This window comes from Misgurnus anguillicaudatus, chromosome 16, assembly GCF_027580225.2.
Source record: "Misgurnus anguillicaudatus chromosome 16, ASM2758022v2, whole genome shotgun sequence".
Classification (NCBI taxonomy): domain Eukaryota; kingdom Metazoa; phylum Chordata; class Actinopteri; order Cypriniformes; family Cobitidae; genus Misgurnus; species Misgurnus anguillicaudatus.
Window position 1 is genome coordinate 29385183 of NC_073352.2, and position 248400 is coordinate 29633582.

General features: G+C 37.4%; 8 protein-coding genes and 2 long non-coding RNA genes across 15 annotated transcripts; 5 read left to right on the forward strand and 5 right to left on the reverse strand.

The window, feature by feature from the left end:
* Positions 1 to 264: 264 nt before the first annotated feature.
* bicc2 (bicaudal C homolog 2) lies at positions 265 to 21959 on the reverse strand. The gene is made up of 19 exons (XM_055177301.2): positions 20382 to 21959; positions 17287 to 17333; positions 15767 to 15836; positions 15533 to 15612; positions 15300 to 15461; positions 12315 to 12368; positions 11740 to 11934; positions 11377 to 11640; positions 9856 to 9987; positions 8594 to 8813; positions 8320 to 8435; positions 6359 to 6549; positions 6191 to 6272; positions 6056 to 6095; positions 3996 to 4141; positions 2113 to 2260; positions 1774 to 1934; positions 1132 to 1231; positions 265 to 713 (listed from the first exon to the last, which is right to left on the reverse strand). Exons 1-19 carry the CDS (start codon positions 20641 to 20643, stop codon positions 586 to 588), a joined length of 2598 nt encoding a protein of 865 aa, XP_055033276.2. The 5' UTR covers positions 20644 to 21959; the 3' UTR covers positions 265 to 585.
* A 17330-nt stretch (positions 21960 to 39289) lies between these two features.
* On the reverse strand, positions 39290 to 41333 carry LOC129446635 (uncharacterized). Its single transcript, XR_012358128.1, has 3 exons — positions 40743 to 41333; positions 40282 to 40330; positions 39290 to 39419 (listed from the first exon to the last, which is right to left on the reverse strand). It is a non-coding gene; the product is annotated as an uncharacterized lncRNA (long non-coding RNA).
* A 3897-nt stretch (positions 41334 to 45230) lies between these two features.
* On the forward strand, positions 45231 to 77643 carry LOC129421769 (putative methyltransferase NSUN7). Its single transcript, XM_055177300.2, has 14 exons — positions 45231 to 45356; positions 46617 to 46943; positions 60733 to 60791; positions 63180 to 63313; positions 63513 to 63665; positions 63813 to 63996; positions 64078 to 64196; positions 65361 to 65485; positions 65570 to 65713; positions 66376 to 66477; positions 66814 to 66931; positions 67121 to 67250; positions 73010 to 73310; positions 76006 to 77643. Exons 2-14 carry the CDS (start codon positions 46625 to 46627, stop codon positions 76371 to 76373), a joined length of 2256 nt encoding a protein of 751 aa, XP_055033275.2. The 5' UTR covers positions 45231 to 45356; positions 46617 to 46624; the 3' UTR covers positions 76374 to 77643.
* Positions 77644 to 80282: 2639 nt separating this feature from the next.
* On the reverse strand, positions 80283 to 103462 carry apbb2a (amyloid beta (A4) precursor protein-binding, family B, member 2a). Of its 3 annotated transcripts, none has more exons than XM_055177298.2 (14): positions 103325 to 103462; positions 96921 to 97933; positions 96623 to 96810; positions 96361 to 96492; positions 96027 to 96172; positions 93569 to 93629; positions 93119 to 93253; positions 92909 to 93036; positions 86485 to 86599; positions 86027 to 86102; positions 83793 to 83873; positions 83582 to 83697; positions 83308 to 83490; positions 80283 to 80983 (listed from the first exon to the last, which is right to left on the reverse strand). In XM_055177298.2, exons 2-14 carry the CDS (start codon positions 97915 to 97917, stop codon positions 80828 to 80830), a joined length of 2514 nt encoding a protein of 837 aa, XP_055033273.2. In that variant the 5' UTR covers positions 97918 to 97933; positions 103325 to 103462; the 3' UTR covers positions 80283 to 80827. The 3 variants fall into 3 exon arrangements, with proteins under 3 accessions (XP_055033273.2, XP_055033272.2, XP_055033274.2); XM_055177297.2 differs by having other exon boundaries at positions 83793 to 83876; XM_055177299.2 differs by lacking the exons at positions 92909 to 93036; positions 93119 to 93253; positions 93569 to 93629; ... (3 more) ...; positions 96921 to 97933; positions 103325 to 103462 and adding an exon at positions 90856 to 91017 and having other exon boundaries at positions 83793 to 83876.
* A 120-nt stretch (positions 103463 to 103582) lies between these two features.
* LOC129448000 (uncharacterized) lies at positions 103583 to 105461 on the forward strand. Its single transcript, XR_012358021.1, has 3 exons — positions 103583 to 103738; positions 104181 to 104317; positions 104662 to 105461. It is a non-coding gene; the product is annotated as an uncharacterized lncRNA (long non-coding RNA).
* A 2126-nt stretch (positions 105462 to 107587) lies between these two features.
* Positions 107588 to 113876, reverse strand: dele1 (DAP3 binding cell death enhancer 1). The gene is made up of 12 exons (XM_073854485.1): positions 113666 to 113876; positions 113027 to 113150; positions 112849 to 112939; positions 112484 to 112628; positions 112226 to 112405; positions 112101 to 112135; positions 111938 to 112021; positions 111711 to 111851; positions 111469 to 111630; positions 109153 to 109236; positions 108897 to 109050; positions 107588 to 108728 (listed from the first exon to the last, which is right to left on the reverse strand). The coding sequence occupies exons 1-12, from the start codon at positions 113694 to 113696 to the stop codon at positions 108496 to 108498; spliced, it is 1464 nt and encodes a 487-aa protein (XP_073710586.1). The 5' UTR covers positions 113697 to 113876; the 3' UTR covers positions 107588 to 108495.
* Positions 113877 to 117528: 3652 nt separating this feature from the next.
* On the forward strand, positions 117529 to 134115 carry fgf2 (fibroblast growth factor 2). Of its 2 annotated transcripts, XR_008637156.2 has the most exons (4): positions 117529 to 118054; positions 121378 to 121481; positions 128356 to 129048; positions 129135 to 134115. XR_008637156.2 is itself a non-coding variant. In XM_055177295.2 (3 exons), the coding sequence occupies exons 1-3, from the start codon at positions 117736 to 117738 to the stop codon at positions 128539 to 128541; spliced, it is 609 nt and encodes a 202-aa protein (XP_055033270.1). In that variant the 5' UTR covers positions 117529 to 117735; the 3' UTR covers positions 128542 to 134115. The 2 variants fall into 2 exon arrangements, 1 of the variants encoding a protein (XP_055033270.1); XM_055177295.2 differs by having other exon boundaries at positions 128356 to 134115.
* Positions 132210 to 140265, reverse strand: nudt6 (nudix (nucleoside diphosphate linked moiety X)-type motif 6). Its single transcript, XM_055177294.2, has 5 exons — positions 139954 to 140265; positions 139299 to 139502; positions 135901 to 135956; positions 133336 to 133390; positions 132210 to 132689 (listed from the first exon to the last, which is right to left on the reverse strand). The coding sequence occupies exons 1-5, from the start codon at positions 140156 to 140158 to the stop codon at positions 132316 to 132318; spliced, it is 894 nt and encodes a 297-aa protein (XP_055033269.2). The 5' UTR covers positions 140159 to 140265; the 3' UTR covers positions 132210 to 132315.
* Positions 140266 to 140451: 186 nt separating this feature from the next.
* On the forward strand, positions 140452 to 204746 carry afg2a (AFG2 AAA ATPase homolog A). 3 transcript variants are annotated; one of them, XM_055177293.2, is made up of 17 exons: positions 140585 to 140682; positions 140788 to 140879; positions 141132 to 141256; positions 141355 to 141512; positions 142720 to 142778; positions 142882 to 143472; positions 143747 to 143876; positions 146793 to 146849; positions 146925 to 147048; positions 147172 to 147427; positions 152261 to 152415; positions 154682 to 154891; positions 158052 to 158105; positions 158248 to 158327; positions 162282 to 162408; positions 195137 to 195301; positions 204514 to 204746. In XM_055177293.2, exons 3-17 carry the CDS (start codon positions 141176 to 141178, stop codon positions 204688 to 204690), a joined length of 2424 nt encoding a protein of 807 aa, XP_055033268.2. In that variant the 5' UTR covers positions 140585 to 140682; positions 140788 to 140879; positions 141132 to 141175; the 3' UTR covers positions 204691 to 204746. The 3 variants fall into 3 exon arrangements, with proteins under 3 accessions (XP_055033266.2, XP_055033267.2, XP_055033268.2); XM_055177291.2 differs by lacking the exon at positions 140788 to 140879 and having other exon boundaries at positions 140452 to 140688; XM_055177292.2 differs by lacking the exon at positions 140788 to 140879 and having other exon boundaries at positions 140452 to 140682.
* A 2235-nt stretch (positions 204747 to 206981) lies between these two features.
* spry1 (sprouty homolog 1, antagonist of FGF signaling (Drosophila)) lies at positions 206982 to 210737 on the forward strand. The gene is made up of 2 exons (XM_055177290.2): positions 206982 to 207654; positions 208997 to 210737. The coding sequence occupies exon 2, from the start codon at positions 209046 to 209048 to the stop codon at positions 209985 to 209987; it is 942 nt and encodes a 313-aa protein (XP_055033265.2). The 5' UTR covers positions 206982 to 207654; positions 208997 to 209045; the 3' UTR covers positions 209988 to 210737.
* The last annotated feature ends 37663 nt before the right edge of the window (positions 210738 to 248400 follow it).

Genomic DNA, 248400 nt, shown 5'->3' on the forward strand with positions numbered 1-248400 from the left:
ACCTTTTGCAAAATCAAGATCCTATACTGGTCATTTCTTTTAGGATATTCATAATTGTAATATTTTCATTTCCCAGTTAACTTATCCTTCAGTGTGACTACTTTTTTATTCTAAGTTCTAGATTTTCTATATAAAACAATAGAAACATTCATCCTCAGAATTTCATAAAGTCAAGTTTAGGATAATCCTATTTAGCACTTTTCAAAGTTTGCTATAAATGAGTCTCTCTGAACAGGTGCCATTATTAAAGTTTGTTCCATAGAGGAACTGAAAATATTCTTGTTTAACAATTATAAAGGCCATAAAGTGTTGCATAGACACAAGACCGGTGACAAGAAGAGATACAGAGACACAAAAAAGAGACATTCTTGCATAATAAGTGTTGGTGCTGGACAGGCAGTGAAGGTCATACATCTCAGCATGTTTCCGCTGAGACCAATAACACATCTGTCCTCTCTGCCTTATTATGGTAATCATCTATCACGTATTACACTTTGATTGGTCCCTGAGGGCCACATGACAGGAAGCTTTAACTGATCCCAGGTGCAATGTAGGAAACTTAGTCTTTGCAGTCACTGCAGTTTATCACCAGCGGTTACTTTTGGCGGCCACATCCTCGTCCACAATCCGTGGAAGACGGCCGCTTGCCCCCCCTTCCAGGTACCCAGTCTTCAGAGTGACCGTTTCTGGAAATTTCCTCTTTTTACTCAAATCTGGCACGGGAAAACACAATACAAAATTTGAAAACTAATATTTGGAGGCAAAAATGAACATGTAGGTATGCACATCAGACTGGAAGTTTCACCCCAGCATTCGGTCAAAAACTCAATGACGAACCCAACCCATTGGATAATACATTAACCTATGCATGGTTTGGTTATAAACCATTGTTGGGTCAAATATAAAAATTTTATGGGTTACCAACGGTTAGGTTTTTCCTTTTTGACCCAACGCTGGCTTGTAAATAACCCAGAATTGTTTTTTATAGGATGCATAGAAAAACTGTTAGTTCTGCTAGTCGATTTTATTATTAGTATATGAGTTTAGCTGATTTAGGTGATTTGTTAGTAAGATTTGTTAATGCAATCTTTTATTTAGGTGTCCTCTATTAGTTTGGTTAAGAAATGTTACCCGTGATGGCGAGAATCATCTTTCGGCGTGCTCCAAATGTGCTCACACCCACTTCCTTTAAGTCCTCATCTGTAAGCGTTAGGAAGGTCTGAAAATCAATCTGACACAAAAAAAAACATGATATTTCTCTACTCACAGTGTGTTGTGTATACATGTGTTGTGTTAATATGCTTAAATTAAAAAGGCATTTTGTAGATAATTCTGGACAAGATGACACATCAAGGAACCAAACACTCTCTGTTTTGCTGTAATGGGATTTTGTGGACTCAGGTTTTTCTGAAATAGCTGATACCATTATAAAATACTCAAATAGTACACAGCAGTGTAATTCTGCGGCAGAAAGCACAAAAAAAATGAACAGAAATGTGTTTAGATAATCACATCACATAATCAAAATCTAAAAATAATCATTTTAGTTTTTTTGGCAGCAGAAAACAAAGCAGAATAGAGCTCTCAACAAAATCAACTACTTTACATCTCAAACAAAACTCTGAATGTCTTTCAAAGATAATCTGATTGTGTCACTAACTTTAGGAAATAACTATTACTTGTTGACCAAAGTTAGTTTTTTGTAGACAGTCAGTGACGGGAGTGTGTATTATATGGGTGTGTCATCTAAGATTATTGTGTGTGTGCGTGTACCTCTTGTTCCTGGAATATATCGATGTACTTCCCCAGACCCAACTGTCCCAGTAACTCTACAAGATCATCCGTGTGGGTGGGGCTAGGTGACCTGCCAATCAAATGTCTGGGCACTGCAGATCCGCCCTCAGATTGGTTCGAGCTGGTCAGGTAGCTCTCCACTGCAGGTTAAAGGTCACAAAGTAAAACTTATATCTTTTGTCTTTAATCTTGGTTGGTCTTTAGGCCCTGAATCTTAATGTTTCAGCTCTAAACGCATAAAAGCTGCTATCACAATGTAACGCTGAAATGAAACAGGATACGCCACATTTTCTATAATTAAATCGGTTGGTTACATACATGGTCGGGCAGCTGACAAACTGTAGGTCTGAAAGGAAGGCGATGAGGACTCAGGTGGTGATGAAGATAAAGATCCCCTTCTTTCCCTCCAGTTCTCCGAATTGCTGCCGTTACAGCCACGTTCCTTCCCAGTCTGAGCATTCCACGACTACAAGCAGAGAGACAAACACAGTAAAGATTAGTTCAGATTATGGGTGTCACGAATTCAAAATCGATCCAAAATAAGTCACAACCTCGTACTTTGAATTAAAAAATGGAATCGTCGATGGTGCCACGCCCCCATGTCACGTCCGGTCGGCTTGCCAAGCGGGAAAAAAAACACGTGTTGAGCACCGCGAGTCAACCTCCTCTAACTTAGCTAGCTACAGCTAGTCAAAAGATACCATGGCAGATGCAGGAGACACCATGCGAGCTGCTCTTTACACGGGAAACAAAAAAATAGCAAGTGCCTTCAGCTGAACTCAATCATAGCACGCGCGCATGCACAGCAGAACCGCGTCTGTGCCAGGACCGGTCGTTTCTCTGAACTGAGGTCTGTTTAAGTTTCTCAACAACTTGTTTCAGTTGCTTATAAAGTTATGAAAACAGCATTTAAACGTCACAATCTCATCTGACGTTATTAAAAGCGCATTTTTAAGGTGCAAAGTACTGACAGGAATGTTCATCTGACAGGAAGTTTCGTTTTATCAGACAGGGCTAACATGGCAGGGCATCTCTGGGTTCAAAGTCAGATATTATATTTCATAAAGATGGCATAGCATTTTTTTGGTGCTTTAATTTTTTTTTTAAAGGGGACAGAGAATGAAAAACCATTTTTACCTTGTCTTTGTTGAATAATGGTAGTCTACCCGCATTCACAAACATACAAAAAGTGCTAAACATGCTAAACATCTCAGTCTCATAGAAATTCCTCTTTTAGAAATGTCACCCAGAAAACAGCCCAATCTGAAAAACTGATGCTTATGACATCACAGGCATCTCCCTGCCCCTTCACTTTAAAATAATTGGCTACATTTTTAGAGTGGCAGCAAAGTCAGCCAATCAGTAATGAGATTGCAAGTTAAGCCAGTAGGGGGAGCCAAATAGGTGCAAAACCACTTGTTTAAATTCCCCCACCCTAATAGAGCTATTTGAGAAGGTTTTTAGGAAGCTTCTAAGGCATTACAGACCCAAACAAAAACATTTTTGTCTACATGTCACATCACAGAACAAGGATAAATACCCCGTTCAATCATTCTATGTCACCTTAAAAATCGAGAATCGAATCGCACCTTATAATCGAAAATGTAATCGAATCGAGGATTTGGAGAATCGCGACACCCCTAATAGAGATTCTGTCTTGACCTCATGCTGTTTTAGTCGAACATTCGCGCGATTTTTTGCCATACAGGGGTTTGACATCAGTGACACCAGATGTTATTTTTTCTTTCGTATCTTGTACCTTAACGCAACGTGACGACTCTAAATATATAAATGTATGAATGATATGCATTTTCTGAGTCTGCCGGCATCTGTCAACATTGCTCCTTAAGAAAAGGAAGATCTTTCCTAAGCACTTGCTTTTGTTCAACTAAAACAAGAAAACCATGATGGTGAGTAATTTGAAAATGTTTGTTTCTAGCACATGACAGACAGATTCACGCACAAGTCTACAAATTCAAACCTTGTGGTGATTTATTTGCACAAAAAAATAAATATGATTGAAACAGCATTAACAATTTAAAACACTCACAGCTCTAAATCACTTTTATTCAGAGATTTAATTCAGAGAGAGTCATTATAACAGCAAATAGAGAATGAAGGGGCTGCTCATTTTCTCACTGTGTGCATTGTGTGTGTGTGTGTGTGTGTGTGTGTGTGTGTGTGTGTGTGTATGTGTGTACCTGTTGCTGGTAGGGTCTATAGCACCGTCGATTCACCGCTCTCAGTTCTCTCACAGCTTCAGTGGGCATTGATTTCGAGAAGCCCATCCCACTCCAGGTATCTGTGGGGGTCCGGACCTCAGTTACCACTGGCTTCTGTTGCATGGCTGCACACACACAAACACACATACACAGATAAAAATCATAGTCATTACAAAGACATGTTACACATATGTGTATATAACTGGAGGTGTTATGGAGTCAGAAGCGAGCTCAGAAGTCGACTGGCAGTCCAGAGTGTGTTTGTGCCATTTTACACTGCACAATCCTCCTGCATTATTAAACATTAGACATCTATTTAAACAACTTCATCTATAAAATATAAGAAAAAATATTCTGCCTTCGCTCCTGTTTTTTTTCCTATTCTCTCATATCTCTTTCTTGCTCTCTCAATATCTCTGTAAATCTTACTTTAAAGAATTAGTTATTTATGCACAAATGTTCAATATAATGCAAACTGTCCTGTTTTACGGATGTTTAGACAATAAGAAAATTATTTTCTGCATTGTGTGTGTGTGTGTGTATTTACTCTAATGTCTGTGTGTGTTTATTCAAGTGTGTGTATATGACTGTGCATCTGTTTGCATATTCTGTGGGCGGGGTCATTTTAGTCCATTATAAATCTGGCAACATTACCCCGAAATGTTTCCTCTATAGCAGCCTTTCTGACACTCAAGCTTCTTAATTCACTTTTAGCCGTATACACGATGAATGTGAAATAGATTGAGCCTACGACGGCCGTCACAAGAGCCCATTCAGTCAGACGCCCCTGAATAACAATTTGAACCCAACCCGAGCAGAACTTAAATTGCAGTAGAGATCATAATGGTCAAAGACGTTATGCTTGATCGTATCAGGATTGTACTTTCAAGATGTGAGATGAATGTGATTATGATTCATATTAGAAATCTGCAATATGTCATTTTGATGTTGGCAAGCAGAAAAATGTACTTGCTGTGAAAAGTGTTCGCATTCACAGCAAGTTTTACATGTTTAACCTTTATAAACCCCTATTTTCCTGTATACATTAAGAGTTCCGTGGGGGTCAAATGAAGAGTGATTACAAAAAACATATACATTTTTAATCATACAAATAATATTTTTCTTTTGTTTACTTCCCATCTATACATTAATGCTGTGTTTGGGAGATATGAAGTACTTTTATAGCTTTTAACCACTAAATTCCACAACTACACCAATAGCTTGCCTGTAAAGTATAATTTTTTTGTGTAAATTCACATAAATTATGATCTAAATGTGTTGAATTCGAGTCGACCATCAGGTGTTTAAAAACAAACAGGCCCATAGAGACCCATTCATTTCACTGGATGTGGCCAACTGCTCACATCACTACTTTAATGATACATTTTGTGAATTTATGTATATATAAAGTTTTTGATGCATTTTGAAATGTCTGCTTTTACAGAATGCCACAGAAATTTTTCTGAATGTAAGTGTGCACGCACATGTGTGAGCATTAGAGCCCACCAGTTTACATCTTTGTTTTGGCAAAAGTGGCTGTTTTTGACAAATTTTTAAAAAAATGCTCTCTGTGGCAGTCATACCTTTGTGTGTTTGTGTGTGTGATTGAGCATGTCTTTTTTTATATTGCATTTGTGCTCTAGTACCAGGCCTACTTTTCTGTGTTGAAATTTTCAGATTTATTCTAGATGCATTGATTTTATTTTGACAAATAAGAAGAAAAATAAGATTTTTTTGCATATCCTATTCATTTTTAATTGAGGTCATTTTTACCCCCAAAGGGCCTCTTTTGGTAAATTTGTTTTCACACATCTTTAGAACGACCGAATCAAGCCCAGTTTTTATATGAATATTGACAGATAGTCTAGAAAAGTCACAATATCTTCCATTGAGATGAAGGGAACCATGTTTTTAACTAAAGAAAGGTGGCTTGGAGGTAAGATTGACCCCAAGGGACTTATAAGGATTAATAATAGTTAATGATCTGAGGGAGTGAAGAACTGGATTAGCTACATATTATGAATAATCAAAAGTCAAACCTCGATTTGCCAGAAGTTTCTTTCTCTCATACTCTGGATCCTGTTGAATGAATAAAAAACAACAATGATTTTAACAAACTGAAAGAAACATCATGATGAAGTTCATTCTGCAGTCATTATAATCCTCATTTCTACCTCTTCCATCGAGGGGAAAACTCTCAGACTACAGCGTCTGTCTCTGTTCAAATAAACACCATCCATCTCTGCCCTCACTGACCTGAAACACACACACAGTTTATTCTTGAATCAGTTTTTGAATGTAATGAACAGTATTATCTGTCTGTCCAGCTGGAGAGTTTGTACCTCTGTGAGATTTCAGATGCGAGTGATTGCCGTGGCTCCTGGTGCGACTCCCTGGGGCCCTCTGATTGGCTGCCTCTCCTCGATGATGCAGTTGCTCTGACAACAACCTCTTTAACCTCTGTCACCTCTGCGTGTGGCGTGACATTGCTCTCCATCTCATCATGTGACTGCTGATCTTCATTCTCTGGAATCTGACGCAATGCTACTTTTTTTTATAACAGTTTCCATTTGTACTGCATATTGTATCCCACAATGCAATGGGAAAAACAAAGTAATATCATTTGTATTTTAATCTCTGTCATGACTCAGTATTTGCACTGCAAAAAATGAATGTCCTACCCAGCACTTTTGTCTTGTTTTTTAAAACAAATATCTGAAAATTCTTACATTGAGATACATTTACTTTCTTTTGAAATTAAAGCAACACTAAAGAACTCTGGCTCTTTGCTCCCCCTACAGGTTAGAAGCGTAATTGTTCATTACCACTGTCGTAAATACTGCAGCATAGCTGGCTCTGATTGGATTGTAGGTCTGCCGTAAAGCAAGTTTTTTTAGTTTTCACTCGAACTACAGGACCACTACCCGACGGTTGGAAACTTCTTTAGTGCGGTTTTGGCCGATAGAGGGCTGCAAAGCGAATGTGAAAGTGCCATTCACCCTGTTTTGTGTGGATGAACCACTGAAACTTTTTTGGAAACGTTATTTTAAGGTAAAAAAAACTCTTTGGTGTTGCTTTAAGTCTTGTTTATAGAAAGAAATTATGAAAATTTAAGATGTGTCTTACTTAAAATAAGTCAAAATACCTGCCAGTGCAGTAAGAAAAATAAACTTAAATTAAGTTTTTGAAAAGAATGTACTTCAGCAGCAGAGCATAACAGAAGTATGGAGTAATCATCATTCCTCAACTCATTCCCCGCCAGCCATCTTTTGAAAAGTTGCCCGCCAGCATTCTTTGTGATTTTCACAAAAGTTTCACAAAATGCCTTCAGGAAAATTTTCTTCTAAATATATAAACATACAAATATATCAAATGAAAGAACAGACCCTCTGCTTTCAAACAAACAATAAACAAACAAACTCTGCTTATAAACTGTAAAATATGGATATTTTTCTTTAAAATACCTTTTTTAGCAAAAAACTGAAATAATTGCGTCATTGTGAAGGAATTTTGTTAGAGATCAGATTCAGAAGGATTATAAAAACATGCACAGAGTTTAAAATTAGTAAATAACATTTTGGCTTCAGTTTTTTCATAAATTGGGTAAGTGCGACATCTAGTGGATAATCGCGGTATTGCAGATTAACATAAAAAATCATCAGGAACACGTTTTTTATGCTTTATGCTTTAATGTTTCCTCTTAATTGACGAGATAACTTGTCAATGGCGGGTAAGAGTTAATTGCAATGTAAATACTATAGTTTGCTGTCTGCTTGAAATTTGGTTTGCGGAAAGAAAAATAAACTTAAATTAAGTTTGTTGAATTAAGTTGAAACTGGAAGAAACTGGAATTAAGTTTATTTTTCTTACTGCACTGGCAGATATTTTTGACTTATTTTAAGTAAGAAACCTCTTGATTTTCATCATTTATTTCAATAAACAAGACTTAATATCTTAAGCCACTTGCTTACCAAGTAAATGTATCTCAATTAAATCATTTTCAGATATTTATATCTATATAAATACTAAGTAAGACATTCATTTTTTGCAGTGTGTGACTCCAGGCTAAAGACTTATGGGTTTAGGTGCGACAAAGTTTGATTTAAATCATTGATTTCAATTTGATTTTAATCTTTGACATGACCTCACTTACTTAATATTAAAGATATCAAGGTTATATTTTACTGAATATTCTTTACATTATTGACTTTACATTTGACATGTCCTTTACAGGTTTCTCTAAGCAGAATGCAGTACACTACAGTAGTATTATTAAAATAATCAGGATTATGATCGCTCAAACCTTCTCTAATTTTAAGTCTGTCATTTTAAGTCCAGTCCTCCCATCTTCTGATGTAACCGCCAATCCAGGTGGAACAGAGGGGCGTGGCTTTCCAGAGAGAGAGCCAATAACAGCCTCTGTAGAGAATGATATATAAAAATTACTCTCATTTTATCACAATGACAAAGAATCAATAAAATTTAAATGGACGAAGGCAATTATAGACCACCTACATGAGATCACACTCACACACAAACACACACAAGCACACATACACACACGCACGCACACAAACCTGTCTCAGTGAGGCGTAGTTGTTGCATCAGTATGTTTAACCAGTAGCCCGTCATTCCATTATTGGCCACCAGAGGGTCCACAGAAGACTTGGTTGCCATAGATACCTCACACAAATTCTTGGTCGTCATGGATACATCACTGGAGTCCAGGCCGAGCAGCAGACGTCTGGCCTTGTACAGATTCACAATGTTTCTCTCCAAACCCTTCACAACCACCGACTAGACACATACAAGTTCATGACTATTTAATAGCACTTTACAACACCTTCAAAGACGACACGTCACCCCTGAGTTTCTTTAATTCCCAACATCTGTCATTTACACTTGATCCCAATTCACATGCCATCTGTACTGGAGTATTAAAGATTTGGATTAGTGCTCCCCAAATCATGATTAATACATTGACAGCCGTGTGCTCACATTGCTAAAGTGGTGGATTATTGAAGTATCCATGCATGTTTTGGGGCCTGTTTAACCTATAATCCTTCATGCTATTTACACTAAGCAATGTTTATTCAAATGAGCAGTGATACGGCATGCTGATTTCCAGTGGGACTGCCACCGCATGTATAAATCCTGTCTGCTAAATGAATAACAGTTGGAGATTAAAGCCTAGTACAGTAACTCGGCAATTAGATCACTATCTCAAGTGTCTTAACCTAAAAGTATGTACTTTATCAGCAGCAAAGTATGTAATTTAAGCATAACAGAAGTATGGAGTAATCAACATTAACTCATTCCCCGACAGTCAATTTTTGAAAAGTTGCCTGCCAGCATTCTTTGTGATTTTCACAAAAGTTTACAAAATGCTTTCCATGATTTTTTTTTCTTAAAATGTATAAACATACAAATATATCAAATGAAAGAACAGACCATCTGCTTTCAAACAAACAAACAAAAAAACAGGAAATTTTTTATCGGTTTATAAACTCTTAAATATGGGTATTTTTCTTTAATAATAATTTTTTAGGAAAAAGCTGAAATAATTGCATTTTTGTAAAGGAATTTTGTTAGAGATCAGATTCAGAATGATTATAAAAACATACACAGCGTTTAAAATTAGTAAATAACATTTTGGCTTCAGTTTTTTCATAAATTGGGTAAGTGTGGCATCTAGTGGATGATCGCGGTATTGCAGATTAACATAAAAATTCATCAGGAACACAACACATTTTTTATCCAAATGTTTTCTCTTAATTGACAAATTAACTCATCACTGGTGGGGAAAGAGTTAATTGCAATGTAAACGCTGTAGTCGTACCTTTGCTGTCTGCTTGACCTTTGGTTTGATGCTGATAAAAACTCCCAGGTTTTGCATCATCTGGGTGAGTTTCCGAGGTTCAGACTCACCCTCGTCTTTTAAATCAAACATCAGGCAAACGGGCAGGCAGTCCTACACCCGTACAGACACAAAAAAAGGGGGAAACATCTTTACATATGTGACCCAGGACCACAAAACCAGTTGTAAGAGTACATTTTTAAAATTGAGATTTATACATCATCTGAAAATTGAATAAATAAGATTTCCATTGATGTATAATTTGTTAGGATAGGACAATATTTATAGGATAGGAAAGAAATTGATTTTTTTTTTAACGAAAATCACCTTTAAAGTTGTCAAAATGAAGTCCTTAGCACTGCATGAGCATGATATTCACATAATATCTTAATTATTTTTAGCATAAAAGAAAAAGTGCACTGCAAAAAAATATTTTCAAGAAAAAAAATCTTAGTATTTTTGTCTTGTTTTCAGTAAAAATATATAAAAATTCTTAAATTAAGATGCAAAAAATCTGCCAGTGGGGTACAGTGGGGTATGCTTGCTTTATGCATAAAATCACTTAAATTTGATATTTTTGGTCTAAAAACTAGACTTATTTTCTTGGGTCATTTTGCTAATCAAGAAAAAGCATCTTAATTTAAGAATTTTCAGATATTCTTACTGAAAACAATACAAAAATACTAAGATTTTTTTTCTTGAAAATTATTTTTTGCATTGTGTTAATTTTGACCCATATACTGCAAAAAAAGGATTTTCAGAAAAAAAAATAGTATTTTTGTCTTGTTTTCACAAAAAAAAATATCTAAGATTTCTTAAATTAAGATGCGTTTTTTTGATGAGCAAAACGACCTAAGAAAATAAGTCTAGTTTTTAGACCAAAAATATCAAATTTAAGTGATTTTGTGCATAAAACAAGTAAAAAATCTGCAAAAAAATCTTGAACATTTTTCTTGAACACTAAATTCAAGAAAAATTTGCTTACCCCATTGGCAGATTTATTTATTTTTTTGCTTGTTTTATGCACAAAATCACTTAAATTTGATTTTGTTTTGTCTAAAAACTAGACTTATTTTCCTGGGTCGTTTTGCTCACCAAGAAAAGGCATCTTAATTTAAGAATTTGTAGTTATTTTTACTAAAAACAAGACTAAAATACTACACATTTTTTTCTTGAAAATCATTTTTTGCAGTGTACAGTGTATTGTTGGCTATTGCTACAAATACACCCATGCATCTTACAGTATGATTGATATTGTGGTCCAGGGTCACATATCTGTACATCTAGTCAAAAACCATTCAAGATACAAATTTTATAAGTTTGTGTCTTTCCGCATCCTTAACATCCTTACAAGTCTTATGGCCTATCAGTTGAGCTACTATAAGATTTCTTTTATTTATAAACTGTGGACATCCCAGGATATCTCCAAAGGAAGCTTTGGTCACATTCAGTTCACTTCCGCAGGCACATCTGTCTCTAAAGCAAACACACACGGTCACATACCATCAGTTGCTGTCGAGCGAGACACACTCCATCAGCTGTGCCCTGAATCATGAGCGAGGGTGCGTGTTGCGGAGCGCTCAGGTCCGGGAGGATGATCTGTGTCTGCGTTTGATGCATCACGGTGAGAAAATTCACTCCGTTTTGACCCAACAGGAACAAATGCTGTTGAGAGGTGACGTCCAGCTGGGTGCTCACCACCACCCCCGTTACCCCGGCAACCGCCTCCGGGCCAAGGAGCAGCTCCATCAGCACGCAAGTCGCCTTCTGTAGAGGTCAGAGGACGGAGATGAATTTGTACAACATTGTGAGATTATGCATGATGTTGAATATGAATGAGTATGTGTGTGTATGTCTGCGTGTGACCTTCACAGCCGCACTGTTGCTGTGGGTTCCTCTCACGGTGCAGGTGTTGCAGTAGAGTTGAGGTTGAGTTCTGAAGCTCACATTCACTCCGAACGCTTGAGCCAGATGCTGTATCACCGGTGACCCCGTATCTGCCACCGCACCCCCCGCAAGGGTTACTGGGAGGTCAAAGGTCAGCACCAGAGGCTGCAGGGCCTGCGGATCACAATGGGTGTTTAGGTTAACTTACACAGGGAGTTTTCAAATTGTGGGTCGGTACCCACTTGTGGTCACTTTGCTGTTGTGATGAATGACACAAAATGAATGACTTTGATATTTAAATAAAAACTACTAAATTATAAATGGGGTCAAATTTTTATTTTTCTCATATTTCCATTTAAAAATATGTTGGTGGGTCCCAGGATAGATTATAGCTATTTGAGTGGGTCGCAAAATGAAAAGTTTGGACTTACACCACACTAAGCACACAGATAAAATACTCAGAAAGAGACACTTCTGAGACACAGTCGGTGTGAAGTGTAATAAACACAACAACAGTATCATAAAGAAATTAGTAGAGGGACGCTGCTACTCACCCGAATGTGTGCCCGGGCAGACTCAACCCCATGCACAGGCCCGGCTATAGACACCTGCGGTAAAAATCACAATCATCATGTGTTTGAACATAAATATGCACGGTAAAATGTAAACTGCTCATTATTTCACACTTTTCCCCCAATATTTGGATGTATGAAGCTGTTCAACTTACAAACTCTTTTTCTTCTATTTTCATAGAGATTTTGCATGTAATGCTTTTGATATAACGGCACCATTACAGTATAGACTGTCTGGGGCGGTTTTCCGGACAGGGTTTATTTATATTATTACATTTAAGTAGTTTTTACAAACATACCTAAAAAAAACAATACCAGTGTGCATCTTGAGACAAAACATTGGCACTGATATATTTTAAAGGGGACATTTCACAAGACTTTTTTAAGATGTCAAATAAATCTTTGGTGTCCCCAGAGTACGTTTGTGAAGTTTTAGCTCAAAATACCATATAGATAATTTATAATAACATGTTATAATTGCCACTTTGTAGATGTGAGCAAAAATGTGCCATTTTGGGTGTGTCCTTTAAAATGCACTAAATGGCAGTGCTGTGGATGGATAGTGCAGATTAAGGGGCGGTATTATCCACTTCTGACATCACAAAGAGAGCCAAATTTCAATGACCTATTTATATGAAAACTAAGTTACTGAGTTGATATTTTTCACATTTTCTGGATTAATAGAAGCACTGGGGACCCAATTATAGCACTTAAACATTAAAAAAGTCAGATTTTCATGATATGTCCCCTTTAGAATACGTAAAATCTCAAACAAGATTTTAGTCTTGGACTAGACTTAAGCCCTGTCCAGGAAACCACCCCCTCTGTGCAATGATGTTTACACACAGATCTTTTTTATCCACAATAATATTTTAATTTTTTTATATTTTTTGGTATTAATATTTATTCTTTTAATTGTTTTGTTTAGTCCTTAATGAGCTTTTATTACTTATTATGTGATTGTTTAATTGGTTAATGTTTCATTTTGTTGTTTAACCAGAACATCAGTGTTAGTTTTTTTCACTGTCAGAAAAAAATGGTCAAAAAAGAATCCCTAGCTGTACTAGGGATGCTAATCGTTTGCAGAATAAAAGTTTTTGTTTAAATAAAATACTGTGTAAAATAATTATGTAAATATAAATACACACACATTTTAAAGGAGGGGTTTAATGGTATTTCAAGCATTCTGACTTGTTAACACAGTTATAGAGTTGTTTCCTCATGCTAAACGTAGGCAAAGTGTCAAAAAAGCATTTGGGCGTGTTACAGAGTATTTCTGTGGCGAATGCACTTCGCAAGGGTTCGTACAAGTTTCGGAAAGTTTTTTTCGATTACAGGTCCAACTGAAGTTTCAGGGGTTTTCTATACGTATCACTTCTTTATATGGGCACTTCTCCCGGAAAAACACACCCACCCGTCAATCAGCGGGAGACGCTACAACTTGCAAACATCTTATCACGCCACACAGCTTTGTTTAATTTCAAAACTCAACAATGGCACGAAAGATGAAGTGTGTTTTTTGATGTAAGGAGAAGAAAGTCAGCCTTATGGAAACAACGGATATAGTTTATTATCCGGGGTAGCAGCGGAGTTTTGCGTGTGTGTTTGATGCACTGGATTTTCCCAACTGGGTCATGAGTTGCATGCGGTAAGTAAGACTATTATGTTGGAATAGGCGCGTGCATATTACATAAATGAGACGAACATGTAGTGAATCATAAGTTAAAACAGTGTTGTATAGTGTTGCATGACTCGTACTCGCGCCACCCGCGGTAGTAACTCCTCCTTCTTCATTTTTCGTACGTTATCGGAAAGATTCGGTAAAGCTATTCTTTCTTTTATAAATCTGATTAAACTTAAGAGTCTTCGGAGATATAAAGGATGTCATACTACTCTATAGGTACTCCAGATTAACATCAGAAATGCAGAAACAGCATGTGTTACGTTAGCTTTAAGAAAATATGTATATAATAAATATTTATATGTTATATAAATTATACATAAATATAAACATAAACATGTATAAACACATGCAAATATTTCTAAAAATAATTATTATACACAGTACACCCACATATATTATGTAAACAAAAACTTTTATTCTTTAGTGTGTTACACATCCCTAATTGGTACCTCAAAGGTATTGGCACCAAATGTATAGATATCTGTACAGTACTGTGCAAGTGTCTTAGGCCACCATACCACAACTAGATTTGTTGTTTTTGCAATGTTATAGTGATCATATATAATTGTTTCTCTGTCTCTTTATTAGAATACATCCAGAAAATACAGGAAATGTGTATATAGTATTAAAAACTGTGTAAAACTGATGTGTCAAGTTTTTAGGGTAAGCTCCCCTTCCACTTGAGCAATAGCAGGAAACTGCAGCCTCTTTTAAACTGAAATAAAAATAAATCATAATTTCTAATTATTTCTAATTATCAATTTGTTTGTATTTGTGTTATGGAATGACAAAAAACCCTTAAATCCTTGAAGCACGTCTTCACATGATTAATATTTAATTTAGTGAATGTAATAAAATAGGTATTTTGTATCTTTAATTCATTTTGTCTGCAATGTCTTAAATGGATAGTTCACTCATTCTGTCCTCAATTACTCATCCTCATGTTGTTCTTAACCTGTGTGAGAGTTTTCTTTACCCATTTACTTCCATAGTAGGAAAAACAAATACTATGGAAGTCGATTGGTACTGTCAACTGTGTGTTTACCATCATTTATCAAAATATCCTCTTTTGTGTTCAACAGTAGGCCTATAAAGAAACTCATACAGGTTTAAAACAACGTCAGGGTGTGTAAATGATAAAAAAATCCTTTTTTGGTGAACTATCCCTTCAAACCTAAATAAATAGCAAGCCAGGAAACTTTTTAGAAATAATGTAACCATTAATCATGGCATAGTGCAGACTGGCATGTGCGGTGCAAAAAAAGCATCTTAGACGAGATTACCTGGTTACTCTTTTCTCCTGCTGCGCTGTTCCGGTTAGAATCCGGAAAATGAATGTGACAGGAAGTTTCCTCCATGACCTTCTTAATGTTCCCGCCCCCTTTACCGATCACATGAGAGTGTTCGGTGTGAGCGACGTCCATCTTCAGAGTCACTTTATTCACCTGTGCACAGGTGTGCTGGGGTGAGACCACAAACACCCAGTTGAGGAGCAAATAAACTCTTTAAATCTCACCTTAGTCTCAAGCAGTTCCAGAATCTTCTGTTTAGCCTCAAGAACATTTTCTCTCTTTCCTTCCACTTTAACATGAGGATCTGGACACACACAGAAGACAGAATTAAAAGTTTATACGGCACATCAAAACAAAACAACATGAAACTGCACATTTACTTCTGAGTGAATTATTTTGTCGCAATGATGTGATTTTAGTGAGGTAATCTGTGTTAGGAACATGTGACATCATCTCACCTTTCTTTGACTTTGCTCCGATCTTTAGCTTGGACGGCCATTTCACCTGCGTGCCTGTTTCTCTCATCACCTAAGACAATAAGTGTGTAAGAAACAGAAACTCTTTACAAATTCACACACACACATCCTCCACTCGACAGGAACAATACTTCATTAACATCACAAAGCCTTTCAGTGTGACATTGTGCTGTGTGTTTGAGACAAAATCACTGACTGATCCTAATGCTAAACACTTAAGATCACAGCTGGTATTACATGGTTTCTAGCTGGTCTAAAGTGGTCTGGATGGTTTACAGTGCAAAGCTGATGAAATTAGTTTTGACATGACACACCATCTTGGACCACCAGCTACCGTGTCCAAAACACAATCAGAGTTTTTAACCATCAGAGTTGTGTTTGTGAAGGGTAAGATTTGACACATTATATATGACACTGGACCACAAAACCGATCATAAGGGATTTTATTTTATAAGCTTTCATTGATGTATGGTTTGTTAGGATAGGACAATATTTGGCTGGGATACAACTATTTAAAAATCTGAAATCAAAATATTGAGAAAATTGCATGTCCAAATGAAATCCTTAGTGACACAAATTACAAATGAAAAACACATGTTTTATATATATATTGTATGAAATTTACAAAAATATCTTTATGAAACATGATCTTTACTTAATGTCCTAATGATTTATGGCATAAAAGAAAAAAACATGTATTGTTGGCAATTGCTTTAAATATACCATTTATGGTTGGTTTTGTGGTCCAGGGTCACAAATATGAAAGATGTTAAAGGAATAGTCTACTCATTTTCAATATTAAAATATGTTATTACCTTAACTAAGAATTGTTGATACATCCCTCTATCATCTGTGTGCGTGCACGTAAGCGCTGGAGCGCGCTGCGACGCTTCGATAGCATTTAGCTTAGCCCCATTCATTCAATGGTACCATTTAGAGATAAAGTTAGAAGTGACCAAACACATCAACGTTTTTCCTATTTAAGACGAGTAGTTATACGAGCAAGTTTGGTGGTACAAAATAAAACGTAGCGCTTTTCTAAGCGGATTTAAAAGAGGAACTATATTTTATGGCGTAATAGCACTTTTGGGAGTACTTCGACTCGGCGCAGTAACACCCTCCCTCTCCCATTATGAGAGTGAGAAGGGAGCGGACTTTTCAGGCGAGTCGAAGTACTCGCAAAAGTGCTATTACGCCATACAATATAGTTCCTCTTTTAAATCCGCTTAGAAAAGCGCTACGTTTTATTTTGCTTGTATAACTACTCGTCTTAAATAGGAAAAACGTTGATGTGTTTGGTCACTTCTAACTTTATCTCTAAATGGTACCATTGAATGAATGGGGCTAAGCTAAATGCTATCGAAGCGTCGCAGCGCGCTCCAGCGCTTACGTGCACGCACACAGATGATAGAGGGATGTATCAACAATTCTTAGTTAAGGTAATAACATATTTTAATATTGAAAATGAGTAGACTATTCCTTTAACTCTTTCAGTTTCTTACCCGTTCAAAGAACTCATCTCCTGTTGGTCCAGACCCTTCTGCAGGAGCTGGAGATAAACAAAGAGAAGACATTACAATATTAAACATCACATTTCAAACTTTGTAGAAATTATATAAATCAGATTTTGTAAATAACTTTTGTTAACCCCATCACACTTTTGTTTATTATTTTGTATTTATGCAACACAATCATCTTCTTAAGATTTAAACAGACAGTTGAAGTATAAAAGGCAGTGCGTGTTTGTGTGAGAGTCTGCAAAAGGGGGTGAAGTTAAACACATCTGTCCCACAATGACATTTAGGTGGTTGAGCTGAACACGGGCCTTTTCATTTCACAGCTCCTCATCGCCATGGGTTACACAACTTTACAACAAAGAATGACTAAACTACCAGTGTGTTTGTGTGTGTGTGTGTGTGTGTGTGTGTGTGTGTGTGTGTGTGTATGTGTGTGTGTGTGTGTGTGTGTGTGTGTGTGTGTGTGTGTGTGTGTGTGTGTTTTTGAGACCCCAGAGTTGTTCTGAGAAATGGCGTCAAAGAGCAGTTGTGTTGTAGTAAAACACTGCTGACGCAAAACTAATTTAGACAGCGTAAACTAAGCACACGCTGTAAAGCAGCTATAGTACCACACTGCACAGCACATCACAAACTTTCTCCTAAACAACAAGGAGACTAAATAGAAAGCAGGTCAAATGTCTCATATGATTATCTTGAAAAGTAACCCCACAATCTTAAATGCGCCGCCTCTAGAGTTTGAGAAGAGATCTTAAACATCCTATACTTATAAGCAACTCATGCATTTTGCCTTGCTTAAGCCAGGACTAGACCTTAGTTTAATTATGAAATATAACTAGTTTTAACAAACATGTCTTACTGAAAACATTAACCTACTCAATTGCACCTACTATTTTAGGTTTTGGCTGGTGATAAGTTGACATAACCTATAACATCGAGTTAAAATTGTTTAACTTAATTTTTTAAGTTAAAGTAAAATAAAAATATATGTTGATTTGACAAAAATGCTGCGTTTTTTACAGTGTGGATTAAATATAAAATATTTACATTATGAAATAGTATATATAATAGAATATATTAGATTAATAAATAGATTATAATTACATTGTTAAAAATTTCTGTAGAAATTACGTGACTATTTCACGTATGGACCAACGTGAAAATGTCACGTTTTGCCGCGTTTGAGCGTGAGCATGTCACGCTTTTCTGTTTGTGTCACTGTCACGTATTGGTTACTCAACTTTTTTGTCCTATTTTCAAACCATTGTCGCTTCGGTTTAGGGTTAGATTTAGTGCTTGTGTTATATGTCACTTTAAGTATTTGTCACTTTAAGTATTGGTTTATAAAAAAAAAGATACAAGACTTATTCTTTTTTATTTTCTAAACTTTAACCAATTGTCGCCTGACGTTGGGGTTAGAGTTTGTTTAGGTAAGGATGTCATTTTATGTAAATCTAACCCTAAACCGAAGCGACAATGGTAAGAAATTTGAGTAACCAATACGTGACAGTGACACAAACAGAAAAGCGTGACATGCTCACGCTCAAACGCGGCAAAACGTGACATTTTCACGTTGGTCCATACGTGAAATAGTCACGTAATTTCGTGATATTGGGTTGTACTAGCAGCAGTTTGCCAGTAACTTACTGTAGATTTAAATGTATGTAATTTACTACAGTTCAAAGATAAATGAACATTAAACATTAACAAGACTTCATCTTTACAGAAAAAAAACTACAAAAATTACAGCGTTCTGGGAACCAAAATTAGAAAAAAAAATGAAAGAGGTTGATGAGGATTTCTGGTTTCCAGAATGCTTTCCAATCACTTTTTTTGTGATTGTTGCAGGCAAAAATCCTTGATCTTGCGAAACGTTTTCAATCCTTGATCTTGCGAAACGTTTTCTTAAAAAATGTGATGGAATACGTTGGATATTTATGCAATTTTATACGATGAAATTGCTGGACCTTCCAAAAACTGCGGGAACTCGCAAAAACTGTTTGTAACATGCGACATGGCTGCGCTTGTGTGAAGTAAATGCAACATTTTTCATTTGAAAAAATGCGGCCCTCCGCATAAATATGCGTACTTTGGCTGATTATGCGTTGAATCATGCGATCGCATAATCGTGTTTTTCTGAAGGGATTGATAAATGCTGAATAACTACAGCAGTTTTTCTACAGTGTAATAAAATGGTATATCATTTTACATTGACTATCAAACATGTCGTCAATTACCATTAATCAATTAATATCTGTTTCTGTTGCTCAGTGGAAGAGCACTGCGTTAGCTGCGCAATAGGTTGGGGTTTCAATCCCAGGTAACACACATACTGATAAAATGAACACATTGTAATGCACGGCAAGTCATTTTGTATAAAAGCATCTGCCAGATATCAAATATCTTACATGGAAATGGCCCTTAACACCGGTTACAGTCTTGGCCTACCAACCACCTACAGTAACAACTGTACAGCAATGCCATGACCACCATTCCCAACATTTCACTATTATTGTAGTACTGAGATTTTGAAAGTCAAACACCACAAAAATTTAGTAGAAGCATCATGGATAAAGTTGAACCGAGAAACATGAACAAGCCATCTCTGAGCAATACGATGAGGCGAAACACAAGCACCACTGAGCACATGTTCGACTAAAAGTGTTTCTCCTCTGATGAGCTCAATATGTCATCCTGTCTGTTTCTGAGGGATTTGAATGTCGACATTTAGCTGGTGGTGATGAATCGCCAGCTGTTCGCGGTGCTAAACTCCAGAAGATTCCTGGACAGCTCATGATAACAGACCATTATACCTGTTCATCACAGCAGAAGAGTCAGAGAGATGCTCGCGGACAACCCACATTCATCTTACACTCACTGTCCTGCATTCAGAGCTAATTCACTGTAACAAACGGTGGCAGGTGGCTGTCTGAATGGGTTTCTTTAAAATGCATGAAAATTGTTTGATTAATGAAGCTTCTGGAATGACTCATATTACAGTTATCAATATTCAGCACGTGCAAGTCACAGAGTAGAAAATCACAGCTTTGTTATAATAAACACACATATACGCACGCACACACCGTACAGCATGAGTTCAAGTTTCTTTCGGTCTATCCGGAAACTCTCCTCCACCCAGTCAGAGTCCAAAGGTTCCCGGTTCTGAAGTTCAGGTTCTGCTTTGGAACCGTCACCTTCGTCTTTCTCCCCATCTTTATCCTGGTTTTGAAGGGCCGGATCTTGATCCTGGTCTTGGTTCTGCTCCGCATCTGACACCGAAACACAGGGTTCTGGAGACTCCGGCTGGAGAGGTTCAATGGTGCTGCATGTCTCTGAGGCGGCCATGGTGAAAGTGTGAGCGTGTCCGGCAGCGTGACCACGGAAACAAGAGGGGACAGAAGAGACCCCCACCCAAAAACTCTCTCTCTCTCTCTCTCTCTCTCTCTCTCACACACACACACACACACACACACACACACACACACACACACACACACACACATACACACACAAAGAAGAATAGAGCAATATACCAAATCACACCTCTTTCTCTCTCTCTCTCTCTCTCTCTTTTTCTCTCTTTCACACACATACATGCCGCAAGGAAAAAGTTTAGAGCTTCCTCACATGAAAGGTTTTACTTTACAGCTATGTTACATTCAGATACTAAACTTGATCTTAGATGTTACAGTAAAACAGAAACTAAAATAAACACACAGAAAACGGAGCCCATACACATTAAGACTATAGACCATAAAGTAATATATTAAAAGGGCCATGGCATGAAAATCTGACTTTTTCCATGTTTAAGTGCTATGATTGGGTCCCCAGTGCTTCTATCAACCTAGAAAATGTGAAAAAGATCAACCCAGTAACTTCGTTTTGGTAAACTATTCTCTACAAGCGCATGAAATTAGAAATTTGTCATTGAAATTTGGCTCTCCTTATGATGTTATAAGGGGCTCTTATTAAAATAATACCACCCCTTAATCTGCACTATCCAACCACAGCACTGCCATTTAGTGCAGAGAAAAGCACGATTGAGTTTTAATTGCAATAAACCACCATCATTGTGATCAGTGTTTGAATTTCATCAGCTCATTTGCATTTTAAAGGGCACACCCAAAACGCCACATTTTTGCACACACCTACAAAGTGGCAATTTTAACATGTTATAATAAATTATTGATATGGTATTTTGAGCTAAAACTTCACATATGTGCTCTGGGGACACCAAAAATTTATTTGACATCTTAAAAAAGTCTTGTGCCATTGCCCCTTTAATAGCATAGTTCAAATCTTTTGGACTATTGGGCCCGGTTTCACAGACAGAGTCTCACCCAGCTTTTAATGCATCTCTTATCTGAAAACAACTTACCTAGACATTTCTTAAAGGCGACATATCATGAAAATCTGTCTATTTCCATGTTTAAATGCTATAATTGGGTTCCCAGTGCTTCTATTAAGCGAGAAAATGTGAAAAAGATCAACCCAGTAACTTAGTTTTGGTAAGCAATTCTCTGCAAGCATGTGAAAAATAGGTCATTGAAATTTGGCTCCCCTTGTGATGTCAGAATGGGATAACACCACCCCTTAACCTGCACTATCCAACCACAGCACTGCCATTTAGTGCAGAGACCAGCTCATTTGCATGTTAAGGGACACACACAAAAATGGCACATTTTTGCTCACACATACAAAGTGGAATTTTAACATGTTATAATAAATTATCTATATGATATTTTGAGCTAAAACTTCCCATATGCACTCCAGGGACACCAAAGATTTATTTTACATCTTAAAAAAGTGTAATGTCTACTTTAAAATTTTTAAGATGCACACCATATTTAGCCTATTATAAGTCCTAATTTACCAAAGCCTAATCCTAGCTTAATCTAAGCCTTGTCTGTGAAACTGGACCTTGGGATTTAAGACTTTAGTATCTTGGTACATTTGATCAAAGTTTGAGACATTGTCGATTTCCCTGAAACTCATTTGAGAAAATCTCAATTTACCGGCCATTTAATTTTACTGCTGTCTGAGAGAAATAAATGAGATTTTAAAGAGATATCAATCAATTTAATTTTTCTCCCTGGAAGGCAAAAAGTTTAAGAGACAATGGTGTTGAAAACATTCACTAAAAGTCGTCTCTAATACATCACAAATGTCACATTAAATCAAATACATCACTCATTAAATGTCACATCATAATTTGTAACCGATCTTAAAGTGATAGTTCACCAAAATTAAAATTCTGTCATGATTTACTCACAATCACGCTGTTACAAACCTGTATACATTTTTTTGTTCTGCTGAACACAAAGGAAGATATTTTTATATTTTTATTTCATAGTTTTTAAGTACCATTGACTTCCATACTATGGAAGTCAGTGGTGCTCCTGTTTGATTACAAATATCTTCATTTGTGTTCATCAAAACAAAGAAATGTATAAAGGTTTATAACAACTTGATGGTGAAGAATTAATGACAGAATTTTCATTTTTGGATGAACTATCCGTTTAATGGAAAAACATTTACTTAGAGAAAAAAGATTGATATATAAAAACAAGCACTTTTTATTTTATAACACATAGTTTTCAGCAGACCTTCAAATGTTTTTAAAAGTTAAAATGTCGCTGTTAGAATTTCAAGAATATCCTTGAAGATTATTTTGCTAATCTTGAAGTTAATGTTATTCTGGTTCGTACAGGATTCATAACTGAGCCCATCAAAATTATTGTCTTTAGAAGAAATTTAAAATTATGAAAGAAATTTGGATGAAAATTCCAGCATTCAGTAGTGGTTGGAGGAATGTGATGTTTTTGTGAGGTTGGACAGTTTTTAAACTCTTGCTCTGGGGGATGAGGAAGCTTTCGGGAACAATAAAGCTCAGATCTTCATTTAACAACCAGTCATTGGACAGCTGTATGGGTCTGTTGCCAGGCAACAGTTTAATTACGAACAAGAGATAAAGTTCGAAAGTCGTGATTTACAGAAGGATGATAAATGGTTTCTTCTCTGTTTTTATGCTAATTCTTTAAAAAAAGTGATATGTTCGTTTACTTATCTGTCTACAACCTTTACACCTCAAATGTTTCTTTCAACTATATTGTGTGAACACACACACACACACACACACACACACACACACACAGACACACACACACACACACATTTTAGTTTCCATGTTTTGTGGAAATGACCTCACAAATGTCCCCACAAGTTCAAAATTTACTGGTATTCCTATCTTTGTGGGGACATTTGGTCCCCACAACGTGATAATTATCAGGTTCACACACACACAAAGACAGACAGACACACACACACACACACACACACACACACACACACACACACACACACACACACACACACACACACACACACACACACACACACACACACACACACACACACTTACTTATCCATCTAAATGAGGAATTCCATAGACTTCAATTGTTTTTATAAATAGAAAAAAATCAGCATTTTTACAATTAAAAAAAACTTTATTTACTATATTTTTTACGGTCCTTTTACGAATTAAGACATCCCGTGAGGTTTTGTCACATGTTTTTGCTTACTTTTGGCTACAAGTTTATCCCCAAAATATAAGTACACACACCTAATGCAATAAAATGTAGAAGCTTAAATTGCTTCATATCTATTCTACATTAAAGCAGATCTATCTTGGACCAATAAGAAACCAGTTATCATGCACATCCATAATGGGATCTCATTTAAAAAAACATTGTCACAGTTCACCAATCAAATCTCCTGCTGCCATCTGCTGTTCAGCAACAGTACTTCAGCATTTCAAATCAATAATTGTTATCATTGAATTATTCAAAAAAACACACAACACAATCTATAAACTATTGTACATAAAATAATAACAACTTGGGTAACTGCTGAAGTGTATGTTAACCGTTTCTGTTTATTCTGTTTAAATTTTTTACTTAATCATTTCATGCTTTGTACTACATTATTTATGATGGCAACTAACTGGTGGTCAATGAAAATGCATTGGGGGAGTAAGTTTTGAAATAAAAAGTGTTATGTGTTTATCCATAAAGAGAGAGGTAGTTAGAGATTTAGAAAAGTTGGTGTTTTATTTTTTGAGTTTTTGCTTATAAGTGATTGATGAGCAATAACTATATTATTACTGATATCAGTGTTTCATATTTGCCGAGTCTATACATTGAATATAACAATAAGTTTGTCTTCAGCATGCAACGTGTATTGTTGCTATTCTATTATTGTATAGACTTAAACTGATTGTTTGTAAAGTTGTCCTTAATTGAATTAAGTTCATTGAATGCAGACTGGGGAAAAAAATGTAGGGACATCCACATGATTAAATTAATTTTGATAAAAATAAAATTAACATTAACGTTAATTTCATTTTAAGAAAACTTGATTCAATTATGTTGAACCAATGTACATAATTAAATCCAAGAAGTAAAAAAAAATAATTTTAAGAACATTTTCAATCATGTGAAACTGGTAGGACATCAGATTGTGTTAATCTTTCACGTTCACATAATAATTTACACGCTATTAAGATGTGATTGTCTTAAGCTGTGTTTCTACAGAACAGACTGCAACTAGTTTTGACAGTTTATCTCATGTTGGGTCCATCATGATTCAATCCTAAAGTAAAGACAGTGGAGTTTATTTGCTCAATTGTAAATCATTAGTCATTGTATTTCATTTAAACGGTTTATTGTGAAATTGATTGCTTAATTTTTTTAACACCTTAAAAAGAAGGAAGAGAGAAATTGAGAGAAACACAAAAACACAAACATCTGTTAAACACTTATATGTTTTTTTTTAACTAGATGTGGCTTATAAATTTGAAGGGGGCTAAACGTCTCTGACCAAATTTAGATGAAAGCATTTTGATAAATTTTACTTACTAATGTCAAGAGAGACACTTTGTATAAAAGTGCAATTAAATAACATAATAACACTCTAAAAATGCTAGGTTGTTTTTAACCCAGGGCTGGGTCACTGTTGGACAGAACATACAGCTGGGTTAAAAATTACCCAACTGCTGGGTTATTGTCAATCAGCCCTGGGTTAAAAACAACCTAACATTTTTAGTGCGTATACGCTACAGAATAGGTACATTGTATACAATTTTTCATTAATATTTTACAATAAGTTTTACATTCATTAACATTAGTAAACTACATTAGTTACATTAACTATGAATTAAGAAATATTTTTACATTCACTAATATATTTCTAAACTCAGATGTTGTATCTGTTAACAATAGTTAATGGACAATGCACAACTAGCATGAGCAAACAATAAAGAATTGTATTAATTAACATTAACAAAGATTAATAAACATTTTAAAAATATATTGTTCATTGTTAGTTCCTATTAGCTAATACATTGCTAAATGTTAACAAATACAACCTTATTGTAAGGTGTTACCCATTTTTCTGACGTACACAGTAAATACAACAAATAAAAAGTGGGCCCAATTTCCAAAACAACAGTCTTGTTACATTTGTTCGATTTGAAATGCCCATTACCACAATTAATTACCACAAATAAGTAAACTTTTCTGTGATAATCTTTGCATATGTAAATGGTTCATATTCATCAAAAAAATATTCATATTTCTGTTATTAATTGTACTCTTTGTTTATATTATCATGGTTAAAAATTTAATATTTTTGAAGATTTTTATATTTCTAGATTGTGTTAGCATTGTTACATTATTGGGTCAAAAACATAACTCAATTTGATATTGTTTTTTAAATGCGTCGATTATCTTATTTTTTCATAATTAATTGCACATGAAGAAACTTCTTATCAAAGTTTTTCATATCACAAAAAGCTTAATCAAATGAAACGCCCAGGTGATTCTCACGAAACCATTGAAACACCACGGCACTAATGATTTTAGCTTTAAAATGTGTAATATAGTAACATTAAAAAGCATCAGAATTAACACAATACTGTGTTCTACCTTGCCAGTGTGATTTCAACATAAGAATTTATAATTGTAAATTTTATCTCATTTTCTGCTGAAATTCTCATTACCGCAACGTGTCCGGCTGTGTTTGAACATGCGGTATGTTGTAATTTAATCAAATTAACACAAAACTATGAAGAAAAAAAATAAATGGATGTTTTGCTAGACTACTTTAGATGACAGAAAAAATATTTACTGAATATTCATGTATAATAATAATGATGAAGAAAAATTAGGAAAATGATGTGTCCATGCCTGATGTTCTCATCCTCCGCAACACTTTTGAGAACAGTTTAAGCACATATACAGAATTTTAATAAAGTTTGATTTTGAGTGACCAAGCACATGGACCAGTTACTTCAAGATGGCTACCAGGTAAGATCATTTTTTTTACAGTTAATTTGAAATATTGTCTTGTCAGAATGCTTACACGACATTTTGATTATCATTACCGCAACAGATGCTTATTAAATGTTAATTTAATTAATAGAAGCATAATACTTTGATTTTAAATGCATGTGCAGAATCTCCAAATTATGTTCTTTCAGGTTTGTCATGTCATTTTGAAAATATGTCAGTGTTGATGTTTTCTGATTGTTGCGGTAATGAGATTTTTTAGGACTAATTTTTTAAATTATGTTACAAAAAGTGTTAAATGATAAGTAAAAGTTTTTAAATTAATGTTCCCATTTACTCCAGACTTTGTTTTTCAATGTCTGGTGGGAAAAAAGGTAAATTTAAGCAATTTTTACATTTTCATGCTTGACATGTTTAAAACCAAGTCATTATACTTGTGCAACTCTGAGGGTGGGACAAATGTGCAATAAAAGGAGCTGCCAACTTCACCTGAGACACAACTAAACACAATATCGATCTCTCGATCTCTGATTCATGATGGCAAAAATTCTTCTGCTGATGCTCTTTTCAGTCGGTGTGTATAACCAATGACTTTTTTAAATTACCAGTTGTTATTTTTTATTTTATGTTTATCTGAGTTATAATCATGATTTATTTTTAAACCGCACCTTTGTTGGATGCATTATTGCAAGTATTAAAGTCAACGTTTGTCTTTTACATTTCTTTTCACAGTCATGGCAAGTGCAGTCTCTCATCATGGGCCTGGTATAAAAGTGAGTATATGATAATATTCATCTGCACTATTTCACTAAATATTCCCAGAATATGTGTGTTTATGTTATGTATGTACATCTCTTTACAGCCTGACTGCACAATCTTTTCCCCAAAAATTTGCACAAGGGAATATGAGCCTGTGTGTGGCAGTGATCAAGTCACATATGACAATATATGCATGCTGTGTGGCGAAATAAGGTAATATTACATTTGTGTTTCATTTATTTATCACTTGAAAGCTCATAATCAGTTTCATCTAACAAAATTGTCTTGTTGTTATGTGAAACCTGACAGTCAAAACTTTCTTTTACTGTTTTATAGGGAAACAGGAGTTGACATAAGAATCATCAAAATTGGTGAATGCAATAAGAAACCAAGAGGCTAACATTCAAATCCTATAATAAATAAATGATCATTGTATGTTTGTTCTGGGCTTTTTTCAAAGTCTAAAATAAAGCATAAATAAAACATATGAAAGTCTTTCTTTCTCTTACTCTTCAGTGTTATGATTCAATAATTCAACTAGGCACACTGTTTTAGACTCACTGAAGTCAAGTGCAGAATTAAATATACAGTGTGTATATATATATATATATATATATATATATATATATATATATATATATATATATATATATATATATATATATATAGTTCATTGTTCATTGTACTAAAATGGCCCCCACAGTCACCAGATCTCAACCCAGTAGAGCATCTTTGGGGTGTGGTGGAACGGGAGCTTTGTGCCCTGGATGTGCATCCCACAAATCTCCATCAACTGCAAGATGCTATCTTATCATATGGGCCAACATTTCTAAAGAATGCTTTCAGCACCTTGTTGAATCAATGCCACCTAGAATTAAGGCAGTTCTGAAGGTCAAACACAGTATTAGTATGATGTTCCTAATAATCCTTTAGATGAGTGTATTTTGCTTGTAAATACTGTAGGTTGATAATGGTATTAGACGAATAATTACATTGCTAATGCTAAACATAGGCCTATCTCTCTTTAGGCTACATGTTGCCACTTGTGTTTGTCCTCTTGAAAATAAATCGTTAAGCTTGGCACATTTGGCAGCATCCTCCTCCAATGCCTTTTTAGCCCCTCCTCTCACCCATCCTCCCTAACGCGTGCCCTTGTCAAAACTAGCTATCGGTAGGCGCCAGCACAGTAGCCTATCCGATCAACCATGCGCATCTTAACTCTTTTCCTGCCATTGATGAGTTAACTCGCGGGAAATACCTGCAGTTAATAACAGGTATAAAAATGGCCTAAATGATTCCTTAAATTTTGTGTGTTTTTTCACAAATTCATCTTCATACTGTTGCTAAATCAAGAAGTGCTATTGCATCTTATCAACACAAATCTAACAGCAAGAGCTGCTTATCTCTGTTTCTCAGTGTTTTTGATTATGTTGTAATCTAACTTAAATTTATTAAAAAGTATTAATGCATTCTTGTTATCAGAACAGTCAGTTACTGACACATAGTTTACAGTAGATATAAAAAGTTTAGATAAAAGCTGTGACTGTTACCATTTTCGACACATTTTGGCTTCTTTATGATTTAGTCTTAAAGACAGTGGAGTTTATTTGCTCATTTATAAATCATTAGTCATTGTACTTCATTTAACCGTTTTATTATGAAATTGATTGCTTAATTTTTAAAAACCAAAAAAAAGAAGGAAGAGAGGCTGAGAGAAACAAAAACACATCTATTAAACCTTTATATGGCTTTTCGACTATATGTCTTATAAGTTTGAAGGGTGCTAAATGCCTCTCTGACCCAATTTACATTAGTTGTCTTACCTATTGTTGTACTTAAACAAAACAAAAACATTTTATTTTATATATTAAGTAAATCATTTATATATAGACGGTTTCAGCAGTAACGACATAATCAAATTGCTTTTGTGGTACTTTTGCAAAAAATCTATAACAATTGAGTCCTTTTAGAGTAGTTTATTATTGATATCAAGGAAAAAATAAAAACGTAGATTGTATCAAAAAGCATATCAATGCATAGTCTAGGACTAGGATAAGCCCTGTCTTGTCACGGTAGGAAAATCCATTGTTTTCCTCCGTGTCATGTTTGTGTGTGTGTTGTTCACTTACCCTGCCATGTGCTCGTTAGAGCGATCCCTTTCACCTGTGTGTTGATTGTCTCGCTCCAGCTGTTCATCATTACATCATCTCCATAAAAACTCACCTGACTTTCTGTTCCCTGCCAGATTCTATTGTTTGCTCAGTCTTCGTGTTGCTTGGTTGTTCCCTGTGCTTTGGATTACGTGTTTCAGTTGGATGTGTATTGTCGTCGTCGTCTTCGTGTGGATGTTCCGTGTCAGCCTGGATTTCACCACTGCTCACCACTCCACCAACGTCGCACTCAAAACACCAACTTCCACCGTAGTCATCGTCACCATTGCCAACAACAACACCGGACTGGATTACTTCCGCATTTGACTTTGAATACTCTCTCTTTGTTTATATTTAATAAACATTGTTCATTTTTACACCTGCGTTTGCTTCCGTCTTTTACAAGTCATTACAGAAGAATCTGGCCAAACATGGAAGCAGCAGGTGGCCAGCCGATCTCCGCGTTGGAGGAGTTTCTCCAGCGATCTCTGGCTCGTATGGATCATCAGGATCAAACCATCGAGGACATGCGGAAGGCCGTCCAGGCAATGGTGGCGAAGGTTTCCGAGCTCTCTCAGCGATCTCCGAACATCACGCCTCCCACTGCGCCACCCATGCCGCCCGCACCATCTTCACCTCCAGGGGGTAGTTTCATCCAGGAACCGAGACTGCCAATCCCGGAGAAATATGCCGGTGAGCCCAACTACTGTCGTACTTTTCTCTCTCATTGTTCTCTACATTTCGCCCAACAGCCCCGGACATTCTCGCTCGAGGAGACCAAAGTGGCGTTCACGCTCTCGCTGCTCTCGGGCAAGGCTGCCCTCTGGGGGACGGCGGTATGGGAGAACCACGACAGCTGGTGTTCCTCGTTCGCCTCGCTTTCCGAAGAAATGAAGAGGGTTTTCGATCGCTCCGTCGCCGGGAGGGAGGCCGCCCGGCTCCTCACGGATCTCCAGCAGGGGGAGCGGTCGGTCTCGGACTATGCCATCGAGTTCCGTACCCTGGCGGCGGAGTGCAGGTGGAACGAGGAAGCGCAGTGGGACCATTTCCTGCATGGGTTGGCGGATCGGATCCATCGAGAGATCATCACGGCGGAATTACCGAAGTCGCTCAACGGTCTGGTGGACTTGGCGATCCGGGTTGACGCACGCCTGTCTACCGTTGCCAGAAGGAAGACTCAAGTTCTGCCCCTACGTCAAGCGGAGTCCACGGATCCTCCCATCGAAGTTTCCGCCGGTGGTCTCTCAGATCCGGAACCCATGCAGGTGGGTCGAGCTCGGTTACCCTGGAAGGAGAGGAATCGGCGGAGATCCTTGGGTCTTTGCCTATACTGTGGTGAGTCGGGTCACCAATGTCAGAGGTGCCCGGTAAAAGACCAAGCCCGATAGTAAAACAGAGGCTACTATCGGGCAGGATCTCCGCACAGAAGACCTCTACTACATCCACTCTCCTTCCGGTGAGACTACGGTGGTCCACTATGTCACACTCGGGGCACGCACTTCTGGATTCGGGGGCGGAGGGCAACTTCATCGACAGCTCACTAGCACGTAAGCTCAAGTTACCTTTCACTGTACTCACCCACCAGATTGCGCCCTTCGCCCTCAATGGACATCAGTTACCCACGATCAAGTACACCACAGCACCTATCACACTCATCACTTCCGGAAACCACACAGAGACTATTTCATTTTTTATTACTGACACTGCTCTCTCTCCCATAGTTCTTGGTCATCCGTGGCTTCATTCCCATAACCCAAGAATTGACTGGAAACTGGGTTCTGTTACCAGCTGGAGCGAGGAGTGTCATAAGTCCTGTCTTGTCTCTGCTTGTGTTTCTGTGTCTGAGTCTGTGTTTCAGGGGAAAGCAGTGGATTTGTCTACCGTGCCCGCGGAGTACCATGACCTGAAGGAGGTGTTCAGTAAGTCGCGGGCTGATTCTCTTCCTCCTCATCGTCCCTATGACTGTGCGATAGACTTATTGCCAGGTACGTTTCCGCCTAAGGGCAAGTTATACTCTCTGTCTGTTCCGGAGATGGAGGCCATGGAGAAATATATTTCTGATTCTCTGGCAACGGGGTTCATTCGCCCTTCCTTATCTCCAGCGGGGGCGGGGTTCTTTTTTGTGGGGAAGAAGGACGGAACCTTGCGACCTTGTACTGACTACAGAGGGTTTAACAACATCACGGTAAAGAATAATTATCCTTTGCCGTTGATGTCTTCAGCTTTAGAGAGGTTGCAGTGAGCGTCCGTTTTCACTAAATTTGACTTACGTAATGCATATCATTTGGTTCGCATCAGGAAGGGGGATGAATGGAAGACTGCGTTTAACACCCCTCGTGGCCATTTTGAGTACTGCGTGATGCCTTTCGGTCTCACGAACTCGCCGGCAGTCTTCCAAGCACTCGTTAATGACGTGTTGCGAGACATGGTAGACCAGTTCATATATGTTTACCTGGATGACATATTGATTTTTTCTTCGTCTCTCCAGGAACATTTGCAACACGTACGACTAGTGCTTCTGCGGTTGTTAGAGAATGGGCTTTTTGTAAAGGCGGAAAAATGCGTTTTTCATGCACAGTCTGTTTCTTTTTTAGGACACATCATTTCGACTGAGGGTGTTCGCATGGATCCTGAGAAAGTTAAGGCTGTGGTAGATTGGCCATCCCCAGAGTCTCGCAAGGCCCTGCAGAGATTTCTGGGGTTCGCCAATTTTTACCGGCGTTTCATTCGCAATTTCAGCCAACTAGCCGCACCTCTGACCGCTTTGACTTCCCCTGGTTTGACGTTCAGGTGGTCAGACGCAGCTGAGGCTGCGTTTGCCAAACTGAAAAGTTGCTTTGTTTCAGCTCCCATTCTTGTAACCCCTGATCGTTCACGTCAATTCATAGTGGAGGTCGACGCGTCAGAGGTGGGGGTAGGAGCAGTGTTGTCCCAGCGCGCATCCTCAGACGGAAAGGTTCATCCTTGCGCGTATTTTTCCCATCGTTTATCTCCTGCGGAAGTTAATTATGACATTGGCAATCGAGAGTTGTTGGCGGTCAAGCTAGCACTGGAAGAATGGCGTCACTGGCTTGAGGGGTCGGGTGTACCTTTCATTGTATGGACGGACCATAAGAATCTCGAGTACATTAGAACTGCCAAAAGACTTAACTCCAGGCAGGCTCGGTGGGCATTGTTTTTCGGACGTTTCGATTTTACACTTTCTTACCGGCCGGGTTCCAAAAACATCAAACCCGATGCTTTATCCCGTCTTTTTGAGCGTTCCGATCGTACTGCTACTCCCGAGCCTATTTTACCAGAGAAAATCATTATCTCTGCGCTCAGATGGGAGGTCGAATCGAAGGTTTTGACAGCCTTAGAAGGGGTAACGCCCCCGGCTCGCTGCCCACCGAACCGTTTATTTGTGCCGGAAGGGTTACGGTCAGACGTTCTCCAGTGGGGTCATGGTTCCAGTGTTGCTTGTCACCCAGGGGTTAGTAGAACTAGGTTTCTAGTCAAGCAACGATTTTGGTGGCCTGGTATGGCTCGTGACGTCCACGACTTCGTCTTGGCTTGTTCGGTTTGTGCCGTTGGTAAGACTTCCAATCGTCCTCCAGATGGGTTACTTTTACCGCTGTCTGTCCCTTCGAGACCCTGGTCCCACATTTCGCTAGATTTTATTACCGCCCTCCCACCCTCTAAGGGTAATACGGTGATTTTGACCGTAGTGGACCGGTTCTCGAAGGCGACCCATTTCATTCCCTTGCCCAAATTACCATCAGCCAAGGAAACAGCGGTAGCTGTCATTGACCACGTCTTCCGAATACATGGCCTCCCGACAGACGTGGTCTCTGACAGGGGTCCCCAGTTTGTGTCCAAATTTTGGCGAGAGTTTTGCAAATTGCTAGGGGCGACTGTTAGTCTTTCATCCGGGTTTCATCCCCAGAGCAACGGTCAAACCGAGCGAGCCAATCAGGACGTCGAAAGGGTGTTGCGATGTCTGGTTTCCAAGAATCCTTCGTCCTGGTGTCAGCAACTCTCAATTGTGGAGTACGCACACAATTCTCTGCCGGTGTCATCTACGGGCATGTCTCCATTTAAGTGTAGTTTAGGGTACCAACCACCTAATTTTGTCAGTACTGAATCCGAGGTGTCGGTTCCCTCCCCAAACGCACTAGTCCAGAGGTGCCACCGCACCTGGATCAGAGCTCGCAGAGCTCTGCTCCAGGCAAGGTCACGCACCAAGGCCAAGGCCGATCGCCACCGGTCGAAGCCTCCCCGATACGTCGTCGGTCAAAGAGTGTGGCTTTCTACCCAGAATATTCCGATGCGTTCCGTCTCGAATAAACTTGCTCCCAAATTTATTGGCCCGTTTTCTGTTACCAAAATCATTAATCCGGTAACAGTGCGTCTTAGCCTTCCTCCTGCGTACAGGAGGGTTCACCCCGTCTTTCATGTCTCCAAAATTAAACCGGTGATTTCTTCCCGTCTTAATCCGCATACCCCGGTTCCCCCTCCGCCTCGTATCGTTAATGGGGAGACCACTTATTCGGTTAACCGTATTCTGGACTCCAGACGGAGGGGACGCGGATTTCAGTACTTGGTGGATTGGGAAGGTTACGGTCCGGAGGAGAGAAGGTGGGTTCCTGCTCGGGACATACTGGATCACCGCCTTATTGATGAGTTCAATCAACAGGTAAAGCAGGCTGGGAACGCCGAGGGGCGTTCCTAGGGGGGAGGGTACTGTCACGGTAGGAAAATCCATTGTTTTCCTCCGTGTCATGTTTGTGTGTGTGTTGTTCACATACCCTGCCATGTGCTCGTTAGAGCGATCCCTTTCACCTGTGTGTTGATTGTCTCGCTCCAGCTGTTCATCATTACATCATCTCCATAAAAACTCACCTGCCTTTCTGTTCCCTGCCAGATTCTATTGTTTGCTCAGTCTTCGTGTTGCTTGGTTGTTCCCTGTGCTTTCGATTACGTGTTTCAGTTGGATGTGTATTGTCGTCGTCGTCTTCGTGTGGATGTTCCGTGTCAGCCTGGATTTCACCACTGCTCACCACTCCACCAACGTCGCACTCAAAACACCAACTTCCACCGTAGTCATCGTCACCATTGCCAACAACAACACCGGACTGGATTACTTCCGCATTTGACTTTGAATACTCTCTCTTTGTTTATATTTAATAAACATTGTTCATTTTTACACCTGCGTTTGCTTCCGTCTTTTACAAGTCATTACATGTCTGGGAAACCACCCCATAGTGTTTAGTAACATTAACCCAAGGAAAGACACATGCAACTAACGCAACTAACCAAGCACTTGAACACAAGCAATTATCACATGTAATGATAAGGAAGTAGGATTAATTATATTGCCCGTGTCGTGTGAAAACAGCACACACTGTTGGGTTATATGCTGGATTATTTCAGCCTAAAGGGGACATTTCACAAGACTTTTTTTATATGTCAAATAAAGGTTTGGTGTCCCCAGAGTTAGGGCAGTTACACTGATTAAATAATCATCTCATCGTGATTGTTTGACCTCATCGCGATGATTTCAGATCACCGCAATTATTGCACATCTCTTTAAAAAACACACGGGGGAGCTGCAGCGCCTGTATAGCGAGACCGTATCAGATGGCGCTCCTTAACTGACAGTGTAACAGGATACATTGCAAACTGCCAGGTAAATATACATTTCCAAAACAACAATTCCAAATTTAGGAAAGTGAAGGATCCCTATTCTATAGAGATCTGTAATTAATTGATTTTGTGGTCAGTACTAATATGATCCTAGTACAGTTGGCGACTAAGGCCTGTTCTGGTATAGTCCGTTTATGTTTATTGCATTTTTATGTTCAATTATTTTTCAGACACTTTACACTGCAAAAAATGACTTTCTTACTTAGTATTTTTGTCTTGTTTTCAGTAGAAATATCTAAAAATTCTTAAATTAAGATGCTTTTTCTTGATGAGCAAAATGACCTAAGTAAATAAGTCTAGTTCTAAGACAAATAATATACAATATAAGTGAAATTGTCCTTAAAACAAGCAAAATTATCTGCCAATGGGGTGAGAAAAAAAGTGTGAAATGAGATTTCTTTTTTCTTAAACACTTAATTCAAGTAAAATTTTCTCACCCCATTGGCAGATATTTTTGTTTGTTTTAAGCACAAATTCACTTTATTTGTATATTTTTTGGTATATTTTTTGTCTAAAAACTAGTATTAAAATACTTAATACTTAAAAACTAGTATTATTTTCTTAGGTCATTTTGCTCATCAAGAAAATACATCTTGATTTAAGAATTTTTAGATATTTCTACTGAAAACAAGACAAAAATACTAAGTTAGAAAGTCATTTTTTTGCAGTGTATAGTGTTTATTTCTTAAGAATTTTCAGTTTTTGAAAGATATAAATAATTTACAATTAATTGTCTTAATCTTTTTTTTTTTAGCTCAAATACCCCATTGATAATTTATTATAGCATGTTAAAATTGCCACTTTGTAGGTGTGAGCATAAAATGTGCCATTTTGGGTGTGTCCTTTAAAATGCAAAGGAGTTGATATCTGCACTAAATGGCAGTGTCGTGTTTTGATAGTGCAGATTAAAGGGCGTTTTTATCCCCTTCTGACATCACAAGGGGAGCTTAATATCAATGACCTAGTTTTTCACATGCATGCAGATAATGGTTTACCAAAAGTTACTGGGTTAATCTTTTTTCACATTTTCTAGGTTGGTCCAATTACAGCACTTAAACATGGAAAAAGTCAGATTTTTATAAGTAACAACAACAACAACCCATGTACACTTTAGTGTCATGTATAGGCAGGGTGCGATTTGTGAAAAAAACAGAGGGGGGGCGTCGATTTCGGCGACGGTGGGTACCCACCATATTTCGTCATGAGTCATTTTGTACCCACCACTAGTTTTAACTTTTTTGATTGTTTTCAGTGGTTATGAAGAGCAATATGAGAGAGAAATTTGGTAATTATTGTCCGACCTAAACAAAAATCCATTATAATATTATTTTTTTTTAAATATTTTTCTAATTTAAATATTTCTAATATTCAGAAATGCGCTCTCCGCTCACGAGCTCTGATCGGAACAAACCCGAACCTCACTGTCTGCTGAACTTGCGCAGAAACATAAAAATATAACCAGCTTTTCAAAATAGTTTTAAAACTAAAGATTTATACTATTTTAGCACAAATTATGAGCTTATTGACGATTTTTTATAATTCTTGACATAATGCGTCTCTGTCCACAGCACATTTTAAAACATTTTAATTCATAAAATAAATCATGAGAACATGAACTCAGTCCTGCATTTGCAGGAATTGTAAAATCTTTTTTCTTATTAACTCATGAAGCAGCCTAACGCAATATTTTTACTGTAATAGCTTTTTTTCCCCCACACATATGAACTGTGATCGTGCACAACGAAAAAACACGCAATAATTAAATCTTGAATGGCAAAACTATATGGCACAATGTAGTGTCAACTTAAACATAAATATGAACAATGTATTGATTGCAAAGTTAAACCATTACAGTAGAAACCGTTTTAATGCTGCTTTTAAAGTAATAACATTAACTTTACACCGCGATGCTTTACAGTGATTTACAGTGAAATTATAAAAAAGTCAGATGCATTATGTGTTAGTCACTTTAGCCTCATTTGCGCAAACTGGACGCGCCCGCGCCTCGCTAAACGCCTCATCGGCATGTATCATGTGTAACTTCGGCCATTCTCAGTGGTGTGACTGGGACACTAACTCTGCTTGTCATCATAAACAGATAATCAGATTGTGATCTTTATTCCCGCTTTATTAATATGCGGCTGAATATGCTGCATTTCATCTTTTCGACACACAGCTCCATAACCATCTCGCAAGTGTTGATAGGCTATTACTCGTGAGATGTAACCTGGTCAGTAACCAATCAGATAGCGCCGTGGGCGGGACATTGATCAAGTCTTCAGAGTGGTGAATACAGAGATGCTGCGCGGCAGCTGTATCAGAGCCAGCCAAAGTAGCGCATTTTAAAACAAAATTGACTTTTCAAACCACGGATCCGTGATAAGTTTTGTGATCCGTCTCGCCACTAGTGTAGTAGCACTGATCACTTTGAGAGGGGGATAAATTTATCCCCACCGGGGATAAAAATAATTAAGCAGAGGCAGGGACCCTGGTGAAAAAATAGTATGCTAAATATATTTAATTTTGATATACTTAAGTATACTTGCAGTCACACTAATGACCAGTATACTTAAAGGAGCAGTTTCCCGGACCAGGATTAGCTTAATCCAGGACTAGGTCTTAGTTTAATTAGGAAATATAAGTAGTTTTAACAAACATGCCTTACTAAAAACATTACCTGTGTGCATTTTGAGGTAAAACAAAGGGCCCTGATGTATTTGAAGATATGTAAGTGCAAGTTGTTTTCAGTTTGGAGAGCTCTTAAAAGTGTTTAAGTCTAGGACTAGTCTAATCCCTGTCCGCGAAACCGCCCAAAAGTGTGCTATTGATTAGTTTATTTAAAGAGTGCTATTTTGGAACAACTAATTTTGTACTTAATATATTTTAGTTGTATATTAATTGTAACAAAGTACAACTTTAAGTGTATTTAGTGTACTTTTGTGTGCTAAAGTGGAACAACTTTAAGTGTATTTAGTACAATTTAAGTACATGACTGTTTTTGTGCTAAATTCATGCTTGATAAGTGGATTTAGAGTGTGTTTTATTTATGTTAGGAGTACATTACAAATGTATTATGAGTGTCTTGCAAACATACAATCAGTATACCTTAAATAGACTGTTTGCATACATTCTATATATTTTTGGCCAATCCAAAATTCTAAAAACTGCCCTGGTGAAAAATGAATATGCCAAGTACATTACATTTTGTATACTTTTACATACCTGCAGCTAGATTAGTAATGAGTATACTTCAAGTGCCTTAATAATTAGTTAACTTAAAGAGTGCTATTTTGGGAATAGATTACTTTAGCTGGTAACACAACCAATATAATTTTTTCCAAATAAATAAAAGCTGATTAAAACAGTCAAAAACAATTCATTTTAAATATATTTAAAATATAGTTTTATTCACAGCATTCAAAGTGTACAGTATTTGCCTAAAAATTGAACAATTACTCATTGAAGAATGTCAAGATGATTGAGTTTAGGGCTGCACGATAAATCGCATGTGTTTGTCAGACATATCTCCTCAGTAATGCCGGTTCCTTGATTAGGGAACTAAAGCCCGGAATACACTGCACGATTTTCCTCTTATAAGATCATTACCTTATCACACTGTGCGACATGTATCGTTTAAACTCGGGTACGAGAGGCATGTAAACTGTACGATGATGACACGGAAGCTTTGGCGGCAGCGTCACATGTTGCGCAACGTCACCAGCATGAGCTTGTGGTAAACAAATACCGGCGCGCAGGTCGTAGCAGCAAACACACAGTGCGGTGATCATGGCGAATTTCTGACACTGCCAGAAAACTATCGTAGGCTATCTTTGGACGCAAGACTGGGAAAACGTCCGTCTTTGAACCTCTCTCACTGTACGACATAGGACCACCGATGGAGAGCCACGATCACAGAAATCACGACGATAGTTTCACGATGGCAATCTTTCGTCTGGGACAGCCAATAATCGTGCAGTGTATCCCGGGCTTAAGGCTCTGTGTGGTTGGTGCTGCTCCATCTGGGGGCAGCTGATGGCGATTTGATGCTGGTCAGGGAACCGGCATTACTGACGTGATGCGCGTGGTATCGCATGCGATTTATCGTGCAGCCCTAGTTTACAACGTCTTTCTCTCCCAAATCAACTTTAGTCTCGCAGGTTTTGGTTCAGCCGTAGGAAATCTGAAAAAGATAGACAATAAGCTCAATTAAAAAGTGTTTAATATTAAAACATTACATTTATTTAAGACTTACTGTATTAAATCTATAGTTTACTGGCAGAGATTGTATAGCAGATATATTTTTACCTAAACTAGAGCTTGACTAAAATGTCATCATATATATTAAGGGGCGGTTTCCCGGACAGGAATTAGACTAGTCCTAGACTAAAATAAATGTAAGAGCTGTCCAAACTGAAAACAACTTGCTCTGACATATCTTAAAATACATCAGTGCCCTTTGTTTTACATCGTAATGCACATAAGTAATGTTTTTAGTAAGGCATGTTTGTTAAAACTATCCTAATTAAACTAAGGTCTAGTCCTGGATAAAGCTAATCCCTGTTCGGGAAACCACCCCTAAGAGTTTTCATTATAATGACTTGCCTATATGGGCTGCAAAGTCCTCCTTACATAAAATACTTCAGCTCCTATAGAAAGATTTTATTGTATTAAATTTAAATGTAAAACTTGTCAGAAAGAAAATGCAACAAGCAGACAATTGGGTGGTTTCCTGTAAAGGGATTGGCTTAAAACAGGACTAGGCCTTAGTTTAATAAAGAAATATAACTAGTTTCAAAAAACATGCCTTAATAAAAACATTACCTGTGTGCATTTTGAGGCAAAACAAAGGACACTGCTGTATTTTAAGATATGTCAGTGCAAGTTGTTTTCAGTTTAGACAGCTCTTACATTTATTTTAGTCTAAGACTAGTCTAATCCCTGTCCGGGAAAACGTTATATACATATTGAGGCGGTATCTAAACTGAAGCTTGATTTACTACTACGAATGAATTATTATATCTTAAGAGTTTAAAATGACTTACCATTAGCTGCAAAGTCCTCCCTACAAATGTCTTTGAAAAACTTTAGCTTCTGAGGAAAGAATGCAGCATCATTAATACTAAATACAGTTAATTTAGGTAAAAGCCTTACAACCTCTAAACAGTCAATAAATGGTTAACTTTCACGCTACGTTAAAAAACAGATTTTCTGACGCTACCTTTTTTCATTAACATATACATACACACCAATACATATATTTAACAAAACAATCGGGTGTACTAATTCGATATAACAAGCTAACAGTGCTATCTTTCAAACCTTTAACATTAGCTATTAGCTATAAGCTAAGCTAAGCTAAGCTACACAACAGCTTATCACTAATAGCGAGTTAGACACCGCGTTATTGACAACATTTCGCATTCGAAATATGATAGTCTACTGATAAACTTCAGAATTGTCAAACGATTATCAAATATATTAATTTTAAGATATTTTAACGTACCTTGGGACTGAATCCGTCTGTCTTGAACAACTGGTAAAAATCAAAATACGTGCGTCGTGTCGTCATCCCACACGTCAGATGCATTATTCAAATCTCAGAATTCACTTTTCTCTGAAATGCATTTACGAAAACTGTTTAAGTTAATTAATGTGTACAGCTAAAAGCGGTATGCAATTGACTCAAAAACTACAAAAAAAACAAACACTCATATTCCCCTTACGAAAATGAATGTTTTTTTTTGTGGTTAAAGTTTAGTAACCATGTTTTTTTTGGTGTGTTGATTATTATTAGCAAAACCATGGTTATTTTGTGGTAAAACACAGTTAATTGGTTTATCCAATGCTTGACTAAAGTGAAGTTAAAGTGTACCTTATTATGTTAATAGTATATTACAAATGTATACATCTACAATATAAAATGTAACAGAACATACTGCTCTCTCGTAATTTTAAGCCCACGTTATTTCTCCATAAAATAATATACATTTGTACACCCCATATACTTTCAAAATGTGCTTAAAATATACTGTTTCTAAAGAATACTAAATAATGTATTTTGGAAATATACTGTCAGTGCATTATTATAATGATAACTTTAAGCACACCGATAAAGTATACCTAAAATACATTTTAAAATAAGTTTAAATTTAGTATACTTTAAAAATTGCACAAAACTTTAACTTTAAGTATATTTTTCTAAAGTATACTTTTAGAAAATATACTAAAGTATAATTATTTTGAAGTATGTTAAAAGTTTAATTGTAAAAAATACGCGCAAATATGTTGTAAGCATACTTTAAATATGTTTAAAGAAAGTACATTCCTTTGTAAGTATATTTGTAATGTACTATTGCAAAGTTAAATATACTTGAAATACAATAAAGTATATTTGTTTTTCACCAGGGGATACATTGACCAGGGGTGTATTCCAGAAAGCAGGTTATGTGACTTACCCAGGTATGTTTAGGAGTAAGTAAGCAGATAACCTCTGCTTTCGGTTCCAAAAACGGAGGTAACTTTTGGGTTATGTAAGTAACATAGCAACTGACTCTCTGAAGATAACCTACTCCGGAGCAGGTTATGCTGCAGGGTAAGTTCATTTTAGTTAATAAAACGAGGCTCCGGAGGATGTCTGCGCATGCGTGTACTTATGATGAGCGTGCAGCGGGCATGGAAGAATATATTTAGCATAATATTACAATATTAAAGCGTTTATTTTATTACATTTACAGTCGCGAATATTTATTGCTGTCTTAAGACATTTACGATATTTTCTTTAAAGAAACGGTTTTTTTATAACATGGATTGATATTTGTGATTGGACTAATTACTGTACATTTAATTATGTCCATTATTGATAAAAAATTATTAATATTTGTGTTCGGACTAAATACTATACATTTAATTATGTTCATCATTAATATATCTCCAAATATCAGTAGATGTATGAAACACATTTCCATCAGTTAATTAATGTTAACAAGTACCTTTCTATTTAAATTTGGTCAATTCATAAATAACCTCATCTTTCACTTAGATATTTGAGATGAATCTAAAGTTCTAATAAATTGTGTGTGTAAATACATTGTCAATATTGAGCCAGAAATCTTAACATATTTTAATTGAGTGACAATGTGCCAATGTTACAGTAACAAATAGAAACACATGATGCCTATCAAAATAATAATTACTGAGGGACAGAAGTTACCCCTGCCTGCAGTCTCTGATAGGCATGTGCATCTAACCTGACCAACAGAATGACACCCATGAAGCACAGGCATGATTTAACACTGACCCACAGAGTGACACAGGTGAAGCACAGACTTCATTTGGTGAAACACCATTGAATCACAGACATGGCATAGTGGTCAGAGATTTTCTATTTTTAGTTAGATCATGTACACAATGAAATAAAATTATAAATATATATTCCATAGTATCATATTTATTTCTTAAACATGCACTTCAGATCCTTAGCCTCCTCTCTACATTTGATCTATAGTTGTCCTTTTTCTAAATCACATTTTTTTCTTTAAAATGGGACTTTTGCAGCTGCTTTCCTGAGCTATCATTTTTGAGCCAAAGGGAAATTGAGAGATTTGGTTATATTAGATGATACAGGATATATTAGAACATGTTTACTATTGACACTAATGTAACATTTCTATTCTCCACTTCTGTCACAGCAGATCCTAATCGTCCAATTCAAATGAATGATCATTTTTAGTGTAGTGTACTGAAAAGCATTACACAAAATTATTGAAAATCTGTAAGGACTGTAAGGAAGCTTTACAATTAAAAGAGGGTGGATTTATCAGATAAGTAAATGTTAAAAAAGATGGCGATACAGTGTCATACAATGGAAAGTCCAAAAACTAAACAGGGTCATTGAAATAAGTACAAGTAGTACAAGTAGTGAATATAATCATAGTGCATTATATGCATACACAATACAATCATATCTAAAAAAAAAACTTTAAATAAGCCTTATGACAGATTTATGCACTTTATGTGCCACAGCCCTTACAAAAATGAACCATGGTTTCATTGGTGTAAAGTTGTGGTAACCATGTTTTTTTTGTGCATTGATTCAGCAAAACCATGGTTTTACTACACTAACCATGGATTAACTATGGGTCTTGAAAAGCAGGGTTGTCAAAACCATGGTTATTTGAGGTTACCATGGTTTTACTGTAACCATGTTTTTTTTACTGTAGTAAAACCATTGCTAATTTTTGTAAGAGAAAAGATAATCTTAATTATGTCCAATTATATCTAATTAGATATAATTAATATATTTAAAATCATATATAAAATCTATGATTATTTTGCAGGCTTTTAAATAATATTTAAATAATATTATGTGTATTTTCGTTGAGACGTAATATTGGACTTAAATGGGGTAAAATAGGTTCGTATTAATTAATTAATTTTATCTGTTTTGTAATCGCACTTATATAAGGTTATAAAACTTTGATTTTGACAGAAACTATTGGTTTATAATGTTATTTTTCATTTAAAAACGTTTAAGTTCTCTGATGTTTCCATGGTGACTCGTGAAATCTGTGATCCATTGACAATGCCTTTATGTTGTTACCGTGAGCGCGCATTAACTCTGGGTTACTTTCAGCGGGTTGATTGAACTAACTCTTAAACTGTGTTTTGGAACCAACATACCCAGAGTAAGCAAGTTTGGGGTTGATCAACCAAAAGTTCAGGGTTAATCTGATGGTAAGTTAACCCTGCTTTCTGGAATACACCCCAGAAAGGGGGAAATCCCACGCATCCCCCCCGGCAAATCGCACCCTGTGGATAGGAACAATGATTCTGGTTTATTGTGTTAGGCACTGGTTTTCATAAGTGAAGTAACTAAAAAGACAAATATTGGATGAGGGGATATAATAAGATCATTCAAAATTCTTCATACTACGTGTCCGAAGTAAACAAAACACAGTCACTGATGGTATAGGCTAACACAGACATACACTAGGCCTACCCTTTAACATGACTTAAATGCAGTTACCTACCTTATATCTTTGATGTTAGCATACCGTAACCGTACTGTACCTTTGATGTTACAGTTTTGCGCAGTAATTTGGTGAAATGTAAATAAATCCTGTACCTGTATTGGTGAAATATCAGTGAGTGAGCTTTAAGAGATTTATAGTTTTTATATTGTTCACAAGTATATGCACTTATAACATAAACAAGGTAACTGATCTCCACAAATTACGCGCACATTTTGTTATGCGAACTCATACAGCAATGTTGGTGCAGCATAAGATCGGGAATGTGGGAGCACGTAATAAAAAATATTAAAAAGTTATAATAAAACATTTCCCAGGATAACAGATCTATGTAAAACACAATTTGCGTTACCTCTGTTTGTCTTTTGTTGTCTGTTGTGTTTTAAACGGCCCTAATTTGTTTGATTGTGTCATTTTTGTGATGACCACAAGAGGACAGTATATCATCACATTCCCATCCTTCAAGTGAAATTTACCTTTATGCACTTGGCATGTGTGTTTCCTGGGTTCGAACCCATGACCTTTTGCGCTGTTAACGCAATACCAAGTTATGAGCGTAAACAGAACCAACAGGCTCTTTCCAAATATCTGTGTAAGAATAAATGCACAAAAAAAATCACTTCATTTGCGAGTGTTTTTGAAGGGATTGAAGCTATTTGGTGTTATTTTGCGAGGGATCGGTTTTTACAAAGACAGTAAAAATCTTACAAAAGTCAGAGTGGGTAAATATAACACGCGTTACTGTCCACGGATCAGTGAAGTGAGAGAGTGGCTAAATTGTTAAATCACCTTACCTCGTGATTAAATCACACCGTAACCTGATTCTGATAACGTTCATTTTCAACAAGTCTCTCTCTCTCTCTCTCTCTCTCTCTCTCTCTCTCTCTCTCTCTCTCTCTCTCTCTCTCTCTCTCTCTCATCTTCCACATTCCCGCCGATCTGCATCCCGTTACCATGAACACGGGTCATATGACTTCTGTCTGCTTCCAGTTTTGATCTGTTTTGTTCGTGATCTCAGTCTGCTGTGATTAAGGCTGTATCAAGTCAAGTTTATAACCGCTGCTGGAGAAAAACACCTCAACTTTATGGTAAGATTTTTTTTTATATTTATATAAAACTTTTATTATTGAAAGGAAAATGTTGGAAAATAAGATTTGGATTAAAACGTCTACTAATAAACTTAAAAAATATATATATAAAATCGATTTGCCAACAACAACCCCCATTAATATTTTTTTATATAAATATTTCAACACATTATCCCAGTACACAACATTTCTGTAGCGTTTTTTTTTTAATAATAAAACGTTTTATTATTATATTTAAAATATAGTAGGCCTACACATTTTGTCGTATTGATTAAGTTACATTTTGTAAATGTAAATTTTTGTAAATTGTAATTATTATTTTTTTACAAAAACGGGTTGGTAACAAAACCAATTTGTGGCAACCATGCACGTTTTTGATATGCCTCCTATCATGTTATTTTATTTGCAGAAAAATCGTTATTAGCTTTCGTAAGGGATTTTGCAAAGGAGTTTTACAGTAATTATAAAGTACAGTCATATAAAAAGATTATGAAAAGATATAAAAAGAAGTTTATGAAATACAGACACAGTAAAAAAAATTAAAATCTGGCTTTTAAGGCAACTTGCTGCGCAGCTTTATTGAGTTGAAGTAGTTAAACTAACAATTTACAGAGTAACACACATCTCTAAACTTTACAAAAAACAGTTGAACCAGCTTAAAAAAAATAAACAAGAAGCAAATTTTGGGGGTTTCTTATCTCATATTATACTATACATACTCTAAATGAGAGAGCCAAACTGGCTGCATAATGATTAATCACAACTAATCGTTTGCAGAATAAAAGTTTTTGTGTACTGTGTATAATAACTATGTATAAATACACACGCATGCATGCATATGTTTAAGAAATATTTACATTTGTATATACATTCTTATATTTATATAGGCTATAGATAAATATAAATACTTCATTTATTAATATATTTTTTCCTTAAAATTATACATGTATGTGTGTTTTTATATGATAAATTTGTGTTTATATGATAAAAACTTTTATTCTGCAAACGATTAATTGCAACTAATCGTTTGCAGAATAAAAGTCATATGTGTTTACTGTGTATAATAATAGCCCTAAGACGAACATTGTCAAGGTAAGTAATCAGTTTTTGTTAAGCCAGTTTTAAATAATAGCAACTTGTCATTCACAAATCAATAGATTACAAAAAGCCAGGAAGTTTTTGAGCTTCTGCTTACAGTTCAATTTAAAACTTTTTGTTTTAACAGTGTATTTAATAACTTATTGTGTGTGTTTGTGTCAGAGTTCAGGATGGTCAGGAAAGGTTCACTGCACTCTTCTAAGCATGGATCTCAGATCTCCAGTCTTAAACATCTCTCTCTGATGGATCCAGTCCCCCCAGAAGCTCCAGTTTCACAGACCGACCCTTCGTCGCCTGAGGAGAGTCCCAGCAGCCCCTCGGACCGGGTTTACCTACAAGCTGCTGCCATATTTCAGAACACAAACCAGAACAAACCTGCTGCACATAGGCTCATTAGCTATGGGAACAGGTCGGAGGTCAGCGTCCATGACACCAGGGATGAATCATCTCAACGTCAGGCATACCAGCTCGCTTTCAACGCGCTCAAATGTAAGTCACTGAGCAGACACAACTCATGTGTGCTGAAAGGAAAAAATTACAGCCGCTTCAAAGGAAATCAGTTCACTTAATGTAGGAAGGTCAGATAGAGTTAAGACTGTATGCTCGTTTGGTGTGATTTTTAAAGGATAGTTCACCCAAAAACTTTGTTATCATTATCTCACCTTAATGTCTTTCTCTGTTCTAAGTACCCAAATGCAGATGTAATAAAAAGAAAAGTCTTGCTTGTCGTTTTTTTTTTTTTACAATAGGAGTGGATAGTGACTCAAAATGTTTAATAAATAACTCCACTCGACTTGTGTCATATATTTTAAGTGACCTTTAGACATTTACTAAACAACTTTATTGTGGATATCACTGTTTTTACAGATTATTAAAAAAAATAAACATCCTAAAGCTACCTAAACAACAACAATTCAGGCACAGGGAACGTGCATTAAATAAAAGGCGCAGGACAAGTCTTTCATCAAATAGTGAATTATACATTCTTTGTTTTTAACAAACCCTTTTGTATGCCTTCAGGACACTTAAAATATATGTCATGAGTTAAGTGGAGTTATTTGTTTAACACTTTTGCGTCCTTTTAAAGCTTGAAGGGGCAGTCACCATTTACTCCCATAGTAACCAAAAAACCAAAAACAGCACTTTTTAAAGGGTACCTTGACTATGAAGACTTGTATGCTTTTAATCATTTTACTTGCCATCTACTACTAAAATAAAAAAAATATATATTAATTTCTTTAAAAAATCCAACATGCAATAATCATTTTAACCTGTGGAGGCCGCCATTATGTTTCGTGCACAGTGCATTCTGTAAATACTACTACAGTTTACTATAGTAAATAGTATGGCATCTACTATAGTTTCTCATGTAACAATGTGTTTCACTTCCAGCTTCTTACCTGATTTTGATCACCTTTTAGTTGTATGTTTTCTGTATTGTTTATCATTTTAATTTCATTTATTTTGAATGGCATGCAGGTTTAAAGACCATATAAGCCACCTACCGTCTGTGTGCATTCATAACTCTCATCTTCAGTTTCACATTTTTTACAACAGACTGATCTCACGGAAAGTCGTGTTATAGCCTAGTCACGAAAAATTTGACAAATTTTATTCGTGTCTATGGCATACAATTCAGCTTTTTTTCGCGCCTTGAGCAAAATGACTTTTTATGTCACTCTATAAATAGTTTTTTGTGCCTGTTGCATGACTTTCTTTTTTGTTTCATGTTATGTATTATTTTCTATTTTAGTTTTTTCCTATTTTCTAACCATTGTCGCTTCACTGCAAAAAATTATTTTCAAGAAAACATTTTCTTAGTATTTTTGCCTTGTTTTCAGTAAAAATATCTAAAAATTCTTAAATTAAGATGCTTTTTCTTGATGAGCAAAACGACCCAAGAAAATAGTTCTAGTTTTTAGACCAAATATATTAAATTTAAGTGATTTTGTGCATAAAACAAGAAAAAAAAAATCTGTCAATGGGGTAAGCAAAACAATCTTGAACATTCTTAAACACTAAATTCAAGAAAAATTATAGAAATTTTTATTCACAAAATCACTTAAATTTGATATTTTTGGTCTAAAAACTAGACTTATTTTCTTATAAAATATAGTTGTGAAAAGTCAACTTAATTTTACTCACCTGTAGTTATAACAACTCATCTCTAGTCAAGATAAATAATAGTAAGTTGAAATAACTTCCGAGTTGATTCAACAAAAAATTTTAAGGCAGCAAAGTATTTTTTACAGTGTGTAGAAACCAATACATAAAAGTACATCCTAACCCAAATCCCAAATCTAACTCCAACCCCAAGTGACAATGATTTAAAAATAGGGGGAATAAAGGGAAAACAATACATAAAATGACACAAAAAAGAACGGACAGAAAACTATTTATAGAAATCACAAAAAAAGGTTTAATTTTGTGGCATGGACACAAAAAAAAATCACATTTTTCGTGACTATAACACGTCTTTCCATGAGATCATGTTGTTTTACAATCTACTAATTGAAGATTTGTTTAACTCACTGTAGCTTTAATAAAACAGGTTTTGACTACAACCATTTGTAAATGTTAACAAAATGGCGGCCTCCAAGTGAAAACATTGTTTGAAGTTTATTAAAACTATGACATTTGTACTGTTTGTAGTTTCACATTCATATAGGCAATCCCAGTGTAAATATATTAAGCCATACATGTGGGCACCCTGACTATAAAGACATTGAGGATCAAATGACATGAGGGTGAGGAAATCATAACAAAATTTCCATTTTTGGGTGAACTATTTCTCTAATAAAAAAAATATATAGTCAAAAAACTATAATTTGTAAAACATTAAACACTAAACGAGTCAAAGCTGAACTGCAGCACAACAGAATGTCTGACATTATCAATGAGACGTATATTGTGAGTGATGCTCAAGTGCTCAAATAGTCAGATGAACACAACGTCTTAATCTGATACAACAGCCGAATGGGCTGCGTGTAACAGACAGAATGATGATAGATCAGTCTGAGAAAGAAACAGACAGCTTGAATTACATCCAGAGAGTGATCTGAAGCTGAATGAAATGACTTTGATATCTGAAGGAGAGGAAGTCTACTACTCAGATCAATTCAACCAATCATCTCCCGTCTAAACTGCTTGATAGGGTCGGTTATTCAAAGAGGAAACAAGAAGATAAAAGAGCCCACTAGATGATGTGATGAGATACAGATTGATTCTGCCCTGAGAGAGGATTGATTTTTCTTTTTGTCAAAGAACGTGTGTGGTCTTACATGTGAGATCCGTCCTTTAATGTTGTAGTCCAGATATGTAATCCTACTTTCCAAAAAAAAAAAAACTTTCTGCTGGGTTCATTAGCATTCATGAAGCAGAATGCTTGATTAAGACATTATAACAGTCTTAAAAACATCTCCAACGTGTATCGTTAAAGAAACACCTGCTAAAGAGAAACCAAATGCTGTGTTTACATTGTACAATAATTACAACTACTCAGAGGTACATTAAAAAGCATATTCTTCTGAATAAATCACATGATTTGCAGCACAACAAGGGCAATCTGAAGTTTTTGAGGGAACTGAGAATTAGCATGTGATATTAAAGTGTCTCTTTTGGTTTCACCTTCATCTGCTTTAATTCTGCACCGGGGCACAACCAGGATCCAAAATCAATACAGACACAAACGTGACTCACATACACACTCAACAATTCTTCAGATTCTCCTCCATTTTCTGAAAGAATTTGATCAGGTTTGCATCTTCATAAGTCCCTTTCACAGTTAACAGATCATCAGATTATGTGTAAACAGAACCTTTCTGGTAAATCAGTGCTGCCAATATAACACTAAGAGTGTCACGATCGGTATAATACTGGAAAGTGGAAAACAAAGGATGAACCCAAACGCAAGAGATGTAAGAAAATATAACTATGTATTTTAATAAAACAGAACAAAACAAACCCACGTGGGGGTAAAACAGAGGATGAAATAATACTGTGATGGAACACAAAACACTAGAACAGAACTCAGGCACACGGAGAACATGAACACTGAAATTCAACAACGCACGCACACCACACAGAGAACACGAGGGCATTAAATAGACAGCACATCAATGGGGAACAGGTGAACATAATTAATCACGTAAGACACGAGTACATAAGGGAGTAGGGTAAAAGTGACGAGACACTGGGAACACGTGTCACACATACATGATGTGAAAACACACGTGTTCCCACGTAAACACAATGCTGCCATGGCCTTGCCCTCTAACATCCAACCTGGATAATAACCAAGGTCAGGCAAGACCATGACAGCCACAAAACACTGGGAACACATGGAAGCCACACAACTATATGCCTCCACATGCTCCCACACAGAACATAGTACTGTCATGGTCTTGCCAGGTACACTCAGACCTGAGTCTAGTACAAAAGATCTGGCAAGCCCATGACAAAGAGGGGTTGTAAGATTACCAGTAATAACCTTTCGATCTCTCTTGCTTGCGTCCGAAACCGCCTACTTCCATACTATAAAGTAGGTGAAAAGCGGTAGGCGAGGCGAGTAGTATCCCTACTGAAAAATCCAGCTAAGACCAGCCTAAGCTTGTTTTAGCTGATCACCCAGCTGGGTTTTAGCTGGTTTTGCTGGTGTAGCAAGTTGGTATAGCTATGTTCTGGTACCTTTTTAAGCTGGTCTAGCTGGACTTAGCTGGTCAGGCTGAAAGCCCAGCTGGCCCACCAACATGACCAGCTTTGTCAGGCTGGGAGGACCAGAGTAAACCACCTTAAACCAGCTAAAACCACCTACTAGCTTATGCTGGTCTTAGCTGGATTTTTCAGTAGGGATGTCAGAATACATAGTATTCCAAAAACAGTATGTGAAAAGTACCCGGATGACCTACTACTTCCAGTTAGATTTTGAAGAGTGCATACGACGGACACTTCCCAGGAGTTATTCCCAGAGCGGAGTTATTCAACGAAGAAGAAGAGGGATCTACATATTAGGAAACAAGCGTGCCGCACAAACCCTGAAAAGTGAAGCCAAAACGTCTTGATCACCCGCCAGTGACTGGTCCCAGTACAGGTCATAAACCCCGCCTCCCCCATGTTTTTCAATGGGACTTGAGACCAACTAAACAATTTATTTACACTTCAATTATCTTTTTTCCGAAACTGGTTTCTGTCATTTACCATGCTTATGTAAATACAAGTGTTTGTTTTTAAAATAAGTTTGTTTTTAGTTAGTTATTTAAAGGAACAGTATGTAGGATTGTAGCCAAAACTGATATTGCAATCACAAAACTTTTGGCTAAAACTGGTACTGCAATCACACAACTGGTGGCCAATACACAACATGACAACATAAACATCAGTTGAGGGCTGCAACTCCACTTTTTAAATAACAATATCCTGGCCGGACCACTGTTGCGAGTGATATAAGTATTTGAAATGAAAATGATTTCGTAATGTCTAGTGACATATTAGGGCCATTTTATGATTAATTGATATAAATTTCTTACATACTGTTCCTTTAATGCTATAAAAACAGTGGTGTCACATCATGATTGACAGCTGTGATATGCGCATTCTGCGAGAGCGAGGGCAGATTTAGTTCCTGCTCACTACTGCGCAGTGTTGGGTAAGTTACTCAAAAAAAGTAATTAATTACTAGTTACTAATTACATCTTTAATCATGTAATTAGATTACTTTACAAATTACTCTCTCCAAAAAGTATTTAATTACTTATTACTAATTACTTTCTAAATCCTATTTAGTACATGATACAAGGATAGGCTTGAAATGGCTTGAAAAAATAATATATAAAAGTACATCAATTATTCTGGTCCCACTTTAGGGTCCAATCATTTCTATTAACTAACTATTAACTACTTTTGCCTCAATATACTCCAAATACTGCTTATTAATACTAAAGAAGTTGTTAATTTTAAGTATTGGTAGAAATGGGGAGGGTTAAGGACGTAGAATAAGGTTTTGCAGAATCAGATATGTGCTAAGCATTAATAAACAGCCAGCATCTCATTAATATTAATGCTAATAATCAACCAGTTAATAGTGAGAATTTTAAACTTAAACCATGTTAAATCCACCTTTGTATTACAGTTAACATAATAGTTTTAGAGTCCATACACAGTATTTAGTTACATCAGAAGTAACTGTAATTAGATTACAAGAAAAATAAGAGTAATCCCTTACTTTACTTTTTCAAGGGAAAAGTAATTTAATTACAGTAACTAATTACTTAGTAACTAGTTACACCCAACACTGCTACTGCGCATGACTGGTTTCGAAAACGCTAATGCGCAGACTCAAGACCCAAGATGTCAGCGCAGTATCGGGACACTGACGACTTCATTTTTCAGCAATGGAAGAGAGCGAACGGGCGTCGTCCATTTTTTTTACAATCTATGTTAGGAAATGGCGGAAAGCGGCGATGCAGGTGTATTCGCGCTGGTATGACATGACGTGATGACGATGTATGACTGATGTTGTACGTCCGAATCGCATTCATACTTGGATTCATACTATACAGTACCTACTGTTTTAAAGGTCAGTAAGTAGGTACTTTATCTCAATCTGACATGTTTTTCCGCCTTTTTGCGTGAACATGTCACGTATTTCTGTTTACGTGTCACTGTCACATATTTGTTACTCAACTCTTTTTCCTATTTTCAAACCATTGATGCTTCGGTTTAGGGTTAGATTTGGTGTTTGCGTTAGGATGTCACTTTGGTATTGGTTTATACCTTTTTCACGATTTATTTTCTTATAATTTATGATTTTTGAACCATTGTCGCATGGGTTAGAGTTGGGTGTGGGTAAGGATGTCATTTTATGTAAATCTAACCCTAAACCGAAGCGACAATGGTAAGAAAATAAGGAAAAACAGTTGAGTAACAAATACGTGACAATGACGTGAAACAGAAATACGTGACATGTTCACGCAAAAAGGCGGAAAAACGTGTCAGTGTCATGGAAAAGACTCACAAATTTACGTGACTATAGGTACGTAACTTCGTCATACTGGGTTGGATATCCACGAGTGATGCGACGCATGGCCAAGATGGTGACGGCAGGCAAAACCTATGGGTGACGTCACGGACACGACATCCATCTTTTTTTACAGTCTATGGGGTAGCCTGACACGCACCTTGCCAAAAATTTAACAATGGGTTTGTTCTACACGGAGACATAAGCTACTGAGTTTACTGGTATTTTGGTATGGATTTAAGAATGATATCTTAAGAAGACAGAATGTCCCTGTGTGTGTGAACAGTGAATTTTTGTAAAGTAATTGGGTGATTCTCACGAAAACTTGGTTTAAAAAATGTCAAGCATGAAAATGTAAAAATTGCTTAAATTTACTTTTTTTCCCACCAGACATTGAAAAACAAAGTCTGGAGTAAATGGGAACATTCATTTAAAAACTTTTACTTATCATTTAACACTTTTTGTAACATAATTAAAAAAATTAGTTCTAAAAAATATCATTACCGCAACAGTCAGAAAACATCAACACTGACATATTTTCAAAATGACATGACAAACCTGAAAGAACATAATTTGGAGATTCTGCACATGCATTTAAAATCAAAGTATTATGCTTCTGTTAATTAAATTAACATTTAATAAGCATCTGTTGCGGTAATGATAATCAAAATGTTGTATAAGCATTCTGACAAGACAATATTTCAAATTAACTGTAAAAAAGGATCTTACCTGATAGCCATCTTGAAGTAACTGGTCCATGTGCTTGGTCACTCAAAATCAAACTTTATTAAAATTCTGTATGTGTGCTTAAACTGTTCTCAAAAAGTGTTGCGGAGGATGAGAGCATCAGGCATGGACACATCATTTTCCTAATTTTTCTTCATTATTATTATACATGAATATTCAGTAAATATTTTTTCTGTCATCTAAAGTAGTCTAGCAAAACATCCATTTATTTTTTTCTTAATATTTTTGTGTTAATTTGATTAAATTACAACATTACGCATGTTCAAACACAGCCGGACACATTGCGGTAATGAGTATCAGCAGAAAATGAGATATAATTTACAATCATAAATTCTTATGTTGAAATCACACATTGTGCAAGGTAGAACACAGTATTGTGTTAATTCTGATGCTTTTTAATGTTACTATATTACACATTTTAAAGCTAAAATCATTAGTGCCGTGGTGTTTCAATGGTTTCATGAGAATCACCCAATTTCTGTGGGAAAAAGGATATAGGCCCTGTCCCAAATGGCACACTCCGGACTTGTGGTCCTCCTCAGAGTCCACACTTTGATGACATCACGTAGTCCAGACTTTAGGGACCCTTGATGCGAGTCCACGTGGGTGCACCGGAGTCGTATTTTGGGACAGACTCGGAAATAGGTAGAGAAGTTGCCCGTCAGTGTGAACTTCTCCCTTCCGTCGTCTGATTGGTCTAATTGCTCTTTTGCAAGGACTTCTGGGTTGGTAAAGTGCGCAAAGCCTGCTGCAGTGCGGGCTTCGCTGAAGACCGCATCAAGGGGGCAAAGGAGGCGCTGATGAGCACACTTCAAAGTGTAAAAATGACAGATGGGACATCCTACGGACTCGTAGACTAAGCGAGAATGCACAATTTAAGGCCACGAGACCGAAAGTCCACATGAAGTGTGCCATTTGGGACATGGCCATAGTCTCACGTAGCCAGACCTTCCTACTGAAGGTCGGGAAACCATGGCAGCTTTAAATGGCCAAGCCACAGCAACAGACCGGTGCGCCACCATAATTTACGACCGTCTCTAAAGTTTATAACTATAGCAAACACCATATAATACCTTGCATACTTTTAAACATAAAAAAAATTAAAGCAGCGTTGATGAAGCATATTGTCATCGATGTAAACATGAAAGCTTTCTTCCCTTACAAAAATGTAGGTAAAAGTGTAGTAACAGTAGTTAAAGATCTCGACACACACACACATCTTCCAAAAATCCTATATGATTTAACCAATCAGAGGATGACTGCTGAAGTGTTTCCAGAAAAGTGTGCCATATGTATCAGACGTTCAGCCAATGGTTTATGGGCGTGGGGGGTTTTCAGGTCAGGTTCAGTTCTGTGGGTTTGGTGTGATTGTAAAGCTTCTTTACATGACTCTGCTTTTGAAAATGAGCTAAAATCCATGACATGCAAATGAAGCAGATCGTACTATAGGTGTCGAGGGAACAGACGACCTTGCACGCTGTCCACTTGCTCCTCCGAGGTTGGTTTCGTTCGCTGTGCTCTGTGAGAGAGGCGTGCCCAGTGATTATTCTCACACGATTCCAGAGCTCGGAATGCTGGGATACGTCTGGAGGAGAGAAGCTGAGTTGACCCTGGAATTGTTACAGTTCATTGGAGTGGATAAAGGCTTTAGAAGTGGAAAAACCACAGGGTTTATTGCCATTTTGTCCTTGAGTATGAGAACGGCTCATCGCCAGTGATACCGTAGTAAATATCAGCCTGCATGTAACTCATCCAGAGGACCTGATTAAAACTCTGGGCCAAAACGAGTCGTTTCTCAGGCTGAATTCTTTCTCTTTGAAAGATAAATGAGTGTGGGAGAGTTGTGTGTGTGTGTGTCAAGTGTATACGTTTACACACACACACACACACACATCTAGGAGATGGCTATGGGGCTCTGTCCATTACGCTCATCCGTCATCTCGTGATTTCTTTTTCTTTTCGTCTGCGGTTTTCTCTGTTCTCATCCATCACAAGACTCCACCTAAAGTCATGATGTTTTCAGTCCTATGTTACAGTATTTTATTTCCCCAAAAGCTTCAAACCATTAGTGACACTGAGGGGTTTTACTGCAAGACACTAAGGGCCCATTTACATGACAAAGATTTCAAGCGTGAACTGTAAAGTTTTAATGCGGTTTGGCTGTTTGTTGGGGTTCGCAAACACCTTTTTTTACCCCAGGTCTCTTGTTGTTGGCTTAAATTTATGTTGTGATCTGCCATATGCAGCCGTGACCGCATTATCATTGGATGTTGTTCTCCAGTGCACACTGCTTCTGATCTCTGTATAGTCTGTGTCACACAATTCATTGTTTAATGATTCACAGTTCAGAGAGTTAATGGGTGAAGCTGTGTTTTGGGACCCGAGCCATGCGTTACACCAGCTGTGTGTGAGAGGAAGAAAACATATTAAACTAAAACTGTGTGGATGTGCTGCATGTGTCCGTGAGATTCGTACGTAAAGTAAATTGATGATCACCTTTTCAATATTTTATGCCCCCACACACAAACCCTGCTAATGGTGTGTTGTCAGGACAGATAAATGGGATGTTTGTAGTTGTCATGGAAACTGCTTTTTCATCTTGTCACCCTTGGGTGATGGACAGGGTGTGAGATCACACCTGCCAGTCAGGATAAGAGCTTTATCTTCTCACACACATTTACACATCTATTACACAAGATTACCGCAGGAGCATTCAACAGCTTTCTGAAGATGCTGAACTAGCAGACAGCTTCCAGACTGAAATGATGATTTTGGTCCAACAGAAGGATTGGCCCAATTGACCATTTCTCATCCACCTCTTGTGCATTTTAAATGCGTTGAGTTCCATATTTATATTTGTGTTAAACTTCAGATGAGTTTATTCTATTATTCTATGTGGAAAAAATAACCTAATACGTTTGCACAATCTGAAAAAAAGTTAAAAATGTAAGAAAAAAGAGGAATTGTAAGATTATTTATATAATATATTTATTTATTTTAGTACTCTGAACAAATTATTTCACATAACAGATGTTTACATACAGTCCACAAGATGAAATAAAAAAAAAAATGTACAAAAATAACCCAGTTCAATAATTTACATACATCTTGATTCTTAAAGGGATACTCCAGCCAAATATCAAAATTACCCCATGATTTACTCACCCTCAAGCAATCTAAGAAACACATGTCCATCATCTTTATGTAAGGGATAATGTAGAGGCAGCCGGTAGTTATTGGGAAATAAGCCCCGACAGTGTGATCAGGACCCGACGCGAAGCGGAGGGTCTTGTATCACACTGAAGGGGCTTATTTCCCAATAACTACCGGCTGCCTCTACATTATCCCGCTTATTACACAGCTACTTGCCATATAAGAAAAAAACTGGACATGAATATGAATTTGAAACGTTTTATTGGCATATTTGTTTTAAATTAACATTTTTATCCTTCCGCGAAACTTTGCACAGATGCATAAAATGATCGTAATACCTTATTAAGATCCTCTGCTTCATACTTGTCTGTCTCCATTTTTTCTCCTTTAGCCAGTCTTTGAGAAGTTTTAATGCCCATTCTGTATTTTTTTGTGTGATGGCTTCGTAGCTGTCATGCTCTATTTTGTCAAGTTCAGTCTCAGTAAGCTGTCTGTGTCTTGTCGTGGTTGTCCAGTGTTTGTCACAAGATGGCGCCAAACAGACAGTAATCTTTATTGATCTTTATTGGCGCGGAGCGATTTTACTTGTGCAAGTAGTACCGGCTATGCGTTATTATTTTGGAGCGGTTATTATTTGAAAAGAACGAACCTGCAAATGTCTCAACTGACCAATCAGAATCAAGCATTCCAGAGAGCCGTGTAATAAAATGGTAGAAAACAGGGATTAGGGACCAACTTGACTTTAAACCCCCAAAAAGTGCATTCATCCTTGACAGAGGTAATCCACATGGCTCCAATAGGTTAATAAAGGTATTTTGCAGGTTAGCAATGCGATTTTTAAAGAAAAATAACCATATTATGACCTTTATAAACTATAATAACTAGCTTCTGGTAACGACACCATCTTAGACAAGAGTTTTAGCGTAGTGAGTGTTGGTTGCCATAGGTACATTGCGCAATGACTCGTGAATCACGCAAATACAGAATGGCGCCATTACCAGTAGCTAGTTATTATAGTTTATTGTTAGGTCCCAGTTAGTGCTGGGCCTGTGTTTTTTTGTTTTTTGTTAAGTTTTAGGTAGGTCGTTCATGGGGGTGTGGTCTTTCCACCTGTGGCTCATCACTGGGCTTATAAAAACTCCAGCGCTGTGGGTTTCGGACGGCACGCAACGATGTAACTGCACTTGACCGAGCGGCTTTCTTTTGTGTTTCTGTTATGATTTGTGTTAAAGCAACACTAAAGAGTTTTTTTACCTTAAGAAAACGTTTCCAAAAAAGTTTTAGTCGTTCATCCGCTCGAAACAGGGTGAACGACACTTTCACATTCGCTTTGCAGCCCTCTATCGGCCAAAACCGCACTTAAAGGAATAGTCTACTCATTTTCAATATTAAAATATGTTATTACCTTAACTAAGAATTGTTGATACATCCCTCTATCATCTGTGTGCGTGCACGTAAGCGCTGGAGCGCGCTGCGACGCTTCGATAGCATTTAGCTTAGCCCCATTCATTCAATGGTACCATTTAGATATAAAGTTAGAAGTGACCAAACACATCAACGTTTTTCCTATTGTCTGCTCCCCTTTTCCCTCTCATAATGGGAGAGGGAGGGTGTTACTGCGCCGAGTCAAAGTACTCCCAAAAGTGCTATTACGCTGTAAATTATAGTTCCTCTTTTAAATCCGCTTAGAAAAGCGCTACGTTTTATTTTGTACCACCAAACTTGCTCGTATAACTACTCGTCTTAAATAGGAAAAACGTTGATGTGTTTGGTCACTTCTAACTTTATCTCTGATTGGTACCATTGAATGAATGGGGCTAAGCTAAATGCTATCGAAGCGTCGCAGTGCACTCCAGCGCTTACGTGCACGCACACAGATGATAGAGGGATGTATCAACAATTCTTAGTTAAGGTAATAACATATTTTAATATTGAAAATGAGTAGACTATTCCTTTAAGAAGTTTCTAACCGTCGGGTCGCGGTCCTGTAGTTCAAGTGAAAACTACAAAAACTTGCTTTATGAAAGACCTACAATCCAATCAGAGCCAGCTTTGCTGCAGTAGGCTAAATTATTTACAACAGTGGTAATGGACAATTCTGCTTCCAACCTTTAGGGGGAGCAAAGAGCAAAAACTCTTTAGTGTTGCTTTAACATTCATGCAGACCTTCAGCTTACAGTCCTCTTTCATGCATTCTTCACTACTGGCGTTCACACATTGACTACTGATTGGTCGTTTAAGTTTTGTTAAATTCATTTTGTTAAATAAAATAACTTATTTTTCTATTTACCTGCCTGTTTTGCCTCTTGTTAATGTTGCAACCATGAGCCGGTTGTAACATATGGGGGCTCGTCCGGGAAAGCTTGAATATTTTTTTTTACAAAATCACATTGATTACTAAGGGTGTAAATCGTATAGTTCATTACAATGCGATACAATATCGATTTTCTCAGCCAGCAATGTGATATGTGCAGATACATCAAACACTTCTTCGATGCGAATTCCATCCAATTTATTTATGGACATTTTTATATTACGTGCCTAGTTAAGCAGTTACATTTTTAATAACTTACAAATGCAACTAAAATATATAACATGAACGTTTAAACTCTTTGAAAATGCCACAATATATGTCCCAACTGGAACATTTACAACAAAACTAACAAAATTTTTACTTTTTTAAATAAAGAGAAATAAATAATAAGGAGCAAAATATCACATAAAATCAAGCTTATGATGGCAACAGTCAAAGTCTTTCAGACACAACATCAGATCTAACAGCCAAACAAGTGCTCCAGTTGTCTCTTTTGAGAGATTTTTAATAAATAAAATCAACTGATCAACGTTTTTGCATGGACAATATCACCTGCAGTGCACGCACGTATTCTGTCTCTTTCGCTGTGTTTTTGCTGCTACAACCCCTTTGGTGCGGCATCGCCTTTGCGTTAGAAATATAATCGATGTATTGATCCATATCAATGTATCGTTAAACCCCTATGGATTACCCACAGAAGACCTTTATTAACCTTATTGGAGCCATGTGGATTTCCTCTGTGAAGTATGAATGCAGTTTTTGGGGTTTGAAGTCAGAAGTTGTTCCCTGACCCCGTTTTCTACCATTATAAAATTTGGAAGAGCAAGGACATTAACTAAAATAACTCCAAATGTGTTCGTCTGAAAAATAATGGACATGTGTATCCAGGATTGCCTAAGGGTGAGCAAATCATGAGGCCACTTCGATACCCGGCAGGACTATCCCCCCAATACTGTATGATGTTACCTGGACAAATATATGTGTAAAGGGATTTTGTTTTGTTTTGATGTATCTGGATTAATTTGATCTGATCTCCTTTATGTATGTAGATCAGGAGCTGTTGGAGGACGTCTTGATTGACAGCTGCTTCTTTCTCTCTCAGCCAATGGTGAGTGTGATGTCAGTGGAGGGTGGGAGAAATTTCTGTGTGATCATTTCTGTATGTTTGTCTTTTTTTATAAAACAACAAATCTCCAAATGACTAAAAAGTCTCAAAATGCACAACGGGAAAAATGTGATTGCGGATTGTGTGGTTTACACACTCACAAACATTCACTTATGGTACGCACACACATACACTGTGGGATAAAATATAGCTGCTGTAAAAAAAATGAATCGTTTGCACGCTGTTGGTTTGGCAGGTCGTTACTCTGAATACTAAGAGACTATAAACCCTGAACACAATGCACAACACAAACACACACATACATTGCAGTATGACCCCTAAAGAGATCAGCACATTTAAGCTTATGTGATCCTGCTCTTTTTTGTATGTATTAAAGAAATGATCGGATTGTTTGAATTTATTTGTGCATATAGAACATTTGCATAAACAAGAAATGGGTGCAGTGTACATACTGTATAACAGAGACCACCTAAACCAAGACCAGAGGGTGTCGAGACCAAGACCAAAGACAATCAAGACCGAGACCAGACAAAGACCTTAAAAAAAATGGTCTTGAGAAAGCAGTACTATCAAGTCACTCTCATAAGAGGTCATAAGCCAGGGGTCTTCTTCGAGGGCCATATTTTAAAAATGTTAATATGATGCGGGCAAAACTTTTACCTGTATTTTTACCTCATATATTTGTTATGTTTACCTATATAACAGTGGTTCTCAAACTTTTTCAGCATGCGGCCCCCCTTGTGTACAGCACATTCCTTCACGGCTCCCCCACAGAAAATATATGACAAAAACCTAAAACGAATTAAAGTTTTAATTAAACAAAACATATTAAATTATACAGTGGTGTTGGTTAAAAGCCTTATTTTTATTATATCTAATTACACAGAATTCATGATAAAGTAATGTATTTTTTTAAAAATCATAAAACTGGGCATATATATTATATTATATTATATATTATATGTTATAGGCTAACTTTTTATGTTTTTGTTACTTTTTGTTATAGGTCATTTATTAAAATAAAAATAAGATGCACATATCTTTTTTGCCTTTTAATTACTGAAAACTTATTTTTTCTTTTTCATATTTTAAAAACAATTCCAGTTTAACATTGCAAGAGCCAAATGTTAATAGTTCAACTATGAAAATTGCACAAAAGTCCAAGTGTAAATAATCAACATGTATTTTTGTATAGCACTAACTTTAATGCAGAGGTCTTAAACTTCTTTTGTTTATAACTGTTTAACTTTCATAAATTGTTACATTTCAAGTAGGGCTGGGAAACGATTAATCGCCACTAATCGTTTGCAGAATAAAAGTTTTTGTTTACATCATATACTGTATATGTGTGTACTGTGTATAATAATTATGAATATATAAATACATACACATACATGTATAATTTTAGGGAAAAAATGTATATATTAGGTATTTATAATTATATAAAATATAAATTATATTTCAATATAAAATGTATATACACATGTAAATATTTCTTAAATATATATTTGCATATGTGTGCATTTATCTATACATATTTATTGTAAACATTTCACACATATATATGATGTAACGATTCTGCACACGATTATTCGCGATTAATCGTTTCCCAGTCCTAATTTCAAGTAATCAGGACTGACACGACTGTAAGAGTTCGCCTCCTAGTGGCAGTTTTATAAATTTGTTTAATCAAAAATGCATATATACCAATGGTTATTAATAAAGTTAAACAAAAAATGATTAAGAACCTTGCGCACATGCTTTGTTTGGAACACGCTGAAATACATCCTTTCCATTTTGCGTGTCGCATGCGGTGTAGTCAAACAAGCACACAAATCTTAAATCAGGTCCAAACTTTACGCAACCAAAGATGGTTGGCACCCCACACAGCCCCTTTTTGACTCTTCTTCCGGTTTGTTGGCCATCATTTGTTGGGTCATGTGCAGTGGAAAGGCAGATTTAAAGTCGCCATGAATCTGAAGTGGCGACTGCCTTATTTTTCCTGTGTTGAACCGAGTGAAACGGCTTCTGAAATAAAATAAGGCAGGGCTGGATTTGAATTTGTCCATTAAGATCTGATTGGATCGTTTGAAGTTGGGTCGTGTTGCTAATTGCTAATCGCTGCGATCTTCTCCCAGACCCCGCACACCTGCCATACCCGATGTCATGGGCCAATGGATCTGTGCCTATCAAGCCACACTGTGGGCTTATAATTTTATATTATAAAAATTTGTATAAAATTTTATTTAATTACATTTTAGTTTTGTATGGCGACCTCTAGTGGCGAAAATGACACATTGTGCTTTTAAACCGGCTGCCCCTCAGGGACACTGACCTTTAAGAAAAAAATCCCTCTTTCGTTTTGTGCAGTCAGATGTTTGGATGAGTCTGGTGGCAGTCGTATTCACAGATTTACTCGACAGGAAGTTCCTCCCTCGTAATTCATCATCGGCCAATCAGGATGAAGTTCAGGAAGTCAGAGAGGTGGAGGCGTGTCTTCTCCAGTGAGTCAGCTGTTTAAAATAACACCATTTCATACTCATATTGTTTGTGCAATTTAATGTAAACAATTCATGTTAAACATTTAAAAAAATACACTATAGACTTACCTTATAAAAAGATGCAGACTCTATGCCTGTTTATTGTTAAAACTGTTGTTTGTGATGAGTGAATAGCCGTTGTGTTATTATTATGCTTTGATAGGTTTAAGACCAAGCTTGTCGCATCACTGGCTCGCTGTAGAATCAAACACCACCTGTTATCGCTAGACAACATCCTGCCAGACCACATACGACATAAGCAGGACAAAGCCTCACGCCTGCCGCTGTACGCATGGGTCAACACGCTACGAACCAGGTACTCACACATAAACACAGACTTCATTGTGTTACTGTGAGCTCACAGTTGATACTTGATTTCATGTGTGTGTGTGTGTGTGTGTGTGTGTGTGTGTGTGTGTGTGTGTGTGTGTGTGTGTTTGTGTGTGTGTGTGTGTGTGTGTAGTATGGAGAAGGTCAATGAAGCTTTACACGCATCAGGATTCTCCTGCGTTAAATCTGTCAGGCAGTTGAAAGGACAGACCTTTTGTAAGGACCCACACTGCCACGACCTGCTGGTGTTTCCTAACAACATGAAAACAGAACTTATTCAGACTGGATTACTGACAGACTACGGACTCATTATACAGGTACACAAACACACACTCACACACACAGTATCTTTAAATTACAGCTGTGTTGTGTAATTTGTGTGATTTGTGTGTTTGCAGGATAAATCATGCTGTGTGGGCCCCTGCGCGCTGCTGCCTCTACTGGCTGAGGGGGGCGATGTCCTCATGGCTGGATGTTTGTCTGCGCAGACGGTTGCACATGTGTCTGCAGTGGTTGCGTCTGCACTAGAGGTCTACACGGAAGACCCGAGACCCGAAGACCCGGGACCCGACCCGGGACCCGTACGGGTTCGGGTCTATATTTTAAATGATCGGCCGGGTCCGGGTCGGGTCTCAATCTATTACTTCGGGTGCCGGGTCTGTTTAACATTGTGGATAATACCCGAGGTCGATCGGACTCGGAGAACACACACTCACATTTAAATAAAATATTTCAAAAACAGCAACAAAAACTTAGATGAACTGTCACATACATTTTTTCTATGACGCTCAAATTGCGTTAAAAAGTTTATATTTGGTTGCTCCAACCAGGCAGCTAACGCGCATGCGCTCTTTTAATGTTTCTCCGGCTACCAGTCAGGAGCTTCTGCAGTGAGACGCAATGACTTTACCTTTGACAATTGGCTCTTTTATTTAGAAGGCGGGACTTATTCCACCATATACCGCACATTTTGCACTGACTTCTTTAATTTTTATAATAATATTAAATTGACCGTCTTGCTGTTATATCTAAAGTTTTCGCGACTCTGCTCAAAGAGCACAGAGATGATAGCAAAGAAGCAGAGCTAACGAAAGCAGCCATGGCACTGAACGAGCAATCGTTATTATAATCCAAATGGGCAAACATTATTAAGCAAGTTGACCCGATACACAATGTAAAACTGCGTTATTAATCACCATGACTGTAAAGTGGACTTTAAAAGCTGGAATAAGCATTAAACATTTCAATCGACAAGAGAGGAATAACATGGATGGAACTTTCTTGGAAATAAGGATTGTGCATCACATCACACAGTCAGGTACAAGGAGCGAGAAGACTTAACTTCTATGGGTAAGACAAAAAGTTTCATTTTCGCTAATTGTTTATTGACTTATTAATAACATTTAGCTAAAGAATATTTGCGGTCGGGTCTGTGTCTTCCCGGACGGGTTCGGGTCCAGATTTTAAATAATAGACGGGTCCGCGTCGGATCCGGGTCCAGATTTTAAATAATAGACGGGTCCGCGTCGGATCCGGGTCCAGCTTTTAAATAATAGACGGGTCCGGGTCGGTTCCGGGTCCAGCTTTCAAAACAACCGACGGGTCCGGGTCGGTTCAGTGTAGCACATTTACGGGTCTGATCGGGTTCGGGTAGGAATTTTTGGACCCGTGTAGACCTCTAGTCTGCACACACAGCTGCTCAGTCAATGGATCATGCGCACAACACAGTGTTTGTATGTTTGGGAGATCAAACGTTATCCAACAGAGATGAGGTGCAGAGAACTTACCTGAAACTGGGCTGTAAGAGTAAGTCATTGTGTGTGGATCCTTCAGAAGTGAGTTTTCTGCCTGAAACAGCATAATGGAAAGTAAATAATGTGTTTATTTCAGATGTGAAGCTCCTCTCGGACTCTCTTCACAGTTTGGATGTAAGTGATGTGGATTTGCAGAAGGTGCGTGTGATCTTTCTGATGCCGGTTTGTTCTCTGTCTGCTGTGAGCAATCCTGTAGATTATATACTGCAGGAGAACGCAGGTACACACACACAATTTCTGCCAGGATCACTATCATCAAAGATTGACAATGGCACTATTTAGGGTTCGCAGTATAGATCTGTTCTGGGCAAAACTCTTTGCCATGCAGTTTTCTCTGGGCAGAGTATGGAGCGATCCATTTCCCCCTAAAGCAAAACCATTCACAAAACCATTCATATATTTTTTAAGTGTACATAAGTAGCCTGACACAACAACCTTGTTACTATACAAACTGAATGTAAATGTGTGACATTGAAAACATCCTAAAGCAAGACAGCAGATGACTGAATAATACTTGCAACCAGCATAGGGTGACCATACGTGCCATTTTCTCCGGACGGTATGTCATGGCCAGGATTTCGGGTGTGTCCCCCCCGGAAGTCACACTTTGTCGACCTTCTTTCCAACTCTTCTTCCGATTTATCTGCCATCATTTGTCATGTACAATGGAAAGGCGGCTTTAAAGTAACCACACTGGTCTTAAATCAGACAAAGATGACCAGCGGGCCGGAAAAAGATGATTGGAGGGCCGCAATTGGCCCATGGGCCACCAGTTGATTAGCCCTGCAGAAATGCACTTGATTATAGGTAAAAATGTAAGATATTGGACCAATATGAAATTAAGTCTGGTTAAATGTGAATGTGTTGCTGGATGTGTTTCAGACTCTGAACTCTTGCTGAATCTAACCCAGGATTCAATCTGTCCAGCTAAACTCCAGTCACTCACCTGCCAACAGAGAAGAGACCTGCAGCGTGCGCTCATCTGTAAGTATGTGTAAGTTTAAAGCAGTCTAGGGGTATGATTGTCGCTTGGGGTGCGAGAGGTCCTGGGTTCAAATCCCGGACGAGCCCCCAATTATGTTACATATACTGCATTTACACTGCATGTCAACAGAGAAGAGACCTGCAGCGTGTGTCATCTGTAAGTATGTGTCGGTTTAAAGCAGTCTAGGGGTATGATTGTCGCTTGGGGTGTGAGAGGTCCTGGGTTGAAATCCCGGACGAGCCCCCAATTGTTACATATGCTGCATTTGCACTGCATGTCTCCTGGTCAAAATAATTTGGTGTTTCATTTATTCTGTTCGTATTGGGTGTCTGTAGTTCCTAAGGTGAGTGCTGTGCTGTACTCCACTTGTTCAGTTTACTCAGAGGAGAACGAGGAACTACTAAACCGAGTTCTCAAAGAATCAGAGGAGAACTCTACAGCGACGCCCTATAGGTGTGTAGAGGTGTGCAAAATGTATTTTGGAAACAAAATTGTCTGTATAAAACTAACGAAACTTACTTTGTTGACATCCTTCAAGGTTTAAATTAGTCTGAGGAATTAGTCTAAGTTTATAATTAATTTGAAAGCCACATGGATGTTATATAAAACTCTAGCTGGTCGAAATAAACTTTTATGTGACAGGTTAAGTGATCCAGGGCTCCTGCAAGATACTCCGATTGTCGGTGAGGAATCAAAGATGACGACTAACTTTTTCAAACTAGAAGCATCGGATGACAGTAATGGATGTTTTCTAGCGCTGCTCACACGACAGGTAAACATTGGTGTGTGTAGTGATGATGATTCTGTGAATTATATTGATTTACATTAACAATTATGCATTTGGAAGATGCTTTTATCCAAAGCGACTTTGCATAGGTATTTAAATCACCAAATATTGACATCTGAGATGTCATTTTTATAATAAGGTTGACATTTGCATGTAATTGTCCTATCATTATGTTAAATACAGAGTTTGAGAGTAGTACTGTTAATACCTGTAGATCTATTGGTAGAGCATTGTGTTCGCGGCACAAAAGGTTGTGGGTTTGATTTCCAGGAAACACCATACTGCGCATTCAAGCTACTGTATACATCAGGGGTCTCCAACCTTTTTGTAGCAAGAGCTACCACAATGGCCAAAATAATCTGGAGGGCTACTTTTTTGATAAAGTCTACTCAAAACTTTTTTGTTTTACTTTTTGATTTAATTTTATGTTACATGTTGACATGTTTTATCATTGTTTAAAATGTTAACAAACATGAAAGAAGCCAAGCTAATATAAAAATATGTAATTATTAAATATTAAAATTAAGGCTATTTGTAGAATGTTCTTTAGCGGGCAACTCGAATACTCTGTGCCGGCACCACGTTGGAGACCACTGGTATACATTTTATCAGTAAGTCGCTTTGGATAAAAGTGTCTGCCAAATTTATGTAAATGTAAATTAAAGGAATATACCACTTTAATAAAATAAATTCGGATAATTTACTTGCCCCCATGTCATCCAAGATGTTTATGTCTATCTTTGTTTAGTCGAGAAGAAATGTAAGTTTTTTTTTTAGGAAAACATTTCAGGAATTTTCTCCATATAGTGGAATTAAGTGGACCTTAACGGTTTAAAGTTTCAGTGCAGCTTCAAAGAACTCTAAACTATAAAAAAATAAAAAATACGTACTTTTTAACCACAACTTGACGCTAGAGGTCTACACGGAAGACCCAAGACCCGAAGACCCGGGACCCGACCCGGGACCCGTACGGGTTCGGGTCTATATTTTAAATGATCGGCCGGGTCCGGGTCGGGTCTCAATCTATTACTTCGGGTGCCGGGTCTGTTTAACATTGTGGATAATACCCGAGGTCGATCGGACTCGGAGAACACACACTCACATTTAAATAAAATATTTCAAAAACAGCAACAAAAACTTAGATGAACTGTCACATACATTTTTTCTATGACGCTCAAATTGCGTTAAAAAGTTTATATTTGGTTGCTCCAACCAGGCAGCTAACGCGCATGCGCTCTTTTAATGTTTCTCCGGCTACCAGTCAGGAGCTTCTGCAGTGAGACGCAATGACTTTACCTTTGACAATTGGCTCTTTTATTTAGAAGGCGGGACTTATTCCACCATATACCGCACATTTTGCACTGACTTCTTTAATTTTTATAATAATATTAAATTGACCGTCTTGCTGTTATATCTAAAGTTTTCGCGACTCTGCTCAAAGAGCACAGAGATGATAGCAAAGAAGCAGAGCTAACGAAAGCAGCCATGGCACTGAACGAGCAATCGTTATTATAATCCAAATGGGCAAACATTATTAAGCAAGTTGACCCGATACACAATGTAAAACTGCGTTATTAATCACCATGACTGTAAAGTGGACTTTAAAAGCTGGAATAAGCATTAAACATTTCAATCGACAAGAGAGGAATAACATGGATGGAACTTTCTTGGAAATAAGGATTGTGCATCACATCACACAGTCAGGTACAAGGAGCGAGAAGACTTAACTTCTATGGGTAAGACAAAAAGTTTCATTTTCGCTAATTGTTTATTGACTTATTAATAACATTTAGCTAAAGAATATTTGCGGTCGGGTCTGTGTCTTCCCGGACGGGTTCGGGTCCAGATTTTAAATAATAGACGGGTCCGCGTCGGATCCGGGTCCAGATTTTAAATAATAGACGGGTCCGCGTCGGATCCGGGTCCAGCTTTTAAATAATAGACGGGTCCGGGTCGGTTCCGGGTCCAGCTTTCAAAACAACCGACGGGTCCGGGTCGGTTCAGTGTAGCACATTTACGGGTCTGATCGGGTTCGGGTAGGAATTTTTGGACCCGTGTAGACCTCTACTTGACGCGCCAGCGTGACCTTATGTGTTACCGTATTTTCCGGACTTTTAGTTGCACTTTTTTCATAGTTTGGCGGGTCCTGGAACTTATAGTCAGGTGCGACTTATATGTCAACATTTTTTCATATGAACCAAGAGAAACCATTACTGTCTACAGCCGCTAGAGTCCGCTCTATGCTACTCCTGTATTTATGTAATTCAATGGATTCAGTGATGCGGAATGACTTCGGGACCTTTTTGAACTTGATTTGGCTTGTCAAGTGTTAATTTAGCCTATTCAGCCTCTCGGGTATGTTCTGTATGCTATTGTGTAACGTGTAAATAACTGTTTATGTTACGTTTACATGTATTCAGCCTGCTGTTCTGTGCTATTGTTAATAACTTGCCTTTCCAGATTAAATGTCTGTTTGTTGGCCTCGGATTTTGTGAAATCGTTTCACGAAAATTCTAAATAAACGCGACGTATCATATAGTCCAGTGCGACTTATATATGTTTTTTCCTCTTCAAAACGCATTTTTGACTGATGCGACTTATAGTCCGGAAAATACGGTACATAATCAAGTCGAAAGGTCACGCATGACATATATGAAAGTACCGCTCCAGTGTTTACAAGTGTGGAGAAAGAGCACCATTCCGATGTTGTTGTATGTAAAATGATACAAATTAATGTTTATTGTCAAAAATGGTCCGCAAGTGTGCGTTTACGTGTGACCTTTCAACGTGATTATGTAATACGTAAGATCACACTGGTGCATCACACGGCAAGTACAAGACGAGAAGTTGTTGTTTAACTCTTCCACCGCCATTGACAAGATATCTCGTCAATCAAGAGAAAACGCTTCCCCGCCAATGACGAGTATTTCCGTCTTTCCGCAGTATCGCTATTATCCACCAGGTGGCGCCCTTCCGCAACTTTTTAAACCCGTAAGTATTGCCCTCTGGCAAGCAGCTGCATGTCCGTGTCTGTTTTAACGATCGCTCTGAATGGGATCTCTATGAAAAGTCTGTCACAAAAATTGAATTATCTCAGCTTTTTGCTCAAAATGTGGTGTTTTTGCAGAAACCTACCCATATTCAAAAGCTGATTACAAAAGAAGTACTGAAGGTAGGATGAAACGTTTTTTTTTTAAAAGCAGAGGGTCTGTTCTTTCATTTGATATATTGTATGTTTATATATTTAAAGAAGAACATTTTCTGGAAGGCATTAAACTTTTGTGAAAATCATGAAAAACGCTGGCGCTGGCTGGCAACTTTTTTTTAAAAAACGCTGGTGGTGAAAGAGTTAAAAATACTTTTTTTTGGCGAAAATGACAATTGTTTTGCTAGATAAGACCCTTATGCTTTGGTTGGGATCGTTTACAGCCTTTAAGGTTGCATTGAGGCTTTGAACTGTTGAGGTTCACAAAAGTCCACTACAGAGAGAAATGCTGGAATGTTTTCCTCGAAAGACTTGGATTTATTCTCGACTAGGGAGGAGAGACATAGACATCTTGGATGACATGGGGGTGAGTAAATGTGGAATTACAAAAAATGACATTTTCTTTAAGGAAATAATAAATAGTTAAGACCAAATTGTTTAAAATTCTGACTGCCAGTGTTCAGACTCTAGTGTTGTAGTCAAGACCACCTAAACCGAGACCAAGTCATGACCAAAACCAAGACTTTAAAGGGTCGAGACCAAGTCAAGACCAAGACCAAGACAGGCCGAGACCAAGCCAAGACCAGTGCAAGTCACTGCATTAAAACATTTATGATAAAATGTGGAATATGCATATGATTAGGCAATTCTTGTCTGTGTGTGTGTGTGTGTGTGTGCGTGTGTGTGTGTGTGTGTGTGTGTGTGTGTCTGTGTGTGTGTGTGTGTGTGTGTGTGTGTGTGTGTGTGTGCGTGCGTGCGTGGATGCCATCAGAGAAGTTGATAAAATAATCACAGGCATTGCAGATATGTGGGAATTTATCTTTGTCTATAAGCAAATAAAAGTGAACAAACACTAAAGAGCTGAAATCAATTTAACCATTTATTCTGAACTGTCTTTCCATGGCTTGCCATCCACAATGCAGGTGTTTTTAGTAATAAAATTAGAAAAATTGTCATTGGGAGAAACTTAACAATGCTTAAACAATGCCAAACCTGAATAAATGGCATAACATTAATGATGAAAAATAAATTGTGGTCTTGACCGGTCTTGAAATAAAATTCCGAGTCCTCTTTGTCTGAGACCGAGACGAGGCCAAGTTAATATGCGGTCGATTCCAAGACGAGACCAAGACCTTTAAAAAGTGGTCTTGCGACCGGTCTCGAGAACTACAACACTATCAGACTCCACATAAAACATTAATAAAAAATTAAAGTTACATTAAACCGAGATATAAGAAATGAATTTAACATCCACAAAACTACAGAGATTCAATCGTTTGAGAACAGAGATTGAATCAGGTACGGTGGTTATGTTGTGAGAGATGTTGTGTTTGTTTTTAGCTGGCTGCTGTGAAGAGTTTCTCTCTAGGGTTTCATCTCTCCATTTCTCTCATGTTCACATGTTCATGCTCTCATTGCTTAATCCCACTGTGTCTGCTGAGGAAATCCTGCCTCTCCTTTCATCTGACGCTAAAAATAACTCCAGAGAGAGAAAGAGAGAGAGTGCATACTATTGAATAATGAATTTATTTCACAGTCCGGGTTAAAAAATCCAAACTAGGATGAGTTAGTCCTGCAGGCCTATTAAGGCTGTCACAAAAATAATGTCATAAATGCTCATACAATTTTTATAATATCATATTTAAAATGATGTTAAAAGTTCAGCTGGGCTCAATAAGGATGACCATGATCTCCAGCAGACCTGTGTGACATTACTGCAGAGGACTGACATCATCAACCCTCCGTATCTGTCCTGCCACAATGGCCGTTTCATCCAATAAAACCACTAATAAAGATGACTGTTGATCGCCTAGAAGGCCTCATAAAAAAGCTATTAGACACATTTTGAAAAGATCACACCCCCCCTCGGCTGTAACACGTAAGACTTTTATGATTCATCTGTACGCTCGCACCTGGGACCAATAAAATCTTCATCACGGTTGAGATGAGAAAATAATCCTGCATTCTGCATTGAACCGGATATCCATATAAACACGTTCTGCTGATTCTATAGATGTAGTGGGTCTGCTTAGCCTAAAATCTGGTCAAACCCACATGACTTTCTTCTGTGAAGCACACTTAATGTAATGATAATGTTATGTCTGTTTTGGGCCTCATGACCTCCGGTTTAGCCAAAGGACAAACGTAATGACCATAATCTGTCTCAGTACTGCATTCGACCCACGAGATGATGAGTAAATGTGTGATGTACAAAAGACGCAGTGGGCAGCGAGTATTGAATAATTCATCTCACGTGTCTTTGTGTGTTAGCATCAACAGGGCAAAACCTCACGTCCTCGAAAACACACACATGCACGCACACACTTGTGGGGTGTGAATTATTCAGTGTGCATGTAGCTGCTGAGACAACAGGACACACAAATCATATTTAAGAGAAGTTTGTAGCTCGTTATATATATATATATATATATATATATATATATATATATATATATATATATATATATATATATATATATATATATATATATATATATATATATATATATATTTTAAAATATATAAACATTTTCCACAGCCTGAACCAGAAGTAAAAGAAACTCCGCAGGAAGTTCTCGCCCGCGCTGCTGCAAAAGGCTTATTAGGCGCCGCCATTACAGACCAGCCAATCAAGAAACGAGGTCGTGGCCGGAAGTCGCGCAAAGCACCTGCCAAGCGAACACGTTCTAAGCAGACACGCCCAGACGCCTCAGAGATCGACCAATCACGTATAGCAGAGTTTCTGCAGAGAGAGACGAGACTTTGCAACTCGGAGCCGTCAGTGAGCCGATCTCAATTTTCTTCTAATCCATCACAGAGTATTGACCTCAACTCCAGCTGTATGACATTAAACTTCCTCAAACATCTTAAAGGATTACTCCACTTAAAAATCCAGATAATTTACTCACCTCCATGTCATCCAAGATGTTTATGTCTTTCTTTCTTCAGTCGAAAAGGAATCAAGTTTTTTAAGGAAGCATTCTAGGTTTTTTCTCCATATTCATGAATATCAGCTGACGTCATCTCAAACTTGTCTTCCGCCATTTTGAATACCTGAAGTGGTCGCAAAAGAACTAGAAGCTATGCCTTCAATATGTTTTGAGCCTCAAAATTGCTATTTTTACAACACTAAGAAGACTCGACACAACATCATACTTTGCTTGAAGTATCCCCTGTGTCTCTATACATGAACTCGAGCATTGAGAACATTGTTTGTGTACACAGAGTTTACTAAAAAGAAGGTTTTGAACAACTGACTTTGGTTGTTTTGGCGTCCGCTCGCTGCCATCTTCCCAGTCAAGATGTATCAATCTCCGAATGCGACGTAAGTTGGGAGGAGAGTAAAGATGGATAGCTCCTAAAGCATAGTTCCATATAAATGCACGGATAATTCGTTATTTTGTTGCAAGTGAAAATCAATATTGAAATTCTAGTTGAAAAAGGAGATTCATTCATTTGCATTCGGAGATCGATTCTTTACGTCTGGCAAGGATGGCGAGCGGACACAATAGCGGCCAAAGTCAGTTGTTCGGGGCCTTTCTTTTTGGTGGACTCTGTGTACACAAGCAATGTTCTCAATGCTCGCATTCACGCGCAGAGATCAAGGTGACACTTCCAGCAAAGTTTCATAATGTGTCTTGCTTTCCTAGTGTTGTAAAAATAGTGGTAGTTCGGTAGCAGCGGACAGCGGCTGGAAGAACGCATCAGGGATCGAGTAGGCATCACACCCTAACCAAGATTTTTTTTTAAAGTACCGTTTCTTTTCATAACAGTCAAGGGGCGAAATGTTGTCTTTCGTAGCCATTTCCTGTATCCATAAGAATCATAGACAGTAAAAGATAAGAAATCCGTAAATCGTAGCAAGCTAGCCAATCCTTGTCAGTAGCCTGCTGGTACTCGGTAGGTACTCAAGATGGCGGCAGTAAACTGGAAAAAGGGCAGATGACGTAAAAGGTCACATGACTAATAAACATCTATAGTGGACTTCAACAGTTTACAGTTTTAATGCACCTTTAAATGGCTCTAAACGATCCTAACCGAGGCATAAGGGTCTTATCTAGTCATTTTTGCCAATAAAAGTATTTTTAATGACAACTTCTGGGGCCTCATTTGTTAAAGCGTGCGTACGCACAGATTTGCTCGTAAAGTGTGTACGCAAAAAACCATGGCAAAGTCCATATTTATAAAAACGTTCTTTGACGTGGAAATGTGCTTAGCGCCACGTCAGGGTCTGAGCAGACGTACGCACTTTTGCTTGTCCGATTGCTGCAGGTTTTTGGAAAATAAGCCATTCTTGCTGTTTGAAATTGGGTTTAAACATTGACAAGAGCTCTTTTATATGTCTGACATTAATTACGCATTGTTTAAAGGCGGAGATCTGAAACTGCTCGGCTGCGCGCACAAGTTCAAGTTCATTTGCAATTTATAGATTTGAAAGGGGTACGCGCGTTTTCTGCACGTACGTTCGGTTTATGAATCACACGTACGCATTTTTGTTAAATGATCGTAAGATCAAATGTAGGATGGTTTTTACGCAGCATTTTATAAATGAGGCCCCTGGTCTTGCACTGGCCGTGTGATGCGCTAGCGTGACCTTGCATGTTGCATAATCACGTCGAAAGGTCACGGGTTACATATGTGAAACGCACACTTGCGGACCATTTTAAACAATAAACTGACACAAAGACATTAATTAGTATCTGTCCACATAGAACAACATTAAAACGGTCCTCTTTCTCCACACTTGTAAACACTGGAGCGGTAGTCATGGGTGAACTTTTGGCGTGATTACGTAATATGTAAGCTCACGCTGGCGCATCACTAGGCTAGTGCAAGAGAAGAAGTTGTGGTTTAAAAGTACTTATTTTTTTGCGAAAATGATGATTGCTTCGCTAGATAAGATCCTTATGCCTCGGTTGGGATCATTTAGAGCCCTTTAAAGCTACGTTGAAACTAGGGTGGCCATATGTGCCATTTTTTCCAGACGCGTCCTGGCCAGGATTTCGGGTGTGTCTTCCGGAAATCGCATTGGTTAACTGCATACGTCATCGAGGTTTAATATTTCAGGTTCTGTTTCAAAAAAGCAACCGTTACATTTCAAGGTAAGAATAAAACTTGATGATTGTATGTCTTAAGAAAAATAAATATAAATTTTATAAATGTTTTTAAATGAAATGTGAGAACCTTGATGATGTATTCGGTCGACCAATGCGACCCCCGGAGGACGCCCCCGAAATCCCGGCCAGGACGCGTGCAGCGAAAATGGCCCATATGGCCAACCTAGTTGAAACTGGAATTTTAAAATGTAAACTGTTTAAGGTCCACTAAAATCCACTTCATCCTGGAATGTTTTCTTTCTTCTTTACTGAACAAAGAAAGACATAAACCACTTGAAAGACATGGGGGGGGGTAAATGATCAGAATTTTTTTTATGAAAGTGGAATAATCCTTTAAATTCTGACACTGAAAACCCTCAACGGCTACTTGTAGAAAAGTAACCAAACCACCTGTTTCTTGATCTTGTTATCCCTCCAGATAACCCCGCTGGTTCTCGACGCCTCCCTCAGGGTGTTCTCCGCAAAACAGGCTCCACCCCAAACACCACTCTCTCTTTGTCCAGTGCATCCCATAGGAGTTTGAGGGGTCATGTGGTGACCGCAGTATCCACCAATGGTCATCTTTCCTCTGCATCTGTTCGTCCACCCCCCGCTCCGCTTAAAGGCAGACAGGAAGTGCTTCAGCCAGCAACCATCACATTTCCTCCAGTTGTGCTACTGAAGGATTTGGGTGTTCATCCTTCTCTAAGGAGGAGCCACGCCCTTCCTTTGGTCCATTCTGACTCCGCCCACCTCCCTCAAACCCGGGGTGCTTTCAAAGCGACTTTTTATCACCTGCAACCTTGATTGTGGGACGCACACTTTGCATTGCCTGCCACTGTCTTAGTCTGTTTTAGTCTGTCTTAGTTCACCCAAACTGAGCCCATAGTTTACTCACAAAAGTTTATAATTTCCATTTGTTTTAAGTCTTATCCGTTTAAATATTCAAGCAACATGAAATCAATTTTAATGCACTACTTAAAACTTGACCCTTCTGTAGTGACATTGTGTACTGAGGCCGACGAAAAATTAAAAGTTGCACGTTTTTGGTTGCTGCGTAATATCATTGCGCCACCTGCAGCCATGTTACAGCAGCAAAGTCCTTGATTATTACGCCAGAATGAGAATATAGCTCCTAGCCATATCGGCCTAGAAAATCACAACTTTTAATTTTCCGTCGGTCTTGGTGCACGATGTAGCTACAGAAGAGTCATGTTTTAAATAGGAAAAATATCCAAACTCTTTGGTTATTTTTGAGCGCGATGCTTATGGTCTAATTAGATTCAATGGATTATGCTAAGCTATATGCTACAAGTGGTACCGCCAGACCCGAAGATCGGCTGAATGGATTCCAAAACGGTAAAAATCAAATGTTTTACATATTTTCAAAAAAAGTGGAGTGTCCCTTTAAAGGGGACATATCATGAAAATCTAACTTTTTTCATGTTTAAGTGCTATAGGTGGGTCCCCAGAGCTCCTATCAACCTAGAAAATATTAAAAAAAAGATCAACCCAGTAACTTAGTTTTGGTAAACCATTCTCTGCAAGCATGTAAAAAATAGGTCATTGAAATTTGGCTCCCCTTGTGATGTCAGAAGGGCATAATACCACCCCTTAATCTGCACTATCCAACCACAGCACTGCCATTTAGTGCAGAGATCAGCTCATTTGCATTTAAAAGGACACACCCAAAAAACAGCACATTTTTGCTTACACCTAAGTGGCAATTTTAATATACTATTATAAATTATCTATGGGGTATTTTGAGCTAAAACTTCACATATATACTCTGGGAACACCAAAGATTTATTTGAAATCTTAAAAAAGGTCTTGTGAAATGTCCTCTTTTACTCTAAGTGCCTAAAAGAGTGAGGAAAAGATCAATGCTAGTTTATTATTACTAAACTTTACTTTCTAAGCATTGGTGCATTAACAAACATGAATTTTTCCAGTGTTATTAACTGTACATGCGGTTTACTTACAATTAAAACATAGAGCATTTTTGTTTGGTTTCAATTTATTTCCACAACAGATTACATTAATATGGTGTAAAAATGAATGTTTTAACTCTGTTAATCTGAGTTTGGAAATACATTGTGTTTCAATAACATTCACGTGTATTTTCGACATTTGAAGCTCATAGCAGGCAAGAAATATATTCTAAGCAAGTATGCGCGTACACATTGCTGCACCATAGCTTCTGCTGTCAGTTTTCTCTTTCAAATCAATAACATCATGATGGTGTCTGTGTGACGGTGTGAAAAGACTCTTGTTAGGAAAGTTGTTTATAGCCACCTGAATAATAAGTGGCACAGACAATGGAAATCTCTCGATTGACCCTTGAGTACTGACCACAGTAACACAACACAACGCATGTTATGGACAAATCACATCTTTGGATATTTCTGGCCTTAAAGTCCCCATGAATATTAAGTCACAATCAACTTCCATATTGTAATGCATTTCAGAGTAAACAGAATATCACATAAGAAAAATAGTGGGCGTGGCTTGTAGTAGAAAAGTAGGCGTTTCATTCAGAAATGGAACTGACAGTTGGAGAGGGGCGGGGTTAACAAATGCTCCCGCCCAGAGTCGTATAATAAGAGAGTTACGACACTCACATAGACGTCCGTTGTAAGAATGGAATGCGGAAGTAACAGCGTGTCATGTAGTGACGCATAGTTCCAAACGCAGCACTGAAGCCCATTCATTTCAATGGCACCTGCTGGTAAATCGATGAAATTACCGTTTCTCTTTACATTTTCGGACATTTTATGAATATAGTCAACAGTGATATTTTATGAACTCTGCTGTAGGTAACGATTATCGTTAATAATAACTAGTAAAATTTTTATATTTTAATGAGTTGTGTATAATATAGATTTAATGGTTTAATATTTTATTACTGGTGGCCATCTACTTTATACTTATCTTTTTTATATATTACGAGTAACACTAGGGGGCAACAGCGAGAAGCTAAATGCCTCATAAGAAAGTCACACTGCTTCACAATGCTGCTATGTGTTTCTAATACGAGTGATGTATCCTCGAAAATCAGGTATAATTATATTAACATTTAATGTGTACTATAAGTACAATTAAATATGAATTTAGTGTGTTTCTGTTATCTTTCACTGTTACAAATAACCGTGTTGGTGATCTTTTTTGTGATTTTAATATAGTAAAAGTGTAGGAATTATGTTTTTCGCAGATTGATAGCCATTTATTTAGCCATATTTTTGCTACAAAAATAAAAGATAAACTGTGTTGCTGTAGTTGGTATAGATAACCACAGTTATCTTTGGGTCACCATTAACTGTTTATCTTTATTAACTGATTTACTGTATTTCCATCACTCCCTAGTAAAAAAACGTTATAAACATAGTAAGTATAATGATCAATTCACATTACAAGCTAATATTTACCTAAAAACCTATGCAAACAGATTGACAGCCCTGCTTGGTTTGGAACTGTAGAACGTTACATGAATCACATGACCGCGCGGCGGCGAGATCAAAGCATTTCGTAACTCTCTTATTATACGACTCTGCTCCCGCCCAAGCTGTCTAGATCAGTTGTTCTCAAACTGGGGTCCAAGGCCCCCAGGGGGGCCGCGAGATGGTGCCAGGGGGGCCCCAGTTTTATGACATTTTATAAAATACATTCATTTATCATGAATTCTGTGTAATTAAACCTAAAAAAATAAGGCTACTAACCAACAGCACTACTTTGTATAACTTAAAATGTTTTGTTTAATTAAAATGTTAATTTTAGAACAGTTTTTGTCGTAAATTTTCTTTGGGGGGGGGCGCGAAGGAATGCACCGTACACAAGGGGGGCCGCACGCGGAAAAAGTTTGAGAAACACTAGTCTAGATCAGTGGTTCTCAAACTTTTTCAGCGTGCAGTCCCCCTTGTATATGGTGCATTCCTTCGCGGCCCCCCAATTTTTTTTTTAATAACAAATTTGTTCTAAAACGTAACATTTAATTATACAAAACATATTAAAGTATACAAAGTAGTGCTGTTGGTTAGTAGCCTTATTTTTTTTAGGTTTAATAACAGAATTCATGATCAATTAATGTGTTTTATGAAATGTCATAATACTGGGGCCCCCCTGGCACCATCTCACGGCCCCCAGTTTGAGAAACACTAGTCTAGATGACATCATCAGAGAATAATCGCCACAGATTTTGATAAAAGTTTATGAGGACACATGATTTTTTTTTAATAATGACCCACATGGATAAATTGTTTATAATGAACACTGCAATATTCCATAAAAAATATTTTGATTTCATGGGGACTTTAAACTTTGTCTATGCTGGATATAACAGACATCAGCTGGAGAGGAATCTTTCAAAACAGTACAGTAAAAATAAAATCAATTGAAAATAAAATCATTTACATTTCATTACTATAATTTTAACTAATTATCTCCTGGTAATTTTTTTTAATTTTTGTTAAATACTACTCGTACGCAGAATTAGAAACGTGAAAAGTGAATTAGCCTCAGAAAAACAGAAGATATATTCATGTGATATTTATAAAGCTAAATATTTTAAGGGGGAAAAGGAAGACCATTCGGTTTTAATGCGTTGTGATGTGTCAAACATATTCAGTCTAGGCAATGCTAGTATTTTGATTTGAAGCGTGAAACATTCAGTTTGTGATTTTACCGCTCTGAAGACAGATATTAAAGACAAGCTCTCGTGTATTATGATAATATAAATACTGTATCATCAAGTCACAGATGCACAGATTCATCATCGGTCGGGTTTCAACAAAACCTGACATGGTACACAAATCTTTTCTCAACCGCGGAAAATTTCCACTCAATTTCTTGGGGTAGGGAAAATAACTTCAAAGGATCTAAATTCCCATGGTGTTTGAATGAACAATGCTTTGAAATGAAACACTATGGCACAGTTCTGACCCAATGTTGAATGACGATTACAGGAGGAACGGTGTGGCACACCCGATTTCACTCTCACACCCTCCAAAAACTGTGACGATAATGTGAACGATCGTGTACGGCAGACATGCTTTCTTTAGCATCTGACATGATTGAGATCAAAGCTCAAGGGTGAAATGAGTCTCATTAAGCGCTTTGACATCTCGCTCGACTCTCGGCGGGTCGATGCTCGCATTATTTATTTATTTATTTATTTATTTTCGTTGGCTTGTATTTTTCTCAGCTTGGCTGCTGCTGCATACATCCCACCCACATCCCCAGGTGTCCATCAAGGCGTCTTTGTTCTGTCATTGGTGGGGAACCTCAGGGGCGGGTTTCTTTTTCAGAGTGTCTATAATTGATTGGACACCTCGCTTCACGCTGGACGTCACGCGGCGTGTTATGGAGTCGACGGGGGGCGGAGACGAAGAGCTTCTCTTTCCCAGACACTTCTGATATCTTAACTGGAACCAGAGCGAGAGAGAGAGAAAAAGAGAGAGAGAGCTAAAGTATAGTGTAACTTAAGATTTATTGTCATGAAGAACTGGCTGCTACAATTTTACTACAGTATAATACATGAACATGCACTACATCCAATAATAAACCAGGCAGCTCTTCAAGTGATTTAGTTACCTAGCAATGCATATGTAAATTATGGGTGTGGTATTCTAATTATGTCATAACATGATAATGAAATACAGTGCCGCAGGGATGACGTATTTTGTAGGCCAACCAATTTTCAAATAGACTTTTGGATTATCAAACAAAAAATAAGCTCTGTGTTTAACAACAGTTTCTGACACTTATACTGCGTACACACCAAACATGCTCTAGATTACTCGCATGATTTAACTTTGTGTCGTGCAAATTTTTAATATTTAAAACTTGCGCAAAAGCGCAAAAAAATTGTGAGTGTGTTTGAGACAAAAAGTGTGTGTTTTAGCGTCAATCACGGTGGCTAATTTACTTGCTGTCATGCGAATTTTTCACTTGAGTTGAACATTTAAAACTTACACAGACGAAAAAAAGTTGTGTGTGAAGCAAAAAGTGTGTTTATGCATCAATCGCAGCGGCTAATTCGCTTGCAGTCATGCAAATTTTTCACTTGAGTTGAATATTAAGTACTTGCGCAAAGACGCAAAAAATTGTGATTGTGTTTGAGACAAAAAGTATGTTTTTGCGTCAATCACGTTGGTTAATTCGCTTGCTGTCATGCAAATTTCTCGCTTGAGTTGAACATTTAAAACTTGCGCAAAGACGCAAAAAATTTGTGATTGTGTTTGAGGCAAAAAGTGCGTGTTTTTGCATTAATTGCACCGGCTAATTCGCTTGCTGTCATGCAAATTTTTCAATTGAGTTGAATATTTAAAACTTGCGCAAAAACGCAAAAAAATGTGATTGTGTTTGAGACAAAAAGTGTGTTTTTGCATCAATCACGGTGGTTAATTTGCTTGCTGTCATGCGGAATGTTTCACTTGAGTTGAATATTTAAAACTTCCGCAAAGATGCAAAAAAGTTTGTGATTGTGTTTGAGGCAAAAAGTGCGCGTTTTTGCATTAATTGCACCTGCTAATTCACTTGCTGTCATGCAAATGTTTCACTTGAGTTGAATATTAAGTACTTGCGCAAAGACGCAAAAAAGTTGTGATTGTGCTTTAGGCAAGTGTGTTTTTTGCGTCAATCACGGTGGTTAATTTGCTTGCTGTCATGCAGAATTTTTCACTTGAGTTGAATATTAAGTACTTGCGCAAAGACGCAAAAAAGTTGTGTGTGAGGCAAAAAGTGTTTTTGCATCAATCTCGCCGGCTAATTTGCTTGCTGTCATGCAATTTTTTTACTTTAGTTGAATATTTAAAACTTAAACAGACGCAAAAAAGTTGTGTGTGAGGCAAAAAGTGTGTTTATGCATCAATCGCAGCGGCTAATTCGCTTGCTGTCATCCGAATTTTTCACTTGAGTTGAATATTTAAAACTTGCGCAAAGACGCAAACAAGTTGTGTTTGAGGCTAAAAGTGTGTTTTTGCATCAATCGCGCCGGCTAATTTGCTTGCTGTCATGCGAATTTTTCGCTTGAGTTAAATATTTTAAACTTACACAGACGCAAACAAGTTGTGTTTGAGGCAAAAAGTGTGTTTATGCATCAATCGCACCGGCTAATTCGCTTACTGTCATCCGAATTTTACACTTGAGTTGAATATTTAAAACTTGCGCAAAGACGCAAAAAAGTTGTGTGTGTGAGGCAAAAAGTGTGTTTTTGCATCAATCTCGCCGGCTAATTTGCTTGCTGTCATGGTAATTTTTTACTTGAGTTGAATATTTAAAACTTACACAGATGCAAAAAAGTCTTAAAGGGGACATATTATGAAAATCAAATTTTTTCCATGTGTAAATGCTTTAATTGGATCCCCAGTGCTTATATTAACCTAGAAAATTCTAAAAAGAACAAAAAAAAATAGGTCATTGAAATTTGGCTCCCCTTATGATGTCAGAATGGTATGATGACTCAGACTTTGGGATGATGGAACAGGAAGTGCTAAAAATGCTAATTTGCTTGCGAGTTTTGGGTAAAAAAATACATCATCCTTATTGCACTCAATGACAATGGCGAATGCGGTATGTCTAAAATGTATTCATACTGCACCCACACATACTATATACGTACTGTTTTAACAATAAAGCAGTAGATACCTTATCTAATTTAGTATGTATTACAACGGTACACCATTTTTAAAAATGGCGATCCTGTCAGTCACCACAGAAAAAGTTTGTATGTGTTTGTGAGACTCACCACGCAAGCCGACTGCACAGCCTCTGACACACTTCCAGCGTTGGGTTCACACCAGAACACGTGACACAGGAAGTGCTGGTTTCCAGTATCCATGATAAACCCAAATGTGTGGACATCACGGCCAACACCCATGAAGGAGAGAAAGCGCACACGGCACTCCACTAAAACCTCTTCTTCCTCCTCCTGTTTGATCAAATCACACAAATCAAACATCAGCCTTTGCAGTTGACAGATCTGAGAATATCTCAGGAGGACACTTGAAGATCTCCTTCACCTTCTCTTTGAAGACAGTAACGGTGGCATCGGCGACGTTTAGCAGGACGGGAGTCCAGTCCTCTTTTCCTGCACTGGACATCAGACCCTCGATCGCCCCGTTGATCATGTCCATGCCTGATGAAAAATATATTATACAGACATAGATGACCATTTCAACTATGGACATAAATACAGAGAGTATGTATATGTTTATTGCGTGTGTATTTCACCTATAGGTCTCAGGACTGAGGTCGTCCCCAGGTACAACACATGAAAGCTCTGCTGTAGGTCTGTCTTTGGTGTTGGAAACTCTACTGAGAAACACACAAGTGAGAAAGACAAGATTAATGGATATTACCAAAGCAAATTTCAATTTAATAAAAAAGTGTGATTCACATAAGCTTTGACCTTATGATTCCTATCAAAAGGGGACAAAATACATTTTTAAAGAGCACCTATTGTCCGATTCACGATTTTACATTTCCTTTGGTGTGTAAGTGTGTGTTAGTACATGTTAACGATGTGCAAAAGGTACAAACCCAAAGTAAACGATGACGCGAGTTATCGATTCCACCGTAAATCTCTTTTTTTGGACTACAACAAACACACGGATTGTAGGCAACAGTTTACTTCCTGGGATTGGTGATGTAGACAAGACCGACATTATCATAATTCATCCCGCTTCAGACTCACAGCCTGTTAGTTAACTCCTGTTAGCATTGCATTGTGACCGAATCTTTCAAACATGGTAAGGAGCGGCACATTTCTGCCTGATGTCAGAGGTATTCAGGCCAATCACAATGTACAGATTAGCTGGCCAATTAGGCACACAGATCTTTTCAAATCGATGAGTTTTGTACAAAATCAATGCGAATCGGTAAAACTACCGGATTTTTCGGTCTATAAGCCGCGTTTTTTTCATAACTTGGCTGGTGCTGCGTCTTACAGTCATGTGCGCCTTGTAAGTCAGTATGAATTTATTTTGACATTTATGAGCCAAGAGACAACATTACTATCTACAGCCGAGAGAGTCCGCCATATGCTGCTTCTGTATTTATGTAATTCAATGGATTCAGTGATGTGGAATGACGAGTATGCGAACTTCATGCTAGTTGGCTTTTTCTGTAAATTTAGCCTATTCAACCTTCCAGGTAAGTTCTGTATGCTATGCTTTATCGTTTAAATAACTTACAATATTACTTTAACGTACAAACATCTATTCAGCCTGCTGTTCTGTCTGCTATTGTTTAGTTGAATAAATTGCCTTTCCAGATTAAATGTCTGTTCTTTAGCTTGGATTTTGTGAAATAATTTTCTAAATAAATGCGACGTAATAGTCCACTGTGACTTATATATGTTATTTTGTCTTAATGAAGCATTTTTTAATGATGCGGCTTATAGTCCAGAAAATACGGTAATAGATTTATCACACACAAAGTCAAAAACAATACTATAGGAAAAATAAGTGTTTTCTTTCTTTTATGGATTAATTGACAATGAGACCGACAGCTTTAAGTTCTACTAATGCAAGGATCTAATGTAATGTTACACATTAGATATTTTTCCCCAACAGTTAACCAAACATTCACTTAAGACATAACAGATTATATCTGTCTTAATTCTTAAAAGATATTTTTAAAACTGTAAATCTGTGTATGTGTGTTTATATCGGGGTCGCACACTTGCGTGTCTGCGTGCAAGGTTCGAATCTGTCAGTCAGCGTGAGAAAGATCGTGTGTTTTTAATAATTTTTTGAATATCAATCAGGTCCCAAACTTTCTCTCTCTTAATAACTATTTTAACATTAAGCAAGTTCTGCACTTTATTTTATAATTCCTGCATGTTTTGAAACCGAAACCAAAATGTCATGCGCATGTGGATGGACACGCATCTTTGGATTAGATTAAGCATTTAGGACGGTACACATCTCAGAAAACGTACAACTAAGATCATTTTGGATGTTTAATGACTATTTAGAGCATTGAGATCACTAGACGAGGACTTAATGTACTTATTTTTTGAAAACCTCAATTTTGACCAAAATCGACATTTATACTTTCCTTTGCTTCTAGCTCAAAATTAGACTGTGCGCATTCCTACACATTTTGCCAGCCTCGGGTCACATATCTGCATGATTTTTACTTAATATCTTAATGATTTTTGGCATAAAAGAAAATCTATCATTTTGACCCATGTATTGTTGGCTAGTGCTAAAAATATACCCATGCGACTTATGACTGGTTTTGTGGTCCAGAGTCACATGTTTTTCATATATCATATTTCAGAAACAAAATATTTAATGTTTTTTTTTTCATTGGAGCAGTGTTTGAATCCTAATGTTTCCTTCTTTCTTTTTCAAGTCATCCAAACATCTCAACCATCAAACAGTTCAAATGAAACTGTTCAGCAGTAAAACTTGCAACATCTGCTAAGCTTGTTTCAGTTGTGATAAAAAAACTCATACCTCTCAAAGGAACCTCAGAACTCATCTGAGATTTAGATCCAGCTGCAGAATCCAAACTCCTCCTCTCAGCCATAATCTGAAATCAACAAACACACAAACTGAGGGATGAACACACATATGCTCTCATGCACACGACAACTGGTCCCCACAACGTGATAATTACCAGGTACACACACACACACCACACACACACACACACACACACACACACACACACACACACACACACACACACACACACACACACACACACACACACTTCATCTCTCTCTCTCTCTCTCTCTCTCTCTCTCTCTCTCAGAGCATTACTAATACACACAACATACTGTGTCTAACTATAAGATAATGCCAAAACAACTTCACATAAGTAGCTTAACCATACACCTGCTGAAAATGGCTGCTAAAGGTCTGAGACTGAGAAACCTATTTTCATTGCAAAGTGAATGTGAATGTCTCACCTTTGAACAGATCTGTGTCAGACTGCTGGCGATGGATTGTGCAGGACCATCACATTGAAAAACGTGACATTTTAATACAAGTGTGTTCTTGTCTCGGGCCACATATGCAAAGTCCCTGAAACACAAAGAGACAGAAGTTTGAGATTGGAGAGCTACAGTGAAGGATTTGGTGAATAATGAATCATTGAATCATGAATCAGTGAACAATGAATCAGTTCCTCAAAGACTTAGAAGGCTCAGAGGTCCTACTATTCTGTATGCTCAAACACATACGTACGTTTTTCTATGATTCGCCCCTGTGACGTTGGGGTTAGGGGTGGAGTTTCATTTGTTTTTTCCTAATAATCAAAAAACTATAAATCAGTTTTTGTATGATTCACAGTCAACTTGTAAAATATGTATAAAATAAATTCCTGTGAGATCAGACTGGGCCTTTGCCATAAGTGTAAATAGTAATTAGATGCTATCTATAATTTATTTGCACTACAGATACTACAGTATTTGCACTGTAAGTATTTTTGTACTTTTTTGTAATATTCTCATTTTCCAGCTCCCTTAGATTTAAACATTAGATATGTACCGTTTTGGAATCCATTCAGCCGATCTCCGGGTCTGGCAGTACCACTTTTAGCATAGCTTAACATAATCCATTGAATCTGGTTAGACCATTAGCATCGCGCTCATATTTTCCAAAAATTAGAGTGTCCATTAAACAGGATGCAATAATAATGCAATTAATTACTTTTTATTGAAATTATTATTTTTGAAAATGCTACAATACTGGGAGAATAAGAACTCTTCCTACACCGACCCCTAAACCTACCCAATAAATACTTTCATTCTTAACAAACATTTGTGAGTCATTTGTTTCCACTTTTCGAAAGTTTTCTTCATTTTTATTGACAATAAATGCATTTTCGAAGTGATATGTGATAGGAAAAGGGAGAAGAGCGAACTTGGCTAAAGGCAGATTTGAACCAGGGACATCGCGTCAATACCAAGGGACAACATTCCGATCTCTCTGATGAAGCCAATACATATGTGACTTAAACTGCAATTCATCGACTGGCCGCTAGAGACTGGCTCCAAAAGGGAGTCAATTCCCATAGACCTCCATGTTAAAATGCCCAAATTTACAGCAGAAAATTATACGTTTACAGCCTGGTACAAATTTAGTTTTTTGGTCTATATAGCTAAGTTTGCCGTTCATGACCACTGTGATGGGGTGAATTTTTTTGTAACTCATCTGTTTAAATTATATTAAGCCTTTAAGTTCTGCATAATTAAGGGCGTGGCCACTTGAGTGACAGGTAAACTGCCACTGCTGTCATTACTGTCGCGCTAAGTGGGTGTGGTTACAGCAACCAGGCACCTTAGCTCCACCCACGTCCCACCTCTTTACCCATTTTCGATTATTCGCGAGTGATTCGCTGTGACGCGCGGCCAAAATGGCAACGGCAGACCCGCCAACTATTGGCTTCAAAAAAAGACTTCACAAACCTACGGGTGATGTCACGGACACTACGTCCATATTTTTTTTTTACAGTCTATGGTCAAAAGCCAGTTCTACAAAAGACCAGAGCTCTTATATTTAAAACAATGACACAGTTCTGTCTGAGTTTTGTATTATATGTGCTTTACTCAAACAAAACAGAGACACAAGCTCACAATCCAAGGACAGTGAGTTTGTTTGCCTCTGTGAATTACTCTGACGTATTTTATTGAACAGAATCAAATTAATAATTAGTTTGCTTTTTGTGCTGATTATGTTTACACAGAGATAAACAACAGTCAGACAGTCACTGCGGTTTTGCATGAAAATGAAAAATATTCCAGCAATCTCTTAGTCCTATGATAACAATTTTGCATATTGTTAACATGAACTAATACACAGTGCCACAGAAAGCTTGGCTCAGCCCTCTTGCTATGTGGCATTATCCATTAAGTGCTCCCCAAATTAGAGGCATAAAAATGACATTCAACATCTACAGTCACAAGCAATATGCGTGACATCAACAACATTAAAAAAAAAACTGTACACTGACATCACACTCGAAAATGTCACTTTATTGGAAATAAAAATATCAAAGCATTAAAACAAAACTACACAAAATGAGGTATTCAGTAATAAAACAACATGTAATGTGTAGAAGTAAATGTGCTGATCTACATCTGTTATTACTCTGTGCAAACTTATGTGCTTATTAAAATAATATGTTAGATTGTTCTGTGATATCTACATAGAAGGTATGTTGCTTTATTAAGTGCGAAAATGATCCAGAGATGGTTTTACATCTCCATTTACACCCCTAGGATTTGCCTTTAGAATAAAATGGTCTGCTATTACCTTATTTGAAAGGGTCATGAATAATAATGTTTAGCTGTGCTCTGATTGGCTGTTTTACAGAGCAGCTCCTTTAGTAGCTCTGTGTGTGTGTAAACAGACCTTATGTTCTAGCCTGTATCAGATGAAGATACAGATTTGGAGGAATAATCGATTGTTTGGACGTTTCGGAGTGATACGTTTGTGTTTTCTTCAGTATGGATCTGCAAAACTGTAACATCAATAGTAGAACTTCAGCCTAAAGCTAGCATATAGCATTAACTAGCGTATAGCGCTAACTCAGCAGCAATCGCAACCTTGTTTTTAGCATTGAAACAACATTGTAATTAATTTAATGTGTAATCTAATGTCCATCTCGACTGTAACGTCACAGTTGGTGTTATGTTGAGATTTGTCTTTTTTCCAGCGGTCTTTTGAATGCACAAAGTTAACATAAGAAGGAGGAAACAATTGCGTTTGAGGCTCACGATATGTCATTACCATGTACAGAACTCTTATTATTCATCTATGCCTAAGTAAATATAGTTTTTTTATTCTACAGCACCTATTAAGTGTTGACATGTTTGTGTGTATAAGTTAATAAAGTTAGACGCGACTTTAATCTGACACAGAGTTCTAGTCACAAAAAAACATTTAAATTGCTATATAAGAGCGCATGTCCATACACCTTTGGGCATGAAGTTATTTCAGATGGGAAATTACAAAGAAACAAGAATACAGCAAACTAATGAGACACCTAGAAATGAAAGACTAGAATCCTGCTGGAACAATAAGTGTGTGTGTGTTAGAAATCTAAAGGTTAATGAGTTGCGTATTAGGAGACCAGCAGCATCTCTGAGAACATCTGTAGGTTTACCAGTGTAAAAGTCACATGACAAATGTTTTGTGATGTTTATGATCATTTCATTCTCAGGACAATGTCTTATTTGTGACTATTAATAAAGTATAGATGCTGATCTCAGTCACATTATTTAAGTACATGGGCACAGCTTGGGTTTCAGGGCCCAGGGCTCCACAAACTGGAAAGTATGGGGTTCTGCTGGGCACCCTGGATGAGCAGGGCACTTAAAATAATCTTAATTCTCCCCCCATTACTGAACCCACTGAACACACACACACAGTTCAGCAGGAAGTCTTTTAAATGAAAAGATACTAATATCAACATTTTTTGAGCATAAATAAATGACAAAAACAGATTATATTTCAGTGTGGATTTAAATCTGATAACTATGGCTGCACATATCTCCACATCAAAAATGGTTTAAAAACTAAATCTTTTTTTGCTGTTATTTTCCTGCACATGAAAAGAGTTTATTTGACAGGTTAAACCACAGATGTGTTGGTGCGTTGAGATCTCTCAGAGCCCTGCTGTTGAACCCATTCTGTCTGTCTAAACCCACTGAACACACACATGCACGCACACACATTTATTATGTGAGGATGGTCTCAAATAAATAGCATTGATGAATGATACTAATTCATTATAATTACATTTAAACGTTTTGTACAAAATGTTTACATGTGAAATAAAGACGTTAGTGTAGGAGTGGCAGTCAGAGAAGCATCTTGTCTCGCTGTGAAATGAAACAACCTTTCTCCACGACCACGTTGCCTCTCAAGACAACGCAAGATTCAAAATAAGCTATTAGAGTAAAATAAAAATAAAAAGTTCAGTAAGAACTAAGAATAATATCTAAATAGCAAGAGCAAGATAAGAACATTATACTACTACGCAAGATAAGAACATTATGAACATAGAACTCACTATATACTAACATTATTATCTGCTCTAACACACACAACTATCAGACTGTACTGTGGTCATATTTGCACAACAGCAAAAATCACCAAATAACAATAACCTTATATCAACACACACTCCTGCACTGTCAGTGTGTAGTGAATGCAGTGATGGTGAAGTGCAGCAGAGCGAGTGATGATACGGTGGTGTGAGTCGGTGTGTGTGTGCGTGTGTGTGTGTGTGTGTGTGTGTGTGTGAGTGTGAGAGAGTGTGTGGTGGTACTCACACTGATGTCACTCACTGGTATCCAGCATCATTTAAAATCCTTACTCCCATTGCCACGACGACCAGCACCCAACATACAGCACTGATATCACTACAGACTTACACCTCTGTGATCTCTCTCTCTCTCTCTCCACCTCCCTCTGTCCTCTGCTCCTTCTCTCCGTTCTGTCCCTCCCTCAGCAAACACCCGCTTTACTCTGTGAGTCAAATCTGCTCTCTCTCTTTCTCTCTCTCTCTCTCTCTCTCTCTCTTTCTTTCTCTCTCTCTCTCTCTCTCCCTCTCTCTCTCTCAGATGGGGTAAATTCTTCTGAAAAAACAGAGTGCTCCATATATAGATCTGTGACTTCATCACTAAACCCACGTGTGTACACACATGCACACATACACAAACTGCTGAGTGCTCCAAATATAGTGCAATGACTTCATCCACTGACCTGCCCCATTCATTATAGAACAGAAACACAATGTGTGTGTGTGTGTGTGTGTGTGTGTGTGTGTGTGCGTGTGAATAAATGAATGAATAAATTAACGAATGAATGAAAAGCAAAGAGAATTTGTTCTTAACCAGGTTCAGGTTTATTGCAGTGATTCTATGCTATAAAATGCTGGGTTTCAACACAGAATTGGTTCAAAAAGAGATGAACCCAGCCTATTGGGTTAAATTAACCCAGAAAATGTTCAAAAAATAACCCAGCGTTTTATTTTTTGTGTAGATTGTGAGAGCCGAGTTTGTAAGTGATGACATTGATGCACACCCGTGTCTGTAGTGCCATCTGCTGGTACTGCAGGTTAAACACACCAGAGTTCTCAACGGGCCTGAAAAATACAACCCGACCCGGCCCGTGGCTTTTAAAGCCCGGACCTGATGTAACCCGACACATAAACATGAATTATCTGTCCGAACCCGACCTGCGACCCGACGACGCCCTCGAAACCTTTTTTCTTCTTATACACGCGTCTAAATGGTTTATGATAAAAGAGATGCTCGCGTTTGCCAGATCCTCGCATAATCTCATGCGTAATCAGAGTTTACTGTTAAGGGAGTGTCTTGTGTGTATTTTGTCTCTTTTATCACATACGGTTTTGACGAGTGTGCAGCAGGCACTTATTTTGACAAAACATGTGATGCACATGGTTCACGTGACACAACAAACACATTTTGAAAACGCAAGCAACACACATGACACTCCAGCAAATATTTTGAATTAGCGCCCCTCGGATGTGCAGTCACGAGCCGCCACATACATATATATGATCGGGCCGGTGCTTCACCCTCAGTCACTAAAATATATTTTCATAAATGTATATTACTTAATATCTTGGAAGCAGACATTTACTTGGGTAAAACACGACAAAAGAAACAATGCAATATTTAGCAAAATTTTCTGTCAGGTAAAGCAGAAAAGTTGGGAGCCTTTTTTGGTTGGAACATGTCTGTTGTTTATGTATACAATTATATTTGACTTTTGAATTATTATTGAATTATTTTAAATATGTGACACTGACATTTTTTTATTGGGGCCAGTAAAAATTCTGTCAGGGCAAGTGAAAGTTTTTTCCCACTAGGAGTTTTTTTTTCAACTTTAATTAAATATGAGCCCAAATCACAAAAAGTAAACAAATACATTTTCCACAGAATAATCTCCAGATTCATATCCTCACCACATTGAGCAATGCCTGCCAGCAACACCCTTACTTTAAAGACTTATCATTATGGTTTAACATTGAAGATAAATAATTAAACAATTCGATCAATGAACACGTCTTATGTAACACAACACGTTTGATTCCTCCACTACTTAAAAATGTTATGTAGTATTTCCTCACTAAAAGCATTGCTCACAGGCACCAAACTACATAATAACACTCAGTTCTGTTCATTCTAGCTGCAAAAACACGCACGTATGTCCATTAGCTGTGGCAAAAAAGAACGCACACAGCATCATGCTCTTAAAAACCGTCAACAGAAGCCCTGCAGAGGAAGCTGTTATCTCTAAAAGAGATGTTAGCAAACATAACCGCATTACAGTGATTTCAATGAAATTATCTCTAACCTGCTGAGGCCCCGCCCCACTCCCCACACATGCATGCAGCTGATTGGCAGAGAGTGAAGGAGGGTGTGATCAATAGGGTCCATCAGAGTAAGAGTGACGTCCTGCAGAACCAACAGCATCGCTTCACCCTGAGATTGAGAATAAGAGACGAGTGAGTTTTATTAATGAGATCAGACGCGATCGATAGCCTCGCAGGCGTCTCCGCCTCACCTCAGCTTTATCTCCGGTCTGCTCGTGTTCCCGCTGCAGGTGCTGGATACAGTCATTGATCACAGCGCTGCTCTTTCTGGACATCACCTCAACATCTCGAACCTCCAACCAGCCCAGATAATGTACCCAGAACACCTGTCTCACACACACAATACACACAATAATAAAATTAAACATGTTTGTCTTGATATTATTTCATCAAAATGCTTTAAATTCAACGATTTACTCAATCTCCTGCAGTCTCACACACACACACACACACACACACGCACACACACGCAAGCACAAGCAGTACAATTTCCTATTCTGTCTTAGCAGACTCAGTTAATGTAGTTCCTCCAGTGGCCACACGGTGTCAGTGTCAACAAATTATTACTTCACACATTATTATACATGTCTGTAATGTAAACCTGAGGCTGCAGTATAAAGTATTTTTGTTAACAGCTGTACCTGTGTGTCCATGTCATTGATGGGTATGACCGTGTCTGCTGGGCCGGTGGAAACTTGGGCTCTAGAAAGAAAAATCAAAAGCCACTAATGTTTTCTGAATCCGATTCCTAATAGTTACATGGCCGATTACACTTCAATTGTGGAATAATTTTTCTGATTGTTGATGGCAAAAATCCTTGATCTTGCGGCATGTTTTCTTAAAAAATTCGATGGAATATGCGGGATATTTATGCAATTATTTATGCAAAAACATGGCTGCACTTGTGTGAAGTAAATGCAAAATTTTTTGACTTTCTGCTAAGATATATGTGATTTTTGCTACAAAAATGCGGGGATTATGAAATCATGCAATCCCCGCATATTTTGAGCACAGATATCTGCAAGGTATGCTGCCAAAGGGTGGCGTATATGAAAAAAATTATAAAAGAGACGCTCACGTTCACAAAATACATGCAAGACACACCCTTAAGGGCTCGTTATAGTCGTGCGCAGGTCCTACGGACGGCGTAGGTTCCGCGTCGGTTTTCATTTATACTTTTGCGTCGTCGTCCGCGTCGACGTGCAAACACACGCGCAGACCGCTGGTAGGCAGTAACCACGCGTGTAACCACAGTAGCAGCGCGAACGTCAAAGAAGAAGAAGCTTTGCAAGTTAAGCCACAAACGAAGAAGAAATGGCAACTTGTTGTGTATAATTTGAGAAGACCACCAATGATGGATGTTAATAAACAGCGACTTTTGTTGCAGTTTAAATTAAATCACTCCTCAACTTGGCCATTCTTTGTTTTCACCGTCGCAAACGGAAATACCTATGACAGAGGTTTTTTTACCTGACGGGAGGGGTTCTGGTGGACCAATCACAGCGCTTGCGGTCCGCGTAGACCTGACTCGCTGTTAAAAATTTTGCGAGGTGCGCGTCAGGCTACGCAGAGCTACGCACAGGCTACGGAGTAGAACCTACGCGCGACTATAAATCGCCCTTTACAGTGTTTGGGAAAGTTACTTTTAAAAGTAATGCATTACAATATTAAGTTACTCCCTAAAAAAGTAACTTATTGCGTTACTTAGTTACTTTCCATGAAAAGTAATAGTTTCGTTACTTTTGCATTACTTTTTACTGAGGCTTGATCTCTTTCAGGCCCTGCAGGTGTTTTTTATGACTGAGAAGTTGCGTATTTTCATCACAAAAATGTCAAGCTCTGGCCTCCCATCTCCGTTTCAGTATTTTTATAAAACAAGTTATTTTAACTGAAAAGTAACTCGCATTAATGTGTACATTTATAAAGTAATGCGTGATTGCGTAATGCACGTTACTTGTAATGCGTTACCCCCAACACTGCTCCCTTAACAGTAAACTCTGATTCAGTATCTGGCAAACGCGAGCTTCTCTTTTATAATAAACCCTTTAGACACGTCTGCAGTAGGCACTTATCTTGACAAAACACGTGATGCACACATGATCTCTCAACGCGCAGAACACATATTTTAAAATTACAAATCACGCACAAGACGGGCTACATACATGTTGTGACGAACTTCGCATCGAGCGCCCTCGGAAAAAGAAGTCACCGGCCAACACTGGTGTCTTGTCAAAATAAGTCTAAAGGGTTTATGATAAAAGAGACGCTCGCGTTTGCCAGATACTCGCATAATCTCATGCATAATCAGAGTTTACTGCTAAGGGAGTGTCTTGCGTGTATTTTGTGAACGTGAACGTCTCTTTTATCATAAACGGTTTTGACACGTGTGCAGCAGGCACTTATTTTGACAAATCAAGTGATGGACACGGTTCACATGACGCAACAAACACATATTCTGAAAACATGAGCAACACAGATGACACTCCAAACACATATTTTGAATTTGCACCACTGGGTTGTACTACAAATAGTCGTAATCTTCCGGGGACCTGCAGTTAACTCAATCACCGCCATTGACGAGTTCATATTTAACTAATAAATATGCCTTTCTGGACGAATTTCAAAGTGAAAGTGTAATACCGCTTTTATCCACCAGATGGCGCCAAACCGAATTTATCAAAAACGGAAGTTAAAAAGATGTAATGATTTATTTTAACTGCCTTTATGTTTGATAGTCATTCTGAGTCTGATCTCTAACATAAATTCCTTTACAAAAACGCAATTTTTTAAGCTTTTTGCTCAAACTGTTGTATTTTAGAAGAGAAATCTCCATATTTCAGTGGTTAAATTAAGTAGAAAAAGTAAATATATAATGAAACGTTTTTTACCCATTTTGTTTGTTTGTTTGTTTATTGTTTGTTTGAAAGCAGAGGGTGTGTTCTTTAATTTGATATAATTTGTATGTTTATATATTTATAGAAAATAATTTTTCCTGCAAGGAATTTGGTGAAAATTTTGTTAAAATAAAAAAAATGCAGGTGGGCAACTTTTCTCAAAAAGGCTGGCGGTGAATGAGTTAATGAAGGTGAGGTGGTTTACCTGTGGTTAATGAAGCTGTATGGTCCACCATGTGCTCCCAAACACTCCCTGTTTTGTTGTCTCTCTCGCTCGATCTCTCTCGTCCCTTCTCTCTCTTTCTCTCTTTGATCCTCTCTCTCTCTGGGCTCAGATGTCTCTGTTAGGTTCTAAAAAGAAATGATTTTAATAAAAAATAATCAGCAAACACTTCTATATTTCAGACCACTTTACAAAACGCTTTTAATTGCTCTTCTTTGTGAAAATTTATTGTGTGAATCAAATATTATTCCTACAAAACCAATCAAACAGGATGTATTTACTTCACCTGTGTGTTGTGTTATTTGTGTGTGTTTACCAGATAGTTGTTGTTAAGGAACGAGGCAGCTCGTCCCATCGTTTCATAACACAGTGAGGAAGAAGAGAGTGAGGAAGCTGCTGGTGAGGGAACAGGCTCTACAGAACTGTCTGACACTATACTGCTGGGCCTCTATCCACACACAAACATAAACACACATACGTTTAATGCGAATGCAAACAAAGAAAAAAGCTCTTTACTAGTTACACAGGAAAGTGTGCTTGTTGTTTTTAATAAGGGTCAGTAACAGGTGAATATCTACCTCACTTTGAGCTTTAGAGGGGGGCAAAGATAGGCAGACCTCCTTCACCTCCCGATCCATTTGTAAAACAGGCTCAATCTTAAGTTCAGCATGGGTGTCACAGGCTGTGGAAGTGTTTCTTTGTGCAGAGTCTTGCCAAAAATACTCCTGCGGCGCATCCTCCACATGTAGACGTTCTTCCCAAAGGCCTACAACACACATACAGCACACTTGTCACTACAGAAATGGGCCACTTTCTGAGTTCATCAACAACCGCAGCATCCTTCTAATAAATGTACTAAGATGTGTGTAGACAGACCTGAGGTCTCCTGAGGGGTTTCAACAGATGGAGTCTCCTGCGAGAGTGTTGTCCAGCTAGAATCTTCCTCTTCCTCCTCTTCCTCCACCTGTTTTTCAGGTTGTGCACGTCGTCCAGCTGAGGCATCAGCCTCTTCACCTCTCAGCCCCAGATGAAACATGTACGGCGGATTCATTTGGACTTGCAGTCTGACTCTGTCCGGAGAACCTCCTTTATCTGCCGGCCCGTGGCTCGCCCGCTCATTGTTTGGGTGAAGCGTGTGCTCGTAAACATCCACCGGTTTGAGGCTCTGCTCCTCCTCACTGGCCAGCAAGAGCAGGTGGTTCTGCGGTAGGGTGAGGTGGGCCTCCACGTGGTTCTCTTTGGCCCAGGTCTGCACCTCCATGTTAGAGAGGATGTGCTTCTCCTCCTGCGTGTTTAGGTCTTTCTCTGGGCTGCTGGATACTTCCTCCACTCGATGGTATTCTAGAAAACTCTTGGTTCTTCTTCTAAATGCAGGGTTCTTCTGGTTGTCTTTTCCTTCCAGCCAATCACAGCTGCTCCTGCACATGACATCGTTGTGGTTCTTGTTTTTGTTGAGGTCCAGCTGTTCTTCTTTGAGTTGAAGGTTGGTTCCGTTTTTAGCCAGTTTGGGATTGGATGTTGAAAATGAGAGAGAAATCGCAGATGAGCAATAGAGAGACGAAGAAGAGGCGGATTTGGTTGGGGCAGATCTGCCGTGGCTTTGGGTTGAAGGGGCGGGGTTTTGGCTCAGACCCATGGCGTTATGCATATTCGTAAGAGCGTATTTTTGACGACTCTTTGGAGGGGCCACTGAACTTTGCGTTTCCTTGCATACCGCAACCACGCCTTCCTTAATTGTGTCACAGTTTAGCTGCTGGTTGTGTGATGAGCGTAAATTGAGGGAAGTGGGAGCGGTCAACAAAGAACTGTTGTGATTGGTTGATTCTATGGAAGATGCGCTGCGTCTCAGGGGAGGTTTTTGCAGTGACATCATTGCATATGATAATCAGCTGCAGAGAAATAGAAGGGTTAAAATCGTTAATCTCTTCGGTTTAGGCCTAACTTAAAAGAAAGTTAGACCACACATGATAACACCAATGATTGAATACAGAATGTATTCATCTCAAAAGAGTTTCAGATATTATCTCAACCATGCCTCACACTTTGCTCAAATTTGCCAAAATTCTTAGTATATCTTAGTATTAACTTGGTTTCATAAGACCTTTATATATCAGTAGGATCTGCAGGGATTACTTTTGTTCTGCTTTTTGAACTCTCAAAAACACAGCACTGGATGCTTGCATTTTGTGGATCATCAAATAACGGTTTTAGCTAAAAACATCTTTACTGTTCTACTTTAAAAACACCTGAAACCAAATAATCAGTTTGCAGTCGCAGTAATGGCTAAATTGGACTGAAAACCTTTATGTAAACACCAATACAATTAAGTGTGAAATAATTACATAATTGGCAAAAGCCTTAATTACAGCTGTCCACTTGTGCTAATTTCAGTCCCTCCAGAAAAACACGATTATGCAATCGCACGATTCAATGCATAATCAGCCAAAGTCTGCATATTTATGCACCTTTTTTAAATACGCCACACTTTCGCCGCATAAACTGCCGATTTCTGCTTGCAAAATATGCGGGCTTGCATGTTTTCATAATCCCCGCATTTTTGTAGCAAAAAGTCATATATATCTTAGCAGAAAGTTGAAAAATGTTGCATTTACTTCAAATATGCGCAGCCATGTCCCCTGCTGTCATGGGAATGTTAGGAAGTGACGTAATTGCGCGAATTGAACATTAGGGATGCACCGAATATTCGGCCACCAAAAATTTTGCCGCGGAAAATGCTCTTTTGGGGCAAAGACTTTTATCACCGAAACAATACGGCCGAAATGTTGTGATTACGCAAACAGAAACCGAGACCTGCACGTGCTTGTCTGAAGCAACATGTCTGCGGTGTGGATGTATTTAACCGCAAAAAGATGCTAATATGAGCAGCTTTCTGTACGCACAGAGGCATACATGCGGTTGAATATGTCCGGTCCAGACGTGATCATCACAGTATGCCCTTCAAAGATCAGAACTTTTGATGTGTAAACTTTAGAGAGAGTTGCGATGTGTCTCATACTGTAGTCCATTAACATACATTTGGCGAATAAAGCAATGAAAAACAACGTAACGTTTTTTTATGTGGAGCAACTGTTGTGTTGTTTAGGATTTGCCCTCGGTCGCCCTCAATAGTACACACATGAGAGAGACGCGTTTCAAAAAACAAGCGAACATAAAATCTTTCTGATATTGACAGGGCACATATAAACAAAATGATCTCCACAGTATTCTTTAAAGCGTAACTAAACCCCTGGTCAGAGCCTGACTCCACCCACTGGCAATATTTGAAAAATGCAAGAAAAGTGGGCAGATCCCAACGGAGATAGAGGGAACGAACTAAGCTCGTACCAAGCATGTGGTGAGATCGTAACAAGGGCGTGGTGAGCTTGAACCTGCTTACGTCACAAGTTACTTTTTGGACCCAACATCCAATAGAAAAATTCAACTGCAGTAGCCACCGTTCAACCTGAAGAGGGCAGCACTCAGACGTTTTTACACCATATATTGTAGTATTGAAACACTTTATATCCAAATGTCAAAAAACGTACTAAAATCAATGAACAGCACTAATAAAACCCCATTCTTACAGATCTTTAACTAAAAAAAGTTGGTTAAGGGTTTAGTTACTCTTTAATAAAAACATTTGTTTATGTCTTAAGTTTATGTATAGATTACAGTCCGAGCTTATTTGCTCTTAAAGAGACTGTAACCTCAATTAACCTACTTAAGTCTGTGTCATTAATGTTAATCAAACAACCCAAGACAAAGAGAAAATCACTTCTGTAGCTCTAAAAATAATATAATTAATTTATACAATAAAGACAGTGTTATGATTAAAGGTGCAGTGTGTAAATTTTAGCGACATCTAGCGGTGAGGTGCTGGTGAATTGCGACCAATGGCTCAGTCCACTACTTACCCCTAGTTTTTTAATCACATAAAGAAGCTACGGTAGCCACCACCAGACAAACATGTCATCGGAGACAACTTAGGTAAAAAAAGTTGGTCCATTAAGGGTTTCCGTAGAAACATGGAGCACAAAATGGCGACTTCCATGTAAGGGGACCCTCTGTATATGTAGTTAAAAACGTCTCATTCTAAGGTAATAAACACATAACGGTTCATTACGAAACGTCATTATACACCACTGATAATATAGTTTTGTATATTATTTTGCATTTCTGTCAAGAGATCCTTCTAAAAATTACACACTGCACCTTTAATTTAATTTGATTTCTGTACCTAATTCTAATTTCAGACCTTATTAATGTTCAACTTTGTTCTTTGTTATAAATGTTTGAAATTTCTTTATTTGTTATTGGATTTTTCTCACCCCCTTTTTGCTGATCCGAAAAATAATCTGATCTGTGCCTCAAAAACTGTAATGTGATCCGAACCGACCGTGAGTTTTGTGATCCGTCACACCCCTAGTAAAGTTAGTACACAGTGATAGCCATAAATGCAATGGTACTAATAATTGGCATAATAATTTTTTTCGGTGTTTCGGTTTTCGGCCTTGGTTACCTCTTTTTCGGTTGAACTGTTTTTGCAAGTTCCTGCAATTTTGGCAAGTTCCTGCAATTTCATCGCATAAAATTGCATAAATATCCCGGATATTCACTCGCATAAATTTGCATAAATATCCCTGATATTCCATCGCATTTTTTAAGAAAACGTGCCGCATGATCAAGGATTTTTGCCCGCAACAATAAAAAAAAACAGTTTTTCTGGAAGGACTGTCATTTTTGTGCGTTTCGGCAGTATGTTTGGGCACAGCGGTGAATCAGAGATTTTAAAATTGATAAGTTGACATTTTGGATATTTTACCAACAACACAACTCCCATAATTATTTGTGATTTACATTATATTATTTAATTTTGGATGTTTAGAATTTACCATGCAGCTGATTTAAAGAAAGTTATAAAATATTTAAAAACTTTTAAGTCATAGTTTTTGTTTTATTACCGTAATTATTATCATACGTATCTGTTCACCTAAATATAAAAAGAAACAAGAAAGGTAATTGAAGCTTTTCTGCCTTTTTTCCATTGGGCGAGTTGGTGACCTTTTGGTCGTGAATCTTAGGGCAAAGGTGTGAAGTTTTCTTTATCATGATGAAGAAGCTGTCTCAGTAAGGCCATCATGTTTACATGTTCAATGGGGGATGATCTGAGATGCGTTTACAGCTGCACTTTCTTGCCTTTCTTTCATGTTTATATTGTAATCTTAAGGCATTGTTTCCATCTGAAAGGACTGCCCCCTTCGAATGGCTTTAAATGTAATGCATGTATACTTTAAGTCTTGGTTACTGCAGCGCCCGGGCTCTATGCTCTGATTTGAAAACCGCTTTCTGCAATAAAGACTGCTCGAGGAAATACAAGTCTTCTGGTCTTCGCCAAAAAAGGTTTCCAACACGTATCACACATTTCATGGTGCAAAAACATGCTATGGCAACACGCTTTATTAGGGGAATGGGTGCACGTGCAGTACATTATGCAGGCGGGTTTTCTTTCATACATTACATAATATGCAATAAAAAAGCATTGTGCTATTTGAAAATGTAGTTTCCTTTGCATATGGGTAGTTGCAAAATAAACCTTAAATGGGTCATATGGTGGGACGTAGCAAAAATTCATATTACGATATTTTATACCACAGGTCTGTTGAATTCTTGATTCTGACTGGCTAAGAAATGTTTCATGGGTGTTGATTATTTTTCTGTAAACTGCACACCTTACCTGTCAAATATCTTAAAAACAGGCACCAGAGCAATGTTTGTATTAACCGTGGTATAAGCGTAATAATTGAATCCGGTCTTTGAATTATTCGAAAATAATGCATTACCATCTTGGGTGTGCATTATTTTCTTATAATTCAACAGCCCGTTGTCAATTATTCCTTAAATATTATACTTTTTTTCCCTGTCAGACCATATGACACATTTACATGTCAACTACCCATATACCTGAAAACCACTTTCTGCAACCCAACTTTGGCTTTGTACATTCATCCAGAGATGAAGCATGAACCCAACCCTGTGCGCATCGCTCACAAGTCTGTAGCCGAGTTCAGCATTGGGCTATTTTATGCAGGTTGTTTTTTTTCTGCGGCTAAAAATGGACACCTGTGTGTGTGCGTGTCTCATAAACCTTATCACCTTTACATGAACTGAACAGTCAGCAAATCTTCTCGAGTTAAACTCTACAAACAGGTCCAGACATCACAAACAAGCAAACACACACACATGTGCAAAACATACCGAAGTGGAAAATGTTTAGCAGCAGATTTTGACTAAAGATTAGTGTCATTATACAACAATATCAGCACAACTGCCCGCATACACACAAACACACACGCAACTTTTTTTCTGTTGTTTAAAAGAAGCAGATGACCTATAGTGTTATCAGACTTTGCTATTGTCTTTGTTGTTAACTCAAATATATTTAAAAATTAAAGTTACTTTAGTTTTTTATTATTGCATGCATATCTACAAAAGACCGTTTAGTTCATGGTTATCACAAATGAACCATGGTTTTGCTGCACACTAACCATGGTATAACAAGATGATAATCATTGTTGCATAAAAAAATGGCTGGTTACAACTTACAACAATTACTACTATTTTAGTAAGATTTTTTTTAAAGATTACTGAAGCCTGGACATTTATATATTCAAATAAAATAAAATTTATTTGTTGTTGAACACTATATTTTAGGATAACATCGTACAAATTAAAAGCATACCGCAACAGTGCGATATAGTACAATGACTATACAGAATGTTTATTATAGGTATGAAATAAGTCAAAGTTACAGTCATGGAGAGGAAATAAAAAAAATCAACATTATTTTGCAATAACCTCCGATGCAAACAAATCATAATATATAAGACTCGTTAAACAGAAATGTTGATCGTAAAATGAATGTAGTAGATCACTGTAATATGATGAGCACGAGTAAACAACTTCCTGTCTGTCAGTAAGTGATGATGTGATCTGCACAGATCGGCCCAACACATTCGGTTCCGACAGAAATCATGACGCACGTCTCAAATTACACACTCAAAAACACACACATCACATCAAATATCCATATACAATTACATCATCTTTAGCGTGACAACGATGTGTGTCAAGTCATGCCACTGTCACGCGCATTACGCATGAAATTCCCATCCAGTCAGTTGTAGAAAGTTACTGAAGATTTGACTAATCAATCTATCTATCTATCAATCAATTTAAATAATCAATAATGCCGAATCCGTGCATGAAAAAGAGGCACTCACCTGCAACAGCATCAGCGCGTCTCTCTCTCTCTCTCTTTCTCTCAATCTTTCTCTCTCTTGGACTGAAGATGCTGATGATGCAGAGCCGCAGGTGACGCCCGCTTTTAAAGCACTGAGATCTCTCTGCACCGCTCTGCGCATGCTCACTGTGCCGCTGACGTGATTACGTCGGGCTTGAGCGTCTGGACATGTAACTGAATATTCGAGACACCCCTCGCTGCAGCCTGCAGCGCGATGACGTAGTGGACCAATCCAACACGCAGTGGATGCTCAAACACGCATGCGCAGCCAATATAATGTTACGCGCATGCGCGGTGCTATGTTGTTGTTGATGAACAATCGCACGTGCTTTGGTATTTCAAGAAGAATCTGCCGATAAACGAAGGATTATTTAACAACAGTGATTGTATAAAGGTAGGTAATTAATCTTTATTTACTGATTTGTTGTTTCAACATGTATAGTCTTGTGTAACGTTAGTGTTATGTGTCCGAAGCGGTATAAAGGTGACTTAATATGCTAACAGCGATTCTCATTTTAATCATAACGTTACTTCAGAACATAATGCCACGCGTGGACAGACTGTAGGTCTAATGTAAAACTAACCTGATTTTGCTAAGCTAACTAATGCTTTTTTTAGGCTAACTAATGCTATTGCATTGTTCTAGATGAATGTTTTTTTAAAGGACAGTTGCCCAGTAATAGGTGCACATACTGTAACCAGTGCCACTTAATCTTAAATTAATACATCTGGATTGGATTTTTTTATAAAAGAGACTTAGTACTTGTATGTTAACAATCCTTTGCATTTTTATTTGAAAAGTTCAACTTAATGAGATTTGACTGTTTTTTTTGTAGATTTGACTGGATTTGGCAAGATGCCCTTGCTCATTAAAGAAGATGGAGATGTGGCTTTTATCAGACATGCCAGCTTTTTCACTATGTTGTTAGTAAAGCATCTTTCAGAGAAAAGGCTCATGTAGTCTGGCTTGACAGTAAGTTATTTAATTAAAAAAAAAATTCCATAGCTCAATTAGAGCATTACATTATTAGCAAATATCATCAGGTAACACACATACTAATTAAAACATGTCACTGTAAGTCACTTTGGATAAAAGCATCTGCCAAACGTGTAAATGTAAGTGTGTGTGTGTGTGTGTGTGTGTGTGTGTGTGTGTGTGTGTGTGTGTGTGCGTGCGTGCGTGCGTGCGTGCGTGCGTGCGTGCGTGTGTGTGTGCTTATAGTAACAGTGTTTTTATTCTAATTTCATATAAAGTATCCATAGATTTAGACTATACATTTGTTAATTTTTAATATTTACTTCTCTTTCTTAAAATAGGTGTTGTCAACTGGAACACATTCTCCGGGGTGTAGAGATTTATTTACAGACTGTCCACCAGGTCGAGTTGGAGGAAGGGTGTCCCAGGGATGAATTGTTCATCTATTCTGCATCAGTAAAGCACTGGTGGCGTGGCACTGACTTTAAACTATTTAAGATCAAACTGTGACAAAAGCTTTACCTGTGCTGACTGCAGTCAGTTATATGTGACCCTGCCTGTGAAAAAACAGGATAAGTCTTGAAATGTAATTATGATATAATGAGCATCAAAGTGTTATTTTCATTACTTTCACATTGATTTTGACATGATTTTACTCAGTCAACCCCACACACCCAGCCAACTTTTTCTTTGAACTTTTGCCCTTTGGCCGGCGCTACAAAGCACTGAACACTATAAACAACAGTTTGTTCCTCAGGTTATATACCTAAACAATTAAAGCACCCATAACTTCCACACCTGTCATAACTGTATATTCACCACATACTGTACATCTGAAACTACCATTCTAAACTATGCTACTGTAAATATCACCTATTATCTATCTGTACAACAACAGCATCTGAACATCCATACAGGCATCACTACACACAATTGTAAAAAAGGAGAATATATATATACATATACTTATATATACTTACTGTACCATGCTGCTTATTTAAATTATTTTTGTTTTTATATTACTAGTGTGTTATTGTCTTTAATTTAACTTAGTCATTCTATTTATGTCCGTAACATGTCACCAAGACAAATTCCTTGTATGTGACAAAAACATACTTGGCAATAAAGCTGATTCTGAAGATATCAATGTTTTTTTTACAGAATGTTGTTTACATTATGTAGAATGAGTTAATGTAGAAAACAGTAAATCACAGAAAGATGACTAGCTGAGTTTTCACTAAGTTCATGTTTAGGCCTAATGTTTATTGTTAAAATGTTTTAATATTTGCAGTCACTGATCATCAGTGAATTGAACAAGCTGTGGGGTAAAAGTTAAATAAACAAGCAACTTAAATAAATGACAAGTTATTTTTGTTTCCATTTAACAGTAACTTGAATAGATATATATATAATAGAATATTTTTTAAATAACTCCAATACAACACTCAAATAAATGATTGATTAAAACGTTACATGTATCATTGCTAATATACCTTATCTTGTTGTTTAAAGATGATTGTTTAATACATCTTAACATTACCACATGTTAAGATAATACATTACACAATGCTAAAAATGTAAAATGAGTTTACAGTCCCTTACGAAAATTAACCATGGTTTTATTGTGGTAAAAGTGTAGTAACCATAGTTTTTGGTGTGATTATCAGCAAAACCATGGTTTTACTACACCAACTATTGTTTTTGAAAACCACGGTTATCAAAACTATTGTTATTTTGTAGTTACCATGGTTTTACTACAGTACCATGTTTTTTTTGTTTTAACTGTAGTAAAACCATGGTTAATTTTCGTAAGGGGTAACGTTAGCCTACTCATTCAATACGATCAGCTTTTATGGATAAATTATGTGAAAATAACTGCACTGAACTTGCGAAAATGGTTTTATTTTGCACGTGGGTATCCACGTAAACTTATTAACTAATCTAGGACAACAGCACGTTTATCGGCATTTGACGGCAAATGTGTTAATGTTTGTGTTCAAATACACAACCGAGCACTGGATTTGGATTTATATTCACTGCGCATGCGTGTTTGAACATCCACTACGTACTGGATTAATCCACCACGTCATCGCGCTGCAAGCTGCAGCGAGGACTTCTTGGAATATTCACGAGCCTGCTGAGCTTTTTAAACAATTAACAAAAATACAAAAAATTGTTACAAGCTTCTTTTGTAAATGTTTATGTCATAGTTTGTACAAATGGTACATTTATATAATGTATATAATGTTTATACTGTGACTTTTGTTTATCAATAAAAAAATAAAAATAAAAAGTTGTGTTAAAAACTAATAAAAGTGCAGAAATGTTATAAATAGATTTTATTTCCTAATTTCAAATGTATTGAAAACATTACACATTCAATTCCAAAACAAGGCATTAACAAAGTTTACAAGTCTTTCAATTTTTTTTTCTTTAGGCACTTAGTTGATAACTGCAGCACATCTGTGTCAAATCGAGTCAACCAACTTCTGACACCTACAAACATTTATTTCAGCCCAGGATATACAGTTCCTGTTAATTTTTAGATTTAAAGGGACCCATTAGACCCCAAAACAATAATTTTACGCCATTTTTCTTTTGTCCAGTTGATGTGATTTGATTTTGCTTATGCCTTTATTTAACCACAGTAGTTCCTTGTTTTGCTCCATGTGCTTTATAGGTTTTTGTTGCCATTTTAAAGCATTTTAGCTGAGCATCCTAAACTTGCTGCATTTCTTTATATTTTCCCCCTCTCAAATCAACTTTTTAGTCAAATTATGTCATTTCCCAGGGCAATGTGTGGAACAGCCCATTTTAGTTAGAAATTCAGCAGCAAATATATGTTATAACAATAATCAAAACATTTGCTTTCCCTCTTTCTTAATAAAGGACAAAAAGGAGCTGTTATTTCACAGAATGAACTTATTTCGAATTAAACTTCACACTGCTATTATTTTGATCACACTACTCAATAACAGTTTTTCTATTACACTACTACGTTTGTAAGTAAATAATATCCAATGCAGAAATATTACCACTACTAATAACATTGGTTTATCAGGTTACTGATTTTGCATTGCTATTTTAAACTGTAAACCACATTATAAAACTTAGGGTCACTTAGAGGTTTTTCATGATCTTGATCTAAAGGTGTATGCTTAAATGTCTGAAAGTAATTATTTAATTATTCAAAATAGATGTGAACTCCTTCAATACTGAGATTGAGATCTCATAAAGCTGCTTCATAAAATAATCATCAAACATACGTTAAAAAATAAAAGCACTTTTAATTTGAAATACAGTTGTGCGTTACACAGAAAATAACATTACTTTTAATAAACCTTGATGTGCTAAACAGACAACATCAAATATACAAAGGATATGAGATGTTTAACAAACACTGTGTTTTGCAGTTTCGTGACATGTTAATGATGGCTTGCATGAAGAGCACATTCAGTATTCTTTTGTGTACACATACTGTATACATGACCCAAATAAAGCATATTTTTCTCATTTAAACCCTGTTCCAAATATAACTTTGGGCAGATGCAAATGAATTAGCTGTAACTTGCTATAAATCGAGGAACAATTCCATTTCTTTCTTACAAACAGCACTGAATGTAAGATATGGTTTAATAAATAAAACAAAATAGACATAAAACAAGCTTTCAGATAAAACTTGGTTTCAATAAATGCATTCTCTCTTCACAGCCTGACACATATACAAATAATGGTAAACAAACCCAACATACATTACAAAAGGATTCCCACTTCCCAAAAAATACATTCATGTTGGCCTGTGCATCAATGGCATCATCACTTAATAGTGTTTTCAACAGCTCTCCAATGACATCCCTCCGCTACATTTAACATCCATGTCAACTTTACCGTCATTACAAGTGTTTACCTGCAGAGGGAGCCATGTGTGTGCGTTACAAGGTTGTGTAAATCTATGTATGTGTGTGTGTGTGTTAGCTGAAGGACAGATCTGACCAGCGGTCAATTACAACTGAATCACTGGGATTTAAATACGGCACTGGTAAATGTGTGAATATTTGTGTGTTTGTGTGCGTGTGTTAGCTAAAGGACAGATCTGACCAGCGGTCCATTACAAATGAATCACTGGGATTTAAATATGGCACTTGTAAATGTGTGTATATTTGTGTGCGCGTGTGTTAGCGCACACCTAGTGTCCAGAATTTACGACTGGTGTCGTCATTATTCAGTGTTACTGAAGACAATGCCATCAAACTGCCTGTACTCCAGGACTGGGGAAGTGGCTGTGTTGGCCAATCAGATTGCTGCTGTGGGTGCGGCCTAACATCTCCAGATGCTTGAGGAAACACAGAGTTTAGGTTCGGCTGACCAATCGTAGAGAAGCAAGGAGCAGATCTGATAGAGCGCAGGACTAAAAAAACAGAGAAAGACATTTATTTATGCAAGTAAATGATGAAAATAGCTAATTATTTTGACACCAAACACCTGTCTATATAGATTTGCCTCCACATTAGTCCACAGGTTTGTGATATCACTAACATAGTGAAACGAACCTTTATGTGTATGCGTTTGTTTTTACCTTCTCTGCTGTGTCTGTCTCTCAGTGTATCTCTGGCCTGTTTGTTTCCTCTGACTGCGGCCTGTTGGTACAGCGAGACTGCAGTACTGACACACGGAGATACACCAAAGCCGGTTTCATAACACTGAGCCAGGAACAGAAGAGCTCTGCTGTCCTAAAGACACACACAGACCCATGATTACACACAAGGCAGTTTTATTTGATCAAAAACACACTAAGTTTTTGTAAGAAAATATTAATGTAAAAGGTGTGATACCCCACTATGAGCTGCCTTTCTGAAATAATGTACAGCCTTCCTCTCATCAAACTCTGACATCACAACACCCAGATACACCTGAGCCTAAACAGAGATACAGACAGATAGAAATAAACAGAAACTGGACCTCATTAATCAATCTAGTGTAGTAGTGTCAGTGACAAAAACGGTTTGGCAATATGAGAAATTATTTTTTTTAAACTTGTTTTATAAGCACGCATTATGTGTCATGTATATTTTAATGCACATAGTGTGTTTATGTTTATTTTATGCAATAAATAAATTACATTTGCACCATTTTTATGAAAGTGAATGGACCTGAAATGTCAAATGGTGTAATCGCCAATTGCAGCAAAGAATGAGAAATATTAAAGGCGGAGTCCACGATGTTTGAAAAACGCGTTGGAAAAGGAGACGGGCCAACTACCAAAACACACTTATAGCCAATCAAATCAAATCAAATGCTGGGTTGCGTATGTGTGGGGCGGGTCTATCAACAGAAGATCCAGATTCTATTGGGGTAGGGGCATGTTTGTTTGGGTGATTTCAAATATCAACATTGGCTTTCAAACATCGTGGACTCCGCCTTTAAATATTTTATCCACCTTGATGGCATGTAAGCGTAATCATCAAAAAAATAAACATTTTAAAATTTGTTATTTTACTAGTTATTTCTAAATGCAAATTTTAATGTGATTTTGTAATATTTGTCCTGACACAGGGCTCCAGACTAACTTTTTTCACTAGGAGCACAGTGGACCCCAACTGAAAATTTTAGGGGCGCAACCAGAAAATTTAGGGGCACATACCGTAAATCAACATGCTAACCAAATATTCACATTTCTATTAAGTAATACACTGTATTACTTTGATGATAGATGCAGAAAATACAATGTTCTGTTTTAAATATAGTGTCACATCACAAAAAAAAGGTCAAATTTACTGGTCGCACATGTGCGACTGGATGTAAAATTCAGTGGCACACTCTCAAATTTTGGTGGCAAAATGCGACAATTTGGTGGCAGTCTGGAGCCCTGTGACATATGCTGAAAACAGCTCCTACGGTTTTCTAAATAATCTTTGACAAATGATGTAAAAATGTATGTATAAAATTAAACTAGATGATTATATTGTATTTCACATTTTTTAAAATCTTTTTATATTCTAATAAAAAATACTTACACCAATTGACACAGACCGGTTACACCACATTGACATTTTTGCAATTATCCCTCAAATATTCTTTCAAAATGAAATGAAACCAGAAATTTTAGACTTGATCTGCAATAAAGAGAATGTATGAAAGTAATCTGGAAATTAATTTTGAAATTTGGGTGGCAGACGAATTTAGCCCCGCCCACAACATTGTAGGCTGGGGAAATTCAGTCTCTGTTGTGGCGCTACTATGCTTGAATAAAAACTGTCGGACCAATCAAATTGTCAGGGAGGGCTTTATACGATGATGGACAGATGATTAACAGTAACGTAATCAACCACGTGACCAATGAGTGCTTGTGTTAAATCCGTTTACAACAAAAACGGCTGCCGCTGGAGAATTGAGATATGAATATTCTGCCATCGAGTCTGTTCTAGAAGATATCGACAGCGCATTGATTTTAAAAGATGAACAGAGTAACGCGATCAATACATTTGATGATCGGAAAGATGTTTTTGCCGCCCCTCCTCCGGGATTCGGAGGAATCCGATGGTCGTTAAGAAGATGGGACACAGTGAAAATGGGCAACTCGGCGTGCACGACAACGTGGATATAACTAGCGTACCTGCCAGCTCCTTTTCGGAAGCTCGTGGATGAAGTTACTCTAACTTACGAATGGTAAGAGAGTCTGACTGTATGACTTGGTAAATAACTCACAATGTTGTGATATGAATGAAATGTTGCAAACATAGTAGGTGTCGATGTACGTTCGCTAACTCAGACTTCGTATAATCATAATGTTAGTCTCATTGTAGGGAAATAACTAGCAGTTCGGTCAGGCTGCAAAAGACGCCATTTAAACATACGTTGCATGCTCAGTTGCTCTGATTGGTTGTAGGTCTATTCAATTGAGTGCAAAGGCATTTATTGTCCTAGTTCGGTTGAAACACGCCCCATAATCACAGCCCAATGGAGCGGTATCAGACTCAAATTCTGACTAGAATTGAGTATGACAACGTCAGGCTATTTAATTTATCCATACGGACACAAAATTATTAACGTCACGTCACTGTAACAAGAACAGAAATCAACAGGGTTTACATGTGATTCATGAAACATCTATATGCAACATCTGGACACATTTGTAAAACACACTTTACCTGTGTGAGTCCAGCATCTGCAGCTGTGTGCAGGTATGACAGCGCTGCTTCTTTGTCTTTATCTGAGCACTGCTGCCCTCTGCTGTTCAAGAGGAGTTTAGCACAGCGATACTGAGCCTGATGGTGCCCAGCAGCTGCTGCTTGTCTGTAATACTGCAAAGCCTAAAACACAATTAAACATCATCCTTAAGTTAGAAAATCACCTTTAAGTACCAAAACTGTGTGTAAATGTGTTTGTGTACCTTATTGTGATCTCGCTGTACGCCGTGACCCTTCTCGTAACAAACTCCTACATTAAACTGAGCTTTACTGTAGTTGTGTTGGGCTGATGCCAGAAAACACAAGAAAGCACTTTCGCAATCTCCTGCTTTAGCGTTCTCCAGACCAATGATATACACAAACACACATCACACTCAGAAAAACATCACCATACTTTCTATAAGCTCTTTGCGTGATGTCATCATTCATTACCAATGATGTTGAGGATTACAGGTACGCTGCCGTCACCCACGCGTTTAAAATTCTGCGCTGCTTCATCTGGTGAAAGAGGTTCCTGCGGAAAACACGTCATAATGAAGATGTGCGTGATGTGATGCTTGTACAGACTGCGTGTTACAGGTTGAAAAATGTACCTTTGGATTTGGCTGTTCAGCAAAAAATGCTTCATCTGAAAGAAAATCAATAACATTACCTCTAGAAACCTGTTTGGTGAATTCACTATTTGACTATAATAAATTGAAAGTGTGCTAGTGCTAACCTGAGTGTGAGAGACTGCTCACTGTCTCCACCTGCTGGTCAGAGGTCAGATCACCATCATGACTGCTGTCACTGCTACCAAGACTACCGTCAGTGCTGCTTGAACTCTGTTCTGGAGTCTGTAATGCCCCTCTCAGGCATCTCACCGTCACACCGCTGGGCAAAACATTCTGCTTCGCAACTTCAGAAGAAATTTCATTTTAATTGGTTGGTGTTAAATGACGTGTTGATTATAAATCACCAGTTTTTAACTACTCACAGATGTCAATTAGATACTTGTAGGTGCATTTGCGTATGAACCCGGTGTCTCTGATCTGAGGCGGTCCAGGATTCTGATCCAGATGAGAAGAAAACTGGGAGTGAATCCTGCGAAAGGCCTGCATAAGCAGAACAGCAGCCACTCCCTGCAGAGAGAGACAGGAAAAAACATTGTTTTACATTTTTTAATTGTTGTCTGTAGGATCAAATCAGGAAATTATATTAATAGTGCTAATAAGCAAATTTACATTATATTACTGAAAATAGATAAAGTATTTTAGATAAAAATACTGACTGTATGACTCTTATAGGATCAATACATTAGTGGTGTTACTATGAAGAAAGGTGTGTTTGTGTGTTTTCTACCCAGCCAACTGCATCTACAGCTGTGTATCTTGGCAGTCCAGTGTAGCAGAACTGAGATGTTCGATTTTTTTTCTGATGATCTTCTTCTTTCTGAGAACTGAGAGACAGACAGATGTTATGCAAACTGTATGATGATGACAGTCACAGTTCTGAATCATATAGGGCAGATGTCTTTTCTTGAGAACTGCTGTCACTTGGGTGCCGTCCACCGGTGAGGATGGATGTGTTGACAACCTCATCCTCCACATGAGAATGACCCTGTGAGAGACGCAGCTGACCATTTCCATGACAACGGCTCAAGACTGCATTTCAAGAAGAGAACAGTGTTAGATCTCTTTGGTTGCCTTAATAATCTAATGGGTAGGATTGCACCAGTTGTAGAGTAAACATCAAGGGCTACCTACTAGTTAGTTTGTGACGAAGTTTGATTTGCACCATTCAAAATGTAGAAAATGCTAATGTGGCTTTACATTTGTGACATGCAACAATACACAGTGTAACAAACCTGAACACACTCTTCCTCATCAACTTATATTTATTATTTGCTCTTATTTGCTATGTTGCTTCCGTTTATGGAACATTTATGGACATCAATTTAATATATGTGTGTAGGTGTCAATCACAAGCATTAAACCTGTTTGTCTAAATCTAAAAGTGAAACTATAACATAACTTACCCTCAACCAATCGGAGACAAATATATGTCAAATTTCAAGAAATGAAACTAAAACACATAAACTAAGTTAAACGTGACGCTCTTTAACGTAAACTTTACAATAAAGAAGAACGTCATGCGCACGCGCTCATAACTCGCTCACCTCTGCCCACTAAACTCTGAATCCTCCACATGACTCTCGCTTCTCCTACTGTTGTTGTTGTAGTTTTGCGCAAAATGAGTCTTGTCGGTGAGTTTATGAAATTATAAACTCACGACATTTTGATCACTGACAGTCACGAGACGGCAAAGGACGCCGGGCGGAAATGACGCAACCGTCCGAAAACGTAATAAGAGTCTCGGTGAGACTGACCGCTAGAGGCCGCCACACACGGAGAAATTCAAGACGAAGCTCAAACACACATAATTATAAAGTAATATACTGTAAGTCTGTCAAATGTGTAAATATTAAAATGTATATAATTTAAATATTTTATATTGAAATATAGAGTCAAACATTAAATTTTTGCCACTTCAAACAACAAATTTTAATTCAAATTTATTCCTACATCACTTTTCACAATTTTGCATTGTTGCAAGGCAGCTTTACAGGAAACATATTTACAAATGGACAGTAAAAACACGAGATAAAAAAAGTAAATACAATTTTGGAAAATTATAAAATATATAGAATATATGCAAGTACATTTTCAGAGGGATACACTGAACAGATAATGGGGAAATTGACATATAAAGTATAATAATAAAATTATTTATTTTCAGAAAGAGTTTTAATAAGTAAACCTATACTTTAAACCATAGTACCCTGTTGAAAAAACCCAATAAAACCATTACAGAAAAGTCTAATGGTTTTATTGGTTTTATTGGGAATTTTATTGGTTCTAATGGAATATGGCCCAAAACACACTACAGTGTATTGGTTTATTTTGGTTTCTAATGGTATGTATTGGTTCTATGTATTGGTTCTAATGGAATTTGTATTGGTTCTAATGGAATATGGCCCAAAACACACTACAGTGTAGTGGTTTTAATGGTAAAAGCTAATGGTTCCTATTGGTATTTTAATGGAAACCATTAGAATTTTCTATAAAGGTTCTATTGTTTTTTTCAGCAGGGTATAGTTGAAATTGTGGTGCTACTGCTAAATTAATCTGTATAGGTTGTCTCTGTTTGTGTATGGTTTCTGTTTGTGTTTCTGCACACACACACACACACACACACACACACACACACACACACACACACACACACACACACACACATCATTTTGTGACGCACATGTAAATCCAGGTTTGTTCTGAGTGTTTTTTAATGCCAAAAATCATGTCCTGTGGCAACAGCATAGAGTCAAGGCGAAAGGTTCAGGGTTGTTTTAGGGTCAATCTATAGTCTCCAGGATGCTATAAATGATGTGTGGTTATGTGTGTGTGGGCTGTGGTGCCTGTAATTACAGTGTTCTTGCAGAAGCCATATTGCATGCATGGAATGACATTAAAACATTGTAAGCCAAATGCAGAAATCTCCATTCTGTCATGAATCACTGACGCTGTGATGTGGTCAGCAAAGGATGTCGCACTGAAATGATGGGAACCACTGAAACCCTCTTTGAATCCAGATGTTCCTCATCTTGCTAAAAAAGGAGATACAGGGTCGAAACTTGCTAGAAACCGCATTTCCCTTAAAACAGGCCTTTGTGGCATCACTTCTCTTGGTGACCAGAGAAATTCATACATTTTTAATTATTGTTGCCCAAGGAAAATGTATAGCTCAGAGGTTGCTCTTTCATAACTCGTCAGACACACTAAAAACCCTAATAAGTTGACTGAACTCATTTGATTATGTAAACTTGTTCCCTCATTTCAATTAAGTAATGGGTCTCCCAAAAACTTATATATTTAAGTTCACCTAACTTGGTGGCCACATAGACTGAACTTGTGAGATTTGTTGTAAGATGTAAAATAAGTCTTCGGTGTCCCCAGAGTATGTATATAAAATTTTGTAGTTTGTACTTGAACAATTAAATTCACTTTGTGTTCATAAAGACTTCACGTAAATTGTCATTTAACTTTATTTAAAAAGGTGTAATGAAAGATATTCAGGACTGACACTATGTCAATCAATTAACAAACTTTAATCTAAGCACACAACAACCTGCATTGTATCTGCATTACAGAGAATAGAAATACAATGAGTTGACTGTGGTGTATGCATAATTATGAAAATAAACCCTGATCACCTTTAACTTAAGAAAAACTATAATTTACAACAAAAAACATGAATAATGTTACAATTTTATTAACAACTGTTTATATGTCTGTTTATATGTCCCACCAAAATTAAATCATTCAAAATTTTCAGATGCAAGACCTTATGGGTATTTCTCCCAGATCCTTTGAGGTGATAATTTTAAAGGGGAAATATAATGAAAATCTGACTTTTTCCATGTTTAAGTGCTATAATTAGGTCCCAGTACTTCTATCATCCTAGAAAATATGATAAAGAACAACCCAGTAAGTTTTGGTAAACCATTCTCTGCAAGCATGTGAAAAAATTGCCCAATGAAATTTGGCTCCCCCTGTGATGTCAGAAGGGGATAATACCACCCCTTAATCTACACTATCCAACCACAACACTGCTATTTAGTGCAGAGATAAACTCATTTGCATTTTAAAAAACACATAAATGACACAAAGTGGCAATTTTAATATGCTATAATAAAATATAGAATATTTTGAGCTAGAATTTCACAAACGTACTCTGGGGACACCAAAGATTTATTTGACATCTTGTGAAATTTAAGTTAATTGCATTTGAATTTTAAAGTTTATGTTTTTTGTAAGTTCATAAGTTAAATGAACAAAGATAGTTAAGTTAATGCAAAATTTAAGTCATGATTGCTTGACCTTTTAAGTACAAACAGCATTAGGGCTTTCATTGCATAAACTAAACAAAATGACCCAGATTCTCAAATGTTTGGACACACTTTGAATGTTTGCAAAATTGCTAATACGGCTGATCTAAAATCCTCTCTCTAGCCAATGACCTCATATGCGTAGGTGTATTATCACATACGGTAAATCATTCTCGAACAATTCCTATGTGATGGTCGACCTTACCAGAAAAATAAAAGTTTTTAAAGATACTGATATCTCAGATGTCAATATTTAGTGGCTTAAATACCAATGTGATGTCTCTATTTAAGTTTTATTTTCTAATTATTTTCAATAGTTAGCCAAGTGTCACATCTATAATGTTGTTTATTCCTTATAAATGCACAAATGAAAATTTAGCTAAAATAAATATTTTTTCGTTTTTTGAAACATCCCTTCCCTTCTGCATTTTAATTCACAGAATTCCTAAGTATGTCTCCAAAAATCTGCAAATGGGGTAAGCAAAAAAATCTTGAAAATTTTTCTTAAACACTAAATTCAAGAAAAATTCAAGAAAAATTTGCTTACCCCATTGGCAGATTTTTTTTGCTTGTTTAATCCACAAATTCACTTAAATTTGATATTTTTTGTCTTAAAACTAGACTTATTTTCTTGGGTTGTGCTTTGCACATCAAGAAAAAGCATCTTAATTTAAGAATTTTTAGATATTTTTACTGAAAACAAGACAAAAATACTAAGAATTTTTTTTCTTGAAAATCATTTTGTGCAGTGCATAACATATATTTTCTATTATAAAAACATATTATATGAAAACATATGAATATGATATTTTTCTGAAATCTATAATCAGGGGTTTATGGAAATATAAATAGATGGTTCAAATTATAGTAATAAATACATTTCTGAGAAATTCTATAAAGAAATTGACTGAAAATGTCACATCCATAACGCTGGAATTGTTCTCTCTAAAATAAATTATATAAAAGTGAAGATTGAGTATGTGTCTGTGTTTCATTAATGCAGTAGGTTGAGAAATAGGCATCAAGTGAGGGAATGTGGTCAGAGGCCCAGTCGGAAGAGAGAGAGAGAGAGAGAGAGAGAGAGAGAGAGAGAGAGAGAGAGAGCTGTAAATACGACACAGATTAAAAGACAGACAGCAACAGGAGTCAGGACACATTTTTGTCAAGACTTCATCTTCCCAACTCTTTCCTTCTCTGGAAAATCAGATTGAGGGCCAGGGAGCGTCTGTAACATCTGAGCTCTGGTTAGATGTGAGATACGCCGTTCTGGAGCATCTGAAAGAGTTTATACCACAGCCTAAATGAGACTCCGCGGGTCCGCGGGGCACCGGAAGGAGACGGGGGAGTTGTGGGGGGAGGCGCAGGGAGGCCACAGAGGGGCTCCGGTGTTGCGGAGGGGGACAGAGAAGGAGAAATCGAAAGAGCAGGGGAGACGGGGAGCGATGGCCACGGGAGAAATCACGACTCTCCCTGCCTCCCCTGAAGATGGGGCCAGCGGAGGGTTTCCTACGGGAAACTTCAAGGACCCGAAACGTCTGTACTGCAAAAACGGCGGGTATTTCCTGAGGATAAACTCCGACGGCAAGGTGGACGGGATCCGTGAGAAAAGTGACCCACACAGTAAGTGCATTTGTTCCTTCATTTTCTGTGGAAAAACAGAGCGGGAGAGAGTATGATTGAATACAAAGACTCTTTATACTTTTTTTCTTAAAAATTAGGTTCTGATGATGTCACATTTCCATGTCAACGTGTGCGTGTGTATGTAACTTTAGTGGCTTCTGACTGTGATCAATCACACTACATTACTACTAACTCTGATATGTACATATGGTATGTACACTGACTTTTGATGAATGAATGACGTCATTATGACACATTTGTTAACCACCATCTCTCATATCCTGTTGATTTGACTGAAATGTCATAGACTGTTTATTGCTCAGAGCATTTGGGCAATACTTTATGTATTTCTAATAACATAACAATAAATGATTCTCTAAATTAAACCTTTTTTACACTCCGATGTCACAGATGAACCTTAATAACATCCCAGGTGAAAAAGAAGTACACTTCCATAATGTACCTATTTGTGTGTACACTAATGTACACTAATTTTGTACTTATGCGAAAAACTCTTCTTTAGTCCTACTTAAGATAATATTAAGAACATCTTAGGCTGGATTTACACTGCAAATCTTAATGCACATTTCCAATTTGTTGCCATACGATTCTTTTTGACAACCTACTTGCACCATCTTTTAAAAGCGCCTTAAACTAAACACTTGGCAAAACAATTCAAGGTAAACATACTGACCAGGAATGGCTTAAACCATAATGGACACAGACAAAATGATTATACAATAAAGCTTTATTTCTGTAACAAGACATAAAAAAACTTCAAAACACTACAAGTGTAGTCGTCGTCCTTCATTGCGCTGCTAAGAAGAGTCATGTGATCGCGGGTGGTGTCAACCTGAGTAGACGTCATTTGCCAGCGTCAAATTTTCAATGACGCACGACACGTCTTGACATGGGAATATCTTATCTGTCCGCATGTATCCGATTCATATCCGATTGGTTTCCAATGAGGGCTGAAACCAATCAGACAATATTGAAATCTATGCGCTTTCTCCTGCTTCCACGTCTGTGGGTCATATCCGATCTGTGCCACTTGAGAGAGAAAAAATTGGAATTGAGTCACTTCAAACAGGCAATGTAAATGCTGCCTAAGTTAAGTGTACTTATTTGGGCTATTTCGATTGAGACACCATGAATATGAACTAAAATGTGCTAAAAATTTACTTTTAGGGAACTACAACCTATCTTTGTATGAAAGATTTGTTCAAGTTTACTACAAGTGGTAACTAAATACATTTTTTAAAACAGAGATAGTATGTTAAAATCACATTTTGTCATATTTACATGTTATGAGCTGGTGCTTAAAGAACTCAAAACCCAACATGCAAATAATCAAACTTTAACTATTTATCGAAATAATCATATATGCTCTGCAGTATAATAACATTTTTGCAGAATTGGGCATGCCTGAATTTAAAAGGCACATACTCACATACTTTCGTAAATTGATAAAATAAGTCTTATAAAACTTTGTGCTTCACAACCTATATATTTTTTTTTAACTTGATGATGCAGTTTTGGACCCGCCGGCAGGTCCACAGAGTTTAAGGGGTTAAGAGTCCTAATAAACAAACCAGGGGTCTCATTTATAAAGCGTGCGTACACACAAAATGGGGCTCAAAATGTGCGTACGCCAGTTCCCACACAAAGGTTGCGATCTATAAAAAAACTGAATGGGAGAATGGGCTTGCAGGGTGATTCATGTACGCACACTTGCATGTGATCTGTGATTTTTATAAAGGGAACATTGCTTTGTTTTATAAGTCTTATTATTTTTTGGGGTATGCCATTTTTGGCATTTGTGCGTACGTAGACTTTTAGTAAGGATCCTATGCACAGTTTTATAAATGAGGCCCCTGAAGTCATAAAAACTACAAAGAGTCACAAAACCAATATCATAAAACCCCTATGTAATAATAAACCCTCCACCATCACCAGAACTTCACCTTTATTGACCCTAATTCTCAATCATTTGTTTAGTTATCTGGAAAATTTGATTGTTATGATACAAATGTGAATTCATGTGGTCAGTTTCTAAATATGTTGTTGATCCAGAAGAATCTATTTGTTTTTGTAAAGACAAAAACAATGCTTTTTGTATATGTAACATGAGCAAGAAAAAAAATCTTTCCTGCCAAAGTTTCAAATATGTTCAGTCTTTTGACAACAAAGAAGTTTTATTGGTAACATACACAGTACAACATGTAATGAAATGCTTGGTATGACTCTCTTCACAGAATGCAATAGACTATATATTAGGAAAATAAGTAACATATTTATACATATACATTATACACCGATGAGCCATTACATTATGACCTCCCCCATCCTAGAGCAATGAGCCGACCTGGCTACCAAACGATGGCACTGGTAAAGTTCATAGATCCGTGTATATATACCACCCAAAAACTGACTTTCGGTCAGTAGAGTGTTTGGTGTCATAATGGGAAAAGCTGACGACGTATCGGATTTTAATAGAGGACAAATTGTGATGGCACCGCACCTTGAAACTTCAATCTCAGAAACAGTGAGTACATATCAAAAGTGGTTCATGGGTGGCTACATGACAAACTGGCATCCAGCTGTGTGTCATCTAAAGCTTATTACACGTCATCACCAACAGTGCATGAAATGAGCCCAAGATCATCATGATTGGGCCATGGATGGTTGAAGGAAAGTGGCCTCATCTGAAGACTTAAGATTCCTGATGCATCACGTTGATGATCGAGCGCAAATACTTCGATTAGTAAGAGGTTATGGCACCTGGATGAACTGTTGGATGGACACAGGCTGGGCGATGCTTTCTTGGGACACTTTAGGCCCTGTTATCACAACTTCACCAGGTATCTGAAAATCGTTGTGGATCAAGGGTCACTAATTCAAAAGTGATGGCCATTGCACCATTGTAACATTGCCAGAATCGTCAAGGAGTTATTCGAAGAACATGATGGTGATTTTCTGTTAAATCCTTTGCCTCCAAATTCACCTGACATGAACCAAATCGAACATTAATTAATAAATAAATTAATAATGGTTCGACTTGGAAAAACAGGTTTGCACTACATTACCACCACCCCCAAATATACGGGAACTGGAGGACCTGCTGTTGACATTATGGTACCAGATACCCCAGGAAACATATTGCCACCTTGCTAAAATGAATGCCTTGTCTCATTTTACAGGCCCTAAAGGATATTAGGCATGTGGTCATAATGTAATGGCTCTGTGTAAATTTGCATTGTGCATGTTTAGCTGCGGAAACAAATCTAAAACAGTGTAATAGTTCCTGTGATCTTCTCTTGTAGTTCGGCTCCAGTTTCAGGCGACGGCTGTAAGCGAGGTCTTGATCAAAGGAATCTGTGCTAACCGTTATCTGGCCATGAGCGCTGAAGGACGACTCTTTGGAACGGTGAGACCTTTTATAATGAACACATCATTGTAAATAATAACACTGTAACACTTTAATGGACTGTTGTCCCACCAGAGAACTAATATTCTACATATCTGTGCTGGTTTCATTTCTCTCCGCACATAACCAAAAGTTTTCGTCTTGCACTAGCCATGTGACGCGTCTGGGTGACCTTACATTTTACGTAATCATGTAAAACGCACACCTGTGGACCATTTTAAACAATAAACTGACACAAAGACATTAATTGGTATCATTCCACATACAACAACTTCGGAAGAGTCCTCTTTCTCCACACTTGTAAACACTGACGCGGTAGTTTCGCAGACATCATACGTGACCTTTCGACGTGATTATGCAATGCGTGGATGCAATGATTATGCAATACATATGGTTACACTGGCGCATCACACGGCTAGTGCAAGATGAGAAGTTGAGGTACTTAAAAAAAAAAAAAAAAGATTATCGTTTTTTTAGATAAGACCCTTATGCCTCAGTTGGGATCGTTTAGAGCCCTTTTAAGCTGCACTGAAACTGAAATTTTAGGGTCCGTTCCTAAAACGCGTGGAAAATGCTAGGCGCATATAGGTTCTTGTCACATGACATGCGGTGCGCTTGCAGCATTCTGAAAAGTTGTGATGTTTTTAACTCGATGCAGTTAAAAACCGAGCGCGTCGCACCGCAAACACGTCGCTTTCATTATAAGCGTGCATACTGCGCGCCTACATTTAAAATAATGAACTTGAGTGCACAAAAGACGATATATGTGAACACCCCCTTAAAACTGCATTGAGACAGTGAACTGTTGAGGCGTGTACATTAAAACGTAGGATCTACAGTTTTTACAAATTAAATTTACTCACTTTAAAGGTGTAGTAGAGGATTTTCTCGAATTTTAGAACACAACCCCCTTCTCCACTTTTTTTAAAATGCAATTGCGCAACACTCCTGATTGACAACTAGGAGGACCAATAGTCTTGATGATCCACCCGGAAAAAGAAAATCCTCCGCAATACCTTTAAAGGCACACCGCAGAACTTTTTGGCCACTAGCGGACGCTAGACATGTATTTTTTACGCCTAGCGCCCCTAGAGGCCACAAGCGCCGCAGCATTGTCGCAAAGGAAAAGAACAGGCCAACCTTAAAACTAAACTAAAAACTAAACCTTTAAAATGCTAAATGATCGACATTTTGAGGCTACAGGGAGAAACGCAGTCATGTTACAACTTTCTGATGAGGAACTTGAGGCAGAAGCCATTTCTCAGTCTGAAGGTTGCAGCCTCCGGATGTCGTATTTCTAAGCTGCATACGTCATCAAGACTGTCTAATTTCAGAATATTAACAATTATAAAGTTGACTATTATACTTAGTTAATCGTAAATGTTTGCAGTATGCTTATGACTTGTGAATGTAATGCTCAGTTTACCTTAATAAACCAGGCTTGATGACGCATGCAGCCTGCCTATTTGACCTCCGGAGGCTGCAGCCTTCCAATTGAGAGTATTTCCTTGCCTTTTTCCAAACACATATTGTTGCATCGTCTCTCTCTCCCTCGCCACCTGGATTTTCCGCAATGGCGCTCGTATTTCCTCTCTTTTGTGTGAAAATTGTCGCTCCAAATCCAAGTATACCGATGTGTTTAGGTCTGCCGCTTTGTAATACGTCACGTGAGTGACAGTGGAACGCAGCAAATGAGAAGAGAGAAGAGAGAAACGCTCGGATCTGATTGGTGAATGAATAGGGATTGGTTTTAGACTGTGTGAGTTTGAGCAAGTTTGACTGCTATAGCATCCTGGATTGTAATGTAAATACAGACAGTAAAAGAAAGGTAAAAACATGAACACGTGAATGCAGCACCTGAATACAGGGAACTATATGCAAGATAATCGGCGTCATTTATAAAGAAGATCGCATTTATGTATGAATCAAGATCGTGAGTTTACATAAAAAATAGCGTTAAAGGGCAATCGAACCCAGGTCACCCGTGTCATAGGTCCGTGACACTAACACGGTGCCACAGAGTCACATAATAGAAGTTGCTCTCTACATTCCTTAAGTAGCCTCCAGCAAAATGCACATTAAAAAAAATTGTGTGGAGGAAGTGACGTATGCCGTAAAGCAGTCAAATTTTGTAGTTTTTTTTTTTTGTGCTATGGTTACTACCAGAAACCCTAAGTTTTAAAGTACGAGTAAAAGCGATACATACCCCGTCAGGCTATGGTAGACATGTCATTCAACCTATTTAAAGTCGATGTACTATCACAAGGGTCTTGAAAATGTATTATGAAGGTTGAAGAATTACATTGTGTTGCTTTAAGTAAAAATTTTTAGGTGACATTTTTTTTTAATTACTGCAATTAGTAACATCTAAAATTTAAGTTTTTTCAACAAAAATTTTACTTTAAGTGTTACCAGTTGAAGTAATTTTCAAGTTAATCCTACTTTCACTTTTTACAGTGTACAGGTTTTGGCACAATGGCTTCGGGGGCTCGACTATACAGTATTTACCAAGATTCTTTACATATGCCTACACATATTTACAAATACCTAAATACTTTACAAAAATAATCAAGCACTCAGAAATATCACAATTTTTAGTTGATTTAGCTCATTTCATTGCTTGTTTTATGTCTTATTTTGAATAATTTTAAGCCATCTTGATGCTCCCCTGTGGGCACCGGCCCCCTGGTTAAGTACACTGGGTTATTGAGTTTTAGGCAGTATTGTGTCACAGGTCTGTTCAGGTCATGGACAGCAGGAAAAAACAATTGCCAAACGTAAATAACACTATCCACACGGTCATGGTTTTACTTTCTTTCTGACAGATAAGGGGAATTACTCCCTAAGATGAGTTGTATGGAAGGAATTTATTAACTTGTAGAAAGACATCTGGCTATCTCTATCTTAACAATGTTAATGGTTTTTCAAAGCAGTTTTACAAAGACTCAAAAAACTCTCCTGGTAAACAAACCAGGCAAATGCAAGACTAAACATCATCATCCACCAGCACAATGTCATGCAGTCATGTTCAGGTTTATATTTATATTGCTGTTTTTGGATGTTATTTACGGACGTAACTATTAAGCAGTTAGTTCATCTTAAAAATTAGTCTTCACTAAAGTTAATTAAGTAAGGTCAGTTTAAAGTTGTGAAAATGCACCAAAGATGAAGTCCTGATAGAGGGCACCTTGTTTCGAGAACCTTTGACGTTGTGAGCGCCATTAGGTGAATTTTTCTTCCGCTCCTGTGGAAACAAACACTCATTGATTTTCAACACAAGCCAGTTTTTCGCAGCTTGCTTATAGCACAGACATGATGATGACTTGAGTTGATTCAACAAAAAAATTTAAGGCAGCAAAGATTTTTTTACAGTGCACTGATTCACCAACAAACACAAACAAACTTATTCATCCTAAATTTGAATTGTTGGATCAGTGCTAATTACTGTAGCCTTAACGTGACTACCAACATCCTCATCCACAACATTTGACCCATCCAAATTATAAAAGCACAAGAAAAAAATGACCTCACTCATTGGACTTAAAACAACAGAAAAACAAAGAAAACTTGATTGTTATTTGGCCCGTACAGCAGAATATCTGACTACAGTGAAAGATTCAGACTGAGTAATCACACTGTGAGAGAAATCTGCTGAAGATCATAGTGTCAGTTTCCTTTTCATCTTAACACAAAGTAGATAGAGAAACACACACAGTATCTAAATAGGGATATTTCATAGACTTTTGTTTTTATACACAGTTAGTTATAAATACTATAGGCCAACTTTTACCCACAATCGAACCCTAACAGAAAACTTTCTTCAGAAAAAAGCTACAAACGCTGTCACTGGAAGAGTACCCTTTAAAAATGTCCTATTGTATAGTTTAGTACCTATTGGTAGAAATATGTACCCTTTAGGTACTAATAGGAACTCTTTAGGTAAAAGGTGTACATTTGACAGCTTTTGTACATTTTCTTCTGAGTGTGTGCATTTTTACAAATCTAAAAATAGTTTAAAATATTTTTTATAGCATTTTCACAAATAAGGATGTCCCAGAAAGAAGGTTTTGTTAACTTTTGAGTACAAATTTGTCCCCAAAATATGGCTAGGTAGACACACACTCTCAGAGAAATAAAGGTGCTACACAACGCCAAAGAAGAACCAATTATGTTTAAATAGTTCCTTAAAGGGGACAGAGAATGAAAAACCATTTTTACCTTGTCTTTGTTGAATAATGGTAGTCTACCCACATTCACAAACATACAAAAAGTGCTAAATATGCTAAACATCTCAGTCTCATAGAAATTCCTCTTTTAGAAATGTCAGCCAGAAAACAGCCCAATCTGAAAAACTGATGCTTATGACATCACAGGCATCTAACTGCCCCTCCACTTTAAAATAATTGGCTACATTTTTTGAGTGGCAGTAAAGTCAGCCAATTAGTAATGATATTGCAAGTTAAGCAGGTAGGGGGAGCCAAATAGGTGCAAAACCACTTGTTTAAAATCCCCCACCCTAATAGAGCTATCTGATTTTAGGATTTTAGGAAGCTTCTAAGGCATTACAGACCCAAACAAAAAAATTTTTGTCTACATGTCACATCACAGAACGAGGATAAATACTCCGTTCAATCATTCTATGTCACCTTTAAAGAACCTTTAACAAAGAACCTTTCTGTTTAACAAAAGGTTATTTGTAGTGAAACAAAGGGTTTCAGATTATATAAAGGTAGCTATAAAATAAATGTTTCTTTAAAGGTGCTGTATAGCTGTATAGTATCGGCCGCCGATATTTATCGGCCGATTTTTGAGGAATTTGAAACCATCTGAATATCGGCAATAGCACGAGAAAGGCCGATACCGATTGTTAATTAATTAACCACATAAAGGCAATGAGTTACATGTCTGTTGTTCAATTAAAATGATTTAATGTTCTGGTGTGCACTATACTTAAGCACAGACAAAAAAACTTTGTTGAGCTGGCTCAAATCTCTTGGAAAATAAAAGAAACAGACTGCACTTTAGTGGGGGAAAAGAAGTATTTTTACCCTGTTTTTAATTGTTGATACATCCCTCTATCATCTGTGTGCGTGCACGTAAGCACTGGAGCGCGCTGCGACGCTTCGATAGCATTTAGCTTAGCCCCATTCATTCGATGGTACCATTTAGAGATAAAGTTAGAAGTGACCAAACACATCAACGTTTTTCCTATTTAAGACGAGTAGTTATACGAGCAAGTTTGATGGTACAAAATAAAACGTAGCGCTTTTCTAAGCGGATTTAAAAGAGGAGCTACATTTTGTGGCGTAGTGGCACTTTTGGGAGTACTTTCGACTCTGCGCAGTAACACCCTCCCTCTCCCATTATGAGAAGGAGAAGGGGAGCGGACTTTTCAGGCGAGTTGAAGTGCTCCCAAAAGCGCTATTACGTCACAAAACATAGTTCCTCTTTTAAATCCGCTTATAATAGCGCTACGTTTTATTTTGTACCACCAAACTTGCTCGTATAACTACTCGTCTTAAATAGGAAAAACGTTGATGTATTTGGTCACTTCTAACTTTATCTCCAAATGGCACCATTGAATGAATGGGGCCAAGCCAAATGCCATCGAAGCGTCGCAGCGCGCTCCAGCGCCCACGTGCACGCACACAGACGACAGAGGGATGCACCAACAATTCTTATTTAAGGTAATAACATATTTTAATATTGAAAATGAGTAGACTATTCCTTTAATGCCATATCGGGAGCCCAAAACACGATTGTTTCCTCCTTCTTATGTAAACCTCGTCCATGCAAAACACAGCTGGAAAACAGACCAATCTCAACATAATACTGACTGTGAAGTTACAGTTGAGACGCCCCAATATTAACTTACAAATTAAATTAAGTACAATGTTGTTACAATGCTAAAACAAAGTTGTAACTGCTGAGTTAGTGCTATATGCTAGTTAATGCTATATGCTAACGTTTAGGCTGAAGTTCTACTATTGACGTTACAGTTACATTTTGCATGTCCATACTGAAAAAAAAACACAAACTTAAACTAATAAGATCTGTTTACACACACACACACACACACACACACACACACACACACACACACACACACACACACACACACACACACACACACACACACACACACACAGAGCTACTGAAATGAGCCAAGCTGAGAAACAGCCAATCAGAGCAATGCTCAAAATTATTATCCATGACCCATTCTAATAAGGTAATAATAGACCATTTCATTCTAACGGCAAATGGTTGTAAATATGCATGTCTATATTTTTTGCACTTAATAAAGTCACATACCTTCTATGTAAAGAACAATTTAACATATGATTCCAGTGCACTCGTTGGCACCTTTAAAGATCCTCAGTTTCCTGGTGTGGAGCTGAAACAATGCATCCATTGATGAGTGAGGTGTTTCAATCACACTTGTTCAACATTCACTAAAAACCCTCACGTGATATATTTTACATTTTGAGGAACAGCAAGGTTTCATCTAGAAAAGAAAAAGTATCAAGACTCCTCCACTTTCGTCCAATCAATTCCCTACGGACAAAATCAGTTCTTGCCCTACATTGTTATGTCCCTGTTTAACTTGGAAATACAGTTGAACAAATGCACGTCAACCTTACAAAGGTCACGTAAAACACATTTTCTAAAGTGGTGAGTTTTGACATTTTCACATTCTTTTCAGAAGACATTTTCCAGACGTCGGTCTGACTTTACCATTTAACCACTTCTGCAAAGGAAAACTGAAAAGATTTCAACAAAATACTAAATTGTTCATACCATACATTTGTACCATATAATCTGAGCTACAATATATGTGGTTAGTAATGAAATCTCTCTCGCTCTTGTTCCTCAGAGAAGACTCACAGATGAATGTTATTTCTTTGAACGCCTGGAGTCGAATAATTACAACACATACAGATCCCGGAAATATCCCGACTGGTACGTGGCTCTAAAGAGAACGGGCCAGTATAAATCAGGTTCGATGACCGGCCCGGGCCAGAAGGCTATTCTGTTCCTCCCTATGTCTGCCAAATGTTGATCAAGAGATGCTCTCCACCTCATCATGTTCAACACGAGGGTCAACGGCCCATTGACGCACGCACTCCACAAACCCAACACAAACCGAATGAGATCATTGGAAACACAACAGAGAAGATTCAAGTTCATTGCTGTTTACAGTGCACTGCTTTAAACACTATGAGAACTCTTTTTTTATTTAGCGTTTATATGAGGAATCCTTCCAAAACATGAACTGAATGTTATTATTATTACCCTGGATATATTAAGACGGATTCGTCAATAACAACATTTCCCAACAAACTCCACCAATATGATCCGATTTTCCAAAACAGGTTATTCCCAAAGCTGAAGGTGGGCAGTACGGTTGCTTTAAATAATACACTGAGCTGTTATTGCTGTTTTTAGACAGAAGACCAGCACTGAGAGATACTGGACTGGATTTCCTGAAAGTGTTTTTGCTGAAATCTGTAACTGTATTTCTTATTCTGTGGAGGAAGTTTCCAGATCTTACAGGAATGTTCAAAATGTGAGTTAATTTAATGCTGCTTCACAGAGATTTTATTCTTTACGCTCAATGTACTTTTAAGTTCATCTATATTGTGTATTTTATAGAAACGAAGGGATCTTCTGCTGCAATAATGAAGGGATGCGTAGTACATCATGAATGTTTTTCAAAAACTTTATTCTTTGTCGTGTAGGCTACGTTTTTGTCAGAAAACAGATGCTTTTGTCCAAAGTGACGTAAGGTACAATCAAGCTATACATTTTATCATTATATGTGCAATTCTGGGGTACTGAACCCATGACCTTGGCGTTGCTAGCGCCATGCTTTACCAGCTGTATTAATCTATCACTGTTTTAATTGTAAAAAAATATGCTAAAATGGTGAACATCATAGATATGTATAAAAGCTAGATGTGTTGCGGCGGAGTCTCTAACGTATCACCTGGCGGCCATCTTACCACAGGCAGCTCCCTCACTCGTAGCATTGAGTTTTAATGGTGCAGGTACTTTTAAATGACCATAACTTGCTCAATTTTCTACTAATTTTCAAACGGTTTGGTTTCTTACAAACGTTATTAACGTGGCTATAATTATGTGTTTTAACATGTTTCATTATTTTTTTTTGTATAAGTATGCATCTTTGACGTTTATAACAAACCAAACCATTTGAAAATCGGTAGAAAATTAAGCAAGTTATGGTCACGCAACATTAAAACTCAATGCTACGGGTGAGCGAGCTGCCCGTGGTAAAGATGGTGCCAAATGCGGACGTTCCACTCAATTGGCCAGCGGCGCGGGCAAGACATCTAGCCTTTATACATATCTATGGTTAACATCATGACAATACATCAAGACATGCAGGTCATATGATCGCTGTATTCAGTCCACCACCACGTTGATTCCAAACCGAGGCAATGAGGAATGGACGTCGAAAGCGTGCGCTTTAAACCTATTTTTTTGCCTCAGGATGCTGGTCAACTCAGAAAACTTAGATTGTTAACGGTCCCGTTCTTTCTGTGTTTTTGAAGCTTTGATTGTGTTTACAGTGCACAGTGTAACATGCGTTCACGTTTCACATGTAAAAAAGCTGTATTTTTCACACAATTTACTTATCTGTATACCGTTGATTTCACTGTCCTAAAAACAGGCTGTTGTCTTCCTTGTTCTATGAAGTCCCTCCTTCAGAAATACATAACAAGTTCTGATTGTGTAGTTTGTTTAGTGTGTTGTGATTCGACAGCAGCTTAGCTTAGCAGAGCTGTTTGAGCTTAGCTGGCGACTGACGTATTCCTGTGGGCGGAGTTTAGTCAAGTTTTATTGACGTCATTCAACGACGTCGGGAAAAAAAGGGCTGTAGTCCAAACCGTCCGTTCGCTGTAGGCTTTGAATGGTGATAAAAGATGTATATGTAGATAAATAAATATATATGTATATATAGATAAAAATATCGCCTGGCAGTGAACTTTGAACTCATTTTACAGGTATTATTTACGCTATTATAGCAACATTACACACTAACTAAAGTTTGTATAGATGAGTTTGTCCCATGTATTTTCTCCATTATGTTTTTTTAAGACATGAACATTGACTTAATAATGCGTGATAAGCAATTTTCATGATAGTTGGTTGTGCAAGTATTGTTTGAGGTAAAACCCCATATGAACCCCCAAAGTTGTGTACAAATGTTATTTAGTTAGAAATGAATCCTGCTTCTGTTTATTTTGTTCAATGTGCCTAAAAAAACTTACCAGAGAGTAAAGGTTTTTAACGTATTCATGCTTTGCGCTTTTGTAATTTGTACGAATTGGAGATAGTACATAGGCGGTGTTTAAATTATTTCGAGAAATATGGGGGTCCCCTAGCTAAGCCCCCCCCGGCCAAGAGAGTTTACATTTATTTCAGATAGAAATCTTTTGGATTAGTTAATTGCAAAATTGGGGCAAATAATGGACAGTATCGCAAAGCACAAGAATTTTGAATATATGTAGTATTTTAATTAATAAAAACCAGGGGACCCTAATTTAAATTTTTGTGCTTTATAGGGGGTCCCACAATGCTTAAAAGATTCATTCAACTTACTCATTTTTTTGGGGTGGGTGGTTGCAGTCAATGTATTTAAGCTACATTTAAACAAAAGTTTTTGTTTTGTTTTTTCTAATTTTTTTGTTTAAATGTAGCTTAAATGGATTGACTGCGACCACTTACCTTAGAAAATTTAGTAAACTGAATGAATCATTTTTTCAGTGAGGTCCGGGACCACCCCAGGCCCCCCTTAATTCGAACACTGGTTATAGGAGTATATTAGTCTTTTAAAGAAAAGTAAGCATGCTTACATTAGAAATTTGTGATTAGCCAGCAGGATAATAAGTCCCTTCTCATTTTAACAATCCATGATTTCTGATGTTCTTTGTCCTGTGCACTGAAAAAAATGATCCATTGAATTTGATCAATTTTTTTGGGGTGGGTGGTTGCAATCAATTTATTTAAGCTACATTTAAACAAAAGTTTTATATTTAATTTTACTAATCTTTTTGTTTAAATGTAGCTTGAATGGGTTGATTGCAACCACTTGCCTTGAAAGAATTGATTAAATTCAATGAATCATTTTTTTTCCATGTGGAAATTTGCAAAAATTATGTATTTTCTGTGTTTTGTTGGCTGAATGACCAGCATCCTGATACAGGACAGTGGGTTTGGAGTGCACGCTCTGGACGTCCATCCCTTACATCCTCATTTTGGAATCAACATGGTGGCAGACTGAATAAGGTGTATAGGTGACATACCACATCTTAAAAAAGTTCCTCTATGGACCTAAAGTTCGGCAGACAAAGCTCTTCTTATCAAGAACCGCTTCTTGATCTCATTTCTTTTGAGGTCAGTGTATCGCTTTCTGAGTTAGTCAAAGATCAGAGGTTAGAAAAATCTCTTACTTAAGAACTCCAGGGTCATAAGTAAAAATTTACATACAGTTTTTGTACAATATATAACAATGAAGCTTATGTTTAAGTGTCATTAAGATTTGTCGACAGCGTAAAATTTTCACAACAATTTACAATTAGCTTACAATTTTATTAGAATCGGAACAAAATCAACTCAACACTACTTCCAAATAAAACTCAAGACCATGAAAATAAAAAGAAAATCAGATATCCGCATTAAAATATGATTCATTTTCTTCAAGAAAAAATATAATTTATTTAATACTTTTGAGTTTAAAGTGAAATATGAGCAAAACATTTCAGGACAGTTTTTGCGAAGCTGACAAAGTCTCTCGCTGTATACCGTCTCTCTAGATCTCTGGCAGCCGTCTGTAGTAGAGCTGATAAAACATACCCGAATATACAGCGGGCAGCTCCTCCATAGTCAAGTCAATATTGTGAAAGCCTTTTTCCAACCCGTACAGCAGAAGTTTGGCTATTCGACTCGTAATCGGTGTCGTCTCGCTAGTCTTTGCTAATTCAGCCAAATCCAACCATTCACATCGCAGACATTCCTGAGTGCAGAAGTTAATGTCGTACGAAAGCGGGCGAAGTCTGCAGATAAGATACATGTCGGACATCCTGAACGCTCCGGGGTGGTTGTGCTGCTGACGAATACTGAGAAGAGATCGGAATTCTGATCGGACCCCTGTTTCTTCAAAAACCTCACGGACAGCCGTGTCACCTAAAATAAAAATTTAGTTAAAACAGGCGGAAAAAGGAAACTTTATCAAGTGGTTAAAGGTTTAATGTGCAATTACTTTGTTACATAAAATTATATTTTCAGCACAAGCCAGCAGTAATTATAAGCAAGGTGTCACCACAAACATGATTATAAATTCATATCACAAGTTATGCAATAAGTATAACTGTAATAGACAGTGATCTTTAGATGACTGTATCATGTTTTACATGTGTGGCATTCATATAAATGGAGAAAACCGCATAACAGCATATAAACTTTAATACACAGCATCATGAGTTAACCTGGATTACAAAATCAGTCATACATAAATATTTACTTAATATCCCAATGATTTTTGCCATAAAAAATCGATAATTTTGACCCATACAATGTATTGTTGGCTATTGCTACTAATAAACCCGTGCGACTCGTGACTGGTTTTGTGGTCCAGGATCACATTCGTCTATATAAAGCTTTTGAAAGCTTTAATGCCAATACAGAGAGAAGGGAAACCTGGTTCTGAATTTTTTTAACAACCCCATTATATTTGTTTAATTGAAAATCTTGAGGTTTTCAAATCTTGGATGATGGTTTTACAAAACTTTTTTACAGAAATAAAAACAGAAATGTAAAATCTGAATTTTACCAATGTTTTCTCCAAGATCCGACAGACCACCAGGAAACTTCCAAGCATTTTTTGTCTGGAAAAAGACAGAAACATGTTTAAAGCACATTTTACTTCCACATTTCTTTGAAATATCTTTTTATTGAAATGGTCTTTTTGTTTCACTCCTACAGAAATATTATTATCTCTGTCAATATAGCACTAATCTATTTTTATGAACTTTTTTAAAGTCGTAGATTAAAGATTTGCATTCAATTTTCATTCATTTGTTACGATTAACACAAGCATTTCCAAATAAACTTGGTAGCATGCTTATTAATACCTTTGAAAGATATTAGACGAGTTATAAAAATGGGGAAAGTTTAAATTTTAGGGAGAATATTTATTCAGATCAAATTTATTCTACCCCAAAAGAAAATGGAAAATGTTCGCCAAGTTTTAAGATCTTTTTAATAGCATCTAAAAAGGAGCATCGTTTTTATTAAATAAATCATCCGATACTGGTGAAGATACACATATATTTAAAAATGTTTGTTGGTTTTTTAAAGAGGTAAAAGAGATGAAGTTTTTTCAATTGATATATACTTTATATACTGATTTATAACAAAGTAGAAAATGCTGCTAGTAATAAATAAACTTTCTTGAGTAGTTTTATTTTTTACAATTGAAAATATTTAACAGAGCAAACGTATTTTAAAATCACAGTACAACATAATGTGCAGAATATTTTCAACATCTGTAAATGTCATAACTTTATATTTGTCACTTCTATACTATCAATAAAGAGCTATTCATATTTTTTATGGTCTAGTTTGTGTGGTGGGCATAAATGAAATCAAAGTCTTTAAATACATCCGATTATGGCAATAAGAATATGGAGATTGTGAATAACAAGAGAGTATGGCTAAAACAAAATCACAATGTTTGCAGAGCTACACACAAATAAGTGAACAAGACAAAACATTCGACAAAAATGACATCTTAAAGCTACGATCTGTAACTTTTTTGTTTTTTGGTATGGTCTCCATACCTAACCCTGATTCCCAATAACAGGGCTCCAGACTAACTTTTTTCACTAGGAGCACAGTGGCCCCCAACTGAAAATTTTAGGGGCGCAACCAGAAAATTTAGGGGCACATATTGTAAATCAACATGCTAACCAAATATTCACATTTCTACTAAGTAATACACTGTATTACTAATAAATACTTTGATGATAGATGCAGAAAGTACAATGAGCTGTTTTAAAGTCAGTGTCACATCACAAAAAAAAAGGTCAGTGGCACACTCTCAAATTTTGGTGGCAGTCTGGAGCCCTGTATAACGATGATTTATAGTTTTAAAAATTAAAGGGGACATTTCACAATACTTTTTTAAGATGTAAAATAAATATTTGGTGTCCCCAGACGTTTGAGCTCAAAATACCACATAGATAATTTATTTATGTTAAAATTGACACCTTGTAGGTGTGAGCAAAACTGTGCCATTTTTGGGGGTGTCCTTAAAAATCAAATGAGCTGGTCTCTGCACTAAATGGGAGTGCCGTAGTTGGATAGTGCAGATTAAGGGGCGGTATTATTACAAAATGATCCCCTTTTGACATCACAAGGGGAGCCTAATTTCAAAAATATATTTTTTCACATGCTTGCAGAGAATGGTTCACCAAAACTAAGTTACTGGGTTGTTCTTTCTCACATTTTCTAGGTTGATAGAAGCACTGGGGACCCAATTATAGCACTTAAACATGGAAATAGTCAGATTTAAGATATGTTTATAACCAAACAGATCTGGGGCACTATTGACTTCCATAGTATTCTTTTTTCTGTGGAAGTCAATGGTGCCCCTGATCTACTTTGTATCTTCCTTTGTGTTCAGCAGAACAAAGAAATTAATACTGGTTTGTAACAACCCGAGGGTGGGTAAATGATGACAGAATTCATTTTTGGGTGAACTATCCTTTTAACAGAGTCCTGATTCACCCGAAAATTATTTTAATAACTTCTTACATTCAAAGATAAATTACTTCTTGAGTTTGCAAGAAATGAGCTGGAGCCTGACACTGATACTCACAGACTGAGCACACTAGGTTTAAAAGGAAATAACATAAATCAGGCTGTGTGTCGCAATATTAAAAAAAGTCCAGAAGACAAATGGATAAAAATTTTTTTTATCTATATGTGTCCTGCACAGAGCAAAAAGAAACTTTGAGAAAAGAGAGACAAGCTCAGGTTTATTCATTCCTACGTCTGTGTTAGTTTATATTACTACATGTTTAGAAAATCTATATTATATACAATGGGCAACCAAGACTTTGATATTTTGCTAAACATTTTTGATAGATTCAACTCTTTAACAGTGGGAGAGTTCAGTGAGTATTTGTATGTCCAGATCACTGTAATGAGTTTCAGTAAATGTTTATTTACATGAGTGAGTTTAAATGTTTCGGAAGCCCGGGATCTTTCAGAGGAGGTTTAACTTTACATGACGTGTTTATCTAAGTTTGATATTGACCTGAAACTAAAATATAAAATAAGAAGGACAACTTTATATTTTATACACAGAAGAGACAGAGATATGATGCTGTACCTTATTTTTGTCTTGAACCACGAGAACTTTACCATCTGATTCATCCACAACAGCACCTAAAGAAAACACAAAACATTTAAAAATTAAATGCTTAAAAGGAGTAAAGATGAGGACAAATCTTTTGGGAATTCTGCAGTGCATTAGCAGAGTGATTTATGAGCCACCCCGGATCTTAACTTTCTTCTGGGCATGCGGTCATCTTGCTATAACACACAAACACATGAGACACATGGGCTGTTTAACAGCGCTGATGCCCTCCAGGCGGATTATAATGTTCACCTTATTTAACCCCGATTAGAACCCGATACAGAATTGGTTCAGTATGCAATCGTCTAAGTACTACAGTGTGAAAAGAGACACACAGTGTTATAATTTACATTTAGGCATTTATCCAAAGCGACTGGTTTGTGAACTGTTATTGTGCCATACAGCTAATAACCGTTAAGCGTAAATACAAACACAGAGAGGAAGTTGGTTTGGAAATCAGGATGAATTATTCATTGCTAAAATATTCCAAGTGCATGATTCCAGAAAACCCTGGCGGCATTCAGATGAAATCAAACACACGCACACACACACAATGAGTGCCAGATCATTGAGCTTGTCTGCTCGTTCTAGACATGTTTGAACATGCCTGTTTAACAGTCTCAAGTGCGACATCTGCTGGACAAAACCAACTTGGAACACACACACACACACACACACACACACACACACACACACACACACACACACACACACACACACACACACACACACACACATACACACACAACCAAACCCCTAAACCTCACAGAAAACGTTCAGCTATTTTACATTATTCTGTTTGATTGATAAGCTTGTTTGCCTATTAGGACCAAAAAATTTCCCTGCAAGTTCCAAATTGCTGGTATAACTATTGTTGTGGGGACATCACAAAATTTCTTGTCGAGGTGACAGGATGTCCAGCGAGCCATATCAGCATAGAGTTTAGTTTTTTGCAAAACCTTTTACAGTGCTTGCCTTGTATTATATTAGGGGCGATTATTTTGCCAGCGCAAATACGTAATGGGGCGTACACAACGAACGCAAAGTTAATGCACAGACGCGAATAGACGCGGATTTGCGCGTGGCGATGAGAATGACGTGAATTGGGCGGCGCGATTGCTGTGAAAACATGTGCTATTCACCTCAAACGCGTCTTTCTGCAAGTTGAAAATATTCAACTCAAGCGAAAAATTTGCATGACACAAAGTTAAATCCTGCGAGTAATCTAAATTGAGGAACATTATGCTTCGCGTTTGGTGTGTATGCAGCATTATGTTGAATGTAGCGTTGGAAAAGGAAAGTGCCGCAGTTGCGTTTTAGATGCAAAATGTGAACCGCCAATTACCGTATTTTCCGGACTATAAGTTGCTCCGGAGTATAAGTCGCATCAGTCAAAAATGGCTGAATAGGTATCCATACATGTTAAAGTAACATAAACAGTTATTTACACGATACACAATAGCATTCAGAACATACCTGGGTGGCTGAATAGGCTAAATTAACACGACAGGCCAAATCAAGTTCAAAAAGATTTCCAAGTCATTCCGCATTACTGAATCCATTGAATTACATAAATACAGGAGCAGCATAGAGCGGACTCTTGCGGCTGTAGACGGTAATGGTTTCTCTTGGTTTTGATGTACAAGTCGCACCTGAATATAAGTTCCAATACCCGCCAAACTATGAAAAGAGTGCGACTTAAAGTCCGGAAAATACGGTAGTCTTTTATTGTGTGTGCTTCTTTGTGTTTCCCATAATGTTCATTTGGGAACACACATAAAGTCTGAGACGCATTGTGTAGACTTTATTGGACCGTATATTTTAACAATGTTACTTGGTCTCAATTATTATTATAAGTCATTTTAAAGTCACAATGAAATGGAAGTAGCATTTATCTTGTTTTCCCTGTTGTGACCTAAATCCAAGTGAAACAGTCCATTCAGAAATGACTGGACTGTTGTAAGTTGGGTCATGTTGCTATTTGCTAATCACTGCAATCTTTTCCAGGGCCTTGCCCACCCGCCTCTATTCGTGACTGGAATTAAAGAGAGATCGCTTTAAGGAGGGGTGGAAATGAGTGTTTCTGATTAAAGATTATGAGGGCACATGAATAAAAAAATAATGAAGTACACAAATAAATAAAATATATATATTTTATTTTAAAAAATAAAAAATAAAATTTAATTTTTGTTATTCCAATTTCATAGTGACTTTAAAGGCTTTCGCTCACTTATGTCTATTTTAATACAAAAAAAACAGATTACTTGATCATCATCAATTACCAAAATAATTATTAGTGACAGCCCTAGATTAGTGAGATTAGTGTGATTTCAGTTGAATACAAGACTATTTTCCATTCACATATTTTATCATTGAGGATTTCTTAAAAAGTGTAAAAATCTCACGTTCCAGTGAATCCAATATTGCGTCTCGTGTCGTGGGGTAACCCCTATTTATCAGTACAGTAATTGTCCAACCAAATTTATTTACATAGCGCTTTATTATAATATTGTTTTAAATAAGCATTACAAGAAAATTGAGAAGAAAATTTTAAATTATTAAATATATAGTATATAGAATAGAATATATGGTATTATTCAAAATTGTACCATCCTCATTAATACATTTTAATCTAATAAAAATATACTTTAATTCTGGTTTCTGTTTGTTTAATGGTCTGTCTAGTGGCTAAAATGAACTTTGGAATAACTAGCATGTCAAAACTACCATATGTTGTTTTTTATAAAGACAAGGGGAGACGGCAATCATGGGTAAGCGCTAGGTGAAGAGAGGTTTGGGAGCCAGTAGTTAACATTGTATACATTATAGTACACATTTTACACAGTAACCTAACCTTTGCTCAGTGACCTTTTTTATATGCTTTAGCTATGAACTAAAGTAATCTACTTCTTGTTTATTTTGCTTGTTATCAGAAACAAACTACTCTAAAAGGACTTTGTTGTTAATGATTCTCAGTGGAGTTTACCGGAAGTTACGTGTATTACACGATAGCTGTTTGTTTATGTTGTTACTGCTGAAACCGTCTATATATTTCTATCACAAGTTTGGCATCATTCTTTATTCTTAGACATTTCAATAACCTATATGAACCTAAACAGTCTGGCCTCTGGATATCAGATGTATTAATCTGCTTGCTTAGTTACTGACTTCCAGTATTTACTTGCCACTCATGTCAGATGATGATCATCCATCAACATGCCAACACATGTCATGTTTATGTGACATAAAAATTTTGCAACAATGGATAATTTCAGATTTCTCAAAACTGAAATGTAGGTAGTTGGTTCTACATTAGACATTTGCATTCATATTCATGGGTTTTTATGTATTACACAAACTCTCTGTGTTACCTGCAACTCCTACTTGATGTGTGGCAAACGCCGGCAGTCTGTCTTCGCCCTCTCCAACCCACAGGCTGAGAACGGCCACATCTCTCCTGGCGTGATGGAAGGTGAAGCCATGACACGCAGCTGCTGCGGCCAATCGGCTGAGAGTGATTGGAACATGGAGCCACACAGCGACCCTGCCCTCAGACTGCCAATGACAGAGAGACTCTAAAACACACAAACACACACATTCATGAAATAATCTTATGCATGAATAAACATTCCTAAAGTTTACCTGGTGTCCAAAAATACAACACACATGATACAACAGACTTTTTAAGATCATCAGAAACCTTTGAGTCAATGACCCTGAATGGTACATTGTTACAACACTACACTTACAAAACACTGTCATGGTGTTACCATGTTTCTTTGGACATGATGCTTCTGTTGGTATTTATTATAAAAATTGTATTTTAGGGTACCATGGGCTCCCATGATATCTTAATATGGTAATCACTTAGTAACATGGTAAGTGATGTCTGTACCCTGATACTACCACAGTAACTGCAGTAGGTATAACACAAACCACGTAACACACAGTGTCTCACACGTCATACTTTCACGAGCTCTTTTTGTAGTTTATTTCAGTGTCATGATTATTTTCATACAACGTTACCCCATAGCAGATCTTTAAACTCGTCCTCGCTTATTTTCGGCGGAAAGTCGCGCACCGTCACCCCGCCGAATCGATCCACATCCCCGGACAGCAGAGTTACCCGGCGCCGCTCCTCACAGCCGGAGACGAACCGAACCGAATTAACAGAGATAAACCTGCGCTTGACAAACGCAGAAACGAGTCTTCGGCAGAACACAGCAGACATGATAATGATAAAACCATAGACTGTAAAAAAAAAATAGTATAAAACACACGAACGACACCAAAACAACGAGCAGCAGTCGGGTTCACACCGTATTTACTGTATTATCTGCTCCCTAATAAAAGTACCTCACTTTGTATATCATTGTGCTCTTTACAAAGATTCACTGCGCCGGACAGCGTACATAATGATCACAGGTATTAACATCATCGCAGTTTGATTTATATCATGGTACTTGTTTTAATGTTATTTTACTTGAATCTATCGTTGGGTACAGTGTATTGTGTGTTTTACGGTACCTAGTGGGAGGAGCTGAACTTTCACACCCGGAATTCTTGTTCACGTGGATGAATGTGTGTGTGTTTAACACACATGTAATAGCCGATCAAACGTTATGTCATCAAAGAAAAACAAAGCAAAGAAAAGAGTAAGCGAAGGAGAAGGAGATAAGTCATCTTTAACGGGCGATGAAGCGGATCTGTGTGCAGCGAGTGGCGGCTTCATGGTCTCCGAGTTCATAGAGAAAGGTAACGGTAGGACCGTTTACATATGTTCTCACTCAACGTTTAAACAAAGCAAAACTTTACTGAAATCATACTTACTTGACTAGTATTTCACCTGCCACCAAACAGAAGCACGAGAACTGAATTTACCTGAGGGGGTAACCATAGTGACAGATGCGCTCGAGCGCATGCGTCCTGATCCAGAATCGAGTACTTATTATGTATGTTGGTCTGTCTGGCACATATTTCATTTTATATAGTTAGTTATATTTATATTCAATCCTTTCCATTAAAGGCAGTCTTCTGTATGTGCTAGTAGGCTGGGATAATGTTTGATTTATTGTTAATGTAATTTTTTTTATATACAATTCAATGACTGTGTTTAGTATAATATAACTGTATTGCCCTTGGTTCTCGGTTGACTGTAATGCTTTCAGAACAGATTGAATGCAGATGTGTGTGTATGTTTGCAGCTGAAGATAAAAGCCCACAGCGATGTCGTTCGTATCTGGCACAGATGAGTGTGAACACTATGAAGAGTCTGAATATCTGCATCGGACAACCGGTTCTGATCACCAGCAGCACAGGTGGACAAGAGGTGTGTGTTAAAAACTTCAATGAAACTAATCAGCTTGCTTCAGAATGTATTTGTGTTTATGAAGGCAATACTTTTATTACTGTCTGTGTGTGTTGTAGGTGTGTGTGGCATGGCCAGTGTGCCAGTTTCCCACCAGGCGTGTTGGTCTGCAGTCCAGTGTTCAGTTAAATCTGGGAATCAAACCTGGAGCACATGTTACACTTCAGCCCGTCACTGGAGCTGTTCTGCAGGCAGAGCACATCCGGCTGTCCCTCAGGTACTGCGCTCTGTTTTTATCATTTGCACAAGTCCTGTTCTCATCATGCAGGAAATGTGTGTATAAGAGTGTAGAGAAAGTGCATTTTTGCATTTTGCAAGTATGAGAAATGCATTTGAGTATCATCCAAAAACAATATAAACATAAAATGTGATTTCATCATATTGTGCTGAAAAGCAAGCACCTTAGAGGATCACAATGTTTAGTCTCGCATATGGCAAATTTTCTGGAAAAAAATGCTCTGAAATGAAAACATTAAAATGTAAATTTAAATTTAACACATCATGCATGCATTTTTTTTTTTTTGCTAAACCATTCAGTTTTATAGAAACAAATCATATTCCCAAGGTTTTCTTAATCATCTTGTCAGAGCTTTAGTGATTTTAAGGAAATGTCGCCATCTGCTGGAAAAGAGCAGAAAAGACATGCTTGTCTTTTGGGTTGCATACCAGTGTAGTTTAAAGGGACACTCCACCTTTTTGGAATCCATTCAGACGATCTCCGGGTCTGGCGGTACCACTTTTAGCATAGCTTAGCATAATCCATTGAATCTGATTAGACCATTAGCATCACGCTAAAAATGACCAAAGAGTTTCAATATTTTTCTTATTTAAAACTTGACTTTTCTGTAGTTACATCATGTACTAAGACCGATGGAAAATTAAAAGTTGCGATTTTCTAGGCCGATATGACTAGGAACTATACTCTTATTCTGGCGTAATAATCAAGGGCTTTGCTGCCGTACTATGGCTGCAGCAGGCGCAAGGATATTACGCAGTGCCCGAAAATAGTCCCCTGCTATTGAAAGTAACCAAAAATTTATGTTTATTGTAACATAAAATGTGTTTTACTTAGGGCTGTCAAAAGATTAATCGTGATAATTCACATACAAAATAAAAGTTTGTGTTTGCATAATATATTTTTGTGTGTATTGTGTGCAAGTACTATGTATGTATAAATACATACATGCTTGTATACATTTAAAAAAGTTATTGATTTATATATTTTTCATTTATATATGATATAAAATATCAAAATCTAAATAAATATATATATACATGTAAATGTTTCTTAAATACATACATCCATTATACAAAAAAAAAATTATGCAAAAAAAAACTTTTATTTTGCATGCAATTAATCCTGATTAATCTTTTGACAGCCCTATTTTTAATAACTTTTTTATATTTTGTTTAAATCATTACAGGCCAGAGGACAAAGTAATAAATACAGAAGAATTCAGGAACTATGTTCTTCATATGCTTGGTAACAAACACTATTATCAGCTCTGATTGTTTTCATGCAGCAAATATTCTCCTCACAAACCTTAAAAATACCTCAACATATTTTTTCTCTCACTCTTTCTCAGATAGTCGAGTTGTGCTCCCAGGTAGCAGTTTGTCTTTGTCTTATTTCGGGCGTAGTTGTATAATCAGGGTGGATTCAGTGCAGGGTGTAGATGGAGTGACTCTTTCTCCAGTAGCACCTGTCAGCGTTCAGACCCCTGTGCTAGATAGAAACACTCTGGATCTGTCATCACAGCTAGAGCAACTCTCAATCAACCAGAACAAGTTCGAACCATCAGCCAGTACGCCAAACAGTAAACAGGACTCCTTACTTCAGACCCCTCAGTTTCCCACCACGCCCTGTAAACTCAGCGACCCAGGCAGCTTTCTAAATTCACCTGAGCCCTCGTTCACAGACAGCCCTCTGCCGGTAGCGCCCGAAATCCCTCCAGAGTCTCCCTCTGCTGGTTGGTCCGAGTGTGACACCTTCTACTCCGTATGCAGCTCCACGAAACTGAGCATCTCTGACTCCTGCGGGCAGGATGAAGGCTCAGAGGGGCAGGAGAGGTCAAAGGTCACTTACGGTATGATTGGCGGCCTGGGCGATCAGCTTCAGGCCATCAGAGAGACCATCCAACTGCCTCTTAAACACCCTGAACTTTTCAAAAGTTATGGTGAGTGAGATTAGAGGTCAGTCCACATAAAAAACTTGTTCTGCTTCAGTCATTTGTCTTAATATGGCAGAAAAGTATGTATTGTGCATTATATGTGTGTGTGATTTCTATTTGCGTGGAATACCTTGATGATAATTTTTACTTACTAACTCCAGGTGTCATTTAACATCACCTTCTGAATTTATTATTTAACCAGCAAATAAAGATTAAGATTTTTTTTATGTTATAGAGAGCATAATGTAGTCATGTTATGTGGGCATGTGTTTGATCACAGGAATCCCACCCCCTAGAGGCGTGCTGCTGTTTGGCCCACCGGGCACAGGGAAGACTATGATTGGACGAGCAGTAGCCAATGAAGTGGGAGCATACATGACTGTAATCAATGGCCCTGAAATCATGAGCAAGTATGTGTGTGTGGTCAGTGGTGATAACTGTAATCAGTGGAGTGTAAAATCCCCTTCATTTACTCCATTGAGAGGTTGACTTTTAAAGATAACATAAATACTTCAACGCAGACACCTCATGAAGGAGGTTAGATGATGGTTTCAGGTTCAGTAAAAGCCTACAGACAATTCGATTTCGACAAAATGGTAGTTTAAATAGCGTTTAATAGACAAATTCATAACTCAAAAGTCAAAAGTTATATAATTGATATTGATACTTCTTAAAGTTGCTTACTGCTGGCCTCAGGCCGCCTTTCCATTGTACACGACATTCGGACACGACTGTCGGAGTTCTCCCCCTAGTGACAGCCGTTATGATTTCAGTTTAATCCTAAATCTGTGCCAACATGGGAGTAGGGTTGTCACGATTGTGAAATTTGGCTGACGGTTAATTGTCTAAAAATTGAGCTGGTCATGACGATTAATTGTCGGTCTTATTTCTTTGACATTTAATTCTCATACATTTTTTTCTTTGTTTATGAAATAATTTTTACATGATTATTTAAAAATTCAATATTTTGCAAGGTTTACCTGGCAGTAAATATTACTACACATAACACATATTTAAAAGTAATCTGATACTGTCTCGTTTATACAGGCGCTGCAGCTCCCCCTTGTGTTTTTGGAGAGATCATTGCTGTGATCTGAAATCATTGCAATGAGGTCAAACAATCACAATGAGGCGATTATTTAATCATTGTGACAGCCCTACATGGGAAAGAAACTCATTCCAGCATAAGAATACTAGTATTCACTAGTGGAATAAATAAATGAATACAAATGAATGAAACAATAAACAGCTATGCATATATGACAAAGACAGCCAATATTTTTGGAAAATACGTAGTGCGATAAGATTAAAAATGTGTGAATATTACATTAATCATTTATTGCTTATCAGTAATAAATTGTTTTTAAAGGATTCAAGTGTTACTTATAAAGTTAAACAAAAAAAAAGTAATAAATATATATAATTTTCAGCTCACACACAGTTTTTGATTGCAATACTTAAGCAATATCGCTCGAGTAGGAGTGTAATATAGCTCTATATCATCACGGCTGTGATTAGGCCAGAGGCACGATTGCGATTGGGATTCACAGACTGATTTATGAGCTAGTGAACTAATGAGACACAGGGAGAGTGTTTAAAACAGCGCGTCTGTGTTTTTTCCATTCAGAGATGAGCCTGCTTAGGACCTCCATTCACTAGGTGGCGGAATGATACGAAAGGTGAAGCGATTACAGTGCCGTTATCAGCACAATATCGCATAGCTCTTAGCCAATCAGATTCGAGAACCAGAAAGAACTGTTGTATAAACAAAAATACATCACTTCCGGTCGGCATATCATACGTATCAGAAAATTACGCATCCGCAAATGGTCGTCACCTCACTCAGCCCCTTTGCAGCTCTCCATAGGGAATGAATGACTTCCGTTTATCGGTTGTCGCTTGTCGTGTACAGTGAAAAGGCGGCTTTAGGCCATTCAAAAACACTGATTTGTTTGCAGAATTTGTTAATTGCCACCAGTTCATTTTTTTATACCAATGAAATGACTAAAGTGAAATTTGTGAAAATAAGGCATTTCAATTACTGATAATAACCTTTTATTGCCATTAAAGTGAAATTACTGAACGTAAACATAAGAGTCTGATTAAAAACAATTTTACAAGAAAACATCTCTTCATATGTAATTTGGTTAGCCAAAAATACATTGTATGGGTCAAAATGATAATTTTTTACGCTAAAATTAGGATATTAAGTAAAGATCATGTTTTGTACTGTAAATATATCAAATGTATTTATCATTAGTAATATGTGTTGCTCAGGACTTAATTTGGACAGCTTTAAAGGCATTTGTCTCAATATTTAGATTTTTTGCACTCTCAAATTCCAGATTTTAAAATATATTGCCCAAATATTGTCCTATCCTAAAAGACATACATCAATGAAAATCTTATTTATTCAGCTTTCAGATGATTTATACATCTTAATTTGAAAAATGACCCTTATGGTTTTGTGGTCCAGGGTCACATATTACATATATATATATTTGTTCATTTCTGAGCATTTTGGAATAAATAAATACATTTTTTTTTACAAATTAACTTGTTCCCTGAGTTATCTTGTCAATTAAGAGAAAACATTTCCCTGCCAATGACGCTTTCCTTACGAGTTATTATCCACTTAATGGCCATTACCCACTTTATAAAAAACTGAAGCAAAAAAACTAATTTAACAACATTTTAAACTCCATGTATTTTTTGATCTTCGTTCTGAATCTGATCTCTAACAAAATTCCTTTCCAAAAATGCAATTATTTCAGCTTTTTGCTCAAAATCTGCTATTTTTGAAGAAACCTATACCCATATTTAAGAGTTTATAAAAAGAGAACAAATGAAAATGAGTTTTTTTTCCCCGGTTTATTTGTTTAAAAACATAGGGTCTGTTTTTTCATTTGATATATTTGTATGTTTATATATTTATAGACGAAAATTTTCCTGGAAGGCATTTTGTGAAACTTTTGTGAAAATCACAAAAAAATGCTGGTGGCCAACTTTAAAAAAAAAAAGGCGGGCTGGGAATGAGTTAATTTGATGGGGTTGCTTGTAATGCCCCATAACACAATGGATTTAGTCATTCATACATAAGATGTTAAGTACACAGTTTAGTTTCTGATTGATTATTTAATTTCTAATGTTTGATTCATCTTAGAGCTATTTTGGTTGATTCATTACGTCCAGCTTTGGGAAAGAATAAATGAATAATTTTTATATAGAAAATGAATCCAAATTTTTTTTTGAACATGGAGTCATTTTAGTTTGCGAGTGAGTCAGTATGTTTGAGAGCAGATAAACATGTTTCAAACTTTCTGCAGGTTTTATGGTGAAACAGAAGCCAGACTGAGGCAGATATTCACAGACGCATCACAGAGGTACCAACAAAGACATTATTTAGCTGTGTTAAAATAATAAAAACGTAAATAAAACAAAACATGTGTTTTGACCAGGCAGCCGGCGATCATTTTTATTGACGAGTTAGACGCTCTGTGTCCAAAGAGAGAAGGTGCTCAGAATGAAGTGGAGAAACGTGTCGTCGCCACCTTGCTGACCCTCATGGATGGCATCGGATCAGTAAGTGTCAATCGTTTAGGCTGTAGATGTTTTTTGGTTGAGGACTGCAGGCCTCATTTTATCAATGGTTAATGCATTTGTGTAAAGCCCATGCAAATAATCGACCCTATTTAATTTCTAAAGGAGGGTCACAGCGGACAGCTGTTGGTGTTGGGGGCAACGAATCGTCCTCACGCATTAGATCCAGCCCTGAGGCGCCCCGGCCGCTTTGATAAGGAGCTTGAGATCGGTGTTCCCAGTGCGGGTGGCCGAATGGATATCTTCCAGAAACAGCTGAGCTCAATGCCCTGTGAAATCTCCACTGAAGAGATGCAGGAACTAGCGGACGTGGCACATGGATACGTAGGAGCGGATCTCGCTGCAGTCTGTAAAGAAGCTGGTGAGTTTACAGTGTTTGTGCAAACCTCCCAATTCAACGATGGGTCCTTTTAAGGATGGGTACTTTACTGCAAGGACTCTGAATCGAATAAGATGGTCTACCCTACGATGGATTTCCTAGTTGTACCACCTGCTGTGGGTGGGTGATCCTGCCAAAAAAAACCATAGTAAAATCTTACCAATTTTGAGATGTACTGTTGAGAATACCCAGAATGGAGCATGCCAATGAACCATTAAAGCACCTGTATTTTAGAGGACATAGATGACATAATGTCCTACTTAGACACGCACAGGATTTCTTTTAACTTGTGCACACACGCAAGTACACTTTCATTGTTCAGCCTTTAACAAACACCTGCACATCCTTAATACCAATGTGTTATTTTTAAACAGAGATGCATCTGCATGCACACACAAACACAGGGATGTCTTGACCTTGCCAAAGAAAATCAGGCTGCTTTGCTCCCAGGAGACCCATGGATGGGATAAACAGCGTCCATGATTCTCTCTATTTTTATCATACACTCTCTCTCTGTGTGTGTTCAGAGGTTACAGACATTGTGTGTCTCCACAGGAAATGCTGGAGCTGAGATGTTTGTGTGTGTGTGTGTTTAGTATTACGGTGTGCTCAGCATTCTGGAGTCATTAGCTAGAACTCAAATCTCCCTCATTCAATGAAACTCAACTCTACATCCGCATCTGATCGATAATCTGCAGTTTTCCCTGAATGATCTACTGCAGTCCGGAAAACAAAGTGCACTCACAATCGTCATCTGAGCTTTATCCTGCAGTCCTCTGGAACCATCAGGCCATCCGGGCCTGTGTGTTTATCAATCCTGGTTTAATCTGATGATAGGTTTGCTAATTACTGTATATAGCAGGTGGTTTAAAAAACATTAATTAATAATCATGCACACAATTGAAAATGTTTTAAATAATCTGATTTTAAATAATCTGATTTTAAATAATCTGATTTCAAAGAATCCTCCCACACCCCACTCTGCTAACAGTCTGATGTTGTTGCTCAGCTGTGTCTGTAGTTTACTTTATAATTTGTATTTGGAACTGGAGATTCATTTTTACTGATGATTTAGTACTGATTCATTCCCACTGATGATTTTACACTGATTCTTTCCTACTGGTGGTTGTGTACTGATTCATTCCCTCTGACAATACTTTATTTATTCATCCCTCTGATGATTTAGTAAAGATTCATTCACTCTGATTCTGTACTGATTCATTCCAACAGATGTTTCTGTACTTGTTAATTCTCTGTGATGATTCGGTTCTGAATCAGCTCCTCTTGTGATTCTGTACTGATTCAACCCCTCTGATGGTTCGGTACTGATTTATCTCCTCTGATGATTTTGTATTGATTTATTCCCACTGATGATTCTGTGCTGATTCATTACCACTAATGGTTCTAAGCTGATTCAACTCCTCTGATTATTCAGAACTGATTCAACTTCTCTAATTGTTCAGTACTGATTCAACCCCTCTGATGATTCTGTGCTGATTCAGCTTCTCTTATGATTCTTTATGAATCAACCCTACTGATGATTCTGTACTCATTCAACTTATCTGATGATTCTATATTGAATCAACCCCTTTGATGATTCTGTACTGATTCAACCCCTCTGATGATTCTGTACTGATTTATTTCTTCTGATTTTTTTATCGATTCATTCCCACTGATGGTTCTGAGCTGATTCAACCCATCTGTTAATTTTGCACTGAATCAACTCCTCTGATTCAGAACTGATTCAACTGCTCAGATGATTAAGTACTGATTCAACTCCTCTGATTATTCAGTACTGATTCAATCCCTCTGATGATTCTGTGCTGATTAAACTTCTCTTATGATTCTATATTGAATCAACCCCTCTGATGATTCTGTACTGATTCAACCAATCTTATGGTTCTATATTGAATCAACTCCCCTGATGGTTTTATATTGAATCAACTCCTTTAATGGTTCTATATTGAATCAACCCCTCTGATGGTTCTGAACTGATTCAACTTCTCTGATGATTCTATATTGAATCAACCCCTTGGATGATTCTGTACTGATTCAACCAATCATATTGTTCTATATTGAATCAACTTTTGTGATGGTTCTAAACCGAATCAACTCCTCTGATGGTTCTATATTGAATCAACCCCTTTGATGATTCTGTACTGATTCAACCAATCTTATTGTTCTATATTGAATCAACTTTTGTGATGGTTCTAAATTGAATCAACTCCTCTGATGGTTCTATATTGAATCAACCCCTTTGATGATTCTGTACTGATTCAACCAATCTTATTGTTCTATATTGAATCAACTTTTGTGATGGTTCTAAATTGAATCAACTCCTCTGATGGTTCTATATTGAATCAACCCCTTGGATGATTCTGTACTGATTCAACCAATCTTATTGTTCTATATTGAATCAACTTTTGTGATGGTTCTAAATTGAATCAACTCCTCTGATGGTTCTATATTGAATCAACTCCTCTGATGATTCTGCACTTTTCTGATGATTCTATATTGAATCACCCCTCTGATGGTTTTATATTGAATCAACTCCTCTGATGATTCTGTACTGATTCAACTTTTCTGATGATTCTGTACTGATTCACTTCTCTGATGATTCTATATTGAATCAACCCCTCTGTTGGTTTTATATTGAATCAACTCCTCTGATGGTTCTGTACTAATTTAACTTCTCTAATGATTTTTTTTATTGAATCAACCCCTTTGATGATTCTATATTGAATCAACTCCTCGGATGGTTCTAAATTGAATCAACTCCTCTGATGGTTCTATATTGAATCAACTCCTCTGATGATTCTGTACTGATTCACTTCTCTGATGATTCTATATTGAATCAACCCCTCTGATGGTTTTATATTGAATCAACTCCTCTGATGATTCTGTACTGATTCAACTTTTCTGATGATTCTGTACTGATTCACTTCTCTGATGATTCTATATTGAATCAACCCCTCTGATGGTATTATATTGAATCAACTCCTCTGATGGTTCTGTACTAATTTAACTTCTCTAATGATTTTTTTTATTGAATCAACCCCTTTGATGATTCTATATTGAATCAACTCCTCGGATGGTTCTATATTGAATCAACTCCTCGGATGGTTCTATATTGAATCAACTCCTTGGATGTTTTTTTATTGAATCAACCCCTTGGATGGTTCCATATTGAATCAACCCCTCTGATGGTTCTTTATTGAAACAACTCCTGTGATGGTTCTTTATTGAATCAACCCCTCTGATGGTTCTATATTGAATCAACTCCTCGGATGGTTCTATATTGAATCAACCCCTCTGATGGTTCTATATTGAATCAACCCCTCTGATGGTTCTATATTGAATCAACTCCTCGGATGGTTCTATATTGAATCAACCCCTCTGATGGTTCTATATTGAATCAACTCCTCGGATGGTTCTATATTGAATCAACCCCTCGGATGGTTCTTTATTGAAACAACTCTTCTGATGGTTCTTTATTGAAACAACTCCTGTGATGGTTCTATATTGAATCAACCCCTCTGATGGTTCTATATTGAATCAACCCCTCTGATGGTTCTATATTGAATCAACTACTCTAATGATTCTGTACTGATTCAACCCCTCTGATGATTCTGTAGTGAATCAACTCTGTGCTGATTGAGTCCCTCTGATGGTTCTCTTCCGATTCATTTTCTCTGAAGATTCTGTTTACTGATTTTTTAACTCGTGGTTCTGATAAGATTTAAGACCATGACCAAAGATATAATGTGAATATAGATGTTTCAATAATACAGTAAAGGTGATTTTTACTGTATGTTAATTCTAAGCTAAAACTCACATTTGGAGTGTGTAGCATTTAGTGTAATTAGTTTTTGGAAAAGCCTTTACTATATCTCTATATAAAGAAAGACATTGGAGAAGTCTTACTAAATCTTTCTCATGCGCAGTCCTGCAGTTTAAATGATGGACGGTTTTTACCTTATAAAGCATTTTACTGCGGATGAGATTGTGACCACAGACTCAACCGTGTGACAGGACAGTTTATTGGTGGTGTCTGTTTATAAAATACAGTAACGTTCCTCATGTCCGTCTGCAGCGAGCGTGCTCCATGCTGCCTTATTGTATAGACTCCGAGTTTATTGTTGTATCAGTTCCAGCAGCTGTACAGGAGTGGACATGTGGAAAGATTCAGGTTTTGCACAATTTTCCTTCTCTCTTCCGTTTTTCCATCTTGAATCAGTTTCTGGATTACGTGTGCAGGATTTGAAGGTTACTGGTTAATTGGACAGCGTGTTGCAGATTGTAACCGCTGGTCTGTCGGCCGTTTCTACTGCACAAATTGACTCTCTCTCTATTTTAACAGATTTCCTGTTCCACTTTCTCTCTCTCTCTGTGTCTTTCCGGAGCAGTTTTGTGTGATTCGTGAGTCGTAGTGTTTAGTGAGATCAGGAGTTCACATTTGATTCACATTAGGATCTGATATGCCCCCCCTCCACTGTACTGTCGGATGTTTACTTTGTATTGGAGCGGAGGACAGCCTGCAGGAAATAAATCAACTAGAACCGACAGTTCGCAGAGATGAAACTCATTCCATGAAAATAACTGGATTCTGAAGATGACATCTGTATATTATTAACAAAGCAAAAATGCTTCGTTCCTACATTAGCGCAAAGGTCTCTCTCTCTCATTGTTGCATGTACAGGCCATACATGAAGAAATTCAGCAAAAACACAGAGACACTGATTTCTTGCAGTTTAATAACTGTGCAGTATTAAATGCATATATTTAATACAGGTGTGCATATGTGTGTGTTTGCAGGTCTACATGCACTAAGGAGGGTTTTAGGATCCACACCTGCTCTCTCTGATGTCCAGGTGATGAACAGAGTAAAAGTCACGGCCTCTGACCTCAGGCTGGCCATGACAGAGGTTAAACCCAGTGCAATGAGAGAGGTCGCCATTGACGTGCCAAAGGTACAACAGTAAAATGCAAATGGGTCAATGACGTGACATTCATTATTTTGTGTCCGTATGGTTCAATTAAATATAAAAGGGTTAAAATTCCAAAATAAATTTGAAGATTACTTGCATACATTCTCTTTTTTTGAGGACCATCTCAAAAAATTTATTTTGATTATTTAGAAAACAGAGTTGTTTTCAGCATATTTTCGGACAGATATTACAAAAATGCATTAAAATTTACATTTAGAAATAACATACATTTAGATTTTTTTTGATGATTACGCTTACATGCCACCAAGGTGGATAAAATATTTAACATTTCTCATTCTTTGGCGCAATTGGCGGTTACACCATTTGACATTTTCAGGTCCATTCAGTCTTAACTTTCATAAAAATGGTGCAAATGTAATTTTTTTTATTGCATAAAATCAACATAAATACACTATGTGCATTGAAATATACCTGATGCATGCTTTTAAAACAAGTTTTCTAAAAATATTTTTGAATTTCTTATGCAAATGTAATTTTTATTGCATAAAATCAACATAAATACACTATGTGCATTGAAATATACCTGATGCATGCTTTTAAATCAAATTTTTAAAAAGATTTTTGAATTTCTTATGCAAATGTAATATTTTATTGCATAAAATCAACATAAATACACTATTTGCATTGAAATATACCTGATGCATGCTTTTAAAACAAGTTTTCTAAAAATATTTTTGAATTTCTTATGCAAATGTAATTTTTATTGCATAAAATCAACATAAATACACTATGTGCATTGAAATATACCTGATGCATGCTTTTAAATCAAATTTTTAAAAAGATTTTTGAATTTATTATGCAAATGTAATTTTTATTGCATAAACTCAACATACATACACTATATGCATTGAAATATACCTGATGCATGCTTTTAAATCAAGTTTTTTAAAAAGATTTTTGAATTTCTTATGCAAATGTAATTTTTTATTGCATAAAATCAACATAAATACACAATGTGCATTGAAATATCCCTGATGCATGCTTTTAAATCAAGTTTTTTAAAAAGATTTTTGAATTTCTGTTACAAATGTAATTTTTTATTTCATAAAATCAACATAAATACACTATGTGCATTGACATATACCTGATGCATGCTTTTCAGTGTTGGGTGTAACTAGTTACTAAGTAATTAGTTACTGTAATTAAATTAATTTTCCTTTGAAAAAGTAAAGTAAGGGATTACTCTTATTTTTCTTGTAATCTAATTACAGTTACTTCTGATGTAACTAAATACTGTGTATGGACTCTAAACAATTATATATACTATAATACAATAGTGGATTTAACATGGTTTAAGTTTACAATTCTCACTATTAACTGGTTGATTATTAGCATTAATATTAATGAGATGCTGGCTGTTTATTAATAGCACATATTAATGCCTGATTCTGCAAAACCTTATTCTACATCCTTAACCCTTCCCATTTCTACCAATACCTAAAATTTATAACTTCTTTAGTATTAGTTGTTGGAGTATATTGGGCAAAAGTAGTTAATAGTTAGTTAATAGAGAGAATTGGACCCTAAAGTGGGACCAGAATAATTGATGTACTTTTATATATTATTTATTCGAGCCATTTCAAGCCTATCCTTGTATCATGTACTAAATAGGATTTAGAAAGTAATTAGTAATAAGTAATTAAATACTTTTTGTAGAGAGTAATTTGTAAAGTAATCTAATTACATGATTGAAGATGTAATTAGTAACTAGTAATTAATTACTTTTTTGAGTAACTTACCCAACACTGATGGTTTTAAAACAGATTAAAAAAGATTTTTGAATTTCTCATTTTTTTTGACCCAAACACATTTCAAAAGCCCCCTAAATGTTTAAATAAACTAATTACTTATTAAATACATAAATAAATAAATTACTTCCCAAATCCAGTGTACACACACACTTCCACAATATACACTAATTTGTGCCCCTGTATAGCTCGGTGGTAGAGCGTATGCACATATGCTCATACTGATAAAAATATGCATACCTTGTAATGCACTTATAAAGTCACTTTGGATAAAAGTGTCTGCCAAATTTTATACATAAGAAACATCCAGAACAGACACACTATGAGACCCCAGTGTGTACATGTTAGTGAAGATTTAAGACTTTGAAATGTTTTTGTGTGTCTAATCTGTGTCACGTTTTGTTTGCCAACAAATGTCTCGGTGTTCTTCATATAAGTAATAAATCCAGAGGATTCAGTAGCTGTGTGTGTTTGCGCAGGTTCGGTGGAGTGATATTGGTGGGATGGAGGAAGTAAAACTGAAGCTGAAGCAGGCCGTTGAGTGGCCGCTGAAACATCCAGAGGCCTTCAGCAGATTGGGTATATCGCCCCCTAAAGGTGTTCTGCTGTATGGACCGCCCGGCTGCTCCAAAACCATGATCGCTAAAGCTTTAGCCAACGAGAGTCAGCTCAACTTCATCTCTATCAAGGTATATAATGTTCGTGCCTGTTTTACTGAACAAGTGCGAAGAGTTTTATTTACAGTTTAATTTTGGTGGAAGAAATGGAATGGTTTTGCCATGTAAACCTCGTATTAAAATAAGGTAAATAATAAGAACATTTAACATGTTTACACCATGTAAATGTGCAATATACTTACAAGCATTCTTAATCTGATGTTGGTCATCTCGTGTTTAAAACACATGCTGTCTAACTTTAATTCTTGTTTTTATTTTTTTCCTTAAGTGTGATTTAGGCTACAAGTTATTAAAAAGCATACTTGACGCATGCATGCTTTTGATGTTCTTGAGCAATTTAGTAGATCAGACTGTCTACAGCAGTGAGATGTTAGCAGAGATATGAGTTTATAAAGTAATTCATCATGAATTCGGTATAATTAACTCTTAACCCAACAGCGTTTTATAAAAAAAGTTGCCAGCCAGAGCCAGTTTTTATTTGATTTTCTCAAAGTTTAATGCATTCCAGAAAATTCTTCATTAAATATATAAACATACAATATACACTCTAAAAAATGCTGGGTTGTTTTTAACCCAGGGCTGGGTCACTATTGGACAGAACACACTGCCGGGTTAAAATGACCCAACTGCTGGGTTGTTTTAACCCAATTGCTGGGTTATTGTCAATCAACCATGTTGGAACAACCCAGCAGTTGGGTTAAAATAACTCAGCAGTTGGGTCATTTTAACCCGGCAGTGTGTTCTGTCCAATAGTGACCCAGCCCTGAGTTAAAAACAACCCAGCATTTTTTAGAGTGTATCAAATGAAAGAACAGACCCTCTTCTTTCAAACAGAATAAACTGTTTCACCGTACCTTCATTTGTTCTCTTTTTATCACCTCTCAAATAAGGGTAGGTTTATTCAAAAATACAAAATTTTTAGCAAAAAGCTGAGATAATCACATTTTTGTAAAGGACTTTTGATTTTGCCCTAAGGGGTTGTTTTCGGGGTTTTTAAGTTGGGTAAGAGTGCCACCTGGTGGATAATAGCGGAAATACGGATTGACGGAAAAACTTGTCAATGGCGGGGAAAGAGTTAAGCTTAGAAATTAAGCCACATGATCTCACGATAAAGTTTTGATATAGTCACAAAAAAAGTAATTAATTTATTTGTGATTCGAAATTATTTCGTGCCTTGACCATAAAGGTCTGTCGTGTCACGACAAGACATTTCTTTAAATATGGCAAATTTCTTTATATAGTTGTTTATGCCTGTGACACTACTTTCTTTTTCGTGTCATTTTATGTATTGTTTTTTCTCTCTCTCTCTCTCTCTCTTTTTTTAAACATTGTCGCTTGGGGTTTGGTTTAGGTTGTAGTTTTATGTATTGGTTTCGACATGTTTTTTTTCTGCTTTTAAAACTATTCTCACCTGGAGTTGGGGTTTGGCGTAGGATGTCTAAAAATGTAACAGAAAGTGATTCTAACCCCAACCCCAAGCGACAATGGTAAGAAAATAGAAAAAAACAGAGGGAAAACAATTCATAAAATGCCACAAAAACGAAAGTCGGGCAGCGGACACAAAGAACTATTTATAGAAATGTGTGTGTGTGACACCACAGAGACATTCGTGCTCAAGGCAAGGAAAAAAGCTGAACTTCGTACCATTGACACAAATAAATTAATTTAGTTCAATTCAATTTTATTTATATAGCGCTTTTCACAATTTGGTAATTGTATCAAAGCAGCTTTACATTAATAGAAGCAGTGAAAAGCACAGATAATCGACAGAAAGCACAACATAATACACAATAGCACAAGCAGCTAAAAACCCGGGTTTTTAGCCGGGGAAGTAAAAAAAAGTCCTAGGAGGGAAAAAACCTTGGGAGATATATAAATACATTGAAACGTATAAGAAGATCTGCCGGTGGTCGTTGGTCAGGCATCAGCTGGGCATCACGTTGAAGAACAGCCAGTAGATCAGAGGTGTGCCGACTTTCCCATTTACCGGAACTCAAATTTTGAGTGACTATAACACGACTTTTCGTGAGATCCGTCTGAAATTAAGGGTTCTTACCAATATCACTACATTGTATCATGTAATATGTTTTTGATTAATTTAGATTTTAAGTTTGAGATTGTTTTAATGTGATGAAATTTTTTTGGGGGGGGGGCGCGAAGGAATGCACCCTACATAACCGAGGACACACCGAAAAGTTTAAGAACCACTGGTCTACATTTTCGTTCGGCTCAGAATGACTCAGAATACTTGCGTACGTAAATGGATGGTCCTGGGTCATTAAATCTTATTAAAATGTACAACATGTCTTATATGTATGCTACCAAAAACCACAAAGCTGTTTCTTTACCATCATTCCAAAATGTCCTTAAAACTATGAAATAACACAAGTGTGTTTGGGCACAAGTGTGTGTTTCCGCTCACCTGTATATAATCTGTATATCTACCTGTTGTATCTAAATATCATGATGTGTATAGTTGTGAATGTTTTACTGGTGTAAACCCTGGCATGTTTCTGGCTGAATTGTCCTGCCGGATGTTTTGTCTGAGAGACGCTCGCTTGCATTTCTGTGTGCACTCCTGATATTAATCTCCCTACAGGAAGTTGGGGAAAACACACCCTCAGACAAAAAAAATGACAACAAGAGTGTGTCTGTAGTTAAAGTGTGTAAGTCAGGAGGTGTTGAAAATTGTTAGTATGAACAAGAAGAGACAAAGTTTTTCAGACTAAGTTTAGTTTGTATCTATTGTATGTAAAAACACAGAAACCAATGATCAGTGGTGTTTGTGTTTTCTTCCATTATGGTGATAATATAACAGATCATACTGAAGGGGGCGATAGAGTTTCCTTCAAATATCTGAGCTTTCAGATTTTGGCTGTGGACATAATTCTTGTTGAATTGTCGCTACTCCTTGAGATTAGTTTTAAAGTTAACTGGCCATTGAAGACCCTAACATCTTTACAAACTTTTGTAGTTAAAATTATTTGTTTTGTGTCTTAAAATGTTACGTTTTTAGAACCATTAAGATTTTTAAGCAAATTTTACCCCCATATTTTTTAAACTTTAAAATAAAAAGGAATTATTGTCATTTGAATTTACATTGCACATTTACAGTTTTTAAACAATGTGATGCTGATATATATGAGATGTGTTGTGATTTTGTCTCTCTCAGGGTCCAGAGTTACTCAGTAAATATGTCGGTGAATCCGAGCGATCCGTCAGAGAGGTAAGACTTGCCCATCTGGTCCTTATTTAAAGGGCCAGTACACAACGCACCTGTTTAAAGAGACAGTCACAGATTTTATGGGCTATTGAGTGATTGATAATGTCAGTGTTAACAAATGAAAATATATTGTGTGTGTGTGCAGGTTTTCCGAAAGGCCAGACAAGTTGCTCCATCCATCATTTTCTTTGATGAGATCGATGCGCTAGCTGTGTCGAGAGGAAGGTAAAAACACAATCATCAATAACTATAACTACAATTTCTCTTAAGTTATTCAGACATCTACTGTACAGGGCATCTCGCACATGCAGAGAAACATCTGTGTTTTAGAGACACACAAGCATTTCATTGTTTCCAAGGCGGTTAAAGAGTACTTCCTGTGCAGACCTGTCTGTCTGTTGATGTGTGTACACACACACACACACACACACACACACACACACACACACACACACACACACACACGCCGTCTCTGTCTATGAATCAATTCAAACTGATATATTAAAAGTGAGGATTTAGCACTGTGTGTGTGTGTTTGTGTGCGTGTGTGTGTGTGCGTGTGTGTGTGTGTGTGCAGAACAAAGAATACTAGAATAATAAAATGTGCTTTTATGTTTTGGCTCTGTGCTTATTTAATTAAATGACTAGAGTTTTAACACGCACGCTTCATTGTAAATCTCTTTGAGTTTCTTCTGCTGAGTCAGATTCATTTACTGGATTGAATTCTGAATGACATTGTGATTTAGAGGTTAATCAATCAAAACAGAGTCTCTCTCTCTCTGTTTGGACACAAACACTGCAGAACCAAATGCACACATACTACAGAACCAACTTCAGGATCAAACAAACATATAATACCCAAATAATTCTTAGTAAAGCACAATCGACATATGTTTCATTACACACGGAGACACGTTTAGCTGTATACGTAAAATTTTTGTATCGTATCGACTAGGGATGCTCCCTCCGATCAGGATTTTTCAAGATTCTTCGAGCTGATATGCAAGCTCTTTGATAACTGTTAACCTTTTTTCTAGATAAAGTAATACCACAGATGTTGCCTTTGTTATATTACTTGCCGTAATTAGGTAGCCTATATCAGTGGTTCTCAAACTTTTTCAGCGTGCGGCCCCCTTTGTGTATGGTGCATTCCTATGCGGCCCCCCAAAAGAAAATTTATGACAAAAAACAGTTCTAAAACTTCACATTTTAATTAAACAAAACATTAAATTATACAAAGTAGTGCTGTTGGTTAGTAGCCTTATTTTTTTTAGGTTTCATTTCACAGAATTCATGATAAATTAATGTATTTTATAAAACGTCATAAAACTGGGGCCCCCTCGGCACCATTTCGCGGCCCCCCTGGGGGCCCCGGACCCCAGTTTGAGAACCACTGGCCTATATTATTGTTTTAAAGAGACTCCACTTTAAAAAAAATATTTACTTATTTTCCAGCGCCCATGGTGATACCACTTTTAGCATAGCTTAGCTCAATCCATTAAATCCGGTTAGACCATTTAGCAAGAGTTTCGAGATTTTTCCTATTTAAGACTTGACTCTTCTGTAGTTACATTGTGTACTAAGAACTTTGTTGCTGTGTCATGGCTGCATGAAGCGCAATGATATTACACAGTGCCCAAAAAAAAGTCCCCTGCTATTGAAAGATACAAAGGGGACTATTTTCGGCTGCTGCGTAATATCATTGCGCCTTTTGCAGCCATGTTACAGCAGCAAAGTCCTTGGTTATTGCGCCAGAATGAGAGTGTAGTTCCTAGCCGTATCTGCCTAGAAAATCTCAACTTTTTATTTTCTGTCGGTCTTAGTACACGATTTACCTACAGAAGAGTCAAGTTTTAAATAAGAAAAATATGCAAACTCTTTGGTTATTTTTTAGTTCGATGCTAATGGTCTAATCAGATTCAATGGATTGTGCTAAGCTATGCTAAAAGTGGTACCACCAGACCCGGAGATCAGCTAAATAGATTCCAAAATGGTAAAAATCAAATATTTAACTCTAGGGGAGCTAAAAAATTAGCATATTTTATGAGCATATTCCACACATACACAGTATTTTTTATAAACTGACCTTTTCCCTCCTTCGTTAAAGGAATATTCCATTTTCTTAAAAGAAAAATCCAGATAATTTACTCACCACCATGTAATACAAAATGTTGATGTCTTTCTTTGTTCAGTCGAGAAGAAATTATGTTTTTTGAGGAAAACATTGCAGGATTTTTCTAATTTTAATGGACTTTAATAGACACCAACAATTAATACTTAACTCAACACTTAACAGTTTTTTTCAACGGAGTTTCAAAGAACTATAAACGATCCCAAACGAGGCATAAGGGTCTTATCTAGCAAAACGATTGTCATTTTTGACAATAAAAATAACAAATATACACTTTTAAAGCACAACTTCTCATCTAGATCCGGTCGTGATGCGCCAGGTGACCCGACGCAATACGTCATCACGTCAAGAGGTCACAGAAGACGAACGCCAAACTCCGCCCCAGTGTTTACAAGTGTTGAGAAAGAGGACCGTTCCTATTGTATGTCAACTGATACTAATTAATGTCTTTGTGTCAGTTTATTGTTTACAATGGTCCGCAAATGTGCGTTTTATATATGTAACACGTGACCTCCCTACGTCACTACGCGTTTACGTTAGGTCGCGCTGGACCGGACCTAGATGAAAAGTTGTGGTTTAAAAGAGCATATTTTTTATTTTTCTTGTCAAAATGACAATCGTTTCGCTAGATAAGACCCTTATGCCTCGTTTGGGATCGTTTATAGTCCTTTGAAACTCCGTTGAAAAAAACTGTTAAGTGTTGAGTTAAGTGTTAAGTGTTGGTGTCTATTAAAGTCCATTAAAATGAGAAAAATTCTGCAATGTTTATTTAAAAAAACATAATTTCTTCTCGACTGAAAATAGAAAGACATCAACATTTTGGATGACATGGTGGTGAGTAAATTATCTGGATTTTCTTTTAAGAAAATGGAATATTCCTTTAAAAAAATCTCTGCATCCACACGAACATGCAAAAACCTGGTATGAAGCGTTGTCCATAGCCTGCCAAATCAACAGACGGCGATATATCCCAAACCTTAAAGACATGTTGGCCAATCAGTAGCTATGCAGAGTTTCCCTTTAGCACGGCGCAGGCCAAAAACTCTGGTTTCACCGGCTACACGTTAATGCTGAAACCAGAGTTTCTAAAAATCTTCTAGAAAATTTTTTTAATAAAAATTTGGTTTCAGTAAACCTGATAAAGGCCAAACCGGTTAAAAAAAATACTCGTGTGCGTGTGGACAGGGCCTAAGTCACGTAACGGCAAAAACAACAACAACAATGGCGGATTATATGCTTGTGTTCATGCTGAGCCTATTAGCTTTACTGAAGCAAAATCTTTTGCTTTTTTGCTACTAAGGTGAGCAACAAATGATTATGGACATCAACAAGACATATGCACATGCTCCAAGTCTTCTTCTCAGTTTTTAACTCATTCCTCGACAGCCTTTTTTTTAAGTTTCCGGCAAGCGTGATTTTTTTACAAAAGTTTCACAAAATGGCTTCCAGAACAATTTCTTCTATAAATATATAAACACACAAATATTTCAAATGAAAGAACAGACCTTCTGCCTTCAAACAAACTATAAACAAACATACAAAACGGTAAAAAAAACATTTCATTCTATTTTTATTTTTTTCTCTGCTTATAAACTCTTAAATATGGGTATTTTTCTTCAAAAATGCAAATTTATTAGCAAAAAGTTGAAATAATTGCACTATTGTAAAGGAATTTAGTTAGAGATCAGATTCAGAACGATTATCAAAACATACACTGAGTTTAAAATTGGTAAATAACTTTTTTGCTTCATTTTTTTATAAATCCGTAAATGCAAATGTTTTCTCTTAATTGACGAGATAACTCGTCAATGGCGGGGAAAGAGTTAATGTATGTCTGTGGCAGAATTACAGCGCCACACACTGGTCTGGCATGTATACTACATTGATTTGAATGGTTTCTGTGCTTTCGTGTGCACATATTAAACTATATATTAACTAGATAAACTATATATTATACTACATTAACTAGGTGAATTACATCTGTGTATTGGACAGTACTGTTGTTTTTGTTTTGCTTAAAAAAAAAAATGAAAATCTTTGTTGTGCAGTTCCTCTCAAGCGGGTGGTGTTGGCAGTCGTGTGATGGCTCAGCTCCTTACTGAGATGGATGGAATCGAACAGCTTAAAGACGTCACGGTGCTCGCCGCAACCAACAGGCCTGATATGATTGACAAGGTAGAGATCTTCTACTACTACTACTACTACTACTACCACCACACACATGCACACATACAAACGCACACACACTTCCTCCTAAAAGCTCCTGCTGGGTTCAGTAGTTTCCTCTTCTTTCACCCCCTGAGTGTCAGTCATCAATGTGATTGACAGGTTGTGCATTATTCTCAGCAGGCAGCCTGTGGGAGTCGGATCCCCCCGCTCTGCTGGACACTTCTTACTTGACTGTAATTTACACTGCAAGTGTGTTTGTTTGTTGAGCTAAATCTGACACACAACTCTCTGGGATGTTGGGGGGAATTCTGGATAACAAAAAAACTATTCCTAAAGTAAATACTGTTTAATTGTAGTCATAACATTGGAAATCTATGTTATGCCCCCATATATATCTAAAGCCCTTTTATCTGAACCACGAATAGTGATGATGAGCTCCCTGATATTCGCTTCATTCCAGTTTGAAGACATTTTGTCATGAACATTGATCTGTTTTTTAAACCTTTGATTTGACTAATAACTGTGTCATTGCTATGACAAGTGTCATTACCACGAAACACTTTTTACATTGTGCCTGCCTTTTGTTCACACAGAAAGACATTATGAAGTTACTGTAGTTTGTATCAGATGACATCTGACCATTTGGTCTGATTGGCTGTTGTAGCTTTCTTTCCAAAGTCTACTGACACCCTAGTGAAATGGTTACATTTGTTCAGATCATTTCTTATCTTAAATGATCTTATCGTCCATCATTAAATGTAGTTGAAATATCAGTGTTGTTTTTTAGATTAGATTTAGATACTCAAAGTTTGTGTGAAGTTTAGATTTGGTGAAAGAGAGAGCGAGACAGATGTGAAGGTGATCTGGTGTTTCTCTTGGTCTAAATGTCTTTCAGCTCTTGTCTGCAGTGAGACGCACAAACACACTCTTAATGTGTCTCAATGTCTCATATTTTAAAGGGTTCAGTATGTCACTATCTAGGATATGCTGTCCGCTACCGCCGATGATTGTTGTAAACTTGTTTACAGTAATGCACAAGACAGAGGTCAAATCCAGATTGTTGCTGTCCCTTTGCCTTCAGTCTCATATTGTTTGCCTGTCCAGATAAACCCATGGCTTTATTTCCGTTTTTCTGTTTCAGGTCATACTGTATACACGTGAACTTTTCTTGACCTTTCTAGCAGTCATTGTGTTTGTTTAGTTGTTTAGTTGTTTATTGGGGGCGTTGTACCGAAACAAACTTACTGTCTTACTGCTGACACCTTGATTATACTCTCAGCTGTCACAATGCATTTGTATGCGCTCTCTCTCTCTCTCTCTCTCTCTCTCTCTCTCTCTCTCTCTCTCTCTCTAAAATCAAACAAAATAAGATGGAATTTAACTAAGGTGATAGAAAAACAATAATCACCTCGCAATTTAGTCACACATTTTTGTCTGTTCTAAATTTATTGTAATTTAACACATTTAACATTTTTATACTCTAATCAACATGGGCGTGGACAAATATGGATGCTTTATGCAAATGTAAGTTTATTATAAGTGAAAGAGTCAGCAAAAATTGTTTAGAAAAAATTACAGTTTTCTTAGTGGTTACAAATAAAATCACATCCATACCTTCAATCGCGGTACAACAAATAAATTTGGTACACACAAAGTCAAAAACAATATTAATAAATGTTTAACTGTTTTTTTTTTTGTATTGTTTGATTGACATTGAAACACAGACAGTTTTAAGAACTACTGTAATGTAAGGATCTAATGTTACACCGCAGATATTTTTCCCCAACAGTTAATCAAACATTTACTCTAGACAAAATTACAGTTTTAAAAATATCTGTTTTGACAAGAATTCACGCAGATATATATAGATATAATCTACTATACTATAAATTTGCATATATCGGGTCGCACGCCTGTGTACATGCTTCAGATATGTCAGTCAGCCTTGTCGCTCTTAATACCTCTTTAAATATCAATCAGGTCCCGAACTTTATCTCTCTTGATAACAATTTTAACATCAAGCAAGTCCTGCACTAGGCATGGGCCGGTATAAGATTCTGGCGGTATGGTAACCTTTAGCAAAAATACCACGGTTTCACGTTGTTGCGGTATTGCCATTGCAACACTAAAATGTGTTATTTTCAAATGCCAGGTAAAAATAAAGCCTTTAAATTATAATAAGCTTTCAAAAAATATATAATATTTTCGTAATGTATATTAAATGTAAACATAAAATCAATCACATGACTTAATAATTTAATAAATTCTGTATAAACACAGCTCATACCTATAAACAATATCACAGAACATTTTAGTGATTTTATAACCTTGACTGTTAAAAACCTCGGTATACCTTGAAACCGGTAACCGGCCCATGCCTATCCTGCACTTTATTTTCTGATTCCTGCATGTTTTAAAACCGATACCAAAATCTCAGACGCACATGTGGATGGACACGCATCATTTGTATTAAGCCTTTAGAAAACATACAAATAAAGATCATTTTAGATTGCTGACTATTTACTATCTAACTGTGCGTTCACACCAGACGCAGAAGACGTGGCAAACGCAAGCGATTTACATGTTAAGTCAATGCAAAGGCAACACAAATAGCCATCATGCGACGCGGATGGCGCGTTCCGTGTGAGTTGAGCATTGCCGCGGGAAACGCGATAGTTGAAAAATCTGAACTTTGCCGGAGATTCACGCAGCGTTAACCAATCAGGAGCTTGCTCTAGTAGTGACATGATTACAGGTAGCGAGCAGAGTTGCAGAAGCCCCTCCCATGATACGAATTTCCGCATGAATGTCTCGAATGACTAGAATTTCATGTGCGGCTTTCACGTGTGAATGAAGCGAGTAACCTCAAAATGTCCAACTAAGTGCGAATAATGCGTTTTTGCCGCCTCTACCACGTCTGGTGTGAACGCACAGTAAGGCTGGGTCTCAATTTATCCAACAATGTGCTAGATCGAAGTTCAAAAATTACGCGTTGCATTAATCGCACATTAATAAAATTTGTGTTTTTTTATTATAAATTTACGTTAACGCATTATTATTTTGACATCCCTAGTAATATTCTCATGTGTTAAAAGATCCTAAGATGCGAATTTTGAAATGGCTTTGCTCATTGTTTGTTTATGTTGTATTTCTTTTATTTAATTTTTTCACAGAAATGGTAAAACGCTAGAGGCTGTACTATGTTGTGAATAGGCTGAAAGATGTTTTGGCTGTGTAGTCACAAAATTAAATTCCGTTTAAAACATTGTGTTAAGCAAACCTATCAAGTATCATTGTCAACCTGAGGTTGATATGCAGTGGTGTACATAGTAGCTGGTTATACATCATGTCTGTTGTAACGCTGAAGCTGTATTAACCAATCAGCATCCAGGATTAAAGCTAGATCAGTTTTACACAGCAATAATTTGATTTCTGTTTTGAGATGCATGTTGTTGTATTTAGCGTCAGTGTTTCCCCACAGGATTTTGAGGAGACTGTGGTGGTGATGACGTCACCCGCTAATTAGCATATATGTGACGTCATCATGTCATGTTTGCGTTTGATGTAGTGTTTGCACCTGAAATATGTTTCACTTCTACTCTTTGATCTGTATCTGTATTTGATCTGTATTATATATCAAATTATATTTTAAGCCGAATTAAGCTGTTTTAAATAGTGAAATAAAAATGTAAATGGGAATCATTGAAAATTCTATTTGTGGGGGCCAGTGTTGATTCTGTGGTGGGCCACCACAAATAAATCAATGTATGGGAAACACTGAGCGTCATGTCTGGCTTTATGGTCCAGCTGGTTTTCAGTATTTTCTCAGAATGTGTAGCGCTTTTCTGTAGTGGATCTCACCCTCTTTTATTGCAATAAAATGCAGTAAACTTAAAGATGAACGCTGAATCAAAAGTATTAAGTTCATCAAAAGGCCGGTGCAGAGTTTTGTGGTCAGGAAATTGTTTAGAAAAACCTACAGCAGTTCTGTCTTTGACCGATCCAAACCCCCCAGTCTGCTCGAGTGGTCTGGTGTGACAAACCTGCCAAAACAGGAAGCACTTCATGCTTACAATAGGACTGTGAATACTTTTGGTCAATTTGCATGTTTCATAAATTGTATTGGGTTTTTGTTGGAGGAAAGAGGAGAAACAGTGCGGGTGTGAACAGGAAGGAAATAATGTGAGTTATTTGAAGGAGGACTATTAGGCTACAACATCCGTCTGTCATTTCGCCAGCTCTCTGTGTTTGTGTGTATAGTTGTGTGTTTGTCCTTGAGTGTGTGTGTGTGTGTGTGTGTATGAGCAGGTCTTTGCACAGTGGCAAGGAACACTAAAGTGTGTTGAGCCCCGAGGGACGTGGCTCAATGTGGTGAACAGGTAACTGGATCCACAGGGGGAGGGGGAAGGAACGGTCCTTTGTAGAGGACAGAGGTGGAATCCTGAATATCCGGCAGAAAAATCCTGACAGGTATCAAACTTCAAGCAGCCTGGCGGTGTCAGATTCCACAAAACAGCATTGCAAGAATGCTACTTATCAACCAATCAACACATGGCAAACAGAAAATGTTTTTCTTGAATTAGGCAATAGATATTCTCTGAAGTTTAGCGGCATTTAAAACAGTTTGTGTTTCGTCATTTACTAAAATGGGCAAATTAGTGTGAGAACGCAATTTAAAAAAATACATTTTGTGTTTAAAAACGTGCAAAAATCTAATTTCCATAAAACAAAATCTACAAAGACCAATGCAAATAAGCGTAGGGTTTAAGACCAGCTTTTTTAGGTGCTAAAGGGCCCATTTTTAAAAGATATAATATAAGTCTCAAGTGTGCCTAAAATTGGTTTGCGAAGTTTCAGCTCAAAATACCCCAAAGATAATTTATTATAGCATGTCCAAAATGCCTTTATTTGGGTCGGACCACCTTTAAATTCAAATGAGCTACAGCTCCTCACTACCTTACCAACAGATAGTAAGCGATTTCTGTAAATACAGTCTGAGACAAAAGTATATTTATCCACATTAGCGCTACAACGTGCTAACAAACACATTCAGAAAAAGCTTTTGGGTAGAATTAACCAGTAGATCATAGGCGGTGGGCGGGGCTTTATCAGTGTGACATCACATTAACAAGAGAATCAAAACAGCATGTCTAATGACACCCCTTTGGTTTAAGAGGGAATAAAAAGAAATAAGTTGGTGGATTTTTCACCGGGTTGTTGTGTTCTCAGACTCACCACACACATTTATGTCCAAAAGTGGATTTTGCATAATATGTGCCGGCAGGGTATCTCATTTGATTTTTAGTTATGCTGTTTAAAAGTCTCCTCACATCCTGATAGCAATCACTTTGTTAAGTTGTTTAAATGTGTTTGTAGAATTTTATTTCATCTGTGAAAAGCGTAGGACCAAAACATTTTCAACCAATCATAAATCTCGGTCCGAACGGACGTTGCCTTTTTTGTCCCTCATCCATAAGCGTAATTTGAATTCCACTGTGCAGCCTGTTCACGCAGACACCATACGTCATTGGCGCGTTCATGTGCACTCACCTCCCGTCTGTAAACAGAGGGAGAATGGCAAACTTTCCTGCTGAATTGACAACCTGCATAGGAGCCACAAAACGAAAAAAAAAAGCAAAAACTGCCTGGATCAGCAAAGAGCAAAAACCCAAATTAGCATCGGTAACTTTACTGCTTTACCACGAGAGGCAAATGGTCTGGAAGGGTCGTTGCACTGTTTATTTTGGTAAGGTAGGTACGCGATATGTTTGTATTGAGATGGATTCAGATATTCTGCTTTGATGAAACATTGTGTTGCTTATGAAATTTGTGTTCGTTTACGGATTAACGTAACGATATAGTTACTACGTGTACACAACCGAAAGCGTGCTTTAACTAATTCTGACGTAAACCAGTTGTTTAAGTTGGTTATTTTGGTAATGTTATTCACTTTCTACTGCAAAGTTTCTCACTGGTGAATGAGACATGAGATGTGGACATCTGGTCTGTGCGTGTTCATATCTTTTTGAAAGAGGCGTGAATTGGAATGGCGATTTAAAGGGGCAATAAGTAGGATTTACCCCCATCTAGTGGAGGAATTGTATTTTGCATTCAAACGAACATTGCTCTCTAGCTCCTCCCCTTTCCAAATGCGTGTTGCAACTACGGTAGCCGTTATGTAATCGCTGATCTCCTTGTCCGTTGCAGCTGGTTCACGTGTTCTGATTGAAAACGTGTTGTGGAGATGCGTTAGTAAGCTAGTGCTTTTTGTCCCCCTCTGCTATTATAGTTTATTAATACGGCAGAACGAGATGGAAGCCTCCTTGGACTTACACGTTCAATGTAAGTAAAGAGAAGAAATTCGGGGCTTACAAAGAAAAGTCAGGTCACTGGCAGAGGTCATTTAACACCAACGAGGACATATTTATGAATAAAGACATTGCACTGTAAAAAAATTCCGTAGAAATTGCAGCTGGGTTGCTGGTAACTTACCGTAGATTTAAATTTATAATTTTTACTGGCAACATTTTGTTCATAGTTAAATGAACATTAAACATTTACAAATCTTTGTCTTTACAGAGTAAAACTAAAAAAACAGCATCAAGCAAAACATTCTGGGAAACAAAATCTAAAGCAAAAAACAGAAAAAGGTTGATGATGATTTCTGGTTCCCAGAATGCTTCGCATGAGGCTGTTATTGTATAGTCTTACTCTGCAAAGTCAAAGACCTGCCAATATTCAAAATGTATTCAACTTTGAACAGACTCTTGCCAGTGGATAACATGGATGTAAATCTACGGTAAATTACCGTCAACCCAGCTGCAATAACATTGTAATTTCTACGGAATTTTTTTACAGTGTGATTTTGATTAATAAAACACTTAAAATCCTACTTACAGTCCCTTCAAATGGAGGGTGGGATCTTGATTTCATTGCTAGTTGGCTACCGTTAGCATTTTTCAAAATTAGATTCCCTACCTTTAAATAATAGCACAAATATCATGAACAAACACAAACCAGTGTTGTGTGAATCATTTAAATAATCTCCTCCCATAAAATTTTCATCTGAAAGGGAAACTACTACAAATGTGTATGCAATATTTTTTTTAACAGCAGAAGGGGCGTTTACATTTGCGCAAACTGTTAAATGTCCCTTAAAGGATAGTTCGGCCAAAAACGATATTAAACCCATGATTTACTCACCCCCAAGCTGTCCGAGTTGCATATGTCCATTGTTTTTCAGACAAACACATTTTCGGATATTTTAGAAAATATTTTAGATCTTTCTGTTGATTAAATGTAATTTTACGGGGTCCAGCCATAGTCCACGACCTTCAAGTCCAAAAAAAGTGCGTCCATCCTTCACAAATTAAATCCAAACGGCTCCAGGATGATAAACAAAGGTCTTCTGAGGGTAATCCGTGCGGTGTTGTTGTAGAAATATCCATATTTAAAATGTTATTAACGTAATTAACTACCTTCCGGTAGCGCCGCCATCTTAGTATCATCCGCATTCAGGATGAGCGCTTACGCAGCGTACAGGTTTCTCTGCTGCTGCTCTGTCCCCCCGCCCTCCGAATTTGTCATACGTCACTAAGAAAAGTGCGTACACTACGCTAATACTCTCTCCTGAGTATAAGATGGCAGCGCTCCCGGAAGGTAGTTAATTACGTTAATAAAATTTTAACGGATATTTCTACAACAACACCACACGGATTACCCTCAGAAGACCTTTGTTTATCATCCTGGAGCCGTTTGGATTTAATTTGTGAAGGATGGACGCACTTTTTTGGACTTGAAGGTCGTGGACTATTGCTGGACCCTGTAACATTACATTTAATTAACAGAAAGATCTAAAATATTTTCTAAAATATCCAAAAATGTGTTTGGCTGAAAAACGAAGGACATATGCAACTTGGACGGCTTGGGGGTGAGTAGATCATGGGTTTGGTGTCGTTTTTGGCCAAACTATCCCTTTAAAATCTAAAGTTTGTGTCATTTTAGTGTTTGTTGCTCTAAATTTAAATTAATTATGAATTTAATTAAAAGAAAGCAAAAATATGATTGCGATGATATTTAAAGTAAAAAGTTTGCTAAAAATTAGGGAGGGAACAAATTGTCATAAAAATAACATCACAATGCACCAAACTCATTGCCATTTAGGCTTCATTTACCTTCTGCTAAATATATTTTCCGATTCCTCCTTTTTCCTGAAATGGGAGCCAGGCATTTCTTGGTGAGCTTGACCTTACGAATGATACACGTCGAAAGTTAATTTTGTTTTGTCTGTTTTTGACTAAAAGCATGCTCTGGGTTTTCTGTGTCTCTGTTGTTGTAGTCTGTTGCCGTCCTTGTGTCACCTTCAACTTGAACGACGGTTAAAAACATTCCCTTTGCGTTCGGCTTAACGGAACTGGATTAAGATGATACAAAAGATCAGGCGACACACACTTACACGCACATACACAACGCTTCCGATGGTGGGCTTACTGCTTTAGAGAGAGCGAGCGATACACACGCACAGGGCAGGAAATGAAGGTTCTTTGTGTGCTGATATCTGGCAGGGATTTCAGCATGTGCAGTCTTGCCTTTAGTTGGATCAGAGGAGCAGAACGTCTGCCCTCCCCAAACACAAGTCCTTAAAGATTAAACCCTCTTTGCTCTCATCCTGTCTTCTGTCTTTCACCTGTCTACTGTCAAGTTTTTTGAAGTTTTTTGTCCTGTGAATTAAAGAGTTGTAAGTGCATTTCTAGTAGGAAACATATTTACATTTTATGCAGAATTTTGGCAATTGCATGAATGTAAAATCTGAATGCATCCTGAGGCCATAAATATTCATCTCTAGTCATGTTCAGTCAAAGTTTATTTACAAAGTACACAATACAGAGACAATTTAATCCGTTTAAAGTTGTTTTTACAGGATTACCACAGGCATGATAAACCTGGAAATATTTAACTAGTATTTTTTTTCAAGTTTGGAAATTCATTGGTAAAACTTTACTATAAAGTTTTTCAGCATGTATTTATTCTTGTTAATGTTAGTTAATCTCGGTTATTAGTAAATGCCAAAATTAGGTTGAACAAAGATTAATGAATGTTGTAGAAGCATTGTTCATTGTTAGCTAATGCATTAACTAATTGTTAACAAATACAGCCCTATTATAAAGTGTTATAACATTTTTTTGCTTATGTTGCTTACATTTTTTTAATTCTGATGAAAAAAATCACAGAACTAATTTTAAATAGTTTATTTGATTCATCATGGATTTATTCATTGGTCATAATGTGTTTGTAAGTCAGTAGTTAAGTTAATGTTAGGAATGTTTCAAATATTCATTTCTCTGAAATCCCCCAACACACCCCAGTAACAGATGGACAGGCTCATAAATCTGCCCTTCATAGTATGCTCCCCTCCAAAGCCCACCAGGGGCAGTTCTCCTAATAATACCCCCATTGTTTGGCCCAAGAGTGTCAGGATTCACCCTCCCCCTTTTAAAGTGGCCCACAGTCTGCATATTAAACCTTCTTACAGGTGGATTAGATGAAACATTGAGGATTGTGAATGCAGAAAAGCTTCTTGCAGCTGATGCTTTTTTCTTTAAAACGGAGCCAAAAGAAACCTGCTGGAGAACAAACCGGCTTTCATGAGAACAAAATCCAAACGTATAGTTTAAATCTCCATCGTCATCATCAGACGAGAGGCGTTAAAGAGTGGAAAACCATCCAATACCAGGAACACACACACACAGCTGATAGTCAAGAAACTTTATTACATGAATGATCATGGAAGGATCGCAGTTTTTCCCTGATTGATCGGTTTGGATTCTTAGTTTTTTTTTAAAGAATGTAAAACTGTATTTAGGCATAGATGTATAAAAAGATTGGTAATGACTTAAAGGGATAGTTCAGCCAAACATGATATTAAACCCATGATTTACTCACCCCGAAGCAGTCCAAGATCATGCATATGTCCATCATTTTCAGTTATTTAAGAAAATGTTTTATATCTTCCAGCTGATAAACAGTAAAGTTACGGGGTCCACCTCCTTCAAGTACCAAAAATTTGCATATATCCTTCCCCAAAGAAATCCAAACGGCTCCAGGATGATAAAAAAAGGTCTTCTGAGGGTAATCCGCGCGGTGTTGTTGTAGAAATATCCATATTTAAAACTTCATAAACGAAAATATCTAGCTTCCGGTAGCGCCGCCATCTTAGACTCCTCTGTATTCAGGAGAGAGTATCAGCGTAGTGTACACACTTTTCTTAGTGACGTTTGACAAATGCGGAGGGCGGGGGCACAGATTCGCAGCAGAGCAACCTCCATAAACTGCGTACGCTCTCATCGTGACCGCGGACGCGACTAAGATGGCGGCGTTATCGGAAGCTAGTTATTTATAAAGTTTTAAATGTGGATATTTCTACAACAACACCCTCAGAAGGCTATCTCGAACTATCCCTTTAAACGCGAATGTTATGTAAACCTCATTTATGCAAAAAACTGCTGAAAAACAACCAATCTCAACATAACACCGACTGTGACATTACAGTCATGATGTATGCCCCAACATTAAGTTAATTACAATGCTTAAAACAAACAAAGCTGTGACTGCTAAGTTCGCACTATATGCTAGTTAATGTTATATGCTAGCGTTTAGGCTGAAGTTCTACTATTGACGTTACAGTTATGTTTTGCAGGTCCATACTGAAAGCAACACAAACTTAACACTCAGAAACATCCACACTGAAAAAAATGATTCATTCAATTTATTTAAGCTACATTTAAAGGGAAACTTCACCCATTTGCATTAAGCTTTGTACCGTTAGAACCCCAGTCATGTTTTTGAATGGTCGTGCATCATTCCCTCAGTTTCCCCTGAGAGGGGAGAAATACTGATTTCAGTGAGGCACTTCCTTCTTTCAATGATGTAAAAATCGTCATTTTGCATCATTGAAAGAAGGAAATCCTGTATCTCTATTGAGTGTGAAAGACTACAGACACTCATTCCTCATTTTACCAAGGTGGGGGCTATGGGTGGGACCCACTCACGCTTCAGACCAATTACAGATCAGTGGGTGGGACTTACGAAAATATACGAACACAGACGGGAAAAAACGATCAGCCGCCATCTTTATGCTAAGCTAAGCTAAACAGAAGTTGTGGAGCGAGTCAGACTTCATGTTACAATAACAGTGGAAGTTAATCAATATGATATAGAAGAGGGTGATTTCACAAGCGTGATGCTCTAATCCGCTGTTCATTGCACCTTTATGAGCCACAATACAGCAAAGCGCTCAGGCAGATGTAGGAACAGAAGCCCGAGGAGTAGGCCGGAGCCTGGGCGTCTGCTGGGTAGAGGAGCCGGGGGAAGACACCGCAACCATCGGTCTCTGCTGCGTAGAGAAGCTTGCCTGTTCTCTCGCTGTGTGGCTTCTTTATAACATTTCTGCATCAGATAAGGATATGGACGTTCGTTTGGTGAAGGTTTCGAGGCAAGAGAGCAACTTTGCGCGCGTTTGGACATGTTTATTTCACATACTCGTTTGCTTCGCCTTCGACGAGCAAACGCGCTGCGGAGTATATGAGCTTGGACAGACTCGCGCTGTGTGCTTTCGGTTTAAGATTTCTGGATCAGATAAGGATATGAATGTTTGTTTTGTTAATGTTTCTGGGCGCGTGCTTATTTCAAAGACGTGTTTCGGTTTACGAGCACAAGCTCCAAGAGCTGAGGCAGCGCGTATGTGGAGATATTATTCAGGGGACGCGTTTGTGTGCAGGATGCAGGGATAAACGGACGTCTAACTAAAGTAAGTGTTTCTATTTTCTTTGTTATACTAAGGTGGCATTTATATACACAATAGCATATCTAGGCGGTGTTTTATATGTCTATATTGTGAGAGCAGTGAGGCTGATATTACACAGATGTAATTACAGTAAACAATAGACAAAAAGAAAATTGGTAAAACTAAATAAACATTTAAAATGCATACCCTTTTTTAACTACTTGAAAAGACATTTGAACTGCGGATCTGAAACCGCACGTTACTGTTTGAATAAGACTTTGCTACACACCAGACCAGAGTGTTATTGTGTGTACCACAATGTAACATCACGTTTAAAAGTAAGTCATGATTGGTGCCTGTCAGACACAGTGGTGGTGGCTATTTTCTTTGTTTTACTAACGTTGCATTTATGTACACAATATCATATCTGAGCCGTGTTCCGATTAATGGGAGTGGCTTGCAGTGCTGTGCATTGTGGTGCATAATGGGAGTTGTAGTTTTTCATACAAATGTGCTCTAAAGTCACATTTTGTCTTTTCTCAGTCAAATAGGCACACAATTCTACATTTATGTTACATTTTGACTACAAATATGACTCACTTTCCATAAAGATTAATGTTCCTATCGGTGAAATGGCCCTTTAAACAAAAGTTTTTTGTTTTGTTTTGTATTTCTATTTTTTTTTTAAATGTAGCTCAAATAAATTGATTGCGACCACTTACCTTAAAAAATTGAGTAAATTGAATGAATCGTTTTTTTCAGTGCATTAACAATCTTCAAACAATTCATTATTCCTCAAAATCTGTATATTCATCTTATACAGACTCAAACATAAGGTCTGCTTACACACACACACAGCTACTGAAATGAGCTGCTCTGTGAACCAGCCAATAAGAGCAGAGCTCAACATTATTATTCATGAGCCTTCCAAATAAGGCAATAACAGCTCTTTTTATTATAAAGAGAAATGCAAGGGTTGTAAATGGACATGTAAAAGTGTTTCTGGATCATTTTTGACTTAAAGGGATAGTTCACCCAAAAATGAAAATAATGTAATTAACGACTCACCCTCATGTGCCGGAAGAGAAGACAATGCTGAATAAAGTCGAAATTTTTGATGCTTTAACACATTCTTACTGACCCACTGATGTCACATGGAGTACTTTGATGATGTTTTTATTACCTTTCTGGAAATGGACAGTAAAGCGTACATAGATTTTCAATGGAGGGTCAGCAAACTCTCGGACTAAATCTAAAACATCTTAAACTGTGTTTCCAAAGATGAACGAGTTTGGAACAACATGAGGGGGAGTCATTAATGACATTCTTTTCATTTTTGAATGAACTAACTTACTTTAATAAATGTAAAAACCTTCTTTTTAGAAATCAAACAATTTAACATAGTGCATCAATGCATTATTTGGCACCTTTAAATTACATCCCATGCATTGCATACAGGACTGTTCTGTACTCATCTGTACTTATTTATACTCAGTGTGTCCTCCTATTATTAAGTTTTTAATTACATTTTTACATTACATTTTTTTTATTACTATTTTACATTTAACCTTTTGCCACTTTTTGCACCGTCAAATTTCATTGTTACTGCACTTGGTATGTAAATGTGTGTGTTAGACAAATGACCACTTGAGTCCTTATTTTCTAATGATTTCATGTTTGAATTAGTAAAACCATGGTAAAATCACTGTAATGCATGGCTATGACTCGTTTATTATTTTTATGTATATTAGAGATGCACCGACGTATCAGGCCCTGTAATCAGTAACGGCAGATAAAAGCATTTCTCCCGCTATTAGACATTGGCCGTATGTTTAAAATCAGATTGTAAAGCCAGTTATTAAAAGGAGTGGAAAAACGCATGAGAACTCATATTGTGCGTGATTATTTTGATTGGGTGACAATGACAACAGAAATCCAGTTTGTACGCTCTGCACTTCTAAGATTTTACAACATAATCATTTGAAGTAAAAAGCAAATCGGTATCGGTCAGTACTAAATAATAGGAATAGAAATTTGTATCGTTGCATATCAATTTTTTTTTAAGGATGTGGGATATGTCACAGCTAGCATAGCAATTGTTTCAATCAGCTTTCTTGATCGGTACCCTTGTCTAGCATTAGAAAATAAACGAAAGCCTTGTCTCCGAGAGCCGTGTCTGATGGCACCAGACCATCACAATCTACCAATAGTTTATTTACAGTTTAACTGGGGTATGAGAAACTATTTTATCATCTATGATATAATGACATACTGTACTTATGTCCTAAATCTCAGATGTTCTCAAGCTGACCTTGTCTCTCTTCCTGTTAAATACATCATCTTAAGGGCAAGTGCTGTGTCTGTCTGTCTGTCTGTCTGTCTGTCTGTCTGTCGTCGTCCTCTGGCTGACTGTTTATCCTCTGGCTCTTTCTCTGTCTTTCCTCTGTTAATTGCTCCCCTGTCTCACCGAGCGAAGAAGGCAGCCAGTGCTCAGATCATTATGTGCACAGTAATTGTAAACAGACTCACACACAGGAACTTGCCCTCTGTCTGTCTCTCTCGCAGTGTCTTACTGTGTCTTTCACTAGTTTAAATCTTATGATTGAGTCTGTCGTCTGTATCTTGTTAACATTTACTACAGTGTTACGTACAGATATGAATAAAGTGTGCGTTTGTGTTCAATTTCTCAGGTGAATAGTGTTTAGCGCTGTGTTGTGGGTAATAGGGACACACAAACACACACAAATGTGTTTCTTTATGTTCCAGAAAAGTTTTCAGTTTGGGAAGAATTGTTCTTGTGATTTGACTGGATTTCTGGCGGCGAGTTGCACTTTCCAAACCCTTGACAGATGTAAAACACGGCAGAGCAGTTCCTCATCCTGTTTCAGAGCCGCAAAATCTGTCTTTTTCGCAGCGCGGTGAGCTTTGGAGCTAAGAAAAGATGCAGCGCTTCCCTCTGAGCGTTCATTTCCAGTTCTGATTACAGTCTTCTCTTCCCCAAACACAAACACTGGGCTGGAAAAACAGTCCTGCCAGCGATGCAGATCTAACAAACCAGAGAGCAATTAGACCAGCGGAAGCCACTAATGCAGAACTGCATGCTTTACAGGTTGAGCCGTTTGAGGTTCTGCACGTTCCTCGACCCGAACACAATAAACAGAAGTGAGGATGTAGGTCTTGTTGCTGTTTTACTGTCAATAAAGCTTAAAGAAGACGTGCCGCTCTGCTCTCGCTCCACTTCTGGCTTTCACGTTTTCTGCGTTTACAGACTTTACTAACTTTACTACGGTGTTAACAGTAGCAGGAGATGACCAGATATGACCGTCACAACAAAACATGCAAATTAACTGGGTTCCCATGGGTCCTTGAAAATTTATGAATCTGTGGGGGGGAGTTCAAGGCCCTGGGAAGTTTTTGAAAATACACATACATAGATACAGATCATTGAAAGTGCTTGAAATCAAAGTTTTCTGGAAAAAATCCATATTACTCCCGGTGTAGTGTAGGATACATAACATTTCTAGACTTTTTAAGCACACGTGCTAAACTGTTCGCTTTAAATGCCTATATTTTCTGTATGCGAATGTTGATTCATATCAAAATGCTTTTTGCATAGTTGTGTTTGACACATGAAAACGTCTCGGGTTACGTATGTAACCATACACCATATGCGTAAAATGGACTATACTTCGGCCTTAAAGGAATATTCAATTTTCTTAAAAGAAAAATCCAGATCATTTACTCACCACCATGTCATCCAAAATGTTGATGTCTTTCTTTGTTCACTTGAGAAGAAATTATGTTTTTTGAGGAGAGCATTGCGGGATTTTTCTCATTTTAATGGACTTTAATAGACAGCAACAATTAACACTTAACTCAACACGTAACAGTTTTTTCAAAGGACTATAAACAATCCCAAACGAGGCATAAGGGTCTTGTCTGGCAAAACGATTGTCATTTTTGACAGGAAAAATTGCAGATGTACACTTTTAGAGCACAACTTCTCGTCTAGATCCGGTCCAGCGCGACCTAACGTAAATGCGTAGTGACGTAGGGAGGTCACGTGTTACATATATAAAACGCACATTTGCGGACCATTTTAAACAATAAACTGACACAAAGACATTAATTAGTATCAGTTGACATACAACAACGTAGGAACGGTCCTCTTTCAACACACTTGTAAACACTGGGGCGGAGTTTCGCGTTCGTCCTCTGTGACCTCTTGACGTCATGACGTATTGCGTGGGGTCAAGCTGGTGGATCACGACCAGATCTAGACAAGAAGTTGTGGTTTAAAAGGTTATATTTTTTATTTTTCTTGTCAAAAATGGCAATCGTTTTGCGAGATAAGACCCTTATGCCTCGTTTGGGATTGTTTATAGTCCTTTGAAACTCCGTTGAAAAAAACTGTTACGTGTTGAATTAAGTGTTAATTGTTGGTGTCTATTAAAGTCCATTAAAATGTTTTCCTCAAAAAACATAATTTGAAGAGTTTCGTTGCAAAACGAGATAACCACCGTTTTTTTAATTGTTCAGAATTCGCGTTTTTTGGTTGTGCATTCCAATTAATTTCAATGCAACTGCAGTTGGTTTGTTTTGATTTAAAACCTTCATAACTTAAAAAATACAGCTAAGTAGCACCATAAAACAAAATAATAACATGATAACATAATAATAAACATGTTTTGACAAAAATGTTAAAAAATGGATTTATCTCGTTTTGCAACAAAACTCTTCATTTCTTCTGGACTGAACAAAGAAAGACATCAACATTTTGGATGACATGGTGGTAAGTAAATATCTGGATTTTTCTTTTACGAAAATGGAATATTCCTTTAAGACTTCTATGCAGTACTGCAGTAGAGGAGAGCTGTTCCAGATAACCTGCTTGTTTTGTGTGTGTGTGTGTGTGTGTGTGTGTGTGTGTGTGTGTGTGTGTGTGTGTGTGTGTGTGTGTGTGTGTGTGTGTGTGTGTGTGTGTGTGTGTGTGTGTTTGTATGTATTGACTCAGCTATAGTGTAGAGGACAAAAATGGCTGGTAATGAGATAAATCTGATTCTCAAGTGAGTTATAAAACATAAAAGAGTAATATAAAATTGAAACATTTCCTGATGAATTATATTTATTTAAAAACACTGTCTTCCTTTCAAGAGCTCAGTAACATGTTGACCTCCACACAATCCTCAGCCTCTTTCTTTATTGTCTTTTTCTCCAATCAAGCAGGAATTATCTTCTTTCCGGAAAGCAAGTCGGCCACTAATTTTAGGCGCTCTTGATTGAGGCTGGAGGCTCAGGACGAGCCCACATCCGCCCGACCCACAGGAGCTAATTCCAACCAGAACACACAACATGTATTTAGTGCTCTAACACACACACACACAAGTCCAGCCTCTTTGTGTGTGTAGACATGGACGAGCTCCACCCGGGTGGGACGTGTGTGAAAACAGTGTTTCCATATTTTAGGAGTAAGAGTTTTGTAGGGACCTTTGTGTGAATGAAGTTCTCATCCCATAATGCACTGCGGATTATAAATAGAAAATTATCTTCTCACCCAATTTTATATTCTTATAAATATCTTAATACTTTTTAAAATCTGTTGAAAAAATTCAGATTTGTGTCATTTCTACAATTCTATGTAGACTGAGAGGATGCAATGTGGATGGATAATGTATTTCCCAAATAACTTTTCACTTCTACTTCATGCTATTTTATTGTTGCTGTTATAACAAAGTTACTTGCGTCATGTATCACATTTTAAGTCACTCTTAATATAAATGTTTGTCAAATACAAATGTTAAATGTATAAAATCTTGAAGACATAATTTGCTTTATGGAAAAGTATCTCCTGACAGATCTGAGATTAGATATCTTTTCTGCTCTCAAAAACTTTGTAATAGAAAAGAAACTACAGTATAGTAGAAAAAAATCATAGTTCTACCGTAATATTTACCACAAAATCAATAAGAGTTTATTAAAAGAGACAAAAAACTGTTTTTTAGAAGAAGCAGTGGACATCATGGGAAGGTTTTGATGTTCTTTTAAAGTTCTGTTAATACATTATTCTTCTGGCTTCATCTAAACATTGTGTTTCAGGGCTCAAAATTAACTTTTTTATTTGGTAGCACTGGTGCTCCCAACTTTAAAGAGTTAGGAGCACCAGCAAAAATTTAGGCGCATTTATCCAAAAATTTAAAAGCACCACAACTACAATGTAAATGTTAATAGATTTATTTTATTAAAAATAAAACACCACCACCGGGCTTTACACATCCTATGGCCAGCATTTAAAAGTTGGTCTTCTATTTTATTTTATTTTTTGCTGCATAAATTCCTAAATTAATACCAAATGCTGTTGAAATAGTATAGCAGCAATAATAATTTAACAATTACAGGTAACATGATTAAGATTACATAGAAAATCTAGCAAACACGTAAAACACTGATTAATTGTGACATTACAAAAGTGACCCTAATATAGAAGGCTAATATATATTGGTATTGATAACTGCATTACCAGGATGCTTTTACTACTAAATAGGCAATGTTTTAAAAAATACAATAAAAACATACCATCAGCATTGTCGTATTCCACAGCAACATGGACCACAAGGATGTTTGTCAAATGTCCATTCACCAGCGCATGCGCACATACACCATCAAACAGACAGGAGGTCGGTGTCTCCATCAATAATAAACACATTTGTCATGACACGTCTTGTGTTTTTGGCACTTTCGCCATGTTTAAGCAAGGTACGTCTGGCGCTTAAAATGTTTTGATTCCGCCATTAACGCCGTTTTACAGGATTTACAGTAAACACAGTAAGTTACATTTTCATAGCGAAGACACTCGAAATCTTTAAGCCACTCTGAAAGGTTTAACGTCAACTCGTATTTTCCGGTGGTGGAGTTACATTTGAATCCGGATCGTCGTCATAAAATACAGTAAGAACCTTGGCTGTAATCGGCTCGCTCTCGTCATGCTCGCGACGCGTTCGTCTTTTCACATTTCCGCGCTCCACGGCAACAAGGAATGACTGACGCTCATATTAGCCAATCTGCGGTCTTCATTAAACGCAAGAACTTAATGGTGAAATTTGATTGGTTATGTATCGTTGGAGAGAACACTGAACCTGGGACAGCGCCAGCACGCAGGATCACAATCAACTCGCGTCACAACAAAATGGGCAGTCGCACAAATGCTCCCAAATATATTTTAAAGGAACACGCCCACATTTTGGGAATTTAGCTTATTCACCGTATCCCCCAGAGTTAGATAAGTCCATACATACCTCTCTCATCTCCGTGCGTGCTGTAACTCTGTCTGACGCAGCCCCCGCTAGCTTAGCTTAGCACAAAGACTGGAAATGCATGGCTCCAGCTAGTATACTGCTCCCAATAAGTGACAAAATAACGCGATCATTTTCCTATTTATGTGTTGTGATTTGTATAGTCAAACCGTGCACAAACAACAAGGTGATATGAGACACAGCGATCCCCCAACAGCATACACACTGAGAACCACATTATCCGAAGACGAAGCACTGCCGCATGGGCGGAGCGATCTGCACAATTCTGACCGAACTCTCTGCTCCTCACCAGGGGCTTCTCGTGTGCTGCGAGCAGATCACTCCGCCCATGCGGCAGTGCTTCGTCTTCAGAGAATATAGTTCTCAGTATGTATACTGTTAAAAGATCGCTGTGTCTCATATCACCTTGTTATTTGTACACGGTTTGACTATACAAATCACAACACATAAATAGGAAAATGATCGCGTTATTTTGTCACTTATTGGGAGCAGTATACTAGCTGGAGCCATGCATTTCCAGTCTTTGTGCTAAGCTAAGCTAGCGGGGGCTGCGTCAGACAGAGTTACAGCACGCACGGAGATGAGAGAGGTATGTATGGACTTATCTAACTCTGGGGGATACGGTGAATAAGCTAAATTCCCAAAATGTGGGCGTGTTCCTTTAAGGTCGCACAGATTAAATTTCGGTCGCATATGCGACCAAAATGGTCGCAATTTCGAGCCCTGTGTTTGGATTCACATACAGTATTACTGTCTTTCTATTTCTGCAGTTTTCATACTGTACATTGTTTGCGTAAAATAAAGGATTACTCCACTTTCATAAAAAATCCCGATAATCTCAATCACCCCTATGTCATCCAAGATGTTTATGTCTTTTTGTAGTTTAGTCTAAACGAAATTCAGTTTTTTAGTAAAGAATTACAGGATTTTCTCCATATAATGGATCTCAACACAGGGTTCCCACATGTCCTTGAAATCCTTGAAAGTTTGTGAATCTGTGTAAAAAATTTCCAAGGCCCTGGAAAGTTTTTGAAAGCATAGATACAGGTCATTGAAAGTGCTTGAATCTATTTTATGCAAGAAGTTTTCTGTTAAAAAAAACATATTATTCCCTGTGTATTGTAGGATAATATCATAAAAATTCTAGACTTTTTAACTGTTAGTTTTAAATGCTTATATCTTCTGTACGCGAATGTTGATTCATCCCAAAATGCTTTTTTGCATAGTTGTGTTTGACACATGAACACGTCTCGGGTTACGTATGTAACTGTTATTCCCTGAGAAGGGAACGAGACGCTGCGTCTCTCTTGCCATAATTCCTGCGTCCCTGTAACTCCGTCTTTGGCAATATATCAGATAGCGATCCTGCGTCACCCTGTCTTTGTCGTTAAGCCTCACCATTGGTTGAATTTGATATACACATTCAGACGCACTTAGCCCTAGAGGCGTCCCCAAAGTGTCACCGCAGTGACGCAGCGCGAGTTCCCTCGAAAGGAAACTGTAATAATGCATCTTAAAAAGTAACACGGTGTAACCTTGCTCTCACTTGAAATGTGTCCCCACATTTAGTCCTTGAATTTATATTGGAGCTGGAAAGTCCCAGGTGTGGGAACCCTGTGTACATTCTTAAAAATAAAGGTGTTTTACAATGCCATGTGGCTGAATGGTTAAATAAAGAGCCCTTTTGTTTCATAAAATGTAGTAAAAAAGTTCCTCCATTTATTTCTTATATTTTAATAATCTAAGCACCTTTGACTGAATGTTTTTTTTTTTTTTTTTTGAGGAACCAAAAATGGTTCTTCTGTTGCATCGCTGTAAAGAACATTTGAAGCATCTTTATTTCTAAGAGAGTAATGTTTATTTCTTGAATGTTTGTTTACTGTGGTAGCTGATTGTGTAGTGGGCACTGCTCACATATGGTGCAGATGCACTTTCGGCAGCTCGAGTTCGAATCCCGGCTTTGCCGATCCTGTACCCTTCTCTCCACCCTGTAATTGATACTGAATATTGATGTAGTGAATGAAAGATGATTGTTTTGTTATGAAGATTTTATTGGTTATCAGTACCTGAATAACCATTCATGAAGCTCTTTTTTCATCTGGTTTGTGTCTGTTAGTTTCCAGCCATGACACACTTCCCAGAATTCACTCTTTACACAAGATGGTGTGCAGGTGCGATTGGCAGCACTCCTCTCTCTCTCTCTTTGTTAGTCTGTCTGAAAATCTGCTCCACATCTGTATGTGTATTGTATTTGCAGGTGTGTGTGTGTGTGTGTGTGTGTGTGTGTGTGTGTGTGTGTGTGTGTTTTGATGATGTCACTGTCAGGTTGGCACAGATCATTAGATGCAACACTTCAAAGAGTCGAGCAGAGACGAATGCCCTTCACACAGATACACTGACAAGTGTTTGATACTAAAGTGTTTGTGTACTAAACACATGCAAGATGCTCATATCATGCAGCTTGTTCATGAGAAATGTGAGATATTATTTTTATCTGGCAGACCATTAAATAACCTGGTTAAAGTTGTCTTGAATCGGCTTATAGCGTGACTGTATGTTGTTTGCCACATGGACACAGGGTGGACAGGAGATCATCTCCTGTTTTTGGGTGGAAGATGGAAACTGTGTGTGTGTTTATGAGCCGTATAAAGGTCACACTATAACTGTTTGTCTCTCAGAGGAAGTCCCCAGAATTGGGAATCCCCGGCTTACTGTTTTGGAGTACAGACAGACAGACAGACAGACAGACAGACAGAAGCTACCTGCTAAGAGAGAGAAAGATAGAGATCTGTACCTGTTTGTCCTTCAATTTTTCAATATTCAAATTAAAGGTACTTTATTGACATGACTGTGTGTATTGCCAAAGCATTATTTATAAAACAAGAAACATACAATAAAACAAAAATTAGAAAAATTAAGGTGGAATTAAGCTTAGGTGCTGGGTGATGGATAAGTACTTTTGCAGATTAAATAAAATGGAGTCAGAAAATATTTACAATATAAAATAGACTTTGAAATATAAACATTTGAACTACTTCTCTGATGCATGTGTCTGTGTTTGCATGTGCGTTCATTATGTTTTCCTTGAGGCAGAATGGTTTTATTTGTATAACAATGTCAATCAAACTAAATAAACCACAACAAACAAAACAATGAAAGAACAGATGATGGCAATATTGTAATACCATATAGAAGTTAATTGCAAAACTCTTGACATTTTTATGGAAACCAGTCAACTGGTCACGAATATAATAATTAAATAATGTTTAATAAGAAAAATACCCCCCAAAACATAATACATAAAGGAATAATTCAAAACCGGCACACAAAACGGTGAAAACACAATGAAGGTCAAAATCTTCTTATTTCCATATGAAAATATTAAAGATGCTCTGAGCGAATTCACTCATTTTAGACCATAAAACATTTTTTGTTACATACAGCAAACATATCCTCACTATTTGCTTGCTGCCTGACCGCTGATCAAACTGTGAAAAAAGGCGATCTCTCCACAAACTGCAATAAAAACAAAGTGGCCAAACCTACTACCAGAAACGATAACAAAGTGTCCCAGCCAATAAACCACAAGAAGGATTTGGGAGTGGGGGTTAGGCGCGTTCATGAAAGCACGGAAGGGAGGGGGAGGAGGAGGAGTTAGCTACGCTCCGTTTGTTTGAAAACAGTTCAAACATCAACAAAAAGTAACGTCACACAGATTCACTTAGAGCGCCTTTAACAAGTTAACAAAATAAAAAGTTCATCGCTGTCACATTGTTTTCTGTTCTGGACTTTCTTCTGCCCATTATGTGTGTTTTAACTCACTGGTCATCAGTGTTGGGGAAAGTTACTTTTAAAAGTAATGCATTATAATATTAAGGTACTGCCCAAAAAAGTAACTAATTGCGTTACTTAGTTACTTTTCATGGAAAGTAATACTTACGTTACTTTTGCGTTACTTTTGCATTACATTTTTCTTACTTTTCTAAGGCTTGATCTCTTACAGGCCTTGTAGGTGTTTTTATGACTGAGAAGTTCTGCATTCAGAAATTGCATTTTCCATTGCAAAAATGTCGAGCTCTGGCCTGCCATCTCCGTTTCTAACTCAAACTGTTCCTGCTCGGGTGCGAACGGATAAAGTGCATTATTTTATGTAACTACATTCAATCTAACTCAGAACATTATTATAATTTTTTTTAAATCAAATTAATTAAACTGAAAAGTAACTCGCATTACTTTTTTTTAACCTGATAAGGAACACTGTGCCGTACACGGTAGACCCCCTCCCTTGCACGTGAGGCTGCATTACGTCATTGTAACTTTGAAGCATTAAATCTTCAAAATATACGGTCATGCGGCACATCGTTGTAAAGCTTAGACTTTCGGGATTCCATTAATCGCACACACAAAGCATAATATGATTTTTAGCAGTCATAAAACTGTAATCTAGTTCTTAGTTACCTGAACCGGGCGGCGCCGATTTAGGATATTTACTTACCTTCAGAATCTTCCCTTTATCCGCTTCGGTGAAATTGTCCAAAACAAATTGTTCATAAATCACCAAAAGTCCAAGGAAATGGAATATCCAAGCCTTTTAATCCAAAACGATTTGTTCATCTCACAATCTTAACGTTTCTGACCGAATACCGATATAAATAGTGTATACAATTAGTTCACTAACGGACATTCGTTCAAATCTCACTTTTCATTCACGATTGATAATGAATATATTCGGATGTCACGTTTATTGTGCAACGTCTGAGGAACAAATACGCCCCCTTGTGGAATTTCAGCCGTTCCATAAGAGGCTACAAGAGCAACTCAAATATTAATGTGTACATTTATAAAGTAATGCGTTACTTTACTCGTTACTTCAGAAAAATAATATTATTACGTAATGCGGGTTACTTGTAATGCGTTACCCCAACACTGCTGGTCATTGCAAAAAAATGTAGAATAGGTTACAGAAAGTATATTAAAGGCCCAGTGTGTAATTTTTTGCGGCATCTAGTGGTGAGACTGTGAATTGCAACCAATGGCTCAGTCCACAAGCCACCCCTCCATTTCAAAACGCATAGTGAAGCTACAAGTAGCCGCCACAGGACAAACATGTCATTATCTGACAACGTAGTGACAAAATGGGGGCTACTGTAAAAACATGGCGGCGCAAAATGGCGACTTCTATGTAAAGGGACCCACAGTGATAAAAACAGCTCATTTCATGCTCATGCACGACTGCATTTCTGGCAAGAGATCCTTCTTAAAGTTACATAATGCACCTTTAAATAAAGAATATATGTATATAGTAAAATAGACACACTTACAGACACACTTACATGAACACACACACACACACACACACACACACACACACACTTGGCTGCTGAGTAAACAGGAAGTTCAGGTGTTGAGCCCTCAGGGCACATAGACAACAGCTGCCACACAACACCTGGTGTGTGCGTCTCTGCGTGTGTGTGTTCTTCAGGGGTTCCTGTGTAGCCAGCAGCAATTCCCAGACTTCCTGAAGCACTTGTGTCTTTATGTACACACACACGCACACACACAACGTGTAGCTGCAGTTTTGGGCTGAAAGGCACTTCCTGTCTGTAAACTGATCTCTGTGTAGAAGAATGTGTGATATACCTGCATAAAAGACTGTGCGAGTGTGTGTGTGTGTGTGTGTGCGTGCGTGAGTGAGTGAGTGTCTTGTGTGTCTGTGTATGTTTGCGTGCGTGTTTTGTCAGCGGGTTTTAAATGATGACAAGTTGGTTTTTCATTTGTCAGAGTTGTATAAGAGCTGTTGTGTGTGTCTGCACTTATTGTACAGAAATACCTCAAGAACAAAACACGCATCAAGAAAAGAGAAAGAGAGACAGAACAGAGAAGGGAAACAGAAACAGAGATCTATTGCTGAACTGAAGTGTTTTGAGGCTTTTCAAACTGGTTTGAGATCAGTCAGATTATTCTATACTATTATTATTTAACTTATATAACTGTGTATTTGTGTGTGTGTGTGTGTGTGTGTGTGTGTGTGTGTGTGTGTCTTGTTTTTCTCATGATGTGGCTTTTTGAGCTAGAAAAATGAATAATGTTAATGAAATGAATAGACTTTTGGATTATCGTAAAAAATAAGCTCTTCACAAATTAAACTTTTATAAATTTTGAAGTGTAAATCTTCCAAAAATAACGACCTCATAGGTCGTTTGTGCAAGCACCTTATTACGACGTAAAGTGACGTATTATGGGATTAGTGTCCTCTAGCGGCAGTAGCTTATACAACCTGTTGTTACGTTTTAAGGTTTTTGCATTATGCATCAAATTAGACACATTTATTTATGAATTTGGGAATGTAGAAGTGGATGTATAAACATTTATGGTTTTAAAGATATTTTGGAGCATCTAACGCCACCCTCACGCTTACCCTAAACCCACCCACTTCTAACCATATAAAAAACACACGCAAGTAAAAGTACAGTCACAGGAATTAATTGCATAAAACAGTATAAAAGTATTACAAACCATTAGCGTTGCAAACCTTGCGAATTGAAGCCACACGATAACTTTATATGAAGAACTCTGTGATCAAAACGCACAGTCAGATCTCATTCAAACATAAACCAGCATGATGTAGTCGGTCACAAGAGCCAATAGCGCTTGACATTCTTAGCTAACGTAATGATGCAATCGGTCATGAGACACCCGAGAGCCAATGCCTTTTTACAATCATAGATGACATATCATTGCTTCTTCTAGCGGCAGTTTTGAATCAGTGTACACCGGATCTGATATATGCATCTTGTCTTTAAATAAATCGATCGTTTGACTTCGGTACACTTGGAATATTTTAAGTACATTTTTAAAAAGTTGTGACTGTTTTGTATGCTGTGTTTATATCATATAATAAATAAATGGGTACGTTATTTGCCCTAAATGCCTGAATAGTGTAATGTGTAATAAAATACAAGTAATCCTGGTGGTTTAAATTGAAAATATTATCCCAGTACATGTCATTATAGCAAAATTATACCCCAAAATATCATTTTATACCCTTGTATATTAAGTTTCACCTGCTGCCGGTAGAGGCGCTAATTTAGAAAATGCATCTATTGGTCGTATTTGGTGAAATGGACAAACGACCAAAGCAATTGTATGAGTCGAAGAATAGGTTGGTAAATGCATTTACTAAAAAATATGAAAGCCAAATTTTGACTTACAAATTCATAAAAGTTGTGTTTATCTGTGAAGACTAACAAAAGTTGTGCGGTGGCATTCAAATTACGCTTACGGAAGGGGGCAAAAAAGGCTGCCTTTCACAGATTACATAAATTTAAACAACTTAACACAGTGATTGCTATCAGGATGTGAGGAGACTTTTAACCAGCATAACTAAAAATGTCTTTAATTAAACTAATAACATTCGGTTTATTATTAACAACACCGAACACAGAATCGAGCTGGTGATGCACTTCCTTTACACTGATGCGTTTCCTGTCCCCTTTTAATAGACAGGAATAATCCACCGATTATTGATCAATATATCGGTGCATCTCTAAAAAAAATTTTTTTTCATTTCTCAGGCTGCAGCATGAGGGAAACATCCCCCGATTATTCAGATCATTGTTCAACAAATATGACTTTAAAATGATAGATTGTTGTTCTCACTCTCCCAGTCCTAAATATAAACCTACCGGCTTACCAGGGAACCAATAAATCAATAAATACTTCATTTTTCTAACCCCATTGTGTGATACATGATTTCAACCCCGTCATTCGATTCAGATTCTGAAGTTTAATGTTAGGATTGAATATCAGTGCAGAGCACTAAAAGATTTTAAACTAATCAGTGATGTGTTATTGCACTTCTTTTTCTCTATTAATGGTCATTATTGTTTATTAAATAAATAGATGGAGTTGATAACAGTGTTTAGTCAGTGAGAAATGTGAATGACATGTGAAGTGTGTTTTCATCCATCTACACGAAACCTCTGCTTGACTCGTGTCTTGTTCAAAGTATATAGTTTTAAAGCATCTCCCATGTATAATGTGTTGAGGAAGCAGTTTTCTTATCTAATAAAAGCCTCTGTCTGTGGTTTTCTTTTTGCTTACAGTAAGAGGAATATGTGATCTGACGGGTTTTGTCTTTCAGCTGAAGGTCACACGTCTGTAAGGCGATCTGTATCCTGTATCTGCCATACACGAGAATCTCAGACTGATCGGATGCTAATATCTGATCCACACCCTTGAGATCCTCCAATCATCTCTCCATTTCTCTCTCTCTCTCGCGCTCGCTCGCTCGCTTAACAGATATGCTTATCACAATCTTCAGGGTTACTGCTCTTTAAATTATCCAGTATCTTTAAAACATGCACACTTTATCAAATAGATATGAGCCCATACATTTTTTCTGTCTATTCTTCAGTTTCAACACAACCTCCTTCCTGTTAGGCCTTTTGAATGGTATAACTTGTTGTTTATGTGAAAGATTTTAATAAGCAAATGTGTTGAATAGTAACTTCTTGTCTTCAGGCATCAGTCCTATAATTCCACTTAAGTTTCCTTATTGAAAACAGATTGAATAAATTACTTTAGCACACACACAAACACGCGCACACACAGCAATTATTCTGTTAACAAGTCAAGATCTCAGATGAGGAGGAACAGCATTATAAAAGCACCTTTAACACACGCACACACAACAGGACAGGAAGTGTTTGTATGCTGTTGAGTGATGAATGAAATACACCACATCTGCTCCTGCACTGTGTGCGTCTGTGTGTGTTTTAACAACATTATTGTGTGCTTTCAATACTTCACCTTTGGTTAAGTCTGTGATTCAGTCCTTCAGTAGTCTTCAGCTTTTCTCCTGAAGTACATTAGCAACACCCACAATAGCAACTGCTTATTAAAACACTAAGGCCTGTGACAACCAATCAGAACGTCTCGTGGTGCACTCTTGATTTAAAGGGATTGTTCATCCCAAAATAAAAATTATGTCATCATTTTCTCATCCTCATGTTGTCCAAACCTGTATGAGTTTATTTTTTTCTGATGAACACAAAAGAAGATATTTTGATAAATGGGCACAGCAGATTAACTTCCATAGTAGGAAAAATAAATGCAATGGAATAAATGCAATGGAATTCAGTGTGTTTACCATCATTTATTAAAATGTCTTCATCATTTATTACAACGCTTCCATAATATTTGTTTTCCTACTATGGAAGTGAATGGTTACGGCAGCTGTGCGCTTATCATCATTTATCACACCCATTCCAAAAAATGTGATTATGCGATTGCATGATTCAATGCATAATCAGCCAAAGTAACATTTTTTTAAATACACCAAACTTTCGCCACATAAATTGCAGATTTCTGCGCGCATAATTTGCGGGGCTTGCATGATTTCATAATCCCCGCATTTTCGTAGCAAAAAGTCACATATATCTTAGCAGAAAGTTCAAAATGTTGCATTTACTTCACACAAGCGCAGCCATGTCCCCTGTTGTCATGCGAATGTTAGGAAGTGACGTGAACATCAATAAAAAGCTGAAAAGCTGCAAACAGTTTTTCAAGTTCCCGCAGTTTTTGCAAGTTCCCACAGTTTCATTGCATACAGTAAATATTCTGCATATTCCATCGCATTTTTTAAGAAAACGAGTCACAAGAACAAGATTTTTGCTTGCAACAATCACAACAAAAACTCTGCGTTTAAAAAAAAAACTAGTGCTGGGCAAAGATTAATCGCGATCAATCCCATACAAAACATTTTTATTTATAAATCCCTTATTTTTGTTTATATATAATATAGAATATATAAAACTAGAAATAAATATTTATACACATGTAAATGTTTCTTAAATACATACATGAATGGGTGTGTATTTGTATATACATAATAATTACACACAGCACAGACATATATATTATGCAAAAATACACTTTTATTTTGTATGCGATTAATCGCGATTAATCTTTGCCCAGCACAAAAAAAAGCTGATTTAAACTGAATTACTGATTTTAAAAAAATCATACAGGTTTAGAACAACATGAGGGTGAATAAATCTCTTTAAACATTTCCTTATATATTTTGATTTTATTTTCTAAGTTTGTCGTGGCCATAGATGCTCTCTGTTCTTTATTATTTATACCTGCTGCCGTTGTAAAGTTTTCCTACACAAACACACACACACACACACACACACACTGTTGTCTGTTCCCTGTGGCTGCTGAATGTCCTTCCGATTGTCTGTAAACATCTCTACAGATACACATCCTGTTATTAAGAGCTGTTATAGTTACTGTGCCTGTCTGTTCTCTCTCTCTCTCTCTCTCTCTCTCTCTCTCTCTCTCTCTCTCTCTCTCTCTTTTGCTGTTTGTCTCTCTGTCTATCTGTCTGTCTTTGGTGACATTTAGAGTATTGGGAGCAGAGATATTCCTCCATGTGTCAGGTTTGGTCTCTTCCTGAGGATATAGGGAAGTAATGAGGGGCAGCTCAAACCAATCACAAAAGAGAGAGGTCACAGACCTGCACTATAATAACTTCCTCCTTTATTCCTGGAGTTGTTTTTACTGTCGGTCTTTCACCTGCTGTCTGTTGATTCAGTGTGTTGTTTCTACATGAGAGAGAGAGGGAGGGAGGGAGGGAAGGGGAGTGTGGTTGGCTGCTGTTATTGTTGAATTTATTTTTTGCATTAAAAAATATTTTCAATCATTTTAATATATGTATTCAAAAAATATTTTAAAGGGCACCTTATGCCTATTTTAACAAGATGTTATATAAGTCTTAGAGGATGTTTACACTTAGCATTAACATCTTATAGCAGTTTTCAAACATCTTATTAAAATCTTGATCTTGCGACTCGTTTTCTTAAAGGGGCAATAAGTAGGATTTTAAGTGTTTTATTAATCAAAATCAATGTCTTTATTCATAAATATGTCCTCGTTGGTGTCAAATGACCTCTGCCAGTGATCTGACTTTTCTTTGTATACTTAGAATTTCTTCTCTTTACTTACATTGAACGGGTAAGTCCAAGAAGGCTTCCGCTGTATTGATAAACTATAATAGCAGAGAGGGACAAAAAGCACTAGCCTACCAACGCGTTTCAACAACGCGTTTTCATTCAGAACACGTGAACCAGCTGCAACGGACAAGGAGATCAGTGATTACATAATGGCTACCGTAGTTGCAACACGCATTTGGAAAGGCGAGGCGCTAAAAAGCACTGTTCGTTTGAATGCAAAATACAATTCCACCACTAGATGGGGTGAATCCTACTTATTGCCCCTTTAAAAAATGCGATGGAATATGCAGAATATTTATGCAATTTTATTGATCGGATCACAAGTGGACGACGTTAATGTGTAAAAGGTGTTCAAAACGTTTTGAGCTCATCCACTTTTGACCACTTATTAACCACATTCGGAGATAGTCGAAGACACTTTTGATCGGATTGCTTTTGTAGTGTAAACGCACATGTGATTGAATGTGTTCGAACAGCCACACGGACCGCCTTCTCCCCACCTATTTATCTAATCTGAGGTACTGAGCACAATGTTTTACGTCTTTTCTGACATCTGGTGCAAACAGACGGTGTACAGCGCTATTTTTAGCCTTTCATTGATGCAACTAAAGCGGCTGATCTCCACATAGTTTCATTTTGCAAGCGTGTGAAAGTTGCGCAATCTTATTTCATCAAATATCAGAGAAAGCTCTCACACATGTACAAAAAACACTGTGCAGTATGTTTACTTACAACACATGCTGCGGACTCCAACATAATATTAGTTTGTGTCCATATAAACTCATCATTACTCCCGCTCGTGTTTAAAGAGTAACTAAACCCTAAACCAACTTTTTTTAGTTGATCTGTAAGAATGGGGCTTTATTAGTGCTGTTCATTGATTTGAGTAACTTTTTTGACATTTGGGTATAAATTGCTTCAATGCTACAATATATGGTGTAAAAACATCTGAGTGCTGCCATCTTCGGTGGCTACTGCTGTTGAATTTTCCTATTGGATGTTGCGGTACTGCATGACGTAAGCGGTACGACTCTTCGTAAGCAGGTTCTAGTTTCTAGCAGTTTTTAGACAAAAAAATCAAATTTAAGTGATTTTGTGTCTAAAGGGGATCACACACCGGCCGCGCAGCTCAGCGCAGCGCCGCGCAGCGCCGCGCAGGTATTGTAAACCGGAAGTGCACATTAAATAGCGCGAGCTTCGTCAGATAGCGTCTACTTCAAAATGTAAAATATACGTTAGCAGCCAATGTTACTTGTTAATGATTTGGGACATATATGATGTTATGTAATGTTAAACTATGTGAGTGTCGCGACAGGGATTTGAACAACTTCCTGAGTCACAGCTGGGCGGCGCGGACAGGCGCTACCTGTCGGCGCCGGTGTGCGTACCCTCATAGAAAACAATGTGTTAAATTTTTTTAGAACGGCGCGGCGCTGAGCTGCGCGGCTGGTGTGCGACCCCTTAAGACAAGCAAAAAAATCTGCCAATGGGGTAAGCAAATTTGTCTTGAATTTTTCTTGAATTTAGTGTTTATGAAAAATGTTCAAGATTTTTTGCTTACCCCATTGGCAGATTTTTTTTTGCTTGTTTTATGCACAAAATCACTTAAATTTAATATTTTTGGTCTAAAAACTAGACTTATTTTCTGGGGTCGTTTTGCTCATCAAGAAAAAGCATCTTAATTTAAGAATTTTTAGATATTTTTACTGTAAACAAGACAAAAGACTTTTTTCTTGAAAATCATTTTTTGCAGTGTAGTCAACACCTCCAAAAGTATTATCTTAAAGCAACACCAAAGAGTTTTTTTTAACCTTAAAATAACGCTTCTAAAAAAGTTTCAGTCGTTCATCCACTCGAAACAGGGTGAACGGCACTTTCACATTCGCTTTGCAGCCCTCTATCGGCCAAAATCGCACTAAAGAAGTGTCCAACCGTCGGGTCGCGGTCCTGTAGTTCGAGTGAAAACTACAAAAACTTGCTTTACGGTAGACCTACAATCCAATCAGAGCCAGCTATGCTGCAGTTTTTACGACAGTGGTAATGAACAATTCCGCTTCTAACCTGTAGGGGGAGCAAAGAGCAAAAACTCTTTAGTGTTGCTTTAATAAGACTCCAAGTGTGCTAAAACCTGACTACATTTAGCTTTTTTGAGGTCATTAACTTAAGGGTTCACATACTTTTCCCACAAGCACTATGAGGTTTTTTGGTTGTTCTCAATAAAGACATAAAAGATCAGAATTTTTGTGTAATTATTTTTAGAGACATTACGTTTGTCAATACTCTTGACCAAGATGAAGATCAGATCACATTATATGACAAATTTATTCAGAAAACTATAAAATTCCAAAAGGTTCACATACTTTTTCTTGCCACTGTACATAAAATATATATATTAGTTCTTCCCTGCAAACTAAACATATGTAACCCTGCCTGTTAAATTCTGCTAAAGTAATTTTTGCCATTTACTGTTTTCCCCATAAAATCATCCTACATAATGTAAAAGACATGAAGATATGATTTTGATGTCTTTAATATTGACTGAGTAAGATCATGTGAAAGATTGAAGTCAATGCAAAATCAATGATCATAACAGCTGTATCCCTCTCTGTCTGTCTCTTTCTCAGGCTCTGATGCGACCGGGTCGTCTTGACCGCATTGTATATGTTCCCCTTCCTGACGCGGCTACTCGAAGAGAAATATTTACGCTGCAGTTTCGAAACATGCCAATCCATCCCAGCGTGCACCTGGAGGACCTGGTGAGCCGAACAGAGCGCTACTCAGGGGCAGAGGTGAGAGGTCACTGAATGCCGGGTTAAAGGTTACAACAGTCTTGTTTTTAGTACAAAATATAAAAATTCAAGATGCATTGATGAGCAAATTGACCTAAGAAAATAAGTCTAGTTTTATACAAAAAATATACAATTTAAGTGCATTTGTGCCTAAAACTTGCAAAACAATCTGCCAATTTTTCTTGAAATTCAAGATTTTTTTCATACCTTATTTTTTTCTTTTGTTTACTCATAAATAAAATGCATCTTAATTTAAGAGTTTTTAGATATTTATACGGAATACAAGACAAAATTACTAAAAAAGAAAGTAATTTCTGCAGTGTATCTATACATCTCACAGAAGTGTTTAATAAAACCTGCTCGCATTATGAAACATTTTTGTACTCATCTCTAAGTTTTTTCTAAACCTTTTAAGAGATTACTAGGTGTACTTTTACACCCAAGCGACAGATATTTTCCATTTTTCTTTCTCGCCATTTGTACACAAACAGTGCTGTGAATCGGATCATAGACGGTGAGGTGATATTTTGTGTGTTTGTCTCCACAGAGGATGAGTGATTGTAAATAAACCAGCTCACGACACGCTCTCATTCACCTGATTAAAGAGTGATGACAAACAAGCACACACATAAAGCAAACAGCGGTCAAACAATGATGTCACATACAAATGACTGTTATATAGATTTAATGCTTGTCTTCACAAACACACCATAGCTTTGTTCAAAAACCTACTGGGCAGCCTATCTAGACAACATAGGCTGTTATAGTGCCAGAATTATTATTGAAAAGCTCCATCCATAATGGCAAACGAATCGTGAGAACTATAAATATCTGAATATATGTAATGTAATACCAAACTGTATTGATAACCAGCTAGATTACATTCAGTGCTTCTCAAAGAGGCTGGTGTCACTTCACTGAAATATGAAAACCTTCTGATTTAAAGTCATACGTCTGAATGTTTGAAATTAAATTATTGTGCCAACTTCATTACATTCATTCCAAATGTCATGATTGGACCAAATAATGAGGAAAAATCTGCCAATTGATAGTTTTCAGTCACGTGACATACCAGGGGGTCAAAAAAGCGGCAGTATACATTGGGCTCTCCATAGAGAGGCAACACAAGCCAATCAATTTTTCTTCCGTTTGAAGCCACGATTATTTAAATAAAAAATATAAACAAAAAATACACATTTCAGGCACTTATTATTATTTACAGCATCTAATTCTATATTGACAACGAATTCAAGAAGGAACCATAAACTGTAAAAAATATGGACGTAGTGTCCTTGACGTGACCCATTGGTATGTGAAGAGCTTTTTTGAAACCAGTAGTAGGCGGTGCCTGCAGTCGCCATTTTGGCCGCACGTCACTGCGCATCACTCGCGGTCGCGGATAACCAAAAATGGGTAAAGAGGTGGGATGTGGGCGAAAGCTGAGATGGCTGGTTGATAAAACCACGCCCACCTAGCTCTACTCTAGTGACAGCAGTGGAAGTTCACCCGTCACTCAAGTGGCCACGCCCTTAATTATGCAGAACTTTAAGGCTTAATATAATTTAAACGGATGAGTTACAAAATGGCAAAATTAGCTATATAGACCAAAAACACTTTCTGACTGTACTAGGCTGTAACACATCATTTTTTACTGTAAAGTTGGGCATTTTAACATGGGGGTATATGGGAATTGACTCCCTTTTGGAGCCAGCCTCTAGCGGTCAGTCGATGAATTGCAGTTTAAGTCACTTCCGTATTTGCTTTTGTCAGAGAGATCGGAAGGTTGCCCCTTGTGGGGAACACACCAAACGCTAATCTCACTTTTGCATCTCTCATTCAAATATGTGAATATTTTTAAACGACATGGCTCATAAGAAATTGAAGAGTTTCGTTGCAAAACGAGATATATCCATTTTTTTACATTTTTGTCAAAACATGTTTATTATTATGTTATCATGTTATTATTTTGTTTTATGGTGCTACCTAGCTGTATTTTTTAAGTTATGAAGGTTTAAATCAAAACAAACCAACTCCAGTTGAATTGAAATTAATTGGAATGCACAACCAAAAAACGAGATTTCTGAACAATAAAAAAAATGGTGGTTATCTCGCTTTGCAACGAAACACTTCAATTATAGATCCGTCTGTGGTGAGCAAGATTTGCGTGAAAAGTAAGCTTTGTTTATGTTTGTATTACTGCAGTCACTAGCGCTTTTTTCCCATTTTGAGTAATGAACACCAACTACTGCCACCTGCTGGTACGAAAAGTCATCTCATCTCATGCAGGCCCAGAACGGATGTTCTACTTGGATGCTGTCTGTTTGGTGTGTCAGGGCAACTTTGGACACAGCCAACGCACGGCCAGTGTGAGCCAGTAATTGTACGTTCACACCAGCCGCGGTAGAGGCGGCAAGAATGCGCTAATCGTTCGTAGTTGGATGCTTGAACATTTTGAGTTTACTTGCTTCATTCGCGCGTGAAAGCCATGCATGAAATTCTAGTCATTCGAGACATTCACGTGGAAATTCGCGTCATGGGAGGGGCTTCTGCGTCTCCACTGAGACTCCGCTCACTTCCTGTTATTACGTCACTACTACAGCAAGGTCCTGATTGGTTAACAAACTCAATTTGCACGGAGCGTGCGTTCTACGCCATTCGCGCCGCACCTAACACGCATACCGCGCTGCAGAATTCCTAATCGCGTCTTCGCATTGACTTAACATGTAAATCACCCGCGCTTGCCGCCTTTACCGCGTCTGGTGTGAACGCCTAGTAATTGAGAATACACACCACATACAAAGTCAATGCAAAGACGCGTACTTGCGCGAGGCAAATGATGTGAATCGGGTGCCATGATTGCAGCAAAAACGTGCAATTCACCTCAAACGCGACTTTATGCAAGTTGAAAATATTAAAATCAAGCGAAAATGTGCATGACACGAAGTTAAATCCTCCAAGTAATCTAAAGTAAGAAACACGATGCTTCGTGTTTATTGTGTACGCAGCAAAAGAGGTAGTTGTCTGTGTAGACAGTGAGCGAGTTCAGTAGGTTTAGAACAGTTCACATTTATGAGATCATAAATTATTAGTTCAAGTGTTTTCTAGCATAACTCGGTCTCTCTTTGTCTCTGTATTATGTTAAACACATGGTTGTGTGTGTATTTTATGATCTGACAGTTTTCAGTATTTGTTTCAGTGGACTCAGACAGTGTGTGTTTGTGTGTGTGTGTACACACTAGGTTGTCAAAGTTGGATATGTTTCTGTAAAACTCGAGGACTTCTATAGATGGAGACATTAGGATTTTATGTCCTGTAAGAAATGAACCAGAAGACCAACACGAGTGCATCTGTGTGTGTGTCTACTTTGCACGCCTGTGTGTGAGTTTCTTTGTGCGTGTGTGTAGGGATGGGTCTTTTTCATCCATTCAATTTTTCTAAACATGTGAAATTCAAGTGGCTTGTGTTTATTTGTGTAAATCATGTTGCATGGAAACCATCACACGCTGTCGTCTCTTGAATGTTTGTGTGTTACTGCAGTCATGAGGTTCAACGATTTTATTATGTAAAGATCATGTTCCATGAAGATATTTTGTAAATTTCCTACCGTAAATATATCAAATCTTTATTTGTGTGAGTGGATGCAGTTGCTAAGGACTTCAATTGGAAAACTTTAAAAGGCGATTTTCTGAAAATTTTGATTGTTTTGCACCCTAAGATTCCAGATTTTCAAATGCCGTATTTAAATATTATCCTACCGTAATAAACCATGCATCAATGGAAACCCTATTCATTCAACTTTGAAATGATCTCTAATTCAATCATTGGAAATTACTAAAGTATTCAAACCTGTTCCTTAGAAGCAGGCATCCCAATACTTTTGTCCATATAGTGTATATGAAAAGATAATTTCTTTAACATCTGTAAAATGTCCATTTTGTTCAAAATTTATTTGGTGATGTATTTTTTGTGTACTGATTGGTGGGATGTAAAGCAGAGATTTCCGAGTAATGTGATGTCACTTACAGTCAGTGGCCATGTTTACATGCACAAAATTTTGTCAATCCGACTGAATTTAATCCGATTGCAGGTTACGGACAGTACAGTTTACATGCACCCTAAACCAGTGGTTCTCAAACTGGGGTCCGGGGCCCCCAGGGGGGCCGCGAGATGGTGCCAGGGGGGCCCCAGTTTTATGACATTTTTATAAAATACATTATTTTATCTTGAATTCTGTGAAATTAAACCTAAAAAAAAATAAGGCAGCACTGCTTTGTATAATTTAATGTTTTGTTTAATTAAAATGTGAAGTTTTAGAACTGTTTTTTTTGTCATAAATTTTCTTTGGGGGGGCCGCGAAGGAATGCACCGTACACAAAGGGGGCCGCACACTGAACAAGTTTGAGAACCACTGCCCTAAACATTGCAATCTGATAAAAATTTACATTTACATGTACATTCTATATAATCCAAACCAAACGTCTGCACAAGCGCACAGCCAGGGTTGCCAGATTCATGAATCAAAACCAACCTAATGACTATTCACGCCCAAAATACCAATAACTAATAAACAAAATCCTTTCATCTTTAACCTGCAGAAAAGTATAAACTCGCATAAACAGTTTTTAAGGTGCCCAAATCTGAACTTCTCTAAAAAGCAGAGGACTTGGCAACCCAGTGCACAGCATCTCTTGTGAAGTTTGTACATTTATCCAGAGATAAAGTGTAAAGTCATAGTTGAGTTGGAGAAAGTTGTTCTTAAGAAGTTTTCAGATATATGCAAAGAAAACATTTTTTTAAAAGCACGACGCCATTTCATTGCTTTATGTAATGTTATGAAAGACATGAACGCTGCAGAATGTACAGGCGCAATGATATTTCACAGTGCCCGAAAATAGCCCCCTTAGTAAGTAATCATTGCACCTCCTGCAACCATGGTACGGCATGCATATTTTTTATTTTTCTTGTCAAAAATGACAATCGTTTCGCTAGATAAGACCCTTATGCCTCTTTGGGGATCGTTTATAGTCCTTTGAAACTCCGTTGATAAAAACTGTTACGTGTTGAGTTAAGTGTTAAGTGTTGGTGTCCATTAAAGTCCATTAAAATGAGAAAAATCCTGCAATGTTTTCCTCAAAAAACATAATTTCTTCTCGACTGAACAAAGAAAGACATCAACATTTTGGTTGACATGGTGGTGAGTAAATTATCTGGAACTTTCTTTTAAGAAAAATGACTATTCCTTTAAGCTATATTGTAGCTACACAAATGATCTCTCACTAACAGACACATTCGAATGAAGCCTCATCACTTACAGTAAGAGCAGGTTTATTTTAGACTGCCTGCGGTTCATGAACTCTAAATCAAGATTGTTCTGCCGAGATTTTCCAGCGTTTCATTGAGAATGAATTGTGAATGTGGTTGCTGAGTGAAGTGAGTTAATGTAGGAGCCTTGAGTCTTGAGGAAAGATCCAGATCTTTAGAGATCCAGGAAAAGACACAAGAAGCAGAAGATTTAGACTCTAGGTATTGAGCTTCAGTCGGCACAGATGATAGCATCTCTTTCTCTCACACACATAGAAACCCTAATCCAGGGTTTGAATAGCGGCTCTTGTGTGGCTCTCTCTGCCCTATAGATGCAATGTGATCTAATTCTGACTCCACCCTGATCCTGTATTCAGGACAAATCATTGAGATTCTGCACAAGTCACGCTCTACCTGCTGAATCTATATGAGCACTGAATGTTGAACACTTCAGTATGGTGCTCTTCAACTGCTGGATGTTCGGAAAGTCTGGGCACACAACACTAAGAAGTGATACAAGGAGAGAGAGAGAGGTTGTGTAACTGCATTTTTTCACTGCTGGTCTATAATATAAAAAGAGCAATTCCATGCAAATGTCAACATTATCATGAAAATATATGACCCTGGGACATAAAACCAGTCTTAACTAGCATGGGTGTATTTGTAGCAATAGCCAACAATACTTTGTTTGGATCAAAATCGATGCCGAAAATCATTAGTATATTAGGTAAAGATCATTATCCATTGCTAATCTAACGACGAGAAAAATGGTTTATGCGGCAAGCGCACAGCCTAAAAGGGTTGTTCCTATTTTGGTCATGAGTAATGGGTGTGTTTTGGGCCTAACATCCAATAAACCAATGAGAGTCTCAGCTCTCATCACCTTTAAAAGCAAGTTGTGCCTGGCGCCATGACTAATCCCTATTTAGAAAGCGGAATTTGTAAACTGAAAAACTAAGCAGAGGAAAAAGACCACCAGTTTAAGATTGATATTAAAAATTGTGTTATACCGAATTAAATAGGCAACTTCTGGCCGATGCCGATACCGATATTAAAGACTTGTATACAATACTATACAGTTGGTCTATTAGCTAGTTTATTTCTTCATCAAATTATTTTTACTGAACATGTATTGGATCTAATTAACATTCAACTGACCAACATAATAAGAGAGGCACAAATTAAGCTAGAACAAATATAATAACACAGCATGACAAACTTCAAAAGGTGGTTTTTGCTATTCAGCATTTATTTTATTAACAACATTAACTCATTTTTTACATATAATGGATTTCTTTATGCAGTTAATTAATAAACAATCGTTATTGGCCTTTCTCATGCTATTGCCGATATGCCGATGGTTTCAAATTCATCAAAAATCGGCCGATACATCGGTGCATCACTAGTTTGTACCCTAAAATACTTTGTGTTACAAACAGGAGATAAATAATTTTCTAACATGCGGAGAGCTGTTCCATGTTTTTTTTTAAAGCATTACTTCAAAATGTTTCATCTCAGCATATTCACAGGTATCCGTGGGGTAGCATTTAAAAAAAATCATTTAAAAATAGATGCATTTGTTTAAAGCAAAGCATTTAATTACTTACCAGGCTACAGGTGAAGCAGCTTTTTACGCCTTTTAACGTCTCATAATCGGCCCTCATTTATGTCCAAGAGACTCAATAATAATCTTTTACATTTTAGTCCTTTAATTTTTCATATTATAAAAAGGCTTGTGTTCTGCTTAGCATCCATGATAAGCAAACGTGCGTTGTCGTCCCGTTTAAGCCCATATTGCACTCATTAAATAACAAAAACACTATTGCGCCATTGACTTTAGACCAGGTTTTAGTTGGTCAATGGCGTAGTCTGTTTTGGTTGCCTCAAAATAACAATGCGCCAACAATGCGCCTGAACACACCTCGTTTTCAGATCAGAACGCCCATGGGTGCAAAAATGGGCACAAATGCACTTGCTATTTAAACAACGTGGCGCTAAACATGAAAATGATAATTGCGCCGGGTCGAAACTAGCAAAAGACACTTGCGTCGGTATTGCGCCAGGTGTATGATAGAGGCCTAATTCTTTCTTTTTTCAGTCGAGTTTAAATGTGAAGTGTGGCTATAGACCGTTAACACCTTGCGACGTGATTATGGTAAAGCGGCTTTTAGGACACAGTGTGCGCTGTGCTGCGCTATAAAACCCATTCATTTCAATGGCTTGCGCTCACGCCGCCGTCGAGTTCAAATTAGTTTTGCGCATAGTTTGTGATCTTTTGCACTTTATACGGGAAATGAGCTGACAGTCTGTACCAGTTGTATGAGTGTGTGCTTGCACTGTATTTGTTGTTTTAATGCCTTGTTTTTGCAAGTTATTGTTGCTATTGCGTGCCCCCCCGTTGGAAGCCACGTGCCCCCCTGTTAGTTATGGTCTGGCGCCGGCTCTGGAGCAGTAGTTTCGCATACGCCATGCATGACCTTTCGACGTGATTACGTAATAGGTAAAGGCCACGCTGGCGCGTCACACGGCTAACTGCAAGGTGAGAAGTTGTGCTTAAAAGTACTTTTTTTGGTGAAAATGACAATCGTTTCACTAGATAAGACCCTTATGCCTGGGTTGGGATCGTTTAGAGTCCTTTAATTGAAACTGTGAATTGTTGAGGTCCACTAAAGTCCACAATATGGAGAAAAATCCTTGAATGTTTTCTTTTAAAAAAATCTTAGTCTTTCTTTGTTCAGTAGAAAAAAATTACCTTCTCGGATGACATGGGGTAAATTATCAGATTTTTTATGAAAGTGAAATATTCCTTTAAAGGTGATTTTCTCCACATTAGATTTTTTTGCACACTCAGATTCCAGATGTTCAAATCGTTGTATCCAATGTGAGGTCTAGTTACGCAAGTGTTAAATCCATAATGGAGAAATGTCACATCCATAATGTTGCTTCCTCATAAAAAATCTTTGAAAAGTCGTCCCTTCTCCATTTGTTGGTTATTATTGCTTTTGGTTTCTGCATTTTAATTCACAGAATTCCTCCAAAGTATGTTGTCTCCCAAAGACTTGTGTCCTGTTTTGTCACATTCATAACGCACATCTTTGTCTTGGCCAGGTCGCTGTTTCAATTGAGAATGTGTTCCCTACGTGCTTACCTGGTTAAATAGAAAAAAACGCCTCCATGTTTCCCTTATCTAAAATAGAAACCCTGAATATAGACTGATGTTTTTCTGATGGCTGGACATATATTTCTGAAAAAAATTCTGAAATTTTTGACTGAAAATGTCCATAATACTGGAATTGCTCAGTTTTTAAATGAGTTCTAAGATCTTGCCAAGATTATTTTGATTACCGCAGTGAACCTGATGACTTTCTTTGGTGAACAGGAAGTCTACAAGCGTTTACTTCCTGCCCAAGTTTTAAGATTTACTGAATCTCATTTTACAGTCTGGTTTGAAATAACCCTGTTTGGAGCTGTAATGAGGTGGTTTTGTTGGTTAAAAATAGTTTTGTAATTATAGGAAATGATTTTTGTGGAGTGTTTATCTCTGAACGCTGTGCTAATTTGTGGTCAGGCGTTTTGCCATCTGACTTCTTTGGTTTGCTCAACACTAACAAAGTCAGCACATGACATGCAAAAATGATGAGATCATACAAACAATATTTGTGTTATCCATTTTTATGCTTATTGGAGGATCAAATCTTGAGCTCAGCAACAACAGGCTATCATTAAATTCATTTTGAGTCGCGTATCTCATTATTCACATGTGAGCTGCAGTTAGCATTGCGATTGAAGGTATAAATGCAGCAGTGGACAAATGGCAAGGTACAGTAGTTTGAAACAAAGCTGTAGTATAAAAGTGCACATTATTTAGGTTTTGTTTGATAAGAATGTCTGATTCCTCATCTGTCTTTCAGATAACAGCAGTATGCAGAGAGGCGGCTCTCGGGGCATTACAGGAGGACATCGGAGCCGAACGTGTGACCATCGAACATTTCTACGCCGCCCTAGATACAGTCAAACCCAGAATCCCAGAGTCTCTCTTACAATTGTACATCAACTACCAGCAGGAACACAGCGGTACACGAGTGTAAAACAAACCGTAACATCACTTACTAATAATATACAATAAAAACACATTCATAGTGAATTTTCTTGTTGTCTTCCTTTTTTATGTAGCTCAACTGTGAGCAGCATTGTGTTAATAGCACAAAAGGTCATGGGTTTGATCCCAGAGAATGCACAGTTGGGAACGAATTATATAAATAAAAAATTTAAGGCTAAGTCACACGTCTGTAAATGTTTTATTTAAAGGAAAACACCACAGTTTTTCAATGTTTTGCTGTGTTCTTGCCTCAACTTAAACAAATTAATACATACCTATCTTTTTTCAATGCGTGCCCTTAATCTTTGTACAGCGCATCATGACTGTGTTAGCATTTAGCCTAGCCCAATTCATTCCTTAGGATCCAAACAGGGATGAATTTAGAAGCTACCAACACTTCCATGTTTTCCCTATTTGGGGTCTGTTACGTGGGTAGTTGCATGAGTGGGTATGGTGGCACAAAATAAATCGTGCCGATTTTCTAAGTGGATAAAAATGAGAACTATATTGTATGCATTTAGTTTGCAGCACTTCCTCGGGTGCAGTAATATTGCTTAAAAAATGGCCACGTTTATTTTTTGCCACCATACCCACTCGTGTTACTACTCATGTAACAGTCTTTAAATAGGGAAAACATGAAAGTGTTTGGTGGCTTCTAAATTCATTTCTGTTTGGATCCTAAGGAATGAATTGGGCTACACTAAATGCTAACACAATCACGACACGCTGTACAAAGATTAAGTGCACGCATTGATTAAAGATAGGTATGTATTAATTTGTCTAAGTTGAGGTAAGAACATGGTAAAATGTTTAAAAGCAGTGGTGTTTTCCTTTAAAAACGGTGGTGTTTTCCTTTAATGGCAACAGAGTGTTTTATAGTGTGCTGTCCAACTTTATTCATCAATGACTTTCTGAGCCTATGAGACCTGCTGAAGCTTCTAAAAATATTACAAAATACATATATGCTGTAAGCTTACTCACACCTGTAAATAAATGCGGTTGTCAATCCAAAGCAGTGACAGTGTGAACATAGCCTGTGTGTATTTTGTATAGCACTTTTCATTTTATTGCTAGCCTGGGTGCCAGCCAATCTTAGCCCCGCCCACCACGATTTGAAAAACGGGGAAGATCAAATTCTGACTAGAATTGAGTATGACAACGTCAGGCTATTTTATTGCCTCCTTTTGATGAATCGCTTTATTATTTACCTCATAAGTTGCTTTACATTTAGGCATTAAGCAGATGCTTTAATGCAAATAATATTTTACTACTTGTGCTTGCGCATAGCATTACGCAGCAATTCTGCACATAGTTTTTTTTTTTCATGTACTCTGTTCCTAAACAACAACTACAGTAGTCAACATTAAAGTGGATCAAAAAAGTCAAAGTTGTCCTAAGACAAGATTGTGTATTGTTTAATTTTTTTATTTAACTTTTATTAAAGGTTTTGATCCACTTCAAATTGGAAGCCCAAAATGTGTTTTTTTTTTCTTGTTTAAGCTAAGACGTTTGTGCTATATTTGGACGGCTATTGGACGTCTTTTAAACGCAAAATTGTGCTGGAATATAATAGGATCTTAAAATATTAAGAACCGTATAAACGCAAGAACCCAGAAATGTTACACAACCTACGGCCTTTGAAACATCTCATTTCTGAATGTGAGCATGCATGTAAAACAAATATAGTTTGAATAAACTTAACATATGCAAATAAAATATTGTTTTATGTATGTAGGCTATTTATTTTTATGGTGCACTAAAATCTACAAGAGTAAATCTGATCTGTTATTTCGCTGTCGTGACGCGCGTTGTGTTGCGCTATTGTCCGTCTGCGCGCGCGGCTCGTTTCCATCTGAATGTAAGAAATGACTCTGTGTTGAACTTTCCTTTCTCATGTATCCGGATGCGGCACATCCGCCACACACACACACACACACACACACACACACACTCGCCAGACACACACACACACACACACACACAGTAAGAGCTGAGGGGAGTCTTTTTTAAGGTCGCACTAACAGTGTGTGTTTGTGTTGTGAGTCGATGCAGGCTATCTAACAAAACAAAACAGTCAACACATTATTTATTAGTATGACTTGACAAAGACTTCAGATTTCAAAATAAGAATTGATTTTTAAACGTGTTATATGGCATTAGTTCAGATAATATTGAAGTTTTGATAAACAAACGAATGCTGTTGTGTTTTAAATCACATGTAGTCCCTCCGTATATCTAAATTATAAACTCTTTTGATACATGAACACACAAATGCAATTGTAAGTAAAACAACAAACAATAACAAAAATTGAAACGCGTGCTTTTTGTATTTTGTGTGCATGATATGATGGCTTATATTTTATTCTTATTATTAGCACCGTTTTTTGTATTCTTTTTTTAAAGCACACCTACAGAATGTGTCCATTCAGTAATGTCGTCTATGTAGGGCGCTCAGCGGGTATTCACTCTCATTCACTCCATTAAGAAGCGGATGTGAGCTTATTCCACAGGAGCCTCCTTAAAGAGCCCCTCCCTGCCCTTTGAGATCTACCCCTCCTGTATCTGCCCCACTGATCGTCTTTCACAACCGCCCTGCGCTTCATTCATCACACTGTGTGTGTATGTGTGTGTGTGCGCGCAAAAATCCATCCACACGCATTTGATCCGGCGCGCTCACGCAGACACTGGCGCGGCGCGTGGAGAGACAGACAGACGCGCATACGGAGCCGTGCGTGAACGGTGCATATTCGTGGATTTAACGGGATTTTTCTGATGTTTTACGGTCGATCAGACTCGCGAAGTGAAGATCCACATTGCGGAATTTCTACCAGTTCGGATAATATTACCAACGCAGCCATGCGCTTTACATACTGTTCTGGGATCATTTCAAGCGTCTAAATGGATGTTTGGCACACGGACTAATGGATTTGACATTACAGGAGTCTGTTTGCAGGTATGTATTATTTCTCACGCGCACATACGTGTACAGTACTACAGTTTATGTGAAATAACGCAAGTTTATATAGAGAGAGATTTGCGTTTGAGTTTTTTTTTTGCCATTGAAGCTCAAGCTGTCCACAGGCCGTGTGCGCAAAAACGTCCGCAATCTGCTTGTTAATAAAAACCATCTTTATATTTTGCCTTTTAGATGCGTGTGTGTTTTAGGCGGATCGAGTTGAACACGCACTCTCTCACTCTCTCTCCCCACCTCAGCGTTGTTGTTTTCATTCATAAGTTTCTTTTCTCGGTAGTTTTTCGTCGCTGTAGTTTTACGCGAACGAGTTCTCTAAAAGTAAGGTCTTAATTTTTTTTCTGACGGACCGTTTTAAGTTTCTTTTATTAATTGTGCGAACAAATGCAAGTACAAATTTATATAATAATGCAAGTTAATGTGAAGTATAAAAACACGGGGGGAAATCGTTAATATAACAACAACACATCGGAAACAATCCACAAATGTTTAACAAATATTAACGCAACTTGTGCAACAGCGTATGACGACGCAAAATGTAACGCATCGTTTACATTTCTGTCTGAGATTCTTTTAGTCCGTTTAGTTTAGATTAGTTATGTAGTTTAGATCTGATTCATACATTTTTATTTTTTCTTAGTCAGTGCATTGATTTAAATTTTCAAACTAAAGAGCTTCGTGGAAACCTTTATTAGGTTGCGCGCATTACAGGGCGCGCTCATGAGCGTGTTTGATTTAAAGGCTTCCTGCGCATTTTAATGTTAACCAGGCATACAGATGCAAATCAGCACGGGAAGTATTTGTACTTTAGTTAGCTGTGTGCTTATTGAGGTCAGAACAAAGTCTTGTTAATAGTCAACTCTCTCCCTCTCTCTGTGCTCGGGGGTTAAAGGGGTCTGTGTTTATTTCTTAGACTAGTTTATGAGGTCTGTCTTCAAAACTTCAAATCTGTGAATGCAACCAGGATGTTTATAGATAATTATCCGAAAGAAACTGCTGATAGCAGGCCAGAGGTGAATATTTGTGACCCCCCCTCCCCCCTAAAAAGGAAGTTACAACAAAGGGTTAGCTAAATGGAGTTTAGGCATATAGAGACAGTTAGATTGCAGTTTAGTCTAAGCGGAGAGGGTTTTTTCATTAAGCTCATTAAAACGTTGACAAAACTGTCATTATTAATCACTTTAAGATTAATTTTAATTATATTAAAGGTCATTTGGCAAACATGTCTAGGGGTGCCAGTTGGATTGCAGAAGATAAAGCATAAAGACTTTGATAAGGTTTTATTTTACACACTGAGAATAACTAGTCTCTCTCTCTCTGTCAGGGTGTCAGATGAACTTTACGCTGTTGTTTGGAGTTGCTGATCGTGTCTTATGGATCATCACGGTCAGCGCAGAGGGGGCGTCAGACATCCGGACCTCCCATCCGGGGCCATTCTGTCCCTGGACCAGATCAGAGCCATCCGCTCTTGCAACGAGTACACAGAGGGCCCAGCCGTAGCACGCAGGCCGGCCCCGGGCCCCCAAGTACCACCGCGTAGCGTGGACAAACAGGAAAGGACTCACGAGGTGATTCTGGTAAACGTTAACAACAACTATGAGCGGTCTCAATCGAACCCGCGACCGCCGGTCCTCAGCCGCTCCACAAGCACGGGCAGCGCCGCCAGTTCCGGGAGCAACAGCAGCGTTTCTTCGGAGCAGGGGCTCCTGGCGCGCTCTCCGCCGTCAAGGACCGCTTCCAACCTTCGTAGCTACGCCCACAGACCTGAGCGAGCTGTGCGGACTCAACCCAAATCCCTTAACTCCTCCCCGCACCTCTTTCTGCCTCCGGACGTACCGTTCAAGCAGACGCAGGTGGAGAAGATCGACTCTGCTCACCAGTATATCTGTGAGAACTGTGGCAAATGCAAGTGCGGCGAATGCACGGCACCCCGGCCGCTCCCCTCGCGGCTGGCCTGCAACGGACAGTGTCTGTGTTCGGCCGAGAACGTGGTGGAATACGGAACGTGCATGTGTTTGGTGAAGGGAATGTTCTACCACTGTTCCAACGACGACGACGGGGACCTTTGCGCGGATCAGCCCTGTTCCCTCTCGCACCCCCAGTGCTGTTCTCGCTTTTTGTGCATGGGCCTCGTGTCCACGCTTCTCCCGTGTTTGCTGTGTTACCTGCCCGCTAAGGGCTGCGTGAAGGCATGTCACTCGTGTCACGACCGCTTGAACAGGCCCGGCTGTCGCTGCAAGAACTCGAACACGGTATACTGCAAGCTACAGAGCTGGAACCACACGCCCGGGCACGTGCCGGAAAAACCGTCCTGAGGAACTCGCAAGCGTATATTACGAGACGTTATAAAGTCATGTTATTTCGTTAGCTGGATGAAAGCTAGCTCGCTGCTGCAGGCCGTGGAAAAGCTCTCGGGACGGAGGAGGTGCCAGATGACAAGGATGGATTTTATTAGCAATATTCCATAAGCTCGGCCCCTCGTCTGGAATTTAAACCACTTTTCGATTATGCATTTTCAGCAGGTTTGCTATTACGAACCCGTCTTTGACTTACCTGACTGTGCCTGGCTATAATCTAACACAATCTGCTGATCTGAGGTTTTAGTGACTGGTGCTTAAAAAACAACCAAACCTGTGAAGGACCATAATATGTAGCTGTTACCGGATCTCTGTAGCAACGTGGAATTGTTATAGGAGAGGTGTGGTTGTTGTGAAACGGTTTCTATGCATCTGCTTCACAAAGGTATTCCTAAGGGCATTCCATGCAACGTTCCCAAAACGATCGTGGCATTCTCAGACTCTCTGTTCGTTCTCATTTTGTCGATGTATAATTGTATGTTGAAATTCAAGAGAGGACTTATGGCTATTTTTAAAAGAAAATGTTAAAACTGTCTTCTTTTTTTTGGTGTACAAATATTTATTATGTGAAGTTCTATTATTTTATGATATTTATTGCAAATGGCAGATTACTCATGTCTGAATATAACAAAATATCAACACTTACTACAAGAGAAAAGATGGAGACATGTTAACTTTAATGCAAAAATATACAAAATTAATGCAAAACTCTCTCGTCCAGTGTCTTATTTGATTGGGAAAGTGTGTGTGTTTGTGTGTGTGTGTTTGTGTGTGTGGGTTTGGGCAGGGCTTTTACCACCTGTGTTAGGGTCATAAAGTGATTCTTCTTTTACTGCTTGTTTCCTGCTGTCAGGCGTTTGTGATCTGTGGATTTCATTCCCCTCCTCCTTCACGCTGTGCTCTTCTGCATGTTGTTTGGGACTTGTTTCTTAAAATCAAATCAATTGTGTTTAATATTAGACATTTACATGAAGATTAAACAGATTTAGCTGTCACTAAAAATGTAATATTTAGATACAAAGTATATGCAGTCTTTAAGTACAATAAGTGTCTTTTCTGAAAGGGTGATGGCTTTTGTATCTTTATGTCTGAAAGTGTGGCTGACAAACAAACTTTACTTTATAAAGTTTCATTTATTAACATTAAATTAATTAACAATGAACAACATATTTTAAAGTGTTTATTATTCTTTGTTAATGCAAATACAGTTGTTTATTGATTGTTCATTGTTAGTTCATGCTGAGTTAAATGTTAACAAATGAAACCTTATTGTCAAGTTTTACAGATTTTTTATCTTCACATATGTGACCCTTTACCACAAAACCAGTCATAAGGGTAATTTTTTTATATTGATATTTATACATCAATGAAAAGCTTATTTGTTCTTTCAGATGATGTATGGTTTGTAATATGACAATATTTAGCCGAAAAAATCGCCTTTAACCTCCTAAAACCTGGATGTCCACATACCTGGACATACATTTTTGTTGTTTGCACCATAATGCTTAATTCTGTGTAACTGGAACCTGTTGTACAATAACATGGACAATTACACTGCTTCATGATTCATTAAAAATATTTGGTTATTATATTTATTGGTTCTACCTAACCCCAAAATAGCTGAATAAAAAATCTGAAAAAAAAAAGGGGTCTTAGGAGGTTAAAGTTGTCCTAATGAAGTCCTTAGCAACACATATTACTAATGATAAATTATATATATTATATATATTAAATATATATATATATTATATATATATATATTTACAGTAGGAAATATCTTCGTTATACCACGGGTCTGTTGAATGCTGTATTCTGATTGGTTGAGAAATGTTCCGTGGTTATGCATTATTTTTTGATAACCCCACACCTAACTTGTCAAATGTCTTAAAAATAGGCACCAGAGCAATGTTTGTGGTAACCGTGGTATAAGAGGAATAATTGACTCCGGTCCTTTGAATTATTTGAAAATAATGCACACTTGCGGTGTAACGGCGCTTTGCATCGTGCTGCATTACCACAATGGCCCGTCGTCAATTATTCATTACGTACATAATCTATACTTAATATCCTTATAATTTTGACTCACACAATTGTTGGTTATTGCTACAAATATACCTGTGCGACTTATGTGACCCTGGACCACAAAAAAGTCATCTGGCTGCATTTGGGATAGAAGGCGTTAAATTAATTATTAAAAAGTTACAATAACATTTAGTTCAAGTGTAAAATATAACTTGGACATTTTTGGTGTATTGTATGTGTGGAATTTATATGTGCACTAACAAGGATGTTTAGCACCACAATAGTCAACAGGCAATAAGAGTAAACCCTACTTCCAAATGGAGTTGTTAAGTGTGTGTGTGTGTGTTTGCGCTCTCTGCAGGAATGCACCTTTTGTTGTTATGAATAGCTTTGAGGATTAGTGGCCTGTCTGTTTCCTGGATCTTCAGAGAGCCATGAGGGTCCATTTGGCTCTGATAGCTTCACAGGGACACCATAAAACACACACACACACACATACGGGACTTTTGTTAAAGGAAATTTGAAGCTGCTCTTAGCTGATTATAAAAGGAAACATGCCTCTGTTGTTTCGTTTTACATATCTGCAATGATTTATCCAAAGAAAACCAAGTGCAATTAAATTGACTTGCCCTGAAGATTTAATCCAAAAAAAGTTCAATTGGTTTTATATGAGGTTTGCATATAATAATAATACGTCTCTGCTGTGGCTGTATATCCTCAGGGTTGTGTTTACAGTTGGATCCTCTTTCAGCGTCACACACACACACACACACACACACACACACACACACACACATGTATCAACATGCATAGAAACCACTGTGAATTATATAGGAAGTCACACACACACGCACACAAGTTAAAACAGCATACAGGAAATCCAAACCACTCAGTTCCCTAAAAACACTTTTCACTATTTCCTTTGAGCATAAAAATAGATCTTGACTCATGCTACGAGTATAAATGGAAATAAAAGCCTTTAACCAGCATGAATCAGACCTCAGATTAAGTTCAAGATTATTATGTGATTATGTAAATGTGTCTGATGAAGTGCGTTTGATGTTTGTGTGCTGAACGTTTCTGATTGAATTTGTGGGGCAGACGTCTCATCGACGCTCCCGTGAACGTTGATCTCGTTCCCTCTCTCTTTCTGTTTGTGTATTCCACAGGCGAGCGTGTGATCTGTTGTGATCATCAGATAATCAGTGATTGATTTCTCTTCAGTGTAGGAAACGTTTCACAGGATTAAACTCCATCAGTGAGATTGTCATTGTGTGTGTGTGTGCTTAAAGTCAAGACCATGAATGATGATCTGCCTGTGTGCTTATATGTACATGGATTCATTTGCGCATCAGATGCTTTTGCGCATTTTAAGCTGTACATTTTGATCAGTCTGGGGTTTGAACCCGTGACCTTTGAGCTGTTAACACAATATGAGTCGTGGCATAGATTCAGACTCCAGTCAGATCTATACAGCAGAGACTGAAGGTCACACACCATCACATCTCCTGACGTTTACACAACAGACGCTTGTTTTTAAACAAGCAGCTGCTGATACAAGAGATCCTGCCCAATGTAATCTCACACAGTAACCACTTCAAAACTGTGTTTGTGTGAGAGAAAGCATTTCCTGTAGGATCAAACAGAAGACTTAACAGGGTTAACGTCCTATTAATGAAGACTGGGATTGAAATGTAAATGGCCACCTGTGTAGTCATCATCATTTACTGATAACACTGTCAGACTTACATCACTTATGTAAGGAATAATTGACATTATTTGAAAATAATGCACACCCACAAGTGTGCATTATGTTCAAATAATTCAACGGACGTCATTAATTATTCCATTTATGCCACAGACATTGCAAAGACATTGCTCTGTTGGTTATTTTAAAACATTAGATAGGTCAGGTGTGCGTTTATCAAAAATCATGCATAGCTGTTTCTCAACCAATCAGAGTAAAGCATTCAACAGCAGTGGCGGCTTGTGGCTGCTCATCCGAGGGGCGAAAATTCAAAATAAGTGTTCGGAGTCTCGTGTGTTGCTCATGTTTTCATAATATGTGTTTGTTGCGTTATGTGAACCATGTGCATCATATGTTTTGTCAAAATAAGTGCCTGTTGCACACACGTCAAAACCGTTTATGATAAAAGAGACGCTCACATTCACAAAATACACGCAAGATGATCCCTTAACACTAAACTCTGATTATGCATAAAATTATGCGAGTGTCTGGCAAACGCGAGCTTCTCTTTTAGCATAAACCCTTTAGACGCATCTGCAGCAGGCACTTATTTTGACACGTGATGCACATAGGATAACTTGACACGCAGAACACATATTTTGAAATTACGAACCACACACACAACGGGCTACATACACTCACCTAAAGGATTATTAGGAACACCTGTTCAATTTCTCATTAATGCAATGGTGTTATGGTGTGGGGGATGTTTTCTTGGCACACATTTGTCCCCTTAGTGCCACTTGGGCATCTTTGATGAGCATTGTTTCTGACCATGTCCATCCCTTTATGACCACCATGTACCCATCCTCTGATGGCTACTTCCAGCAGGATAATGCACCATGTCACAAAGCTCAAATCAAATTCAAATTGGTTTCGTGAACATGACAATGAGTTCACTGTACTAAAATGGCCCCCACAGTCACCAGATCTCAACCCAGTAGAGCATCTTTGGGATGTGGTGGAACGGGAGCTTCGTGCCCTAGATGTGCATCCCACAAATCTCCATCAACTGCAAGACGCTATCCTATCAATATGGGACAAAAAAAAAATGCTTTTAGCACCTTGTTGAATCAATGCCACGTAAAATTAAGGCAGTTCTGATGGCGAAAGGAGGTCAAACAGAGTATTAGTATGGTGTTCCTAATAATCCTTTAGGTGAGTGTACATGTTGTGACGAACTTCGCATCGAGCGAAGTCCAGGGACTGGAGGAACAAATGTCCTTAAATTTCATCTTGAGATTTAAACTGTGTATAGTTTGTCTGTTGGATAGGATAAAAAATGACAGATAATCTCAGTATGATAGTTGAAAAATCATTAGCTTTGGCTGTCGTTTGCTTGGAATTCAAGTGTTTTTCATTGCAGTCTTAATGGCAGCACCCAGAGGGAAAGACCATTCTGTAGTCAAAATGAAATTTAAATTGTTTTCCCACACGGCTCGCTCAAGGCCAAAGATTGTACAGTAATTTACAGCGGGATAATGCGAAATCATTTGGACTTATCTAAGTTGCACCGCAGCCAAAGAAAGAAAGAAAGAAAGAAAAAGAGACAGAGCGAAAGAGAAAGAAAGAAAGAAGGAAAGAAAGAAAGACATTTGTTTAATATTTGCCTGTATTAAGTCCATATGGAGAGATGAACAGCGGTTTAGACTGATGGAAAGATTTTGTGATTTTGGACTTGAGAGACACACACACACACACACACACACATACACACACACATGCACACACGCACACGCTGCTATAAGCACAAGAGCAATGAGAAGGAAGTTTTGATTTAGTGGTCTGGCGAGAGAGAGAGAGAGAGAGAGAGAGAAAGAAAGAAAGAGAGATTATGGTATTGATGAATTCTCCAGAGAAGAGAGTTTCAAAGCCTCTCTAATCTTTATGAATTTTTTTTATATTTTCACCGAAATGCCATGCAGGTACTCATAGTTTAATAAACATTAGCTGGGTTTCCATCACTCCAATTTTATGTGCATTTAAAGGATCACATAAGAAACCAGTGGTGGCAAATTTCTAATAAAAATCCCTTAATTCGCAAAAAGGTTTTTACCTCGCTTGAGGTGGTTTTTAACTTATGCGTTTCCATCTTCCATTATTCACATTTACTCTTTTTCACATTTGTCAAATAAGTTCTGACGTAGCGAACATTAAACCCACGTGACTGATCTTTGTCTTTCCCATATATGGCGATCAATGTCACCGTAATGCATTTCTTTTTCTGTGCTCAGCAGTTTAAAACTTGCCAAATCGTATCAAAATGCAATACTGTCTCCATTTTCTAAATGTTATTACATTACCGATAACACTGGTATTCGCTTTTTTGTGCGAATTTGGAAAAGATTCTTGACACTACAGATGGGTTAGTTCATCTACATATAACATTTACATTACCTTACATTTAGGCATTTAGCAGACGCCTTAATCCAAAGCAACGTACAAAAGTAAGAAACAATAAAGTGATTTGTCATAGGGAGCAAATAATACAAGAAGTGCTTGTACCAAGTTTTTCACAATTCAGAAACAAAACCTGTTGAAAACGAAAAAGTAGATTAATTTATTTGTGTCCATGGCACGAAATTCAGCTTTATTTCGTGCCTTGAGCAAGAATGTTTTTTTTATCACTTAACACGAATTTCTATAAATAGTTTTTCGTGTCCGTGGCAAATCGTGTTATAGTCACGAAAAAGTAGATTCATTTATTCGTGTCCATGGCACGAAATTCAGCTTTATTTCGTGCCTTGAGCAAGAATGTCTTTTTTGTATTACTTTACACAAATTTCTATAAATAGTTTTTCGTGTCCGTGGCAAATCGTGTTATAGTCACGAAAAAGTAGATTAATTTATTCGTGTCCATGGCACGAAATTCAGCTTTATTTCGTGCCTTGAGCAAGAATGTTTTTTTGTATCACTTAACACGAATTTCTATAAATAGTTTTTCGTGTCCGTGGCAAATCGTGTTATAGTCACGAAAAAGTAGATTAATTTATTCGTGTCCATGGCACGAAATTTAGCTTTATTTCGTGCCTTGAGCAAGAATGTCTTTTTTGTATCACTTAACACAAATTTCTATAAATAGTTTTTCGTATCCGTGGCAAATCGTGTTATATTCAAAAAAGTATATTAATTTATTCGTGTCCATGGCACGAAATTCAGCTTTATTTCGTGCCTTGAGCAAGAATGTCTTTTTTGTATCACTTAACACGAATTTCTATAAATAGTTTTTCGTGTCCGTGGCAAATCGTGTTATAGTCACGAAAAAGTAGATTAATTTATTCGTGTCCATGGCACGAAATTCAGCTTTATTTCGTGCCTTGAGCAAGAATGTCTTTTTTGTATCACTTAACACGAATTTCTATAAATAGTTTTTCGTGTCCGTGGCACGACTTTCTTTTTCGTGTTATTTTATATATTGTTTTCTATATTTTTCCTATTTTTAAATCATTATCGTCTGGGGTTTGGATGTACTTTTATGTATTGGTTTCTACATGTTTTTCTACCGCTTTTAAAACTATTCTCGGCTGGAGTTGGGGTTAGATTTGGGGTTTGGGTTAGGATGTCTACAAATGTAACAGAAAGCGATTCTCACTTCAAGTTAAAATGACACGAGAAAGAAAGTCGTGCCATGGACTCGAAAAAGACATTCATGCTCAAAGCACGAAACAAAGCTGAATTTTGTGCCATGGAGACAAATAAATTAATAAAATTTTTCGTGACTATAACACGACTGTCCGTGAGATCAGTCTGGACTTTTCTCGTATTATTTACTCTTCCTCAAGTCGACATAACTGCCACTTTTTTCTGTGTAATGTAGAAAAATGTTGGAGAAAATATAAAAGAATGTTTTGTCATGTGGGTCAGTAAGAGCAGATCAGGACAAAGCCCAAAATTTCATGACAACCTGACCCCAAATCATGTGTTTATACACACACTGAATAATAGTGTTGAATTTTCTCCCACACATTTAAACGTGTCTGTCCCTGGCAAACTTTTATATTTTTTTTTACCATGGTACAACCTCAATACCTTTTTATAAGAGGTCTTCTGTGGAAAAGTCCCATCAGAATCCGGTTAGATTCTCCTGGAGGCGTTTCACCCCTCGTATGTGTGTGTGTGTTGGGTTTGCACATCAAAGGCTGTGCGCTCAGACAGGACTGATCTGCTGTTGATTTAGCTCTCGTTCAGAGATGGAGAGAGTTTGAGGAACGTGTAGAAGAGTTTCTCTTCCTCCACTGTTTCATCTCTTCATCTCTTTCTTCTGCAGGTCTTTGAACTAAGAGCCCTTTATGTAGGAATATACGCCTTCAGAACCTAGTCAAGAGGGTAAACATGTGCTACCAGAACCCCCAGAATACAGAGAGAGAGAGAGAGAGAGAGAGAGAGAGAGAAGCTCAACAAGAAGCAAATGGCACCAGCGCTCTGAGAGTCTCACATTTCTTACATTTGATCTCATTAATATTCGTGTGTGTTAGCACATACAGCAGAGGCACTGAAGTCAACATATGAACAGTATATGAACCTTTAAGACATCAAATTTATAAGATATAGACAGAGATGACATTGTACTTAGTACCCTTTCCTTAAGAACCGTTTCAGCTAAAAATCATCGAAAATTAATGTACAAATATTATTTAAAAAGTATTACCACACATTTTTGAACTGTTTATCCGGCAGTCTGTTTCTCTGATCAAGTGAACTTGTGTTGTGTGTGTGTGTGTGTGTGTGTGTGAGAGAGAGAGAGAAAGAGAGAAAGAGAGAGAGACTGTCTGAACCAGTGGAGATCGCATTGAGTTTGTGAAGTGAGCCGTGACTGAGCACAGGAAGTGACTTTCATTGTCTGGCTGTCATGACTTCAGCAGCTAAACAAGAGACGTTCTCCTTCAGTGAATCACACACACACGCACACACACACACACACACACACACACACACACACACACACACACACACACACACACACAATCACGTGTAGTTAGTGTGTGCAGGTGTCATATTTAAAACAAGATAATGGTTTATTGTGAGTTATGTATAATAGCTACAATAGACTTCCTGAATTCAGCATTCAAGTATTTGTGCTTGAAAATATGCAGGAAAAACTTGACAGCGCTGTATTTAGTTTATTCATATTACACTTCGATGTATTTGTCCTCCTTTGGTGAAAATCAAGTTTTTGTTGTTTATATGTCTATATGGTGTTTTTAATATGCTTTAACCCTTATAAGTTCCTTGGGGTCAATCTTACTCCCAAGACACTTTTCTTTAGTTCCCTGGATGATTTTGTGACTTTTCTAGACTATCTGTCAATATTCATATCAAAAATGGGCTTGATTCGGTCGTTCTATAGATGTGTAAAAAATTTACCAAAAGAGGCCCTTTGGGGGTAAAAATGACCCCAATTGAAAATGAATGGGAAACGCAAAAATCTTTTTTTTATTTGTCAAAATAAAATCAATGCATCTAGAATAACAAATTTTAACACAAAAAATGTAGGCCTGGTACTAGAGCACAAATGCAATATAGAAAACACATGCTCAATCACACACACAAACAGACACACACAAACAAACACACAAAGGTATGACTGTCACAGAGAGCATTTTGTTTACAGAATTTTGCAAAAACAGCCACAGATGCAAAACAAAGATGTAAATTGATGGGCTCTAATGCTCACACAGGTGCGTGCACATACACACACACACACACACACACACACACACATAAAGACACAAACACGCATGCATGCACACACACACACACACATAAAGACACAAACACACATGCATGCACACACGTACATACACGCGCACACACACACACTGAAATAAATTTGAAATAAAATTTCTAATGTTTATATGAACATAAATTCACAAAATGTATGACTAAAGTAGTGATGTGAGCAGTTGGCCACATCCAGTGAAACGAATGGGTCTCTATGGGCTGGTCAAAATTATTTTTTTCCTAAACTAATTATTTTATGTTTTTTCTAAACACCTGATGGCTGAATTCAATACATACCATTTAGATCAAAATCTAAAAACAATTTAAATCAAATTTAGATCATAATTTATGTGACTTTTTCACAAAAAAATTATATTTTACAGGCAAGCTAATGGTGTAGTTGAGGAATTTAGTGGTAAACAGGTACAAAAGTTCTTCCCACGGAATTCTACCATATACTGGAAAATAGGGGCTTATGAGGATTAAAACAAACCATATCCAAATTCACCATTTAACACCATTGCAGAATATTTTCTCCATAAACTTGCAGTTTTTCAAAGAAAGACTCAAAACGGCAGTCTGATATCGCCAATATCATAGTTTCACAAAAATATGACCTACATCATCGCAGTTGAACGAGTGGTTCAGTTGTTTGAGTCATAGATATATAAGCCGCATAGACTCTGCTGCTTCAGCTTTACTTCTGTGACTCCAGCTTGTGCAGTGTGAATGCTGAATAAAATACATGCTGCAAACACAAAACTCACTTATGCATTGTTAAACTTATTAGTTATTAGGAACTGATTAATGTAGCATCTATGTACATATATATCTATGGTACGAGCCGGTACAAAAGATATTCATATATTTTATCTATGGTCCGAGCTGTGCGATTGAGTAGAGGCTAGAGTGACTAATTCGCATATTCATAGATCCGCGTATACTAAATTGGGAAAGGGTGTAGAGTTACATTTAAGCTATTTTGAAGCATGAAGAAATTATCACAGGGAAAACTTTTACAAATATTGTATTGTAATGATATTTAAAGACGGGTTTTGAGGGATAAAATTGTTTACAACAGGGGGGCTTTAATTACTGTTAATTAGATTTTTCTGTACGTTTGCGTCCCATAAACTCAGGGTTGCCAGATCCACATAACAAAACACATTCAAAATTCTAATCACTATTTATAAATACCGAAATACCAACAACTTATGAACCAAATCCTTACTTCTCTAAAAAGCAGAAAAGCTAAAAAAATTTTTTAAAAGAAGCCCAATTTAGAATTCCACTGAAAGACCTGGCAACGCAGCATAGACCCCTAAATGTGATTTTTATTTGTTGCAAACTGAGGGAAGTTAAAATCACTGAATATAAGTAGGGGTGGGCCGATCCAATACTTGGGATTGGTATCGGGTCGATACAGACCTTTTTTGCTAGATCGGGTATCGGACTAACGGGGCTGTTACTGTAAATTACTCGTGGTTTTACTATCATGCGATTAAAAATTAGATTAATAACAAAGCACAAGAAACATTTTAAACACTATATTCAAAGTCTTCCTGATATATTCGACAGCTTTATGCGAAATGCAAATATGAAGATGTTTAAGGTCACAAAAATTGAATGGTGTGGTGCTCGCTGAGTTAATGCACTGGAGTAGCTGTGAATTTAACGCATCATACACACACAATTACCGTATTTTAATAAAGTCTGGATGAATGCAATACACTACGTGCCTAACATAAGTAAAAAGCTATGTATGTATTATAGATGTATAGAGCTTGCAGTAAACCAACACACACACTCATATATTTCTCTCTGTGTGTGTTTATGGTACAGGATGTGTGTTGTATTTGAGTGTCAGATTGTAAACTGTGTCTCAGTTGTTAAGAACACAGTAAGCGCTGTTTCCTGCAGTGCAGGGTCATTGGGTCAAATCTCATAATGTCTAACCAGAACTTTACTCTCACTATAACATCCGTGTGTTCGTAAACAAATGCAATCTTAAAATCCTACATTCACCTTTAAAATCTACCATAACAGCAACTTTTATTTGAATCATTTAAAGCTGAAAAATGTGAATGACCCTTATTGAGGCTAACTCTGTATAGCTAGAGGTTATATATCCCCACACCCTCTTTAACCCATGCTTGTTTTCTTGCTTTCTAACACCTCCTGGAGTTTCCATTACTTGTGCATTCGCCTTTGGCTTGCTTACTTGGGCAATACAGACATTTGGGGCCATTTACACAACATATTTTTCCACAAAAACTGGAAACTTTTTACGCGGTTTGGTTGTTCGTTTACTCGACAGTGTCATTTTGGGGTCCAGAAAATGCTAACTATTTATAACAGGTTTCAAAGTGCACATTTCCGAAACCAACAGTGTTTTTGTGTTAATGACAAAAACGCAAATCTGTGAAAATGGTGACGTCATGTGCATACATATTACCTCGACAACCACACCGCCAATGGCTGCTCAGGATGCTGAGTTAATAACGCTTCAGTTAATACGTTTACAAAATTTTGGGCGGTTCACTTGTCATAAATAAAAACTAAACCTCATTGTTCGTCCACATAAAATTGCTGATGTTTTGCCATCCTGGTTTTTTGGGTGTATCGCTTTATGACGTGCACATTTAAAAACAACAAACCTGGCACACATGATAAAACATTTTATTTGTGGATCCGTCTGAACGGAGAGCGGCGTTGTGTGTATGCAACATTTTTAAAAAATGCAAAGGACAATCTTTTAAGTTTTTATTACTATCGTTGTTGTGTTAATGTGCCTGTATCCTGTATGTATACACAATATTTTATTGTGTATGGTACCATACAAGGTACCACTCTGACTAAAAATTTTCATTTAATTTAAAAGTACACAAAAAAATTATTCATTCAATTTACTCAATTTTGTTTAAGGTAAGTGGTTGCAATTTATTTATTTAAGCTACATTTTTTTATTTTTAATGTTTAATTGTATAGCTTAAATAAATTGATTGCAACCTTAAAAAAATGAATGAATAATTTTTTCAGTGGAATTGAATCAGATCTTCAAATGTGTTCTGAGGTACATGATACCAAAAATGTCTATGAGCAGATATTATTTGCACATATTTAGCAAAATTCCTTCGTGTTAATTCATACATCAGTTTTTGGCAGTTCAGTTATTTGAATGTTATGTATTTTCATGTTAGGCTGTTGATATTGTATCTCTAACAATGACTTAACGACAAAACAAAATGACTGTTATTGGTTGTATGTGTCAATTAGATAAAAACAACTAAAATCCCATTGATGAACAAGAGCTACAGTATTCAGAAGATAACCAAAACATGCAGATGACGACATAAGCTGCATATCGACTGTGTAGTTTTGTAGCGGCACCTAACAGTGAGACTTTGAATTGCAACCAACGGTTCAGTCCACAGCTCATCCCTCCCTGGCCCAAATTGCGCACTTCATGTGAACTTTCGGTCTTGTGGCCTTATATTGCGCATGCTTGCTTAGTCTACGAGTCCGTAGGTTGTCCCATCTGTCAATTTTTAAGCTCCAAAGTGTGCTCATCGGCGCCTCCTTTGCACCCTTGATGCGGTCTTTAGCGAAGCCCGCACTGCTACAGGCTTAACACACTTTACCAACCCAGAAGTCCTTGCGAAAGAGCCATCAGACGACGGATGGGAGGAATTCAGCCTGATGGGCAACTTCTCTTCCTATTTCCGGCGTGACGCTCGAATCTGTCCCAAAATACGACTCCGGTGCGCCCTCCTGGACTCACGTCAAGGATCCCTAAGGTCTGCACTACATGATGATGTCATCAAGTGTGGACTCTGAGGCAGTGTGCCATTTGGGACAGAGCCTCTTTCAAAACGCAAAGAGAAGCTACGATAGCTGCCACCGAACAAACATGTCATCGTCTGTGACAACGTTGTGACAAATGCACTCTGTTTGTCCATTTAGGGCTACTGTAGAAACATGGCGTTGCAAAAAATGGCGACTTCCTTGTAAAAATCTTTATTCACCACTGATAATATAGTTATGTATATCATATTGCATTTCTGTTAAGACATCCTTCTAAAAGTTACACAATGCACCTTTAAAGCAACACTAGCGTTTTTGCTCTTTGCTCCCCCTACAGGTTGGAAGCAGAATTGTCCATTACCACTGTCGTAAAAAATGTAGCCTACTTTTCTTTTCTTCGCCGATAGAGGGCTGCAAAGTGAATGTGCCGTTCACGCTGTTTCGAGTAGATGAACGACTGAAACTTTTTTGGAAACGTTATTTTAAGGTAAAAAAACTCTTTGGTGTTGCTTTAATATATTTCATATTCTGCATGCTCTTATAGAGGCCTACTTTATTAAGTGTGTATGTACACTGCAATTTAGAGACGTTTACTCAGACTTTATTCATATTTTAGCAATTTGAAGCCTTTGTTTAGCATAAAGCTATTCCAATCTTGAATCTTGAAAGATAGAGAGAGAGAGAGGGAGAGATAGAGGCAGATTGGGAGGTGTGACTGTGTTGCGTGTTTATGGGAGTTCAGGATGTAACAGGAGATTTGCCAAATCCTGCTCCAAACAAAGAACACAAGAGAAAAGACCTCTCTCTCTCTGTGTGTGTGTGTGTGTGTGTGTGTGTGTGTGTGTGTGTGTGTGTGTGTGTGTGTGTGTGTGTGTGTGTGTGTGTGTGTGTGTGTGTGTGTGTGTGTGTGTGACTGCAGGTGTTTGTGTGGTTATAACTGTAACACTAAATGACTCTGTGTAATTTAAAGAAACAATTGGTTTGACTGAAGTAAAACTCTTATCAACAGTATTTTTCTGGCATTATTATTATTGCGGAAAATCTCTTAAATTGTTCCTTGTCATTTAAACTCAATCAGAAATTATGTTTAAAGTAACACACTTAGAGTATAAAAACTGGAGGGTTTAATAGTGCCAAAGTATGCATTGAAATAATCTGTTAAATTGATATTTACATAATAAAGTCACATACCTTCTAAGTGCAAAAATGATAAAAAAAAATTCTTGTCTATTTACAATCCCAGGATTTGCCTTTAGAATGAGAGGGTCATGAATAATAATGTTAAGCTCTGCTCTGATTGGCTGTTTCACAGAGCAGCTCCTTCAGTAGCTCTGTGTGCGTGTAAACAGACCTTATGTTTGAGCCTGGATCAGATGAGGAATAATCAATTATTCAAAATTTGTTAATGGACATTTAAGTGGTAATTTTGTGTCTTTTCAGTATGGACCAACAAAATGAACTGTAACGTCAACTTCTGCCTAAATGTTAGCATATAGCATTAACTAATATATAGCGCTAACTCAGCAGCAGTCCCAACTTTGTTTTTAGCATTGTAACAACATTGTACCTAATTTAATGTGTAAATTAAAGGTGACATAGAATGATTGAACGGGGTATTTATCCTTGTTTTGTGATGTGACATGTAGACAACAAAATTTTAGCTCAAAATACCATATAAATAATTTATTATAGCATGTTAAAATTGCCACTTTGTAGGTGTGCGCAAATATGTGCCGTTTTGGGTGTGTCCTTTAAAATGCAAATGAGCTGATGAAATGGTGGTTTGTTGCAATTAAAACTCAATTGTGCTTTCTCTCTGCACTAAATGGCAGTGCTGTGGATGGATAGTGCAGATTAAGGGGCGGTATTATTATAATAAGAGCTCCTTATGACATCATAAGGAGAGCCAAATTTCAACAACCTATTTTTTCATGTGCTTGTAGAAAATGGTTTACCAAAACTAAGTTACTGGGTTGATCATTTTCACACTTTCTAGGTTGATAGAAGCACTGGGGACCCAATTATAGCACTTAAACATGGAAAAAGTCAGATTTTCATGCCATGGCATGACATGTAGTTTTGCACCTATTTGGCGTCCCTTCGGCTTAAATGGCAACCTCTTAATATGAAATGCAAGCGCTTGATGCTGATTGGCTGCCTTTGCTGCCACTCAAAACAAAAGAATGTAAACTTCGCCGTCTTCAGAACATGGACAGACCAAAATTTTACAGATAGAAGAGCACACCTCGGAACGCGACTTGCCATTTGGCCTTGAACTTCGCGAACACTGCGCAATTTACTTCCCGTTGGAGGCGAGAGGCCGGATGTATGCAAATTATTTTGAAGGGGAGGGAATTGAATGAGAGTGGGGGGTGAGATGCATTTTACATAATATTGTTCAGGTTGGGCCATTTTCTGGCGGACATTTCTAAAGGTGGATTTTTTATGAAACGGGGATGTTCAGAATGTCTAGCACTTTTCGTTTGTTCGTGAATGCGGGTAGACTACAGTTATTCAACTTAGACAAGGTAAAAACGTATTTTCATTCTCTGTCCCCTTTAATGTTGGGGGCGTACATCTCGACTGTAACGTCACAGTTGGTGTTATGTTGAGATTGGCCTGTCCTTTGCATGCATGAGGTTTACATAAGAAGGAGGAAACAATTGTGTTTAAAGCTCACGCTACACTCTAAAAAATATTTAACCCAGGGCTGGGTAACTATAGGACAGAACACATTTCTGGGTTAAAATGACCCAAAAAATGGGTTGTTTTAACCCAACTGCTGGGTTATTGTTAATCAACCATGTTGAAACAACCCAATAGTTGGGTTAAAACAACCCATTATTTGGGTCATTTTAACCCAGAAATGTGTTCTGTCCTGTGGTTGCCCAACCCTGGGTTAAAAACAACCCCGTATTTTTTGGTGTGTATGTCATTACCTAGGCATAGATAAATAATAAAAGTTTTGTACGTGGTAAGTACAGTTTTACATTCTATGGCACCTTTAAACGAAAAACTGTGCAGCAATTTAATAGGAATCCATTAATTTTTGACAATGCATTTCACATACAGTTTGAAGTTTGATGACCTTTGACAAAATAAGCATCTTGTTTTTGGTCAGTCCTCATGTCAATGTCCTCTCTGATCTGATAAACTCTCCAAGGATAATAAGTACTTACATACAGTGCTTTGTTGTTGCAAAAGTGCTGATATGTCAGTGCAGTATAAGAGGACAGGGTTTATATGAATGAATCTGCTCATCTGTACTTATGGAGGGCAGACGGTCTGTTGCTAGGTGACAGCGGCCGTCTGCTTGGACTGTTAGTGAAATAGATCACGACTACGTCTTGAATAATCAGAATACAGTCAGAAATAAGAGATCACACACACAAATACATCTATTGTGAACGAAATATGAATGAACTGTTTTTTAAGAGATCATTAAACCCCCCCCCCCCCACCCTCAGAGGAAGTTTGCAATTACAGCTCACTCGCTCTTGGCAAACATTAACTACCCCTGAACCATAAAACTGTGTGTGTGTGTACATTCCTGATGGGTTGAATAGAGGCCTGGTCAGGGTACGAGCCCTCTGGACTCACTCGGCTTCCAGGTCCTGAACTTTTCCGAGGAGCTTTTCCAAAGTAATCAGCCATGCGGAGTGGGAATTCTCTCTGGGATCAGAATGGAGTCAACCTCACGGCCAACACACTCCCAAACCTCATCCGAGGAAACATACATAAACAACAGAAATCAGTTTCTGGGTTCGATTTTAGGAAGAGTTTATACTTTCTATCCAACCACTCACACACACACGCGCACGCCAAAGTTTAATATTACAAATGCATCATGGGACATTTGCGGCAGCCACATCCTGCATGACCGGAGGAAATGATCTGCTAATGATTTACAAATGTTTCTCTCTCTCTGTCTCATTCAGGTGTAATTATTCCAAGAGCGATTGTGTGTATCTCAGAGCACTAATGGATGTTTATAATCTTTTTCCTGTTCCTGTTGAGTCAGAAACATATGCATGTGCACACACAAACTCCTGCCGACTGTTTGTGTTTTAAAGACGATAAAGATGGAATTCTGGGAAAATGCTTTTACTCGCAACTAATCGTGAGTGCATTTAATTTATTTATTTATGGGTTGCTATATTGATGCAGAAGAAATTAACATAACACATTTATTTCTATTCAGAGGCTATCACAAGCTCACCCTGATTTTATGCATATTTTGAAGTATCGCTTAAGAAATGAGTGATGGGAATGTCAAATTTCGAATAAAAAGTTTTAACGCTCGCTTGAGGTGGCTTTTGACTTATGCGAAAAAATTTAATGTGAATAATGGGAGATGGAAACAAAAAATTCTGATGTAGCGAATATTAAACCCACGAGACTGATCGTCTATATCAGCTTATGTTGTCTTTATATCGGGCTTGATGTCATCGCAATGCCCTTGCTGCTAGTGCCTGCATCAAAAACTCTGCATTCCTTCTTTGGTGCACAGCATTCAGTTTGGCAATTACAAGCTGCACTGCTAATACATTTATAGATTTGCAAAATGGTAACTAGGGCTGTCAAAAGATTAATCGTGATTAATCACATTTAAAATAAAAGTTTTTTTGGAATAATATATGTCTGTGCGATGTGTGTAATTATTTTTTGATATTTAAATACACACACACATGCATGCATAGAAACATTTGCATGCATGTATGTAAGCAATAAGGTACGAGAGGCTGTGCTGTTTTGTGAATAAGTAACGGCTGAAGGGCGTTGTTAGGCACGAAGCGGAGTGCCTGCAACCCCTTCAGCAGTTACTTATTCAGGATACAGCACTTGCCTCAAGTACCTTATTGCTTTTATAAAGCGGTTACCACACAATATTAAAGTAAAAAAAAATATTAGTTTAACTTTCATGAAGTTAAATCAATAAAAAGCATTCCTTCCGCTAGAAAAAATAGTCCCTGACCACCATGAACAAAAATGTGTTCCAATGTGTAATATGCATGAAAACTCAAATAAAAACAACAAACCGTTATGTGTGGTTGCTAAGGGTGTTGCTAAAGGCGCAGTGATAAACAGAACCGTTGGGTGAAGCGGTCATAGCCGTGTTTTATCGTGAATAAAGCACACCTATTGAACAATCAGAATCAAGGATTGGAACTAACTAATGTGTATATATACACATTTAAAATGAAATGTAAAATTATACATAAATATATACTAGGGCTGTAACGATTAATCGTGGAAATGCGCGTTTTCTCAATGAATGAATTGTAATGAATTACGGTGAAATCCCGGCACATCCAAAAGCCAGGGGGCGCTCTCGTGCAGAAACACTCTTTGTGCCACAGAAGAAGTAGCATTACAAACGCTATTCCAGGAAATGTCTACAGGAATATTTATATCGCTGTTCTTCAAATTGTTTCAGGTTTTTCATGATGATAAAGAATATGAGTTTTATTAATGAGTGTTGGTTTTTTAAATGCACGTTATAAACGACTCCGACTCATAATGATTTTAGATTGAAAAGAACTTTCTACTGACCAAATGCCGTAGTACACGCAGAATATCAATTCTGAATCGATTTCCGAGGCATTTTTAATGGGACACGCTATTAATTGTTGCAGTCCTAATATATGCATAATAATTACACAATACACACATGAAAATATTATACAAAATTTTATTTTGTATGCCATTAATCTAGGGTGACCATACGTGACATTCTTCCCGGACGCGTCCTGGCCAGGATTTCGGTGCGTCTTCCGGAAGTCGTATTTGTTGACAGCATACGCCATTTAGTTAAAAACAAAAGACATAAAATCGTAGTTTCATTCTTACCTTAAAATGTAATGGTTGCTTTTCTGTAATAATAACAATAATCATCTATGACGTATGCGGTCGAAAATTACGACTTCCATTTTCTAAGCGTGCCTTGTTTTATTTGGTTACTAGTAGGGGTGTAACGATTCATCGTGCAAATGCGCGTTTTCTCAATGAATGAATTTGAATGAATTACGGTGAAATCCCGGCACATCCGAACGCCAGAGGTCGCTCCCGTGCAGGAACTCCCTTTGTGCCACACAAGAAGTAGCATTACAAACGCTATTCCAGGAAATGTCTACACATGAATATTTAAACGCTGTTCTTCAAATTGTTTCAGATATTTTCATGATAATAAAGAATATTTTAAATGATTTTGTTTAAGGAGTTTTGCTTTTTTAAATGCACGTTAAAAACGACTCCGACTCATAATGATTTTAGATTGATAAGGACTTCCTACTGACCAAATGCCGTAATACAGGCACAAGCTGTGCATAAAACAAAGAATCGCAGACTTGCGATTCAGAATCGATTTCAGACAGGCATTTTTAATGAGGACCGCGATTGAATCGTGATTGAATCGTTACATCCCTAGTTACTAGATTACCAATACCACCGTCATTCTCTCCAACATCACACCTAATTCGCATTCGTTTGTTTTTCTTTCTTTTTTTTCGAATTTTGAAAAGATTCGCTTCACGTTTCGATGGAAACCCAGCTACAGAGACAACAATAAATTATTTATATATCTCAATCATACAATTAAAAAATTTATTTAGATTTTCGGGAATAACAGTGAGTGTTTGTCTGCGTAATACTGACCGACACAATGGTAGAGCAGGCGGTTGATGGGACTAATTTAAACATCACTAAATAATGATATAGTGTATGATAGACATAAGTTGATACCTCTTTCACTTCAAACTGTGGTGATTTCAGATTCGATTGTTTTTTACAAAACAATGCCAAATTTGTCAATTTGATTTCTTCAGTGCTTTCACTGCACTTTGTGCTAAAAATGTATTTTCTATGTAGCTGCTTTGCAACATAAACTGTAAAGACATGAAGAGAGACATGTATAAAACATGTATGAAAAGAGTTTGTGCTGTAATTTCAGACTTCTACCCTTACAGCTTCATGTGGTTCAGTAGATGTTGAGAAGTGTGTGGTTTGTTAACATTACCAGATGTTGTGCGTACTGAGACGACGATGACTTTAATTGCTGTTGTGTCTTCAAAGAATAAAGAAACGCTGGTGGACATTACAGCAGCTGACTGTTTCACTATTCACTTTTGATGTTATAAACTTCCACTCATCACCGACTCACTTTCCTGTGAATTATGAAACCTTCTCTTAAGAGTTATAGTTTGACATCAGACTGGAAAGAGCTATGAGTTGATCAGATATATTTTATAACAAACACATATATATTAGCTAAAATGTAACCCTTTTTAATAACATGTATACCTGGAATGCTTTAAATGAAAGTGCTTTTGATATTACGTCGTAAATGTGGATGAGTAGATCTTGCTGTTTACACTTCTCATAAGTCATGAGTGTTACTATGGGAGCAGCTTTATCTCCAAAGCAGATCCATTACATCCTTCCCACCCTCTGGTCTGCTTCCTTTGTGTTTGCAGATCATCTTTTTCCTGTCAAGACTGAAACACACACACACACACACACATAGAGAGAGAGAGAGAGACACCTGGCCCAGCTGAACAGCTGCATGGAACATAACGTCATTATAGTCTGACAGAGAAAGTTTGTGTGTGTGTTAATTTATAAAATTGTTTCAAAGTAGCTTTACATAAACACATAGTCTATGCTGTTTTTTTAGCAGGGTGGGGTTTCGTTATTGTTCTATTTATGATACTGGTACATACTATTCACTTCTCACTAATTAATATGAATTAGCCAACTTGTAAAATACGTATGCATTTTTGTGAGTTCAGGCTGGAAATCCAGATGAAAGTCTCAAACTCAAATTCTGAGAAAGTTTGATTTCATTCATTGATTTGCAATATTTGACATGATTTTACTCAGTCAATATGAATGATATCAAGGTTATATTTTCACAAAATCATCTTTACATTATGGATGAGTACATCTAAAACTTTAGACTTCAGCTGGTTTTTACTAGTCTCGCGTAGTGTCAGACCTTCAATACTGAAGGTTTGGTGTTTTTCGCTGCTTTTTCTGGACAAAGCCCGCCCACGAGCTGTTTGACCGACATGTCAAACAACCAATCACAGTTTGTTTCATCTAGCGTCACGTTTCGGACTCCCCACAATAGGGCTTGGGCGCCGCGTTGCATTCTGGGACGTGGCGGCCATGTTGGTGGCCTCGCGAATGTAAGCATACAGCAAGTTGAACGAGGAGAAGCGGCAGAGTTGGGAGAATTAAAAGAAAGAAAAAAGATGTTAAGATCCGGAAAAGGATGTGGAATTTACTGGAATACCTTAAACAGGGAAGAAGGGACCGGTATGTGGACAAAATCGGAACAATTAACGGTCTGGATCCATATGAAAAAAGAGTGAATAAAGAGCCTTTTAAGATAACAGTGTGGTTGTTGTGAGAGCACGATTTCACGCCAATCTGTAAGCAAAGTCACATACGAACTAGCTTCACAACTAGCTTAGTTAATGCAGCAGTTTTTGCTGTCAGCAGGGGGATAGCAACAGAAAGATGAATGTTGAAATTTTCCCGTATTTTGGGCAAGTAAACCGGGACATTTCCCTTATATTCAATGTTGACATAAGCTATATAAATTAATATTCAGATGTTATACTTCACTGTCGTATATATAAATGTAATTTATATGTCATGTATACACATTACTGAGGGGTTGAGGTTAATGTTCGGTTTCCGATATTGAATAAAACATAATGAAGTTTTGTCCTTATCTGTCATTTTTAATGTAAATTACTTTTAATGTGTTACTTTATTATTAATACAGCAACGGTTTACCATGGTTGAAAAAATAACGACAAATTAATCAAATTAAGACACACGATTGAGAGAAAGTATGTCTTTAAACAGAGTGCAGCATGGAGCGCAGCAGTAAAGGAGGCTATCAACATGGCCGCCACGACAAGTAATGACGTCACGACGCCCAAGCCCTATAACGAGCCGGCTGGCAACAAGTCAGTTATTGAAATAACCAGCCGCAAACGAATAGCATCTAAATAAACAACATTACTCACCATAGAACAATGTTGTGCACTTCATCAACAGCCACACCAATGAGACGCTCCCAATTAAACATCTGTTTGAAGCAAATCTCTCCACTTTTAACACATACAAGCAATTCAGGAGAAGGGAATCCACTAACTGCCTCAAGCAAAACTCTTGGACATCTGTTAGGGGTTAATCACACCAAAAGCGCTTTAAACGCTTGCAAACGCAAGGCGCGACGCACTGCCTTTTTAAAAAAAAGAGCAGTGTGGCGCGGCTTTTCATATTGCTAAGCAACCACCGAGTCAGCTGTCTTGTCAATCAAATATTGAAGCGTGAGCGCTCTTTTGCTGTTAACTGTCATATTAGCAGAAACTTTAAAAAGAGGACGCTTGCTCTGACCTTGGTTGAGGGTGGAGGTGCACAAACACGCAGGAGAGAGTGAGCGAGTGGAGTCCGGTTCTTCAAAGCAACTGTAAACTTCCCTTACCACAACGTAAGGCCCGCCTCTCGCTCCTTCGATTGGATAATTGAAAGACGCGAATGACGTTGGGCGCTTCTCCGCTCCTTCAAAAACGCGTGCGCGGCAGGTGGCATAAAAACCGCAAGGCGCTCGGCGCGCACAAACAGCGCGCAAACGCGCCCTGCCCATAGAATATCATTCAAAAAAGTCGCCTGCAACTGCCATAAATGCTTTTGGTGTGACTGGCCCCAGAGAGTCTATGCTGCGAACTTTGCATATTTTTGAGAATCCAATGTTTAGCTGATCATGATAACTGGTTATTATTATCCACGTGAACACGACTGATTCTCTTCCTCAATGGAACGTCAGAGCTTTGTTTTCCAGGGACCGAAAGTAATCGCGACACTCGCGTCTCCTGAAGTATTTTTCAACCAATCAAAGACGACTTTGACATTCTCACAGGGTTTCCAGAAAAGTGTACGAAAAATATCAGACATTTAGCCAACACATATGTATAAAGTTTCTGTGCCTCTTACTTTACGGTGCCAATTAAGTGATTTGAATCTGAAACTACAGATTTGCTATAAAATCAAATCTCACCAATGTGATGTGACACAACTGAAGGGAAACAAACAGGAAAACAGCAGTGATGTTTATAGATGAAAACACTTCTGGGGAATTTCCCTCTTCTTAACTGAGCCAAAGTGAATGTGACTTTTATCAGTTCAGGAACTCTGGATTTGCTGTGCTGATGTTAAAACTGCCACTAAAATGTGCCAAAGATCCCCAACTTTCTACACCAACATACACCAGCATTCACAAAATATAAAATTGGGGTATTGGAGTACACACCGTTGAGCGTGAACAGACTCACTTCTGGTGTTAAAAGAGCAAAATTAATCTAAGATGATATACTAATATTATGTCCTTATATCCTTAACTGTTTTCAGAGAATGTCTCTCGAATGAATGTTATTTTATACATTTTTATTGTAATATTATATTGTTATAAGGGTGTGTATAAGTGTATACTGTATATAGGTGTTACATCAGCACATGCAACATTTGTTTTCTGTTCTCTTAAAGACATTTAATGTCCAGATGAGGTTATGCATAAAAAATTAAGCAGCTTTACGCTCCATATATGATTATTTTCCAGAAGGGAACACACAGTTTTACATTCATCTGCACCTTTAAAACATAATATCACTTTATAAATCCCTGTATTAGACTGTATTAACCTAGGCATAGATGAATAATAAGAGTTCTGCACAATAAGAGTAATGACATATCGTGAGCCTCAAACACGATTGTTTCCTCTTTCTTATGTAAACCATGCATGCAAAAGACTGTGATGTTACAGTCATGATGTTTCCCCCTAACATTAAATTATATTTTTTAAATGCTAAAAACTAAGTTGTGACTGCTGAGTTAGCGCTATATGCTAGTTAATGCTATATGCTAGCGTTTAGGCTGAAGTTCTACTATTGATGTTACAGTTATGCTTTGCAGTTCCAAAACACACACTACCACTCAGAAACGTCCATTAACAATCTCCAAACAAGTGATTGTTCCTCAAAATCTGTATCTTTGTCTGATCCAGCTTAAACGTGAAGTCTGTTTACACACAAACAGAGCTACTGAATGAGCTGAGCAGCCAATCAGAGCACACCTCAACATTATTATTCATGACCCTTTAAAGTAAGGTAATAATAGACCATTTCATTCCAAAAGCAAATCCTAGGGTTGTAAATGGACATGTAAAACCATCTCTGGATCATTATTGGACTTAATAAAACCACATACTTACAATGTAGATATCAGAGAACAATTTAACATGTCTCTATGCATTCTTTGGCACCTTTAAAACATTAAAGGAACACACATATAACAGCTGTTGTATAAGGAAAAGTGGTTGCTGGAATAAATATTTTTGGAAGCGCAGGTGAAATTTATAGTCTTACACGAAAGAAGGTGTGTGTGTGTGTGTGTGTGTGTGTGTGTGTGTGTGTGTGTGTGTGTGTGTGTGTATGAGAGAGAGAGAGAGAGACAGTAGCAGCAGTTTAAGTCAGATTTACATGTACTGAATAAAATAGTTTATTTCAGCGTTTAACAAGTTACTGTGTAAAACTTCCTGTAAACACGAAAACACTAACAAGGTTTTCCTTTAAATGTGTTCAACCGCTTTCTCTTAATCCTGTTTCTTCTTCTAGTTTCTGTGAAAAACTTAGCCATGTGCTTTGATATCTGTGTGTGATTATTAATCTCTTCTTAGGCTTCATTATTTAACTGTGTTATCATGTATAAAACGCACACACACAAACACATACATACGGACGCACAAACACACACACACGCGCACACACGCGCACACACACGCACACACGCACGCACACACACACACACACACACACACACACACACACACACACACACACACACACACACACACACACACACACACACACACACACACACACTCCTGACCTTCTTTTATCAGAACAGGAAATAGTTGGACAGCTGAAGGGCTCATCCATCATGATCTGGGCCAATCTGGAGCCAGAGAGAGCGAGAGAGACAGAGAAAAACAGAGAGAGAGAGAGAGAAAGAGAGAGAGAGGCATGACACAGACAAATAGCTCAATGTTATTTAAGTTTGTGTGAAAAAGAGCACACAGATAAATAATGAATTACAACCCTGATGTGCTTCTGTTGTACATAATTTTGCCGCATTATAGTCCCAGATAAGAACTTTCAGACTAAATCATATCATTGTAATTATGATTTTTGTACCTGTAGGAACTTCCCAAGAGCTGTAAAGTTGCCTATGAATGTAGGGTCTCATGGGACATCTGTGATCTTCTATAACTGTTCATTAGAGGGCACAACACATACACGAAGGCAGGGAAACTCCTGACACACAAACACACACGCATAGATAAGCTGATATGTGTTTGATGTGTTCTCGATGTGATGCCCTGCAGGCTTTAACTCCAGATGTGAGAATGTTTGGCATTCATTGGGTCGGACTGTAATTCTTTGGACTCTTCCTGAGACTCTTTGAGTACATGATCATTACTGTTATTCCTGGTTGTGAGAGCTCAGGATATCGGTCGTGTTTGGAGACCACACACAGATTTCTTGAAACTGAACTTGTGCTCTTGTTGTGTTGCACACACGTCTATTTAAAATATTTAAACATTCAGAATGACCTGGACGAAATCTCTTTCGGGTTTATTCAGAAATTAAAGGATTAATAGGAGAGGAATGTTTGCCTATTCTTTTATTAAATGTGATTTTTTTTTACTATTAACACATATTTCCTTTTGGACACAATTAACTTCATCATTTTCACACACAAAAATGTGATGTTTATAGCCATAGGCGCTGATTTCTTTTTCCGCTCGGCACAATGTCACACACTGCTTATTAGGTTGCTTAGCAACGGCAGACGCTACAAGAGCGCCTAAGCGCTTTGGAAAGAAGGAGAAAAATGGTGCGGACGCGGTTTCCGCACGGTTTTAAACACAAAATGTGAAGCGCCACTTATTCAGCTTATTCATCAAAAACATTGTAGATATTACAACCACCAATCAAAGAGGCTCACAAATTCCAAAAAACGTTTTTGATTAAAATTAAGTGCCACGGGATCGGCACTTATGTGCAGTGCTAAGTGAATGTGTCAGTCCACTGAGAACACAAACAAAGCAAAGGTCAAAACTTTGAATCGGTTTCACCTGATTGGTGATCATTAGGAACCACAAACCAACTGCAAAAAACTGTGACACATCTAAATAAACCCCACACAAAACTCCAAAATCATTGGATGCTGTTATCATGGATCAGATCAATGGGAATTTTAACTATTTAAATTAAAAGAAAACATTTCCTTGCCAATGACACTTTCCTGACAAGTTTTTACGGTAATCTGTAATTTTGCTATTATCCACTAGATGGCGAATTTATAAAAAACTGAAGCAAAAACTAATTTAATTAATTTTAAACCCCGTATATGTTTTGTTATCTTTCTAATTAATTATTTGATTCTCTCTCTCTCTCTCTCTCTCTCTCTCTCTCTCTCTCTCTCTCTTTATTATTATTATACGCTCACCTAAAGGACTATTAGGAACACCATACTAATACTGTGTTTGACCCCCTTTTGCCTTCAGAACTGCCTTAATTCTACGTGGCATTAATTGAACGAGGTGCTGAAAGGACTCCTTTAGAAATGTTGGCCCATATTGATAGGATAGCATCTTGCAGTTGATGGAGATTTGTGGGATGCACATCCAGGGAAGAAGCTCCCGTTCCACCACATCCCAAAGATGCTCTATTGGGTTGAGATCTGGTGACTGTGGGGACCATTTTAGTACAGTGAACTCATTGTCATGTTCAAGGAACCAATTTGAAATGATTCAAGCTTTGTGACATGGTGCATTATCCTGCTGGAAGTAGCCATCAGAGGATGGGTACATGGTGGTCATAAAGAGATGGACATGGTCAGAAACAATGCTCAGGTAGGGTGTGACATTTAAACGACGCTCAATTGGCACTAAGGGGCATAAAGTGTGCCAAGAAAACATCCCCCACACCATTACACCACCATCACCACCCTGCACAGTGGTAACAAGGCATGATTGATCCATGTTCTCATTCTGTCTGACTCTACCATCTGAATGTCTCAACAGAAATCGAGACTCACCAGACCAGGCAACATTTTTTCAGTCTTCAGCTGTCTAATTTTGGTGAGCTCGTGCAAATTGTAGCCTCTTTTTCCTATTTGTAGTGGAGATGAGTGGTACCCGTTGGGGTCTTCTGCTGTTGTAGCCCATCCCCCTCAAAGTTGTGCGTGTTGTGGCTTCACAAATGCTTTGCTGCATACCTCGGTTGTAACGAGTGGTTATTTCAATCAAAGTTGCTCTTCTATCAACTTAATTCAGTCGGCCCATTCTCCTCTGACCTCTAGCATCAACAAGGCATTTTCGCCCACAGGACTGCGGCATGCTGGATGTTTTTCCTTTTTCACACCATTCTTTGTAAACCCTAGAAATGGTTGTGTGTGAAAATCCCAGTAACTGAGCAGATTGTGAAATACTCAGACCGGCCCGTCTGGCACCAACAACCATGCCACGCTCAAAATTGCTTAAATCACCTTTCTTTCCCATTCTGACATTCAGTTTGGAATTCAGGAGATTGTCTTTAACGGGACCCTAAATGCATTGAAGCAACTGCCATGTGATTGGTTGATTAGATAATTGCATTAATGAGAAATTAGGTGAGTGTATTTCACCGTCATAACTTTAGCCCAAAATCATCATCTGATAGAACCTGGTGAAATTTCTTGCTGTAGGTTCCCTCAGTTTATGATGTTTTTGGATAATTTTGTAACATTTTACATTTAAATTTGTGCATTTGCCAGACACTGTTATCCAAATTGACTTTACCGTACACATAGTGGTATATCTTTAATGTAAAAATCTTCAAAGTTGAATTCATGACTTCTGCACTGCTAATGCAATGCTCTGCCAATTAAGCTACAGATGTTTTCTCTTTTAATATTCATTTTAAATATGTACTAAAGTATGCGCTTTGAAATAATGCACACTGGTAAAGGGTTCAAGAAACTGAATTTCATTGAAACTGATTTCTGTGAATCTGTGGCTTTGGCAGGTTATGTGTGTGTGTGTGTGTTCACCTCTAAATGACTCGAGTTATTCTCCTGTTCTTTCCTCAGAGTTTACAAGTTGAATGTGGATGTTGTGCAACTCTGCGAGTTCAATATTTCAGGAAGGTGACAGGTGCTAAAGTTGCAGCGCTGTAATTCATACTGACAGCTCGATTCTGTATCCGCCCTCCTGTCGTTCGGTCAGCAGAAGCTCCTGCAGGAATGAATCTGGCCATCAGCAGTCTGTTAGTGTACGAGAGATTCTTCACTGCATGGCTCAACACGCCACAACAGCAAACACAACACAACTTGCATTTACCCACCTGCCGGTGTGTTTGTGTGTGTTAGATTAAAGCTTGATACACATCTCTATCACACACACACACAGACACGCTGAAAGCACATCGGTCCCACCCAGCGTGATGACAGCTTTTACCTGAAGCAAGGTAACACGTTTACTAAAACATCCTGTAGAGCGGAAGAGAACAGAAATACACACAGCTGTTTCATGTGCACACACAAATACACTCTGTGTTGTGTACCGACAGATTGACCTTAAAGTTTAAAATTAAGATCAGCTTAGATAAATAGTGTAAGCTCATGTGCTTAAAGTTATTATTAAAACTCAACTGAGAGAAAACAAGCTGCAATATTTCTACACTAATTTGCAAAAGGTGCCAAAGAATACATTGAAATAATAAGTTAAATTGTTCTTTGATATTTACATAGAAGGTATGTGGCTTTATTAAGTGCAAAAATAATCCAGAAATGTTTTACATGTGCATTTACAACTCTAGGATTTGTCCTTTGAAAGAAATGGTCAATTTTTGCCCTACTTGGAAGGGTCATGAATAATAATGTTGAGTTCTGCTCTGATTGCTCTGCTTTGCTCTGAGGCTCATGCCAGTAGCTCACATTAGTAAACAGACCTTATATGTTTAAGTCTGTATCAGACGAAAATACAGATTTTGAGGAACAACTTATTGTTTGGAGATTGTTAATGGACGTTTCTGAGTGGTAAGTTTGTGTTTTTTTAGTATGCAAAACATAACTGTAACGTCAATAGAACTTCAGCCCATGGATATGTACACTAGATGTCGCCTTGGCTACGGCAGTTCATTGGACCGAATGCGTCAAACAGAGCCGCCATCTTGAAACAGGGGAATCCCGCATCAGCGTCATTGTAGGCAATGGTGGAACAGAAATTAAATCACCATAAATCGTAGTGAACGCGATTTTATTGGTTTTCTTTTGGTTCGTTTCAACAGTCAGACATGTATTTAGCATTTAGTCCAGGAAAAAATAAAAGTTTTGATTTTATGAAAAATTAACTTTTTCTAACTGTGATGCATAGTGCTAGTAGCCCTTTCATCCACGCGCAGCACAAAAGTCCGGCATCGTCCATGAATTCGAAGTACAGGCGGAGATAGCAGTTTTACCTAGATACTTCCTATGACAAGACCCCTGTTCTAAGATGGCGGCGGTTTTTACACATGCTCAGAGCCCCAAGGCGACATCTAGTGTATATATCTATGACTTCAGCCTAAACGCTAGCATATAGCATTAACTAGCATATAGCGCTAACTCAGCAGTCACAACTTTGATTTTAGCATTTTAACAACTTTGTATATCATTTTATGTGTAATTTAATTTTAGGGGCGTACATCTCGACTGTAACGTCACAGTTTGTGTTATGTTGAGATTGGCCTGTTTACCAGCAGTCTTTTGCATGTACAAGGTTTACATAAAAATCACTTTTATTTTAAAGAGTGAACTGTTATGCTACGTACACACCGAACACGGGGCATCGTGTTACTCGCTCTAGATTACTGGCGGGATTTAACTTTGTGTCATGCACATTTTTCGCTCGAGTATTTTCAACTTGGGCGAAGACGGATTTGAAGGGGATTAGTATGTGTTTTCGCGGCAAACGCGCCGCCCATATCGCGTCATTCGAATTGCTCCATGCGAGCAAGCGTCTGACTGCGTCTTTGCATTGACTTTTTTGTATTTAATCTACTCGCGCTAATTGTTGAACTCCCATTTGGTGTGTATGCCCCATTAGTGTTTAACGTGTACTTCAGCCTCCAGGTTTTGCAAAAAAAAAAAAAATTCATGAAACGTTTATACTGCAAACTCGCATTCAGCTCCAGCTTTTTTAGTATCAGTCAGAAATACAACACAGAATTTTAATTTAAATTTTAAAAAAAATATTGCTTCATGTTTCAAAACAGCCAAATAATCCATGGTGACCTCTTGAACTTATCTGATAAAAGCAGTTTCGGTCCTGTGTTGGTGTTTTTACCGAAACTGGAAGTTTGGACAAGCTTGAAAGTCTGAATATTTACATCTTCCTAATGCAAATCAATATAAGTTATCATTCTTGGAAATAAAATTATCTACACCCCTGTAAACAAAATCAGTACACTAATGAATATTTTAGTCCATTTTCATGATGTTAAAAAGTGTGTATTTCAAAAAAAGCTTAAATCTCTTGCGAGATTAAATAAGACACACAGTAATCATCGTACACCGACAGAGAGATGTTTGTGTAATGTCAGTAGTGAAGAGCTCATGTTAGAAATATTCCTGATGGAGTCCTGCAGTCATCTCTGCGCACCATATTTGGACATCACGAATTCATTCAAAGCCAAATCTGTCATATGTGTGAAAGAAAATCTGGCTTCTCTTGAGCGGCTCCGACTGGATCCAGAAACATCTGAAGAAGACACAAAACAAAGCAGCTAAAATAACTCACTGACATCTTTATAAGTGCTGTTTGTCAGTGATCATTTAAAAGCCACACTCGGGCCGTGTCCGAAATACCCTTTAGTAGTGCACAGCCATTTTGTAGTGGTGTCCATAACTATAGTGGACATTACCGACTGCACTTTTTCAATTCCATGATAATACACCTCAATAATGAGTGTACAATTGACGGCTAGTGGATTCGACCTCCAACTATAACGAAAGTAAACACACAAACAGCGTTGGACTCGTTCACCCCGTGCATGTTGTTGTTTGAGAGTAAACATCTAGGTTGGTAATAATTTTGTGCTGACAGATGCATTAAAGCTTCAGTTATTGTGTGCTCTCGACAGGTGCGATGCGACAGCTGGGTGATGCCAACGGCTTACGTTTGAGGGAAGATCATATACAGGGGTCATTTAAGAGGAAGTGACCTCATGCACCAATGGTCACGTTGTCATACAAGACCCTTTTCTCTTTTAACCACAGATTAGCAAAATGAAAATGATTTGCATGCAAACAGAATTAAATTAACAATTTTACTTTAAAAAAGGCAGACCTCAAAAATCTCATAAAGTCTCAGATGACTTCTTTTCTTCAACACAAATAAATAATTTTTATATTAAAAAGTCTTGTTATTTTATACAGTGGTGTGAAAAAGTTTTAGCCCCCTTCCTGCGTGCACTTTCTCACACAGCGCCATGTGGGTTTGGATTTTGTTTTAAATAAAACCTTCATTTAAAAACGGCATGTTGTGTTCACTTTTGATACATATTTAAATTTGTTTCATGATTTAAAAAATGCAAAAAACAAAAAATCTGAAAGGGCGTCAACTCTTTTTCACACCACTGTAATTGGCGAAACTCCAAAAAGCACATTTTCTTTTGAGAGATGATCATCTCCACTAAAATCAGGTACAAAAATCAGGGTTCCCATGGGTGCTTGAAATTGTTAAAGTTTGTGAATCTGGGAGAAAAATTCAAGGTCCTGGGAAGTTTTTGAAAATATACATACATAGATACAGGTCATTGAAAGTGCTTGAATCTATTTTCTGCAAGAAGTTTTCTGGAAAAAAAATCCATATTATTCCCTGTGTAGTGTAGGATAATATCATAACAATTTTAGACTTTTTAAGCACACATGCTAAACTGTTCGCTTTAAATTCTTTATATCTTCTGTATGCGAATGTTGATTCATATCAAAATGCTTTTTTGCATAGTTGTGTTTGACACATGAAAACGTCTTGGGTTACGTATGTAACTGTTATTCCCTGAGAAGGGAACGAGACGCTGCATCTCCTTTGCCATACTTCCTGCGTCACTGTAACACCGTCTTTGCAATATTTCAGATATTTGGCTCCCGCATCACCCTGTCTTTGTTGTTAAGCCTCACCATTGGTTGAATTTGTTATACACATTCAGACGCACTTGGAGGCGTCCCCAAAGTGTCACCGCAGTGACACAGCGCGAGTTCCCTCGAAAGGGAACTGTAACAATGTATCTTTAAAGGTAACACGATGTAACCTTGCTCTTACTTGAAATGTGTCCCCACATTTAGTCTTTGAATTTGAAGGTATTGGACATGGAAAGTCCTTGAAAGGTCCTTGAATTTGAAGTTAACTAAGGTGTGGGAACCCTGAAAAATCATACACACATGCAAACTGTCCCTTTTTTTAAAGATTAAACGCCACCATTCTTCTTTACCGCGATGAATAAAGTTCTGGATCAAAGGAAATCGCTGAACACCTCCCAGATTATTCCAACATATGAGTTCTGGATTATCATTCCTGACATGGCGTGACATCTAAACATCCTTTCGCTATTAGACAAACACTTTCTCTCGTGCGTTCACAAACATTTGAACCTAAACATGTTGATGTTGATAAAACAAGGTTTACGAGCATGTTAAGTGTCGACTAGCCAACGACAAACAGGCCGAAACAAACTCTGTTTAACGTCTTCAAAGTGTTCAGATATAATCGTATAGTTCTGTGGCCGGTGTCGAGCACACGAGATGGATTTGATCCAGCAGAGGATTCTGGGAAAACGCCACAGCTGGTAAAAATATGCGGCTTGCTTTAGTCACACATGCCAAAGCAGATTTTCCCAGCCGCAGAACGAGCGCTCACACAGACCGACATCCACACGAATAAACTCCTCGAAATCACTGGAATAACTCGCTCAGAAACACTGGAAAAATCATGTTTTTATAATGGGACTGCTGGGTTGACATAATACTATTAGACATCAGTATTTGTATTAGTTTCTAACGTGATGTTTTAATGCTTATGTGTGAGTTGTATTTTTAGGTACTAATAGGAAAATAATATAAACAATTAGAGCTTTAGATTTAGTGCGAAAATGGTATGCATGGAATTGGTGTGGTTGGCTATCATTTTTTTCCTAGGATGTAGAACGATAAAGTAAATCATTATCAGCTTCCCAAACAGAAACTTTTAGGTAAGTTTGTAATGGGTTTGTTGTTTTATATGTTGGCTAGAATCTAAATAAGAACTTTATCAGCAGGTTATGTGTCATGGTGCCCATGGTTGGTTTGGGTTTTCCAACACTAAACTCATCAGGGCTTTCACACTACCTGTAGTGCAGGTAAGACGCAGCTGCAAGTCTGACCTCAGGTGAACACACACACACACACACACACACAAACACACACACACACACATATCAAACGTCTAAACACACACGATAACAAATGTGTTATCTGTAAATCATACATGAGCACTGAAGCAGAACTTACACCCTCATCGGACACACACACACACACACACACACACCTGCGGGGTATCCTGAGAATCTCAGAGCACAATGTACATCATTCTGGATCAAAACCAATCAGTGTGCATTTAATGTGTGGACGCTGTAATCATTGTGAGAATGTTATTCAAATTAAATAATTTGTAAATCATCACAAAGATAAAAATGTAAAGTAACCTGTAATTTAATGTTTCAAACAGGGATGGCGACAGAGAGGCAAAATTTTTTGCGGATTGCAGCTTTAAAGGGACACTCCACTTTTTTAAAAGATATGCTCGTTTTTCAGCTCCCCTAGAGTTAAATATTAGATTTTTACAGTTTTGAAATCCATTCAGTCGATCTCCGGATCTGGCGCTAGCACTTTTAGCTTAGCTTAGCATAATCCATAGAATCTGATTAGACCATTAGCATCGCGCTCAAAAATAACTAAAGAGTTTTTTCCTATTTAAAACTTGACTCTTCTGCAGTTACATCATGTACTAACCGACAAATTAAAAGTTGTGATTTTCTAGGCCGATATGGTTAGGAACTATACTCTCATTCTAGCGTAATAATCAAGGACTTTGCTGCCGTAACATGGCTGCAGTAGGCGCAATGATTTACGCAGCGCCTGAAAATAGTCCCCTGCTATTGAAAGTAACCAAGTTGACAATTTTCGGGCACTTTTCTGTTGGTCTTACACGATGTAACTACAGAAGAGTCAAGTTTTAAATAGGACAACTATCTATACTTTTTTGTTATTTTGTAGCGCAATGCTAATGGTCTAATCAGATTCAATGGATTGTGCTAAGCTATGCTAAAAGTGGTACTGCCAGACCCGGAGATCAGCTGAATGGATTCCAAAACGGTAAGAATCAAATGTTTAACTCTGGGCGAGCTGGAAAATGAGCATATTTTCAAAAAAAGTGGAATGTCTCTTTAAAAATGCTAAACAACTGGTTATTATTCAGAGATGATAACTGAATCACTTTGAATTGCTTATTTACATACAGTCTATCATTCAAAGTGATGCTGAGGTGAGTATACTGAACAGGAAGTGACATCGACAGTTTGAACACACACTTGTTAGTCTCTGTTTAGATCACTGTTCAGGCATGTAGATGTGTGTGTGTGTGTGTGTGTGTGTGTGTGTGTGTGTGTGTGTGTGTGTGTGTGTGTGTGTGTGTGTGTGTGTGTGTGTGTGTGTGTGTGTGTGTGTGTGTGTGTGTGTGTGTGTGTGTGTGTGTCTTTCCTGCAGCTGCTGTCCAGATGAGTTACTCTGTGCAGGTTCATCTCTCTCTCTCTCTCTCTCTCTCTCTCTCTCTCTCTCTCTTTCCTGGTCTCCATCATGACTTTGGACTGAATTGTAAGCTAATAAAGGAAAGGCAAATATTTGACTTGATTCCCGCATGTGTTTCTCTGCAGATGTTTGGAGAATCTGCTCGGCTTCTGTCTGCCTGTATTCTGCTGAAGTCCAACATGTTCCTGTGCTCTCCTGTGATGCTTGGGCACTTACAAAAACTACTACCATGGTAACAGATGGAAAAACCATAAACAAACATCTAAAAGTAGAATGATTATAAATTCTTCTTAAATATTTAAGTTCACCGCATATGTAAGTGTGTGAATTTGTATGTTCAGGTGTGGCTGTACTTGCAAATATGTAAAATCTTCAGAAATATAATGGCACACATCATAACGTTATGAGGACATTAAAAATGTTATGTGTGTGTGTGTGTGTGTGTGTGTGTGTGTGTGTGTGTGTGTGTGTGTGTGTGTGTGTGTGTGTGTGTGTGTGTGTGTGTGTGTGTGTGTGTGTGTGTGTGTGTGTGTGTGTGTGTGTGTGTGTGTGTGTGTGTGTGTTTCAGCACATGAAAGGCTTCTAAATCATGTGATATATGATCTCCATATGTTTGTGTTATATTAATAATATTAAACACAGACATGTGGAGCTTTAATAGAATAAAGCAACAGTAAAGGGGACGTTTAATTCTTAATGATCAACTCTTTGCCAAAGATGTTTTAAACAAAGTTAACTTTAATGGTAACTCGATAAGTGGATATCACTGTGTGATATAATAAGATCATATGACAACAAGGTAGCCTATGGGTAAAAGTTTAACAAAAATTGCAAATATCTTTATGTAATGGTCTGGTTACATCCTTATAGTCACATTTTTCTTACTTGTTAATGTGAAATGTACATTATCTATATTTTATGGTATTATTGTAAAATATGTTATGTACATCACAGCTTCAATTTTGGAATATGATTAAAGTTGTAATATTACTTTGATACTTCATGCTATTTGGCTAAATTATATACCGATTCACTATATAATGATTAAGTCCTATTTTTATATGCATTTTTCTGAGATGCATATTTTCTTAATAGCTGTGCAAATATAATGATCATATTACAGTCCTGCAGCATTAGTATAAGTAATATAGACCTTATGAAAATCTGGCATATGCTTTATTATTATACTAAAAAGTCAATACTATACACGCACACACGCCTGGTGCTTCACTGCCATCTAGTGGTACACAGAGGTGCTGCGGTTTACTGATTTTGTGTTAAAGTGTATTATTTAGAAGAAAAAAATAATAATCATCAGTTTTTCAGCGACATCGCATCAGAACAGCATATAGCAAGAAATAAATACACAGAAAATATCAAAATGTAATCTCATATCATCATCTGCAAGGTGCTGATCAGCTTTAGTCTTCTGACCCATATGGCAGAAATATATGTTTTTTATATTTCAAGATAAAAATGGCCAGAAATATATGTGCTGACATATTTGACATTTTGTTTACAAAAAATTATTTTTCACCAATATATTTTTTGGCCATTTTTGTAATATATTTTAAAGCATTTTTATTTAAAAATAATATTTATTTTTTAAAATATATTCACGTAAAACCTGTAAACATAACAGTTTTGAAAAAGGTTAAAATAAAGAATATTTTCAACAGCAAAAATATACTAATAATTTTATATTTTATACATACTTAGGCTATACATTTTATACACTGTTAAAACATTCTTTAAAAATTACAGTATTTTTAAATTAATTGTAAATTTAAATGTATGTTATTTGCTGGCCGCGGTTTGTTAAAGGTTTAATGAACATTAAAAATGGACAAGTAAAAATCTCATGCAAAGCATTCCGGTAACCAAAATCTGATGGAAAAAAAACAGAAAAAGGATGATGAGGATTTCTGTAAAGATAAAGATTTGTTAATGTTTAATGTTCATTTAACCTCAAAAAAACTGTTGCCATTAAATAACATAAATTTAAATCTACAGTAAGTTACTTATACTTTATACATTTTATACAAACATTTATACTTTGGCCAGGAAAAATATATTTTTTGCCATATGGGTAAATAAAAAATGTAGCCTATTTGTTACCCCTGAAATACAATGTTATATGTTAATATAAGGTTACAGCTGAATATATTTTCAAATTCACAAATATATTTAATTAGGTTCACTTTTTACTAAATGTATTTAGCATATATTTAAAACATATTTTTGGCCGAGAATTTTTTTTTTTTTTTTTTTTGCCGTATGGGAAGTAAGGTCGTATTTTTGTGCTGTAGGCTACACTGAAAAAAAGATTCATTCCATTTACTCAATTTATTAATGTAAGTGGTCGCAATCAATTTATTTAAGCTACATTAAAACAAAAAATGTGAAAAACAAAACAAAATACTTTTGTTTAATGTAGCTTAAATAAATTGATTGCGACCACTTACCTTAATAAATTGAGTAAATTGAATTAATTTTTTTTTTTTTTTTTTGGTGTAACTAGAGACTCATCAACGTTTGGTAGTCTGATCGAATGAATAAAATTGTCGGAATTGTCCAAGAACATCTCAAAAAAGTTATTGGTTCAATCAGTGTAATAACAGATCTCTCCAGCAGAGGTCAATGTGTTTCCACACTTTCTTAGACCGCCCATTGACCACTGTGGTGCGTCCACGGCGCCGCCATATTGAACAGGCCAAGAGTGCTTCATAAAGAGTGCTTCATTTACTCACCATTTACTCATCTATACAAGTGCAATCTAATGTGGTTTGAGTTAAATACTTATCGAAGCAAATTAAGACCATTAGTATGCAAGTGTGAATCAAAGTGTAAAGAACATTCTGATCATATGATTAGGCCAAACATTATCATTATCAATTAGTGATTAATATTTATTCACCGTTATTTCACAGTCTCAGACTATTGAGATTCCCCAATTTTGTTATTTCACAGTCTCAGACTATTGAGATTCCCCATCATGGTCGTCAGACCTCATACGGCAAAAAAATCTCTGGGCAAAAATATGTTTTAAAAATATGCTTAATACATTTTGTAGAAAGTAAATCTTAAATAAATATAAATTGTTTTAACTTTCATTTATTAATAAATATTTTAAAATGTATT

Coding starts and splice junctions, on each gene's coding strand:
- dele1 (XM_073854485.1), bottom strand. CDS start 113,696: ATGTGGAGGATTCAGAGTTTAGTGGGCAGAG. Junction 112,406..112,483: donor CAAGTATCTAATTGACATCT/GTGAGTAGTTAA, acceptor TTTCTTCTGAAG/TTGCGAAGCAGAATGTTTTG. Junction 109,237..111,468: donor CAGATGCTGGACTCACACAG/GTAAAGTGTGTT, acceptor ATCTCTGTTTAG/GCTCAGGTGTATCTGGGTGT.
- fgf2 (XM_055177295.2), top strand. CDS start 117,736: ATGAGACTCCGCGGGTCCGCGGGGCACCGGAAGGAGACGGGGGAGTTG. Junction 118,055..121,377: donor TGAGAAAAGTGACCCACACA/GTAAGTGCATTT, acceptor CTTCTCTTGTAG/TTCGGCTCCAGTTTCAGGCG. Junction 121,482..128,355: donor AAGGACGACTCTTTGGAACG/GTGAGACCTTTT, acceptor CTTGTTCCTCAG/AGAAGACTCACAGATGAATG.
- afg2a (XM_055177291.2), top strand. CDS start 140,550: ATGTCATCAAAGAAAAACAAAGCAAAGAAAAGAGTAAGCGAAGGAGAA. Junction 141,257..141,354: donor GCAGCACAGGTGGACAAGAG/GTGTGTGTTAAA, acceptor TGTGTGTTGTAG/GTGTGTGTGGCATGGCCAGT. Junction 152,416..154,681: donor TCGCCATTGACGTGCCAAAG/GTACAACAGTAA, acceptor GTGTTTGCGCAG/GTTCGGTGGAGTGATATTGG.
- bicc2 (XM_055177301.2), bottom strand. CDS start 20,643: ATGGCCGCCTCAGAGACATGCAGCACCATTGAACCTCTCCAGCCGGAG. Junction 12,369..15,299: donor CAGGAGAAAAGAGTAACCAG/GTAATCTCGTCT, acceptor TTTTTACCGCAG/GTGTCTATAGCCGGGCCTGT. Junction 1,935..2,112: donor TTTGTCAGCTGCCCGACCAT/GTATGTAACCAA, acceptor TTTAACCTGCAG/TGGAGAGCTACCTGACCAGC.
- LOC129421769 (XM_055177300.2), top strand. CDS start 46,625: ATGGTCAGGAAAGGTTCACTGCACTCTTCTAAGCATGGATCTCAGATC. Junction 64,197..65,360: donor CATGTGTCTGCAGTGGTTGC/GTCTGCACTAGA, acceptor TGTAGACCTCTA/GTCTGCACACACAGCTGCTC. Junction 65,714..66,375: donor TATACTGCAGGAGAACGCAG/GTACACACACAC, acceptor GATGTGTTTCAG/ACTCTGAACTCTTGCTGAAT.
- nudt6 (XM_055177294.2), bottom strand. CDS start 140,158: ATGTCTGCTGTGTTCTGCCGAAGACTCGTTTCTGCGTTTGTCAAGCGC. Junction 133,391..135,900: donor TGGTTCAAGACAAAAATAAG/GTACAGCATCAT, acceptor GTCTTTTTCCAG/ACAAAAAATGCTTGGAAGTT. Junction 132,690..133,335: donor GGATCTTGGAGAAAACATTG/GTAAAATTCAGA, acceptor TTTTTATTTTAG/GTGACACGGCTGTCCGTGAG.
- apbb2a (XM_055177297.2), bottom strand. CDS start 97,917: ATGATGTCACTGCAAAAACCTCCCCTGAGACGCAGCGCATCTTCCATA. Junction 93,037..93,118: donor AGACCGGAGATAAAGCTGAG/GTGAGGCGGAGA, acceptor TCTCAATCTCAG/GGTGAAGCGATGCTGTTGGT. Junction 80,984..83,307: donor CTGTGCAGTCGGCTTGCGTG/GTGAGTCTCACA, acceptor CTCTGGTTCCAG/TTAAGATATCAGAAGTGTCT.
- spry1 (XM_055177290.2), top strand. CDS start 209,046: ATGGATCATCACGGTCAGCGCAGAGGGGGCGTCAGACATCCGGACCTC.